The 266,827-nt window shown below is 31.9% G+C and overlaps 3 protein-coding genes and 1 long non-coding RNA gene across 6 annotated transcripts; 2 read left to right on the top strand and 2 right to left on the bottom strand.

Annotated features, from left to right (window-relative positions):
• Nucleotides 1-9,574: 9,574 nt before the first annotated feature.
• Nucleotides 9,575-21,932, top strand: LOC143044985 (uncharacterized). Its single transcript, XR_012968830.1, has 3 exons — nt 9,575-9,630; nt 15,810-15,981; nt 21,603-21,932. It is a non-coding gene; the product is annotated as an uncharacterized LOC143044985 (long non-coding RNA).
• A 12,707-nt stretch (nt 21,933-34,639) lies between these two features.
• Nucleotides 34,640-66,355, bottom strand: LOC143044981 (galactoside alpha-(1,2)-fucosyltransferase 1-like). Of its 3 annotated transcripts, none has more exons than XM_076217261.1 (3): nt 66,215-66,355; nt 44,158-44,241; nt 34,640-36,661 (listed from the first exon to the last, which is right to left on the bottom strand). In XM_076217261.1, exons 2-3 carry the CDS (start codon nt 44,171-44,173, stop codon nt 35,469-35,471), a joined length of 1,209 nt encoding a protein of 402 aa, XP_076073376.1. In that variant the 5' UTR covers nt 44,174-44,241; nt 66,215-66,355; the 3' UTR covers nt 34,640-35,468. The 3 variants fall into 3 exon arrangements, with proteins under 3 accessions (XP_076073376.1, XP_076073378.1, XP_076073377.1); XM_076217263.1 differs by lacking the exon at nt 66,215-66,355 and adding an exon at nt 60,178-60,230; XM_076217262.1 differs by lacking the exon at nt 66,215-66,355 and adding an exon at nt 48,917-49,074.
• A 38,650-nt stretch (nt 66,356-105,005) lies between these two features.
• LOC143044977 (uncharacterized) lies at nt 105,006-109,788 on the top strand. The gene is made up of 2 exons (XM_076217254.1): nt 105,006-106,645; nt 109,038-109,788. Exons 1-2 carry the CDS (start codon nt 105,029-105,031, stop codon nt 109,077-109,079), a joined length of 1,659 nt encoding a protein of 552 aa, XP_076073369.1. The 5' UTR covers nt 105,006-105,028; the 3' UTR covers nt 109,080-109,788.
• A 21,375-nt stretch (nt 109,789-131,163) lies between these two features.
• Nucleotides 131,164-257,751, bottom strand: LOC143046551 (uncharacterized). Its single transcript, XM_076219709.1, has 45 exons — nt 257,574-257,751; nt 256,325-256,394; nt 255,600-255,681; nt 248,318-248,409; nt 247,127-247,339; nt 245,687-245,782; nt 243,322-243,470; nt 241,346-241,550; nt 239,286-239,440; nt 238,108-238,309; nt 237,639-237,817; nt 236,536-236,701; nt 234,967-235,161; nt 234,416-234,589; nt 233,262-233,444; nt 232,399-232,581; nt 228,761-229,012; nt 226,721-226,915; nt 224,760-224,971; nt 220,102-220,363; nt 219,521-219,670; nt 218,396-218,554; nt 208,514-208,765; nt 206,855-207,049; nt 199,759-199,970; nt 195,672-195,927; nt 195,083-195,232; nt 191,245-191,403; nt 157,797-157,939; nt 156,990-157,186; nt 156,400-156,527; nt 153,913-154,056; nt 152,875-153,043; nt 150,151-150,395; nt 143,975-144,112; nt 142,666-142,761; nt 140,604-140,795; nt 138,965-139,211; nt 138,315-138,402; nt 135,814-135,907; nt 134,561-134,722; nt 134,099-134,113; nt 133,336-133,392; nt 132,520-132,595; nt 131,164-131,850 (listed from the first exon to the last, which is right to left on the bottom strand). Exons 1-45 carry the CDS (start codon nt 257,616-257,618, stop codon nt 131,580-131,582), a joined length of 7,305 nt encoding a protein of 2,434 aa, XP_076075824.1. The 5' UTR covers nt 257,619-257,751; the 3' UTR covers nt 131,164-131,579.
• Nucleotides 257,752-266,827: the final 9,076 nt, after the last annotated feature.

Below are 266,827 nucleotides of genomic sequence, written 5' to 3'. Positions count from 1 at the left end.
ATATTGGTTTCTAGAGACGTGACAATGTTCTTTGGTTTGGTTGGTAACAAAAATTGTAAATTGAATCAAAACAGTAGCAGAAATGTGTTAGTCTCATTAAAACATCTTTGACACACACAAAGCTGTTGGAGTATACATATTTGCAACAAAATCAGTGCTTGCATATAAAAAACTTTAAACATAATTAAAGTTACAGCGCGTTTATCGTTGTTAGTCAGCTCAAAGTCACAGTGAGACCTTCAACACGGAGTAAAACCTCTCACCTCGCTACAAATACAAGACGGCGATTAGCAATGGTTTGAGCGGAATATCTTGCAAACTAATCATCACGCTACAATTGTGAATTGAGGAACAAAAACATGGAGTAACATCAATAAAATAAAAAGAGTCGTGGTGTAGTGGTTAGCCAGGCGCGGATCCAGAGGGAAGGGGGGTCCGGGGGTTGGAACCCCCCCTTTTCTTTGGCCGATCAATGCATTTGAATGGGAGCATATAGCTGGAACCCCCCCCCTTTACTCTGGGTTGGGAACCCCCCCTTTTTAAAATGGCTGGATCCGCCCCTGGGTTAGCGCATCGGAGTACTAACACAAAGGTTCCTGGTTCAGTTCCGGGGCTCTCCCTTGACACCATTTGCGAGTATGGTTTTGAGAAACGATGATAGTCCGTCGGAAGGGTACGCTAAATGGCTGGCCCGTGTTAAGAGAGAGCCATACATGTAGCTCTTGCATGTAAAAGACATCCTTGTAGACTCGCACCTGTAAAGTGGAAAGGGATTAATATAAGTTGCAATAACTTGTTTACCAAATTGCAATCCACTATAAAATAAATATGTTTAAACTAATAAAATAAATCTGGAAAAGACATCCTACATTTATTGTCATAATGGCCTGTATTTATATAATTGGCATAGCGTATTTTGTTCACTCAACTCAATATACATCCAAAGTATAACATATAGTGTGCGATTTACATTTATATGGAAGTATTTGACTGTTCATACAACAAATTATCATACATGTATATAAGTACACCCACCCACCCTTTTGCCAAAAAAAAAAAATTGTGTTCTATGAGCCGGTCAACATATGCTACAAATGACTGACATCAACAAAATATTAATAATTGTAGTATTCTAGTTTCATCTGGGTTCTTAACCTTTTGGTGTTGCTTATATAAATGGGGAATATGAATTCAGTTCACTAGAGGATAATTTAATGACTGTTATAGTGTATATTAGTACTTTGAATAGCATATTGTAGTCTACGAGGAATAGCTTGGCAGAAGCAAATCAGTTTATACATCTATTCGGTGGATGCTAACATGGAAGTTGTCGAATAAAATGGTATCTCCATTTTACTGATTAATTTGATTCAAAATATAGAATGTATGCCATGAGAAGTACCGAAGCTAATCATTGGTTTTGTAAAGTACATACTTTTAAAGAATTAAACAATATGAACATGTTTTTTTTATTGACAATATAATGCTTCTGATGGCATGAAATTTCGTAAAAGAACAAATCTGCAATGTAAACATATTGTAATCTGTATTATTACCTGACCATTGGTGTCAGCCTGTAAACTTTTTCAACCAGTTTTACCTGTTTGTATTTTTATTTGCAACTTGTTTTTATGTGTACATCGATGCAAGTGGAGGAAATAAAAGAGACGTTGCACGGTTAACAAGTGGTTCAATAGTTTCACACCCTAAACAGTGTTTATCCTTTTGGTATCATATGTATGGGGATGATATTGGTAGATTAAAAGTATTCCAAATGAATAGTTTAAATGGGAATTAAAGCGCAACTTCCTTAAAAAGTCTAACCAAAGTGATGCATGGCTTCAAGCGACTACCGACTTAAAAAATTTGGGAATCTACCAAATCAGGTTTGAAGCTATCCATGGAAATGGTCCAAAAGGAGATATCGCTCTCGGTGATATCAGTATTGTGAATAAAAAATGTGCAGGTACTGGCCTAATAGATGTTTAACTAAAACACATAAACACGTGAATATATATCTTTTCAGGCAATAAGACAAGTATATAAAACGACAAGTTGTTTACACGCAAAATCACAATCTGTCAGATAGTTGAACATTGACAAATATACGATCTTGAAGCTTGATATTTAACATAAATAGTATCAATTTTAGAATAGAAAATAACATTAAAAAATAGTCTTCATGCATTTGAAAAAAAATATCAAAGATACATGCCTTACTGCAATTTGGAACACCAAACGTGAGTTTCGTCTACAAAAGATTCATTAGGGCCACTCAAACAGTTGGAGATTCAAATGAAATATGAAGTTGTTGAAATGTTTTGAAACGTTGTGCGAAAAGTAAAATATTATCTATATTAACTAAGGTTCTTCATAGATAATGATGACACAGTGCTGAAACTATATCTACCGCAAAAGTACCTGTAATGGAGAAGAAGCAGTCAACAGGAATTAATTTGAACTGTTTTATGCAGTTCATTCTTCAATGTTTGTCTTTTTGGACAATAAAGTGAAGTTACAAGCCACAACATACATTAAATGGGAAAGTACACATGCAGCAGCAGAGGAAGAAAGTATGTTTCAGAAAAGGAAACATATGCATTTGTCGTGTAGACTGCTGGTTCCAAGTCCAAATAAAGGTGGAGGGAAGTCATTTTTCTTCTAATTGGCGCAATCGTATGTTTTATCTTTAGCGCAAATGATACCATATAATTTTAAAACAGGTGGCGCAAACGTAGCATTGGAGAAAAAAATTAAAGTTGTGGCGCAAAAGGACGCAATTTAGGCGCAAACGGATCTCTTCCATTGAATTCATGTATACGTACCGATATTGGTAATTGACAACAGTAAATCGCGTTTGATGCATTGGCTCGTAAACATTTTCATGAAGATGTTACTACTATAAGTGTCTACTTACAGACAGAAGTGTGGTCCTTGGATGGTCCTGTAAATTTTGTCTTCGTTGATCCGCTTCCTTTCTTCCACGTGTATTTACCATTACTTTTTGAAGAAGGAATCCATCCACACAATGAATGTTCAAAGTTACAGTTATAGGCAATTTCTGACATGTAAATTCAAAAATATTTTATATACGAAACTACTGGTAAAAGGATAGGATGTATAACACTTCCAATAAACAGCTAAGACCAAAAGAAGATATTGATCAAAGCACAACTAATTGTTTTTTTTTTTTTAATTTTTGAATGAAGTTAAATCTTGACAAATCCATGCAATCATCAAACTACACAAAGGTAGAAGGCACCCATGGATTGCAAAATCCACTTAAAAGTGGGAAAAGTTAATGATTTGTATTTCATATAACTATGCCTTTAAAAAACAAAAAATGTCGTATGTCTATCTACTGATTTTACATACAGCAGCTGAAATTCATATATTTTTGTGTATCCAGATTTGTAAGGCATTCGTTTTATGCAGTTTAACCTGCTATACCTGTAAACATTAAATCAAATATGACTAGCGAATTAAAAATGTCAATAGATATTATATTCACTTGAATATCTATAAGACCTGGTTATTCAAACAGACAGAAAGTGTGTATCCTTCAAAACATAAATGTCGAAATATTCATTTTCAACAAAATATCCAATTAACGGTGTTAAAGATCGATGTTGGTTGTGAAATGTGGTGTTACACAATATAATGTCTTGTTTCTGAACAAATACATAAAATGATAACAAGCCTGAAGACTTCTCTACTTAAAAACAATAAAAATATATTTCTCTATTTCTCAATACTAAAAGTGGCACCAACTCTACTAACTGTTTGTTTTCTTTAAATGTATGTTAAACATGCTAATATCAAGAAAGTGGAAACATTCTTTAATAATTTCTTGAAATAAATTATATAACATGTATCATTCTAACTTTTCATTATACATGTTATAATCATTAAACAGCCCAAAACACATTTAGTATTAACCTAGACAAGAATATGACAAGCTGAAAAATCCAAGTTCCAGTAAACAGCTATTCGGCATGTATGAAGTAATATTGCAACTTCTTTGTCCATTACATTTGTGTTTTGGTCTAAAATGTTCTTGCTCTGAAAGTCTACATTTATCAGGTGCACATTTACTATTTGCCTCCACAGATATGTTCAATAGTTTGATTAACAGTATTGCCTGGACAAATGATAGAATCTGTTTTGTTGAAAGGAACTGTAATCAAATGCTTTTCTGAAAATTAAACAATTCAATTTATCCACGTGTATCAGTAAACATTTAAGGTTTTTTTTCAGATTTGCATATTTTAGTTTTCGATTCGCCTCCGATTCTAACTATAGTTTTTGCTTTGAAGACTTTTTGTAAACTTTAAAAAAAAAAATACGAAACACATTAAATATAAGTCATTGTAGTGATTGCAAGCATTTTGTTGATAGCACTGTCGACTGCTTCCTATTGTCTATCAAGGACTTAGTAATAAGTACTTGCATACTTTTCTTAAACCATTTAGTACTTTTGACAATTAAGTTCACATTATATATGTTTTTTTGTTTTTTCACAACTGGGTTTCAAACAAAAACTTTTTTATTTTTTCCGGTATATATTAGTTGAAACAAACAATGTTATAGTAATATAGGACTTCTCCCAAATGATCGAAACGAACGTAGGGTGATTAGGGCAGTACATTTATGATTTAAAAGCAGCAATGTTTGTATGTTTGATTATTTCTATTTTAACTTTGTTTAAGCTTTGATCCACACAAACAAAAAAATCACGCTACTTTAAGACTTTTGTCATAAACACTTTAACATGTTTAAATAATTTTATGTATTTTCTACTTTTTAAACTGAAGACTTTTAATGTGGGTTAGGAGATAAAACACAGAACCACATGTCTCCTGCTTACTATTTTTCCATTTATGTTGTCATCATAACCTTTTTATCTGGTCTATTTTTTTTTTATTTGAAGCAATGATTTTAACTATTAATTTAAATTTTCTTTAATTTTAAAATGTCGAAAAATAAAAGTATATTTTTAAATGATTCAAGACAAGAATGATAAAAAAAGGCTTTAAACAATAATTCATGAATACAGAAATATTTACGTTTAAAGTATAATATTGTGTTAACCACTCATAGAAAATAGCATACCTGTATATGCCAAGCTAATCCATAAACAAAAGAAAATCAAAACGTTCGTCTTTTTGTTATTCATTTTTTAAACGTTTCAGTATGAAGAGATTTTAATTAAAGGACCTCCTCGTAATCAGCCACACTGGTCAAACGCATATTACTACCATGAAAAGAAATCAGCTGATTTAGATGTGTTTACTCCCTACATTGAGAGCCAGCTACTAATTTGTTCGCCGATTCAGATATAAGCCAAAATGTAGATGTTCGTTGAAAATTTTATAAATCCATATACTAATTTAAAGTGTTGCTATTCAAAGGATTATCTCAATATAAATGTGTTCTAAAACTACCATGAACAGTGTAGAGATTTCAAGCAACCTCTTTCCTCAAAACAAAAACAAATACGAATTTATATTTATTTTAACTGTTCTGTTTCTCGTACTAAATGTTGCCCCATTGTCGACAAAGCTTTCTTATGCAAATATGTTTTAAAGGACACATTATGTAAACTAGTTATGAAAAAACTACTGTTGTTAAATAGGAGGGTAATATCTATATGAGATTAAGCGCCCTTTAATATATACGGTTCTATGGCTTTTATAGGCGAATTTTGTTTAGTCTTATGTCAGCTTCCTGGTCAAAATGTCTTGATTTGATGGTTAATTTTATCGTCGAAATGCTTTGTGTCACATGGTGTAGCAGGTTTCGCGATTCATGAAAAAGGAGGATAATGTTGCCTTCGATTCTGTCTTTATAAGTTAGAGTCATATATAGATTAGAAAACGATTTGAATAAATGCTAAGAAAAAGAAGACAATTACCATTTTCAAAAGAATTTTGATGCGACTGTCATACAAGTGAGAGGTTACGCTAGCTATAAAACAAGGTTTAATCTACCATTTTCTACATAAGAAAATGCCTGCACCATGTCAGAAATGATACACACCTTTCTATTGCATGATTCTTATCCTCTACCTATTCTCGATATCTAGAATAATTGTCTTATTACAAAGCTGATTACACTTGCTCCTCACCTGCGATCAGTAAATATAAGAGGATAGGGTATGAGTGCCAATGCAACTCTCCATTCAAGTCACAACCATTATAGGTTAAATTACAGTCTTCATCACGGAGCCTTGGCTCACACCGAACAGCAGGTTATAAAGGGCCCCAAAAATGACTAGTGTAAAACCACCCAAACGGGAAAACCAACGGTCAAATATATTTAAAAAACGAAAATCGAGAAACATTTATGAACCATATCAACAAACGACAACCACTGAATCTCGGGTTCCTAACTTATGACAGGTGCAAACAAAACAACGAGTTTAAACGTTTTAATAGGTACGAACCTTCACCCTTACCTGAAACAATAGAGTTACATCACAACATAGAAATACATACAATAAAATATCAATTGAAATGGCTTAACTCAATCAAAAGACATATTAACACAAACAAGTGAACATACACTGAATGAATAAATTTGATGTATGACAAAATGTAAATATAAAATAAAATAAGGGGTCAGATGTTGTGTGGATAATGTTTAAGTTTTTAATATTTATTAATTTTTCGTCTCCGGACTTTTATTTCTTATACAGTGTTATTATTTTTTTACTTTCAGGGATCACGAATTTTGTCCTCAAGTCAGAGGAACACGAAAACGCAAAATACAATTTGTAGAGATATTATATCATATGGCTCCAGCTCGAGAAGCCAGTAACATCACAAGGATCAATACAAAATTTTGCCAACATAAAGTTTTAACCGATATTATCTAATCTACGGTCAACTCAAAAATATAATAAATTAATAACAAAACACGTGAAGATATAAGACAACCACTGACAAGTCAGTTTCCTGACTAATAGCTAGCATTAACTGAAAGCCAGCTGCTCAAACACAGAATCTCTAAATATATTTCCAGGCCGTCTTATACTCTTATATATATGTAGCTCTACCTCAATGTGACATGCGATTTAATGTCATATCCAATTAAAATCATGAACGTATTCGCTGGACAGAAATCTGTACGGAATTTTCAATACAGAAAGACAAACGCGACGACTAAGGTTTATTTGAAATAATTGTTGTGATGATCATTAACTAGCTTGTTCATGGGACACGAATCAACGAATTATATATGATTATCATAAAACGATGGACGAGTTGAACTTTGATAACTAGGATATAAACACATGATGAATGTAAAGTGCACCACGGCACTTGTATTGGTTACTGTCCGTCAGTCGGTCTGTCGGTCGATCTGTTCGGCCGGCAAATCAGTTGTCCACACTTTTATTTATTCACGCTTAAAGATATTGATTTGATATTTGGTATATTATTTAATCATGACAAGTTACAGCTCAAGATTGAATTTTGTTCTGAGCTGATGATTTTGTGCAGAGTTGTGGTCCTTGGACTTAAACATTCACTCAAATGATCAGTTTTCGATACTTTTTTCGTCATGCTTAAAGATAGTGACTTGATAATTGATATATAATTTTGTCATGACAAGTTACAGACAACATTCAAATTTTATTACGGTCTGAATATTTTGTGCAGAGTTAAGCAGAGTTATGGTCCTTGGACTTCACCAAGTTATGGGTCAAGGTAGCATTTTTTTTTTCAGTACAAATGCCTCAGGTAGGAAATTTCATAAACAAAAGCTTGTCTCTATATCAAATTGTTTTTACTTCGAATGCCTTGTAAAAAGCAAGTTCTGTCCACCCTCTGACATAGACCACTTTTTGGGATCCATGTTTCTCATATAATTTTTGTTATCAATGTTATTTGTCTATACTGTTTGTTTTTTTTTTTTGTGTTTTATCTGTTCCAACTTTTGTCTTTTGTTTATTGATTGCCCTTCTTTATTTTTAAATAAAATTTCACATAGTTTGACATCAATCAGTCAAATTACTAGGAAAAAATTGATACATTGGTTATCATATGTATAACTTTCAATTCTGAAGCTAATTAACGCGAATACTTTATGAGTATTATTATATACAAATGTTGGGTAGATAAGAATAGAGTTTGTCCTTGAAAAAACTAGTCTACTATAACATTTCCAACTTACAAATTGGAGACATACAACAGTTTAGTTCCCCGTATATTTGCGAATATTTATTGCCAAAGAGAAAAGTGCACAACCACATCTCGTACGATTGACATTGTGTTCTTTTGTTGGAAATAATTATTCAATGGCATTGTTTAAAACAAAAAAGTAGGGAATAATATATTTCGTAGATAAGGTAAAATAAACTGTAACAGTTACTTAGAATTAAAAAAAAAAACGTTTTCTCAATGGTGGAACAAGTTACATTGAAAAAAAAGTATGTTCTTACTTTCGTCTATTTCTGCTTAATTTTACTGATTTCCGGAAATGAAATATTCTATAGGACATAACACATGTCTCAATACTACCAGAAGTAAATATTTCATTGCCTGTATTTTAATAAAGAGGAGTAACAGATATTATCTAATTATAGTATTCAGACTAGTTTGCACTTTTCGAAATTTTGCGGTCCTTAAAATAGCATGTTTAATGTATTATATTGAAAAAAATCCTTAATAATATCTTAATAATTTAATGAAAACATTATCAGTTACCTAATGATGGGAAGACCAATGGTTTGAAAGACATATTACCTCAATGTGTTTGATATATATGCATATTTTTCCACCTGTAGGATTTGCAAGTGCTTTACAGTGTTACTATAATTACTCCTTAAGTTATCATGGATCAAAGTATTGTTACCAAGGGTGCTGCAGTTCCTTCTCAAATGATCCATGTTGTCACTATTATATTTATTCTGATTTTACACTGTAAGTTACATTTAGAGAATTATAAGATGAGCCAATTTTAGGTAGCTTGCGTGTCTTCCTTCAGCTTTTTATTTTGAAATAGCAGATAACAATTTGTATAGATCTTTAATGAAATGTGTACATTTTTAGAGTAGTATGTAATTCATGTGTAACACTTCATGTTTTCTTAAAAAAAAAAAATGTTTGTTAGATTTATTTTTTTCAACTTTGCCACAGAAGGGGAGAAACTTCAGAGAGAAGGAAAGATAAAGTAATTGTTATAAAAGAAAGCGTTGTTTTTTTTTTTTTATTTACCTATTTTAATACATGTATGTAGCATGAAAACGTCAAGTCCGATGACCCCATTTTTTCTATTATCTTATTATCTTAAGAGCATGTTTTAAGAGCTATCTTCTCACATTTTATCTTAAAATTCTATGGATTAGTTTTGTTTTCATCACACACAATTGGATTATCCATGCATAATCTATACAAAATATGACAATTTTGCACAACGCTTTTTTGATAACACATATTTATTTATTGGTGGTTATCTACTTTGTCACACGTTTTATATACCTGGTTTTTATCTTCGATTTAATTTTAAGTTTATTACAGGTAAACAGATATTGATTTTTGCGTTTTTTTAATTTCTAATTCGAAAGGATATATCTACATATTATAATTACAATGATTGGATACGTCTTGATGTTCAATGTTCTTTTAGGTAATTATTACAATATTTAGTTCGGACGTAATTATCAGATACGAACTTTCAACTTTGTCTCTTAGTGTTTTAATTGTTTACGATGAAGTTTGATACCCAACAAAAACTTATTATCAAATATGAACTAATTGTTAAGACTAAAACTTATCTATCATATTCGGTATTTTTGTTATTTTACTTTTGTTATTTGTTTGGCTGTCCACAATATACGTATCCAACACTTCCGGGTGAATAATGAACAAGAAAAATCAATATCCATATTTCTTCCCTGTCTACGAAGTGAAATGGCTTTTCTACGTAATTGTGTGAAAGTGTAAACTAAAATTGAGAATGGAAATGGGGAATGTGTCAAAGAGACAACAATCCGACCATAGAACAGACAACAGCAGAAGGTCACCAACAGGTCTTCAATGCAGACCCGGAGGTGTCCTTCAGTTGGCCCCTAAACAAATATATACACTAGTTCAGTGATAATGAACGCCATACTAAACTTCAAATTGTACACAAGAAACTAAATTTAAAAATAATACAAGACTAAAAAAGGCTTGAGGCACCTGTCTTGGGACAGGCACACAAATGTGACGGGGTTAAAGGGAGAGATCCGTTTGTGCCAAAAATGCGTCCTTTTTGCCACAACTTTTTTTCTCAAATGCTACGTTTGCGCCACATGTTTTAAAATTAGATGGTTTCATTTGCGCCAAAAATAAAACATACGATTGCGCCAGTTAAAAGAAAATTACTTCCTTACTCCTTTATTCGGACTTGGATCCGGCGGTGTAACACGGCACATGTTTCCTTTTCTGAAACATATGTTTTTATTACTGCTGTTGCATGGGTACTTCCCAATTTAATGTATGTAGTAGCTTTTAACTTCTTTTTATTGTCCAAAAACACAAACATTGAAGGATGAAATCCATAAAATAGTTAATAATAGTTCATAATAATAATAAAGCCCATACGCGTGGTGGGAACAAAGCTCTGTGTCATCAACATTTGTGGCTAAAACATAAAGAGCAAAAACTTCTATTTTCTATATTGGCATATCTTTGTTAAGCAAAGCAATAAGTTTTATTCTCTTCTCTGTACATTGACTGTCTAATGCTGCTTAAGTCATTTCATTCTCTTCAGAAACTCGTCTTTATGGTGAAATATCTCCTAACATGTGATACCTTTTGGGGCAAAAATAAGAATACATATATAGTAATCATTAATATTTATGATAGATATATGTACAGGTAAATTGGCGCAAATGAGTTCCGAATATTGGCGCAATTGATACATTTTGAAAATAAAATTTGGCGCAAATGATACCCCTGAAAAACAGTAATTGACGCAAAAGGACTGCTGCCGGGTTAAACATGTTCATGTCTCAACCCTCCCCCTATACCTCTAGGCAATGTAGAAAAGTAAACGCATAATAATACGTGTGGTTTTTTTCAGTAATCTAATAAATACAATTCAACCTCTATTTCCGAGTGGTCATTTAAATTGTAACCCTTTTTATAGTTTGTTCTTATGTTGTACTAATACGATTCTAGGTGAAAGGTGGGTTTGACGCAAAAACACACTCATCTTTAACCCCATCACGTTATGTATGTGTCTGCCCCAAATCAGAAGTCTGTTTCAGTGGTTCTCAATTGTTGTTGCGTGTCATATTTGTTTTCCATATAATGTTGTGAATATGAATAAGACCCTTAGTATATTTGTCATTCGGCTTTTTAAACTTATCATACAGTAAATGTTTCGCCTATCATTCTTAAAAGCCGTACGGTGACCGATGATTTCCTTGATAAATGGTTGCTGCTCACACAGAAGCTAATGAACAAAGAGTTCCAAATTGGGAATTCAAAATCATCTCATCATGAATTTTACGGACGCCATCACGAGTTGTTTGACCGTTTTGATATATCCGTTTTACAGATGATAACGGCTGTGCTCCTCATGTCGTAACTACAACCCCCTTCCCTTTTCACGAACTGTACCTACCAAATAGGACTATTTAACGGGACTGTAAACCTGAACAAAACGACGGGTGCCACACGTGGATGAGGGTCTGCTTACCTCTCCGGAGTACCTGAGATTACCACCAGTTTTTAGTGTGGTTCGTATTGCTTTTTTCTGTGTTGTGTTTTGTGTAATATTGTCTGTCTGTTCGTCTTTTTCTTGGATGTCCCACTTTTATCATTCGCCCCTCTTTGTTTAACTCCCACGTCGTAGAGTATATTATGGGCAGTTGTCTGATTGACAAATCTTCGGATTTTTATCTGAACAATAATGTGTCACACTGGTACAATAAAAACGAAACGAAACGTCGCAGTAATTTAAGGCAAACATAACGAACGAATAAATGCTATATTTATTTTGAATGGACGTATAAATACCCTTGTTATTTAACAAATTCTCATCATTTCAGTTTATTCACTGTTCATTGATTAAGTTTTTCACCACCATATCACAATCAGTAGCGTGTGTGTCCGCCATTAGCGTTGAGTACGTGGACGGTCATTTGTACTCTTTGTTGCATTGTGGCGTTCACGTTAACGTTCGATGGTGCGTACATTGCAGTTAAATGCATTTTCAACGACCCGAGGTCGTTGTCCAGCATTCAAACAAGTCGTGACATCGGTACTGCATCAAACAGTTCATGATATATATGTTTAGACGAGTTGTATATACATTATGTACATAGCCATGTATCACCATCATTGCTGGTTATCCGATGGATCAATCTGTTGTAGAGTTGTCACTGACTCAGACGTACTTATAAATATAATTATTTTCTGTGACCCAACAATGTTAGATCTGTAAATTTGCTTTCGCAATTTTTTTGTTCTTCCCTCGCCGGGATTCGAACCCATGCTACTGAGATATCGTGACACCAAATCGCCTGCACTGTATCCGGTGCGCTAGACCACACGACCACCTGGGCTTCATAAAATGAAGCTGTCGGTGGCCCTATGTCACCTTTACTCGTCATTTTTAATGTAGCGTCGTAATACAGTACATGATATATAAGGCATGAAGATGTTATTGTTACAGATCAGCTAAGTTATCTATAGTAAAGGATCCTACAAATTAATGTAAGATACAGTCACAGAAATAATTATATTTATAAGTACGTCTGAACCGGTGACAACTCTACAACAGATATATATATATATATAGCTAGAAATCACTAAATTTTGCTTCAATCATGGTGTTACGCCATGATATTATCACACAAAAATGTATTTTATATGTAGACCAGTTTGACATTAATAGTGGTGTTTAAATGCAATATTCAATATAGAAACAAATCTATAATACTAAAATTACGAGGTCCAATTTGTCAGCCGTCATCACGTAAAAACGACGAATCAAAGAATTCAACTTTATATATAACTAACATAGTACAAAGGTGTAGATTAAAAATTACACCACTCCAGGCCCTTTTGTTTTCCACGTAATTAATATTGCCAATAATTAAAGCGTTCCGGGTCGAGTCCGATACCGATACCAATAGTATATTCACCTATTACCTATTACCTTATCTGTACGTTCCGCATCTGACAGGCGCACCAACAAACGCGGTGTATTCAGGATTAATATGCTATATACACGGGTCATAATCACAGGGTTGACACTACTAAATTGTCGAATTGTTACCTATTGTAGTATTTTAATCAGTAAGACTTTCTAAGATAACAATACGAATACTAAAAATCTGGACTAAAAATAAGGCGTACAGTTTTCAATTTGTTAGCGGGCATGACGTAAAACAGCGAATCAAAGAATTCAACTTTATTTATAACTAATATAGGACAATGCTGTTGATTAAAAAATACTCCATTCCAGGACCTTTTGTTTTCCAAATAATTAATATTACCAATAATTCATTTGATAAGTTCCAGTTCGACGGGTTCAAACAGAAAGATTTGAAAGCAGAGAGAACTGTGTATCTTATAATCGGCATGACTTTATCAGATGACAATACTAATACTAAAATAATGCTTGCGCATAGTTATATACTTTAATTCAGTCACGGACCCGCGATATCACGGGTGTGTTCTAGTATTACATAAGTTTAAACAAAAAACAATGTCATATACATTTTTTTATCATTTCAAGTCTCATCTAAAATAAAGATATTTAAAACAACCTTTGGAATAACTCAGGTAAATCATAATACCATGTTTCTATAGAATACTTAGTAGTCAATAAGTCGATAATACAACGAAGATTGAATCTTTAAGCCCATTTTTCCTTTATATGATATTATCAATATTTGACCATTTTTCTTTTATTCTTATTGCTTTATTGATCGAGAAGAAACTCATAGAGCCCATGTCAATCCTATAATTATGTCTAAGCCATTCAATTGCTTCAATAACAGACGAAATTTTAAATCATAACCTGACATACATGTATGTTAACATGTTTCTTAAATAGCAAAACACATTTGTTAATGATATCTATAAATACATGATTATTAACACCCTATATTTTACTTGATAACGTTGATTGAAAACTAAGTTTACATACACATGAACCTATTTAAAATTAAAAAAAGAAGTTTTGCCTGAACGTGCGAACAAATCTACATTGAAAAGGAGATGTATATAGGTTTCCTTTTTTCTGTACAAAAAGTGCACAATTCTGTTTCACTTTATTTATATTTCATAAGTAAAGTAGTTGTTTAAAACATTATGGAGTTATCTATAATGAAATATTCTAAATGTGGATTCTTCGTATATAAGTTAAAAAAAAACAAACTAAACGAAAAACCCTATACTTCAGCCACGATATCAATTCCCAGTTTAATTTTCGATTTCTCATCTATACGAGATAAGGTTTGCTTTATTTTGTCTAGAAAAAAAATTATAATAAAATTGATAATGGAAATGGGGAATGCGTCAAATAGTTATCAAATGTACATTTTGTACCAGGATTATAATTTATTACGTCAGACTCGCGTTTCGTCTTCATAAGACTCATCAGTGACGCTCAGATCTAAATAGTTATAAAGCAAAACAAGTACAAAGTTGAAGAGCATTTAGGACCCAAAATTTCAAAAAGTTGTGCCGAATACTCAAAAAGACAACAATCAACCCAACAAAGAGAATAAAACTACCCCAAGGCCTTCAATGTGTCTTCAACACACCGATAATATCCCGCCCATGGTATTAAAGCTGACCCATGCGGACAGTTTAGTTCAATATAGTTTTGTTTTTTTAAAATAATACGGGCGAGAATAGCATTCCTCACAATCTCTTCACGCATCGTTGACAATATATTTGGATTTGATGCGACTGTCATACAAGTGAGGGGTTTAGCTAGCTATAAAACAAGATTCAATCCGCCATTTTCTACATAAGAAAATGCCTGTACCAAGTCAGGATTATGACAGTTGCTATCCATTCGTTTGATGTGTTTGAACTTTTGATTTTGCCATTTGCAAATGATTTGATTGGAGACTTTCCTTTTTGAATTTTCCTCGGAGTTCAGTATTTTTGTGATTTTACTTTTTTCATGAATGCAAATTTTGAAATACATGTATACTCAACGAGACAGCATCTCAACAGTAAAAAAGGAGTAAAACAGACAATCTGCAGTTCACTTTTAAAGTGAAAACGTGAGCTATTTCCATATTTGTTGTCAGATGTCCGTTTGCTATTCACAAAAAACGGAACAATACATCATATGGAAGTGAAAATAAACACCAAAGCATCATAATGATTGGAAGATATTGGTCATTTGGTGTTGTAACTTTAAACGTCAGGAAATTAAAGTTGTCTCTCTTCCTACAGAAAATTGTATAACACAACCTGCATTGTCTTTTTTGTACATATGATGGTCATATCAACGTTTATATTATTATAAGTTGAATAATTTTACATCTGGCTGAGAGATTTAAACTCCCGTTCTTCCACTTAAAGATGATAATGTCCTCTACGACATAATAATGCTTACATGCATATCGTTTTTTATATAGACTAGACTTTTGGTTTTACCGATCGAATGGTTTTACACTAGTAATTTTGGGGCCCTTTATAGATTGTTGTTCGGTGTGAGCCAAGGCTCCGTGTTGAAGGCCGTACATTTACCTATAATGGTTTAATTTTATAAATTTTTATTTGGATAGAGTTGTCTCATTGGGACTCACACCACATCTGCCTATATCTATATATTTCTACCCATAGGAGTTGCAAGTGCCTCAAGCTGTTACTATACCATCTATCATACCTATTCATCCAATTATCATGGTAGTACATATTGTTACAATGGATGTTGCAATTCAAACACCTATAATCCATGCTGTAGTTACAGTTCCAGTGACAGTTACTACTCATCTATCTATTCTCATTTTTCACTGTGAGTAAACATCACGCTTTACGATTACTATTTGACAAGAGTATTTGTTATCTTTAATATTTTTATTTAAGGATGTACTTATGTGATCTAAGATAAAACTAAATAAATCAAGAATTCAAAATTGATACTTTAAGCTGGAAGAGTATTAGTTAAGGGTCAAAATAAGCTAAAAAATTGATAGGTCATGGAACTCCTTTTCGAGATATTTGATTTATAAAATATGGCGGGAAAAGGATGAATTGGACTTTTACCTTATATTTGCTTTGGTATTATTTGGTTCTCAAATCAAAAGATATAAAATCAAAAATCTGCTTAAGGTTTGTCATATGACCTTTTATGAACTCTTAAGTCTTATGTCAAATATGAATAGGTGTTATGGGGCAAAATATTTTACCTTGTATCGTATGGAAAAACACCAAGGAGTCTCACACTTATTCCAAAACCTCATCTAAGTACATCCATAAATATTGCAAATACAGTGTTTATCCATCTAACATCATATTTAAAGGGGCATTAGCTGTCAAATGCAAGTTCATCGATTTAACTCAAATATAAGGTTTAATCTTTAGAACGTATATAAAAACTACAAAATGTATAAAATAAGAATTGTAACTCGTCACCATTTCTTATGTGTTTTGTCTAGACGTCATCTAATCAACGAGATGCTCTTCGAAGACTCGATCCCGACAGTAATATAATCCGATATAAATATAAACATAAACTGATAGCGATCACGTGCAATTGATTGCATGTGTTCTATTTGTGTTTTCAAAATTGATTTAATATTGATACAGTAGGGTATAAATATGCTCATATATCTCGTAACTAATGTCCCTTTAATAAGAAATGATAAAAATAAAAGTTTATTCTAGAGGATTTTAAGATTTTTATTGAGTTTTTTCATCTTCGGAATAGGTAAAAGAAAATGTACCTCAAAACAAATGTGTTTGTCTTCAAAAATTGAAGATAGTCCAGGTACCTTCCGCCGTCTTGGATTGTAAAATAGCAGAACACAATCGTTATAGATATTAAATGGAATATTAAATGAAATATGCAACTTTTGTAAGAAAAAAAATGTAAATCATTTGTAAGACGTTTCATCTAAACGAAGAGTTTCATCTAAACGAAGAAGATTATGTCTTTTATCAAAAATTATTGCATTTACTGCTTCTAACAAATAAAGAACATTTTTTTATTACTATTTATTTATGTTTTTGCAGTTTTCCCATATAAGGGGACATAACTCAGACAATGTTACAGATAAATGTGTAAGAATTTTTTTATTGTCCTTTTCAGTAAGAAAACGATTTGCATGCCTTATTAGTACATTATATGTGATATCTTCTCATACTATATCTTAAGAGAGAGAGAGAGAGAGAGAGAGAGAGAGAGAGAGAGAGAGAGGTCATAAGTTTTTCAACCCCTGTCCAATAATTTAAGACTTTTAAAATACACTTATAATTTTAGAATGGCAATTTGGCTTCCAAAATTTGAATTTAGCTATGATAATGATACTGATATTCCGTCGTCAAAGTATGACGGGATCCACAAAACATTTAAAACTTTAACTTTACCTTTACTATTTATAAGCCTTAAATACTAGCAACAGAAGTTTATTTTATGAACAGCAACTTTTCATGAAAGAAATCCTAGATTATTAAATTACTTGAAATCGAAAGATATTGTATAGATTTTTATATTCAATTGCTTGTTGTATTAGTATAACCCCGAGACTCGAGGACTTTAGCTGAAGGGAACGTTATAATTACATGGGTCGATTTGGAAAATGCCATGTCATATTAACTATTATATAAGCTTTTTACAACATCTAGGTGATACGTTTGTCCGTAAGTTGTAGGTATTCCCATGGAAATGAATTGCACATCTTTATAGATGACTCCTGCACTATAAGTATTAGATACAATACAAAGGTAACAAAGAAACAGGCCGGTAACAACCGTTGCCGGATAGTTTTTTCTGCACGAGTAGTCAGGTCAATGTCCGAGGCGATAGCCGATGACCTTGACCTGACTATAAGTGCACAAAAACTATACGGCAGGTTGTTTCCGGCCTGTTGTTTTGTTACTTTTGTTTTGTATCTGACTTGTACGACGTTTCAAGGAAGAAGTAATTACATTTTGCAAGACTGAAAATTTGAGAAACTTAAATGGCCCCAAAGAAGTAGATGTAAGTTATAGTATAAAGTTAACACATTTTTTTTTTATTTCCCTTAACCGATTTTTTTTTCTAGAAAAAAAAAAACAGGAATCCATTAACTTGATAAAAAAAAGTAACCATTTCAAGTAAAAGATGAATGTTATCACCGTGACATTTGAGACTTTTAAATGCAACTTTTTTGTGTGATAAATAAGATATCGTTTGATTTTTATGGGTGAATCGGAAAGCGGGGAAAGGGGACTAAATTGATTTGAAATAAACAGGCTGTGATCTTTATTTTGATGAAAGAATGCAGGATGTGCCATTTCATCACACACACACACACACACACACCCCATTCCACCTTTAAAAAAATTGTAAAATTCGCACGTTTGCTGCAAATACATAAATTCAATATTCAGTGGTGGAGGGGGTTCCGGGGGTTAGAACCCCCTTTTTTTGGACGATCAATGTATGTTAATGGGGACATATAGTTGGACCCCCTTTTTTCCTGGTTTTGGAACCCCTTTATTAAAACCGCTGGATCCGCCACTGATAGGTTTGAAGGCAACTTAGATATAAATACAATAACAATATAAATGTATCAAAAGAATGAATTTTGTTACTATATGATAGGATCAATCGTGAATTGGTGTGTTGATAGGGATTTCATCTTTTGATGAGATTTGATTTTTATTTACATATTTCCTGTCTTTTTTAATTGAAATATAATCATGATAACTGTCGGTATCATCGTTTCTTTACTCTCAGCATTGTCCAAAATAATATACATGTCCATGTATTGAAGAAAATACGTTTATTGATCGATTATTTTGCTCCATAGAAGGGGGGCGGTATGTTCTTTTCTGAATATATTAACTATTTACCTTTACAACGCCATGATGAGGCATCACCCAATATATAGTGTGTTGTTTTTAAATAAGCAATGTTATATTTATACGGTATTCGAAAAATCACGAATCATGCATATGCAGATCAATAATTGTTATCTGCTTTACAATAGTATTTTTTTCTCATAAAATTTGGGATCATAATATGTTTTGTTATTAGGAAACAAACATACATGTTATTGAAATTAAATATCGGATCCCTTAGTGTTCTGATATGAATAGTATTTTACTGGAAATATTTAAAAAAAAAAAAAAAACAAAAAAAAAAAAATTATGCTAACGTAAATAATTTATTTAAAAAAAAGACAGGAAATATGTCGGTGAACCAAAAATTGAAAGTTAAAATGCCCATGAACTTACTGATCATGCACGAGTGATTCTATTCATAAAAAGGTGTCCGTGTAACAACTAAGAAGAGTCCGTGTACCGTGTATCGTCTAAAAAGAGTCCGTGTAACACCCGTTAATGTACTGTTTTTCTATAGCACTGCGGGGGGGGTTAGACATTAGATGTATGTTTCATTATTATACGTTATTATGATTGGCTAACAGAAATCTTGCGTCAATTTTCATTTCAAACGAATTGCATGAATTGAAACATACATGATGACACTTGTTTCCAAAATAAAGTGCACATATAAATAAAAGAAAAACTTGATAGTAATCGTGTTTTCATGATCATAGCGAAAACATGTAATTATAAGTATTGAATGCTTCTTCAGTAATTTCATAGGAATGTCACAAGTGGAAAAGCGTTGACCGTGCGTACATATTAGAATGAAGCGCTTCCGCGCTTCATAAAAAGTGTACTTTGGTCAACGCTTTTACACCCCAAGGAATTTACAAAAAGAAGCATTCAATTCTTAAATTAATCACAGTACATGTATGTTGCCAACTCACTTAAAGACCCCTCAACAATTCCATATCATTAAAATAATTGTATAACGCTCAAGTGAACTTAATATTTTGTTTAATTAATCAAGAATTCTCTAATCATACTTTAGATATATAACTTAGCAAATCTAATATACTGTACAAGGTTTTATTTTATTTTTGTTCATGTCGCTTTACCTTTAAAAATGTGATTTTCGCTCCCGATTGTTAATTAACATGTTTTGAACAGTGTTATTCCTTATATTCCTTCTTACAGTGTGTATTTTTCAAATCGTTTGCTTTCCTCGTGTCTGTTGTAAAGTTCTAGATTTCTTTTAATGTTATTTATGTATAATTGGTAAAATACTTAATTAAAAGGGGGAGAAAGATACCAGTGGGCGTTCAAAATCATTGATCGAAAATAAACTGAGAACGCCATGATTAAAAAATAAAAAGACAAACAGACAAATAATAGTACACAGGACACAGCATAGAAAACTAAAGACTAAGCAACACGAATTAACTAACGGGTTTCGTTACCAAAAATGATTAAAAATCACAAAATACATTTACCTAGTTCATTAATATATTCTACATCTTTGTTTGGACACAAATCTTAGAAAGTAATAGTTTACTGGTGTTCAAATCTGATAAATCTTACAAAAAGTTACGAATCAATGTATGTAAATTAAAAATCTGAATGAGGTGCAAGAACTCTAAAAGAAGAGAGACCGGGTGAATCGACAGTGTAAGCGTAACTTTCCTCCTATCATGCCTATGATACGTCACCCGCATACGATAACACACCAAGAATAGTGTCTTTATCTGGAATATTATAATTGGTAATTAAAATCAGATAACTATTTCGATATCCAAAAATTTAAAGAACGAGAACACATATCATTAGTTAATTGAGACATACATACATATTATATTCGTTAACCAAGTGAACCCGTTCGAGATGGTGAACGTTAAACTTATAGAATTTCAGTTTCAGTCTTTTTTTTATAACTCTGTTGGGGAACTTTTTATGTAATAAACCGAGGATGTGTTGCTGCAGAACAATCGGAAATTGACAGTTGGAAAATCGAAATCATCACGTTTGTCAAAGACTCTAGTTTAAAGTCTTCGTCAAAATCGATGAAAATGTTAAGATATTAAGCAAACCTTATGGTAAAGGTGGTACTTTTTATCTCAAGTTCACAGGGTTATATGAGATGCAAGCACTCACCGAAATGTAAGTTATTGTTACCAAGGTTGGTCAAATGTAATAAACGAGGGTACATGTAGTATTAACCGAGTAGTGATTTAGTACTGGCATGCTTAACAACATGTATTTTTATAAATTCTCCGTTGATAAATTAATAATAAATAATTTGAAAACAAAGGTTCTAACTCCCTTAAGTAAAAATTACAAGTAATTAATTTGAATATATTTTTTTTTTCTGTTTTTGACATTAACCACGGTAGCTTAACACTTTCATTGCTTTGACATACCTTGCCCACACCCTCAAAACGAAGAAGAAAAGAGAAATGGTCAGTGCCTTACATAGACGATATAATGTGCACATCACGCCCTTTGAGCATGGTTACATTGTTCTAATAGAAGCATATTTTTATCGTTCACAAACTCTTGAAAACGTTTTACATTTTTGTATAAACAGATTTGATATTATTTCAGGTATGCAAGGGTATAGTCAGCCGTATGGTGTCCATGACAACAGTGGGTTTGTCCAACCACCAGCATATAATCATACAGCCATGCCAGCCGGCCATCATCCTAGTTAAAGATTTAATTATATATCATATAAGCTGTATAGTATAATGACATTTTTACATTGCTTTGAGTATTTTGAAACTAATGCTAATCAAACCGATTTAGTTTTAAGTCAAAATCAAAAGAGACTATAATGACATTTTTTGCTGTATATCATATTTGTTTTTTCGTTTATTATTGTTTTTTTTCTTTCTTTTTCTTTACATAAATCAGTCCTAATCTTCCAAGACCTAAGACCGTTTTTTTGTTCACCTAAAAAACGTATTACCGAAGAAAGCTACAAGTCAAACTTATATAAGGATACTATACTACTAAATCTAATGACCGTTTTTTTGTTCACCTAATAAACATATTACCGGAGAAAGCTACAAGTCAAACTTATAAAAGGATATATACACTACAAACCATTAAAGTCTGAAATGGCCTATATGTGTACTCGACTGTACTGATTTTTACTCGACCAGTCTGAATTGGTCTGACTTTTACTTGACATTACTCGACCCCAGTATGAACCATACTTGACTGTACTGAATCGTACTTGACCCTTATCTTTGCCGTTGAAAATAGTTTGAACTATTACTCGACCAGTCTGGAACAGTCTTAACCCATTCTCGACATGTACTTGATCTATTTTCCAGTCTAAAGCATACCTAACCAAAGGTCTGAACAATACTCGACCAGTCTGAACCATACTAGACCAAAAAACCTCTACTTTTTTAACTGTTAAAATAAAGTTCTTTTTAACTGACATATATTACAGGTTTCATATTACAACAGCCAACACAATTTATAAAAAATGTAACCTTGTAAAATAAATATATCTCTGATTATATTTAGGATAAAAAAAAATATATTATATATAACTTATATCAAAAAGGAATAAAATTAAATAAATAAATAAAATTGTTTTTCTGATTAGTGGTGAAATATTTTTTTAGTATAACCTCTGCTTGGGGCAAACTCATAAATAAGATCACACCTGGTCAGAGGTATTAAATTGTAAATAACATTGATTCAAAATTGCAACATCCTGTTAAAATTAAATAACAAGGCCTTTCAAATATACATGTATGTACTAGATAAATAATACACGAATTTAAGAAAATAGGGCTTTCTTTTTACCTGTAAAACACACTTGTACTGAGGTAATTAGAACATATTAAAGTGCTTTATGTTTGCCATGTTAATTTGACAAAAAAATACTTAAATTAATTGAAAATGTTTTTTACTGTTACTTTGGAATACATTTCCTTTTTTAAAAAGGTTATCAAGGATTGCTATGGAAATTCTATTATCATGATTATATTAAATTCTTGGTTTAATAAACAAAATAATTAAGCTCTCATTTTTTTTAAATTTCATTAAGTTGTTTTATATACTATTTTATATATATCTTAATAAAAAAACATTCACTGCATTATTACCTGAACTCAATTAACACCATAAATCTATACTTGGCTTAAGTTAATGGTGAAAATAGTCCAGTTACAATAAAATACTTCCGAAATATTCATAAAATTTGAATAATTTTGAAAATATTAGTCACAATTCATTTTTTTAGATTATTTGATCAGCTTGTTTTATTTATATTTTAAAAGTTGATATATATTATTATGTAAGCATTGATTAATATTGAGTTGAAGTTATATTATGATTGATTATAATTGTGAAATTTTAATTTCAATACTGTATTGAATACATTTTTAATTTCAAGTTGTTCAAATTTCATTTTTATTAAAAAAAAATCCTAAATTGATCAAATTCAGTTGATAGATACAAAGAATATATCTAGGTTGGTTTAGACTTGGTCGAGTATGGTTCAGACTAGGTCGAGTATGGTTCAGACTAGGTCGAGTACGGTTCAGACTAGGTCGAGTACGGTTCAGACTAGGTCGAGTACGGTTCAGACTCGTATAAAATGGTTAAGTACTGGTCAAGTACACATTCGGACTGTTAAGTATGGTTCAGACTTCAGTCGAGTATTATCAAGTAAATCTCAGACGAATTCAGGCTGGTCGAGTAAAAATCAGTACAGTCGAGTACAGATATAGGCCATTTCAGACTTCTAATGGTTTGTAGTGATATACTTGATAGGGTATACTGAAAATTTTACCCTTTTACATCGATTGCTGTTTCAAAAAATAAGCAATTAGACAATTTATTAAGTTCCGGAACTATCCGATGCGATTCCCTTTTATTCATGTCATTATATGTCACATGTTACCTATTACCTTATCTGTACGTTCCACATCTTTCAGGCGCACCACCAAATGGTGTAATTAGGATTTGCTATATACACGGGTCATAATCACAGTGTTGACACAACTAAATTCAATTATTGTAACATTGTTTCGATTTTTTTGAAAGCAGAGAAAACTGTGCATCTTATAATCAGATGACAATACCATTCCAAAAATCTTATTTATAACTAATATAAGACAATGCTGTTAATTAAAAATTACTCAGTTCATCCCAGGCCCTTTCGTTTTCCAAATCATTAATATTACCAATAATTGATAAGTTCCAGGTCGACGGGTTCAAACAGAAAGATTTTAAAAGTAGAGAAAACTGTGTATCTTATAATCAGCATGTCTTTATCAGATGACAATACCAATACAAAAAATCCAGGCTTAAATAAGGCTTAAACATAATTAGATATTTTACTTCAGTCACGGCGGACCCGCGATATCACGGGTGTGTTCTAGTGGTGTATATAATTATGTTATAATTCAAATGAAGCAGACAAATTGCCTTACTAAAGTTGCATTACTTAATTGTTTCCCTAAAGACAAATACATGTATGCTCTGACATCCCCCTAACACAAACTCACACAAGATACACATACATGTATGCACAAACACAAAAACAGACGACCATAAACACGACTTTATCCAAGAATCTTCAAACTTATGCCTAAAATGAATGCTTAAATGAGAAATTATGATCGGAACCTACATACGGCATTAAATTTTGAACTTTTTTAAAAAAAGACTATATATGAAAACCGAGCTATATTATCTCATCATCATGATAAAATGGTGAGAGAATTAACCAGATTTATCTTACATTAAGAGCGGCTAGATTTTTTTTATTTGAGCTTGATTAAGGTGGTACCCAACACTTTCACCACAATTAATTTGGCTCGTTTAATTTTCATAAAATTTTTTTTAACCGTTTTGTCAGAAAAATTACACTGGTATATAGCAGTTTGACAAACACCAATTTTGATCATTGAGAAGCTTAATATTCCCTTTACAACACAATGTAATTAAAACGTTTAGCTGACTTTACAGAGTTATCTCCCTGTAGTGTTAGGTACCACCTTAAGTAAATGTTAAAACAATTTCCCACTAAAAATAAATGTTACTTTATTCAATTATAAGGACTTAGTTTGCCAAATCTACTTTTATTTGATATTATGAATTTTTATGACAACAGATAAAAATGCTAAGTAAATCATGCATAATACCTTAGATGTGCACTATTCAAATGATTTCACTGCAAGATCAAACGGACTTTGCCTATCTCATGTGTTAAAATAAATGACTTACAATATCGTAATCGTTCATTGTGTAAATTTGGAATGATAGCAATATAAAAATGACGTGAAGATCATAATGTTGCACATAACGTAATAGGTAATAATTGGCAAATTTAGTTTATTGCGTTCATTTCAGTTTATTTAAGTAAATATTGTAATATTGTTTTCTATGGAAAAATAACAACATCAAAAATAGGGTGCACACTGTATAACCGCGTAGTGGGCGCACCACATTTTTAAAGGTTATTTCGAATAGACAGAATAGATGTCACATTTTTCATTCCTTATAATTTAATTCTAACTAGAAGATTCCCGCGAAATCGCGGTACAATTGGGCAAGTGGACGCAAGGGGAGGATCACTCCGACACGTTCATCGGCCATTTTATTTTTGGACAGTTCTGCACCTGAGTAAAAAGGGTGGATGTCGTTTAATTCAGCAATTTGCCAAAATGATGAACTTACAATACAGGATCCTTGTAGGCATAACTGTCCTATATTCTATCCTTTCTTGAAGTTCTTACTTTCACTTGGATTTCGCGGGCAGTACGTCGACTGAGCAGGCGCGAAAGCATATTAGACACGGATCGATAACGGTCTCCGAATTTGGATATGTTCTCAAAAATTGGCGTTTTCTGTGGAAAAAAGATTTTTTCAAAGACAAATTTAGGAAGAACAAAACACTACATTTATACAGCCTATCACAAATTTTTACCGACTTTGTATGGTTTTAGAGGAGGTCCGACTCAATGAAATCGGTCTGCGACTCTTCCTTTAGTAGTATAGAATCCGTTTTTAACGAGTAAATCATGAAAAAACGTTAGCGACGTCACGGCCTAATGACAAAAGTATGTCTATGAGCTGATACACAAAATAATTCAGCCAATTAGAAGACGTGCTACATGTACATCAAAAATAAAATTATCAAAAACATATAGTTAATGATACGTAAAATAACCTACCTGACTTGACTGTTTAGTTTGTAGAAATATAACCTACCTGACTTGACTGTTTAGTTTGTAGAAACATAACCTACCTGACTTGACTGTTTAGTTGGTAGAAATATAACCTACCTGACTTGACTGTTTAGTTTGCAGAAACATGAATGACTTTAATTTTCCTAAGTTCAAACGAGGTTAACATTTATAAGATTCGTCATGCGTTTTATTTCGATTCGAATAAATTGACAGATGTTTAGATGTATATCTATAGACTGATTTTATTCAAAAATAATGTCAACCAAGAACAATATAATTTCTAGAAAACTATCCAAATGTTTCATCATTGTAGAAATGGTTTGTCATTCTTCAAATTAAGAGCCAGTCTGCCATAAAACCATGCAAAATCTCAAATTTCGTCCAAATTGCTAGTAATAACTTTGCAACATTATATATATTTCCAAAATCTTTGGGTATTTAGGAGTTTTTGGTTAATTCACACTATTTTTCCTTTTAACAGCCTTATTTGCATATTTGTGAATTATAAAAAAATAATGCAAAAAAATCACCAAAATTTAGGTACTTTTTAAAGGTCTGAATAATTGATATATCTCTTAAATATAGCAGTATCTTGTTATATTTTGCAAAGAACATTATAAAAAAAAAAGAAAAAATGCATTTTGACATACTTTTTACATTTTGGCAGGTTGCCAGAGAGATTCATGCAACAGATGTATTAGATAACTTGCAGGTAGTACATGTACTCAGTAGGTGTTTTCTCTCAAGATTATTTTTATTTTTTTTTACTTTTAGGATTTTTTTAAAGGTGCATATCAGTTCTAAGACAAGTAAAAAAATTTAGCCTGGCAAATAATTGGAAGTTAGTAAAAAAATGCCTCCAAATATCTATAAAATGCACTATTGTAATAGTTTTTTGCCCTTAACATTTTAACTAAAACTTATCAAAGTAGACTTATATTTCGGACAATAACTTTAGTTTAAGTGTATGGATCTTTATGATTTTTTTTCAGAAGGTTCAATACCACAAAAGGAAGCTTTGGAACAATTTTGGGGATGATGGTCCCTACCGTTTAGGAATTAAGGGCCCAAAAGGGGCCCAAAACAAGCATTTTATAGTTTAAGGAAAATAACTTGTGTATAAGTATTTCAATTGCTCTGATATTGTATCATAATGTTTAAAACCACAAGTAGAAGGTTTGGATACCTTTAAATGGGTCATGAAATCAAAGTTAGGAATAAAGGGCCAAAAAGGGGCCCAAAACAACCATTTTTCTTATTTCAAGACGATAACTTGTGTGTAATTGTATGGATCTCTTTCAAACTGTACCACAATACTCCATATAACAAAGGGGAGGCTGGGATTTAGTTTTGGATTAATTGCCCAAAATATGTAGGAATAAGGGGCCGAAAAGGGGCAGAAAAGAAGCACATTTCTAGTTTCCAAACAATAACTTGGGTTTAAGTACATGTATATGGATCTCTCTGTAATTGTACTTCAAGGTTCTATACTAAAAAGGAAAGGATGAGATTGTTTTTAAGGGTTATTGCTGAAAGGGGGGTTTCAATAAGTTTGGTGGGGGGGGGGGGCAATTTGTTAAAAAAAAATATAAGGGATTTCTTTTTTTTTTTTTAATTTTTCAAATTTCAAATTTTAAAAATTTTCAAGAAGAAATCTTCAATTGCACAGTATTGTGCAATAGATTTGTTGATCTTTGGCCACATTTATTTTGTAACAAAAACCTTTTTTTTTTGTCAAAAATTCAATCACAATCCAAATTCAGACAGCATCAAGCTTGAACATTGTGACCATATTTAATTTGCCCCAACTTTTCAGAGTCCAACCACTGCGGTTGTATAAAGCTGCGCCCTGCGGAGCACCTGGTTTTCACATACTTTCAATTGATGACAGTCTTTTAAAAAGCTTGTTATATGAAACAGAGTTGTGAACATACATTTTTCTACTTGTACTTCAAAAAATCTTCCTCTTTGAAACTTTTGATTGGAATGCAACCAATTATTATAGGGCCAATCACTCTTTGAGTGTCTTGATTAGAAAGTTGTGTCTATTAGAGCGTATGTAAAAAAAATGTGGCCATTTTTTTTTTTTATCTACGAAAAAAAAATATGTTTGCATATATAATGTGCCATATAAAAGTTTTTTTGATTTATATCTCAGATTAAATCAAGATAAAAGAAAGACATTTGAGGTAACCCTACTTCTTCAAAAATCGAAAGCTTTTCCAAAATTATCTTGAATGTTCCCTCTCCAAAGAGCATCTCTTTCGTGTTTGTTGATACTTTGAGATTTTAATTTTTAGTCCCCTAACGGCTAACGTCTAAATGGACTTAGGTTTGCACTGCGTGTCTGTCAGTCTGTCTATCTGTCAGTTCGGCAAATCAGACTTGTTTGTGCTTGTAAATTTTGATTTGATTTATCATGACAAGTTACAGGTCAAATTCATTATTCACGCTTTAAGCTTTTCTCTTTGTTCAGTTGAAGCCCTTTCTCTAGAATTAAATTTTTGATGAAATACTTATTCATTAGAAGACTTCTGTTCAAACGGAAATAACTCATTTTTTTTAAAGACAAAATGACATTTTGAATGTTTTTTCTTTTCTTTGGTATTTAGTGATTCAATTTTGTTCCAGTCTGATAACTGTGTGCAGAGTTGTTGTCTTTGGACATAGAAAATTCACTGAGATAGTCAGAATTCAACAAGTTTTTACGTTTTGCTGGAAGATTTTGTCTCGATATTTTTATGTAGTTTACATTATGACAAATTATAGATCAAATTTTTGTTCCATTACAATGAATTTGTAACGGGTTGGGGACTATGTATTGCCATGTATTACTCGCAGAATGTTTGTTTTTATCAAAAAATGTTCAACTCTGATGCTGCAAAATTGTTTAATATTTAGTTAAAATAGATATTGATGACTTTATTATGTGAAACTTTTTTTTTAGATCTATCATACTTTTACTCTTTTTTGCTAATACCTTCATCATGTTCATTCATGATTAAAAACTTGTATTTTTCTTTACGGTAGACCACAATAATATAACACGTTTATGAACAGTAAAATCTTACCATTTTAATGACAATATAAAAATGATGATTAGGTATGATTGCCAATGAGACAACTGTCTACAATTAAGAGACCAAACTGACACAGACATTAACAACTAAAGGTTACTGTACGACCTTCAACAATGAGGAAAGCCCATATCGCATAGTCAGCTATAAAAGGCCCCGATAAGACAATGTAAAACAATTCAAATGAGAAAACTAACGGCCTTAAGTATATAAAAAATGAACGAAAAACAAATATGTTACACATAAACAAACGACTTTCACTGAATTACAGGCTCCTGACTTGGGACAGGCACATACATAAATAATGTGGCGGGGTTAAACATGTAAGCGGGATCCAAACCCTCCCCTTAACCAGGGACAGTGGTATAACAGTAAATCATAAGAACGAACTATAAAAATCAGTTGAAAATGGCTTAACTCATCCGATGGACAAAAATACAAGTGGACGTGGTAGGGTAATTGTATGTTTGCTCAACAGTTTAACCATTTATCTGTGTATATTTTTTTTATACAACCGCAAAAATTGAAAAAATTTGGTCCTATATTGGTATGACGTTGTCGTTGTCATCGTCGTCGTCATCCAAAGACATTTGGTTTTCGCACTATAACTTTAGTATAAGTAAAAAGAAATCTAGGAAATTTAAATACAAGGTTTATGACCATAAAGGAAAGGTTGGGATTGATTTTGGGAGTTTTGGTCCCAACAGTTATGGAATTAGGGGCCAAAAAGAGTCCAAAATTAAACTGTTTGCTTTCATAAAAAAATAAATTATTGGGGTTCTTTGATATGCCAAATCTAACAGTGAATTTAGATTCTTAATTTTTGGTCCTGTTTTCAAATTGGTTTACATCAAGGTCCAAAGGGTCCAAAATTAAACTTAGTTTGATTTTAACAAAAATTTATTTCTTGGGGTTCTTTGATATGCTGAATCTAAAAATGTACTAAGATTTTTTATTATGGGCCCAGTTTTCAAGTTGGTCCAAATCTAACCAAAATTAAATTTTGTTTGATTTCAACAAAATTGAATATATGGGGTTCTTCAATATGCTGAATCTAATCATGCATTTAGTTTTTTAATATTTGGGACCGGTTATCAAATTGGTCCAAATTGAGGTCTTTAGGGTCTAAAATTGGAAATTATTTGATTTCGTCAAAAAATTGAATTCTTGGGATTCTATGATATGCTGAATATAACCATGCATTTAGATTTTGGATATTGGACCATAATAGGTAAATGTTAAATAAAATTTTTTAAAGTTTTTAAGTTTAAGTTCTTAGACCACACTCATTGTGTTGTGTCAACTATTTAATCCCAAACCAAATTCAGAGCTATATCAAGCTTAAATGTTCTGTCCATACTTGCCTCAAATGTTCAGGGTTCAATCTCTGCGGTCGTATAAAGCTGCGCCCTGCGGAGTATCTGGTTATTACATGTGGTTATGAAATAAATTTTATTGCAATTTGAAATATTTGTGTTTGTCTCAGCTGGTGTAATAGGCCAACTATATTTTACAGGTCTTATTCCCAAGCCTCAAATTGCCAGAGATTACATTCTAGGAGGAAACTTAACATTACTGTTATGTCCACTGTTCTCCCAAAATTGACATAGGGATAACTAACTGGTTCATGTCAGCGTCACAAAATTTCAGTTGCAGTTTTATCAGGAACTTCTAGGAGTAGTCTCTTTATATTTGGCATAAAGCTGTATCATAATATAGAAAATATAGCACTTTTCTAGGTAAGAGGCACAATTCTATGAAATTCACAAAACTATCAAATCTTCCTCTTTTCTGGAAATAAATTACATGAATATACAAGGCTTTCACATTTATGATTCATTATCAAATACGGTACAACATGTTTTAAGAATTTAAGACTGAACTCAATTGTGGCCACTTTGAATTAAGACAAAAAGCGTCTAAAAACTAGACTATTATGAAATGCTAAATTTGTGAAGAACTCATGGTGATATTACCTGACGAGTTTGCATAGTATTGTAAATAAAACAGCCCATTTTTAAGTTACTAAAGTTATTTTCTTTTGAATAGGTTAATATTTTAAACATATTGTAAAAATGCTCAGTTTAGGGGCAAAAAATGCAAAAAAGCGGTCTCCCCAGGTTTACTCCTTTAGTATATTTTCTAATTTAAACTTAGTTGAACTTGGTTTATTCAATTAATATAACCAGTTAACATTAGTTTAGTCATTATTTTTCTTATATTTTGACTATCACATACTTTTGAAAAGTTTCTATTGAAACAGATCAAAAAATCAAAAAATCAAAAAATCGCCATCACGCCTATCTTTAATTATTATTTTATCGTAATAAGGTATCATTTGCCGAGCACCATTTTCTAGCATTTTGTAGATGAATATATAAGCTTCATGAAATATTACATTTTATTGAAAATAAAACATGATCTTACAAGATTCAAGCCTTTAAAAATATACAAATTTTGCTGAATCGGCACTTTTTCAAACCATGCAATTTCAACCTGTCAGTAGGGGTATTGAGAAATCTCACAACTTTTTGAATTATCATAATTTCCTTTCATTTCAAGTTGTTTGTTAAGATATATGTTATCATTAAGCTAAATTTTTTCTATAAAACAAAAAAAAATCAGGTCAAAATACCCTAAAATAGGCTTAAAATGGCCATTTGTCAGTACAGAAATGGACAATTTTCGAATGTTCGGCATACACAAATAATGGCTGAATATTTTTTCAAAATATTTTGCACAAATAGTTATTACATATAAGGTATCTAAAATACAAAATATTAGCCTGATTGGAATATTTTGGATTTAGACCATTTTGCATGGTTTTTTCACAGACTGGCTCTTAAGAACATTTAATTCACCGACATCCATGTAATTTTCAGGACTCTAAATTGTTTAAATTATACCAACGACACAGGTCCTGTGCGTTACTACGAAATCTTATCTCTCCGGAGAGAGAGAGAGAGAGAGAGAGAGAGAGAGAGAGAGAGAGATGTTTCTGTCTTCTCGCTTGGTTTGAGATAATTGTTTCCCTTTTACTTCTTATTTTCATCACTTATCACTGAGCATTTCAGAATAAAATCAATCCGTCTGATACTATGGGCGCAGGACATTTTAGGGAAAATGCGACAGTAATAATATAAAATGTATACACATGTGCGATAACTTGTATCTCGCAGAATTAATATTCTTTAAGTCTCGTAAAATTTGTTCTCGAAATTGACTATTGAAAGCCCTTCTATTGGATATTTCTCCAATACAATCTTTTTTATTTTAAGTGAAGGGTATCCAAATTCAACGTAAAATAATGTGAGAGAAAGTATTACTGAGGTGTTTTTTTAACGTATATATATGTGGACATTCTTCATGAAATTCTCTTTCGATTGATGTTTTAATTTATATACGGATACTGTTTAGTCTCGTCAAAATATATGTCAAAATTGACAGTTCTCTCTGAAACTCTTTGTTTGATTTTTTTCAACGAGTTACATAGTAGATTACTAATATACTAATCCATCTGAAGACAATTTGTCGTCTGTAGTTACCTCCCCTAATCGATTGTTAAAGTTGGACAAACGGTTTCGATATAAATAATATTCATGCAGTTTCGATATTAGATGACTTTACAGTTTTGATATTAATATGACTTAGCAGTTTCAATATTCAGAGTGACTTAACACTTTTGATATTAAGATCACTTAGCAGTTCCGATATTAAAATGATATACCAGTTTTTATATAAGGTTGATTCAGCAGTTTCGGTAGTTTGATGACCTAGCAGTTTCGATATTAAGATGACTTAGCAGTTTTGATATTTAGATGACCTGGCAGTTCCAATATGTCAATAACAGAAGTTTCTACTTTCGATATTTAAATGACTTAAAAGTTTCGATATTAAGATGACGTAGCAGTTTCGATAATTGGATGACAAAGCAGGTTAAAAATTCAGATGAAGTTAAAGTTTGATATTTAAATGGCTAAGTAGTTTCGATAGTTAGATAACCTAGCAATTTTAATATTCTGATAACTTAGCAGTTGCGATATTCAGATGACTTAGCAGTTCCGATATTTGGATGACTGTTCAGTTTCAATATTTGGATGACCAAGCAGTTTCAATATTTGATGACATAGCAGTTTCGATATTTGAATGATCTTGCAGATTTGGATTACCTCGACGTTTCGATATTTAGATTTCTTTTTCGAGTTAAATTCATATTATTTATACCTAGCTAATTATGAACTATAATATATACATGATATATAGCTTTAACTTATAAGAAGTGTTTGAATTATTTCCAGTATACATATAATTTATTAGTACGTTATCGTAATTTTAGTAATTTTTACTATTTTGCTCATGATACAATTTCATATTATACAGAAAAGGTGACGAAGATTTTGGGTCTATACCAAGGCTACAACTCAACGTTACATATGACGCAGGTTTCTCCTTGCGATTTGTATTAATTAAAAGGGAGATTGCATTTCAAGAAATACATGTATATCGATTTTAAGACTGCCTTTTCTTTCCCTAATAAACACTAACAAAACTTTTCTTTTCGCTACAAAGGTAAAATTTGAGAAACGACATGGTGATATATACTATTTGTTTGTTTATTCCTAATAACATGCATGGTCCATTCAACCGAATAGTATGCAGAGATACTGTTTATTTGTTTTTTTAACATATAAAATGGCATCACAAATCATTCTTACTAATTAATCTGTCGAACATTTAATTATCAATATACATCTTACTGCCCATGATATTATCATTAACTGGCTAAACTATAACATTCTTTCCAATGATAGAACTAAACAACAGTGTTTGGTGCAATTGTTTTTCTTAACGTTGTTTTTCGTTTTTGTCATGGCGTTGCCTCGTATATATATCGAGTTTTAAATGTCCTCTTGGTATGGGGCCACCTCCTTTTTGCTGTTGTACGAAAACAAATCAACATGAAAGAAGGGTGTTTCAAAATCATTGTTCCATAAAATTGTAGAGAATTTGACCCTTTTGTTTCAGAGGAGAGCCTGGGATTTTTGTTATCTAATTAGAATCTTTACTTACATTCACTGATCGTGTAAATCCTCCAAATAGAATGAAACGAAGAGTTCTACATGTAACAGAATATAATAGACTCATTATACATACGATATGTCTATAAAAAGGAGGGCAGAGGAAACCAACACACAGATGTAAACTTCGCCAAATCATTCGTGTCGTTCTAGTGTTATCTTGACGACATAAACTTGGAACTATTATGTGTAAATAATGAATAGTGGAAATATTTTCGTGAAATGTAAAAACAGGTATGGTATGCTACGTTCTTGAATAAGGCAACGCGTTTTCTTTGGAATTATTTATTTTTAATAAAATAACAAATAACTTTAACAATCAAGTTTGCAAACTGTAAATGCTTGGTTATATAATGCAAAACGTTAAATGCATCTTGTATTATAATTAGAACACATACATAATATTTTAATGCAAGTGGCTGCTTCGATGAATAAATTATGCAAATTATGATATGCCTCTTTTTTTTATCAAAACAAACAACACATAAAAAGGCACATATTGACACAACTTGGAACAATGTTCTTGCTATTTTTAAATCATGCATGTAATCACCGCTTGTGTAATACTAAAAGACAGACAAGCATATCTATAATTGTCTGTATGTTACTGAATAATACATATAGAATTTTAAAGTTATGTGGACCTCTAGATATCTTTAATAAATTTTGTGTCGAATATGAGACAAGCCCTCCCCCTTTAAAAAACCTAAAGGGCAAAAACAAACCAAGATAACCCACAAACAACAAAAAACCATGGTAAGCAAAAACATTCAATAGGATAAAACCACATACCGTCCCCAAAAAACCCATAATTTCCCAAAATTCAAGTCAACTCTTCTAAGAGGAGAGGTTTGATAATCGTATCTGTATGTATGAATGCAATACTTTTGGTTGTAGAGATGGTGCATTGAGAGATAACGATACTTGAATCTAACGGTTCGAGTTTCTCATCTTAATTCAACAGTTACAATTAACCAAAATATAATCATGCGCCTTGAAGCGAAGCTACCTTCATATACTTTCTTGTCACCTAAAGTGTTTCGGAAAGTATGCTCATAATTCAAATATTTCCGAAAGATTATATCCAAAAGTTATCGTTTACATTCCAATCCACCCCGGGTAGTAAAAATCCGAAAAATCTTTGCTGTATTGTTTTCTTAACGCAGATCCTTCTTTTGCTGGCCATTTGAAATACGTTACTTCTCCTCCTGTAAGCCATCCTATCCACCAGCTGAATGAACCGACTGTTGTTATTGTATGGTTGCATAACGTTAAAGTAGCTACGATTATCTCCCTTTTAGGACTAGTTAAATATTCAACGTTAGTATTGTTTGGCATGTTAGCTTTAGTCCATGGAATATCTTGAGATGAAATAATAAATACTACATTCTTATATTTTGATTGAAAATATTGCACGGCCTTAGTTAAATATTCTGGTGTCGCTATATTATATCCAAATTTATGATTTACCATGTCTCCTCTGCGTACTCGAACACCAACTAGAGTGACGTCCCTTGTTGATCCTCTATTGAATCGTTTCACTGTTTGAACTATTTTACTTTTTGCTTCCTGAAGTAAATGGTCTCTAAATGTGAACTGTTTCTTAAGTTGACTTCTAAAATCATAAAAATATTTCCAAGACTGAAGATATTGTCCGAGTCTTATATTTTGAAAACTGCTAAATTTCAGCAGATTTTTATCATATGCGCAGTTCTGTCTTTCTCCTCGGGAAATAAATGTCTTGCAAATATCTGTATTATGCCTGATATCAATGTCTTCCAGTTTGAAAACACGATTCAACTCCGAGTTGTTCGCAACAATTACCCGCATACCTTTAGACATCGCAACACCAAAGTGTGCGGCCAATTGGAACATCGTGTTTCCAAAGCCACCCATGAAGACCGGACATACAAAATGTGTCTTATTGTTAGAATTGTTTCTCACTGCAATGATAGCAGAAGTCATAGTTGAAATTTTTATTCCTTTAGTGGTAAAAGTTTGTTTCAGGAATGATTGTGTTGTTGATTCATTTCTCCCTTTGGTAGTAAAGGTAAATTTGGTTTGTTTCAGTAATGTTTTTCTTGTTGATTCATTTCTCACTTTTTTTGATAAAGGTTTGATGTTTTTTCCTTTAAAAAGTACTGAATGGTTTTTCGTCCAGTTACGTTTTGTTATAATTCCATTTCTAATCTGATCGTTGAAGACTTCAAAAATTGGGAATTTGTTGACATTCGTCTGGAATACGAAAAATATCAACACAAAGGCACAGGTTAAACACGGGATTACTATACCTAAAACACAAAGAGAAAAATTCACATGAATATCACTATACATAATAAAATAAAAACTTCACCATTTCACAATAAAACATATGTGTATTTTACAATATTATTTAACTACAGAAAGGATCATAAAGGCATATTATTCTAGATAGTGAATACATTTGAAAATACCGCAGTACCTTAGCAATCCTAACGGCCGAATGAAACTGTACCTATATAAATCAGAATTTATAAACAAAATTGAAGAAAAAAAGGCAGACGGAAAACATAAAAATTCTTATATTCCCTCTAGTATATAAACTGGTATTCTTTTATTCTTTTATTCAGTATTCCCCTTCCCAGCGAAATCTTACATCTCATATATTTAAGTTAACTTTCAAATTGATAGTTCATGTCAGAGGCAAGCAGGTCAGCTTCATTAAAAAAAACTTTTTGTGAATAATTCATATCGTTCACTGACAACTGAATTGTATTAATTCAAGATAATCTAGAACTTGTTTTATCCATTTCTAACGCACTTGAAAATAAGCGAAAAATCCTTAATCCATCCCAGTTGGACCTTAAACTAGATGTCTTATGTCAATTTATAACATATATACTGTCGGTAATTTATTAAAAATATCTTGACAAAATTACATCAGTAAATTTTCTTTTCTACTTCTCATATATATTTTGTGCCCCTGTTATTGTTTCATTCATATGGGAATATATCGATGTCAATTATTTTACATATCATCTAAAATGTTGTTCAGCACTACACATTGCGCTGAAGTCAATTGAGACCTTTACTACTCCCTTTTCATCGATAGACAATGGCCATCTAAACTTTTAGCTTGCATTTAAAGGTTATACATGTCTTTACTCTTTATCAAATTTAAATTTTGTCGGGTCCTTTTTTTAAAGAAATTATATTATTTTCATCGTTGTACCTTGGTTTCAGGTGGATAGTGTTCTCATTGACATCCACATACTTATTTTGATGTGAACTGGTAATACCCGATCTGTTCACAATATAGCATATTGCTGGTAAAATCTCAGAGTTCCTACATATAAATTAAGAATACCTTAGAAATTAAAACTTAGAAAATCACCCTATTGTGACAGAACTTCAAGACAACTTGATTTTTTTTATGCATCTAATCTGAAAATGATTTATTGAAAACCCCTTACGCTTTTGTACTACAATAAAAACAATTGAAGGAACAAAATAATCCGCATCACATAGCAAGAAAATATTACCAACAGGATCGATGGTTGTGTGAAGATCAAACGTCAAGTTGCAAATAATTCATGCATATTATAGACGAGAACGAATTGAAGGCAATGATATACCCCAAAAAATAGTAAGCGGAATTATAAGGGGTCTTATTAGTCTAAGAAATAGATTTGTTTAAGACAATATTACTGTCTAAAATTGTACCGAAGAAGTAAACAGAAAAAAAATAAGTCATGATAGCACTATTAGATAACCCTCTTTATATTGGGGCATAATTGCTACCTTAAGATCCCTTAATTAATGTGTTCCCTGTTGTAGGTTAATCGTTCTACCGTCATGGTTCCAGTTCAAACGTTTGGAATTGTTTTATTCTGGCTATAACTGTTAATTATATGGTCAGTGTTTTATTGTTTAGATCATACTAGAATGACAATGTAATGTTCACAAATAATAAGTATATGCTTTTTCTACAACTAACACAATAACAAACATAAAAACAGTTAGTGATGTCAGACAGGCTAGCTTTTTGGGAAGTCCTAGCTTGTTGTAACTAGGACAAATCCTGACACTTATCTTAAGCTAAAAAATATGTTTAATGAATCCAATTACATTGTACATATGAGATTAAAGGATATCATAAGGCCGATTCATGATTCCAGTCAGCTGAACGTTTTAATCACAAGCTATTAGTCAAGAGAAATCATGCTTCTCAATGATCAAAATTAAAGTTAAATCCATATGAATGTTCTACTTCTTTATAATTTATTCCCTCAATGGCATTTATTTTACCAGTAAACGTGTGATGGATTAAAAAGCTAAGTATATTAATGTTATCCTTATCCAAATATATTAGTGATTATAATTTAATATGCTACTATAGAAAAACAATGTACAAAATCTTTATGATCGAACGGACTATGGAAAATCATCTATTATTTTTAAATGTAACACATTGTAAAAATTAATAAAATCATCTAGCAAAATGAGACTTAAAATGACTGTGGTCGTTTTGTTAATCGTAAATATAACATTGACGATACTTTTACCTCTGCATCAGATTCGCATTTCGACAATAAATGTCTCTTTATTGATGTTCGAGGCCAAAGCATGTTGCATTGGGTCATTTATTCAGTTGAACGTATGAAACATCATACATTTCTAGTCAATTTATTACCGTTATAAACACCGATATCCTCAAAATATGTATCTTTGTACTTAGTCTTTGCAATAGACCTATTAACCTTATCGTAATTACTTATTGTCTTTGGACAAGAATTGTTCTTTCTTACAAGTTATGACAAAAGTCAAAACATATCTTGAATTAAGGACAAAGCATGTGTCCTATGACAGACTCAGAGTTCTCGAAAAGCAGCTGTCCAAAGGTTTTGACCACCAAATTTTTACAAAGGAACAAGACAGTTTTTGGTATTTTGCAATAGAACAGCCAGGTTTTCTTCAAGGAAAACCAGGAAAAAAAGATTTTCGAGAACTCTGCAGACTTAATTTGCAATTTGTCGTAGGACACATGTGGCACCCGTCGTGTTGCTTATGTGATAACAAATCCGGTAAATAGTCTAATTCGGTAGGTCACATTCATGAAAGGGAAGAGGATTGTAGTTACGACGTAAGGAACATATCCGATATCATTTGTGAAACGGTTATTCCATAACGGTTAACCAACTCGTGATGCCGTCCGTAAAATTTACGAAGGGATGATTTCAACTTCACCATTTGGAACTCTTGGTTTAATAGCTTCCTTGTGAGCAGCAACCCTCTATCAAGAAAATCATGATAGGAAATGCAAGCACGGGAAAATCGTATCAATTGGGAGATATATACCCCGTATGCAGGTGCTGCTGGAATGTTGCTACTTAGAAATGGAATAATCACAATTGGAAAGCTGAAATCATCTCTTTTGTCGTAAAGTTTTGTTTTCAACCGACCCTCATTGTCATGCAATTTCTAGATGTAAGTCAAGATATGAGGCTGACTAAACTGTATCTGTAGTATCCTTTATCTCTAGTTCGATGGGATAGATGCGTTCCACATAGTCACCAAATTTAGAATTATTTAGTGAAAGAACATCATCAATATAGAGGAAAGTAGAGTTAAAGGATATTGCTAACTTCTTGTCTTTCTCCCTAAGAAGTTCCTGCATGAAGTCAGCCTCATAATAATAAAGAAACAAGTCGGCAAGTAGAGGGGCACAGTTTGCTCCCATTGGAACGCCAATATGTTGTCAATCAAGAAATCAAGCATCTTGATAATATCAGTTTCAGAGAATTTTTTGTTTGAATCAGAGTGATCCTTTACAAAGTAGGATTTATCCCTTCCCTAAGACAAGATACTTGTATCTACGTTGGCCATTCTTTTTTATGAAGCAAAGCAATACCAACTCTTTCAATTTGTCATTTAGTTTGAAATCTAGAATACTTGTGTAAAGAGTTTAAGTTGCAATTTGTCATGACACACATTGTAAAAACTAATAAATCTGCTAGCCACTTTGTCGTGGCACAGACTTTTGTTGCACGTTGTCGTGGTACAGACTTAAGTTGCACGTTCTCGTAGGACAGACTTAAGTCTCACGTTGTCGTCGTAGGACAGACTTAAGTGGCACGTTCTCGTAGAACAGACTTAAGTTGCACGTTCTCGTAGGACAGACTTTAGTTGTACGTTGTCGTTGGACAGACTTAAGTTGTACGTTCTAGTAGGACAGACTTAAGTTGCACGTTCTCGTAGGACAGACTTAAGTTGTACGTTGTCGTAGGACAGACTTAAGTTGCACTTTTTCGTAGGACGGACTTAAATTGCACTTTGTCGTGGCACACACTTTTGTTGCACGTTGTCGTGGCACAGACTTAATTTGCACTTTGTCATGACACAGACTTTAGTTGCTCTTTGTCGTGTCACAGACTTAAGTTGCACTTTGTCGTAGCACAGACTTAAGTTGCACGTCTTCGAAGTACCGAATTCATAGGTTGCACTTTGTCGTAGCACAGACTGTAGTTGCAATTTTTCGTGGTACAGACTTAATTTGAACGTTGTCGTGACACAGACTTAAGTTGCACTTTTTCGTGACACAGACGTAATTTGCACTTTGTCGTATCACAGACTTCAGAAGCATTTTGTGATAAGAAAGGCCCATTAACAATTTTCCTGGGACAGATACGTGAAACTAGCCCAAGATTAACTTATATTTTATAGCATAGTGACGTTTACCGAAGTTTTTTTTTTATTTCAAATAGGCATAAAAGTTTAAAAATTAACTCTCAATCTCTTTTGATTTCATTTTATTGTTTTGTTGTTGTTGCGTTAAAGTTTACTACATATCTCCCCCATCGGGATCGGGAGGTGTAACCTATGTAAGAGATTTCAAGTTCTTTAACGTCACCTACAAGAGGTCCTGAATTTGTACTTTGTAACATTATATGTAGAAATTGTCCAAAGCATACTATTATGGGAGCCTGTTTCAATCGGTGGTGTCTGAAGACGAGAATATTTTATAAGACTATCTTGAATATATCTTAGTCTCATATGTACAATGTAATAGGTTTCGTTAAACTATTTCAGCTTAGGATAAATATCCGAATTTGTTCTAGTTAGACAATTCAGAGTCCTTCATTCAAGAGAGTTATTACCGCGGCATCTTTAATGTACAAACTCTTTCTCTTGCTCATAGCATATGTACACATTTATTTGATATACAGTTATACAAATAAAGTTGAAGTATTCCGTATCCATATGAACTCCGTATCTATATAAAAGATACAGGAAATTCATTTTTGAAGTCTTCAGTTTGTGATAATCAGTCCATAAAGTCTTAAATAATATTGAAACAAATCTTGCGATGATTCACAAAAAAGCCGTAAGACTAATTATGAACAAATCTGTATGCTTGCAATCAACTTTAAATTACTTGTAAGATTTTTTGTGACATTTTCGAGTCTTGTGATTGTCCTTACGTTTTATTTTTCGTAAAACATATATATTAAAAAAGTGTGAATTTGTGGATTTTCCCCCGACTTCATCCAAGAGAGGTTGTACATCGGTATAAATTTGGATTCTCGCGCTCATATATTCACAAGATAATTAAACAATCATAAAACTATCATAAATAGTAGAAGTAATAAATAAATAAAAACTATTTACAATCAATGCGTTGTTAAAATGAAGCTTTTATGGTTGGATATTAGTAATTTGATATAATATCATATAATTCAATTTTGGCTGTAACGCGTCTTCTGATTGGCTGACGTCGTTTTGTTTATCATATCATAGACACAATTTTGTCATGTGACCGTGACGTCATCAATGTTTTTACATGGTTTTCTACGGTTTAAATTGGAATTTAAAATTAAATTATAAGAAATGACTGTAATATTTTTTCTGTCTATTCGAATTAACATAAAAAATGTGGTGCACACTGTTGAATAACCCGCTACGCGCGTTATTCAGTGTGCACCAAATTTTTTATGTTATTTCTTCATAGACAGACAAAAATATTACAGTCATTCCTTAAGTATTAAAAATATTTGAAGTCTTTTGTTGTAGTCTAATATGGACAGGAAAATCTATGTTTAAACAGATATTGAGGTTCACGTTGCATGTTTGCACGTTGTACACATGCACATAATGCATATATATGCAGCATAATCAATTCTGCAATATGCTTCCTTCGTGTTCAATACTAACAACTGTACTTAACATTAAATTTTATTGATCAGTTGAGTGCTGGTTGCTTAACGTCCAGTAGACACAGCCATATTGAAATACACGATAAAAGCATGAGGATGCATTTAGCGGACAAATATAAAAATAGCAAGATGTGGCATGACGTTAAAATGAGAAAACTCTCCACAAAAGACCAAATGACACAGAAATTAATAACAACAATAAGGTAACTTTCAGTAATGAGCAAAACCCATACCGCATAGTCAGATATAAGAGGTCCCGAAATGACAAATTTAAAACAATACAAACATGACAAATGAGAATACTAACGGCCTGGTTTATGTACAAAATAATGAACGAAAAACAAATATGATACACACCAACAAACGACAATCACTGAATTACAGGCTCCTGATTTGAGACAGGTACATACAGAATTTGGCGGGGTTAAACTAATTTTAAGGCGTGTCAACCCTCCCATAACCGGGGACAGTGGTGTAACAGTACAACAGAAGAACAACCTATAAGAATCTGTTGAAAAGGACTTAACTCATCAGATCGATACAAAAAAGAAATAGATCCATTTCATCAATTGCTGTTTACAGCAATGAAATTCTTATTTTCATCCAATGAAGAGTCAAACAATACCTTAAACGAAAAAAGGTCGATAGTAGCAAAATAAATGAGTTACATGTATCGATACAATTTTAAAGGAAAAATATTTCTGACGATCCTGAGACCCCATCTTAAGACATGAATTTTGATGTCTAAACTTTACGATTAATTTTAGGAATAATCTTAAGATACTTTCAAAAACTTCACTTAGGACTAAGATAGTTCCTAAGATAATCTTAGGTCATGTATGTCTTAGCCATACGATACTTTCGAAAACCAGTGCCCTGGTCCCGGAGTTCTCTCCACGTGATAAATCTGATAACATTACACTAATATAAAAAAGGAGATTAGGTATGATTTCCAATGAGACAACTGTCCACAAAAGACCAAAATGACACAGACATTAACAACTATTGGTCACCGTACGGTCTTCAACAATGAGCAAAGCCCATACCGCATAGTCAGCTATACAAGAACTCAATAAGACAATGTAAAACAATTCAAACGAGAAAACTAACGGCCTTATTTATATAAATAAATGAACGAAAAAAAAATATGTAACACATAAACAAACGACAACCACTAAATTACAGGCTCCTGACTGGGACAGGCACATACATATATAATATGTGGCGGGGTTAAACATGTTAGCGGGATCCCAACCCTCCCCCTAACCTGGGACAGTGGTATAACAGTACAACATAAGAACGAACTACAAAAATCAGTTGAAAAAGGCTTACCTCATCAGATGGACAAAAATACAAGTGGACGCGGCCGGGTACTTGTACATCCCGACAAAAAAAGACACTAGGAACAGATCTGAGAGTACTTGCAGTTATCTGACTGCTAGTTCAAGCCACTAACAACTAATAAAACAAATCATGCATCTAAGACTAAACTATAAATCCGTACACATCTAACAAACTAGCTTTCAAAGGTCTAAAAAGCAAAGAAAGAAGAAGAAATATATGAAGTGTAGCCCGATATGGGCGATATTACTTACGCTTTCTTCTCTCCATTATATTCCAACAATATAGCTTGATCCATTTTACGCCTGTTTCATCCTCATCATAAAACGTCAATTTACCTGAAAAATGTCAAAAATGTTTTATATTATTTTTTATTAAAAACATAATTTAGTATGATTGCCCTTACTAACAATGACTGCGTAAATGTTATGACATCCTATAATTTATGTGTATATGGTTCATTCCCTCTATTCCTACTTTTTAAAAATCTGGTAAGAAAAGGTAAAATTTCAAGTGGGAACACTTGTGCAAACAAAGGATTATACTGTACAAACATTTTTTAATCAACAGTTAATCGTCCAGTGTTTTTTTATTAGAACAGGTAATAAGTTATTTTTGCATCTGTATGAATTCTGTTTTTTAAACAAAATAAATATGAAAGAAATTAAAACAAATATAAGTAAGTTATTTTATTACTTTAACAACACAAATTCTACTGTAGATTCCAGCGAGCATAATATAACACAAATTATACAACAGCATTAAATCCAATCACACATTGTAGCACAAACATTAGACAATCACTGTTTACAAGTCTATCAAAGTTTATCAATCCATTCCACGTGAAGAATGTGGGAGGCTGTATTACCAAACTCTACTGTTGTGACTTCCTGGTTGCGATGTCTAATCTTAAGTTCGTCTAATCTGTTGTTGATTTCTACATGCTTCGTTTTGGGGGCCACTCTCTTCCCATCGGCTGCATACTGGATCAAGGTCAGGGTGTTGAAGGCTTCCTCATTTTTCAGAAGTTTAATTTGTTTGGATATGGATGTGTGAGCATGTTTCTTCAGCTTGCTGTGCCATCCCTCTAGACGATTTGTTGTCCTTGGTCCTTGTGTTACATGTAAGTAGTGGTTCCAAAGGTGACTGTTCTGTTCAATCCAGTATGTTGTTACATAGTCTGTAAAGGATGTGCTGTTGATGTTGGTATCAATCTGATATATGTCTGTGAGGGCATTAAACCACACATCTTCAACCTCAGCAAAGTGTATAAGTGGAAGTACAGCAGCACAGCGTACTAGTAGATGAATATTGTCGTCATCCTTATATGGAACCTGAAGACCTGTTTCTTGTGCTTTTCTCCAGATGCATTGCGTGTAGTGGAAGAAACAGCCTTTTTGTGATTTATTCTTGATATAAAGTCGTTTCTTAATTATATTTCTAATATTACATGTATAAATATACATTCATTTGACAGGATCTTCAAAAGTAAGTTTAATTAGTAATTTTAACAGTTAAAAAACAGAATTAACTCATATTTTTTTCATGTTTTTGTGGTATTACAAAATATTAAAAAGATTTAAAATTTAAAAAAAAAGAGATTGTATCCAATAAAAAAGGGGGCAATTCTATAGCATAATTATAATATGTATTTGAACATTTGTACACTTCACTAGTCGAGCTGGTTTGAACTGCTCAAAAGTAGACAAAATTAAGATATGATTTTTTGCTCACACCATTTTCCATTTTTTTTTTTATTGGATAAGTAAATTTTCTTTGTTATTAAACAGTTCCACAAGTTTCAAAGAGTTTAAATGTACAATTATAATATCAAAATTACTTAGTACCTTTAAATTTAGAAAAAAAAGTATTTTTTAATATTGAATCGTTTTTTTTAATTAAATTTGTTTGTTAAATTTGATACAATACATGTATTTAATTTTTGTCATTTGATATTTTTTTTACGCCAATATTCCGGACAGCGGTTAAAACATCCTAGCTAATATAATCCTCAAAGATAAAGCTCAGATAGCTTCGATGTGCATGCTGAGACATGTCGTAAGTCGGTCCTTACATTATCATAATTTCTGTCCTAAAAATGTAATCTTATAGGACCATTCTTTGAACAATTTCGATAAACCTAGTTCTCATAATGTTATTATTTAACAAAATATTTTTATTTAAATGAATGTCTTTTGTTTACTCGCATTTATATTTTAGGCATTAATCTTAATGCCTGCACACATTTTTCAGGATTTAAGTTTAAATCCTAGGATTTAAGACTAATGCCTAACATCATTTAGGCATTAGACATACTGCCTAGCTAGGCGTTAGGTTATTGCCTAGGATTTAAACTTAATGCCTAATTTCACTTATTGCCGCTAACATATATATACTAGTTCACTCTTGGCTGGAAGTAAACTGTGCACGAGTGGATACATTGCCCCGTCAACTATTGCGTGAAAATACAACAGTTGGAAGAATAGGATTGGACAGGTGTAAAATGTACCATCACCATATATGATATCTACAGCTGATAAGTGTGTTAGATTCTTTTGCGTACTGAAGATTAGCATACGCCCTACTGTGTTGTCGTTTGCTTGTGGATTATTGGTCCAAGTAATTATATTTTTAGAGTATACTGTTATTCCACATCTTAAGATTATACTTGGTTATAATATTATTTGTATCATGATTTGTTAGTACAGCAGACAATTTTTTAAGGTTACAAATTGATTTTTTTTAAATGATAAATCTAACTCAAGTCTATTCATCATGATGTTTCTTTATTTTTAAGTACAATTTCAAACAATTTTGAAATAAATCTAACTCCAATCTATTTATCATAATTTTTATTTATTTTTAAGTATTTCTTTGATGAAAAAAGAAACATTACAAATAAACAAGATATTATACATAAACAGTCACTGTGTACCAACTATTGTATATCAAAAATTGAGACTGAAAGGTATGAAAGTCTTTTAGTTGAAAATAGAATTTGTTATAACAGAATTTGTAATGAAAATCTTTTAATTGAAGATGAAAAACATGTATTAATGAATTGTCCTTTGTATGAAGATTTGCGTTGTTATTTGTTTTATCAAGCAACTCTATTTAATGTTAATTTAATGCAACGGTCTGATGACTATAAATTTATATTTTTATTCACAGATGAAAATATGTACTTTTATACTGCCAAAATCTGCAATGACATTTTATTTCTAAAGAAAATGTATTTTATATAGCTACTTTTAGTGTAAATAATGTAAATAAATTTTAGATAGTCTCTCATAACCCTTTTAGAGTGGCTCTTGTATGTTTTATGATGTTGTTTTACCAAAGGAGTAGGTTCAGTAAGACCCCTTTTTGGCCTCAAAATATAGCAGTTTTAGAAAATTGTGAAAATGTAATCGTTTAGATATTTATTGCAAAGTAAAATGCTTCTGCTACATAAAAATGGGCTGTTTTTGACAAAACAATGCACATATATCGGGTACTAGCATCATTAAGTCATGCTAAATTACTGAAATTTTCACAATTGTAGCATTTTAGTTAAATTTTAGACGGTTTCCGTCTGAAATGAAAGTGGCCGCATTCGTGTTCATTCATAATATTGAAATGTAAGTTGTATTTGATGATAATACATAATATATATAAAGGTTGAGGATGAACACGGATGCGGCCACTTTCATTTTTGACAAAAATCATCTGAAAAGTGACGATTTTTGGCATATTTGATAGATTTTTCCTATTTAAGCTTGAATCGGGGCGTTTTAAATGACTTATTAAGTTAATATCTTCCCCATTAACTAATTGAATCAATTGAAATAGACACTTAAGTGTTTAGAAAGTGTCTAAAATCTTACGTTAGATGAACTTGAAAATTGAGGCCGAAATCGGCCCTTACCGGACCTACTCCTTTTGTATGTTTTATATAATGAAGAGGTGGGACTTAAAAAAAATATTGTCTTGTCTTTTCTTGTCTATGTTATGCATTTAAAAAAAAAAATACAGGTAAATCTTAGATGAAATTCTAATCAACCTAAAAACCAATTATTTATCAAACATCTATTATTATATGCAAGTGGGAATAGAAGGAATAGTATTTTTAAAAAGTAGGAATAGGAGGAAGACACCGTGTATATACAGTGTAGTGTAGAGTTGATATAGGAGTGTAGTGTTACGTACTTTTAATTCAATCATCAACTATATTTGTGTACCTATTCACGAGGATATCTATTTCCTTTTCGATCACAGTTCAGGTTACGTAACTATATGTCAATCGAACTATAGGAAATAATATGAATAGTCAATATATTACTTCAATGATCAAAGCCACCACTGCAACGTATATGTACTTTTGAAATTTTATTTCTTTAAAGTTTGGATAAATTTTGAATATCTTAGTTTTTCCATAAGGGCTACGTGCAAAGTATTTATATATAATTCAAACAATTGTAATTTATTTACTTTATCTGTTTATCTTAAGAATTAAATTGTTATTGTTGGAAAGGAAAATTTGTTTTAAATATTTGAATAATGTTAAAGCTGTATTGCCATCCAAGTGACGAAAATGGCCAGATACGAGTCGTTGCACCCTTTTTAATATTCATTTAAAATATGAGTAAAAGAAGCAAGTTCTTTGAAAAGATCATGGATTCATTTATAATACCACGTATGTCTCATATTTATTTTTATATACAAAAGCAAAAGACACAAAATATCTCAAAATCATGTGAATATTTGGTATCTTAAATTTGGTTAGCTCTACCTTTTACATATAAAACAATTATACACAATGTAAAACACATTCATACTAGGCTTATAAGTTGTATTATGAAAGGTTGCGTACAGGAGCATGGGTGGAACCTTGCGAATCTTTCGCTTTCATCCAGTCTATGCTTAGACAGATCTTTTTTAACTTAAATTTCTGATTCCGTTTGAAACTTCCATATAACTCCTTGACACAAAGTATTACAGCTAAAGAGAAAGCGCGATATAATAAGAACTTACCTCATATTGTCACGTGTATTTTAAAACGAAGCTAGTTTAACACCGTCACGATTTATATATACGGGAAATTATATACACAATATTTCCTTCACATTGTTTTTAATTTCATTTTGTATCCCGTATATATAAATCATGACGGTGTAAAATTAGCTTCGTTTTACAATACACCCATAAGATTTTAACGGATACTAGACAGTACCTGTTTAAAATATTTCGATTTACACCTTTAAATGGACAACTCTATAATTGACTAATTTTTCACGATATAAATCATTTGTTTACAGGTTTTTTTATTCAATCATTTCTAGTTTTCAAGGTCACGCATCATGTATATTTAAATGCTAATTTGTTGTCATTTGTTCATCAGTTCAAAGCTAATTACGTTTTTTTTTGTACAGAACCTGTTTTGATTACATAAATATGACTTAACACAGTGGGTTAAAGTTAAATGTACTTTTGAGTCCTTTAAGTAATAATTATGGAAATAGTATTAAAAAGGAATAATTTAGAACACTATAAATTTAATTGTTCAAAACAACAATATGTATGCTCACAACTTCACTTATCTATATAGCTATAAAACTATATTTTATTGCATTTCGACTCGTTGAGTGAATTATATTTTTTCGCAACATAAATAATAAATAAAAGCAGCTAACTTTGATCCTTATTATTTGAAAAGAGAGTAATTTAGGTCGTAGAGGTTTAATTTGTAAATTCATATTTTATGCTGTGGAATAAAGAATTTACGTAGTTAATGGGAGGCTTAATTTCAGGCCCTTTAAAACATAGTATACTAGTTATATCATTATATATATACTGAAGAAAATACTCTGTCTGTCATCATGGAATTATTGTATTGTCAGTATAATACTTCCATGCTCTGATTAAAAAGAACTGTCCAATTCTTACTATTTGTTCGAAACAGAAACAGAATAGTACGGTGATTCGCACCGTAAAGTATTTAAATATCGAAATTTTTTCCGTATTCATGCAGTCTTAAGCAATATGCTAATGTTAAAAATTTACCTATACTTTTTTAAGAAAAAAAATCGCCTTAGAGGAACAGATAATATACAAACAAATCTACATTGTAAATATAAGAAAATTAATACGAACTTTAGACTGAGATCGTTGCCTGTGCATAGATGGCATTTTTCTGATTATACCTACACGAAGGATTAGATTTAACATCCCCATTCCGGCCGGGCATGTCTACATATGAATACACCCCGCTCTGCCAAACGGACGTCCCTAGAGAAGTTAAAGTGACTATTTTTTTATAACCCATACAATCCTTAGGGTTGATGTTATCTATTTTTGTTGTGTGTAAGCGATATCTAAATATAAATCAAAACATTCAGAAGTATACAATATTTTGATTACAGGTTTAAATATTTTGCATGAGACGTTGATTTTAAGAAAGACCAGTAAAAATAAAGAAAGGCAGGAATATAGAGGAGAGAGAGAGAGAGAGAGAGATGGCCAAAAATATAAATCAACAAGTTAAACCACTACGACCTAAATTTATCTCTTTTCAAAGAACAAGGATCAAAGTCAGCTATACTTTTATTTATTATTAATGTTGCGCAAAAAACGAATTAACTATAAAAGAGGAACGAAAGATACCAAAGGGACAGTCAATATACGCAATGAGTCGAAATGCAATAAAATATAGATTTTATATATATATATAGCTTTATAGATATAATGAAGTTGTATAAGCATAAACATTAAAGTATATCTATATTTTTTCAACACAAAATTGAAAACTAAATGACATAATAGAAAATATAAGAATATTAAGCTAAATTAATTCATCTCTTGGAATTCCTACTTTTTTTCAACAAAATATCACAAGTATGGGTTAAAAAAAGAATGGTCTTAATATAGAATTGAGAATTGAAACGGGGAATGTGTCAAAGAGATAGTAACCCGACCAAAGAATAGAAAACAACTCAGGGCCACCACTGGGTCTTCAACGCAGCACCCGGAGGCTCCCTTCAGCTGGCCTTAAACAATCATGTATACTATTTCAGCGTATATACCACACTAAACTCCGAAACATATCAATGAACCAATTGCACGTCTCTTGTGGAAGTGAGGGTAAAATATACACGTCGTTATATCTACGCAATATATCGTTTTCCTGATGCAATTAGGACATACTGACTGAACTATATATCATATAGACTTTCACATGTACATATTCCACAAACTTCCTAAATACGATTTTCCGAAGATAACAAATACAATTAAAGTATATTCACAAATCCTATGTATTAGTGGCTGATTATCTACAGTTTAGTAATTGTTAGGCTTTGAGAGGTTGGATGGCGTAGTATTTTGTGTTGTTCATGTTTCAGCCTTTTTCAGGGGAGGGGGGTATGTATATACATTTACAAAAAAGTAAATCAAATGGCCTAAAGTTTCCTTTCAACGATGGGTTTTATAAAATGAGTGATAGGTTCAGCGATCTTGAGAGAAAATGGGTGTTTACTTAGATAAGTTTTAAGGTTAAAAACTTTTTCAAAGCTCTTTTCTGGAAAAAAAAATTGTTTCCAGTAAATAGTTTATACAAAGTAAATAGTTTTTGAAACTACTGATCCGGTAATAGTATTTTTTAAAGACGGTTTTTTAAGATAATACAAACTGAAGTATGATAAATGAAATTACTTTGATGTTTGTATAAAAAGGAAGTCAGCATAAAATAACTATATCAAGACGAAAAATTCTGTGTTTTATTTTATTTGTATTTTATTTATTTTTACTTGTTTGCTGTGTGTTCTGACCTTAAGCCAATTCTGTGGATGTTCTGATCAATATCGAATGACACATATTAATCAGAATTCCTTTGATAAAACAAAATTGCTAGTTGTACCTACCTTTGCGAGTAAACGGACCAAAACATCTAATACATGTATGAAGTAATAATAAAAACATTTTTAAATCCCAAATATTTTAAGAAATGGAATTAAATTGTTCTTTCTTCAAATCCACTCGACATCAGTTTTATCATAATTTTACTTAAACTGATTCTGAATAATTATAAAATCATTGCTATAACTCTTTCAGATAAAGAAAAATATATTGTCTAAACATTAAATTTATTGTTCATATCAATCATTTTGAAAGCACGTTTACAGTGTTTCTTATGCATAAACGACATATGCTAACTACGATAACCAGACTCAAGCTAGCAAACAATAAGCCAGCGAACAATAAGATGCATTGATATCAAGATGTTATCGGGTTTTATATTTCTTTGATGGTCTTTATTTATTAGAATCAGAATGTGTAATTTATCTTTAAATCATAAAAATTAATGATAAATGATATCTTATTGTGTCTTTTTACAATCATATATAATATAATGAAAATATATTTGTGTGGTGTTGATATCACAATTCAATATTATAAGGGTGGTCTGAGTCTTTTGTAGACGAAACGCGCGTCTGGCGTATATACAAAATTTAGTCCTGGTATCTATGATGAGTTTATTCAGTAATTTATCACAAATATTGATATCGTCGTTTTCAGCATTGATCTCAAAATTGAAAATCAGTGATTGGATTACACGCGACTGCTGAAGATAATATTACACGCACTTCCGTACGCACATAAAATGACAAGCGCATTGCAATGGCCGGACAAATAGCCCTAGCACTATTCGTCCGGCTAGCCACTCCGTTTCTTTTAACACAAAATAGAACACTAATTGACAACATAGTAAATATAAGCATACTAAGCTATATAAATTCATCTCTTGGAAGTCACTACTGATTTTTTTAAACAAATTCTCGCAAATATGGGTTAAATAAAAGAATGATATAAATATACAGTGGAGTCCCCGGTGTCCGCGCGGCCGGTGATGTCGCGCATTACCTGATTTCGTCATATCAGCAATGTTACACAAATAGAAACGTTCTTTTGATTATTTTAGTATTCCGAAGGTACAGAAAAGATTAAAATTGATAAGTTCAAGAGTAAATTTAAAACTGCAATCCAATGATTAACTATATTTAGTAGTGTTGTCAAATGGTACAGTTTTGCCTAACCGGTTACTCGGATCATCGTTCGACCGATTAACCGGTTAACCGGTACTTTAAGTTGATGTGTGAAGACCTTATCTATAGTACCCTACACATGTACGTTTTTATAATACGATGAATTGAAGTTGCTCATTTTGCATTATAAGGCTTGTTTGTGAGGATTCCTGGCAAAGTTTGACTTTTTATAATCCAATACACCGTACCTACTATGGCGATTGTAATAACTTCAGATTGGAAAATAAAAAAAAACGTTCTTGATCTCGTCGAACTGAAAATGTCTGAAACCGATGATTCTTTCATTTTATCTTGATGTCTCAAACAATAATGTGGAGTGTTTCAATTTGAATAAATTAAGCCTGTTACCTGAATTGTACCATCAAGTATACGTATTTTACATTCAAGTTGATTTGCATTTCACAATTTTTGAGTTGGCATTTCGTTTAATTAAAAGTATGAAAAAGCCTTGCACGTTCAGAGGTAGGTCTATGCAATATTAGATCAAAAATAAAATAATGAAGTAAATCGTGAAATTTAATCGGATTACTCATTTAAAGTTACTGTTTTAAAACATGTATACTAATTATGGTTACTTAAGATCTTGCCCCGAGCTGATAGACATGTTGATTAAGTTCTAATTACTTTTATTTTTTGGTTTACCAATAGCAATCAATATACTGGACAATTGATCTGTCAAGTCAATCACCACGACGATAATTTTTAAATATTACATAATTATTTAATGATTTCAATACACATTTTTATCAAATCTATTGAAATTCTATAGAAGTCCGGTTAACCGGTTAGCGATTTTGGTATTCGATATTCGGTCCTTCCGACGGTTAACCGGTTAACCGGTTAACCGTTGACAACACTAATATTTAGCCAATTTCCATTAAATGAAAATACATCATCTAATAACATTTGTTTCATTGATATCAAATTTATCAGATTGAATTCTTTTTTTGATCTGCATCCTAGGCAGTCTATTTGGTTCAAATTCAACAATATTTTGTGGCATAAAATCTTTTCGTTATTCAAAATGGGCTATTATTTTTAGAAGGCATGCACGAAATCACCGGACATTGATAGAATTCTCAAAACAGGGGTTTCCCTAATTTTAAACACCAATTACACAAAACCTTAAGATTGAAACCATACATACAGAAGATTTTATGAAATAAAAGTATGTTATGAATTTGTTCACACAATCACTACAAAAGTCAAAAAGTCTGAAAAGACCAGTTTTTGTCTGAATTTGCATGAATTTTTACTCGACATTCTTGATTTGTCCAAATAATTTTAAAAAGATCTTGACACTGTATGAATTTGTCTCATAAGGTTCTTAATTTTTCTTGACAATTGTCTTGACAGTATGAACATTGTCTTAAAATTTCTCGACACTTCCTGTATCATCTGATAAGAGTCTGGATTAGTCTCTACCAATTCTTGACTGTCTTAAATTGTCTCGATCTGTCTTGACATATTCTTGACATTCTTAATAATGTCTCGATCTGTCTTGACACATTCTTGACATTCTTAATAATGTCTGAATATGTCTCGACACATTCTTGACAGTCTTAAATATGTCTTGACACTATCTCAACAATATAAATTTCGCCTAAAAATGTGAACAGACTTATTCTGCACTGTTTGTGACATTCTTTTGCTGTTATATACTTATTATGGCTAAACTAAACTTTGAAGAATCAAGGATTAATTTTGTGTAGTAAGATACCCTTTTGGTGCAACTTAGTTGGAATACCCTGAATAATTCCCCATGTAGTTTGATTTGATTAATTTTTATTAAACGTTTAATTAATTGTTTTCACTTGGAATATAAGTTGAAGTTGCTGACAAACAGTATTTAGATTTTTGCCATTCTCAAAACTGCCAGTCAAATTTGCTTTACTAAAATAGGTTTCTATCAGGCAGTTTTAAAATGTGACCATGCGTCTCTTTTGGACCCCAAAATTCATCTTTTGGGTTTGTGTGGCTGAAATAAGAGTGGATGGGCTTTCGTGAAGGTCGAAGAATTAGTTCCCATCTTGATTCAAAAACCTTGTTCATTTTTTAGGACAACTTAAAAAACATTTTTTATTCTAATTTGAGTGTTGAATTTTATAAATTTTTAACAAAAATAAATACTTTTTATAACTGACCTTCCGGAAAAGAAAAAAATGTTAAGATCTATATTATGCATGTCTGTTTGGGATCCATTTCATAAGGCCAATGATTTCTGTAGAAAATGCACCCATTATAAATACATTTTTTTTATCATTCCTGGGGTAGATAATACTTTTCTTTTAATCTTTGGGAAATATTCAATTTTCAATTCATTTTTTTCATCAAAATGATGATTTTCATTTTCATTAATTTTCGTCTATGAACAAACTTTTTAAATTGTAGTGGCATGGTCGGTCAATTGATAAGTTGTATGGCTTATTACAGGTAAAGCAGTAATTTCTATTTGACAGTTGCGTGTACTCTGGGGGTGTGGAATACCTTAATTTTATGTGGAACATCCTGTCCATGTGTAATACTTAATATATATTCCAACAGATGACATTACACAATTTTTCTTCTGTTAAATGAATGATTTGTATATCGTCATAATTTGCTATTAATATATAAACCACATTTTGGTACAATAATTTTTTACAATATAAACATTTAATATTATGAATGTAGAATAAAATATGTTTACAGTATGATTGGTTTTAATCATTTAATTTATACGATTTAGGAATCAAAATTTGTAATTATTTAAAAACTCAATTTTAAATGTTGTATATCAACACATCCAAATTTAAATTATATTAAACATTAGATTTAAACTCAGAGCTGTCAAGTAAATTTAAGACACAATTCAAAATGTTTAGAATATGTCAAGCCATACTGAGAAAAAATAAGAATGTCGAGAACATGTTGAGAAATTTCAAGACAGTATTTAAATGTCAAGAATTTGTCAAGAAATTTTAAGACCATATTCAGAATGTCAAGAATATGTCAAGTAATTTGCATACACATTTGATATAAATGAGAATTTGTCAAGAAAAATTAAGACACAAGTCATACTTTTGGAGAATGTCGAGTAAAAGTTAATGCAAATCAAGACAAAAACTGGTCTTTTCAGACTTTTAGACTTTTGTAGTGAATATTATCCGATTAATTTTTTTATGAGTTTAATAAAGTGAAGTCAAAACACTTAGGTGCGCGGATACACCGGACTGCACCGTAGAATTAAAAATTGTATCGGCGATTGTGTCAAAGACTCCGGAACCTGACCAAAAAGTAGAAAACAACCAAAGGCCACGGGGTCTTCAACGCAGCGAGAAAATTCCGCAGCCGGAGGCGAACTTCAGCTTGCCCGTAAACAATCATGTAAACTTGTTCGATCAGCGAAAAGGAAACCACACTAAACTAAGAAACATATCAATGAACCAATTGAACGTCTCTTGCATGTGGAAATTAGGGTGAAAGATACACGTCATTATATCTACGCAATATTTCGTTTTCCGTTTGCATGAGGACATACTGACTTTGAACTATAATTATCATATAGACTTTCAAATATTCCACAAAACTCCTGAATACGACCTTACGAAGATAAAACATACAATCAAATTAAATTGAACAATTTTTTGGTATTTGTGGCTGATTTCCTACAGTTTAGGAATTATAAAGGTATAATAGGTTGGGTGTCGTAGTGTTTGGTATTTTTCATGTTTCAGCTTTTTTTTTTTAGGAAAGGGGGGTATTTCTATATATTTACAAAAAAAAGTAAATCAAAAGTGCTAATGTTTCTTTCCAACGATTGCTTTTATTGTATTATTCGTTCAATCCCATAAAGTGAATGAAATACTTTCAGAGATCTAGAATATGATGCACTTTGTAAATACAGCTGTTTCACAAACAACGCCTCTTTTGTGGAGACATATAATATTCATAGATATTTTGTTTTGTTTACGTACTGGTTCCACGTTATGATAAGTGATTTTGAATAATTATAAAATAATTGATATAAGTCTTTTTGATGAACAAAAATATATTGTCTAAGCATGCAGATTATTGTTAATATAAATCAATTTGGAAGTGGAAGTACTTTTACAATATTTTTTATTCATAAACGACATATGTTAACTTTGATAACAAGATGTCATCGCGTTTTATATTTCTTTGATGGTCTTTATTAAATAAAATCATAATGTGTTATTTATCATTATTATGAAAAAGATGATAAACGATCTATTATTATGTCTTTTTATAATGAAAATATATTCATACCCATGTCATGTTGCTTTTCGAATACATAGGTGTGAATTTCAGATGTACTACTGATCAGGCATTTCGACTGCGATCACATTCTTATGTTGTCATAAGAATAATTCCTTGATTTCCTATTTAGTTGATGTTCTCGAAAGGGCAGCGAGATTCTGTTCTACTGGGGAGTCGTGAAATTCGTGGTGTGTTACTCATCTTTAATCCAATGATATATCATAATCTTCATACGATAATGGATTGGTCAATGTCTTCTCTCACTCTTAAACATGAATACATATGATTATGTTTCTCGTTTCTCATTTTTTATATATTTTCCTGTTTGAATGGTTTTACATAAGTAATTTTTGGGGCCCTTATATATAGCTTGCTGTTCGGTGTGAGCCAAGGCTCCGTGTTGAAGGCCGTACTTTGACCTATAGTAGTTTAGTTTTTTTTATAAATTTTGACTTGGTTGGAGAGTTGTCTCATTGGCACTTATACCACATCTTCTTATATCTATATAGAAAATTGGCTATACATGGCCATTTCCGTTTCCAACTACTGTCAAGATCAAATGTCAATTTTTAAAAGTGAACTCAAAGTTGGGGATTTTTTGGACAAAGATAGACAAGGTTAAAAGAAAATCGCAAACACAACACAAAGTATAAGTCAAATGCAAAATTAACACACTACAAAATAGGGGTGACTTCAGGTGTTTTGGATATGTAACACATTTTTGCTGTACTCGTGGCAACCGTCTTGTTGCTGACGACTAGAAAGTAAAATCTGAAGATAAGGTACAAAACAACAAACACGAAAATCATGCACATACGAAGAAAACGTCACGGGATTGTGGCTACAAAATTGGAGCGCATCCATAATTATACCTGCGACAAGTTATTTAGTAACGGTTGTAGTCCCACTTATATGGATCCAACGTCTTGCTAAATTTCAACCGAATGAGACTTGTCTACCTATTTGTACTTGCATGTAGATTAGAATCTGCTTACTTTTACGGAGCATCATAGATCAACCCCGGTTTTTGATAGGGTTCATCATGTTCATGTTGCTCATCGGTTTTTAGTTTTCTATATATAATAAAGGAGATGTGCCAATGATACATCTATCCTCTAAAGTTCAAATCAAGTGGATGTAAGCAATTATGGTTTTTTTTTTGTAGACTGTTCTTTGCTTACGTACTATTATCCATTTTTTTAATGACAATGTCGACTTGTCTTCGACATATGAGTCTGAATGTCCTTTATGTATCTCTTTTTATAGATACACACTTATTTGCTGGTTATTTATACAACAGCATGTTAATTGTCCCTCTCGACAGCAACTATTCCCCTTCGTTTCACGTCATAGCCAATAGATATATATTATAATTCTTTAATAGGAAATATAATACCGAACATCTTAACCAAAATGTCAAAGTTCTGGAAATTGTTCAACAGAGAAAGAAAAACATGGAAAAGTTGTTTGACTGCATACATTCACATGTTGATGAATTAAAGTTAAAATACTTTTTTTATTTTATTTTGAAGAATATTGTTGATTAGGAACGGTCATGGAAAAAGTCAGGACAGTCAAAATGTATTGCTTGTTAATTGTCAAATGTAAAGATTGTTTGTAACTTATCTAGAGCAGACCTATCATAAGGACTGGTCAACGTACACAGCATGTCTGGATTTCAGTAGACATATCAACAGGACTGATCAAGAAAAAAAGTGTATACGTAATGATGGTTTAATTGGCCTCTAATTAGGTTGTATCCTCGTGGAAGAACAGGTCACAAGCAGCTGTATCAACATAGCAACCTTTTGTCCGTGATGAAAGCTACATTTGAAATGGGTTTGCTCTAACTTTCGTGATCTCGAAACTTAAAAGTTATAATAAAATTAACGGTACCAATTTTCTTGCACCAGATGCGCATTTCGACAATACATGTCTCTTCAGTGATGCTCGTGGCCAAAATATTTGAAATCCAAAGCTTATATAAAAGATGAAGAGCTATAATCCAAAAGGTCCAAAAAGTGTAGCCAAATCCGTGAAAGGAATCAGAGCTTTGCATGAGGGAGATACATTCCTTAATTTATAATAATTTCTATCATTTTGTAACAGCAAATTTTAATAACACAAAAAATCTGTATTTTCATGCCAGTACCGAAGTACGCCATTCACGTACGTCCGTACAAAAACAGAACATTGTATAGCGTACAACAAAAATACGAGTAAATGCTAAACAGCACTTTACAATGAGTAGGTTTAAAATGGCACATTACATTCCAATCAAATGAATATAAGCCCATAAGAATCCTTTTTTTTTTAGAAAACCTTTCCTGTAATCGTTGTGATGTTGTCAGGACATTGTACAAAATGTAGCTTTTTTTCTTACCGTGAATAGCAAAATAAAAAGACGGCATGTTTATTTACCCTATAATTGATTTTTCAACTATGAAGAACTGACAGTAGGAACAGGATACCTAAATTATATTAAAAAAATTAAGCAAATGGTCAGCAAAAAGTTTAAATTTGCTAAAAAATATAGAGTAATGATTTTTACAACTGTATGACAGTTTTTATATCACTGAACTCAATTTTCGTTTTAGGTCTGATGTACGAACTTTCAACTTTTAAAGCTAAGATTTTTTCGTTATTTGTTTCTCTTTCTGTTGAATTTACTGAGATTTTGATGTAATTTCGGTAAACAGTATGTTAATACTTGAATTATAATTTTAAATATACTCAAGTCTTATGTCTCTACTCTTATCAATGAACTAATGAACTTAGTACTATAGTATGCAACTATTTGTAATTTACCCATTACCGTGTTTTACTCCTTAGCACTACTTGTATACCTCAATATGCGTAACTTACTATGCGGTTGAATGGAATTGATATAGAACGCAAAATAAAATTCAAAATGTACAGATAATACTATCTTACCTTAAGTTGTCATATTGATAAACTATATGTAACATGTAAAAATTAGAGGAAGTAATCGATATATCAAATCACATGTTATACAATGGAACATCGATAAAGGATCGTTGTAGATGTGTTAATTAAATCCATAAGTATTTATATTCTCGAGTGTTTTGCAAACTGTAAATTCAGTCAAATTATTCAGTGTTTTACTACATGTATATAGAAAAACTGTGATAAAGGTATAAAAATGTGTTAATTAAATCCATGAGTATTTTCGTGAGTGTCATTATGATATATTCTTTGTTTTACGTTAAAATTATAATGTTAAGGAGCCTGCATGTTACTTAAGCAAATGCAGTTTTAACTTAGGTCAATTATTATGTCTTTACGTTTGGACTTGGAAAATGTTACGTAAGCAAAACATTTTTCGCTTAGGTCAATTATTATACCTTTAAGTTTGCACTTAGAAAAAAATCTTCCGTTTATCAAAATGTCCTATTAATAATGATAAATTTATTTATCATTGAGGCCTTTCGACAAACATGGCATGTATATTCCGGGGAGTAGACTGGAGCAAATGGTAACCTTTCCGGAACACATGAGTTCAACCCCCGTTTTTAAGTTGTGTGTGCTGATTAATCTTTTTCAGTGTATGTTTTGCGGACTGTTTGTTTGGGGTTTTTTTTCTCTTTGTTTTGTTGTTGTTGAATTGTGTGCCTTTCTTTGACTGGGGAATTTAGATTTTCCACAAGGAATTCATTATCTTTTCTCATATCGAAATTTTGCAAAAATCTATTAAATATTAAGAAATGTATAACTTAGTATTATTGGTTGATTTTTTATTGACATTTTATACCTTATATGGTTTATTTCATTGATGAATGATATTGTCATTACCCTATATGTAGATTCTTCTTTGATAATTTATTAAATAGATTTACGAAGATAGCACATTTAGATTGACTGTTCTATTGATTGCTTATTGGCGTTTAAAGTAATTTCAGCACTAATGGTTATATCGTGGCGAAAAGATAACCACCGATCTCGTCAGGAAAACTATGACAACTCTAGTTAGTTAAGAATGTTCGCTTCTCTTGTTTTTAATTTTTGCCAGATAATCGGAATCCACTTGTTTTATCCATGTAGTGCCTTTAAAAAAAATTCCCACTAACCCCTACTTTTCTTTTCATAAAATTATTACATATAGTTTTAAAAGCCACATTTCAAAATCTTCATAGTTTTTGAAATAAAAATGTATGAAAAGTCTAGAGAGAATCATTTCCCGCCAAATTATCAATGACTCATATCTCCAAAGCAAGCACACGATGCACCTTAATTTTTATCTACTTTTTTAGTTTCTTTATGTATATGCTATCAATTTATTACGGTCTTTTGAAAAGCTTGTTATTCTGAAACAAAGTAGCGAACATTCTTAAGGTCGGAGTCAAAGGCACTAACCACGTGTGCACTCAAAACCTCAGTGTTGACAGGCTAGTGATACTGTAGATGAACTATTTAGACAACTGCTATGTGATAGCCTGTTATTTTATGTATTTTGTATATTTTTATATTCTTAGTAATTGATATTAGTACATATTTGAATAAAGTTATATCGTTAGCTTATTAATTTCATTCTGTAATTAAGGATTAGTATTATGTGTTATTCTATTTTAACTTATTGACATGGACTATTGACGGACGAATTCTATTCTTATGCTTTGGTAAGTCTGATTTCACTGTAGTTATTACTTTATTTTCACGGTTGATTTGAGCGCTTTCGGACATTTCTTCTATTGGTCAGTACTTTTGGCGGTTTAATTCTTTTGTTCTATATCTTATGGGAAGACATCCTGTGGTCAACACATATTTTACCTGTCTGCAAATAACAATCTTTACAATAACAATTATGTGATTTGGAGTTTCATAAATAAGGTCAGTCCTATATCTTTCTTTATTAATTATGCAATAACTGTCTAATAGTTCATATTTTACACGTATGCATATTGAGATTGAATGTCGAGAACGAGATGTAAATTTCATAACAAAACATATCGTAAATGTATATTAAAACATAAGAAGAGTCGAATTTTACGATCATATAAATTAATGCTTCAATAATCTATTAAATCTGGTATAATGATTTGAAGATAAAGTTTACATATAAATTGAATGATTGCGAGTGTCGAGTGGACCGAAAGAATGTTGTAATGATTAAAGGTAAATCGAATTAAAGTAAATCGATATAAGAACTAAAAATAGATATCTAGGTTGATATTGATTTTTACTATAAACAATAAACATTGCTTAACAAAGATTTATAATAAAATATTTTTGTTATACAGGTATATTTAAACCTTACTGTATTAAAGATGTAGTGTGTAATATGGTTTATATGGAAATGTGCCACTTGCACGATATGTGAGGTAAGCTAAGTGTATTTGTATTCTTGTTTCGCTTAGCTTTAGTTTTTAATATTTGCTTTGCTTTTATTGTTACTTTTTGTGATTAGTTGCTTTTTGATTTAACAAGCATGCAGCTTACGTTTTTTTGTCGTTTATATTATCAACACAAGTATTGCTCAATAGACTTTGGTATGAGACAGCATATTATGAGAACATGTACTATAATAATTTAAAGTCGAATTAGTATAACTGTAATTGAGACAAGTAATTGCTATGGTATCCACATTATATATTTTTGTGATCAGATACATGTGTATGCAGCTAAATAAGTTTGTATGATAATGAATTACGAACATTAGTTTTAATTATTATTACTTAATAAACAGATTTATCTATCTGTATCTTATAAGTACATTTATATTTTACAGGGCTTTATTTACATTGCCATATAGTATTGAACTTCGTTAGTCTGAAATAAAAGTTACAAAACCGTATTCAGAAGTTTAGTTATTATTTACTAAAAGCTACACCGAGGCCCCACGTGTTTTATTTAAAAGTAGTAACATAATTCTCGTTCACGACTGTTTATTGTCATACAAGGTCTTTTATAGTAGCTTAACTCAAATGCTTAATGTCCTCTTATATGCTTTCAAAAAAATACTTTTAATAGTGCACATATATTCAGTATCTTATTTTTGATTCCTTATATTGTACGTTATATCAGTATTTAAACACATTTTACACAACAATATACAATATTTGTAGCGGAAGTATTACTTTCGCAGAATCAACTATGGTTACGACTATCACATCTTCAAGGATGACGTAAATCTTAGGTCTGTATACTTTTAAACTTGATTGCAATTGAAACAAATAGAAACAGATACGAAAAAAATAAAATAAACATTTGAAACAATTTATAATAACAGTCATATGGAAGCCGAATGCAGCCAATTTTGCGTTTTTCGTGTTTTCGATTTCACGTGTTTTGCCTTTGGGCTTCCGTTTGTGATCGGACCATTAATTAGGGAGCTACCATTTGATTTTTATGGGGGGGAAGCCAAAAAAAAAAGGCAGGATGACAATTTATGTAAAAGTCAGGATTAACTGATAAAAAAGGCAGGACCGAATAGAGTGAAAAATAAAAAGGCAGGATAGAGATTATAACTAAAAACATGCAAGACAACTTTATTCATCCTAGCCCCCCCCCCCCCCTAAAAATCAAATGGTATCTCCCTTAGGCCTTTGGTAACACCACATATTTATACGTTTTATGGTAATTCCCATAATCTTTAGAAAAAGGAGGGGCATGACAGGTTTAATAGAAATGTTTTACCAACTTCCAAAGCAAGGTCTTCTGCTCTCTTAACTATCCCAAAGTCCTGATTGCCGAGTTTATGAGCTTCGATCCTTGCTTGGAAGTTGATATTGTACATTCAGAGGTGATTCTAATTTATCCATATTCTTATATTTCGTCATTTTATGTATAAGTAAATGAGGATCAAGAACTAAATAATCGTAATACCAGCATTAGAATTTAAACAATTATTGTTCATATTTCTATAACTGTCATTTGATTAACTATTTCACTCCTTTAAATCGAAATGCTAAAATTTGAATTTCTCGAATTCCGATTTTACGACGTTTTGTCTCTTAAGTGTTTATCCGAACCTTTGTAAATTAGATTTCCAAAAAAATAAATAAATGTAGACAATGTATAGAATAAGGATCATATATAAATAAAAATGAAAACACAGTTTAATGTATGAATTATTACTTTCATTGATCTTGTTTTTAATCTCAAATATAAATACTTTGTAAAATATAAAACAAATAATGTACTTTTTGTGTTATTAAATTTGTACACATTTAATTTACGAACACATGTTCATTTATTTTTCAAACATATTTACAATATTGTGATGTGTAATCACTCGACCACATCTTGTTTATGTTTAACTTTACCCAGAGGCTGTACACGATCTAAATAAGAAATTGATAATCCAGATCATGATTACAAATGTACCCCAGAAATATTGGTTAAATATGCAATTTACTGAGACTTTTACTTTGTAATCTACAGTAAAGCCCTGCTCTGAAGATCCTGGTCAGGTGCGGATTTTTGAAAGGAGAGAGTTATTCACGAGAACTGAATATATAGAGCTGAGAAGAGCTAGGCAAAACATTTTTAGAAGAATCTATGACAAAAAAATCATATAAATTCTTAGGAACATGCTTTTTTATATTAAAAGGGGACTCGCCATCTCCCCCAATGCTGATTACAGTTAAACGCTGGGTGAAAAAAGATTAATGAAAATTTTCAAATTGCATGAAGAATATCTTTTCCAATGGAAGATATAATACTGTATGATAAAAATTTGTTTCTGACAGAATAAAAGGTATGACATATTTGTTCCAACAGTAACATAGATAATAGTATTGTTTATAACAAAGTTTTCCAGGAAACTTCTGTGAGGACAAAGAAATATACATTGACACAGTTGAAATACGTGCAGGTAAACATTTAATAACCGGTTTATTTCATGTACATACAGTTTGACAATCACTTTTACAAGTTATGTGCAAAATATTTGTTTAAAGACATTTTACCTTGTAGAAGCGCCGTAGTCTTTGAGATTATAGCTCATCAAACGAAATTGTACCCTTTTATTGTCGAACTACTTCAATTTTCAAGTTATTGGAGTTATCCGATGCAGTTTGAAGTTTACAACCTACACTAGGTAAGAAACACATAATGTGATGATCTATTTAATATATATATAAGAGGGGGACAGAACGACCCGTTTCTGGTCGTCGGGACTAGGGATTTATATTTGTTTATGATTTGACTTTTTTTTCGCGGGAATTTGGGATTTACCCTTATCGGGCGACTCGGAAATTTATGATTGATTTTTTGGGATTTGTATTGTGTTCACCCCCTCCTACCGCCCCTCATATAAAGATGTGATTAATAAATTCAAATCTTTACTGCCATAACATTACAATAAATGAATTTATTTATCACTTATTTGAACCATATGTTATAATTTTTTAGCAGTTAGTAACTTTTTGTTTACAGATACATATTTATAGTAATTTGCAAATTGGTTTATGGTCGATTACAGTATAAGATGTCTTTACATTGAAAACAGAGGCGGATTTGATCGAGGTACGGAGACATCTTGAAAGGAACAACCTATAATTGTTGTCTGGAAATATTCCAAAGAGAGGCAGGTATTGGAAGTCCCCTTTCTGGTCTTAGTTGTGTATGTATTGATTGTCACTTGATTTAAGGCGAACAATTTGAAAAGAGTAAAATATTGATAAGGTCTATCCAGAACTGATTGGTAATATCTGGTGTCTATCTTCCCTATCCTCTTTTAAAAAATTTACCTACCACTGAAAAGTTTCAAAAACAGGTACATTTGAATAGTTATACATCATGGTGTAAAGCCTTTATCTTTCAAACAAAATTCAGGACCTTAATTCCTTCGCATATATCATTTTTGTATTAGACGTATATTATTGTCCATTTATTTACACATGGTGTCTCAACATTTTAAAGATAGTTTTGTCATTCTTTAATATCCAAAATTCTACCAGTTATGTATGTAATATCTTTGATTTATAAAAGTTGTACGTAAATGACTTACCTTTTACAGCCAATGTTTATTATTTATTAATAGAGCAATATGCTATTCCTATGAGAAAAATTACCATAATTGGAAATGATTGCAAATCAATATCAACAAGTTTCAAATTTCATCTGTTATCATAACGAGATATATATTTTAAACTGTATCACTTACCATGTGGTCACGACATCAGGATACAAGTTTTTTTTATACGTTTTAAAAATTGACGATGATCTACATTATGCCCTTTAACAGACGGAAACAGCTATCATACAATATATTGGGTAGATTTTATACAATAAATTATAAATGATTCTATTCGATTAGTTGAATTGTCTGCCGAGAATTGATTTTTGATTTATATTTCAAATTGATGGAGCAAATGTTTCCTGTGCAATAGAAATAACAAAAAAATAAATATCAAAAACATAAAATAAAATAAAAACATACTGTTTTAAACCAATAATATTGATGAATGTTCAACGTTATTATCAAGATTTGTAATTGTTTTAATTCATATTTCCTTTTTTTAATCATTGGTAATTTTAGTTATTCTGACAGGGAACGTAGTGTTGAAAAGAATCGATGTTTGCCTTGCTACAGGTCAAAATGTATATGCAATCCACCACAAAGGACATAGGGGGTGTTTGGTATTTTTCAAAAAATTGTTCATTATCATTTCTCCCTTTTTTTTTATTGGAATCGGAGGAACATTTACCCGTTTCTATCTTCGACATCTCTTTCAATTACAACTTCTCTGTTCATAAAAATGAACTTGCTGACTATACGATATTGGCTTTGCTCATTGTTGAGGGCCGTACGATGATCTATTATTGTTAATTTCTGTGTCATTTTGGTCTCTTGTGGAGAGTTGTCTCATTGGCAATCATACCACATCTTCTTTTTTATGTTCCAAGTATTTCATATAATTATTTCATTTAATTATGATACAAAAAAAGTCGCCACGAAAATTAAACGTATCGATGTTTATCAACAAATAAAATATTACAAACTTATTGACTTTTGTGTATCATTATGAAAAAAATTATGACACGTCAATTTGTACACATATATAGTTTACATACTTGTTTGCACATCGTGTTGGACACTCGAGTGCTATACATAATATATAAAATCTATGGTATTGTTGAGATTCAAATAATCGATTAATAGAGAACAATAAAACAAAGTGCTCCATCTGGATAATGAGGACTCAGTACGTTCATTGCGCTTGCATTAAGTTACATGTGAGAAAAGTCCGTTAATCTAGTAGGTACACAGGTAACCTGTCCGTTGGTATCAAGTTGTACATAAAATGTTCGATCGATTTTTTACGAAACAGGCTCCATACAATTTTGCCTAACAAAAACAGATGTGATAAGTAGTATCCTCTAACTACACATTCAGCTTTGTAACGGAAGTCCTTTCACTGACAAAGTATAAGTGTGATTTTTTTTTGTATTTTAATCTAGCTGAATAAAATTATATTACGAAATAATATCGATGGTTTCCCTATAGAAATCTTCAATGTTAGGATGTTTGGTTTAATATTTTCATAGTAAATTAAATTTCAAAATAGGGGCAAAAGATACCAGAGGGACATTTAAACCCATAGATCGATAATAAACTGACAACGCCATAGCTATAAAAGAAAAAGACAAACTGAAAAATAGTAGTACACAAGACACAGCATAGAAAAAATAAAGACTAAGCAATACGAACCCAACCAAAAACTGGGGTGAACTCAGGTGCTCCGTAGCAACATTCCAGAAGCAAATCCACATATACATATTGCACTGTCTATACCATAATTCCTATAACAATTGTGTTTCTAACTGAGTTTCCATAAAAGATTTGAAGATGCTGTTTATAGTCCAGCAGGTCGGCAAAATATGTGGCTTAGATGAAAAGCCAAACATAAAACCATTTGTGAGTAAAGAAACGAAATCGTAACTACATTTCTTGCAGAACAGAACAGAAGTTTGACAAAGAGTGCTCACGTATAGACACTGGCGTTATTCCTAACTGGAATGTATACTTCTCGAGTCGAACAGTTTTCTCTGTTAACAACTGGTAGAGGACATCTTAATTAGTTTAATTAATTAATTGATTAACGACAATACTTGACTATGTTGAAAACGCTGCACATGCAGGTAGTTCAGAAAGACAAAACATTAGTTGATAAACGTTTGGCCAAATATGCAGATGCAGTGGATACAGTACTTGCAACCTTAGGCGTTACTATTTCAGCGATCAGTCAGCGGTCATCGATCAGTCACCGATCAGTCAAGTTCGCGTCAAACTCACGTCAGCAATCCGTCAGACTTATAGTAAAAGTAATTGACTGATCGGACTGATCGGACGGATAGTACCGATCGACCTTGATGACGGATTGAACTTTAATACGTCACATGATAAACTAATACAAATTACGGAATCTTAGTTTCGTTTAATCTAATTAAAATGGCGACTCTTGAATATCGAACGTTCAATTATACATTTTGTTTATTAATTATTTAGCAAAGTTTTATGAATTGAAATGAAAAGAAATGTACAGATAAAACCTAAATTAAAATATCATCATTAAAGAATGGTCTTTTTCGTTTTATTTAGGTTATATATTTTCAAAACCGGCGAGTTCTAAAACGGTGTCTACATCGCGGTATTTATTTTATTATTTTCCAAACATTCTCGCGAAAATCAAAATGAAAAAATCAGTTATTGAAAAATGCAGTCTATTTTTTTTCAATATTTTAAATTTTTGTATCCTTATCATCATAAAATTCTTTAAAAAAACTTATCATGATCACGGACTTTCTACTTTCTAGTCATACTATGAATGACTAAACTATTTTATTCAATAAGACTACTTTTTCTGTTTAGTCTGTTTTTTATGATATACATTTGACGTGAAACTGTACTTATATGTATCCCGTCATACTTTGAACCACACCATTATTTTATTTATTATTATTACTTTTACTGTTAAATCTGGTTTTTGTTATATCTACTTTACGTGAGTCTGCATTTATGTATTCCGTCATACGACAAAATTATTTTTATGTCTACCTGTGCGAATATCAAACGCACAATTTTACACCAGTAATGAAAACCGTCTATCATTTATGGGTAGACTTTACATAGATAAATTCAGCCGTATTTGACGTGAAACTGTACTTATGTGTCCCGTCTTACTTTGAACCACACCATTATTTTATTTATAATTTTTACTGTAAGTCTGTTTTTTGTTATATCTACTTTACGTGAGTCTGCATTTATGTATGCCGTCATACGACAAAATTATTTTTATGTCTACCTGTGCGAATTTCAAACGCGCAATTTTACAAACCTTCTTTCATTTATGGGTAGACTTTACATAGATAAATTCAGCCGTATAAGAAAAGCAAAATGAGAATGTTAAATTTGATGTATGCCTTTTTGTGCTACTTTGTTACATTTGTTGTTTATGTAGTGATATTAAGATGATAACATAATATTGACTGTTGTACCCCTATTTTTGACATTTTTACTCTTTGAGTATATTTGTTTTGTTCATGCATCGTTGACAATGTAATGGAATTTGATGCGACTGTCATACAAGTGAGAGGTTTAGCTAGCTATAAAACCAGGTTCAATCCACCATTTTCTACATTAGAAAATGCCTGTACCAAGTCAGGAATATGACAGTTTTTTTGACAGACTTTTGATTTTGCCTTTTGATTTTTGATTTTCCTTTTTGAATTTTCCTCGGAGTTCAGTATTTTTGTGTTTTTACTTTTTTCTTTTTTCTATATTCTCGTCACAATCGAAGCATTTAAAAAAACAAATTACAAAAATTACTGCTGTATTTTTTAACAAGAAATAGAAATAATTTTAAACAATGCAAACAACATTACATTATATTTTACTGATAGTCTTTTTTTAATAAAAAAGATAACTACTCCTAAACAATAAAAAGTACATCATTACATCTCAATTCTAATTAGCAGACTTGTCTCAAGATGGTAAAATAACTGATTTCAAATAAAATAGTATCATCTTTAATAAAAAGAAGAATAATTTTGGTTATTCTAAACAATGCGAACAAAATTTTAGTATGATTTCTCTGACATTCTTTTAATTTTATGAACAAAAAAACTATTTCAAACTATAAAAATTACCAAATCCAATGGCGGTCAATAATTTTCAGTAAAATGAAGAAATATTTGCATTTTAGGCAACGCGTACAAAAATTTAATATCTTTTTCCTTAAAGTAAGCATGTTTTATGAGGAACAGCCAATCCTGATGTACAAAAAGTACTGAAATCATATGACGGTTAATAATTTGTATCAAAATAAATCAATAACTGCATTCTTATTCCACAAAAATAAAAGTGTAAGTATTGCAATTCTCATTATATCTGAATTCTGATTAGAAGACTTGTCTCAAGTTGGTAAAAATAACTGATTTCAAATAAAATAGTATCATTTTTGATAAAAAGAAGAATAATTTTGATTATTTTAAACAATGCGAACAAAATTTAAGTAGGATTTTTCTGATATTATTTCAATTTTATGAAAAAAAAACTATTCTAAGCTATAAAAAGTACAAAATTCCAATGGCGGTCAATAATTTTCAGTAAACTGAAAAAAATATTTGCATTTTAGGCAACGCGTACAAAAATGTAATATCTTTTTCCTTAAAGTAAGCATATTTTATGAAGAACAGCCAATCATGATGTACAAAAAGAACTGAAATCATGTGACGGTTATTATTTGTATCAAAATAAATCAATAACTACATTCTTATTCCACAAACATAAAAGTGTAAGTATTTCAATTCTCATTATATCTGAATTCTGATTAGAAGACTTGTCTCAAGTTGGTAAAAAAACTGATTTCAAATAAAATAGTATCATTTTTGATAAAAAGAAGAATAATTTTGATTATTTTAAACAATGCGAACAAAAATTTAGTATGATTTTTCTGATATTCTTTTAATTTATGAAAAAAAACTATTCTTAAATATAAAAAGTACAAAAATCCAATGGCGGTCAATAATTTTCAGTAAAATGAAGAAATATTTGTATTTTAGGCAACGTGTACAAAAATTTTATATCTTTTTCCTGAAAGTTAGATTATTCTATGAAGAACAGCCAATCATGATGTACAAAAAGTACTGAAATCATATGACGGTTAATAATATGCATCAAAATAAATCAATAACTGCATTCTTATTCCACAAAAATAAAAGTTTAAGTATTTTAATTCTCACTATATCTCAATTCTGATTAAAAGACTTGTCTCTAGATGGTAAAAATAACTGATTTCAAATGAAATAGTATCATTTTTGATAAAAAGAAGAATAATTTTGGTTATTTTTAACAATGCGAATAAAATTTTAGTATGATTTCTCTGCCATTCTTTTAATTTTATGAAAAAAAAACTATTCTAAACTATAAAAAGTACAAAAATCCAATGGCGGTCAATAATTTTCAGTAAAATGAAGAAATATTTGCATTTTAGGCAACGCGTACAAAAATTTAATATCTTTTTCCTGAAGTTAAATTATTTTATGAAGAACATCCAATCATTATGTACAAAAAGTACTGAAATCATATGACAGTTAATAATTTGCATCAAAATAAATCAATAACTTCATTCTTATTCCACAAAAAATAAAAATTTAAGTATTTTAATTCTCATTATATCTGAATTCTGATTAGAAGACTTGTCTCAAGATGGTAAAAATAATTGATTTCAAATAAAATAGTATCATTTTTGATAAAAAGAAGAAGAATTTTGGTTATTTTTAACAATGCGAACAAAATTTTAGTATGATTTTTCTGATATTCATTTAATTTATGAGAAAAAAACTATTCTTAAATATAAAAAGTACAAAAATCCAATGGCGGTCAATAATTTTCAGTAAAATGAAGAAATATTTGTATTTTAGGCAACGTGTACAAAAATTTTATATCTTTTTCCTGAAAGTTAGATTATTCTATGAAGAACAGCCAATCATGATGTACAAAAAGTACTGAAATCATATGACGGTTAATAATATGCATCAAAATAAATCAATAACTGCATTCTTATTCCACAAAAATAAAAGTTTAAGTATTTTAATTCTCACTATATCTCAATTCTGATTAAAAGACTTGTCTCTAGATGGTAAAAATAACTGATTTCAAATGAAATAGTATCATTTTTGATAAAAAGAAGAATAATTTTGGTTATTTTTAACAATGCGAATAAAATTTTAGTATGATTTCTCTGCCATTCTTTTAATTTTATGAAAAAAAAACTATTCTAAACTATAAAAAGTACAAAAATCCAATGGCGGTCAATAATTTTCAGTAAAATGAAGAAATATTTGCATTTTAGGCAACGCGTACAAAAATTTAATATCTTTTTCCTGAAGTTAAATTATTTTATGAAGAACATCCAATCATTATGTACAAAAAGTACTGAAATCATATGACAGTTAATAATTTGCATCAAAATAAATCAATAACTTCATTCTTATTCCACAAAAAATAAAAATTTAAGTATTTTAATTCTCATTATATCTGAATTCTGATTAGAAGACTTGTCTCAAGATGGTAAAAATAATTGATTTCAAATAAAATAGTATCATTTTTGATAAAAAGAAGAAGAATTTTGGTTATTTTTAACAATGCGAACAAAATTTTAGTATGATTTTTCTGATATTCATTTAATTTATGAGAAAAAAACTATTCTTAAATATAAAAAGTACAAAAATCCAATGGCGGTCAATAATTTTCAGTAAAATGAAGAAATATTTGTATTTTAGGCAACGTGTACAAAAATTTTATATCTTTTTCCTGAAAGTTAGATTATTCTATGAAGAACAGCCAATCATGATGTACAAAAAGTACTGAAATCATATGACGGTTAATAATATGCATCAAAATAAATCAATAACTGCATTCTTATTCCACAAAAATAAAAGTTTAAGTATTTTAATTCTCACTATATCTCAATTCTGATTAAAAGACTTGTCTCTAGATGGTAAAAATAACTGATTTCAAATGAAATAGTATCATTTTTGATAAAAAGAAGAATAATTTTGGTTATTTTTAACAATGCGAATAAAATTTTAGTATGATTTCTCTACCATTCTTTTAATTTTATGAAAAAAAACTATTCTAAACTATAAAAAGTACAAAAATCCAATGGCGGTCAATAATTTTCAGTAAAATGAACAAATATTTGCATTTTAGGCAACGCGTACAAAAATTTAATATCTTTTTCCTGAAGTAAAATTATTTTATGAAGAACATCCAATCATTATGTACAAAAAGTACTGAAATCATATGACAGTTAATAATTTGCATCAAAATAAATCAATAACTGCATTCTTATTCCACAAAAATAAAAATTTAAGTATTTTAATTCTCATTATATCTGAATTCTGATTAGAAGACTTGTCTCAAGATGGTAAAAATAATTGATTTCAAATAAAATAGTATCATTTTTGATAAAAAGAAGAATAATTTTGATTATTTTTAACAATCCGAACAAAATTTTAGTATGATTTTTCTGATATTCTTTTAATTTATGAGAAAAAACTATTCTTAAATATAAAAAGTACAAAAATCCAATGGTGGTCAATAATTTTCAGTAAAATGAAGAAATATTTGCATTTTAGGAAACGCGTACAAAAATTTAATATCTTTTTCCTGAAGTAAAATTATTTTATGAAGAACATCCAATCATTATTTACAAAACGTACTGAAATCATATGACAGTTAATAATATGTATCAAAATAAACCAATAACTACATTCTTATTCCACAAACATAAAAGTTTAAGTATTTTAATTCTCATTATATCTGAATTCTGATTAGAAGACTTGTCTCAAGATGGTAAAAATAACTGATTTCAAATAAAATAGTATCATTTTTGATAAAAAGAAGAATAATTTTGATTATTTTAAACAATGCGAACAAAATTTTAGTATGATTTTTCTGATATTCTTTTAATTTATGAAAAAAAACTATTCTTAAATATAAAAAGTACACAAATCCAATGGCGGTCAATAATTTTCAGTAAAATGAAGAAATATTTGCATTTTAGGCAACACGTACAACAATTTAATATCTTTTTCCTGAAAGTTGGATTATTCTATGAAGAACAGCCAATCATGATGTACAAAAAGTACTGAAATCATATGACGGTTAATAATATGCATCAAAATAAATCAATAACTGCATTCTTATTCCACAAAAATAAAAGTTTAAGTATTTTAATTCTCACTATATCTCAATTCTGATTAAAAGACTTGTCTCTAGATGGTAAAAATAACTGATTTCAAATGAAATAGTATCATTTTTAATAAAAAGAAGAATAATTTTGGTTATTTTTAACAATGCGAATAAAATTTCAGTATGATTTCTCTGCCATTCTTTTAATTTTATGAAAAAAAAACTATTCTAAACTATAAAAAGTACAAAAATCCAATGGCGGTCAATAATTTTCAGTAAAATGAAGAAATATTTGCATTTTAGGCAACGCGTACGAAAATTTAATATCTTTTTCCTTAAAGTAAGATTATTTTATGAAGAACAGCCAATCATTATGTACAAAAAGTACTGAAATCATATGACAGTTAATAATATGCATCAAAATAAATCAATAACTGCATTCTTATTCCACAAAAATAAAAGTTTAAGTATTTTAATTCTCATTATATCTGAATTCTGATTAGAAGACTTGTCTCAAGATGGTAAAAATAACTGATTTCAAATAAAATAGTACAATATTTGATAAAAAGAAGATTAATTTTGGTAATTCTAAACATTGGGAACAAACTTTTAATATCATTTCTTTGACATTCTTTTTATTTCATGAAAAAACAACCTATTCGAAACTATTAAAAGTTCAAAAATCCAATGGCGGTCAACAATAACCATTTTCGTAGTAATAAGTTCATGTTAACTGAGTCATATAATACAATTATGTATTATATGTCTCTGATGTTTATAATATTAAATACGAAAATATTAATCAACACAAACAATTTAACGCTCTAATCATCTTATTCTGTTAAACTATTTTTACTTTTTTATTGCAACTAATTTTATTACAAATTATAACGTGTAAATTAAGGTGTCTTCGTAGAGGTCCGCGTTCATCGATTGTAAACACTGTGGAGTTCGGTTTACATAAGAATTTTAAATATATACGTATCCGTCCGATCCGTGCATAAATTTAAGGCACTGGTTCGGTTACATGGAAATGTAACAATTATAAAAATAGTATTGTTACATTGGAGACTAATTGCCGGAATGCAAAGTTGGGTAAGGAACCGATTAATTACGAATGTAACAATAATTATTGAGGCTACGGTTACATTGTGTTATTGTTACATGAAAAACAGCAATGTATGCATGCTAGATTTATTAAATTTAAATCTTCTATAGTTGTGTTGCTTAATTCTTTCACATGTACTATATAGTACTTGTAATAATGATAAATAATACATATCATCATTTAACAAATGGTATTTAAATAGTTTAACTGCACACCTACTCTTATTACTGTCATCATGGTTAGGGTTAGGGTTACTTTGAACAATGGATGAAGAGATTCCTATTACCAATTTTGTTTTGGATGAAAAAATTAAAGTTGGGATGCGTTTGAAACGAAACTGAAACAATATCAAGACACAAATTGCATACAGCTATAGGTACGAACGCAGCTCTAAAAAAATTTGATACATCCAAAGCAAATTACAGTTTACTAACTGCTAAGTTGGATACTTAAAGTAAGGTAAACCTAAAATCCGTAATGGACAGCAATGCGATCATATTGAAAGACGACATTAAACTACATCACATGCTTCCAACCAAAATATTGGATAAGAATATCAACATTGCTAGAGTAAAAAAGTATTTCTCACCAGAACCATGGCAAACATTAAATGTTGCCTTATCTTCTAAAAGGAATATCGCAGAATGGAATTATACTACGTTCACAAAGCGACACCACTGGTGTGTGATCATGGTGATGGCTGCTTGGAGTGGTTTCGTCAAAAATGTGTCGGACTTAAATTTCACTTACGGGATATGTAGAAACTGTCATTGTAAATTAAAAAAGATAAAGAAATTGTATGTAATAATTGTATGTATTGTAAATATAAAATAAATGTCTTCAACTTTTATTATTTAGTACCTATTACAAGTCTCATCGTAGTGACATTGCTGTTTTTCATGTAACAATAACGCTATGTAACCGTAGCCTCAATAGTTATTGTTACATTCGTAATTAGTCAGGTCCTTACCCAACCATGCATTCCGGCATTTAGTCTCCAATGTAACAATAATATTTTTATTATTGTTACATTTCCATGTAACCGTAGCCAGTGCCTAAATTTAATTTACTGATCGATCGGTGACAGTTGTCAGGGTAACTCTCACATAGGTTATTTGACTTATCTGACGGATCCTATGGGTCACCGATCACCGATCACTCATCGATCAGTCAAACATCCATCACCGATCATTCACCGATCAGTCAAGTTCACGTCAAACAGTAACGCCTAAGGTTGCAAGTACTGTATATTCCATTGGGACAAATTTTACATTTTCAATTTTAAAGTTAATTCTATTTAATTTCTACATAATTCTTTAACATAACATTAAACTGAATTACTTCTATCTCATTACCTAAATAGGTCTTCTTCTGGATGCTAGGACCAGGAAAGGAGGAGATACTAAATGATAAATTTACAGTTAACGTTTGTCGTTTATGAATGATCCAATTGTCCATCTATCTACAGTACCAAAACATTCGATTATGAAAACATGAAAAACGTGGTTCGTCCCGCGAAACCTGGTGGTTTGACAACATCGGCCGTGGACAATATTGACAACTACAAGAGTTTAACTATGGCTAACGAATCGTTTCTAATACGACAATTTCAATATTTCAGCATATTCTTAGTCTTGACAAATTCGTCCTAAACTTTTGCTTTGATGTATATGCATGCGTTTTATACTAACATGTTCTTCTAATAATAGCCGTTTTATGGTCATGCACTCTGTCAATTGTCTTACATGTACCAGAAATACATGTATGACAACATGGTATAATTACACAATATTGCAACACTATCCTTGCATGGTATAAATAAATTAACACAATGATATAGAAATGACTTGAAACAGACAATAATGAAATCATGAAATATGTCTGGACAGCATTCAAAGCATGTAGAGCCAGACAAAAAGTAAAATCACCAAAAAAAAATGAACTCCTAGAAAAATTCAAAACTAAAATTCCTTAATCAAATGACAAAATCAAATTAAAGACAAAACACATCAAATGATTGGACAACAACTGTCATATTCCTTGACATTTTTTTTTTACGTCGATAATATATTTTATTGCACTCTTTTAACAATTTACTTAGTGTACAGCGTTGCACTAAGTATCCCTGATATATTAGGTATTAGGTATCCAGGGAGAATATCTAATAAAAGTAAATTGATGTTACATTACAATATTACAATATTTTAAATGATTTCATGTTTACCGGAGAATTTCACTTCCGTCCGATAGTGGTTTTTAATATTAGATAAATGTGCATTTATTTGCCATCATCATCTTTGTGATTTGGATAAATTTAATTCATAATACTTAGACAATTTGTCTTATTTAAAAGGTAAGTTGACCATAATTTTCGTGATGTTTTGAATCATAATCGAAGTTTCAACTTATTTGAAAACTATGGTATTTTAGACTAACATCATATATCTAAACTACCCAGGTAAACATGATTATACACAACATTAGAGTGTACAACACAAAGTTGTCAAAATCAAAATAAGATAAATAGTAAATGAAGAGGACAAAAAAAAAGTGTGTATTAAACAATATTGAATAATTTATGTATTTTCATTTTTTTTAACATGTGTTAGATGTTAAAGTACATTATTGTCACCTGACATGCTCAAGTCATGTGACTTAATAATTTGGTTATGTGACCTCAGGGATATTTATTATTATTTATGATCATTTATGTAGTTTAGGGTTTTTATGATCAATTTGCTGTTTTTTCTTTTAATTACATTATTGACTTCAACTATATATTTTATTTCTGCCTTGAATATTTTAAAGATATCTATTTTTGTTCTCTTTGAGTCAGAGATGTAATATGATTTGTAGATAGAAAAAAATATTACAGTCCAAAGGAAGTTAATTTCATAGTAAGCTTCATCATTTATTTTATATCCTACTATAAGATTTTCCATATTAAAAATGCTTTCATTGAAACCTATAAATTTAAGAAGGTTCAATATTTTTGATATAAAATCACTGTTGTAACTGCAAGAAAAATAAAAATGTTCATAATCTTCTTTTATACTGCAATGATTACATTTATTATCTGTGAGTTTTTTCCATTTTACTAATAAGTCATTGCATGGAAGTATATAGTGAATTAATTTCCATCTAAACATTTTCAGTTTATTGTCATTTAAGTAGTTAAAAATGAAGTTGAAACAATTTTCTAGTTTCAAGTAAAGGTTTTTGGCAAACAATTTTTCCCACATTATAACTCCTATAGGTTTGTACGGTTTGTTTCCATTTATAATAATGTTATAAATTTGTTTTGTGCTCATTTTAGAATTAATTTCTTTATTAAGCATGATTTTTAGGCTATTTATAGTTTTATGAATATTAACTTTAGTTTTAGTTGAATTATCTTGATTTATTATGGTTAGCCATTGATTTGGTATTGCTTTTTTAATGCAGGATATCTGCCTGATCCAATCTTGTTTATTTTTTAGTTTAGAAAGTATACATGTTTCTGAAATTTGACCTCTATCATCTATGATATCATTTATGAAAAACAAATTGTTTTTTACCCACTCTTCAAAAAATAAACATTTTCCATTTAGTCTGATAAAATTATTTCCCCATATAAATTGTTTTCTTATTTGTAGAAAGTCATGTGGGTATGATGACCCACCTCCTTTAACACTAAGTTTTAATTAATTCTTGGTAAAATTCTGGAACCCTTTTGAAAATTGTTTTATCTAGATCATTTATATTTTTTAGATTCATTAGAAATATGATCAAATTATTACCAAATTTATTTAAATAAAATCTTGGTATAACTGTCCAATTGTCCATTTCGGTATTAAATAATTTTGTTATCCAGCCTATGTGTATGGATTTTATAAAAATGTCAATGTCTATCATTTTAAGTCCCCCTTTTTTGTACTCTGCTGTAAGATTTGATCTTTTAATTTTATCTCTTTTACCATTCCATATAAAATTATATATGAGGGTTTTAAATTTTTGTAGCAAATCTTTTGGTATTACAGTATTTAATGCTATGTATGTTAGGTTTGGTAGAATTAAAGATTTAGTTACTACTATTCTCCCTAGTATACTTAGTTTTCTTTTCTTCCAATTTGCTATTATTTTTTCACATTTCAATATTTGTTTTTCAATATTAAGATTTTGACATTCTGATTTATTGTGTCCAAAATAAATTCCCAAACTTTTGATAGGTTTATTACTCCAATTGATATCTTCATATTTTTCTTTGCAGTGCTTTAATTTGCCAAGCCATATTCCTTCAGTTTTAGTTCTATTAAGTTTAAGGCCAGAGAAGTCACCAAATGTTTCAATTAAATTTAATGCAGCTGTAATGTCCTGTTTAGAATGTAGGAACAGAGTAGTATCGTCTGCTAGTTGACATATTTTTAGGGTATTAGTGCTGCTTTCTAGCTTAATTTCTAATCCTTTAATATTTTTATTTTCTCTAATTTTTATAGCCATTATTTCTACAGCAAGAACAAAAAGTAACGAAGACAACGGACAGCCTTGTTTAATACCACGGAATACTTTAAAGCGACTTGAAACCCAGCCATTATTAGTTATACATCCCTTAATATCTGAATACATTAGTTGAATCCATTTTAAAAAACTTTCTTTAAAACCAAATTTTTTGAGTGTTTCATACATAAAGATCCACTCTAGAGAGTCAAAAGCTTTGCTAAAATCTAAAAATAAGACAGCTCCATCTATTTTGAGATTTTCTGAATAGTCAATAGCATCTTGTATCTGTCTAATGTTGAAACCAATGTACCTATTTTTTATGTATCCTTTTTGATCTGAATGTACCAGTTTATGAAGTAGTGGTTTAAGTCTTTGCGCTAAGGCATATGCCAGAAGTTAAACATCATAATTTAAAAGTGTTATAGGTCGATAATTATCAAGGGACAATGGGTCGTTTTTTTTTTTTTGTAAATGAGTGATATAACGCCTATTTTTTGTGTGTTGGACAATTGTTCTTTAGTATAGCAATAGTTAAATGTTGATACAATTAAAGTTTTTAATTCTACCCAAAACTTTCTGTAAAATTCAACATTTAGTCCATCTAATCCTAGGGCACGGTTTAGTTTCATTTTAAATATAGCTTCTGTGCATTCTTCTTCAGTTCTTTCTCCTTCGCAAGCATCACTTTCACTTTCACTTAATTTTTTATGTTTTTTAATATCTTTTAAATAATTTTGTGTTTCTTGTAAGTTTGGATTTGTTGACGTGTATATAATATTTTACATCAAGGTTTAATATTTTTTCATGATCCCTAGTTATCTCCCCTTTTTCATCATATAGTTGTGTTATTGTTTTTTTTTGCTTTGTCTAGATTTCTCAAGACCTAAAAAATAAGCTGAATTTTTTTCACCCTCTTCCACCCATTTTGCTCTAGCTCTAATTTGATTACCCTTTATTTTTTCATAGTAAAGCTTTCCTAATTTTTCTTCTGTATATTATATTGTTTGCAATAAACTTGTTTTAGTTCTATTATTGTTTTCTGTATCAGCCAGGATATTAAGTCTTTGTAAGTCTTTTTCTAAAATGTTTATATTATCTCTTTTTTCCTTAGCTTTAGATTTGCAATAATTTATTGAAATATCTCTTACCTCAGTTTTAAAGTTATCCCATAGTAGGTCGAGATCAGGATAATTTATACTTTTAGTTTTATAAATAGTTATCAAATGAGAAATTGTTTTCACATAGTTCTCATTATCTAATATACTGCTATTCAATTTCCAGTATCCCCTGCCTTTAGGACCTCTATTTATATCTATTTTTAATGAAACACAATTATGATCAGTATGTTGCAGAACTATAGGTCTTATGTCGCATGAAGTGGAGTTTTTGTAAACTTCAGGTCCTATTAAAAAATAGTCAATTCTTGTTGCTTCAGATCTATCTTTTCTGCACCAAGTGAACTGCGTTTTATGTTTGTTTTTCTCTCTCCAAACATCTATAACTTTTAATGATTTGATTAATTTGTTGAGGTTACAGACTGGTTTTTTTTATTTTTTTCCTTGACATTTTCTTATATACAAATGTTCATCGGAATTTCTATATCAGTCTGCATTGACTAATGTTACAAAAAAAGATTAAAAACTGTCACAACGATTCGAGTTTCCATTAACATAGTCCAGCAATGAGTATTTTTTCTAAGACATGTATCAACTATTGTCTGCATCAATTGTTTTTTTTTTTTTTTTATTTTTGCTTCTGTAAAATCTACGAAAGCCGATAAGGGCCATTAAAAAAAAAATTATGTCGTAATTACGACATAGCATGTCGTAATTTCGACATAACAACATCGCTATGTTGTAATTTCAAATACATGTCGTTAAAACGACATCGCTATGTCGTAATAACGACATCGCTATATATAAAAGAATATATATTATGATTGCAAAGAGACTAAATGACATAGAAATTAACAACTATAGGTCATCACAATGCCCCCAATAATTAGAAAAGCCCCCGCATAGTCAGCATAAAAGAGGAAGGAAAGATACCAGAGGGAGGGTCCCCAAAATACTGTGTAACAGACAGTGTTATTAATTAATCATTAATTCCCTTGGTAAAACTCCAAATTTCATATTTAATGTATTTAATTGTTAAATAATTTACATGAAGCTTAATAAGTATATATTTGTTAATTGTATAGCTTTTGCTATTTGAATTCATTGGTTAAACATATTTATTTATATTGTAAAGTTTAATATTTGCATCGTCGCAAAATCTTTGGTTACCTTCTTTGGATACCTTCAGTGAGAAAGTTATATATTTTATAGATCCAATTAAAGTTTGAGGACGAGCATTTAAAAGTTTATCATCTCATAATAAATAAGCGCCTACTACATGGCTACTTGTAATAATGAAATAAGGGTGAATTGAAATTGATTATGACGATTGCTTGATTGCTATTTTTCTACTTTCAAACGATGGGCACCATGTGCCTACAACCCCTAGGATATAAAACAGAATATTTGAAATTTCATCCGCAAAACAAAATAAAAATGTTAAATAAACACAAACCAATAATAATACAAATTCAATATATATTTTAAATTATGTTTTTACAGCTCTTGATCATTTACTAAGTAATATCTAGTATATTTGAGAATTAAAATAAAAAAGCTATGTAAAAAAAACGGATGTGCAACGTTACATTTATGAAAAACTATTTTAACTCTTATGTATAGTGATCATATTTCTTATTCTCTGATCTTCTTGATTCTTAGCAGGAACAACGACATGTGTCGGTTCTTTGTGGCGTTAAAGCCGTTATTTTGCCAAATTTCATTTGACTCGGTTGCTGCATATTAAGCTGGAATAAGAAAATGTCCAACGACGTTTTTCGTTAACTCAACGACTGAAAGTGAATTTTATAAGTAGATATAGCAGAAAATGAATAAAAAGAGTAAGACAATAATAATATCTAACAAAAGTACAAATATTTGCCTCATGTGAGTTCAAATATTGCTGATCCAATAAAATCGTCTCTACACAGTCGTTTTTCAAACGGTAGCCATTTTGTCCAAGTTGATATTCCTTTTTTCAAAGCAGTTAACGCGTATTTTTTATAATTGATCAAAACAAAAGTTAGATACACGAAGGGTAAAAAATGCCAAGATTCTTTTCTTATTAACTACATATTTGGGTCTTAAAGGAATAAAATGCTTCCACACATTACAAAACGGTAGCCAATTTGTCCAAACGTCGGAAAACGTCTAAAATCCTAAAGACGCTAATTTCCGACGTTACATGTGCTAAAGTTTCAATTAAATGATCATGATAATTAAAACAAATCGTGTTATGAAATTTGGAAAAAGAGGTTGATGATTGCTGCCGAAAAAAAAGAATAGTGCATGTTGCTATAGACTCCGCCCGGCAACATAGGTTCGACACAGGTTAAATTTTGCAATTTTTATTAATCGTTTATAGCTTTTAACGATTTATTTAAAAGAATTGGGAAACGGGGAAAAATACCATTACATGAACTTCGTCCAACTTTTGCAAAGACAAATTGGAGACACCAAGACAGTCCTTTAAATGTAAAATGCGAATTGAGATTTATGTTACGGAAGTACTCCGAAATATATCATTTAAAGTCGTAACTTCAGTAAGATGCAATCACCAATATTAAAAGTCTTAATACTAGTTCACGGAATGTTTTACTTCGCGATTTGTCCTGCTATTCATGTTATAACTGTCGTGATGAAAGTAATTTCTGTACTAGCGAAGCCGGAACTTTTCGTCAATATAAACTTGTGCATGAAATGGAGGTAATTGAAAGACGAATCCTAAACAGCGACGAAACCCGTTTCATCGAATTAATAAAAACTCGGGATTATATTTGCCGTTTTCGCGGACGATCCAGAAGTACTATATTTTAAAATGTATATCAGAAGTTAAACACTATAGATGACTTGGGAAATAATTCTCAGGCCACGGTCCAAGTTATTGAAGGAGTGTATTTCGACAACTTATGTGCAAGGGAACATTTAATTCTTTTCAAAAACCAAGAGTAAAATTGTTCGATTGACTTGCAGAGTGTCAGATATATTTGTATTGGGGTTGAATTAAGATATAGAAGTTTTACAATGACAGATGGTATGCAGAAGGCGGATCCAGGATTTTGCAAAGGAGGGGGGGGCGAAGTTTTTAAAATTCGGCGAGAGGAGCGAGGCAAAAAAAAATTGGGCACCTTTTTTTGGCTAAAAAACATAAAATAAGTGTAAAATGCACTTTTAAACGGTTCGTGACGTGGGCATGTATATTTTATAGTTGCTGTTAAGTGTAAGGGTTGGACATTTTTGATGTTGTATTCTCCCCATAAATTGTCTATCATAAAATGATAGTATGGGTCAAAAGCTATAAACTGATATATTTGATGTGGGTCAGTAAAAAATAAACATGGAAAATTCTCGATTGTTGTTAAGTTAGCATATTAAACTCACAGATTTCTTGTTGTAAACAAGATACACTCCGTGCTATTCGATGAATTTTACTATACGAGCGACACGAGTTCAAAAAGACAAACCAGCAATTTTGATTGATATGTTTTACCCAACAACATTGAAAATTAACCAAAGGCTACGAATGAGTCTGATATGACAACGAATTTATGAATGACGGTCGACAAATGGAGACATAAAGGCCACACCCAGCAGGCAGGTTGCAGTCTGATCTTGATAAAAGTATTCAATATATCAGTTCATGCAAACCCCCGTCCCCAAAAAATACGCCCGTTTTTTATTCATTATGTTCATTTAATGCTATATTATGCTGTAGAAAATTTTCGTTTCTATTAGCCAAAAAGTGGACAAGATAATTGTTTTCAATCCAAATACGGACAGAATTTTTGTTTAAGGCAAAAAGTAGAGTAAGATTTGTTCTCTCAAATATCTCAGACTGCCTCCTCAAACAACTGGTTCGTACCTTGCACTTTAAATCTTTCCAGAGCTTATACTGACTGGGGATAATTATTCAGCTATGTTATTTTAAGATAGGCGCGGGCGTTTGGGATTAAACATAATTTCGTAGGTAAATAATATTAATGTGGAACTTTCTTTCGTGAGAGTATAATAGAGTACAACTTTCTGTTTGGTTAAATTGTGAAAGAGAAGTCAATACGTTCTTGCTCACTCCTTTGTTGCTTTGAAGGTGTCATGATTTTTCATGCTCAGAAATGCCTATAATTTCAATTTCAAAATGACTGAGTGACGTTTTTTCAACGAACTGGTCAACTTAACCATACCGAATCACTCTACTGTGATGCGACTGTCATATAAGTGAGAGGTTTAGCGCTATAAAACCAGGTTCAATCCATCATTTTCTACATTTGAAAATGCCTGTATCAAGTCAGGAATATGACAGTTGTTTTCCATTCTTTTGATGTGTTTTATCATTTGAATTTGCCATTTGATTAGGGACTTTCCGTTTTGAATTTTCCTCGGAGTTTAGTATTTTGTAATTTTACTTTTGACATATTCTGTAAATACTGGCGAAAAAAAATCTTTATATGTAAAGAATTGTCTCATAGAAATTAAATACACGGGAAATGGCAAAGTTCACAAAGTCTAGTCTTATTAATCTTTTTACAAAAGAAAAAAAGTCCAAGCAAAAGGGGGGCGTACGCCCTCTACGCCCCCCTCTGGATCCGCCACTGCACGCAGTTACTGACAGCTTGTTCAAAGCCAATAACAACTAGTAAAAAAATCTTACCAAGATTTCTGTACATCAGGGTTGATTGAGACCCACTGGAAAGAAATGCACCACTATTATTCTGTGTAACAGATTGTCATTGTTGCGTCAACCAGATTGATTTCTTGTTTTACTTCATTTGAATTTTAAAAGTGTAAGAAAAATTGATTTCTTGTCAAAAAATACCGTGTGTTGCACTTATAAACATTTTTTCCTGTTTTTAAAACATGCTAAATGTTTATAATTACATGATTGTGTAAATATGCATTCACACATTAGATGAATTGCATTTATTTCTAACGTGCCAGAAAAAATGCACATATTCGAATAAGCTGACAATAATTTAAGTGAACCATGAATGGGGATATACAAAGTACTGTAAAAGAAAAGTTAGAGTATCTATACTAATAAACGAGAAGACCTCATTTTGTGTGTCGCTTGTCTTCCTTCTACAATAAATTAATCATCATGCCTCTGTGTTCTATATAGGTATAGTCGCATTTGTCATCTTTTCTTATGATTATTCAGTTAGGGTTATTTTGGGAGGAAAACGAAAATAAAGGTGTCAGACCACCAATTTAAAATCCCTATCTGTTCAACCAAATCTTGCAATTTTCACAGCTATCTAAATATTTTACCTTAAGTTTAACTTTAAGGAAACGAGGTATATCCAAATTGACAACTGGACATTGACCTGGGACCTTGACATCATTTCTTAGTTAGGACCTACATGTAGGGGCCTCACATAATAACATTCCAGTGTAATATGGTTAAAGGTTAATGAATTAAAAAAACATACCACCAAATATATTTGGTAAAGGTAGATAACTCCTATAAATTTCATTTTACCGCTTTGATCCAAATTAGGCAAAACTTTCCTGAGAAAGTTGTCTATACATTTTTTTTGTTCTAAAGAAGATATACACACACATTATAAACTGAGATAACTCTTACAAAGAAAATTGTTTGGATGAGAATGAAAAAGGCATAAACTATACGTTCATGACGTTACAACATATAAAATATCTTAGCAACATATTGCGTAACAAAAACTTGTCACAATAACAAACTTTTGCACAAAAATAAAAAAACAATAATAATAACTAAAAACCAATTGTTCAGAGAACAATTGAAGGCCTTTCCACCAAAAATAATGTATTTTAATATAAAAGTTGTAAAATTAAGTTTAAAATGTCATTTCAATCTTCAAATGATAGCTTATTGTACGCTGATTCCAAATATATATGGTTTCTATACAATATTTTTTAAATAAGGGAGATAATTGTTACTTCCGGTTTGAAAAATATTACTTCCGATAATATTTGTATATTTACTTGACACTGATTCCAAAAATATCTGGTTCTATATACTTTTATATTAATAAAGTATAAAAAATAGCTACTTCCGGTTTACACAAGGTCACTTCCTGTTGTTTTTTCAAGGTTAAATGGTTTGATACCTTTTGCGAAAAGTCTCACGGCTTGATCATGTATACATATTAGGTAAAAGCAAAGGTCAAAATATAGAACATCAAATTAAGCTATGACCTTGAGATTAATTTCAAGGTCATAAACCAAGGACCTCAAATAAAAGACTATAGGTCTTAATTATATTTGGTTAATGAGTTATATCACCATACGCATATTTTTAAATACAAGAGGGGAGAAAACTCCCTTTTACTTTCAACGTACCCTTGCAATCAAAATTTACGTGTTACGACATGTCGCAACTAACAATTTAGTAAAAATAATTTGTTGATATCTTATACGGTTTTTGGGAATAAGTGAAAATAAGCCAAATTCAATAATTAGAATATGACCTTGACCTTTGACCTTGACCTATTTTTTTATTTTTTTGGACCAAGGACCTCAAATCAAAAGATCCTAGGTCTGTTTGACTTATGGTTAACAAGATAGAAATGCATATCACTTATATCAAATGCATAAGGGGAAATAACTCTCATATGGAGCGTTCATATTGCTTCAGTCAAAAAAGAACAAATCATGCGAAGTAGATAACGAGCAATTTTATAAAATAAATTTGTCGTAATCTTTTAAGGTTGCGAAGGAGTGGTGGACACAAGATAAACAGTGTTTGGGGAGATGACTCCTACAAAGAAAAGTATTTGGTTATGCAGGGTAAATTTCAAAAGCGCATAAACTGTTCGATATCATATACCAAATATCTAAGGGACATATTGCGAAACAAATATTTATCGCAAGAACTAAATTAGGCGGAAGAAAAAAAAGAAAAAATAATCAGAAGAAAAACAATAGGTCTTTCCACAGAAAAGTGGAAAGACCTAATTAAAAACCAATTGTTCAGGGAGCAATTGAAGGTCTTTCAACTCATAAAGATCTCTTTGGTATAATACTATTAAAATATGACGTCCATTGTCAAATGATAGCTAATTGTACGCTTATTCCAAAAATATATGGTTTCTATTAGTTTTCTTCTAAAGAATTATTTGTTACTTCCGGTTTAAAAAAATGTCACTTCCTGTATTATTTGAGAGTTGCTTGACACTGAATTCAAAATAATATGGTTCAGTATACTTTTACATTAAATAAGTACAAACAATATCTACTTCAGGTTTACACAATGTCACTTCCGGTTGGCTTTTTCTTTGTCAAGTTGCTTGCAACCTAATGCAAAAATTCCCATGGCGTTATTATTTATAAATATGAGTTTTTAATTCTAGAACGTTAAATTTACGTATGATCTTAACCTTAATTTCAAGGTTACAAACCAAGGACCTCAAATCAAAAGACTTAAGGGTTTTATTATATATGTTTAATTAATTATAATCATCAAACGCGAGAGGAGACATGGTAAATCTAATATTTGGATATAACATAGCGACACCAGAATATTTGACTAAGGCCGAGCAATACTATAAATCAAAATATAAGAATATAATATTTATTATCTCATCTCAAGACACTCCATGGACTAAAGCTAACATGCCAAACAACACAAACGTTGGATATTAAATTAAAAGGAAAAGGGAGATACTCGTAGCTACTTTATCGTTATGTAACCATACAATAACAACAGTCGGTTCATTCGGCTGGTGGATAGGATGGTTCTCGGGAGGAGAAGTTACGTATTTTTCAAATAGTCAGCAAAAGAAGGATCAATGAAAGAAAGACAGAATTCCACAATTGAGAACGATCTGTACCAACCATACAAATGGTACTTTTTGATTGGACCCATATCTTCAGTCTTGGAAATGACTTTAGAAGCGAATTAACGAAGCCATTAACATTTAAATACCATATACCTCACGATAAAGTATAGCATTGTTGTGCTAATGCGACGTAAAGCAACCGACAATTAACCTTATGATAAAGAAAAAGCTAAATAAGAAAACAAAACAATTCAAATATGGATTCACAAGGAACAGCAAGTCTAGTTAGTGCATGTTCATGTACGCAGAGGAGATATGATAAATCATCAATTTGGATATAATATAGCGACAATTGAATATAAATATAAGGCCGTGTATATTCTAGAGCAAAGAATCATAACTAAGTTCATCAGCTCAAGATATTGCATGCACTAAAAGCTAAATTGTGGCTAAAAAAAGAAAACTTTGACATATATAAAGTCAGAAAAAGGGAGATAATCGTATGTCTCTATGATTATGTCATCATGCAACTGTTGGTTCACCAAACTGGGAAAAGGATGGATCACTGGAGTTGAAGTCAAGAAATTCACAAGACCCGCATAAAAGGGTCTTGTCCAAAACGACAAAACCGACAAGATATTTAACCGGGAAGGGTTGGAATGTAGACGATCAATTAAGGGTTTTATGTGTCAAACACATATTAATATATATTTCCGATAAGTAAAAACAAAAATACTTAAAGGGAAATCATATAAATAAGATTTCAAAACAGTGGGTTAAGCTGAAACTTGACATTTTCCCCATATTAGAAGCTGAAAGTATATATCAGAGAATGAATCACTGCATTGAGTTTGATTCAGTAGTTTGCTTCTATAAAAAGTAAAATTTTCATGCATTTTAAAAACGATTTTGGATATAAAAGAGTCTTTTCGTCATGCGTGTATGAAGGGGAAAGAGAGTGACTTTCGATTGTATTTATGATAACATTTAAATTTTCTATTTAAGTAAGCCTGGCAATTTTTGTTTACATATTGACGAACAATGTAGCAAAGCAGAGAAAAACTAAGTGTGAAGGCATTATTAAATTGTGATTTAAAATTATCCTGTTTAATTGATGAGGCAGTGTGCGAAATTTGAACTTTAATCAGTGGCGGATCCAGAAATTTTCATAAGTGGGGGCCCACTGACTGACCTAAGAGGGGGCCCGCTCCAGTCACGCTTCAGTGATTCCCTATATAAGCAACCAAATTTTATCCCAAAAAGGGGGGGCGGGCCCCCTGCCCCCCCCCCCCTAATTCCGCCTCTGTTAATTCGTGGGTTTTTTTCATGCAAAAACAAAAACATATATATAAAATAATATTGAATATACTTTTGTCATAAAAAGAGATTACAGTGCATTTAAGTTTTAAAGCAGAAACATGTGGACTCTTCCGGAGTGCAAATGATTTGTCTTTCCATATATTTTGATTAAAAGTGTAATGTTAGCAAATCCTTAAGGCCAAAATCGAAGTATTTATTGTTTCTGTGGGCCAATAATAATAAATTTAATTAAAACTTAGTTTAACCCTTACCGGAAAATTAATCAATGTACATTTTTCATCACTTATATTTAATTTTAGAAGTAAATGCTTACACATGTATTTATGGCATAAAAATTGCTTCCTCTTTGCAAGAACGTTCAATAAAATATTTAATAAGTGACGGATCGGCTTATGATGACCAAAAGGATTAAACTAAACTCTAATATTTTGAATACCTCCACATGATCGTTTTGTATTCTGAGGTTAAATGATTATAGAATGCAAAATACATTCCGTATGGGTATATATCAACATAATATATAAAACTTATTTGTTAATTGTTTAAAAATAGAAAACTAAGGTAAACGTGATTTGTTCTTCAAATATGTAACATGTTAACCTCACACACACATTGAATGAAGATTATTTCCCTTCTTTTCATATGATAATGTTTGTGTTTACAAAAAAAATATGAAAATAGTGGAACAATTTTGGAAAAAATAGATTCTCCCCATATAATTATATATAGTGGCCTTGTTATTTGATTATCTATATGATGAACGGAATTGTATTAACCAAAACATCATATAAATTGTTCTAATCCATTGTTTTGTAGGGATATTGTTGTGTAGGATATACATTAGTAAACCATAAAAAGTTACATCTAAATTAACGGACCAAATTGAATTGAACTTGAAATGTATAATACGTACAAGTTCTCTGAACAGTGTCTCATTTAGTTTCGTGAAGAGCAAGCATTAATCAGCAGAGAAATCGAAACATATTAAATTGTCGCAATAGAAAACACAAATTATTCACTGATGCCTACTTTTTTTTTATTAAGAACCTTGTATTGTAAGCGAGGGACAAGTCCATTTTTGGGGAAGGGAACATTCAGGATTGAACTGTTAACTTTGCGGAAACATTAAGGAACAGTGAGTTGTTTCTTCTGGAATTAGTAATTGACCTATATCATGATGCGGAACAGACACATTGCTTAAGCTTGTGACGAGTAAAAATCGGTATTTGATTTATTCAATCTCATCGAAATTTAAAGCCTTATATATATATATATACAGTCGAAATGTTGCATACAAAAATCAGTTGGAATAGATATGTGTATGAGCGCTGCAACTCCACTAACTAAGGACAGTTATGTAAAGGTAAATAAAAACAAAACGATAAAAAAACAATTAAAAGTCTTTACTCATCTGATGACACGAATCAAATAAAAAAAAAGATTGAGCCTAGTCTTAACCATGTGACAGATTTTAATTCATATCCTCATCATTTCACCTAGAATCTATAATTTATTTTTCGAAATAATACATTTCTAGGTGCTATTTCTGGTCCTTATTGAAAATTAATCAGAAAATGATTTTTGTTTTGCTTTTTTATAATTAATTAGATATCAATTCACTTGATACACACATCCAATTGAATACTTTTAAATAGAAGATTCAATTTTAAACGTTGCAAACATGTCATTTCATAGATATGCATTTATACAAAATTAATGCATGCTATTATTAAAAATGAGATGCTTTATTAAACTCATCATGTGCATATATAGATTTGTCATACCGATGATGTTATTCCCAATTTTTTTTTTCATTAGTAATAACATTTCTAAATGTGTATTGCATCTTTTGGTTAATATTATAAAAATAAGAAATATAATTTTAGAAAGTGTATTCACATTATGATCAGATTTTTTTATATCTTTGTTGGCAATGACTGATCTGAATGCAACACAATGAAATACTGTTATTTAAAAGTTTGAATCAAGTTATCTGTCTTGTGGTTTCTTAATCATAATATAGACGAAAAAAGATTTTTATGTTTTTATTTAGCTACTGAGGATAGAAATTTTATTAATTGAAATTGCATCAAGAATTCGTCACAAGCATATTTATTGATGATCAAACCAGAATAAAATTGATCTCAAAATACAAAACATACAATATCCCTCTCAAAAAAGGAGCATATACCAACGAAGTAAACAAGTTTGTTCAAAAAGTATTTAGATACTATTTTTATTATTGTTACATTTCCATGTAACCGAACCAGTGCCTTAAATTTATGCACGGATCGGACGGATACGTATATATTTAAAATTCTTATGTAAACCGAACTCCACAGTGTTTACAATCGATGAACGCGGACCTCTACGAAGACACCTTAATTTACACGTTATAATTTGTAATAAAATTAGTTGCAATAAAAAAGTAAAAATAGTTTAACAGAATAAGATGATTAGAGCGTTAAATTGTTTGTGTTGATTAATATTTTCGTATTTAATATTATAAACATCAGAGACATATAATACATAATTGTATTATATGACTCAGTTAACATGAACTTATTACTACGAAAATGGTTATTGATGACCGCCATTGGATTTCAACAACAGGAGGAGACTTTATAACATCTTAAAACCAGAAAATGAAGATCCTCCTGCTAAATGCACAAGCGATTAGCACAGCCTATCAACAACTTGTAAATATTGTAAATAATTATGATGTAGATATTGTTTGTTTAAATGAAACACACCAGAGTGAGAATACAAAATTAAAATGTTTAGACTGGCAGGTGCATGATGTACCTAGAGTAGGGAGAAAAGGAGGAGGAGTAGCCATATGTATAAACACGCACAAAAGTAATTTCATAGCTACCAGTACCCCAGTTTTGGATGACAAAGACTACGAAAGTGTTGGAATCAACATACAAACTGACAGCAATCATAATTTCAACATAGTCACACCATATATCCCACCTGAGGAAATTGAACAAATGGAAAAACTGAGTAAGAACATAGAAAATTATACCTCAGCAAGAAAACCAAATTTAGTTGTAATGGGAGACTTAAATGCCAAAAGCCTAGAATGGAACAACGATAAATCCAACAAAGCAGGAGAGATTATTGAAAACTGCATGACAAAAACTGGTATGTTATGTAGAAATGATGGACAACCAACAAGACGAAATACAAAAAGCGTTATAGATTTGGTATTGATAACTCCTGGTATAAACAACAAAGTAAAGGAATGTACAACACTAGCACATGAAGATGTCAGATCAGACCATATCTGTGTCGTCCTAGAAGTAGATGTCTGTAAAACACAAACAACAACAAAGGAAAAAAAGCAAGTATGGCAGTTGAACAAGGTTGATTGGAACAACTGGAAAGAGCAATCCGAAAAAAACATGTCTGAATGGCTTACCAACAGTTCATCCAGCAATGACGTAGATGAAGTTTATCAATCCCTTAAAGAAACAATCGACAGAACAATGACAGAGGTTATTAAAAAGAGGGAGGTTAAGAAAAAAACAAATACAAAGCCTCCATGGTGGAACATAGAAGTCAGTCAGGCAAAAAAGGATCTAAACTATAAACAAAAGCAGTACAAAAAAAGAAACATCACTCAACATAAGATAGCTCTTGAAAATGCAGAAGATAGATTCGAGCTCCAGAAAGAAAAGGCAATGGAGGAGTGGAACTCTAAGCTCATTGAAAGATTCAACTCTTCAAGAAATTCAAGAGAAATATGGACAACTTATAAAAAGATGACCAAAAAGAAGGACTGCAACACAATACTCCCACTGATTGCTGAAGGTAACGCACCAGCCTTTTCTGAGGAGGAAAAATGTACTATTTTACAAGACACTTTCTTTAAAGGCGGACACCTGAGGACAGATGAATATGACGATACATTCTATAAAGAAACAATGGAAGAGTATGAAAACATATGCAATATGGAAGATAAAATACAAACAACAAAACACAAGTTGGACTATGAAATTACATCTGATGAAGTAGAAGATGCCATCTTTGCACTTGAAATAGGCAAATCACCTGGAGCAGACGACCACTTCCCAGAATTATTTGAATTTGCTGGACCAAATTTCATAGAAGCAATGAGAGTTATGATCAACCTGTCATGGAACAATGGGAAACTCCCTACAGAATGGAAAACTGCCAATGTCAAATTCCTTCGCAAACAAGGAAAGACCAACTACTATTCCCCGTCATTTTATAGACCAATCAGCCTCACTAGTGTCATGTGTAAAATAACAGAGAGGATAATCCTAAACCGACTTGCAGCTTTTATAGAGGGAATGCAAACTTACCAAGAACTACCACTTCAATGACAAGGAAAATGTCATTGCAATTATGCCAGAGTAACCTGATAGTCCGTCTTGTCAAGTGGTAGCTTTTCAAAAATGTATTTCAAAATTGCATCCTAAATGCAACAGGTTATGTCAAAGACCACTGGGATCCTTTTATGAAGATTCTGCTTCTTACTACTGTAATTCTCCTGTTGGTCGTGACACTTTGGCGCAATTTATAAATAAGTTAAGTAAACTTTGTTCATTATCACAAGTTTACACAACTCATTCAATCCGAGCGACCGGTGTAACTATTCTAACAGAAAACAGGTACTTTGCTGATGCTCAAATCATGTCTTCACTTGACACAAAAGTGTGTTGAGTTTTGCATTATTCCAAAGAACTTCCGACAAGGCAAAATTTTAAATGGGACAAAGGATTGATGCTTTAATGAATGGAAGATGCCTTACCTGCCCCAAATTAATAATTAACATTACCTTCGCCTGTTCAACCGTTAGCACTACCCACTCCGGCTAGATTCTCAACAATGGAGTCCACTTCACAAGTAACGCAAATGACAGAGTTTAGAAATCAACTCTATGGTGTAAACGTGTAAAATGTATGTTATGTATTTTTTCTAAGGATGAAAGCGAATTCAAATTTATGGAGTCTACACACGGGTTGTATCATACATGTATTATAATAAATGATATACAAGTGTGTAGCAGTATATCTCTATTTATAGGGTAGGGGCATTTCGGTTAAAAGCTCAGTAGAGCATATGTTTGTTTGTACTATCTACTGATTCTAAATAATGAATATTTGTTTATTTATTGTCCTCATATGAAACTAGTGGTTGGTGAAAATAATGATTATCCAATTCTTGAACCAATGCATGTATATATCATAAACTTAGTCCTCTGTGGACGATTTTACCATTTTTTACGCAAATGTATCGTATAATCGTCAATTTTTTTTTCTCTCTGTCTGTTATGATTTGACAAATATGGCTGCTCATTAAATGTCGTGTTTAGAAGCCGAAGTTTACCGATTGTCACCTTATAGTAAACAAATAACAAAAAGCATGGGTATTGAGCACGTGTTTAACATGTATAATCAGATAATTGTTTATTTTAATGACAGATCCATGCGTATTGCGATCATCGGATTTTTACGAGGAGGTTCACGCTCAGGTCACTATGCATACGGAAAATATGTTGGCGAATTGCTTCCTGGAAGCAAGCAATTAAAAATAAGTAAACTTCTTTTAAATGTGGACAAATTAAAGAATTTTCCTCTGAAAAAAGTATATGTACAGAAGTTGTATAATGAAAACTATTCATTTAGTTATAAAAAAACATATGCATATTTTTTTTTAATTTGAGGTTTCTTATGACTTCAACATTGAGTTAAAAGATGTACTTATTTATACATATAGTTAATCGATCGAAGACAAGATAAATATTAACGGTTAATATATTATTATCTAGATATCAATAATAATGTTTTATTGAGTCGGGAATACATTGTGTTATGTTTAAATGTCGCTATTGTAAACGGACAGAAAGTCATAAATTGGATAGGACAAAAAGTCACACATAATTTTATTAGAATTTTAAATACATAAGAAAGATTTCTTGAAAACGTTTTGTTTAATTGCATACACATGTATTAATTTCATAGTTTCTGCTAAAATTCATAACCCTTGAGTAATGAAAGTTCGTCAAATTTGATGCTCGCAAAGTTATGCATGTGGTAAAGGCTTTGTTAATTGGAGAAGGCTGTACGCTGATCTATAGTTGTTAATTCGTGTGTCATTTTGGTCTTTTGTGGAGATTTGTGTATGTGGAATCACACCACATCTATATAAAGCATAGATTTAGTTAGACAAATTATTATCTTAACAATTATATTTTTCATCTTTATTTTTTAAGAATAAATTTTGTTTATAAAATTGTCTTTTTTGAAACATTTCTAGAAAAAACTTTAATATTTTGAAAATAAGTATTTCTTATTGTAAAACAAACAAAGATTACTCTCAAAACTGAATTTGAATATTTGTTTGTGACATTCGTCACTTTGAAGGCCTGTGTTTGGACCTGAAATAACACAAGTATTATATTATTACATTAAGTCCAAGAACTATGGGATAATCATACATACTAATATTGATTATCAATTTAATTTACTGATCGATCGGTGACAGTTGTCAGGGTAACTCTCACATAGGTTATTTGACTTATCTGACGGATCCTATGGGTCACCGATCACTCATCGATCAGTCAAACATCCGTCACCGATCATTCACCGATCAGTCAAGTTCACGTCAAACAGTAACGCCTAAGGGTGCAAGTACTGTATATTCCATTGGGACAAATTTTACATTTTCCATTTTAAAGTTAATTCTATTTAATTTCTACATAATTCTTTAACATAAAATTAAACTGAATTACTTCTATCTCATTACCTAAATAGGTCTTTTTCTGGATGCTAGGACCAGGAAAGGAGGAGATACTAAATGATAAATTTACATTTAACGTTTGTCGTTTATGAATGATCCAATTGTCCATCTATCTACAGTACCAAAACATTCGATTATGAAAACATGAAAAACGTGGTTCGTCCCGCGAAACATGGTGGTTTGACAACATCGGCCGTGGACAATATTGACAACTACAAGAGTTTAACTATGGCTAACGAATCGTTTCTAATACGACAATTTCAATATTTCAGCATATTCTTAGTCTTGACAAATTCGTCATAAACTTTTGCTTTGATGTATATGCATGCGTTTTATACTAACATGTACTTCTAATAATAGCCGTTTAATGGTCATGCACTCTGTCAATTGTCTTACATGTACCAGAAATACATTTATGACAACATGGTATAATTACACAATATTGCAACATTATCCTTGCATGGTATAAATAAATTAACACAATGATATAGAAATGACTTGAAACAGACAATAATGAAATCATGAAATATGTCTGGACAGCATTCAAAGCATGTAGAGCCAGACAAAAAGTAAAATCACAAAAAAAAATGAACTCCTAGAAAAATTCAAAACTAAAATTCCTTAATCAAATGGCAAAATCAAATTAAAGACAAAACACATCAAATGATTGGACAACAACTGTCATATTCCTTGACATTTTTTTTTTACGTCGATAATATATTTTATTGCACTCTTTTAGCAATTTACTTAGTGTACAGCATTGCACTAAGTATCCCTGATACATTAGGTATTAGGTATCCAGGGAGAATATCTAATAAAAGTAAATTGATGTTACATTACAATATTACAATATTTTAAATGATTTCATGTTTACCGGAGAATTTCACTTCCGTCCGATAGTGGTTTTTAATATTAGATAAATGTGCATTTATTTGCCATCATCATCTTTGTGATTTGGATAAATTTAATTCATAATACTTAGACAATTTGTCTAATTTAAAAGGTAAGTTGACCATAATTTTCGTGATGTTTTGAATCATAATCAAAGTTTTAACTTATTTGAAAACTATGGTATTTTAGACTAACATCATATATCTAAACTACCCAGGTAAACATGATTATACACAACATTAGAGTGTACAACACAAAGTTGTCAAAATCAAAATAAAATAAATAGTAAATGAAGAAGACAAAAAAAAAGTGTGTATTAAACAATATTGAATAATATATTTATGTATTTTCATTTTTTTTAACATGTGTTAGATGTTAAAGTACATTATTGTCACCTGACATGCTCAAGTCATGTGAATTAATAATTTGGTTATGTGACCTCAGGGATATTTATTATTATTTATGATCATTTATGTAGTTTAGGGTTTTTATGATCAATTTGCTGTTTTTTCTTTTAATTACATTATTGACTTCAACTATATATTTTATTTCTGCCTTGAATATTTTAAAGATATCTATTTTTGTTCTCTTTGAGTCAGAGATGTAATATGATTTGTAGATAGAAAAAAATATTACAGTCCAAAGGAAGTTAATTTCATAGTAAGCTTCATCATTTATTTTATATCCTACTATAAGATTTTCCATATTAAAAATGCTTTCATTGAAACCTATAAATTTAAGAAGGTTCAATATTTTTGATATAAAATCACTGTTGTAACTGCAAGAAAAATAAAAATGTTCATAATCTTCTTTTATACTGCAATGATTACATTTATTATCTGTGAGTTTTTTCCATTTTACTAATAAGTCATTGCATGGAAGTATATAGTGAATTAATTTCCATCTAAACATTTTCAGTTTATTGTCATTTAAGTAGTTGAAAATGAAGTTGAAACAATTTTCTAGTTTGAAGTAAAGGTTTTTGGCAAACAATTTTCCCCACATTATAACTCCTATAGGTTTGTCTGGTTTGTTTCCATTTATAATAATGTTATAAATTTGTTTTGTGCTCATTTTAGAATTAATTTCTTTATTAAGCATGATTTTTAGGCTATTTATAGTTTTATGAATATTAACTTTAGTTTTAGTTGAATTATCTTGATTTATTATGGTAAGCCATTGATTTGGTATTGCTTTTTTAATGCAGGATATCTGCCTGATCCAATCTTGTTTATTTTTTAGTTTAGAAAGTATATATGTTTCTGAAATTTGACCTCTATCATCTATGATATCATTTATGAAAAACAAATTGCTTTTTACCCACTCTTCAAAAAATAAACATTTTCCATTTAGTCTGATAAAATTATTTCCCCATATAAATTGTTTTCTTATTTGTAGAAAGTCATGTGGGTATGATGACCCACCTCCTTTAACACTAATCCAAGTTTTAATTAATTCTTGGTAAAATTCTGGAACACTGTTGAAAATTGTTTTATCTAGATCATTTATATTTTTTAGATTCATTAGAAATATGATCAAATTATTACCAAATTTATTTAAATAAAATCTTGGTATAACTGTCCAATTGTCCATTTCGGTATTAAATAATTTTGTTATCCAGCCTATGTGTATGGATTTTATAAAAATGTCAATGTCTATCATTTTAAGTCCTCCTTTTTTGTACTCTGCTGTAAGATTTGATCTTTTAATTTTATCTCTTTTACCATTCCATATAAAATTATATATGAGGGTTTTAAATTTTTGTAGCAAATCTTTTGGTATTACAGTATTTGATGCTATATATGTTAGGTTTGGTAGAATTAAAGATTTAGTTACTACTATTCTCCCTAGTATACTTAGTTTTCTTTTCTTCCAATTTGCTATTATTTTTTCACATTTCAATATTTGTTTTTCAATATTAAGATTTTGACATTCTGATTTATTGTGTCCAAAATAAATTCCCAAACTTTTGATAGGTTTATTACTCCAATTGATATCTTCATATTTTTCTTTGCAGTGCTTTAATTTGCCAAGCCATATTCCTTCAGTTTTAGTTCTATTAAGTTTAAGGCCAGAGAAGTCACCAAATGTTTTAATTAAATTTAATGCAGCTGTAATGTCCTGTTTAGAATGTAGGAACAGAGTAGTATCGTCTGCTAGTTGACATATTTTTAGGGTATTAGTGCTGCTTTCTAGCTTAATTTCTAATCCTTTAATATTTTTATTTTCTCTAATTTTTATAGCCATTATTTCTACAGCAAGAACAAAAAGTAACGAAGACAACGGACAGCCTTGTTTAATACCACGGAATGCTTTAAAGCGACTTGAAACCCAGCCATTATTAGTTATACATCCCTTAATATCTGAATACATTAGTTGAATCCATTTTAAAAAACTTTCTGTAAAACCAAATTTTTTGAGTGTTTCATACATAAAGATCCACTCTAGAGAGTCAAAAGCTTTGCTAAAATCTAAAAATAAGACAGCTCCATCTGTTTTGAGATTTTCTGAATAGTCAATAGCATCTTGTATCTGTCTAATGTTGAAACCAATGTACCTATTTTTAATGTATCCTTTTTGATCTGAATGTACCAGTTTATGAAGTAGTGGTTTAAGTCTTTGCGCTAAGGCATATGCCAGAAGTTTAACATCATAATTTAAAAGTGTTATAGGTCGATAATTATCAAGGGACAATGGGTCGGGTTTTTTTTGTAAATGAGTGATATAACGCCTATTTTTTGTGTGTTGGACAATTGTCCTTTAGTATAGCAATAGTTAAATGTTGATACAATTAAAGTTTTCAATTCTACCCAAAACTTTCTGTAAAATTCAACATTTAGTCCATCCAATCCTTGGGCACGGTTTAGTTTCATTTTAAATATAGCTTCTGTGCATTCTTCTTCAGTTATTTCTCCTTCGCAAGCATCACTTTCACTTTCACTTAATTTTTTATGTTTTTTAATATCTTTTAAATAATTGTGTGTTTCTTGTAAGTTTGGATTTGTTGACGTGTATAAATCTTTATAATATTTTACTTCAAGGTTTAATATTTTTTCATGATCCCTAGTTATCTCCCCTTTTTCATCATATAGTTGTGTTATTGTTTTTCTGCTTTGTCTAGATTTCTCAAGACCTAAAAAATAAGCTGAATTTTTTTCACCCTCTTCCACCCATTTTGCTCTAGCTCTAATTTGATTACCCTTTATTTTTTCATAGTAAAGCTTTCCTAATTTTTCTTCTGTATATTCTATTGTTTGCAATAAACTTGTTTTAGTTCTATTATTGTTTTCTGTATCAGCCAGGATATTAAGTATTTGTAAGTCTTTTTCTATTTTATATTATCTCTTTTTTCCTTAGCTTTAGATTTGCAATAATTAATTGAAATATCTCTTACCTCAGTTTTAAAGTTATCCCATAGTAGGTCGAGATCAGGATAATTTATACTTTTAGTTTTATAAATAGTTATCAAATTAGAAATTGTTTTCACATAGTCCTCATTATCTAATATACTGCTATTCAATTTCCAGTATCCCCTGCCTTTAGGACCTCTATTTATATCTATTTTTAATGAAACACAATTATGATCAGTATGTTGCAGAACTATAGGTCTTATGTCGCATGAAGTGGAGTTTTTGTAAACTTCAGGTCCTATTAAAAAATAGTCAATTCTTGTTGCTTCAGATCTATCTTTTCTGCACCAAGTGAACTGCGTTTTATGTTTGTTTTTCTCTCTCCAAACATCTATAACTTTTAATGATTTGATTAATTTGTTGAGGTTACAGACTGTTTTTTTTATTTTTTTCCTTGACATTTTCTTATATACAAATGTTCATCGGAATTTCTATATCAGTCTGCATTGACTAATGTTACAAAAAAAGATTAAAAACTGTCACAACGATTCGAGTTTCCATTAACATAGTCCAGCAATGAGTATTTTTTCTAAGACATGTATCAACTATTGTCTGCATCAATTGTTTTTTTTTTATTTTTGCTTCTGTAAAATCTACGAAAGCCGATAAGGGCCATTAAAAAAAAAATTATGTCGTAATTACGACATAGCATGTCGTTATTTCGACATAACAACATCGCTATGTTGTAATTTCAAATACATGTCGTTAAAACGACATCGCTATGTCGTAATAACGACATCGCTATATATAAAAGAATATATATTATGATTGCAAAGAGACTAAATGACATAGAAATTAACAACTATAGGTCATCACAATGCCCCCAATAATTAGAAAAGCCCCCGTATAGTCAGCATAAAAGAGGAAGGAAAGATACCAGAGGGAGGGTCCCCAGAATACTGTGTAACAGACAGTGTTATTAATTAATTATTAATTCCCTTGGTAAAACTCCAAATTTCATATTTAATGTATTTAATTGTTAAATAATTTACATGAAGCTTAATAAGTATATATTTGTTAATTGTATAGCTTTTGCTATTTGAATTCATTGGTTAAACATATTTATTTATATTGTAAAGTTTAATATTTGCATCGTCGCAAAATCTTTGGTTACCTTCTTTGGATACCTTCAGTGAGAAAGTTATATATTTTATAGATCCAATTAAAGTTTGAGGACGAGCATTTAAAAGTTTATCATCTCATAATAAATAAGCGCCTACTACATGGCTACTTGTAATAATGAAATAAGGGTGAATTGAAATTGATTATGACGATTGCTTGATTGCTATTTTTCTACTTTCAAACGATGGGCACCATGTGCCTACAACCCCTAGGATATAAAACAGAATATTTGAAATTTCATCCGCAAAACAAAATAAAAATGTTAAAAAAACACAAACCAATATTAATACAAATTCAATATATATTTTAAATTATGTTTTTACAGCTCTTGATCATTTACTAAGTAATATCTAGTATATTTGAGAATTAAAATAAAAAAGCTATGTAAAAAAAACGGATGTGCAACGTTACATTTATGAAAAACTATTTTAACTCTTATGTATAGTGATCATATTTCTTATTCTCTGATCTTCTTGATTCTTAGCAGGAACAACGACATGTGTCGGTTCTTTGTGGCGTTAAAGCCATTATTTTGCCAAATTTCATTTGACTCGGTTGCTGCATATTAAGCTGGAATAAGAAAATGTCCAACGACGTTTTTCGTTAACTCAACGACTGAAAGTGAATTTTATAAGTAGATATAGCAGAAAATGAATAAAAAGAGTAAGACAATAATAATATCTAACAAAAGTACAAATATTTGCCTCATGTGAGTTCAAATATTGCTGATCCAATAAAATCGTCTCTACACAGTCGTTTTTCAAACGGTAGCCATTTTTTCCAAGTTGATATTCCTTTTTTCAAAGCAGTTAACGCGTATTTTTTATAATTGATCAAAACAAAAGTTAGATACACGAAGGGTAAAAAATGCCAAGATTCTTTTCTTATTAACTACATATTTGGGTCTTAAAGGAATAAAATGCTTCCACACATTAGAAAACGGTAGCCAATTTGTCCAAACGTCGGAAAACGTCTAAAATCCTAAAGACGCTAATTTCCGACGTTACATGTGCTAAAGTTTCAATTAAATGATCATGATAATTAAAACAAATCGTGTTATGAAATTTGGAAAAAGAGGTTGATGATTGCTGCCGAAAAAAAAGAATAGTGCATGTTGCTATAGACTCCGCCCGGCAACATAGGTTCGACACAGGTTAAATTTTGCAATTTTTATTAATCGTTTATAGCTTTTAACGATTTATTTAAAAGAATTGGGAAACGGGGAAAAATACCATTACATGAACTTCGTCCAACTTTTGCAAAGACAAATTGGAGACATCAAGACAGTCCTGTAAATGTAAAATGCGAATTGAGATTTATGTTACGGAAGTACTCCGAAATATATCATTTAAAGTCGTAACTTCAGTAAGATGCAATCACAAATATTAAAAGTCTTAATACTAGTTCACGGAATGTTTTACTTCGCGATTTGTCCTGCTATTCATGTTATAACTGTCGTGATGAAAGTAATTTCTGTACTAGCGAAGCCGGAACTTTTCGTCAATATAAACTTGTGCATGAAATGGAGGTAATTGAAAGACGAATCCTAAACAGCGACGAAACCCGTTTCATCGAATTAATAAAAACTCGGGATTATATTTGCCGTTTTCGCGGACGATCCAGAAGTAGATAACTATATTTTAAAATGTATATCAGAAGTTAAACACTATAGATGACTTGGGAAATAATTCTCAGGCCACGGTCCAAGTTATTGAAGGAGTGTATTTCGACAACTTATGTGCAAGGGAACATTTAATTCTTTTCAAAAACCAAGAGTAAAATTGGTCGATTGACTTGCAGAGTGTCAGATATATTTGTATTGGGGTTGAATTAAGATATAGAAGTTTTACAATGACAGATGGTATGCAGAAGGCGGATCCAGGATTTTGCAAAGGAGGGGGGGGGGGCGAAGTTTTTAAAATTCGGCGAGAGGAGCGAGGCAAAAAAATTTGGGCACCTTTTTTTGGCTAAAAAACATAAAATAAGTGTAAAATGCACTTTTTAAACGGTTCGTGACGTGGGCATGTATATTTTATAGTTGCTGTTAAGTGTAAGGGTTGGACATTTTTGATGTTGTATTCTCCCCATAAATTGTCTATCATAAAATGATAGTATGGGTCAAAAGCTATAAACTGATATATTTGATGCGGGTCAGTAAAAAATAAACATGGAAAATTCTCGATTGTTGTTAAGTTAGCATATTAAACTCACAGATTTCTTGTTGTAAACAAGATACACTCCGTGCTATTCGATGAATTTTACAATACGAACGACACGAGTTCAAAAAGACAAACAAGCAATTTTGATTGATATGTTTTACCCAACAACATTGAAAATTAACCAAAGGCTACGAATGAGTCTGATATGACAACGAATTTATGAATGACGGTCGACAAATGGAGACATAAAGGCCACACCCAGCAGGCAGGTTGCAGTCTGATCTTGATAAAAGTATTCAATATATCAGTTCATGCAAACCCCCGTCCCCAAAAAATACGCCCGTTTTTTATTCATTATGTTCATTTAATGCTATATTATGCTGTAGAAAATTTCATTTCATTCATTTTCTACTTACCACCTGAGAAATATACATATGGATATTACTTTCCTTACCAGTCCAGACTTCGCAATTAAAATAAAACATCTAGATGACGGAGATACTTCCAACCGGAACTACGTCACCTACATGCTTTACTCTACCTGTACCCCAGTTTTATTTTTTGCGCCGAAGAGTTCAGACGTTAAAAAATATTTTCAAAGTTATTTTATTATATAAGTTTAAGATAATGAGAAGTGAAGGCTCGGATGCCTATGTTGAGGAAGACACTTCTTCTGTGTTAGAGGATAATTCAATGGCCTCCGACAAAGTCACTTCCGCTCCCGGGAAGAAAGGTAAGAAACGTACTTCTTCTCGTAGCAAGAAAGACAATTTATCAGACTTAGAAAGTCGTATGATAGCAAGAATTGAACAACAGGACAAGCAAGTCAATTCTATGAATGATAAAATGGGTAAATTATTAGATTTACTTCAAGACAAGCGTACTGACACCGGAAATGAAGTTCCAAGGTCAGAACATGAGTATCAAAATACGGTCACAGTCGAGGCATTTAGTGCTGCTCGCAGACCTCTTATCCCGTTGAATAGTGCTATTAATGAGCACCAAAATAGCGGTGATGATATTGATACACTATCTGTTCGAATTTCGGATTCGGAACGTCAAAATAGTGGCTTTTTATTCAGTGCAGAGGGCTCTGAGAATTCTAGAAATTCTGATCATGAAGATGTCAATACTTGTGACAGTAGATCAGTGTTAGTTAAATCTGGTGAACATGACAGGTTCCAGAAATATTTTGGTAACAGAAATGAGAAATCTTGTGAAACAGAGAAGCAAGATAATTCTGTGAGTCATACACTAGGTGACAAGTTTGGTCTAGATGCTTATACTTCGTTAAAGACTGAGAAAACAGGTTTAGTGTTAGAACAAAACCAAATTGATGTTTTACGTGGTTCTTGGAGATCAGAGACTCCTCACAAAATCACTAGTTATAAGGAAAATTATAGACTAAGTTTCCCAATAGATACAAGTTGTCAAGAATACTTTAATGTACCGACAATGGACAATACAGTAGAAAGTTTACTGATGAAAAGATATGGGCCAAAGGCTGCTTTTGGCAGAGTCCCAAGTTTATTTACTAAGAACTTAAAGTCACTTGAAAGGTTAGCTTATCAGGGTCAAGTTGCGGCCCGCATGGGATTGATCACGACTTGTTATTTGCAACAAGCAAGTGGAAATTTATTGGATAATTTAACATCTGATTCGCCAAATTTAGATAGTGCAATTCAGAATGTAAGAGACATTTTTGCTTTGTCAACCAAAAGTTTAGATCAGACGGCGAGAACTGGAGCTTTTCACCACATGATACGTCGTCGTGCTACCATGTATGATACAGGTCTAAATGAACTTAGAGACTATGCTAATACAATTGTGACTTTACCATTAACAGCAGATGGTATATTTGGTTCACAGTTTGATACCAAGATGAAAGAGAAAACTGACAGAAATAAACAATTAGCTGAAGTTTTACCTGATAATAGAAGAGTTACACTTGGTTCACAGTTGGGTAAAAGAAAACCAACGGCTACAGTTACTTCAGAGTCAACATTTGTAAAAAAGCCTAAATTTGACAGTAACTTTAAGATACCAAAGAAGAACTTTGGGGAGTTCAAGTCATCTGGTAAACAGACACAAGCTACCAAACCATGGGTAAGTTCTTTCTCTAATGTGAAGAAAAAGTATAGTTCCTGACGCCAAAAATCTAATGTTGTTGCCTCAGATACCAGTGGGAGGGAGGTTAAAACATTTTATTCAGGAATGGGAATCAATAACAGACGATCAATGGGTACTGAAAACTTTACAAGAGGGTTTGAAATTAGAATTTCAAGAAACTCCTCACCTGACAGGTATAAAACACACTTCTGTCAATGCGAGGAATCTACCTATTATTTTAGCAGAGGTAGAAGATTTAATAGAAAAAAATGCAATAGAGATTGTACCTCAAGCAGAGATACATCAAGGTTTTTACAGTACACTTTTTCTGGTTCCCAAGAAAACAGGCGATTTAAGACCTGTGATAAACTTGAAACCTCTCAACCAGTATCTGAGGAAGCAACATTTCAAAATGGACACTTTAACAAAAGTCTTGAATCTAGTAAAGCCCCAAGACTGGGCGTTGTCTCTCGATCTGAAAGATGCATATCTCCATATTCCAGTTCACAAAACACACAGAAAATTTCTACGTTTTTGCATACAAGGCAAATGTTACCAATTTGTAGCTCTGTGTTTCGGTCCTTCTCAAGCACCTCGAGTGTTCACAAAAATAGTTACTGTAGTAGCAGCTCATCTGAGAATCCAAAACATACGCCTAGCAACTTATTTGGACGATTGGTTGCTAGTGAATGCTCAAGAGAAAATGCTAATTTCAGACAGAGAGAAAACACTCAATCTTCTGATAAATTTGGGATTTATAGTAAACCTTCAAAAATCTTCTCTTATCCCATCACAAGAGATCACTTACATAGGGGCATTATTCAATTTCAAGAAGGAGATAGTTTCTCCAACTATGGAAAGAATTTTAAAGTTAGAAATGTTAGTGATAAGCATAATGAAGGGACACAATACAGCAAGAGATTATCTAATGTTGTTGGGTTTGATAGCGTCTTGCATAGAATTGATCCCCAATGCACGCCTTTATATGAGGCCTATCCAATTACATCTACTTCATTTCTGGAAACCATCCACCAGAGATCTTACTTATCAAATTCCATTTACTCAACACCTAAAAGATCATTTGAATTGGTGGTTGGACAGAGCAAACACTACCAAGGGCAAATCATTACACCAGTGGTCGGCAACCCTCACAATAACAACAGATGCTTCAAAGACAGGGTTTGGGGGTCACATGAACAATCAGATTTTTCAAGGTTTTTGGTCGGTTCAAGAACAGAAACAACACATAAATCTCTTGGAATTGGAAGCTGTAATTCGAACAGTACAACATTTCCTACCACAATTACAAAATCAAAATGTGCTACTCAAATGCGACAACACAACAGTCGTTCAATATGTAAACAAACAGGGGGGCACCAAGTCCATACACCTTTGTTACAAGACATGGTGTCTAATGAGAATGGCTATTCAGAACAATCTGACATTCAGAGCAGCTCACATAGCGGGGAAATTAAACGTTCTTGCAGATCATCTGTCTCGAAACAAAATACAACCCACAGAGTGGACACTGAACAATCAGATAGTTCAATCAGTGTTTGCAATGTGGGGAGAACCAACAATAGATTTGTTTGCCTCAGTACACAATCACAAGAGACCAGTGTTTTGTGCTTGGATACCTCATCCCAGTGCTCTAGCAGTAGACGCTCTGTCGATATCATGGGAAAAAATGTGGGCATATGCATTTCCACCAATATGTCTAATTCCAAAAGTACTAAAACACATGAGTCAATTCAATTGTCGACTAATTCTGATAGCTCCAATGTGGCCAAGAAGACATTGGTACACAGAGCTTCTTCAAAAATCAGTAGCAAGTCCAATAAAACTACCAATAAGGCAAAATCTTCTTTATCAACCAAAAACAAACATTTACCATCCAAATCCCGAAGTGTTCACGCTAACAGCCTGGCTGCTCTCCACAAAAATTTCAGAAATAAGGGATTTTCAAGAGAAACTAGAAAGCTTCTCAGAGCATCATGGAGATCTGGCACACAGCAAGACTATGCTTGTAAATTCAAAAGATTTCATAGTTGGTGTAGTGAACGGGAAAAAGATCCCTATGCAGCTACTTTAGCAGAATGTGCAGATTTTTTATCTCATTTGTACACTTCAGGTTTACAATACCGTACTATAGCAGGTTATAGGTCAATGTTATCGTCATTGCTATCTCCAATAGATAATGTTCCAATTGGGCAACATCCCTATATTATTAGACTACTTAGAGGGGTTTTCAATTCTAGACCGCCTAAAGTAAATTTAGTCCCAGAATGGGATTTACAAAAAGTGTTGGACATGTTGCAAAAGTCTCCTTTTGAACCTTTATTGAAAGCTGATATTAAATGCTTAACTTATAAAGTGGTTTTTCTTACAGCAATCACAACGTACAGGAGGTGCTCAGACTTACAAGCATTGAGGATAGGAGAGGGGTTTGTGAATGTTCAGAAGAAAGGACTTGTTTTCTTGAGACCAGGTTTATCAAAACAAGATAGACCAAATCATTATGGAACTAAAATTTTTGTGCCTTACTTTGAACACAATAAAAAATTGGATCCTAAAAGAGCCATTGCGATTTATTTGAAACGTACAGAAGAAACAAGGAAAGATGAAGGAAAACTTTTCTTGTCAACGGTTAAACCATTCAAACCGGTTACATCACAAACAATTTCTAGATGGTTAGTGAATACCATAAAAATGGCATATGAAAATACAGATTTTAAAGTTAAAGCTCACAGTACGAGAGCAATTGGACCTTCATGGGCCTTATTTAATGGGGCTAGTATGAAGAGTATTTTAGAGTCCGCTGACTGGTCTACTGATACAACTTTCATCAAGTTTTATTTGAGAAATGTAGATGTTAAGGTTTTATCCTGATGTGTATATAACAGATTGTTTTTAAAATCATCAAAAAGACTGATATATTTTTAACTGTAATGTGCAGTTCGAAAAAAAAAAAAAAAAAAAAGATAAAAAGACTAAAGAAAAGAAGAAAAAAATAAAGACATTGTAAATATTGTATAGTGTACAGAAGAATGTTTTTAAAAATGAACAAGTGGTATAAAGTAAAGATTATGCCCAGGATGAAGAGACGCAGAGCCATAGAAAATTACCCTACCACCAGAGAGGTAAGGCTTTGTAATCTATCCGTATGTATATTTCTCAGGTGGTAAGTAGAAAATGAATGAAATGAAATTCTAAATTTGTTTTCAAATTCAGATTTTATGAATGAAGTTTTCTACTTACCACCTGATAATTACCCACCCAACCTCCCCACATAATTTTCTATAGTAGTAATAAGGTTACTGAAAAAATAGAAAAAAACAAAACTGGGGTACAGGTAGAGTAAAGCATGTAGGTGACGTAGTTCCGGTTGGAAGTATCTCCGTCATCTAGATGTTTTATTTTAATTGCGAAGTCTGGACTGGTAAGGAAAGTAATATCCATATGTATATTTCTCAGGTGGTAAGTAGAAAACTTCATTCATAAAATCTGAATTTGAAAACAAATTTAGAATTTTCGTTTCTATTAGCCAAACAGTGGACAAGATAATTGTTTTCAATCCAAATACGGCCAGAATTTTTGTTTAAGGCAAAAAGTAGAGTAAGATTTGTTCTCTCAAATATCTCAGACTGCCTCCTCAAACAACTGGTTCGTACCTTGCACTTTAAATCTTTCCAGAGCTTATACTGACTGGGGATAATTATTCAGCTATGTTATTTTAAGATAGGCGCGGGCGTTTGGGATTAAACATAATTTCGTAGGTAAATAATATTAATGTGGAACTTTCTTTCGTGAGAGTATAATAGAGTACAACTTTCTGTTTGGTTAAATTGTGAAAGAGAAGTCAATACGTTCTTGCTCACTCCTTTGTTGCTTTGAAGGTGTCATGATTTTTCATGCTCAGAATTGCAAATGTGTTCCTATAATTTGAATTTCAAAATGACTGAGTGACGTTTTTTCAACGAACTGGTCAACTTAACCATACCGAATCACTCTACTGTGATGCGACTGTCATATAAGTGAGAGGTTTAGCGCTATAAAACCAAGTTCAATCCATCATTTTCTACATTTGAAAATGTCTGTATCAAGTCAGGAATATGACAGTTGTTTTCCATTCTTTTGATGTGTTTTATCATTTGAATTTGCCATTTGATTAGGGACTTTCCGTTTTGAATTTTCCTCGAAGTATTTTGTAATTTTACTTTTGACATATTCTGTAAATACTGGCGAAAAAAAATCTTTATATGTAAAGAATTGTCTCATAGAAATTAAATACACGGGAAATGGCAAAGTTCACAAAGTCTAGTCTTATTAATCTTTTTACAAAAGAAAAAAAGTCCAAGCAAAAGGGGGGCGTACGCCCTCTACGCCCCCCTCTGGATCCGCCACTGCACGCAGTTACTGACAGCTTGTTCAAAGCCAATAACAACTAGTAAAAAAATCTTACCAAGATTTCTGTACATCAGTGTTGATTGAGACCCACTGGAAAGAAATGCACCACTATTATTCTGTGTAACAGATTGTCTTTGTTGCGTCAACCAGATTGATTTCTTGTTTTACTTCATTTGAATTTTAAAAGTGTAAGAAAAATTGATTTCTTGTCAAAAAATACCGCGTGTTGCACTTATAAACATTTTTTCCTGTTTTTTAAACATGCTAAATGTTTATAATTACATGATTGTGTAAATATGCATTCACACATTAGATGAATTGCATTTATTTCTAACGTGCCAGAAAAAATGCACATATTCGAATAAGCTGACAATAATTTAAGTGAAACATGAATGGGGATATACAAAGTACTGTAAAAGAAAAGTTAGAGTATCTATACTAATAAACGAGAAGACCTCATTTTGTGTGTCGCTTCTCTTCCTTCTACATAAATTATTCATCATGCCTCTGTGTTCTATATAGGTATAGTCGCATTTGTCATCTTTTCTTATGATTATTCAGATAGGGTTATTTTGGGAGGAAAACGAAAATAAAGGTGTAAGACCACCAATTTAAAATCCCCATCTGTTCAACCAAATCTTGCAATTTTCACAGCTATCTAAATATTTTACCTTAAGTTTAACTTTAAGGAAACGAGGTATATCCAAATTGACAACTGGACATTGACCTTGGACCTTGACATCATTTCTTAGTTAGGACCTACATGTAGGGCCTCACATAATAACATTCCAGTGTTATATGGTTAAAGGTTAATGAATTAAAAAAACATACCACCAAATATATTTGGTAAAGGTAGATAACTCCTATAAAATTTCATTTTACCGCTTTGATCCAAATTAGGCAAAAATTTCCTGAGAAAGTTGTCTATACATTTTTTTTGTTCTAAAGAAGATATACACACACATTATAAACTGAGATAACTCGTACAAAGAAAATTGTTTGGATTAGAATGATGAAATTTAAAAAAGGCTTAAACTATACGTTACAACATATAAAATATCTTAGCAACATATTGCGTAACAAAAACTTGTCGCAAGAACAAACTTTTGCACAAAAATAAAAAAATAATAATAAAAACTAAAAACCAATTGTTCAGAGAACAATTGAAGGCCTTTCCACCAAAAACAATGTTTTTTAATATAAAAGTTGTAAAATTAAGTTTAAAATGTCATTTCAATCGTCAAATGATAGCTTATTGTACGCTGATTCCAAATATATATGGTTTCTATACAATATTTTTTAAATAAGGGAGATAACTGTTACTTCCGGTTTGAAAAATATTACTTCCGATAATATTTGTATTTTTACTTGACACTGATTCCAAAAATATCTGGTTCTATATACTTTTATATTAATAAAGTACAAAAAATAGCTACTTCCGGTTTACACAAGGTCACTTCCTGTTGTTTTTTCAAGGTTAAATGGTTTGATACCTTTTGCGAAAAGTCTCACGGCTTTATCATGTATATATATGACGTAAAAGCAAAGGTCAAAATCTAGAACGTCAAATTAAGCTATGACCTTGAGATTAATTTCAAGGTCATAAACCAAGGACCTCAAATAAAAGACTATACGTCTTAATATTTGGTTAATGAGTTATATCACCATACGCATATTTTTAAATACAAGAGGGGAGAAAACTCCCTTTCACTTTCAATGTACCCTTGCAATCAAAATTTACGTGTTACGACATGTCGCAACGAACAATTTAGTAAAAATAATTTGTTGATATCTTATACGGTTTTTGGGAATAAGTGAAAATAAGCCAAATTCAATAATTAGAATATGACCTTGACCTTTGACCTTGACCTATTTATTTTATTTTTTTTGGACCAAGGACCTCAAATTAAAAGATCCTAGTTCTGTTTGACTTATGGTTAACAAGATAGAAATGCATATCACTTATATCAAATGCATAAGGGGAAATAACTCTCATATGGAGCGTTCAAAGACTCCTACAAAGAAAAGTATTTGGTTATGCAGGGTAAATTTCAAAAGCGCATAAACTGTTCGATATCATATACAAAATATCTAAGGGACATATTGCGAAACAAATATTTATCGCAAGAACAAAATTAGGCGGAAGAAAAAAAAAGAAAAAATAATCAGAAGAAAAACAATAGGTCTTTCCACAGAAAAGTGGAAAGACCTAATTAAAAACCAATTGTTCAGGGAGCAATTGAAGGTCTTTCAACTCATAAAGATCTCTTTGGTATAATACTATTAAAATGTGATGTCCATTGTCAAATGATAGCTAATTGTACGCTTATTCCAAAAATATATGGTTTCTATTAGTTTTCTTCTAAAGAATTATTTGTTACTTCCGGTTTAAAAAAAGGTCACTTCCTGTATTATTTGAGAGTTGCTTGACACTGAATTCAAAATAATATGGTTCAGTATACTTTTACATTAAATAAGTACAAAAAATATCTACTTCAAGTTTACACAATGTCACTTCCGGTTGGCTTTTTCTTTGTCAAGTTGCTTGCAACCTAATGCAAAAATTCCCATGGCGTTATTATTTATAAATATGAGTTTTTAATTTTAGAACGTTAAATATACCTATGATCTTAACCTTAATTTCAAGGTTACAAACCAAGGACCTCAAATCAAAAGACCTAAGGGTTTTATTATATATGTTTAATGAATTATAATCATCAAACGCGAGAGGAGACATGGTAAATCTAACATTTGGATATAACATAGCGACACCAGAATATTTGACTAAGGACGAGCAATACTATAAATCATAATATAAGAATATAATATTTATTATCTCATCTCAAGACACTCCATGGACTAAAGCTAACATGCAAAACAACACAAACGTTGGATATTAAATTAGAAGGAAAAGGGAGATAATCGTAGCTACTTTATCGTTATGTAACCATACAATAACAACAGTCGGTTCATTCGGCTGGTGGATAGGATGGTTCTCGGGAGGAGAAGTTACGTATTTTTCTAATAGTCAGCAAAAGAAGGATCAATGAAAGAAAGACAGAATTCCAAAATTGAGAACGATCTGTACCAACCATACAAATGATACTTTTTGATTGGACCCATATCTTCAGTCTTGGAAATGACTTTAGAAGCGAATCAACGAAGCCATTAACATTTAAATACCATATACCTCACGATAAAGTCGCCGCGATATAGCCTTATTGTGCTAATGCGACGTAAAGCAACCGACAATCAACCTTATGATAAAGAAAAAGCTAAATAAGAAAACAAAACAATTCAAATAAGGACCCACAAGGAACGCCAGTCTAGTTAGTGCATGTTCATGTACGCAGAGGAGATATGATAAATCATCAATTTGGATATAATATAGTGACAATTGAATATAAATATAAGGCCGTGTATATTCTAGAGCAAAGAATCATAACTAATTTCATCACCTCAAGATATTGGATGCACTAAAAGGTAAATTGTGTCTAAAAAAAGAAAACTTTGACATATAAAGTCAGAAAAAGGGAGATAATCGTATGTCTCTATGATTATGTCATCATGCAACTGTTGGTTCACCAAGCTGGGAAAAGGATGAATCACTGGAGTTGAAGTCAAGAAATTCACAAGACCCGCATAAAAGGGTATTGTCCAAAACGACAAAACCGACAAGATATTTAACCGGGAAGGGTTGGAATGTAGACAATCTCTTAAGGGTTTTTTGTGTCAAACACATATATATTTCCGATATGTAAAACAAAAATACTTAAAGGGAAATCATATAAATATGATTTCAAAACAGTGGGTTAAGCTGAAACTTGACATTTTCCCCATATTAGAAGCTGAAAGTATATATCAGAGAATGAATCACTGCATTTAGTTTGATTCAATAGTTTGCTTCTATCAAACAAAAGTAAAATTTTCATGCATTTTAAACACGATTTTGGATATAAAAGAGTCTTTTCGTCATGCGTGTATGAAGGGGAAAGAGAGTGACTTTCGATTGTATTTATGATAACATTTACATATTCTATCTAAGTAAGCCTGGCAATTTTTGTTTACATATTGACGAACAATGTAGCAAAGCAGAGAAAAACTAAGTGTGAAGGCATTATTAAATTGTGATTTTAAATTATCCTGTTTAATTGATGAGGCAGTGTGTGAAATTTGAACTTTAGTTCGTGGGTTTTTTTTTTCATGCAAAAACAAAAACATATATATTAAATATTATAATTGAATATACTTTTGTCATAAAAAGAGATTATAGTGCATTAAAGTATAAAGCAGAAATGAAACTTGTCGACTCTTCCGGAGTGCAAATGATTTGTCTTTCCAAATATTTTGATTAAAAGTGTAATGTAAGCAAATCCTTAAGGCCAATATCGAAGTATTTATTGTTTCTGTGTGCCAATAATAATAACTTTAACTAAAACTTAGTTTAACCCGACCGGAACATTAACATGATTAATCAATGTACATTTTTTCATCACTTATACAGAATTTTGGAAGTAAATGCGTATTTTGGCAAAGAATATTGCTTTCTCTTTGCAAGAACATTAAATAACATATTTGATTAGTGATGTTTCGGCTTATGATGACCGAAAGGATTAAACCAAACAATTATTTTTTGAATACCTCCAGATGATTTCTTTGTATCCTGAGGTTAATTGATTATAGAATGCAAAATACATTCCGTATGGGTATATATGTAAACATATTACAACATAATATATAAAACTTATTTGATAATTGTTTAAAAATAGAAAAACTAAGGTAAACGCAATTTGTTCTTCAAATCTGTAACATGTTAACCTTTGACACCCATTGAATGAATACTATTTCCTTTCTTTTCATATGATATTGTTTGTGTTTACAAAAAAATATGAAAATAGTGGAACAATTTTGGAAAAAAAAGATTCTCCCCATATAATTATATATAGTGGCCTTGTTATTTGATTATCTATATGATGAACGGAATTGTATTAACCAAAAAATCATATAAATTGTTCTAATCCATTGTTTTGTAGGGATATTGTTGTGTAGGATATACATTAGTAAACCATAAAAAGTTACATCTAAGTTAACGGACCAAATTGAATTGAACTTGAAATACGTACAAGTTCTCTGAACAGTGTCTCATTTAGTTTCGTGAAGAGCAAGCATTAATCAGCAGAGAAATCGAAACATATTAAATTGTCGCAATAGAAAACACAAATTATTCACTGATGCCTACTTTTTTTTTATTAAGAACCTTGTATTGTAAGCGAGGGACAAGTCCATTTTTGGGGAAGGGAACATTCAGGATTGAACTGTTAACTTTGCGGAAACATTAAGGAACAGTGAGTTGTTTCTTCTGGAATTAGTAATTGACCTATATCATGATGCGGAACAGACACATTGCTTAAGCTTGTGACGAGTAAAAATCGGTATTTGATTTATTCAATCTCATCGAAATTTAAAGCCTTATATATATATACAGTCGAAATGTTGCATACAAAATTCAGTTGGAATAGATAAGTGTATGAGCGCTGCAACTCCACTAACTAAGGACAGTTATGTAAAGGTAAATAAAAACAAAACGAAAAAAACAATTAAAAGTCTTTACTCATCTGATGACACGAATCAAATAAAAAAAAAGATTGAGCCTAGTCTTAACCATGTGACAGATTTTAATTCATATCCTCATCATTTCACCTGGAATCTATAATTTATTTTTCGAAATAATACATTTCTAGGTGGTATTTCTGGTCCTTATTGAAAATTAATCAAAAATGATTTTTGTTTTGCTTTTTTATAATTAATTAGATATCAATTCACTTGATACACACATCCAATTGAATACTTTTAAATAGAAGATTCAATTTAAACGTTGCAAACATGTCATTTCATAGATATGCATTTATACAAAATTAATGCATGCTATTATTAAAAATGAGATGATTTATTAAACTCATCATGTGCATATATAAATTTGTCATACCGATGATGTTATTCCCAATTTTTTTTTCATTAGTAATAACATTTCTAAATGTGTATTGCATCTTTTGGTTAATATTATAAAAATAAGAAATATAATTTTAGAAAGTGTATTCACATTATGATCAGATTTTTTTATATCTTTGTTGGCAATGACTGATCTGAATGCAACACAATGAAATACTGTTATTTAAAAGTTTGAATCAAGTTATCTGTCTTGTGGTTTCTTAATCATAATATAGACAAAAAAAGATTTTTATGTTTTTATTTAGCTACTGAGGATATAAATTTTATTAATTAAATTGCATCAAGAATTCGTCACAAGCATATTGATGATCAAACCAGAATAAAATTGATCTCAAAATACAAAACATACAATATCCCTCTCAAAAAAGGAGCATATACCAACGAAGTAAACAAGTTTGTTCATAAAGTATTTAGATTGTTACAGTGTTTCAATACACAAAAACAATGATATCAAAATTGGGAGAATGTTCTTCATTCAATGTGTGTCATTTTGGACAAGTCAACACCTTAACTCTGTACCTGTTAATTTTTTTTTATAAAAATATGAAAAACAAATCAACAATGAAGACATCGGAAGTGTTATAAGAATTTTATCAATCATAGATACAAAGCCATTGGATTCTAAATCAATCAATTTGTTTGTTTCAAATAGAAAGTAAAATGCATTGTTTTCAGTGAAGAGCTAATCCTTCTTTATGTTTCTTTATTGTATTGTGATTCAGTGAAGGGCTAGTCCTTCTTAATGTTTCTTTATTGTATTGTGATTCCCGTTTAAGTTTTTGTTATTTATTAGTTTATCCTATGGCATTGTCAGTTTGAATATCTCTTCTGGTATCTGGTATTCTGGTATTCATTGAATAAAACAAAATATTCAGTGCTGAGTTACAAAAACGTCGTTTAACTGTCTGCTACAAAAAAAGTAGTTGGCTTTTAACTAAGTTCAGCATGTTCAGTATTTACAATATTAATCATTTTTTATCAAAATTTTAGTATCATTCCTAGATGACTGATGCCGAACACAGTAAAGCAAATATAATTAATTAAATAGTTAAAGATAAATTTAGAGAAAAACTGAATGTAAAAAATATGTTCAAATTTTGACTTTAAGAATTTGCTACGAAAAATTCAGATTGATACTATGATTTGGAACTTTAAATGTTTTAAAGTTCAACAAAATATTCGTTGAAAAACGTAAAACCAACGATAAATTTTTATCTTGTAATGATCGAGATATTTTCGAAATACTGCCTGTTCGTCATTTGCACCCTTGAACTATTTAGTAAAACACGTCTCTAACGCCGTCTACACAACAGACCTGACGTATACTGGGCCACACTGTTTAAATACGTGTATATAAATAGGTCAGCTCGCAATTTAGAAAACAGTTTTAACCAATGTAATTATCAACCTATTTTTTTCTTAAAAATATTTACATGTGCATTCAACAGTGGTGAACAAATCAGTGCATTGTTGATGGCTGCGTAATGGTAATAGTAGAAGTAGAAACGTGCATGTGAAGGTTACCGATAGAGAAATCTGTTTTAAGAAGGGAAACTCCGAACACGAGCTTCCAAAAGACAACAGAGGACGTAACATTTGAATGTGTTGTGTACATATCTACTTTCTTCAAATGTTCTTACCTACTTACCGACGGACTTATAATAACAGCAGCTTATCAAAATTTTAAGTTCATTCTTTCAGATAATGTGACGAATTGCGTATCACATAAATCTGCTTTACTGTTTTGTTAATTTTAAGGTGTACCAAGCTATAACTGGAATCTGGATAGATCTGTAGTTTATCTATACTTAAGTGTATAAATCAAATAAAAGTTAACATTGATAATCAATATTAGTATGTATGATTATCCCATAGTTCTTGGACTTAATGTAATAATATAATACTTGTGTTATTTCAGGTCCAAACACAGGCCTTCAAAGTGACGAATGTCACAAACAAATATTCAAATTCAGTTTTGAGAGTAATCTTTGTTTGTTTTTCAATAAGAAATACTTATTTTCAAAATATTAAAGTTTTTTCTAGAAATGTTTCAAATAAGACAATTTTATAAACAAAATTTATTCTTAAAAAATAAAGATGAAAAATATAATTGTTAAGATGATAATTTGTCTAACTAAATCTATGCTTTATATAGATGTGGTGTGATTGCCACATACACAAATCTCCACAAAAGACCAAAATGACACACGAATTAACAACTATAGATCAGCGTACAGCCTTCTCCAATTAACAAAGCCTTTACCACATGCATAACTTTGCGAGCATCAAATTTGACGAACTTTCATTACTCAAGGGTTATGAATTTTAGCAGAAACTATGAAATTAATACATGTGTATGCAATTAAACAAAACGTTTTCAAGAAATCTTTCTTATGTATTTAAAAATTCTAATAAAATTATGTGTGACTTTTTGTCCTATCCAATTTATGACTTTCTGTCCGTTTACAATAGCGACATTTAAACATAACACAATGTATTATGTAATATCTAGATAATAATATATTAACCGTTAATATTTATCTTGTCTTCGATCGATTAACTATATGTATAAATAAGTACATCTTTTAACTCAATGTTGAAGTCATAAGAAACCTCAACTTAAAAAAAAATATACATATGTTTTTTTATAACTAAATGAATAGTTTTCATTATACAACTTCTGTACATATACTTTTTTCAGAGGAAAATTCTTTAATTTGTCCACATTTAGAAGAAGTTTACTTATTTTTAATTGCTTGCTTCCAGGAAGCAATTCGCCAACATATTTTCCGTATGCATAGTGACCTGAGCGTGAACCTCCTCGTAAAAATCCGATGATCGCAATACGCATGGATCTGTCATTAAAATAAACAATTATCTGATTGTACATGTTAAACACGTGCTCAATACCCATGCTTTTTGTTATTTGTTTACTATAAGGTGACAATCGGTAAACTTCGGCTTCTAAACACGACATTTAATGAGCAGCCATATTTGTCAAATCATAACAGACAGAGAGAAAAAAAAATTGACGATTATACGATACATTTGCGTATAAAATGGTAAAATCGTCCACAGAGGACTAAGTTTATGATATATACATGCATTGGTTCAAGAATTGGATAATCATTATTTTCACCAACCACTAGTTTCATATGAGGACAATAAATAAACAAATATTCATTATTTAGAATCAGTAGATAGTACAAACAAACATATGCTCTACTGAGCTTTTAACCGAAATGCCCCTACCCTATAAATAGAGATATACTGCTACACACTTGTATATCATTTATTATAATACATGTATGATACAACCCGTGTGTAGACTCCATAAATTTGAATTCGCTTTCATCCTTAGAAAAAATACATAACATACATTTTCCACGTTTATACCATAGAGTTGATTTCTAAACTCTGTCATTTGCGTTACTTGTGAAGTGGACTCCATTGTTGAGAATCTAGCCGGAGTGGGTAGCGCTAACGGTTGAACAGGCGAAGGCAATGTTAATTATTGATTTGGGGCAGGTAAGGCATCTTCCATTCATTGAAGCATCAATCATTTGTCCCATTTAAAATTTTGCCTTGTCGGAAGTTCTTTGGAATAATGCCAAACTCGACACACTTTTGTGTCAAGTGAAGACATGATTTGAGCATCAGCAAAGTACCTGTTTTCTGTTAGAATAGTTACACCGGTCGCTCGGATTGAATGAGTTGTGTAAACTTGTGATAATGAACAAAGTTTACTTAACTTATTCATAAATTGCGCCAAAGTGTCACGACCAACAGGAGAATTACAGTAGTAAGAAGCAGAATCTTCATAAAAGGATCCCAGTGGTCTTTGAAATAACCTGTTGCATTTAGGATGCAATTTTGAAATACATTTTTGAAAAGCTACCACTTGACAAGACGGACTATCAGGTTACTCTGGCATAACTGCAATGACATTTTCCTTGTCATTGAAGTGGTAGTTCTTGGTAAGTTCGTCCATTTCTTTTGTCACGTACTTTGTTTTTGTTTTTAGATCTGTTTTAACTATAAAAGTGTCTTTTGTCATCTTATCCATATTTCAGCCCCTCGTCTAAAGAAGTACATTCGAATGTCAAATTGTACCTTATTTAATAAACCAGTAGGGGGAGCTTGGTTGCATAAAAGTTGAAGAGTACAATTTTGTCCTGTCAATTTCTGATATTATTGGAAAGTGCTGTGTGGCTCCTTTTCCATTGGCTATTAATTCTGTAAGGGCGGTTTTAAATATTTGATTTGATTCATTAAATGCGTCATGTTTCATAATGTCAAATTCCTTTGAAAAAGGGGGAGCCTTAAGATATCTATTCAGAGAGTACCGGCATGAGTCAAGGGAATTGATTTTATACATTTCTCCATTAGGTTTACGAGCGTCAAGATAAAAATGTTTCAGAACATCATTTAGCCGACCAGGATTGAGTGTGTGTCTTCATTTTTCTCAGAGAGATATTCTCGTAGTAAATTACCAGTCCTTTTGTTTGCTTTTTCTGTTGATGACACATTGATTTTAGATCTTTTGTCCAGAATTTCTTTCTCTGTGTAAGAAGCAAAACGCTTTGCCATTTTCCATATGGACGCTGTCAGCGTATAAAAGCGCGTGCAATCCCCCGGGTAAATGGAAAGCGACGTCCGGTGATATAAGCTAGCAACATCGAAGGGCTATGGGTTTTATAACGACGTGCGTTAACCAATCGAAATCCTAGAAATATACTAAGCCGGGGATAATAATTTGTGTCTCTTGAAATCAACAAGTAACAAATGTTCAGTATTTGTCAACGACTATGTTTCTCAGGAAAGAAGGGAAGAGCAACTTTTACATAAACTGAAGTGGTTGAATTGGTGGTCTGACATCTAAACGCCTCAAATCGCTGAAACATTTTGTAAAAGTTGAAACATTGATTCATTTCTTTTCCATCAAAAAATACCTGATACCTTCAGAGAATCATTGCTAAGTATGCGGGAGAAAAATTTCCTTAATTTAAACGATTTGTCAAAAAAAAAAAAACTAAAATTTCAATACAGTATTTACTTTGTTTGTTACAGCATCGGGACCCCACAGTAAACCTTTTTTTACCTAAGTGGTAACATGTAGCATGGTACTAATTTTCGTGAACTAAGTGCGCCTGTCGACAACTCATATACTTTCAGTGATGTTGAGGGTAAAACTAATACATATTATTTAAATAACATTCTACAACCTATATTAAACATTTTCAATAAATGAATCACATCTAGTTTGGAATCTTTTAAACGTCTGAAAATAACATGTGCATTAATATCTCCATGTCATATAGGTAATGTGAACATCACCATATACACGATCGAACCAAGATAAAAATTATAAAAAAATAGCATAGAAATGTTATTAAAAAATGAAAAATTTGTTTACATGTACTAATAATACACTATACAGCCTATAGCCAAACAAGTTGCGACTTTTCTGTAGGTATTAGAAGGAACGATAAATATTACATTTTATTAGATGGTGTATGGGTAGAGTGTCATGGCATTGACGAATTGTCGTGAAGGACGAATATATATACTAGTAATAGAACACATAAATCATTTGCGGATCTAGCCCTTTAATCAGAGGTTGATTAACCACCATAGTGCTTTTGATGCCGGCCGATGAAGAATTTTTAATCGGGAATATATATTTGCGTATTAACCTGTTGATATTGGGATACAGGTATTTAGTCGAATCTTTACAGGAAGTTGTGATAATATGAAGAAAAAAAAGATACGGATAAAATAAATAAAAGATGACAAAATGTTCTGGCTTTAATCAAAACTGTATTTTGGAAATACGATGCAAGCATACGATCTGTATTCTGTGTGAACCTTTAACAGGCATAATATCTTTAACGACAATAATGTATTAATGTGTAAACACGTTAATCACGAGCCATGAACTTCATGTTATTCGTGCCTTTTTCTGAGTAATTTTTTAAAAATAATTCAAACAATTTAACTTCACTGTTGACACTTCTGTCACCGTCTAATAGTTGGTTATATTGATAATTTCGAATCGTCATTGAAGTAGGAGCTATTTTAATGAAAAAAGTCTATTGATTAAATGCGTGTATTGATTTCATTCACAGGAACAGGTTTATACTTTAATATTTACGTATACATTGTATAGTTATTTGATTTCATTTTAGATAATTACGACAATTCTAAATTCAACAAATTTTAGTTTTTTTAGTGGTTTATAAAAGACATATTCATAATATTTTTTATTTGATTTGAATGGGTCACAATTATAATAAACCAATATAAAGAGCATTTCGTGATTTTTTTATAAATTATTTTGTTAAATTCATGGAGCATGATGACCTACTTTACCAGCCCCTTCCGGACAGTTCAAGTCGTTTAACCCTCATGTTAACCAACCCCACACCCACTTACCCGCACCAACAGGACAAATATTGTTTGTCGTGGATGATGCTGTTCAAAATCTAACATCTTCTGAGAAGTGTTTTGTGGAGGTCATTTATTGTATGCTCGCTGGAGTTTTTAGTTTTTCTTCTACTTTTATTGCATTTATAGTATATTCTGTCTGTTTTATTGTATACATACTAAGAAAGTGGTATGTCTAAACAGTGATTTCTGTTGTTTAAAAGTTTGAAATTCTTGCACATTACTTCGACAAAAAATGGTAACTTCATTTAAATTGTCTTCCTTGTATTTGATTTCGATAAATTATACATCATTTAATAACATATGCGTTTACAACCTGGTGCTTGCTTTCATTATGATATTTGAAAATGTAGTATGCAGTATTGAAAAAAACCTGTACTAAATCGACTGCACCTACACTCTTACAAATTTGATAACTTGTTTAAGTTGCTAATTGTAAAATATATTTGGAAAATTTCCTCTTGGTGTTTATCGTACAAACAAAACAATATTGCTTGCCTTTGTGGTTAATTGTTTTCTCATATTTGTTTAATGAATCTAGTGTTTTATGTCAGGTGTTTCACCGGCTGGTGAACTTTACTGTTTGCAGTTACTAAAAGGTCTTATTTGTCACAAAGACCAAATATGGTAAAGTCCTAAATAGAGTAATATGTATATGATACAAAACATTTACGATATCAATATAAGTTGTTAAGAATTGACAATGTAGGGGCTGGTTAATATATGGGTTCGTGGTCTAACGGTTAAAACCGATGGCTACAGTGGTGAAGGTCCCGAGTTCGATTCTGACTCGGAGCGCTAAAAAATTTCAGTGCATCAGAAGGGTAATTTTCACTATCCCACACAAATCTCTGGTACCCAGACCGGAGTTTTAACTAGATTGGGTACTATTGGGGCCTTGATTGGTTGACCCCGACTGTCCCCTGGAGATCAATATGATTATATCTCTTTGGTTTGTCTATTCCAGCCGAGCAGCCCGGTAGTTCTCAACGAGTACTTTGGAATCCTCTACTATAATAACAGATTTTTGTGAATATTGATGCAATTACGTAAATTTACTGATTTATGTTCACTTATAGAATTTATTTTAAAACTTACCTTAATTTGTGTACTTTTTAATATGACTCCACTTGAAATCGAATCCCTCTTTAAAAGCTTGTGTCACAGTGACTGTCATCAACATATCGTAGATACCTCTCGGCTACCAACGGTTTGTAATTGAAATGTTTTTTGATATATAGATCACCCAGGGCTTGTACCTTCATATATATGTTACAGTAACTAGGTGAAATTTTAGGAATTACATGTTCGTTTTGCACTTAGTTAATGTTAACTATTTTACCTAAGTGGAAACCTTAAGCATGGTTCTCATTTTCGTGAACTAAGTGCACCTGTCGACAACTCATATACTTTCAGTGATGTTTGAGGTAAAACTAATACAAAATCCACAGCCATTTAAGGAACGATGAAGAGCTGAAAACTTTTCAATATTACTTATATAACATACGTAACTCTATTTTATACATTTACAATGATATACATCTAGACTGGAATTTTGTTAACGTCTGACATTAACACGTGCCCTATTTTCACTATGTAATACAGATAATGTGAACACCATGGAATACATTGTCGACTCACGACGAAAATAACAAACAATATGCAAAGCGCTGTCATTAAAAAGTGTAAAATTGATTAAGGATGTTCGCTTGTCATGTTTTTATTTTTTGTCAGATTTTCGGAATCTTCTGATTTTTTTCCATTTGCATGCCTTTAAAACAATTGCCCATTGACCCCCATTTTTCTTTTTATAAATCTTTCACATGTATAATTATAAACCATCTGTAAAATTCTTATAAAATCCTTGTTCACTTTTAATAGTATTTGAGCACTTAAACTTATCAATGATGAAGCTATGAAAAAACAAGAAAGAGCATTTTCCCGCCAAAATGTCAATGGCTGATATCTCGAAAACAAGCATATTGACCTAGTATTTAATTTTTTTTTTTGCTCGTTTGATTCCTTAAATAATCCTCTACCAATATATACTACTGTTATAAAAAGCTTGTTATTTTAAAACTGATTCGCGAACCGCCTTAATATGAAGTTATCTATCACCATATCAGCGAAACAACTTTCGTATTATCTGTAGATATAAGAAGAAACACGAGATATATAATATTTAATTAGATTGTGAATGGGTCGAGTTACATGGCATTGACGAACTGTCGTGTAGGACGGATACCTTTCCCAGAACATATAAATAACTTGCGGATCCGGCGCTTAAATTAGGAGGTTGGGTACTGCCAAAGTATTTTTATTCAGATGTAGATTATTTAATCAGGAATATATATAAGCGTATTTACTTGAAGATATCGGGGTATAGTTGTGATTAAATAAATAAAACAAAGACAAAATGTTCAGACAATAATTTAAATTTTATTTGGGAAAATTAATGCAAGTATACGATCTGCATTATGTCTTATACTTTCAGAAGCAAATAGTCTTTGCCGAGGATAATATATTAATATATAAACACGTTAATCACGAGATATGAAAGTCAAGAAATTCGTGCTTTTTTCTGAGTAAGTTTTAAAAATGATTTAAACAAATAAACTTCAATGTGGGCATTCGTTAGCTGTACCCATCCAACAGTTTGTTATATTGATAATTTGGAATTTTCATTGAAGTAGGAGCATGAATGATGTATTAATTGATTCTGTTAATGTATTTTGTATTCAGGAATGACATCCCTTTGTGCTATAAAAAATAAAATTTAAAAAAAATGAACTCCGGGGAAAATTCAAAAAAGGAAAGTTCCTAATCAAATGGCGAAGTCAAAAGCTGAAACACATTTAACGAATGGATAACAACTATCATATTAAAAATAGAAAAAAAGTCTATTGTATCTATTTGTGTATGCACTCCATTGACAGGAACAGGTTCATAATTTTGATATTAACGTAAAGTTATTTGATTTCATTTTATATCATTACATTTCTAAATTCAATAATTTTTAGTTTTCGTTATTGGTTTATTGAAATTAAAGACATTTCTGGATATTCATAATTTTATCTATTTGTTTTTGAATATCTTGAATCATTATAAACCAATATAAAGAACATTTCATTCTGTTTTTAAATATCATTCAGTTACATTCATGAAGCATGGTCACCAACCGTTCCAGACCCTTACGGGCAGAAAAAGTCGTTTACCAACCCCATTTTCCCCTACCCACCGCCAACCGCGGTAGATTTAATAGACCATCAACAGAATAACCTTGGTTCATGTTGAACCTTACTCTGAAAGTACAGGTATTACAATTTCCCCAAACGTTGAAAGCTGCATTATGGTAATATATCATATATAGAGTAATCTGTTCAAGGTAGATCATCGTTATACATTTCCTCAGGTAGAAATTTCTTATACCTTGTCAAAATGAAGATTTTACTTCGCTTTTTGTTTTTAAAATATAATAAAAGAGGGACGAAAGATAACAGAGGGATAGTCAAACTCATAAATCGAAAATAAACTAACAACGCCATGGCTAAAAATGAAAAAGACAAACAGACAAACAATTGTACACATGACACATTATAGAAAACTAAAGAATAAACAACACAAACCACACCAAAAACTAGGGGTGATGTAAAAAATTATGGGTCACCGTTCTTTTTTTTAAAGCTGCTAGTCGTGCAAAATTGTTCAATTGTTCAATAAAAACACAAATTTGTGAATATAAAAAATATATGAGACAGAATTTTGAAATGATATTTGAGAAGATATGCTTTATAATATTCTTTAAGAAAATAAAAAGAAAAGATAGTGTCACCGAACTAAAAACTTATAACTTTCACTATTATTCCAGTATAAAAATGTCACTTTGAGAGTTATTTCCCCTAAAATGGATAAGTTGAAAAAAATGATTCCACAAAACACAAATTTTTATCTCATTTATTCAAACATTTAAATTAATGCAATAGATCATTTGTTTCCTTTGCACGAACATTGCAAATATGTCTAAAAATTTGCAAATTAAGGCAAATAATTAGATAGTGTCCTGTTATAGTACACTCTAACCTTAATTATATAGTGGCGGATTTACCATTACCACTCACACTCTAAATAAATATTTAATTTTGGTTTATTGTTCCCTCTCCCTAGACATCAAGGTTATCGATCCGTCTCTATTATAAGTTGAGGTAACTATTCAGGCGAATAAGACATAATATACTCTTACTACATAGGATAAGGCTGAGTATGGCGTATATTTAGTTCATGATTCAGATGGAAGTTTTAAATGATCAAAAATAGAAAATAGTTAAAAGTTAAGTTATTTGAGTATATTTAAGCGGCAATATTTATAACGCTATGTCGTTGCTCATTGCCGTATTCGTACATGCGGCAGACCGGTTAACTGTTGACCCAAACAAGGCTTTTGTATAAACGGATACATATAATATATATATTGATTTACTAGATATTGGCATAATCATCGATTGAGAGAAAGTGTATATGGTACTTAAAGGTGATGATTTGGTGTATCAAACATTGAAATAGACCGTTACCATTACTTGATTCATTGGATTTTTGGTGTATTTAAAACAAGATGATAATAAACGACACAATAGCAAATATTGTCCATTTTCAACCAAAATCGATTCTTAGACACCAAACGAGCTTTCATTACGAAAATCTGATTTTACAGACAATATAATGCTACACATATTTATGTTAAGTTTTTACTGAATACCTGGACTTTAGCGTCATTGCAACATATATTGAAAATCGAAGCAGCAGCTAGTCGAACACTTGGTCTTGTAATTTCAATATAAAAAAGACTGGAAGATTTACCTTTTGGAACTTTTGCAGTACCATTACTCGTAATGCGGTAGTATGGGGAGGTAAGTCATTCTTGATCGTGTATATATGCAGTCAGATGTTTTCCTTATGCGTTGGTCTTAATAAGCCGAATGTTGCAGTACATGGAGATTCAGGAAGGCACCACCGGTTATTAACATTACGGGTTATCATTAACTACTAACGAGACGAGGGTTAAAACAGAAAATCAACAATTGAGTAGAGCAAAATTTAAGACTTTGTGTCTGATTTAAAACAGAAATGGACAGAAGAAATTCATAGTGACATTGCCAGACCAAATTCACCATGGGTTACAAACTACTTACACATAAAACATTCAAGCAGGATGTTTATACAGTACTCTACATACATACTTTTTATACATCACACCGATCAGCTTTTTCTGACTTTCGTTGCTGTGTTCCTCGATACAAGTGGAGGAGGACGCTACGAAATTCTCCCAAAAGATCAAAGAATGTGTTTTGTTTGTGAATATGAAATTGAAACGCAGGCGCATGAATGTCTGCTGTACAGTGATCTTAGAGACGAATAGTTATATATCTTAAATTCGAAAATGAATATTCCAGTCTTTTGCTGAATTATGTGAAATTTTGTTTCTAACTTAGCCATTGACAATATTAATGTGTAACTAAATTATGCCAAAACTGACACACTTATTTTAGAATTCAGAAAACGTTTTTAATCCGATAATAGAAGCAAATATGTTTAATGATTTATTTTTTGTTTTTTAGCTTTCGGCATGTGTTAACATAATAATTCTTTTTTAATCCATCTCTCATATTTCTTTTCGAAATGACATTTAATTTAATATTTTTAAAAAGTTTACTTTTACATTGAGAAATGTGTATACTATATCAATGACAGTGAGACAATAAAAAAAAAATTTGTAGTTTCATTTTGTATTGTATTGTATTAAAATCTTTGGATCTAAACAATATTTTTTGGCAATCCTTAATTTCTTTCTTGTAAATTGAGAGGAACACATATGGTACTCGTGCAATACCTTTATTAGAGAACAACGCTATTTGAATATAAAAATGGGGTGATATACCTTTCATGCAATTTCTCTGTACACATAAAAGTGTGTACTATGAAACCTAGTGAAAAGTGACTAGTATTTTGTTTCAAACTTTCTAAGGAGATTGATCTATTTCGTAATGCTGTTATTGATTGGTGGTTGATTAACGGCCAGTGTCAAATATTTCATATATAAAAATAAAAGTGTGGTATGATTGCCAATGATACAACTCGCCACAAGAGACAAAAATGACACAGAAAGTTACAACTATAGGTCACCGTACGACCTTCAACAATGAGCAGAGCCCATACCGCATAGTCAGCTATGAAAGGCCCCGACATGTATATTCAGAACAATGTAATGAATTGAAAGACCGTGATAAGTCTGAAAACCTACTGGTAGGCCATTTGAAAGCCTATTCGCTAGACTATCTATCGGGACATAATATCTTCATGTTATAACTTAATATTTTAGCTCAAGTTCAATTGTAAAAAGAAAAAAAAAGGTTTCAAAACATGAAAAGTTTCGACTGCAGTTGTTGCTTGCGGTTGGTCAAGTTATATAACAGGCGCGGATCCAGAGGGGGGGTTCCGGGGGTTGGAACCCCCCTTTTTTTGGCCGATCAATGCATTTGAATGGGAGCATATAGCTGGAACCCCCCTTTACTCTGGGTTGGGAACCCCCCCTTTTTAAAATGGCTGGATCCGCCCCTGTATATCATGGTTGGACATAATTAAATTGACATCAAGCATACGATCTAAAGTGAATACCGACAAAGCAGACCAATGTCAGTTAACTCATGAATCCTTTAAAGACTAATTAATAAAAGAATTACCGGCGTGAACAAGGATTAAAGTTATGCAAAGAAGATATAAATGCACCATGACCGCAGATAATTGATAGCTATTGATAACCTATCAGACGGAAGGTCTGCTATAATGCTGTTCATGATATCCTAATGCCATGAGTATTGTTTTAAGCTTGCTCATAAAACAATTCCAAGAAAGTGGTTTCCCGGTTTCTTAACGAAAAACAAATCATTGTGTTTTGCGTTCATGTTTCGTCTCACACTCAGCAGCTGGAATAGCATTTTATTCGGACAAGTGACGCAATCAATCTTGAACAATGCAATTATAATACCTGGGCAGTATATATCTGTCTTTCTAGCTTTTCAATTTACAGTTACTACGCATTCCGAAACGCAGTTTATGTCAGAAAAGCATATATTTGAATCTGGATAAAAAAAAATTCTACAAGTTAACTCTGTGCATCTCACAAAACCAAAAACAAGCTACGCTGTTTGAAATGTTAAATCAATATAACATGCATATGTACAATAATGATTCAAAAATACTTATTTCAAACATGTAACTATTTGTCTGTAAAACATTTAACGTTGTTGGTAACTTTTGTCGTAATGGCTACTCTCATATCTTTTAACTCAATTTGTGAATGTCGATATGCGCATCTGTTGCAGAACAATTGTTACCTTTGATGATATTTCTTTCAGTAGCCAGTACTTCGGTATTTAGATGTTCTGTACAGTTTTTTTATAATCCACATAGCCAGTGATATAGTGAACACCAGGTTAATCTACTATTTTCTTCTGAAATGCCCGTACAAAGTCAGATATATGACAGGTTGTTCCATATAGCTTAGTTTAACGATAAGTTATATCGGTTTTATAGAGTTCACCAATTTTGAAATTACCCTGAGGATATTTATTTTTGCAAATAATTTTCTTCAAGAAAAGAAAACACGAACTTGAGTAAGTATTCAGTTAAAAGGCTGATTTAATTTGATTTAACTGACAAGTGTTACACAACATTAGAATTATTCAAGGTAAACAGTTTTGTTAATTACACATCATTATATCAAATTTGATTTGAGGTATATAAAAAAAGGCTTTACAATTGATATAGATTTGATAATTCCGATATTCCTTTTCTTTAATTTTTTTAAACGCTTTTTTTGAACATTACTTACAGGTAGTTTCTAGAATGCATGACAGCGTTAGTTTAATCATTTTCCTTATACATATGTTTATTAAATATTATACATTTGCTGTTTAAACAATTGGCAAACTAATTTTGTCCATTGGCCGTGCTACAATATGCAAATATTTGGATACACAACAAGATAAACATATTAAGGATTATTTGGTTTAGTCTATATGTTTTCTGTCTCCGTTGGTTTTTCATACAATTCAAAATACTCATTATTCGAACTTGAATTCCCAGAGGGTATTTCAGTAATTGTAGCATAGTTATCATCAGCGTTCTCGTATCCATTGTTTGATAGACCATGACTGTGCGGAATACTTCCAACATTCAGGTACTGTTGACTTTTGTTGGTCATTTCATCGTAATGGTGCTCGTGTGATTGGACTTGGTATTGGTTGTTATCTATTGGCACGGAATAGTCACTATCCGATGTCAATCTAAAGCATTAACAAATATTATTTAAAATTTTTTTCATTAAATGTGATCGAAGCCGAACGTCTATTTGAATAGTTTCGTGTATTCTTCATTAATAAACACAAGATTATTGCAAATATAAATTATTGTAAACGTTTAGGCAAAAAGATAATATGTTTCCATTATCCTTTTCCAAAATGTATATGAATTATAACCACGTTTACCTTTTCTGCAAACACTCTACTTTATGTACTTTTAATAAAAAAAGATTACCCTTTTGAGTGTTTCAATGATTTAAATTAAACGGAATTAGAATATTTTATCATCCTAGAAATGCAGTTTACTTTCATGTGTCAATCTTTTAGATATTGACAGAAGTTTTAAAGCTGTTCAACGTTTCGCTAAATTTACTGAAAGGAAAATATCAGCATTCCTTTCGCGATCCACAAGTATCATTAACTAGTGATTCCGTCACATATACTACCAAAAAGTATTATCACGTACTAACAAACGAGAAGTAAGTACCCTTTCATTCCTGAAGAATTCAGAGGGTATAATTATGAATGTGCATATTATCGTGTTGGAGTTCCCGTCAATATAATACTGCCATGATAAACTTATTTGAATCTAATGTAGTATTTACACAAGCTGCATATATCAAAAGGAATGCACCAGAAGAAGCTAATAGTTACCTTTTATATGCAATGACGACTGATACTACAATACACAATAACAGTACCAATCCAATAGACAGTCCGATCATTATTCCTGAATATTAAATATAAATTAACATGTTATTATTTTTTTTGGCGATTGGAAACCTTTATACCTAGAAAAAAACACATTATGTACATTCTTGGTAACACATATAAAATTAAAGACAAAAGGTGTCAGCCAAGGCATAAGAAAACAATCACCTTGCAGTTCTGTGGCTAACATGTATCACAATGTCCTGCCATCTAGTACCTTTTAAACTAGAGCGGTAAAAATTCCACCCAGCGTGTCGATCTTGTAAAAAGGTACGGTTAATATGCATGTCACATAAGCACGTTCTCTTCCGGAATATATATTTAGTTTGACGCTTGACTTTAAAAAACCGCCAGTAACTATCATCATCATGCTGCTTGTAATATTGAACATAAACTATATTTTACATTATCTATTACGTATGCTGTGCTGTTGTTGTACGAGGAGAGTGGTATGAACAATTATATCTGCTTTACTTCTTTTCGTATCATTTGTTCTTCATTTGACAATTTATTTTCGATTAATGAGTGAGGTTCTCTCGCACCTGTATGAAAGGTAACAAAACAATCATTTATTTGTTCAATTCGAGTCCAATCTTGCTGTATCTATGATTTTTTAATACCACCATTTGTTAGTTCCTTTTCAGTGTTTCTACGCAACAATAAGATTTCATTTACTGTTGTATCATTTATAAATGAGGCTAAAAATAGTCTTCCATTAACTTTATTATTTAATCAATACTAAAATTTAATAAGTATTACCTGTATTTGCCATGTCTGCGGATATCTTCCCAGAATCTGAGCTATTTGGTACAGACCCTGTAACCAATATTCTGTTATTAACATTTTTATATTTGAACAAGACAAAAGAAATGTAGAAATGGAAAGTCAGGAGCCTCTAGACTTTGTTAATTTTGTATTATCTATAATTTTAGTTTCCTATGTATATTTGGGTTAAGTATGACGTCCATTGTCACTGAACCAGTGAACATTTTTGTTTAAGGGCCAACTGAAGCACGCCTCCAGGTGTGGGAGTTTCTCGCTGCGTTGAAGACCTGTTGAAAGTCAGTCTTTAGCTGTTGGCTGCTCGTTGGTCGGGTTGTTGTCTCTTTGACACACTTCCCTTTTTCATTCTCAATTATATTAAAGACTCATCCCAAACCTTTACTTCTGAATTTTGAGTAAGTCGCATATACATAACACAATTGTATAATTGTTAAATGATTATATTTCCATTTTCTTCTGGTAAACAGAAGATAATTCAATTTGAACCACGTATAATTACCACTTGACAAATGGTGTATACGTCAGGTTAATACTTAGGATGACAAATGAAAAAGATATAAATATTATATCTTGCCTTCTTCAGCATTTTTACGATAACAGCTATCTGAGGAGTTTGATCCCTTTTCACTAGTTATCGTTCCATGTGGGCATGGGTAACAAAAGTCCTGTCCGCTCATGTATTGATAGTAATGTCTTTCACAAGGGACACAACCAGAAGTACTTGGAACATAATACTGACCTGGCGGACAATTATCTAGAGAAAAAAAAACACAAATTAAAACACTTTATACTTTTCCTGTAATTCTCATGCATGTTGAGCAGAGCAATGATCAGTTATTTGTTTTTATAAAGTTGAATTGTCTGAAAAACATAACATATCAAAGAATCTTTCTGAGCACGCTCGCAAACCTAGGCCGACCCTCCCCCCTTATAACCGTTTATATAACGACGGAAAATATTAAATACGCAAACTATAGTTTGTACGACAAAAGTTCATATGCATCTCACTTTAAAATGAAAGGTGTAAACATAAACTTTCCCGTTTTCCTCCATCAATAATAAATACGTTCAAACAAGGTGTTTATCATCGTTTGGTTCTATGTATTGCTTTTGGAATTATATATCTAAGCAATTCTGCCTGTTTAAAAACATGACACGGTTTTTAAAGTAAATATCATATTTTATAATTTACAAAACTAACCTATACAATCAGTAGATGAATCCGAACCAAAGTTAAGTGTTGTTTTGGATGATTCACATGGTTCACACACTGTTCGTCCTACATTTGTTTGGTATGATCCAACGGCACAAAACGCACAAGTCATTGTTGTGTCATTTCTATATGTCCCTTTTCCACACTCAACTACAAAATGATTATCATAAATACTGGAATACAACAGTATTGTAATACAAAAGACTGGTTTTCTCGTTTTAAAATCCCCGTTAGTTCATGAAATCAACAAGTAACATCTTTATGTATTTTAATTCCTTGGTTGCCTTCGGCTGTTTTCTGTTTACCGGGTTGTTATCTTTTTTTATTTTTTTGTCTTTTTGAAATTTCCAGTTTCTATTCTAATTTTTAAATTTATTATACTCATTAGCGCCAATATGGCTTTTTTTCACATAACCAGAAGTATCTTCATCGAGTATGAAAAGTGTAATTTTCGGGATGCGAGTAGCTGTATTCTGTTATCACTGCATGCAGTTTACATGCTTAACTATTTCGATTTGATAAATTCTATAACCCACTGGTAACGATGTAAGAATATATTTAAGCATGCATACTGATGAAGGATATTTGTTATCCAAAAGGTTTTATTGTGTAATCCCTCTATTGATATTGGTGTTGTTCTGTACACTTTGAATGTGTTTTTATAAAAAAAAAAATATTGTGTCCAGGTATCTCTACTAGTTGAGGAAACGTTGAGTTGACACACATCTGTAGATTCGAAGTACGTGACAAAGTAACACTTCGAATATCGAGACATATTTTTATATAGCGGATGTGGTCGAAAGGTCCAGTGTTCATAAGCGCTGACATGAGGAGAAGCGATTGATGCTGTAGTGTATCAAATGTGTGAGTTCGAATCTCGTATAGCTAAAATAAATGTCAGCATGGCAATCCAACTCTAACCTTGTTGGCATATTTTTTTCAGACTTATATACATACTCATAATATATATACATGTTGAAACTGAACCAACATGTTCAACATTATAAATGACCAGTTACAAAACAATTTGTGATCACCTTTTCAAACTTACTTGTAATTTGCAGATGTGAAAAGAACTTAAGCTAGTATCTTGTAACTTTGTTTTGTGAAGCATATATTGGATATTGATATTTAAGAAAATGGCTAATGTTTTTTTTATGATTTTTATGAAAGAGCCTCTTTTTTTTATTAAACATGATCTATAAGGGGTTTACAAACGTTTGCAGCTTTTTAAAACTTACCACATTGTTTCCTAACAACCATGTAGCCATCAGGACAGGATGAACTTTCATCTATGTTAACTGAATCTCTTTCAAGCTGTGCACCTGCGACATTCTGAAAAAGCATTGTTACGGTAATCATAAAATATTGTCTTTATCGGTACTTAAATTGATTATCTTTTTAATTACTTAATATATAGTTAATATGCTTTTCTATTCGTGAAAACGTACAATATGGTCCTACATCCTATATTTTCCCATGTCATTATATCGTGCCTTTCTCAGACTTTTAATATCGTATTAACATCATTTACTAGTTTATATGTAGTTTGATGTGGATGTTTTTGGAATAGCTGCCAGTAAACAGCATTAATTCGTGTCCTTTATCTCTTTGATTCACTAATTAGCTCCTTGTTCGAATGACTCATCATGCAATTAACAATCAAACGAAGAGCTAGATACCAAAGTGAGAATCAAAATTTTACTAGTCGAAAGAAACAGACCAAAGCATAGAAACTATATCAATGTTACATGTGTTACAACATAAACGGTATCATTTTTCTGTACGGGAAACGAAATATATTTATTAAAGTTATGTACACCGGTATGTAAACATTACCTGGTGTATTTGTGTATAACTATACACGTGTTGAAAGTTTATTATAGGTTAAATGATTATCCATTGGTCGAGTTAGAACTAACAATAATATTTCAATAAGGTCAATTCAAATATGTCGTGTTATATTTTTGGCGGTTATGAGAATTTAAGATATTGCATTAGACGTTTGCTTTTGGTGCAGTAGAGTTTCCCACCCTCCCACCCGACTTAATGTAGTTTTTTCTTGTTGTTATTTTTTTGTGAATAATAATGTGTGTAAGACAGAATCTTTAATTTGATTCATAATATGTATTCGAATACATAATGAAAATTGTTTTTATTTTTGTAGATTTTTTTTGTGTTCTTTACCTGCAGCGGCCTAGGCTGACAGTAACAGATGAACATTTCGTATTTTGCATTTGTCTTTAATAAAATGAAAGCTTTGCTGCACAATGTCAGGCGAACTGTTCAAGTTATTTGTGTAAATAATTTATGTTCGCTTGAAGTTATGAATTGGAACTTAATTTATATAGTTATGACAACTAAATTCATCGCCATGTAAATTCTGCAGAACAATAAATCGATCAGACCTTTTCACCGACTATACATGAAATAAATCGAATTCACATTCCAACACCTGAAAATTATAAAAAAATATTGAGGTTCACTAGTTAAATGAATCCAGTTCTGGATTTACACTTTCTACACAGGGTGAGGATTAGTTTGTTAGTCCTTTTTTGTTAGCTAATATGTCGTAAGAACAACATGTGGCTTGCACGTCATGCTAATCAACTACTTTTACTTCAGATGAACGATTACACTTGATTATGATAATACAATTATTAGCTATGTTGCAGATAATGAATCAAGCGTTAAAAGAAGTTTAAAAAAATTACATTTTAATTGCAGATAAAATGATATTACCAAGAATTAGAGCAACATTCTTTGTAATATCATTCTATCTACATCGATTTTTTATATTAAAAAAACTGACGTGAATAAATATTTTGCAAAAACAAATACCTAAAAGCAAAATAAATCAAACTTACAACGAGCTTTTCAATCAAACTTATGCTTTTAAGGAGACAACCCAACACATGGGAACATTGTGAAATAAGCATTGGCAGTGATAAATTCAATTGTCTTCCTTATTTCTCATGAAAACCTCTTGATGAGTGACAAAACATTATTACATTTGAAGTTGACTTTAATCAAATGTTTTTATGTAATTGTCATTTGTTTTTTTGTTGTATTTTTTCACATAAAGAAAGTGACTGTGGTAATTGCTTGATTTTTTCAATTGAACTATTATTTACTTGTAATAATCAATTATGATAGTTTCAACTGTCAAATATGCTTAAAAAAAAGGAAGGTAATTCTTTAAAATTTGGACAATCAAAGGAACCATATATAAATGGTTTATCAAAGGCAAATGATACATTTGTAGTCCAATCTTTAGAATAAAGAACCGGTACAACAATAGAATGAGTCCACAACAATGTTTTGTATACAGATTAGGGGTATTCCCAAGATAATTCCGTTAATGGCATAGTGTGAATTGTAAAAGAATCAAATAAAAGTCATAAGAAATGGATATTACAATCTTTAATCAGCATTTCCGCAAATCGCATTGTAACTTTCAGAAAAGGAAAATGGAAATGGTTTAACATAGAATAACTGTATTTCATCCCTATAGTTGAATAGGGGTAAATCAATCATTTAATCTTAAGTTTTAAAACAAGTTATCATGTGTTTATGCAAATTTGTAATCATATGAAATGATTATCTTTGGTTGCAATGTTTTATTCTTAAAGAAATCAAATGCAGTCCGTTAGAAAAGGAATGTGCACGTGATATGTCTGCAAGTTCAACATCAACATTTCATTTTTTTGTCATTTAATAGATATAAATATATTTCACTCACGTTAAAATTTAGACCATTTTCCTGTAGTATGAAAATAAATAGAGCTTCTCTTATTTTGTATGTTTTTCCATTTCTCTCTATGCTTGCTCTGCAAATAAACAAATTAGGAAAGTTTTCATATCTTTATCATATTTCAAATGTTATGTTTCAGTTAAACATTATCTGTTCGGAATAACTTTTGTTTATGTAAAACTAAGATATGTCCTTATCATCAAAGAAAAAGGATAACAGGGATTACAAATATTGGGATCACAATAAATACCACACGAACCAAAACACGATACAAACATTATCAGGTTTCGTAAAAAAAACATATGATTAGTTGAAAAATGGAGACAGAAGTTAGAGTGTTCGTCCTTTTAAAAAAAAAGCACAAATACATTTAATATTTTCCGAATAGGTACATACATGTATTTTTTAAATAACACACTGGTCCTCATCTAATACAGTTAAGTAGATCCAAGTAGATTATCATGTACAATTAAGAATCGTTTAAACGTGTGATGTCTAAAAGAGACAACAACCCGACAAAAGAGCATTTGAAAATGATAGTAGATTATAGATGGGGATTAAACAGAAAGTTTATAATAGATAGTTGTAAGTTTTTATATGACAATAATACATGTTAAGCCCGAAAAAGTTTTACTTACGATAGTTGAGGTACATGTAATGTAAAAGTAACGTCAATATATGTAGAAGTTCCCCGACAAACGGCATCCCATATACACTGACTACCACACCAAGTCATTCCTGCCCCCATTGGCCATAGATTGGGAAGATCTGTTCTAAGTTTCACCTCAAAACCGGTCTTGATATTTGATGGAAATGTTGGAACACAATTTGTCACAGTTTTGTAAGTGAGGCTTACTGATAATGCTATGGTCTGATTCTGTTTACCTAAAGGAAATAGATTACATGCAGGAATAACTGTTTTTATTTCTAAAAATTTCTAAATAAAAACATAATTGGAGAATATAAAATAAGACCATTGTATAGTGAAGCCCTTCGAACGATCAAACAATATCGCCATGATGAATCAGACTTAAATTAAAAACGTGTAGTTGGACTGCTTTTTGCCCAGGAATAAAAATGATGGACCATTAATTTAATTTACAAAGAAAGAGAAAAAAAAAGATTTACTATCTGATGACGTCACAATTACGTCATAACATGCAACTTTTAATGGAAGTTATAAAAATAACAAAACTTATACAGTTTTCTATCGTCATTTCTATTATGGAAACGTTGTGCGCAGCCAAGAAACCTAAGACATAATTGAACTTTTATTATAATTATTGACAATATATCACTAAATATAAAGTTGTTTCTTGGGGGCGCACATCATGCACATCTCTGCCAATCTAAAACATACTTAAACTTTGATGTAAAACAAGGAAAATCAAGTTATTTAACAAAATGAACCAAAATAGTCATTTTTGTCGAAATGGTAACACGTTGGTGTACCTTAGTCTGGTTTATATATATTTGAAGTAACTATTGGGTTAAATAAGGGCCTTTTTGTCCCTAGTCCTGTAGTTTTAAATCTCTACATTCCCAAGGAATTGACACTACGGCAATTTACATCAACCATAAACAACTAATTTGCACACGACAAATCAACTCTGTACACAGAGATATATCTCCGCAGTATGATGTAATAACAAACCGTCGTAAAAACAAAACAAAAGCCGAAACAGATCGTGCAAGTCTAGTCTAAAATACCAGAACTCGCGAACAACCAGGAACATTCAAAACGAAAAGTCCAATATCATTATATTAAATGGAAAAATCAAACATAGCTTATACATATCAAACGAATAGAAAACAACAGCAATATTCCTGCATTAGTACAGGCTTTTTCTTATACAGGAAATTGTGGTTTAAACTTGGTTTTATATATAGCTAGCTAAACCTTTTACTGGTAACTATGACAGTCGCATAACATTTCGTTATATTCACAACAATTAGAATAAAACAAACAGACAAACTAGGTAACGATGTCAAAAATGACTGTACCGCAGTCATCAATGTGTTATAATCTTAATCACTACAACATAAAACAAATAAGTCAACAAAGAAAAACAAAATGGCATAAAGACAAAGCATATAAACAAAAATAAAAGACAATAGTACACAAAATGACCACAGCACAACCACACATTGGTTGGATACATCCGTACCACATAACCACATAGTGTTTAAAACATGTAGAAAATGATGTAAGCACACATTTAAGTTTTGCTTTGCGAAACAAAAAATTGAATTATACTTGTTATCAACCGTACAAACCTCCACACGTAGGTAAAATTAATTTATTTCTTGGATGTTCAAAATTGTAGACACCCAACGCTCCACATCTGTATTTTTGCTTGTGTTTTATACATAACGCTTCTCCAGTTGGACAATTTAATTCACAAATATGTTTGCTGTTAGGACAATAACTAATATCTGCATTAGTTTCAGGTCTAGGACAATCTGCATCTGTAAAAATAAATAAAAATTTACAAATCAATCATAATTTGTATTCATAACAATCCTATATTTTTTTACAACAGTTTTAGAACTAGAATTAATTTGTTTGTTTAACATTTGCCTGATGAAAAACTTTATGATTTTGTGGATGGGACAAATAAACATGTAATACAGAATAAATGAGCACGTGAAGAATAAATGGCATTTTTTATATTGGTAATACGTTTCAAATACTAGCAGCTAGCTAACTTTGTCATCGCAGTTGTTAAATGGTTTGATGTATAAAACATTTCTCTCAGAAACGAGTAAAACATCTTCTTTCCAAAATTGTTTTTATAATAATTATTTTAGTTTTTTTTTTTTAGCTAAAGCTGAGTGATTGCCGAACATCTGACCTAAGATATCTAGGTTAGAACACTGCATAATGGAAGCTGTTAGCGAATTGATGTACGTTAAGACAACAGTTCAATAGCGTTAAATTTTGAACGTTTTGATAAAATGAATGACTTTTTAGAGAAAGCTTATGTTCAATTGTTTCACAAGAAAACGTAGCCGTGAAAGTATATCGAAAACATTCAAATATTGTCATAAATTTGAAATATTAAAAATATTTTGACAAATAATCCTAAAAGTATCTGTAACTGCTGATTGAAGCAAAAGAAAAAAGAACATCTTCACGTTTTTATTTCTCCTATGACAAGTAATGAATGACACGTTTGTAAGTGGGTTTGTACAATAACATATTTTGTTTAATCGAATAGACAAACAATGGGTATGGGGTATCATCCATGACACAAGTTTATCCTTTGTTACTACTGATGTATGATATAAAATAAAATACAATTAATGAAGACCATATTGGTTAGTGGGTTGAGACAAACATATCCTTTGTTCCAGTTAATTCCTATATGATGCAAAGAAATTTTTATTACTCAGTTACTATTTTTTGAGTGTAAATTCACATGGCAATAAGACGTGTCACGGTACTTGTCTATCCCAAATTCATGTATTTGGTTTTGATGTTATATTTGTTATTTTCGTGGGATTTTGTCTAATGCTTGGTCCGTTTCTGTGTGTGTTACATTGTAGTGTTGTGTCGTTGTTCTCCTCTTATATTTAATGCGTTTCCCTCAGTTTTAGTTTGTTACCCCGATTTTGTTTTTTGTCCATGGATTTATGAGTTTGAACAGCGGTATACTATTGTTGCCTTTATTAAAATGTTTTGTAATGTTCCACAAACGGGTGGCTGAGCACATCACTAGTTAACGAATATAAGTCTGTTTTGATTTAAACATCACATGAGAATCTGGAGCATGGAATTATACGGTCATTTGAACTTTTCAACTTATCCAATGCGGTAGACTTAGTAATGCCCACACATTCCGCTTGCAGTCAATTCAGTACTGTGCAGTTGTATTAATTTCGGACAATTCAGTATGATGTTGATGTCTACAGATGAATATCAGATACTATGAAATCTGATCATAGACTCAAACGATATTCATTGATTGCAGCAAGACACTGGTTTCAAAGTACTGAATTAACTGCAGTAGTCAAGCCTGAAAAATTATTGAAAAACTTAAAATGGAAGTAATTATTTATTATTCTAAGAGTTGATCAAGTCAAATGAATGTTTCAGGTCAAAATTGAAATTGAGAATGGAAATGGGGAATGTGTCAAAGAGACAACAACCCGACCATAGAAAAAACAACATCGGAAGGTCACTAACAGGTCTTCAATGTAGCGAGACATTCCCGTTGGTTTACTTGTGCAAGTGATATAAACAGCCATAAGGTTGTATAAATCTACGCTGAAGCTAAAAAAAATGAATTTAATACTACCTGTACAAAAAGAAGTATGATTATCATTGTTTACTCACATTTAACATAAACTTTAAATCTACATATACCATAATTCAGAGCTTCATCATAAGCAATGAATACTTCATTGCTGCTACCATATGTATACAGTTCATCTAAAAAACAATACAATTACAAAAGAAGACAGCACAATTAGTTCAGGTATACTTATATATGTCATTTTGTAAACAGCCAAAGGATATAACTTCTGAAAGTCAGTAGTGAGTAGTGAAAATCGTTAAACCAATCCTTATCTCAATTTTGTCACAGTATATTATGATTTCAAGTATTGCATTCAACAAATATTCAAAATCGTCAATATCCAACGCGATCTGCGCCCATTTAAATCGGTAAAACATTATCATGTTAGAAATGCATTGGTCGACTCTTCAGTTATTTCATGGAAAAGACATTATAATAAAATGTTGGTACCTATTTCATTCCTCAAGATACGTTCGTCAAGATACGCATTGCGACAATTTCTTATATTTGCCATGATGATTGAGGCTAACACATTCAAAAATTGAAAACCTAGTACAATAAAGTAATGAATTCAAAAAGGACCATAAGTTAATCAAAATATGGACAATGACGCAGATATATATTAGTAGCTATAAACCTTAATTGAAATTATTTTTAAAGTTTGTAAAAGCAAATTTCTATCAAGAAATTAATTTGTTACTGTGCAAGTAAATTATAACTGCCTACTGGTAAATGTTTTTAACTAGGGGACTTGCAGTTAAACAGCAGACCATCGACCCCTGTAGAAATATCATAAACGGTAATAATTTTACTATACCAGATGCAAACTGCGACAAATAATGTTTCGTTTTTAACTGATGTTCCAAGCCGAAAATATTTGAAAATCCAAAACTTATTTTAAACTTTGAAGAGTGGATACATCATTTTACCTTGTATCCTATCACTAACAGAGATCATTTTCTTCATCAGAAGATGTTTTACTTGGCATAGTACAATGTATCTAAGACAGTTACAACTTCATATTGACAAAAATATTGAAATAGCTTATAATTATTCTTGATGTATATTGTTTTCATTTTTTGAAACAAAAGTTCTGGTCTCATTTCATCAAATATTATCAACTTCATTTAAGACATGCGTGAATATTGCAGACATTTTCAAAACAGAATACAAATATTTTATTTTCTTGAATTAGAACAGAAAACCAGCACCCCGCGAAGGTCAATTACTGACTGGCAATGCATTTCATTTGCCTTCTTATATTCATAATAAAAGCATCAACAATACAGCTACATATTGATTATTTCATTGGCGATCACCAGTATGAGTTTTTGAAGATAAACTTACCATAATGAACTGATGTATTCACATATTGTACATCTTCATTCTTATTGTAACTATTTTTCAGGCCTGTAAATGCTGTTAGACGTTCAGTACCAATCTTTACTTGATCGTCAGGACAGCTAATACTTGGCTTTGTTCTATCTGTAAATCATTTAAAGTTCTATTATCAATTTAGAACTACATGTATTATAATTGTGTTAACGTTAGATTTTTCAAATATATATATATATATGGATTTATGTTATGAATTCTGTAAAGGGATTGTGTATTATTAGAAGAAACAATTGTATGAACTCATCAAGTATGCAAAACTTAAAATTTGGCACACCAGAGGAACGGTTCGTGTACATTAGAACCATCAGTTGTGCTCTGATTTAAATACTGAACGGCCAAAACAAAGAGATAAATCTTTGAAAACCTACAATTCAGAAAAGCAATGCCGAATGTGGATCTATATTTGGGGTTAGGTAGATAAACCTTAGTGTTTTGAATAATTTAACACTTTATTTATTCACTGCATTAAGCATGTTAAGATAAAGTGTGCTTTAAAAGGTGAGAGGTACGTAAATGAACGCCTCTAGCGAAAAACGGGAAAATATGCGTTTGTTGCTATGGGAGTTATCTCCCGTACACCATAAAAAATATTTTCAAAATGTCGGAATAATGGTCAATTTGGTGGAAGAGTATTGAATGCATCTCATCAAAAATATAGCTAACATTGAAGAATGTAAAATGAAATATCTTGTAACAGTTAAACCGTGCTTTCCTCCCATGAAAATGAAAGAAATTTGGCATGTCGTGATGGCCGAAGAGCGACTGAGTTGGGTTTACTAATACTAGCTGACCAACTAAAAGCTTGCATATAAATTATGTTTCTACAAAACTGTTTAAAGTACAAAGAATGGGTCTCGGAAATATTTGGTTTATACCATGGGGTAACTGTCCATACATGAACTTACAATACGCCGGTAATCGGCAAAGATCAGAGACTTAAAAAATCGGGAATGTTCATATGTGACGTAAAAATGAAATGTAGTATATTGATAACAATATCATAAACACGTACATGCAGTACACACGTAAACTCCCACAATAACAAATTAAAGCTTACACTATATATTGTCGTTTTATTTATTGAAATTCCAAAGTAAACTTTGTCACAGACTCATATTCAGTCATTTGCATTCAAAGAAATAATTTTTCCCAAAACAACTGTCAACGAGAGTGAAAACGGCTAGGACGTATTCAATCCTCGACACAAAAATTAAAAGAGGTTAATACTAATATTTTTTAATTTGATATTCCTGTTATAACTGTTATGTAACCATTTTCTCATATAAATATAAACATAAATCTTTCTTTACAGGGCTTTCTTTCACGTCCGCGATATGGTCTATAAATAGAATTTGAAAATGAAAGTACTGGTGCTATTAAAAACAAATAATTTATATTTAGTAAAAATAAATATTGAAAAGCAAAAGAGTTTAATTGCTTTCTGTGTGACATGAAATTTGTAAAAGATAATGTCGGAAATTACTTCAGATGGGTAAGCAAGAGAAAGTGACAATAAACTTGAACGAGAATCGTATTGACTAATGGTGATGGGACCTTCCGCATGAACAAACGTGAACTCCGAAGTAAAACTGTCTTTCAAAATGAACGAAAATTTAAAAGAAATGAATACACGTTTCTTTTCAGTCAATTTGAATTGAATGGAACATTGTGAATTACAAGCTTCCAGCATGAAAAAGCGGCAAGGGAAAAATATAGATCCGCTGATTGAAAATTACGGCTTTACCGCAACTTCAAAAATAAAATAATTAGCAAAGTATATATATTATACTGAAGATATAGAAATTTCTGCTGGCATCAATCAATTCATTTTGAATTGCGCAAAATATCGGAATTACATGTAGTTATTTCGACCAGTTGATACTGTTTATATACATGTGCAAATGCTGCTATAATTTAGAATTAGAGTTTTTTTTATTTTTGCTGTACGTATTTCTTCTCAATTTTCGCAAAACTTTCAAAAAATTCTAAAGTACGAACATGAATATTCTTTTGTGGATAGTTGTCTCATTGGCAATCATACCACATCTTCTTTTTTATATATGAATATTGTTGGCATAAATTACGAGGTCCATAATGCTGTTGGTGATTTCCAATCTCTGCAACATCTAATGCATACGTTAAAATCCTTCGAAGACGGTTCTTCAAAATCACACGCAGCTTTTCTATTCAGTATATTGTTAGCTTGATCATTACAGCTCTCAAAATCTAGACTGGATACATTTATCTGAACATCATATAAAGTGTGTTCAAAGTCTATGTTGAACAATTTATAACAACACATAGCTGAGTGGGTAATAGAGCAGATTGGTATCCCGAGAAAACATTGGCAACCGCGGCGAAGCCGAAAAACAAAAAAAAACAATTTGAATTTTTATACATTTTTTTTTAGATATTCACATCTATGCACTGTTCGCACTATAATAACGGAACAAAACCAACGATGGAGAAAAAAGTAGGGATACTATGCAACAAACTTTGAAATATTCTTTTTGTTGGTCTTTTGCCTATAATCTACATTTATCCCACATCTCCTTTCGTGTCATATATTAAACACACTACTTAACTTTGCAAATGACAGTACTATTTGGATCGAAGTATGTGTTCATGTTTATGATATTTTCTCGTGTCATTGAACCATAATTTTATATATTTTATATGCATCACCTCCTGCAACTATCGGAGATTAAAAGTTAAATGTTGTGATTTTTTTTTATGCACACGCCGTAGAGGAGGGGGCATTGCTTCACTTGTCCGTCTGTCCATCGTACCGTCCAAAATTGGTTTCCGTTCTCTAACTTTAGTTTGTCTCGAACAAATGTTAGAAGACTTATACACAATGCTGATTACCAAAACAAATCACAGATCTAGTTTACATTTTGGTTGCGTCACTTTTAAAGTTTTTTAGTAATATCACTTTATAAAATCATATGCAAGCGGGCGCATCATCTGTGTCCCATGGACACATTTCCCCATTTATTTACCATTGTTTTGGCCGTTTTTCGTTTTTTCACATGACATTGTCAGTATGGTTTTTGCTTATAAGTTTCAATTTCCCGTTGCGCGTTATATTTCGCCTCCAATATTGTGAAGTAGCAAAATTGTGGTCGAATAATTTATGTGAACATTGAATGTATCTCGTCATTCGGAGAATCTATTCTAATGATAGATCTTTTATCGTTTCTGTTCAATAAGTTTATAAACATATGTCCTTAAACATTGTGTTTTTAATCATTCCAGAAATACGTTATAAATACTTAAGACCTCGTATAATCACAGAAAAAACAATAATAGGTAATCAATCCTTTTTCCAGACAGGATAATATGCTCTATAGCGCATTTGAATAAGCAAACAAAAAAGACCCCGTTCACACTAGGACATTTTTATCGATTTAAACTAGACCGTTTCACTTTAGATCGGTTTAAGGGCTAATGTGAACGCATTGAACGATCTTCAATCGGTCTAAACCAAAACACCAAAAGAGGTAGTTTAGTTTGAATCGATCTAAAGTAAACCGATCTTACTTTAGATGTGAACGCAGAGATCGGTTTAAACTAGTACGATTGAATCGAAAATAACGTATGCGCATGTATAGCGGCAAAACTATCTCAGAGGTTCGTTGTTTAATCCATATTTCTCTGTTAAAAGACACCAGTATCAAAATTTTAAATTGTGATTCAAGAGAAACCAGTACTTTATTCAATTTGTTTTCCAAGTGTGTGTATCAGTGTATCAGCACATGAATTTGATAAATCAGTTCTATTTATACACAGTGTTTACAGTTTTACGGGCAAAAAGGTTAGATCGATTGCGTTTTTAACTGTAGTGTGAACGCAGTGGTTCAGATTAGACCGATAGAGATCGATATGATTAAAGATAATGTGAACGCTAACTGGTTTTATTTAGATCGATTCAAATTAGATCGATAAAAAAAATGCTAGTGTGAACAGGGTCAAATAATAATGAGGCAGTCGTTGTCTTTACAATTCTGCTGAAATAGCCTTGACGTTGCGTAATCCTTTCGGCGACGTCATAATTTTCTTTCTCTTTTCCCGTCAACAACACCCTTTCAACGGCTGATATATGAAAGAGGAGTTCGGTAACCCCATGAAAATTATATATCAAAAGAAAGGAAAATAATACCTTAAAAACATTTGATTTTTATAGAAAAATCGTAGGATTGGTTTAAACTGCAGAATAAATAAAGCTTGAAATGTCTTATTTTTGGTTCAAATTTGACGTTATGTCTTTGCACTTTATGTTGTTTCATTACCATTTTCAAATGCCTGGAACTCGGAAATTAGATCGGTGACCAACTTAAATTTTTCGATTTTTCATTATCTTTTAATAAGTTCTACGTGCATACAATTTCTTTTAAAAATCGCAGGACAAGCCATTTACGTACCTGTTACCTTAATGACACATGTTCTGACAAAATTTAGACAGATCAATATTGAAAAGTCCAAATATATTTAGTCTATTCAATCATCAGACAAACTTTGCCGATTTAACCGTTATCAAATGCTTTAAAAATTTTAATTTTTTATTTTCTTATTTAAAAACAAAACCTCAAGACAACTTTGACGGGTGTTAATATGTCTTTTGATTGAGTAAATTCATTTCAATTGATATTTTACAGTAGGTCTTTTTATGTGGTGATGTTACACTAATATTTCAGGTAAAGGTGAAGGTTGGAACATATTTAAACTTTTAAACCCGCTACGTTTGTTTGCACCTGTCCCAAGTCAAGATGTTCACTGGTTGTCGTTTGTTGATGTGTGCATAAGTGTTTCTCGTTTCTCTTTTTTAAATAGATTAGACCGTTGTTTTTCCCGTTTGAATGATTTAACACTAGTCATTTGTGGAGCCCTTAATAGTTTGTTGTTCGATGTGAGCCTAGGCATCGTGTTGTAGACCGTACTTTAACCTATAATGGTTATTTTTTACGAATTGTGACTTGGATGTTGAGTTCTCTCATTGGCACTCATAATACATCTTCTAATATATATAGATAATTCAGAGATTTTTAAATTAAAGATTTGACATTCTGTGACATTTCGTGAAAAGTCATTTAAACATAGTTTCTACAACTGCAACCCGAGACAACTTAATTTTATATCTAAATAGCAAAGTTTTGTCGATCTTTTTCGATAATAAGAATAAAACTATTGAGAGTGGAAAAATATTGTAATACACGAGTTATAGTTGTGGAATCTGTGTCTCTAATGATTGTATCCTTCCTTTTCAAATATAGGCAGAAAATTGAATAATTTATATGTGAGGTTATCTGACATGGTCGCCATTATTCCAGATTACACAATAGGAACATTTAGAAGAAACCATGACAAATTGACGTCGTAAATATATTTTTCTCACACCAATCAAGAAATGTAAAAATAGGACAAAAACTAGTGAAATGTGTTTTTTTTAATTAGTTGACTTCTAACTGTATCTATACCAATCAGAACAGATTTCGTGTCTTTTTTCTATATTGATGAGTTCTGAAAAATTAGGGTCATTGCAAGTGTCTCGTGTTTAAAACAGAGAGTAGTTGCCATGTAATATACATATTGAGTGATGGCTGGTGGGTTTTTATTCCCCCGATGGTTTCTCCAGCCCAGTATTAAGCACTTCTGTGTTTACATGAATTATCATTGATATGGTCATGATTATAAATTAGCTGTTGACAAAACTTTACATATTTGAAATTCTAAGGCTTTTCTCCGTCAGGAATAGTTTACCTTGGCTGTCTTTGGCATAACTTTTAGTGACGTTTTGGTGCACAATGCTGTTCAACTTCGTACTTGATTTGTCTCTTTGAACTTCTTTGGATTCGAGCGTCACTGATAAGTTTTTTGTTGACGAAACGCGCGTCTGGTGCATATGAAAAATTGCAATCCTGGTATCTATAACGAGTTTATGTACATGATATTAGAAATTCAAGTGCTAAATATTATTTGGTAAGAAAAAAAGCTTGATTTTAATAAACTACAAAATTAGTAAATATCCACTAAAAGGCTTTACGCATTAGTCTTAAATAAAATCACTGACGTATATGCAAACTTAACATGATATGATTATTCCCATAAATAATGTTAGTGCATACCTTCATCAAGACAATTAGGGAAATTGATATCACACACATTGTCATTTCCTGCCCCACTAGGAACTTTTTTCAATGTGGACCAGGTCAGTTTTATGTTCGTCCATCCTTGTATAAGTTGGTCTGATGGCAAAGGACTAGTGTTGTCTTTAGCCTTGTATATGTCTATATCATGGAAAACCGTCTTGTAAATCCTTAGTTTTGATATTCTACCAAGAGTATCTGTTGATCCAAAAATTACTTGCCAACTGAAAATGAAATCATTAGTGATAACATTAAAGCTATTACAACGCCTTAATATGTTATGCAAGGCACATAAACATCGAATTACTATAACAATATTAAAAACAACATATCCCTTGAAACAAAGTCCAAAACATGTTTATTTGGTTTTCATTGTTGTACACTGTAACAGTTTACCATATGAAACATTTCTGATATGTTTAATGTACATTTGAAGATTTGTTGATAGCACTGCATTAAAATATGTAATGCTCTTTTGTGAATTTTTTTAAAATGGCGATTGGCGGTTGATTAGCGTGCTAAATTTACATTTTGTATTTATCGTTGCAATTGTAGCAAAAATAACTCTTGCAATGTCTATTACCTCAATTCAATAGGATTTCACAGCGCATTGCATCCTGCATGTGAACTGTATTATCAATGAAGTGAAGGTGAAATTATATTGTTGACTGATAAATAGATAAAAAGATTTATACTCCTTCATTCGCGAGATGACCGAATGATCACAGTAGTAGAACTATTGCATGACTAGCCTATCAACTCTGCAATTGATTTTTCGAATTCTAAACCCACAAGTGTCAGGTTCGTTCAACTGAAATCTTAAATGACTCAAATCTTAGCTGAATATGGACTTTTTTCATTGTTGTATACCGTGCAGTGACCTATGGATGATATTTTCTGGGTCATTTGGTTTCTTGTTGAAAATTGTCTCTTTGGAAATCATACCAAATCTTCTGTTTTATATGAAAGTTATTTTTCCAATCGAAGGTCGTTGGTTTTCAGCGGGTACGGTCGTTACGTGTACCGTTGTAAACTTACCGAAATTAAACTGTGACAAGTATCACTTTTTTGCTGACCAAGCCTTTATATTGTGTAAACTTCCAAAATTTAACTGTGATTAGTATCATTTTCTCATTTTTCATCAGTACGCTCCTTCTCAAATGACTTATCATATCTATTCTTGACTTACCTCTCATATTCATGAAAAGTTAAAGTTACTGACATCCGATCATATTCTGTCTTCTTAATTGAGTCTATGAATATTTTAACCTTTCCTGAAGGTTCCCAGGAGAATACCATAAAATGCCATTTTCCATCTGCAACATCTGTTCTATATTGAATATCGTTTATGTCTGTAGAGTTACGAAGAAGGACACTCTGACCTCTGGCTATAAATTGCTGTTTACTTGTATTGAAGGTGGGAATTAGAGTTCCAATGGGTCTATATTAAAATTGAAAAAAATTAAAATTTTAAGGCTCTTTTTATGTTTTAATTCTGCAGTCTATATTCTGGAATCTTTATCTTGTATATCTCAGCCAAACAACACATTCTGTTCTTGTACTCGTGATTTCCTAAAAAATAGTCTACTACTCACAACTTTAAAACTCTTTTAAAGCTATAGAAAAATATTTCGTAGTGTTAAAGTTAAAGTCAACCTGCCTATAAAAACACATTCTGTAATTCGTAAATATAACTCAACATGCAGACATTTTACAGGTTTAGGTATTTCACTTTCAATAGTTTATGGTAATATTTTTAACAAAGCAAAACAAATGTCAAAATTCACCTCAAAAGCTAACAAAACCTTTAAACCGACTTATAAAGAAGGAATATAGTTACGTTACTGTCGTCAGGTCATTCGATATTGCATATTTTGGCTTTAATATTGATTCACTTCACTTGTATGGTGTTTGCATCGGAATTACTTTTATTCTAAAACCAGGTGTTGGCATGACACGGGTTGTATTCTTCTCATATATTGTATGATGGTATAATACTAAACCCCTAACGGGAGAAATTATGCTATGCATATGATGAAGACAAAATCTTTCAATCAGTTTAATTGAGGTCTGGAGCTTACATGTCAGTAACTGTTAGTAATAAGTCCTTTGTTAATTTATGTAGTATTGTCATTTTGTTTAGTTTATATATTTTGTTACCTACATGTATTCTAAGATCGGATTCGGACTTCTCTTAAACTGAGTTTTACTGTGCGTATTGTTGTTGGTTTGTTTTTCTCTACTTGGCTAGAGGTAAGGATAATGGTTTAGATCTCAAAAACATGTTTAACCCCCCCCGCATTTTTTGTCCTAAGTCAGGATCCTCTAGCCTTTGTTAGTCTAGTATGATTTTTAATTTTACTTTCTTGTGTATAATTTGGAGTTTAGTTGATGTCCATAATCACTGAACTAGTAAACATATTTGTTTAGGGGCCAGCTGAAGGACTCAGGTGCAGGAATTTCTCACTGCATTGAAGACCCCTTTTTTTGGCATTTGGCTGTTGTCTGCTAAATGGTCGGGTTGTTGTCTTTTTCACACATTCCCCATTTCCATTTTCAATTTTACATTCGCCCAATTAGACGTTTAATGTAGTATGGTCAACTATACATCAACCTAATCTGGTTCTTAAGTTCTAACATATATCTGTTTGCCAGGACATACAATCAATTAAAACTTTGGAATAACAAAATGTGTACACTTACATTTTCTCTAATGATACCAATACAGGATTTTCTCCAGGTCTTGCTAGAACTCTTATCCAGAACATAATTGTCATACTATTATTTGTATGAGACACAAAAGGATTTCTCATATAGGCTGGCATCCCATCAATATATCTGTTCATGAAGATGTCAAAATTCTCATCAATATCTTTAAAAAAATTAACAACAAAATAATCTTTGATTAGAACAGTGATACTGCAGTCAATGAAATGTCTATACTTGAAGAAGACAGTTTCACACCTTTTCCAAAACGAAAGGATTTATAAGATATTTATAGTTTTAAAGTGTAGCTTATTCAATATTTTCAATATGTTGAAACTTCAATTTAGAAAAAAACCGTTAACTTATGAAATCTGTAATTATATTCATTAACTGTTCAGAGTGGAGAAATATTGTGATACACGATTTATAATGGTAGAATCTGTTTCGCTTATAACTCTTATAATTCCTTTTAAAAAATTGGCAAAAAGTTGTGTTATTTGTATATGAAGTCATCATGTTTGGTCGTCTTTTTCATGACGTCACAATAGGAAGTTCAGAAGAAATCAATAATATATGACGTCATAATTAAATGTAAACCAATCATTTGATGACAACAGGTATATCATTATTGAGGAGAAATATTTGTCTAGCACCGATAAGGAAATGTGAACATAAAAACAAAGATAGAGAATAAGCTGTAAAACACACATGATATTTCATGGGGTTAGCAGTGTGATTATCGAATGGATCTATAAAATAAAATGTAAGCCAATCCAAGTCATAAGGGTATTATATTGATTCATTAGCTCATATCCTTTATGACATCATTATTTTCGCGTTAGAGTAAAATAAAGCATATAAAACATCCAAAGCAAAAACATTAATTCTTGATCATGATAATGAAATTTAGAAACTGTCATCCACGCTCTATGCTTATTCCAGCATAAGTCTAAAAATGAACATTTTTCTTTAAAGATATAAAAGACAATTTAACCCGAAACAATGATTTACATCGTCCTGTATTAGAATATGTACCTTTGCATCCATTATCTGTAAGTACGTTTCCGAGTTCACAATAACACATATACTTGTCTTTATTAGATACACATTTAGCTGCAGGGTGACAAGGGTTACTGGAACATGGATCAGTATACATAGAACAAGTACTACCAGAATAACCTACAAATACAAAACAAACAAACTGTTATTCGGTTCAAAAACAGTAGTTCATAGTATTTGGTTTTATAATTAGAATATAACATGAGGGTACCCAAATTGCACCTATTTGGACAGATTTTAACCTACGTTTTTTTATGCTCCAGACAAAAGTTTCCATTATGTGCTTATTTTGTAGATCATTATTCACTATATAGTTCCACCAATTTAATTTTTAATCATTGAAAAATTGGTCTGAAGTCTGAGGAGTAGCCAAATTGCATCCATGCTTAGATTCGCATCGTCAAAAGTCGAATTACAGATCTTTTGTTTAATTTCCTCAAATATTTTGAACAATTGGATATTAGTCCATGCTTAATTTCATTTTTTAAGAAGTGAAGGTGGATGATTGTAACATTTTTTAAAGAGATGACGTTTTGATGACATCACATGGCGACGTTTCGGTACATTTTCCATCTTCAGTAGTCACTTCATCTGTAGATAGATACTGTGAACGTTTTGTGCATATCTAAATATACTTACCTATGTTCAAAGACGTGCATAGTATCAATTCGTTAAAATACAAATTGTTTTGTCTGTAGGAAAACTTGTGAGATTTCCACTGCTTTGTTTGCTAAATAGGTGCAATTTTGGTACTCGGTTCAATTTGGGTACCGTGACGTTAAAGATCTGATTAAATTACCATTGATGATTGTATTCACCAGCAATTTATTACTGAAAAGCACCAAACAAAACCCCAGCGTTTTTTCCGAATCTTCAAGGGACAGTGATGAAACAGTTAGATTTTTCTTTTTTTTTATTACACTTATTGATTTCTTAATGTATAAGTCATCAAATTGAGAATGGAAATGGGGAATGTGTGAAAGAAGCAACAACCCGACCAAAGAACGGAAAACAGCCGAAGGCAAACAATGGGTCGTCAATACAGCGAGAAAATACCGTACCCAGAAGTGTGATTCAGCTGGCCCCTAAACAACAATGTGGAATAGTTCAGTGATAATGGAAGTTATACTTAACTCGAACATTTATAAAAGAAACTGAAATTAAAAATTATACAAGACTAACAAAGGCAAGAGGCTTCTGACTTGGGACAGGCGCAAAATTGTTTGGTATTTGATATTGACCATATATCTTTAAATGTCTCTGCTAGACTTTACTAGACGTGTTAAACTTGAACCTTGTACTGGAACTTGTCTGTTTTTGAAGAAATAAAGGAATCTTTTCATCATTCGCTTGCTTCTTTTGTCACCATTACCCTTATGCTTTCAGAGTGACTTCAAAAGGTTGGCCAGAAGGGTCAAAGTCATAGCACTTGCACAACTCAAATAGATTTTTAAAATGATACTTCTTTTGTTAAATATGTCAAAGTAAATAAAACTTAGTTAATGAATATCAACAATGAAATGATTTCGTGTTAAGCATGTTTAGTACATGCACTCAAACGTAGTAAATTGAATTTCAAAGGTTACCTTTGCTAATGGATGATAATTGTATGTATTTGGCTGCATAATAAAATACTTACTGTTACCACATTCACATTCAAATCCGATAGGTTTTGTGACACATTTGCCTTCATGTTTACACGTGTTTGAATCAGCACAGTGATCCTTGATTAACTGACAGCTTGTTCCAGCATATCCTATAACACACAAAATAACGAGTTGTTGACAAATCAAATCTGATCACTAAGCAGAAAATTGTATGAAATCCGTCAAAATATATATTAAAAAAGCAGTAAAATTCAAAATAAAGTTGGATTTTCAGTGAAAACAAGTTTATCCGATGACTTAATAAAGCCGAGTGGATGCCATCTTAGAAGTTCCTTCCACATCCGGACATGTCCCCTTCATTGTAAACTACTCAACACTTACCATCACTATAGTTACACTGAGCAGTTCCTTCCACATCCTGACATGTTCCCTCACTTGTATACTACTTAACACTCACCGTCATTACAGTTACACTGAGAAGTTCCTTCCACATCCTGACATGTTCAAGTTGATCATGTTCCCTCAATTGTAAACTATACAACACTTACCGTCATAACAGTTACACTGAGTAGTTCCTTCCACATTGTGACACGTTCTCCCACTTGTATACTACCCAACACTTACTTAACGTTATGACAATTAAACTGAACTGTTCCTGCCACATCCTGACATGTTCCCTCACTTTTACACGACACAACACTTACCGTCATGACAATTACACTGAACTGTTCCTGCCACATCCTGACATGTTCCCTCACTTGTACAATACATACCACTTACCGTCATTACAGTCACACTGAGCAGTTCCTCCCTTGTCCTGGCAAATTTCCCCTCTTGTAAACAACATGACACTCACCGTCATTACAGTTACACTGAGCAGTTCCATCCTTATCCTGACAGGTCCCCTTCATTGTACATGGATCAATAATACTACAGACACCTAGGGAAGGCCCACATGTTACTCCTGTTGTACCACCTGGACATCTGTAATAAATCATTTTTATAAAAAAAAATATAGTAAATTAGATGAAGTTTGAAAATGAACTGGTTAGATGGTGACACGAATTGTATAGTTCATATATAGTTTTCACATTGATTAAAATACATGAGTTGTTGATATCCATTTCAATAAAATTACTACACTGTATCAACCTATTTCATTATTGATAACTAAGTAAATTATTCCCGAACAATATCGTCAATGACCCATTACTACACCGATTATTGAATTATTTAGAATTCATAGATTAACGTTATAAAAGTGAATATTTTTATCGCATTCAACATATTTTCTAACACATGTTCATCGGTCACAAGACCTTATGAAAAACATATCACATGTACAATGTAGTATATAGTATATTTAATTTAGGACAAAGTTTTAAATACACGCACACACTGGAATTGGCTCAACTTAGATTTAAACAGACTTAGAAGAAAACAAACCTGCAAAAATATCCATCAGTAAGATTATTACAAACTCCTTCATTGTTACATGGTAATGGGTCACAGTACTCCATAGGAGTTTCACATCTCTGTCCAGTCCATCCCTCTCTACAACTACACTCAAAGTCAGCTACCTTATCTGTACATGTACCTCCATGTTTACAAGGGTATTGCTGTAGACACTCATCTATTTCTTCCTTTATTGATATGAATTTGGAATAAAAACTTATCTTATAGAATTGTTATGTGGTATGAGTGCCAATGAGACAAATCTATACATGAACTATATTCTAGTAGGACTTTTGTCTTTCAGTTTTTGTAAAATTTAAGGCTAAACTTTGAGTCTAGTAAGTATTTTATCATATAATAACATGTGCCAGCCTCCTGTTGCAAAGCAAAATTGGCAAATTATCTACTTAATTACTTCTTAGTACAAATATATGTTGTATTATAATGTATATGTTTTTTTATATAAAAAAGGCATTCAATTAAAGTACTTTTTTCTTTTATATATTTTCTTTAACAAACTTTTCTATGGTAATACAATTACTAATCTGTATGCCGATCTCAGTCAGTCAAATATGCATTTTTTTTTATCACAAAATGCAATAAAGAGTCTTTATTATATGTTACAATACTTTTTTACTATTTTTTTTTTTTTTTTTTTTATCAAAAAGTAACTTGTGTGCTACATTAAGTGTGCAGCAAATATATTGTTGTATAGTTGTATCGTTCGCAATTGTACCACATATTTTTTTCATGTTGAAATAAAAAGAAGTAAATATATGCTACTTCATAAAAACTTACGTTGCAGGTTTTACCAGTGTAACCTGCTTTACATATACATTGATAATCATTCAACATATCTTTGCAACGTTTCGTATTAGGATCTACATTAGAACCTGTACACATTCCAATACAGTTATCTACATTGGTCAAACAATTACTCCCTGCAAAATACATGTAGGTAATCATAGAAAGGAAAAAAAATGCTCTCATACAGTTTTTACTTTTTCATATATTATATCAATGTACTACTCACATTCTAGTGAAATAAACATCACACAAAGAAAAGTCAATGCTCATTTTATGAGTACAGTGCATTTTCCATATCTATAAGCTGTTTTTGTTGATAAATTTGACAAAATGTATGTTCACGAAGGTGTGACAGTTTTTTGGAAACATAAAAAGACCAAACCATTAAAACTAAAGATCCTTTTCAACTGCAATAAACGTAGTCTTTTCTGTAAAGAAGAAGACTGCCACAAAATCAGTGAAACCAAATCGATATATATATACTAAATAGTCATATCTTTATATTATAAGTCATAAACGTTTGGTGAATTTGATTCATGGATATTTCACCAAAAAGAATACCATAAGACCGTCGTATTCCCTTCTTCTTCAAATCAATGAAAACAGTCAACCGGACAGCATATCCCAGAATTGTCCTTCAAAAGTTTTGATATGTTAAAAAGCAGTTTATAATGAATTTTATGCCGAGAAAGCTTTCAACAGATTGTGTCACTGGAAAAAAGATCACGAAAACGGATACTTTAAAACTGTATATTTCTGTTGAAGATAAACGGAATAATAGTCATGTCATAGTATTTCACTTCGATATTAAAGAAACTAAATGATAAAGATATTTAGGTTACATAAGCCACATTATTTAATAAGAGCGATGAACTTTCATTTTTTAGAAAAAGTCATGTCTTGCTTCAGTTGTTTTTTGACAAATATTCTGCTCTGAACGAATTTACACAGGTAAAGCAGGTAAAATATGTTTTGGGTACAATTATTCACAGAGAATAGCTCCTGCATTATCACATGATGTTATCAGGTGATGTAAATACATCAGCGGCTTTTCAACCTATATTCATAAGGCTGTAATGTCAAACACATAAAACTCCTCATTAGTTTAACAATACGTAACAAAAAGTAAAATCACAAAAATACTGAACACCGACAAAAATTCAAAATGGAAGGTCCCAAATCAAATTGCAAAATCAAAAGCTCAAACACAACAAACAAATGGATAACAACTGTCATAATTCTGACTTATTACAGGCATATTTTTATGTAGAAAATGGTGGATTTAACCTGATTTTATAGCTAGGTAAACACTTAGCTTGTATGACAGTCGCATTAAATTCCATTATATTGACAACGATGCATGAACAAAACAAACAGAGATTATAGGTAAAAATGGTCAAAATATACAGCAGTCAACATTGTGTTTTAATCTTAACTTAAAAAACTAGAGGCTCTAAAGAGCCTGTATCGCTCACCTTGGTATATGTGAATATTAAACAAAAGAAACAGATGGATTCATGACAAAAATTGTGTTTTGGTGATGGTGATGTGTTTGTTCATCTTACTTTACTGAACATTCTTGCTGCTTACAATTATCTATTAACTATCTATAATGAACTTGGCCCAATGAAAATTGTTAAAAATTGACTATAAAGGACATTAACTCCTTAGGGGGTCAATTGACCATTTCAGTCATGTTGACTTATTTGTAAATCTTACTTTGCTGAACATTATTGCTTTTTACAGGTTATCTCTATCTATAATAGTATTCAAGATAATAACCAAAAACAGCAAAATTTCTTTAAAATTACAAATTTAGGGGCATCAACCCAACAACGGGTTGTCCGATTCATCTGAAAATTTAAGGTCAGATAGATCTTGACCTAATAAACAATTTTACCCTCGTTAGGTTTGCTCTAAATGCTTTGGTTTTTGAGTTATAAGCCAAAAACTGCATTTTACCCCTATGGTCTATTTTTAGCTGTGGCGGCCATCTTGGTTAAATGGCCGGATCATCGGACACATTTTTCAAACTAGATATCCTAATGATGATTGTGGACAAGTTTGGATTAATTTGGCCCAGTAGTTTCAGAGGAGAAGATTTTTGTAAAAGATTACTAAGATTTAAGAAAAATGGTTAAAATTGACTATAAGGGTAATAACTCCTAAAGGGGTCAACTGACCATTTCCGTCATGTTGACTTATTTGTAAATCTTAATTTGCTGAACATTATTTCTGTTACAGTTTATCTCTATCTATAATAATATTCAAGATAATAACCAAAAACAGTAAAATTTCCATAAAATTACCAATTCAGGGGCAGCAACCCAACAACGGGTTGTCCGATTCATCTGAAAATTTCAGGGCAGATAGATCTTGACCTGATAAACGAATTAACCCCGTTAGATTTTCTCTAAATGCTTTGGTTTTTGAATTATAAGCCAAAAACTGCATTTTACCCCTATGGTCTATTTTTAGCCATGGCGGCCATCTTGGTTGGTTGGCCGGGTCACCGGACACATTTTTTAAACTAGATACCCCAATGATGAGTGTGGCCAAGTTTGGTAAAATTTGGCCCAGTAGTTTCAGAGGAGAAGATTTTTGTAAAAGCTTACGACGGACGACGACGACGACGACGACGACGACAACGGACGACGAACGACGGACGCCAAGTGATCAGAAAAGGGCCAGGTGAGCTAAAAATATGTTACAAAGAAGTACAAAATGGCATATGGACTTAGCATATTAGCAAAAATTAAGGAAAAGTATAAATTTACCATAGTACAATAACAAAATATGTATGACGTGGCTCTTTTTCAGAAGGAATACACAATAAGCATAAAAACAGGCGACAATAAGGTGAGGTATGCCTAAGAACTATAGACTATATTATTTTCATGCTTCCGGTAAACTAATTCTACTGACATTTCAAGTCAGTAATGAATCATTTTTTCATCATAGAAAACATTTGTAGTGCTGTACAATGTGTTGAAAAAGCAGTGGCAACAAAAGAATAATACGATTGCAAGTAAGTTTAAATGAAAACATGGAGAATGGTATGCTTTCTAATTAAATCCATTTCACTGTCTGTTAAACAACTGCATAAAAGATAAAGGATGAATTTAAAAACTTTTGCTTCAAATAAAATAGGAATGCATAAACAGAAGAAGAAAATCAAAGACAAACAAAACTGCTCACTCTAAAAACACAAAACGTAAAAATTAAAAACAAAAATTACATATGGTGTAGCATTCTACGGTTTTCATTGGATATGCCGATCACGTGTTTCAAATGTTATTTTACGTATCGGACGCCTTGTTTATATTTTTACGTATATTGACGCCATGTTACTATTTATATGTATATTGATGGTCAATAAAATAAATCTGGCTACATTTAGATTTATGAAGTCATGACGTCACACATAACAACCGCGGAGGAAGCGCCGCATCAAAAATGAAATTTTGCAAGTTTATTAGAAGATTTCATGAATTTCATTTTTATGTGCAGATAAGTATACAATAATGCTAACAAACAACAATCACCGATCAGGTACTAGTATATAAAACGTATTTGCCATTGACCAAGCCTATCCTTAAATGAAACAGTGGTGTAACAGCACACCATTGGTATACTACAATTATCCACTAAAGAGGGCTTCAATTAAGACAACAAATCCCTTTCTAAGAGTACTCGCAGGTACTGAAAGCTAATATAAAGCCAGTAATAACTAGCATGTATCCTTAACAATATGAAACAGTTTGAAAGATCAATGAAAATAGAGTCAAATATAAAATGAAATTGAAAACTATTACACTGTTTTGGTTAAAATCTGAATTTAAAGGTAATTTCATATAGATTCCCTCAGTGCAACAAGTGTAGTACAATATTTATCATCTCCAGACAGTTAAATTTTAACATTTGAAACGTGAGTCTTGCCGAGCCTTTTAAAAAAATAAAATCTAGCTGTTGAGAATAGAGAAATATCGTAAGACACGAATTGTAATGGAAGAGTCTGCATCTTTAATGATTTTTATCTTTCCTTTTCAGCGATTTTTAGAAAGTTGTATTCTTTGTACGTGACGTCATAAGGTATGTCGCCTTTTATCATGACGTCTTAATAGGAAATTCAAAAGATAAAAAAATTACGTCATAATTGAATTTCGACCAATCATTAGTGATTAAAAATATTTTCTAACACCGCTCAAGAAAGTACCACAAAAATAAGAGAAAACAACGTTCAGTCGTGCTTATATTTTTATTATAATTTACGACGATTCTAATCATTGATATTGCAATATTTGTCAAAGATTCTATAATAGAATATGGTTTCTAAGATACTTAACTACTACTAGCATTCTTTCTATTTCAAGCTTTGTTGTGCATGACAGTTGAAAATATAATTATGCAGATATGCATACATATATTTCAAAGATGGTTCAGACCATTTCTAATTGAAATTAGTCCGTTGATTATTAAAAAAAAATGTCTATGTTATTGTTGAGGAACAGGTGGTAGCATATATAAAAAAAAAAGCAAAAGCAACTACAGTGTCATTCAAACTTAACCAAAAAACACCACGACTTAGAAACACGATCCACAATAATTTCATGGGTCTCAGGAGATTCTAAAAGTTAAAGAGATATGGTACCTGTTTGGCAATATCTTTCATATTTATCATATATAATTTTAGTCAAAAATTCCTCCTTATTTTAACTATCAGTCGGTAACTATAGTTACTTATACCTAAACTGAACTGATTTCAACTGTTTTTAATAACAAACAAGTCTTTCAGGATCTAAATATTGACGACTTCAAGTCTAAACCTACTGACTTCACCAGTGCTATTTGCCATGTCAAATATAATCCGGCTTGTCATGTGATTACCGTTCAACTAAAAATTGTCTATAACACTTATCTCCGAAACGTGTTATTCAAATACCCGACATATTTGGATCCTAAATCCTAAATCCATCAATTGGAAACACAATTTCAAAGTACTGATTGATCCAGTCAAGGATTATGCAAGGAAATTGAAAAAACGCAGAAAAGTAGAGGTAGATATTATTTCCGAATGGATAAGGACTGTGAGATTATCAGTTCCCGCAGATACGGCCACACACAACATCGTTTTTGTTTGTTAATCAATTATCGTTTTTGTTTGTTAATCAATTTACATAAACTGCTTGATAAAGGATTTAGGTACCAACATTTCACTTGGAAACTCAACATATACCCCACGACAATTCCCAAAGAGAAAATCCTGGATAATCATAGGTCTGTTCTATGTTCATTTGGAATTTTGAATAAGGAACTGGAATTTTCATCACTGTATTGGATATCTAAACTACTTAGGTATCCTGATATTGCTGGTTCTTCAAAGTGCAACACGAAACCTCTTTCTTAATTATTAACATCCATTTTATCAACAATCAAAGCCAGGCTTCAAATTTTAAGTTATTGTGAAACTACCTATTCTAAGGGCAACGTGAATCAGATGTGGATACTAAAAATTCAAAAGATCTTCGAGAGTAGATACATTCTAAATCTCTTTCATCTTGCAATAGTATAACAACATCGGACTTTTCTACACTTTACACACTATTACCGATTCCTAACTAAAATAAATTGTAAGAATTGGTCCTGCTTTGTTTCATAAAACAGAATGGTGGACATATGTACAAGTATCTTGTCTTAAGGAGGGGACAATCCTACTTTGTAAAAACTAGAGGCTCTCAAGAGCCTGTGTCGATCACCTTGGTCTATGTGCATATTAAACAATGGACACAGATAAATTCATGACATAATTGTGTTTTGGTGATGGTGATGTGTTTGTAGATCTTACTTTACTGAACATTCTTGTTGCTACAATTATCTCTATCTATAATGAACTTGGCCCAGTAATTACAGTGGAAAATATTTTCTAAAAATATTTAAAAATTTATGAAAAATGCTAAAAATTAACTATAAAGGGCAATAACTCCTTAAGGGGTCAATTGACTATTTTGGTCATGTTGACTTATTTGTAAATCTAACTTTGCTGAACATTATTACTGTTTACAGTTTATCTATATCTATAATAATATTAAAGATAATGACCAAAAACAGCAAAAATTCCCTAAAATTACCAATTCAGGGGCAGCAACCCAACAACGGTTGTCGGATTCATCTGAAAATTTGAGGGCAGAAAGATCTTGACCTGATAAACAATTTTACCCCTGTCAGATTTGCTCTAAATGCTTTGGTTTTTGAGTTATAAGCCAAAAACTGCATTTTACCCCTATGTTCTATTTTTAGCCATGGCGGCCATCTTGGTTGGTTGGCCGGGTCACGCCACAAATTTTTTAAACTAAATACCCCAATGATGATTGTGGCCAAGTTTGGTTTAATTTGGCCCAGTAGTTTCAGAGAAGAAGATTTTTGTAAAAGTTAACGACGACGGACGACGGACGACGGACGCCAAGTAATGGGAAAAGCTCACTTAATTGGCCCTTCGGGCCAGGTGAGCTAAAAAACCACTCTGATTCTTACAAATTTTCCGAAACTGACATTATCAAGATGGTAAAATTCTTGATTGACAGCATATGTGTTACGTTTTGATGACGTGTTTGTTAAAAAACTATCGTTTTTTTCATGGATAAAACGGTGTCCCTGTTCTAGCCGACATGTTGCCATGTTCATATAAGCTGACGTCATACAGGAACCTCTTAGGAAGAAAGAAAAAAAGTTAGCAGTATCCCTTAACTTTACTTTTCGCTTTATGAATGATTTTCTCTCACTAAATATTTTAAAATTAGGTGACAATAAAAAAACTAGGTCAGTTGAAAACAAAACGTAATGACAAAAAAGATAATTTCAGCTTTCCAATTGTGAATTATCCATTTCTATGTAGCAATATTTTAGCAGCGCCTGCATACAGAAATATCTTCCAATATACACATTATTCCATGGTTAGTATTTTCTTATATGATTTCCCTGATAAGGAAGACATTAAACCAAGAGTTCTTAGTGGTGAAGTTGAGGTCGATACTTCATAATTTTTAAGGACATCATCACCAGTTGGTTAATCGTTATCAAATATTCGATTAACGGATGATAACGGATGTACCTTATGTCGTAACAAGTAACCCGTACCCTTTCATGAATGTGACCTACCGAATTATTACCGGGTGTGGAATAGCATGAACAACACAACGTGTGCCATATAGTGACAATGGCCTGCTTACCCTTCCAGTGCAAGTGAGATCTCCCTTAGTTTGTCGTGTTTATCAGTCTTTAGTTTTCCTTGTTGTGTTATGTAAAATTGAGAATGGAAATGGGGAATGTGCCAAAGAGACAACAACCCGACCATAGAAAAAAACAACAGCAGAAGGTCACCAACAGGTCTTCAATGTAGCGAGAAATTCCCGCACCCGGAGGCGTCCTTCAGCTGGCCCCTAAACAAATATATACTAGTTCAGTGATAATGAACGCCATACTAATTTCCAAATTGTACACAAGAAACTAAAATTAAAATAATACAAGACTAACAAAGGCCAGAGTCTCCTGACTTGGGATAGGCGCAAAAATGCGGCGGGGTTAAACATGTTTGTGAGATCTCAACCCTCCCCTATACCTCTGGCCAATGTAGAAAAGTAAACGCATAACAATACGCACATTAAAATTCAGTTCAAGAGAAGTCCGAGTCTGATCTCAGAAGATGTAACCAAAGAAAATAAACAAAATGACAATAATACATAAATAACAACAGACTACTAGCAGTTAACTGACATGCCAGCTCCAGACTTCAATTAAACTGACTGAAAGATTATGATTTCATCATATGAGCATCAGGCACAATCCTTCCCGTTAGGGGTTTAGTATCATACCATCATAACATATAGGAGAAGAACATAACCCGTATCATGCTAACAACTGGTTTTTGAATAAATGTGTTTAGTTGTACTGTTGTTTGTTGATAAAATTTGTTCTTTTTTAGCTATGCCTTTGTACGTTTATTTTCAACATACGAGTTTGAATCTTCCTCTGGTATCTTAAAGTTTCGTCCCACTTATTCGTCTATTTCAATATTTTTATATTAAATAGGAAATCATAGACTTCACATGTCTAAATCCCAATGGCGGACGATGAAAATAAAGCATGAAATAATTACTTTTTGTGATACAAACGCACCCTTTGTTTCTCCTTAAGATATTTATGCATTTTTTTCTAGGTAAACAAGTATTGTTTAGAATATCTGAGAAAAATTATTAACCACAAAACAATAACATTGGCCAATGAACCATAAAAATGAAATCAAGGTCAGTTAAAACCTACTATTCGGACATAAACATATTTCCAGAATTTATCAAACATAGATGACCTAATGCTTATACTTTCTCAGATACGGACTTCACCTCGTACATTTAGTCATGCTCATTGGTCCATAGAATGAGGTCGAGATCAGATGAACTCGACTCGACATATACAAAGGCATTACGAAAAACCTATTTACCAAATAAAGTTGTCCTCATAATAAGAGATTATTTCATTTGACCTCTCAGCAATCTCTGAATCATGAAAAATAAGGCCACGAACAATGAGAGACAAACACTTCGTAATATTAGTCATCTGTAATCAAAGTACGAATCACCCAGGTAACTCTCCGAAATACAAATAGTTTATCCAGTCGACTGCTTGTGATATCTGTGTTTCGCATTCATCAATTTTCGTTTGCAGTGTAGACAACAAATCATAATCTGCATACTAAACATCCTAATATTCATTTAAAACAAGTTTGGTTTGAATTTGATTACGTAGTTTCAGGAGGAGATCTTTAAAAATGATGATGATTGAAGACAATGCACGTGTGAAATATATTTGTTCAAAACATTTAACTTGTATGTTATCCGTCAAACTTATTGAAGCTTGAAATGCAACAACACTGGAGTGGAACCAGACACATTTGATAGGGTCACCTAGGATTCAGAAGAGCAGTATAAATACATCCTATTATACTGACAGGTGTCATCAAAGGTTCATCATGAGAGGTCCTCACGAAAGGTTTTGATGAGCGGTTATCCTATTTAACTTTGAGGGTGTCCTCAAATATTCTTAAAAGCAGTACAAGTACATCTTTTTATACTAAAAGGGTGTCTTCATAGGTGTTGATGAGTAGTATAAATATATTCTTAAGTATCCTATCATAATGAGAGTCTCTCGTCAAATGTTATGAAGAGTAATATAAAAGCATTCGATTTTACTTGGAGTATGTCATCACAGATTCTGAAGAGCAGTATACATATATATTCTTTTATACTGAGAGGCTTTCGCCAAATGTTTTGAAGCGCAGTTTAAATGTATTCTATTATACAGAGAGGGTGTCATCCAATATTCTGAAGAGTAGAATAGATGTATTCTACTTTACTTAGAGCTTGTCACCAAATGTCAGAAGTCCTGTATAAATGTATTCTATTATACTGAAAACCCAGCACTAAAAGTAAATATTATAAATCTTGGAATTTTTCACCAAATATTCTGAAGAGCAGTATAAATGCATCTGAGACAGTCTCACCATGGTTCTGTAGAGCAGTATAGATGTACTCTATTAAAATGACAGGTGTCATCAAATGTTCTGAAGAGTAGAATAAATACATCCTATTCCACTGAAATGGTTACACCAAAAGTTCTGAATAGCTGTACAAATACATCCTATTAAACTAAGAGGATTTCACCGAAAGTTCTGGAGAGCAGTATAACATGTATAAATGCATTCTACTGTACTTAGAACCTTGCACTTAAGGTTAGCATGGTTAATATTATGAATCTTACAGGGTTTCACCAAATGTTTTAAAAAGCAGGGAATATGTTTCTATTAAACTGAGATATTATAACCAAAGGTTTTCAGGAGCAGTAATATAAATATGTTCTCTTATACTGAGAGTGTGTCACCAAAAGTTCCGAAGAGCAGCATAAACGTATTCTATGATACTAAGAGGGTGTCATCAAATGTAATGAAGATCAGAATTAATACTTTCTAATACACTGATAGGGTGTCACCAAAGGTTCTGAAGAGAAGTATAAATATAACCTATTTTTCTGAGAGGTATCACTATAGGTTCTGAAAAGCAGTATACATGTATCCCATAATACTGAGAGGGATTCATCAAAGGTTCTAAAAAGACGTATACACACATCCTATTATTCTAGAGGTTGTCGCCAAATGTTCAGACTTGCAGTATAAATGTATCCTATTATACTAAGATGGTGTCACCAAAGGTTCTGAAGATCAGAATAAATGCATCCTATTATACTGAGTAGGTTACATCAAACATGTCAAAGGTTATGAATAGCTGTACGCAAACATACTGAAAAGATGTCAAGAAATGTTCTGAAGAGCAGTATCAATACATCCTATTATACTGAGAGAGAGACACCAAAGATTCTGAAGAGCAGTATAAATATATCTTTTTATACTGAGAGGGAATTACCATAGGTTCTGGTGAACAGTATAAATACATCTTACTACACTGAGAGCATTTCATCAAATGTTCAGGAGAGCGGTGTATAAATCATTATATTGTACTGAGAAAAAAAGTACTTAACGTTTATATAGTATTAATCTTAGAGGATTTCATCAAATCTTTTGAAAAGCAGTTTAAATGTATCTAATCCTACCTTCTATATATTTCTAGGAACATGACTGGTTAAAAGCAACCAAGTGGAGACCGTATATATTACATATGAGGTTAGTAGGTGAAGCTTATTTCAATACACAAAATGTAGTGGTGTTATGTCCCTTTATTAATACAGTACGGCGTTGAGAAAAATTCTTAAGATTTCAACCGACTAAAATTGATGATGAACGATGGAAATAAATTCTTTAAAACACATTCATAGCTAGAAAGTTGTTATTGCTGTCTTTTGTTTTTGTGTAGATCAATGGAAGTACATGTATGTTATCAATAAAGGCAACAGCAGCATACTGCTGTTCAAAATTCATAAATCAATTTCGAAAAAACAAATACGGGTTACAAACCAAAACTGAGGGATACACATCAAATATAAGAGGAGAACAACGACATAACAGACACACTAAAATGCAACACACACAGAATCGAACTAAAAGATAATAACTGCCATTTTCCTGACTTGGTACAGGACATTTTTTAAGAAAAATGGTTGGTTGAACCTGGTTTTGCGGTTAGCCAAAGCTCGCGCTTTAACGGCAATGTTAAATATAACACTACAATAACAGCATTACAAGACAGGACTACAGTACAAATAAATGCACGAACTTTCAGGACAGAGAAATACCCAAATAAACATTACAATAAGACATTTCGACATGCTAAAAGTTATCAAAGGTAACATGCTTATAATCTAATACACCATACGGGTGTTTAATCTACATAAGACTCACCAGTGACGCTCAGATCAAAAGAGTAAAGAAAGCGAAACAAGTATAAAATTGAAGAGCATTGATGACCAAAAAATCAAAAAGGTTGTGTCAAATACGGTTAATATATCTATGTCTGGGATCAGAAAATCCTTAGTATCATAGAATACTTGATCACTCAGATAGGCCACAAGTTTAAATACCGCATGTTAAGATGGGTGGTAAGATAAATTCATTACATAGTGTGCTAGTGACCTAATACCATATACATGGGGTCAGTAAATTCCATACGGGTATTCGTTTGCTCTGAATTTACTGACACATATATATCGTATTAGATCACTAGCACACTAGACATCTATAAATATCACACTGAGACATATCACTGTTACAGTTTAGATTTTGATAAATCCTAGACTTAATTGCATACAAGGTATAAAACAGAATACTAAAGATTCAAGACATACAATGAGTAAAAGAGAATATGATCATGACGAGATATGTACAATAAATACAGCATATCTTCAAACTATATTACATTTACTAGTATACAATTTAAAAAAAAAGGTATACTTTTCATCCGTGTCCAAACTTTCTAATGAAATTTCAATACATGATAGTCTGTGATTTTAGCCTTTTGTTTATTAACAATATTGTTTCTCATTTGAATTGTTTCCCATTTTGTTATATTAGAGCATTTTCAAGCTTAATACAGTATGACCAATTAGGTTGCTCTCATTGTCAAATATTGTACGATAACCTTCAGTTACTTGCATGTACATCATTAGAACAGTTGTCTCAAGCAACATTTCCATATTTATTTATTATTACATTTTTCAATCATTATGTCTAATCATTTGGACCTGAATTTCGACCTTGCCGGACAATTTCAACACCTACTTTAGTTGATAAGGATCCTTTCCACATTCTTTTTTGCGATGTGACCTTCTTGAATTTCATGACACAAATACATATAAATTTATATAAATAACTCGATTGAATTTATGTTATTTATTTCTTCTCTGAAACTAGAAATATATGAAGGCAATATTAGTATACCGCTGTCCAAATTTTATATATCATTTGGAGCAATTTGAGCAATTGTTTCTCCGTAGTAGGCGGTAATGGTAACGTTTTCTTCTGGAGCTCAGCCCATTTTGTAAACTTGTATATGTATGATGGCTTGTTTCGAAGCTGAGAAATTTTCACATATGTGGTTAAATTTTTGGGGTACGAAGTGGGATTCATTTTCCCGTAAATTAGTATACCCCGAAAATCATTTCGTGATGCGGCTCTACTTGGTAAAAAGTCCCTTTTTTCACACAATAATTTCTTTGAAAATTTAATACTTTGAATACATATAATAACTCCATAGTTTTTACACATTTATTCTAAGGTCCTATATTGTCCAGCTCAACACAAATGATTAAGCTCAGTCACTTGTTAAAACATGTCCAATATCAATACACAGAGATTTTTTGTTTACACACAACTTTTGTGTTCCTCAATTGGAGGCGCATTAGGGATATTGTCCCATATTGAAATCCATAGTTCTGAGTTTTCCAAATATTCTTGTGTAATCTTTATCGGTATGACTTTCCGAATAAGTCTGTGTATCTATGTCCATTTCTGAAAAAAAAATAAAGTTGTTTCAGCACTATAAGAAAATGACACTTTTATCGCTATATTTATTAATTCTGAATACAATGTGTAAAATTGAGAATGTAAATGGGGAATGTGTCAAAGAGACAACAACCCGACCATAGAAAAGACAACAGCAGAAGGTCATCAACAAGTCTTCAATGCAGCGAGAAATTCCTGTACCAGGAGGCGTCCTTCAGCTGGCCCCTAAACAAATATATATATACGTTCAGTGATAATGAACGCCATACTAAACTCCAAATTGTACACAAGAAACTAAAATTAAAAATTATACAAGACTACAAGACTAACAAAGGCCAGAGGCTCCTGTCTTGGCTCAAGCGTAAACATACGGCGGGGTTAAACATGTTTATGAGATCTCAACCCTCTCCCTATACCTCTAGCCAATGTAGAAAAGTAAACGCAAAACAATACGCACATTAAAATTCAGTTCAAGAGAAGTCCGAGTCTGATGTCAGAAGATGAAACCAAAGAAAATAAACAAAATAACAATAATACATAAATAAAAACAGACTACTAGCAGTTAACTGGCATGCCAGCTTCAGACTTCAATTAATCTGATTGAAAGATTATGTCTTCATCATATGAATATCAGGCACAATCCTTCCCGTTAGGGGTTTAGTATCATACCATCATAACATATATGAGAACATAACCCGTATCATGCCAACAACTGGTTTTTAAATAAATGTGTTTAGTTCCGATGCAAATACCTTATAAGTGAATCAATATTAACGTCAAAATATGCATTCTTTAATGACCTGACAACAGTATCGTAACTATATCCCTTCTTAATAAGTCTATTTAAAGGTTTTGTTAGCTTCTGAGGTGAATACTGACATTTTTGTGCTTTATAAAGAATATTTATGTAAGTTTATATGATTTCTTCTAGAATACTTTCACAGGTCACACTATGGATAAAATATATGATTTACATATGATTTTAACCTTCAATTACAATATACAACCCAGTTTAAGCATTTTATAAAATTTTCATGTGTCTAAAAGTGCAATTTGACTGAAAAATTATTCCAAAATATAGATTTCCTATAAAAAAAAACAACACTAAATTACTTTTTTTTACCAGCAGAAATCAGGTATTTTCAACTATAGAAACCACTTAAACTGCTGTGAAAGTGCAATTTTTCAAAACTTGTCCTTGTACATAATTCTATTAAGAAAAAAGTTTTTCTAAATGCTTTACAGTGACAACCTTTTTTTTTCAGTAGGAAATGCACATGAGTTTATTATGTGACATTGAATAACGATCGATTAAGATAATATTACATTTGTAAGTACAGATCAGTTGAACGGCAAACGATTTAATGGCTTCTAAGTTCAAGACATTGGTCACGTGATAAAAGGTCAGAGTTTACGATTTTTTGGTAAACGTGCATGCCTCGTGGTTTTTGGACTCGTATTGTCTTATTTGTACTCGTACATTAATAAAAACCAAAGTGTTCAATTCGAGATTGAATAAGCTTCCTTATTTTATATAATTACCATTAAAAAGTGTTGTTAAACTGTTATAAATTCACGAGTGAAGTGAAACTTTTTTTCTGAAAATTTGTGTAGGTCCACGGAAAATCCTTAATAATTCCTTAAATAGGTTTGGTAACGTGTTGAGGGGTATAAAATATGAAGTAAAATCATTTTTTGCTTCTTATTTTACTATATCAGATCACAAAAACCCCGTATACGCAATTGTGTCAGCTTATTCGCTGCGAAGCGGAGATCAAAGGGAGATAACTCGGTACGCGCATCGTAGGATATTGCAAGTTCACAACAGTAAATTTGAGTAAAATTAATGATTGCAGATCTATTTCGACGATTTCTTGAATAACTTTTCAATATTCCATGTTCCTCTACTGTTGTAACATTAAAATAGTCATGGAAAGGTTGAATATGACATTTTTTTCAAGTTCTTACAGGTTTTTGAACACTTCCAAAGAAGACAATTACCTACATTTAACAGACTGACTTTTTCTCTGAAACTTGGACTTATTGTATATTCTAAAACACCCTTTTGGTAGATAGAATGATACAAGAGGGGTTTATCAGTCATTTGTCAGAAGAACCTGTGTTACAATAAAATTGAACTGTTCATTACATTCAAACAAAAATATGGAAAAAAAGAAATATAGTCTTCAAAATTGTGACCATTACCATTGAATGAAAATAAAATCAATCTGCAGTGGACAGAAGTACATGTACAATTTTTGTTTTATTATAGCTGCTTTAAGATACAGTGGTGGATCCCAGGGGCTCTGGTGATTGAAACCTCCTCTTTTTATGGAAGATTTATGCATTTGAATGGGATCATATAGTTGGAACCCTCCTTTTTATCCTTGGTTGAGAGTACCACCACTTATGTTTAAAATTGTCTGGATTCACCCTGAGATAAGAAACTATATAAGTTATACAAGTTCTGTTGCTTGCCTTAATCAAGAGAAAAAAATCTGAACATCCAAAGAACCAGAAAGGGATTTAAAACATAATAATCAACACAAAGATAACTGAACAAAAGCTGTATTGCAATAACTGAACAAAAGCTGTATTGCAATCTGATATCCTGCAGTTATCATAACATGCATAAATCCTATTATATGTAATATTTCAAGTTTTGCTTTATATTGTTTTTCTTTCTTATATTTGAATTCAAAAGTCCTGCAACCAACTGTTAAGTCCTTTCAATTAAATTATTGATTGGATAAAAACCTAAGCTGACCAGTAAATAAAATTTGAAAATGCTTTGTTGAAATAAAATAGTGGTATTATGTCATCAAAATATACTGAATCAACTTCAAATTTAATCCAAATTCACATTTACCTGCTCTAAAATGCATAGTCAATTGGACTACAAAAACAAAAACCTGAGACTACTTAAATGTATAACATAGAGATTGGTCACCTCCCATGTTATAGTAGTCTCAGACAAAAACAAAACTGACTTAAATACAGTATATTCACAATTTTTTGGAAAAAGGACAACAATAAGAAATTTATTATTCTGATATCAGAAATAATCTCATAGTATCAAAGCAGAATGTCACTTCTTTAAATTGAGATAACCAGTTTAATCACATTATTTACTTTTATAAAAAAACTCATGATATTATCTGGATTTACAATCATTGACTAAGCTTGTCAACAACTCACTTACTTTAAATGCTTTTAAAAGTTAACCTGTCAGTACTAAAATAAAGAAATGTGGTATAAGACAAGATATTTTATTCCAATTAAAGGGCACATGAAGAGCAAAGTAATGTATTACAATGATTTTTATAATTGAACAATGATGTTGATATAAATCAGATAAATATTGAGATAACCAACTCCATTCTTAGATTTTAAACCGCAGCCAGATCAGAGCCACACATATGTTAGAAAACTAGAGGGTCCAAGGACCCTGTGTCGCTCACCTGATATTTTTATTTACAATTGTTGCATGATAAATGCAACTGTTGTACTGTCGTTTAGTTTCAGAGATATAATACTAAAAAGTGCATTTGAAACCTATGTTTTATTTCAGCCATGTGGGCAGGCAGGGTCATCATACACAGTGGTCCCTGGATATCCTAGTGGTGATTTAAACCAAGTTTGATTAAATTTGACAGTTGTTTCAGGGGAGAATTTTTGTAAAATTTATCTAACGAGAAATGCAAAGTAATGAGAAAGTTGTGAAGTTGTTTTGTTGTTGCGCAACCCCCCCCCCCCCCCCTCCACTTTTTTGACAAAAAAAACAAAAAGGTAATAAAAAATTTTCATATAAGGGCAATCTATCCTATTAATGATTTCTGCAAAATTCAGTTGATTGTGCAAGGGTTGTATAGCCAGCTGAGGTCGTTAAAAACTTTCTTTTGTTGTTGCAGATAGATCTTGACCTGATAAACAATTTTACCACACGTCAGATTTGCTCTAAATGCTTTGGTTTTTGAGTGATAAGCCAAAAACGGCATTTTAACCCTATGTTCTATTTTTTGCCATGGCGGACATCTTGGTTGGTTGGGCGGGTCACCGGACACAATTTTTAAACTAGATACCCGAATGATGATTGTGGCCAAGTTTGGTTTAATTCGGTCCAGTAGTTTCAGAGGAGAAGATTTTTGTAAAAGATAATTAAGATTTACGAAAAATGGTTAAAATTGATTATAAAGGGCAATTACTCCTAAAAGGGTCAACAGACCATTTTGGTCATGTTGACTTATTTGTAGATCTTACTTTGCTGAACATTTTTGCTGTTTACAGTTTATCTCTATCTATAATAATATCCAAGATAATAACCAAAAACAGCAAAATTTCCTCAAATTACCAATTCAGGGGCAGCAACCTATCAACGGGTGGTCCGATTCATCTCAAAATTTCAGGGCAGATAGATCTTGACCTGATAAACAATTTTACCACACGTCAGATTTGCTCTAAATGCTTTGGTTTTTGAGTGATAAGCCAAAAACGGCATTTTAACCCTATGTTCTATTTTTTGCCATGGCGGACATCTTGGTTGGTTGGGCGGGTCACCGGACACAATTTTTAAACTAGATACCCGAATGATGATTGTGGCCAAGTTTGGTTTAATTCGGTCCAGTAGTTTCAGAGGAGAAGATTTTTGTAAAAGATAATTAAGATTTACGAAAAATGGTTAAAATTGATTATAAAGGGCAATTACTCCTAAAAGGGTCAACAGACCATTTTGGTCATGTTGACTTATTTGTAGATCTTACTTTGCTGAACATTTTTGCTGTTTACAGTTTATCTCTATCTATAATAATATCCAAGATAATAACCAAAAACAGCAAAATTTCCTCAAATTACCAATTCAGGGGCAGCAACCTATCAACGGGTGGTCCGATTCATCTCAAAATTTCAGGGCAGATAGATGTTGACCTGATGGAAAATTTTACTCATGTCAGATTTGCTCTAAATGCTTTGGTTTTTGAGTTATAAGCCAAAAACTGCATTTTACCCCTATGTTCTATTTTTAGCCATGACGGCCATCTTGGTTGGTTGGGCGGTTCACCGGACACAATTTTTAAAGTAGATACCCTAATAATGATTTTGGCCATGTTTGGTTAAATTTGGCTCAGCAGTTTCACAGGAGAAGATTTTTGTAAAAGTTAACGACGCCGGACGACGGACGACGACGGACGCCGCCGGACGCCGGACGCCAAGTGATGAGAAAAGCTCGGGCCAGGTGAGCTAAAAAGGGCATATAACAATTATATCTTCTATTAACAGGCAAATATTCTCAAAGTCTTAATTAAAACAATATCTGTATTCTATTTATTGATAGTTTTCTGAGTTCAAAACATTTATTTTAAATTGCAACACTTTTCAATACCTCTAGGTTTTCTTGAATGAAAAGCCAATTAAATTTGGCACTTGTGCTTAACTTTTCAAATTTTTTACAACTTATTATTATATTATCATTAAATTCTTTTCTTAAAAACTTATAAAGGGGAAACTGACATTTATGGTATAGTTGCCAATGAGATAACAGTCTAGAAACTTATCACCAGAGTCCAAGTCTCTGTTAGCAGTGACAGTTAAATTACAAGTCACTTTACATACATCAACAATCAATACATTCCATTGTTTTCAGGCAAATGAGGAAAATAAGAGTAACAATAGCTTTTGCCTTACTACATGCACAAGAGAATATTAGAAATTATAATATAAATAAGTAAATATCAGAGGCAAAAAAGACAGGACTTACCCACTGGACTTTATGTAAAGTATGCCCTTACTAATCCTTAGAGGAGCTACTGTATATTAGAAAAAATGATGTTGATGATTTGACCCCATCAATCACCATTTTAGCATTACATTATTGTCAATTGCTATCTGCTCTATTTGTTCCAACCTGTTATGAGAGTCAAAATGTATACCTAGGGTGGGAATTAAACCCATGTACTTTATTGTTCTTTGTGTACATAAAATGTACATGTACTTTATTGTTCTTTGTGTACATAAAATGTACATGTATATGAAATATATCAAATGCAAAAAAATGCTGTAATGTATCATTACACCCTCATTAGTTAAGGACCAAGTAAAGGAAGTCCCTGCACCTACCTAGACGTATTTCTTGGGTAAGATGTATTATATAACTCTTGAAAGTATAACACAATAAAGGTTATTGGTAAGTATATAGTAACATCAACGTGCAATTCAGGTAAACAAACTGTCAAACATAAACAATCTACCACGTGTTTGTCTGCTGTGCTTGAATTCAAAACGACCCGTCAGGCTTATTTACACGAATTTTTGCTCAAGCAGACAGTTAAATATGTCCGTTTACCTTCTGGGGTCTGTTAAGAATGGATTTGCTGTTATGAATTGTGTATACATGGAAATATAATGAAGATAACATTGATTTTTACCGTAACTTTTGAATACACAACATTCCCAAGGTATCCCCACAAAACACATGGCTACTTTGTAACGATGGCATGTAACGTGTAGCCACTTTCTAACGGTAAATGTAATTGGATGATCTTCAAGGATCAATAATAAAATTGCTAATAAATGATTGGATCCGAAATTGTGTCAGATTATAAATAGATGAAAAAATGTAAACATTGAAATTCGTCATTTTGACGTAGGAAACAAACTAATTTTCAATCTTGGATTAAAGGACATTGCGCACATTGCCAGTGTATCATGCATAACCAGTCATCTTCAAATATATCTTTCAGTTCGTTTTTTACACTTACTTTTCTATGTTTTAGTTAATTTAATGTTTTAATTTTCTACAGAAAGGGACATCGTTCTCAAAAATGCCGTAGAAAAAATTATAGGTGGCGCTGTTTGTGGGCGTAACAATTTTACATACGGGTCCTTTTTGTGTCGACAAATTGACCTTTATCTGTCAGATTCAGGCGTTTGCCGTCCAACTGAGATTGCAGAATTAGATAACGAACAGTTGCCTCATGGTTTCACTTGAAATGTCGAATAGAAAAGATCAGTAACTAAGCATTTTTATATATAGTACGGCGGCTTTGTGAAAAATTGTGCACATCCTGCTACAAGCATGAAATTTAGCATAGACCTTCCTCAACTATTTCTCTTTCATTTCAGATAGGGAGGCATTTGAAAAAAATGCCTCACTTCCGGTAAAATCCAAAATGGCGGACATCATACTAAAATTAGCCCAATATCGAAGGCTAGTATGTGAAAAGGTGTTATTAACATGCTACTATCATAATATTTGGTACAAACCTGTGTTTTGTGCTACTTTTGGATATATGATATAGATAAGATGTCTTCAAAAACCCTACTTCCGGTAAAATCAAACATGGCGGATATAGTACTACAATAAGCTTATTTTTAGGGAGGATAATTGAAATGTGTTTTAAAGTATTGCTACTATCATTATATTGTGCAGGAACCTTTCTTTGGTGCTTCTCATGGATACAATGTATAAGACATATGTCTTTAAAACCCTTACTTCCGGTAATATCCAATATGGCGGACATAGAAATATTGATAATTTTTCATTTTTATATTCGACTTTTTTCAAACTGTAAATAAAAAATTACAAAGATGATTCCTCAATCTTTATATTCAATGTAGAGTTCTGGATAGATTGATTAAAACAAAATAAAATCACTAAAGTTGTTAAGCATCTTAAGAATGACTTATATATGGCCGCATATACATGTTTACTCACAATTGGAGAGCTTATTTTCCAAATTTACAAAGATGGTGGTATTGTTTCCTACATCTATAATGTACAAGCTCCTGATAAGATTAAGAGGCCTCACAAAAGAGTTGTTGAAAAGGGTGCCATGGATAATATTTTCCCCTTCGCCATTCATAAGGGATGGACTAGTTAGAAAAGGAACCAATATCAAGCTTGTTACTCATTCACATCCGCCATGGTATATTGAACGTTTTACTTGCTGAAAAAGACTAGACCGAGTCGTGGGAATAACCTCAATAAGTATTTCCTCTTCCAAAAACACATTTTTCTTGCTTCGTTAACCCCATCTGATAAGTTTGTTCGATCGTACAACAAAACCACGTATCGTTCTATCAATGACATTGTCAAATCCATATCTGGTGATGTTGGCTGATCAATCATCATTCTAAATGATAGAGTCACATCTTTAAACACCATCCATGTCACCAACGCAGTTCCTTTTCCAGCAAACGTGTAATATCTCAATGTCTAGTGTATTTGAAAGGTCATGGATAGATATATATCCGAAGCTTTTCCCACTTCCAAATGCAAGCCAAAGTTTGTCTGCCCCTAGGTCACTGAAAAGCGAAACCGCAATGACAGCAACATTAGTATCGAATGTTCGAGTCATGACTCAGTTAAGTCTGTGTCTCACTGCATCAGACACATGCATCTTGATTCAAGTGTCAGCCTCTTTAAGCGAACACGATGCTAAGCTTGAAACATCACCATGTGATGGATAGCACAGAACATCCTGAGTAATTGTTGCTACAACTACCTTTCCCTCAAAATCTATTGAGCAAGCTGTTGCGAATGAAAACTTAAAAGTTCTTTCTTATTGTCGTAATCTTGTTCTGACTCTTGATTCGTCAGTGTATTCCCTTTCCCCTAAATGTAGCTCTTGCTTCTTATAACAAATGCTCAGGATATTCTATCTTATCTACCTCGAGATGTATTTCAAGTTTATTACCATGTTCACATTAAGAGGCTGACAATATAATCATGGTGCATGTGTTTGATGCAATTAACCACGAACTTGCAGGAGTTATGATTCGATTAGTCGTTATTGTTTCGCTATTCCGTGACAGGGATAGACGAACTATGGATTGCGTTTGGGAGGGCAAAAAGCTTTGGATAAATATATTTACAAATGCACCTGGCAATGAGTGATTACACACACTTATTGTGCTCCATGTCTTTACCAGTTGTGATATGGTTCTCTGATTGCTTGAAAAGGAAAATAAGACTGCGTGAGAGACATTGATGGCATTTGAAGATGTGACTTTGACATAAAGAATGATGATTGATCAGCCGAGGCTTAACTGTAAGATCACACAAACTTATCAGATGGGGTTAACATGGTTAACGAATCAAGAAAATAACTATTTGCGCAAAACGGACTAATTGAGGGTAAAACGTGCAATATACTAAAGCAGGTGTTTAGGGGGACGAGCTTGGAATTGACTCTTATGATACCCAGTTCAAGCGCTTATGAATGGCGAAGGGACAGAGAGGATAACTGTTAAATAACTCTTTCTAAGGCCTCGTCATTTTGTCAGAAGCTTGTACATTGTGGATGTACTTGGGAATGCCGTTCATCAGAAACAAAAGCCATAAAATCTACGGTTTAAATGGACACATACTACAACAAGTCAAGCATAACCCGTACCTATGCCTACAAATTTCGGAAGACCTCAAATGGACCACCCACATATTAAACGTGGCAAAGAAAGTAAATTCAACACTAGGCTTTCAAAGAAGAAACTTGAAATACTGCCCACAAGATTGCAAAAAACAGCTTACATCTCGCTCGTTGATCAACGATGGAATGTGGAGCCATAGTATAGGACCCCAACATGGTAACAAACATAAATAAGCTAGAAAGGATACAACGTCAAGCAGCAAGATTTATCACCATAGGTTACAAGTCAAGAGAGGACGGGTGTGTCTCCAATACAATATTTTTGCAAAACTGGAACTACAAGACCTCCAGACAATTGCAAGACGAACAAGCTAGAAGTTGATATTTATGTACAAAGTGGTTTAAGGGCTGATTCCCGCTATTGAACCAGACGAACTTCTCCAAAAAGCACGTCCTAAGAAAAACATAACTGCAAAGAAGTTCGAAGAGTACCACGCAACAAATATTGTGGAAAAGCAAGTAAAGAATCACTCTAAGTGTTTTGACATTCCACTAGGCAAAACACCACAATACTCAAACTCATTCTTTGTAAAGACAGTGATCGCGTCGAATCAGCAAGACGACACTGTAGTGCGCACATCAAGCGTATAGAGCGTCAAATCTGCTCTTACTCCTCGTCAATAAATTGGCGGCGCTCTCTCAAACCGTTATATTAAAGCCGGAATTGGTATTGACAACGCATTCATACAGATACAGATACAGAGGATGTCGCGGTCGTTGTTAATGTGGAAAAAATCGGGTCTCCCGTGCACCGTTTTGTTTACATGTGGTGGTGACTGTGAATAAACATGTATTTTTAGCCAAAGTAATAATTTGAAAAATGTTTTAGTACTTCAGTAATTTTATTTTGTTTTAACCAATCTATCTAAAACTCTAAATCAAAGATATGTATTGAGGACTCATTTTTTAAATTTCCACCATATTGGTTTTTTTTAATACCGGAAGTGTGATTTAAAAATTTACATTACAAAAAATTTAGTAGTTTTGAGGATAACTAGAAGCCAATAGTTTAATGACAAGCAAAAAAAAAACCAACAAAAAACATTTTCTTTACATTTTGAAAAAAGTTGAATATTAAAATAAAAAAATAGATATTTCTATGTCCGCCATTCTAAATTTTACCGGAAGTAAGGTTTTTAAAGAGATATGTCTTGTATTCATGAGAGGCACAAAAGAAAGGTTCCTGCCCAGTGTAATGATAGTAGCAATACATTAAAACACATTTCAATTACCCTCCCTAAAAAAAGCTTATTCTAGTACTATATCCGCCATGTTGGATTTTACCGGAAGTAGGGTTTTTGAAGACATCTTATCTATATCATATATCAAAAAGTAGTACAAAACAAAGGTTGATACCAAATATTATGTTAGTAGCATGATAATAACACCTTTTCACTTAATAGCCTTCGATATAGGGCTAATTTAAGTATGATGTCCGCCATTGTGGATTTTACCGGAAGTGAGACATTTTTTTCAAATGCCTCCCTATCTGAAATGAAAGAGAAATAGTTGAGGGAGATCTATGCCAAATTTCATGCTTGTAACAGGATGTACACAAGTCGTCTGAAATATGCTTGTAGCCGCCGGACTAATAATATCAACACCAAAGCAACAGTTTATATATCAGCATATTTTTCAAACTTTGACTGTTATTTCAATTGCATAAATTCAAAAAAATAAACAATTAAGAACTTGCCTAATAAAACCAAATGCTTACCGGTAATTCAGAACTTTTTTAAAACCTCTAATTTGCCGTCTCAGACGTTACTGGAACGATACGTCTCAAACTGAAATAAGACAAAACGTTGTCTCAGGTTGTGTTATTATTTCATTTAATACAAACTGTATTATTTATAGAGAAAAAAACACACTCTTGAAAGTTTTTTCACTAAAAAGGAAATTACTTCTCCCTTGTGGTTTCACAATCTTAATTTTAACCTTTTTAATGAGGATCAATCAATAGTAGCTTTATAGTTAACAGGTGAAAAGGTTTGACCCTCCCCCTTTTTCTCGTAGAAAAGAAACTATCTTGTGATTTGTTACTGTGCATTAAAATGTAAAACAAGAATGTGTCCAAAGTACACGGATGCCCCACTTGCACTATCATTTTCCATGTTCAATGGACCGTGAAATCGGGTAAAATCTAATTTGGCATTAAAATTAGAAGGATTATACTATATGAAACATGTGTACTAAGTTTCAAGTTGATTGGACTTCAGCTTCATCAAAAACTACCTTGACCAAAAACTTTAACCTGAAACTCCCACTTTCATTTTCTATGTTCAGTGGACTGTGAAATTGGGTCTAATTTGGCTGAAAAATCAGAAAGATCATATCATAAGCAACAAGTGTACTAAGTTTCAAGTTGATTAGACTTCAGCTTCATCAAAAACTACCTTGACCAAAAACTTTAACCTGGAGCAGGACGAACGGACGGACGAACGAACGGACGGACGAACGAACGGAGCCACAGACCAGAAAACATAATGCCCCTCTACTATCGTAGGTGGGGCATAAAACATGTTTTTCTTTAAAATATTTGTCTGTTTATTTGCATACTTTAGTGATCAGCTGCTAATTTATGGTCATATAATGGTTTAAAACACATGTGTCAAATTATACTCATACAAAGTGTTATTTCCCTTGATTATCAGCTATTCCTGAACACGTGGGTAATGACTGGAACGATAATGACACAAAAATGTCTTTCGTGTGTTCTATTCTCTTACAATTTGACAATATTAAATGTTTCCATAATAAGATCATTGAAGTTAGTGCCTTTTTCAAGTCACTTTCGGAATCTCTCGGGGTAAACATATTTTTCATAGTGCCTAAAAAATGAACCAGCCCCGTGCTAGTAATACATTTCAAAAGCGAAAATCAATGCTGATCTTTATAAATAATCTTAATCTAGAACCAGCAGTGCTAACTTGGTGTTAATAAAAGACAACTTACCGTAATTTTCACAATTTTCTCTGGTGTACAAGATGCAATCATGGATAAATCAGTCTGACAACTTCTCAGATCAATCTCTCAAATATGCGCAATTGTTTCTCCATAGGCGGTAATAGTAAAGTTTTTTTCTGTAGCTCAACCCATATCATAAACTTGTATATGTATGATGGCTTGCTTTGAAGCTGAGACATTTTCACAAATTTTCGAGGTACGAATAGTGATTAATTTTTCCGTAAATTAGCATACCCCGAAAATCCTTTCGTGATGCGGCTCTTCATGGTAAAAGTTCCCCTTTTTCACACAATATTTTCCTATGAAAATTAATACTTTGAATACACATATTAACTCTATATTTTTTTACACATTTATTCTAAGGTCCTGAACTTGCCAGATCAACACAAATGGGTAAGCTCAGTCACTTGTTAAAAATTGAAACATGTCAAATTTCACCTCACAGAGATTTTTTGTTTATACACAACTTTTGTTTTCCTCAATTGGAGGCGCATTAGGGATATTGTCCCATTTACATTATATTGTAAAACTATCTATTTGGTATATAAAAACTATAAAAAAAATTGTTGTTAAAAGTAAGACCAATAAAACTTACATGGAGTATTAGAACATAGTTTCTTTGAATAAACTGCTCCATCTTTTTCGCGTAGCAGTGTTGTCTGATAATATATAAAACAAACATCACTTTCAAAATGAATACTTTTACAGTTCTGATTGCCTAGACAATACTGCTCACAAGCTTCAATGGATATGTGCCTTGGGTCTTCACCCCAATAAGCATCCATACCAGCTTTGCTTTGTTGACGAATCATTTCACAAGAAATATCTAGAAAATTTTTTTTAAAAATACAGACTTTCATAACAAATTTGCTTTTTGACACAGCAGTACAAGTATTACTTGTTTCTTTATGCCTAGTTTACAAAGGAAAACAGCTATAACATATAAATTACACATAGCTTAGATGGTGATAAAGCAGATTGTCATCCAAATTAAACATTCTCAACGGAGGGGGAATCGAAGGATGACAATGTATCAGAGGGTAAGCATTTGGCTATATCACCAATTTATCTTTGTGTTATTTTATCTATTTTACCGAAATTTAAATCAGTATTGCCTTTTGAATTATCGATTGACAGTAATTAACTTTGACCAGCTGGTGACGTCTTTTACATCACAACTTTTCCGTTACGGTTATAAAAAAAAACCAATGCTGCCAGATGTGTATTTTTTTATGTAAACAGTCTGTGAAAACGTTTTTGGACTGAAACGTAAAATTTTAGCATCGTCTTTAACATTATTGATGCAAATTCAATTAATTGTTCTTAAAATGGTCGACTTTTACTTTGATTAGTTTGTACCAGAAGATGACTATTTTAAATATTGTGCTGAGCCTTTATGAAGGATATTTCTCTGCCGTCCATAATCCAATCAAAATCTTGCGTTTTAATGTGAAATACAATTAATAAAAATAGCTACCATGGTTCAGAATCAAATACCTTGCAACTAGTATGTGTACTATTAATATATAAAACAACAGAGTTGTATTGTCCCCAGTGTTGCACAGGTATTTTATCTTTCGTAGGGATATTACCATATCTGTCAATTTAGTCCAATGATTAGGAAATTTTTGGTCATTTGGTTGATTTATATTATTCAGTTGTTAAACAAAAGCGATTTATCAGCCTTTAGATGTCTTGGAACTTGTCTGAGGTATTGCTGATAAAAACCGTTAATATAAATTTGATGATAATCCGTCCAGATTTTTACACTACGTACGAGTGCTAACAATACAATTTCCTATATTATCAATATTCCCAAGGTGCAAGATTCAAACCTATCTTGTTCTGAAAAATGTGGTAATGTTTTTTTTTTTACCCTTTTGAGCGCAACGTATAAGACTGAGAAATAGTATTTCTCTGTTCAGTCTAACGTGCTTTGTGAAGAGGTTATAAAACAAGCTATAGCTGCCATATCACACACACTTAGACAGATTGTATCAGGTTTTATCCAGATCCACTGGGGAAATTTTCTTTAAAAATATAAAACCATTTAACTAAAAAAAGGTAACCTCAATAAAAGGAGTTAATGATTTCTTTACATTTTATAGATTATGAGATAATTGCAATCAAAGAGATAGGTCACTCCGATGGATAAGAAAGCCATTATTTTAATTAGTCGTATAGCATGTGTATACTGAGTGCTATTTGTACATACCACTCACCCTTACTATGTCCAACACTATTCTTATGTTTTTGGATATTTATACAAACATTTTGAAATTCTGATACTTCCAGAATCTTGTGTAAGTTTTACTTAATATAGACCTTGTTTATCTCTCTTCTGAGGAAGTACAGGATATTTATTTTATCGTACTTATATCATAACCATTCTCGTTACTGATTGTAAATCATATGTGTTCTTGAGGGACCAATATCTATTGGAACTCCTTCTAAGGTAGTCTTATTTTTTCATTTTATAAGCACGTAAAGCTCGTCATGCTGATCATTGCAATATTTTCATCATTACTCAACACGAGTTTATCTTCACAATATGTAATGAAATTTTAACATCATATGCTGAAATATCCACATCACGTGTGACGTTATATAGGAACAACTTCACGTAGCAAAATGGACTTATATATTTGATTACTTACATTATCTGTTATAATGCCGGGAATTTTATTAGTGAAACATGTATTTCTGCTTCAAAAAAATCAAAGCACGAATGAGTTTTAAAGGCGGTTACCAAAAGTTTGCGATTATGTAGTTCAGACTAATTATCTTACTTTACAATTAAAGCTAATAACATCAGATATTTATTTTGGAATGAAATTGCTTCACCATATAATTGCAAGTCAGTATATTAAAACATAGATATATTTTAAAACTAAAATTTTATCGGCTATCCTAGGATTGAATTTTCCAAGAAAACATTGATTATGATTTTTATTATCCGATTGCAATTGAAGATTTACGGTCAGTTTTGATCTACACTATTTGTGCAAGTCATTTCATGAGTCTATAAAACAAGCTAATCAGGTTAAACATGATTGCTTCGTGTGAATTTATCTAAACACATTGAGTTATCTGATAAATCTAAAACAGTAGGGTGCCCAGTCAACAAATTTTAACAATTTGGGTTAACAGAATAACACACGGCTGTATTTGATATTATTGGAAGTAAATGAACATGCCTTATCGAAATAATGATGTCATCGTTGTCTATAGTATCACGATTTTCTTAAATTTGGATCAAAGATCAGAGCTTAAATTTAAGGGAAAACGCAGTCATGTTTAGACAGCTGGCCGCTCTTACATTTATGCGTTTTTATCAAAATAAGTTCGAATAGTTCAAAGGATTTCAACTAAAATTTCTGTATTTAGGACTATTTTGATTTCTATGTTGTCAAATATGGTTTGAAATTGATATTTGTACTTATAGGGTGCACATTTTAATTTTCATTCAGCTGTTAAACGACAGTGACCTTCACATATTCAAATTTCCAAATTATATTTTTTTTTCATAAGATTCAATGCAGCAATTTCGCGGGAAAAAAGACATCGTAGCAACAGCGATAGAAAAAAATTATAGACTGCTGCTAAATTGACAGCTTGTCACGTATCGGTCATTGGTTTCTATGGTTCCCTCGTACTCACCATTTGCCAATTCAGCTTGTTTCTGCTAGTGTATATACTTCGTAGCAGGAACGGTGATACATTTTTGTTGTTTGTCACACATAGGGGGATTTAGGTCGAATACATAACAAAACCATAACATTGTTGTGTCAAATTCCAGATGCGAAACGCAACCTACTGATTTGATTCTTATGATACAATTATAATTAAAATATCTCTTCAATAAAAAGTTGAAAGTATTGAAAAACAGACAATTAATATATTTCTTCGAAGAAAATAATTATTTACAAAGTAAGCCGGCAATTCAAAACAAACAAATCAACCACACTGCAAGCAAAACTTAGAAATGTAACGAGAGACTAGTGTCCTTGTTAAGGGAAAACGGTACGATTTATTCTGCCATAGGCGACAATATTAACATTTTCTAAATTTACCTCTTTTTATAATAAAAACCTGGATAAAACAGTTATGTATGGTGTTGGTACTTTATAATTTTGATTTAATAATTCTCTGGAAAATATTTCAATAGGTTTCAAAATTTATATTGTAAATATACACACTGCAGTTAGAGTGTACCCTTACATCCAATCACAGCGCTCGTAATTGGACTTCTTTCACCTGCCTTGTGTACACAAAAGGCCAACCTTATGCTGGGAAAATGTCATAGTACCTTTTTTCCTTAATGATCTCAAAGTGTTAGCATCAAAATGATTATGTCACGGGATAATTCGTGTTTAATCAATGCCAAAATGTCGACTAAATTTGTGTTTTTAAATGCTAATGTCCTCAAAACGACTTTTTGAAACATGAAATTAAGCACACACATGGACCTATAGCTCTAATCAGAGTTAAATTTTAGTGAAAGTGCACGTAATAATTTTGCTTTCGATGAAAATGTGGTGAATTTAGGGTACAACTTACTAAAATGCTATAATAAGTATTTCAAAATCACATTAAAACTACCCGCTTTTTTCTTATGATATATTAAATGTATTAACTATATTAAAAAGTATAATTTTATCCACCAACAAAGAGTGTTATAATTTTATTTTTAATGTTAAAGATTTACCGTTTAATATGGTTTCTGCGGGTACCTTGTAAAAACACGAAATTCCGAAAATCGTGACCATTGGAAATTACGACGACAATCATGATTGTAAAATTTTCTACAAAATTTGATGTGTGTTAGCCGTTAATTTAAACTCGTTAACTAGAGCACATTTTGGACATTGGGCAGCTTACTATAAATGTCCAGTCTTTCCAAGAAAATCGTGATTCTTAAAACTTAAAACTCAGAGGAATAAAAGTTTATTATTATGATTTCGTTTTTGCATTGTTGATTTCTGACTGCTCGTGAATAAAGTACTATGATTTAACCTTTTCATTGAGTACGAAGGTAAAATCAAGGCAGCATATTTGTTCATGCCTCCATCGTGTTTTATTTTTATTAAATATCATTGGTGTTTACATAAAAAAAAAATATATGCCATACATGATAAATAGATGAAAAATTAATAAACAATAACACTAGCTATGACAATGTTCAAATTTGCTACAACATTTGCCAGTGTTATCAGCTGAAGCACTGTCTATTACATGTATAAATATTATATTTACAAAATTAATGTTTTGAATAACTAAAGCAATGTTCTAGGAATGAATGGTTAGAGGTTGTCTTTGCATTCTTTTAGACACTATACTCTGAAGTTGTTAATTTCAAAACTGAAGAGACTTTGAATTGTAGTTCAGTCAATGGAACCCTTATATTTCCTTCTACATGTTTAAATAATGTTCATTATGTTCATCATTACAAATTATAGTACATAAATTAGTTTGAATATATATGACCATGTAAAAGTCTGAAGACTATAGATGGGTTAATCTTATCATGTTAGGGGGTTAAATTTTCCATGGCTGAGTCAAAATGTTATAATATATTTTCTCACCTGCTTTTATTCCTACCAAGTACATATAAATTAATGTGTTATTTCTTTATAACATGGCTGGTATAGGTTTGACAATTTTATATCTGAGGTCTTCAGAAGAGTGAAATTGTCCATGGCTGAGTAAAAAACTTTTAAATATTTTTTAACGATTTTTACCATTTAAAATAGCTAAATTATCTATGACAATTCGAAAATATAAGGTCTATAAGAGAAAGGTGTTTTTTTTTCGATGTAAGGAGATTAAATTTACCAAAGCTACGTACATGTAGTAATGTTTTAAGAGTTTTTCATACACGTTGTAGTCGTAGCAAATTCTCAACAATTCATTACAATTGTATAACGTACCTAAAATTAGCTATTGAAAATGTGAAGTTTTGAGGGGAAGTTGATAAAAATTACAAAAATCAAAAACAAGACTGATACAAGCAACGCAACAAACGTCAAACCCCTGGCTTGGGACAGTGATTTTCCACTGCTCAAACCTGATTTTACAGCTAGCTAAACTACGAAAAGGCTATGTTGCAATGGATGTGCTTGGTTAATGAACTGCAGCAAATCTGTTACAAGTAATCATGAGCTTGTCTTACATCTGATTTCGTAAAGAGCAAGCACAACTTGAACAAACACTTTTGCCAACTAACGAGTGAGCGATGGTTTCATTTCTTCTTAAAAACAAATACGGATGCATTGTTCAAGTTGTTATGTGCATAAGGTTTTTTTTTTTTTTTTTTTTTTTTTTTTTATTTTAGGTTCGCAACAATGCATCTTAAATTAATGTATATTATGCATAGAACTAGAATATACAAAAAACATACTTCCTTCGATTAAAATATTTTGGATGCTAGGTAAATGTCCCATTGCTATGTTGTTGTTTACAGAAGGATTTGAAACCGAACTATCACTGTATTTATATGTGTGTATCAAAAAATTAATGTGGACAACAAAGTTGAATAGAAACAAAATGAAATCATAAATGAAAAAATAGTTAACCTAAAATAATATACATTCTTTTTATTTTATATATCCTTCATAATTCATGAGAGCTAAATCATATAATATCTAATGAATCATAATATGTTTGGAATTCCTTTTAAGATACCGACATTTACAGAAAAGGCAAATTTTGATATAAATAGTTGTTGAAGTTAAAACACATCACGAAAAATTATGACAACATTTCTAGAAATTGACAATGAGAACCGGTAGAAAACAAAACTTTATATTATAAAGATATTATCTCAGCTTTCCAATTGTGAACTTTCCATTTCTAAGTAGCAACATTCCAGCAGTACCTGCGTACGGGGTATATATCTTCCAATTGAAACGATATTCCCGTGCTTGTATTTCCTATCATGATTTTCTTGATAGAGGGTTGCTGCTCACAAGAAAGCTATTAAACCAAGAGTCCCAAATGGTTAAGTTAAAATCATCCCATCATAAATTTTACGGACGTCATCACAAGTTGGTTGACCGTTAAGGAATAACCGTTCACAGATGATATTGGATATGTTCCTCACGTCGTAACTGCAATCCCCTTCCCTTTCATGAATGTGACCTACCGAATTTGACTATTTACCAGATTTGTTATAACGACGGGTGCAACATGTGTAGCAGGATCTGCCGAACCTTCCTGATATCACCCCCTGTTTTTGGTGGGGTTCGTGTTGCTTATTCTTTAGTTGTCTATGTTGTGTCATGTGTACTATTGTCTGTCTGTTTGTTTACTTCATTTTTAGCCAGGGCGTTTTCAGTTTATTTTCTATTTATAGGTTTGACTGTCCCTCTTGTATCTTTCGCTCCTCTTTCATGAATACCCTTGAATATCATAAATCCCAATGTTATCTAATCATGGATAGATGATTTAGCCTTGTGAATCGAATCAGTGGCACATATACAATATATTTCAGTCACCTTGTCCGTTCATTTATCCAACAAATATGTCCGTCGCAGTATTTTTCTATAATTTTACAAGAATATGACAGTTGCAATCCTTTCTTTTGCTGTGTTTTGAGCTTTTGATTTTGCTATTTGATTATGTATTTTCCGTTTTGAATTTCCCTCGGAGTTCGGTATATTTTATGTTTTTGTTATTTTACATTTTTTCATCTTTAGAACACAGACTTATGTTTGCAAATTCTTTACATTGTTCATTATGTTGAATGAACTTAATCATCCTATAACACATAGCGCAAGTTCTACATAACAGCAACTTAAAGTTGTGAGCGCTTATCACATTGGCACCTATAGTTACATGTACATGTTCTGTCTATTTGTTGTACTTTGAACTACGTGAAAAGTATCCTGAGCTCGCCATATTATGTTTTTTAAAACGTTGCCCTTAGACAGATAGTATTTTTGCATCGAACGGGGTAATAGGTTATGTTTGTTTATCTAAGTAAATTTAAAGGTTCTAGACATCGACAAACAATATTTGTTTAATTACTTCGTTTTAAAAAAAGACATACCTTTACAACCATTGAGGTCTGTTATAGCATTTTCCCATGTGGTATTGGCATTGTTCGGACACGGTTCACAGTAAGTTTTGTTTACCCAGTAATGCTTTTCTGGACATGGAGTACAGGTTGGCAAACCATCAACAGATATAAATCCAGCTGGACATACAGCTGAAAATAAAAAGAACTATATTTCAAACTGTAAAGGGTGAAGTATACCAGTGGGACACATGGGGCATTGAAACTCATTTTACAGTTTTGTTTTCAATGTATCAATCCTGTAGATAATTCATTAGAAATTAAATCAGACATTTTATTCAATCAAAGCTTTATTATTTTACCTTAATATGCAGTTATTAGTTTTCCAATCTTTATACTACACTTTCACACAATCTAATTATATACAAGTATTCCTATTCAAATTTGAATAGTCGTTTGTTTAATCTTTTTGCAATCGTATTTGCTTCAAATTTGATAGACTTTTTCCTGTATTGAGGAGAGTTTAATATCCTAGATACACGTATTGAAGGTGTGATGAAATAATGATGTATATTTTCCAATTGACAACATTTATGAACGTGTCGCCAATAAATTTATCTATATTTGGCTAGGGTTTCTAGGGAACCAATTGTGCCCCTTTAATATGAGACTTATTCCTATACTCATATGACTCACAGATCATTGCGAAACTCAATCAATACCAGTTTGAATTGCAATTTATTGATAAACTCGAATACACTCATAGTTCTCTTCGTTATATAGCCACGATATAATATAATTTTCAAATTTAATCGATGGAACTTAAATTAAAAACATCAAATATTAACAGCAATAACTGACCTTTCCTAGAATAGACATTTCAGTTTTACACTAGTAAATCTGTAAAAAAATTAACGACGAAAGTGACATTTTTCCTTCGTAATTGGTGATAAAACATCTTCCACTCTTTAACAGTAATGTTCGTTTGAACTGTCTTACGGTGTTTAGATGAGTCAAGATGCGTATTAGTTTCTCCATAGGCGGTAATGGTAACGTTTTCTTCTGTTGCTCAGTCCATATCGTTAACTTGGATATGTGTGATGGCTCGTTTCGAAGCTTAGACATTTTCACATATGTGGTTACATTTTCGGGGTACGAAGTGAGATTACTTGTTCCGTAAATTAGCAAACCCCGAGTATCCTTTTGTGATGCGGCACCTCATGGTAAAAAAAAACATTTTTAACACAATAAGTTCTTTGAAAATTTAATACTTTGAACACATTTAATAGCTCCATAGATTTTACACATTTATTCTGTGTTCCCCTACTTTCTAAATTAACACAAATGGTTAAGCTTCAGTTACTTGTTTACAAGTAAGCAGCACCTGCATACGGGGTATATATCTCCCAATTGATACGATATTCCCGTGCTTGCATTTCCTATCATGATTTTCTTGATAGAGGGTTACTGCTCACAAGGAAGCTATTAAACCAAGAGTTCCAAATGGTGAAGTTGAAATCATCCCTTCGTAAATTTTACGGACACCATCACGAGTTGGTTGACCGTTATGGAATAACCGTTTCACAAATGATATCGGATATGTTCCTAACGTCGTAACTACAATCCCCTTCCCTTTCATGAATGTGACCTACCGAATTAGACTATTTACCGGATTTGTAATCACATAAGCAACACGACGGGTGCCACATGTGGAGCAGGATCTGCTTACCCTTCCGGAGCACCTGAGATCACCCCTAGTTTTTGGTGGGGTTCGTGTTGTTTATTCTTTAGTTTTCTATGATGTGTCATGTGTACTATTGTTTTTCTGTTTGTCTTTTTCATTTTTAGCCATGGCGTTGTCAGTTTGTTTTAGATTTATGAGTTTGACTGTCCCTTTGGTATCTTTCGTCCCTCTTTTATCATAAAAAAGTGTCAAATATCACTACACAGAGATTTTTTGTTAACACGTGACGTTTGAGTTCCTCATTTAAAGGCGCATTAGGGATATTGTCCCAGATATTACAAAACCGTTCTATATGCTCGTGTCTTTAGTGAAGTTTTGGATCTCACTGAGCGTTTTTACTGGTACATCATTAAATCGGCGATTTCGTTACCCGAAAATCCTTAAAACGTTATCATATATATTTTCTACAGATACAAATATCTGATTTAGATGTTTGTCTGTACCTGTTCACATATTACTTCAAACGAAATAGTACATCCTGATTTTTACGGTTATACCGATTCGCGAAATTTAGATATGATCATAGAAACCTTGTTCTGCAACTACATCTTTTAATTTATATTTTAGCATGAACACTGATTTTATTATCATTAAATTTAAACTATACTAAATATCATTATTATACACATATACATGTTTACGGCACTACAATTTGTCGTCATTATTGCTTGGTTTTGCACAATTAACATTTTCTTCTCTGACTGTTCATGACGTATTTGCAGTAAACTAATTGTAATTTGGATGTGCAATGATGTAAATGCTAGTCTTAGATACAAGAGTTATTTAATATAACATGTATAAGTCAGCTTTGAACTATCTTTCAACACTTTTGCGAGTACTCTTAAATCTCGACTTGGTGTCTTATTTGTTGTTGTTAATGTATAAATATCGTCCGGAGCGATTTTTGTATCGATATGGTGAGGTGAGCCTTTTTCGACTTATCTTTATTGTTTGTTTTGTGTTGTGTTATTACACCACTTTACTCGGTAAAGTGGAGATTTTAGCGCTTATAGACATGTTTAACCTACCACATTTTTTGTATTTATTTCCCAATTAAGGAGCCTGTTTTTAAATGGTTGTCGCTGATTCATGTCTGTCATAATTGTTATTCGTAATGTGAGACTTTATGGTACGGGTATTTTTCTCATTGTTGAATCCTGTACGATTTCCTATTATTGCTTACATCTACTTCATTTGAACTTTGGTGGAAGGTTGTCTCATTTATGTCATTAGCAACCATACCACATCTCTTCTTATTTTTATATAAAATAGTGTATACTTATTGACTGGGTGTGAGTGAAATATTGCGTTTATTATCCCCACGGTGCAACTATTGTCCTGAGGCGTAGCCGAGGACAATAGTTGTATCCGAGGGGACAATAAAGTTACTAATCTACGAATATCCAGTCAGGAAGTGTTTTATTTTATAGAAAATGCCAACAGACAATAAATGGCGGTGGTAAATAACTATCGTAACATAAAAAACAGAAACCCAACCGTAACGTTTACTTCATAGATATTCTGAAATGTTAAGGCTACGTCTTGCACTGACACCAACCTTAGAAACAATAGGTAAAATGCGACGTCGTTACTCCTGTTGGATTTTTTAAATCCTCCAATCCCGTAGCTGCATTGGAAATTCCGCGAGTTATAATAGTGATGCTTACGGTCAAATAGTTTCATCGAGGTCTAATAGTATAAAACTATTGACCGGTCCAATACTTCTAAATAAAACCATGTCAAGTGTTAAAATTTACCTGTCAGCGACTTTTATCACATTACATATAACAAGAAAAATACTTGCAAGAATTAAGATGAGAACTTCCATAAACTCACTGAATTTTTTTGCCTACTTTACCTATGATGTTTGAATTTGCTCTGTTAAAAATCAATAATCTGAAGATTTAGCACAGACTTAACATTATCAATGATTCAGGTTGATGAGGTCAAGGTAGGAAGAATCCTACCAGACAACATGTACACCATGCAACCATTCCATACGTTGAATATATTGATTTCTTTCTTATAATTTCTTAGATACAGATAAAACCATGACAATCAGGTCTCCACTTTGTGTAAAGTAATTAAAATAAGCAGCTAGTGTGGTTGTATATGACAATTACCCACCTAAACATGTAGTTTTGTTCTCCGATGGAACAAGATTGTCTGAAGGGCAGTTCAAACATTCATCCTGACCAATATTACTCTGGAACATTCCATCTGGACATACATTACATTCATCACCACTTCTAGAATATGTTCCTGGGGGACATGGAACTGCAAAATATACCAAATACAATTGAAACAAATATCCATTTTTTTTTACAATATTTGAATTTGATGATAGACAGACCTAGGTTTCCACAAAAAAAAGATGTATTGAAACTATTATAAACAATTATAAATTGCTTACATTTTGTAAAAGAATTCCAAGCTACCTGAAATACTTATTTTTGTAGATATGAATTAATGGATTCAATTGAAGATACTTCATTTAAAAATATGACTATTCTCTATTATGATAATCAAATTGATGAGATGGTATCAGCAATAAATATTTGTATTAGAAATGTACACATTTCTTGGACAGTTGTACAATCCGTTTCATATCAAGATCTGAAATACTTATTTCAAATATTACTGAAGCTCTTAAAAGGACAGAAAAATATTTAAGAAAGGTATATTACCGCCCAATCAAATAATCAGAAATTCTTACTGCATTTTAAACTACTGTCAATTGTTGTCATTCTCTTGATGCTATTTTCACATTGATTACTACTTATCAGTTTATTGGAAGACTCTTGTGTATATCTGACCACATTGGTTGTGCCACTGTTACACTGTACAATGCCAGTATAATCTAAAAACTCATCTCTGTCTAATTGTAGTGTTAGTAGAGTTTCACATGTTGGTTTTTGTCTAATTTGGTCTGAATCATTAGAAGGCAGTTGAATAACAAAACTTGTTCTAAACTGCAAAATAATTTAAAAAAAAAACAATTATAAACCAAATAAGTACAAGACCAGTAATTGGTTCCATTGTGCAGTGCTGTGAGTGTTGTAAAAATTTACAAACCTTCGGCAAACAGAAAGAAGATGCATGGCAAATTAAAAACAAATCTTTCATTCTTCAATTCATCATTAACAAGCTGCAACCCAAATATAAAAATCAGTCCCCGGCTACGTCTCGTTTCAGGGCTGCCGCGCCCACAACATTACAAATCAATCTAAGAATACACTGCTTTGTAAATACTGTTAATTTAAATTATATCTACTACAATTTTGCCTAGAAGTTGCATTCAAATTAACAGCTTCATATGGAATTGTGTATTATAGTTCTCTTCCATGAGGTTCTTTCAACATTAAATTAAATTATATTGATCGATAAACATGATGAACGGAAGGAAAGCAAGAATGGTCACCTTTGCAACATATATTCATATCTGATATAAAAATGTTTCACCTTTCTTACTTAATGTATTTTGATAGATACTCATCAAAGTAGATGATAGTATTTACATACAAGAGGAAAAAAACTATATTGATCCCAAGTATTTGAATCAAGCCGAGCTGTCTTATATCCTTTGAGTGATATCAACGCATGCCGTTTACCAAATTAATTTTCACAAAACGGTAGTAACACAAAAAATGAGAATATTGTTTCTTAAATGAAGTATGAATATTTATTACAAATAAAAGGAAAATTTTGAACATACTCCTTTGCTGTTGAAGGTTAAATTGTTTTCTTTCTGTTTCCTATTAATGATGCAGACTCTATTTAATAAATTTGCAAACAGACCTATCGTATACAATCAACAGAAGTATTTCCATAATCAGCACCGTCATATATTGTTTATAATCTGCTATGTTAATACTGGTATTTGTAAGTAAATCTACTTAAGAACTTCACTTATTTAAAATAATTTCAAATTACAATGATTTTATATAATGACGAACCATAGTTATCGATGATCTTATAAATGCTATAAACAAATCTTAAGGGCATATCCAATAGTTTCAGGGGAGGTTATAACACACGTAAACGTCGTCTATTGTTTCCCGTAATTTGACGTTGTTTCAACCACGTCATAACGGAATCACCATTGGAATTGCTATGGCCGTCTGGAAAGGGCAGATTCTTTCCAGGAAAGAGCACGGCGGGAATCGGCAAAAAACTCATACAACATATAATACAGAATATTAACAGAAATAGAACTCAAATCTTTAAAGATATATTTGTCCTCTTGGTCTATTATAAAAGATCTGCAATTATCTTGATCATTATAGACCAAACTCACTTAAGTTCCGTTTTATTGAAATTATCTTCAATTCAGTAGAGAACAACGAGAACAAATGCGTAATGATTTATTACTGCATTAGAATGCAAATTGTAATTAATTCTTTACCAAACTTTTCCGAGATTTTGTCATTTAGGATAAAAAAAAACTCAAAGTTTTGTTTTCACTTGAGAAAGATGAAAAAAATTGGTTTCTTGAGAAAAATAAAATACGGTGTAAACTAACATTTATCATGCATCTAGCTTTGCGTTGAAGTGCTTATATACAGTAGCTCTTTAAATGACTACGACCTTTAACTGGTAAACAATGTAAAACAAATAATAAAAATTATTGAAATTGGAAAACATTGTAATATATACACTGACATACAAGTAGAAAATATCTGACGATTCTTGTGTTTACTTATGTATGAGGAAACAAATATAATTTAACAACAAAAAAACGGTGATTGTTTTTTAACGTATGTTTTTTTAACGTAACTAGCGCAAAACTCTCACTGCACTATGCATCGGTAACACGACATTTTTATTTCGACTAAACGAGGCTGCAAATTTACACATCCGAGTAGCTAAACGGCCGCACCCAATTTTAGCAAAGATATACTGTCGGACGGAAGAAGTCCAGAGATGTGAATATTTCTATACCCAATCAATCCTTTTGTTTTGAAAAAAGATTTCATAGGTATACATTAATACGACAGCAACTCAACGACACATATAATTCAAAACAATAAGAGTCAACATACAGATTTTTGTTATAGCTAGAAGCCTATAAAGAAAAGTCAGTGAGTTTTTAGACAAGTATTTGGTTGCAAAATCTCACGTGCTCTTTATTAATTTCGATAAGTGAAATTATAGACGGTGTAATATAAATCAGTATAAGCAAAACGCTTCATTGTAAAGTAACGGTAAAATAAATATTGATTTTGGATGACGGACGTCAAGTGGCATATTGAATGAATTTTCAGAACAAAAACATCAAATGGAAATATAATATGAAAATTAACCGCTGCTTTGTACTAAAGACCGACACACAGAAACGGATTTCTAACGTGTAATAATTCTTTAAAAAGAGGGATGAAAGATACCAGACGGACTATTTTTATAGTTTGTAATTCCACGGTTTGTATGTTCAACCGGGTTTCACAATTTTGACGAACGCAATAGTAAAACTAACTGAATTGTTTTCTCGTCCAGATACTGATTCAATATAAATAAGAAAATGCGATATGAGTGCTATGATATCGAGACAACTTCCCAACAAAGTCACAGTGTATAAATACATTTGTCTACCACACCGTAGCACTGCCTTTGAAAAATTAGCGAGGAAAAATAACGTTATATTCCGAAACGTCTTAATTTTTGGCGCAACTTGTGAGGCTTATGGGAGGGATTGAGTAAACAATATTATATTACTCAATTTTTCTCAAAAACGAGTACGGTGACAAATATTTTTCAAAACGTTATGACGTTCCATTTTTTTCAAAGAATAACATATCTTACTTTGGCCAAATCGACACCGTTAGAAATATTTTAAAAAGTCAAAAATGTGCTATTCAAATGTTCAATTCTTGCCGTTGTTTGGGTCCAGCATAACGTTTTTGGCTTTATTTGAGTAAGAATTAATGCTTTAAATGGTAAAGTTAGATTTTTCTCACCATCTTGAATTATTTTGCTTAAATTTGAGTCCAATTATATAAGTATATATTAAAAAAAAAAATCATATTTATTATTTTTTTTGATAAAAAAACGTTTTTTACTCCAAAATTGCAAAAATGTTAAATTTTCAGCAGTAATTTTGCAAAAACGAAATCGACGCCAAATATTTCTTTTTTGGCAAAATTTGATTCTCTGTCAATTAAAGAATGAAATATCTTCAAGGGAAAAAAATCTCACCGCCAAAAATTAACTGTTGGATATGCCCTTAAAAAACATGGATAAAAAAATATGAAAAAAAAAATTCTCTTTAAAGTAAAAAAAAACCATATAAGAATAAGTGCTTACAATTTTTCTTATGTACTCTTGTTTTTCATTTAGCCGGGCTCCATTCAATCATCATGTAGGACAACTGATTTACCTGTAACCTGTCACAGTATTTGTTTTGTTAAAATTTGATTAATTAAGGGATGACTGTAATATTTTTTCTGACTATGAAGAAATAACATAAAAAATGTGGTGCACACTGAATAACCAGCGTAGCCGGTTGTTTTAAAGTGTGCACCACATTTTATGTTATTTCGAATAGACATAACAAAAATATTACAGTCAATGCTTATAATTTATTTCTAAATTCCGTTTTAAACCGGAGGAAATCATGGAAAAACGTTGATGACGTGACGGTCACATAACTAAATTATGTCTATGAGCTGACAAACATAACGACATCAGCCAATCAGAAGACGCGTTACATCCAACATTAAACTATTCTAGAATGCAGTTAAAGAGTTCTTCATTTAAGAGACAATGTATCATATTATTAACTATAAGTGTTCACAACTATATCTTACTTCAAATCCTGTAGTAGTGGTCTCAGTATTTGTAATTACAACTGGACCAGCAGATACCAATAGATTATTACATAGGTTGTAAATCTCATTTGTAAAGGATGCATTGTTTGTCTTGATTTTTTCATCATGATCTGATTTACAGTCTTTAGAAAACTGTGGATCAGATTTATAAACCACTTGTAGTACTATGATGTAGGATGGATCAACATACTCTGAAAAAAGACATGCATTCCTGTTCTATTTAAAAAAAAATTTAAATATTTTCACTACTTTGCAATTCGTGTTAAGATTTCATTCATTTTACAATTTCTTGTTACTCATATTCCGATCAAATCAATCAAAAATTAAGATACCAACAACCCTGTTTTCAAGTTTGTAAATTAATACTTACACGTGGAAGTCATATTATTTATATTGTATATAAAGGCAGCATTAGTATACCGTTATTCAAAAGTCTTAAATCAATTGACAGATACAAATCCGATTTGCAACTTTAACCGATGGAAGCACATAAACTAAAAGAGGAAAACAACGGAAAAACAGAAACACTGAAGATAAATGACAACAAACGCCAAACTACATAGAGATGGACTGTAAGATAACAACTGCCATATTCATGATATTCCTGACTTGGTACAAGACAATTTAAGAGAAAATGGTGGATACAACCTGGCGTAAAAGCTATCCAAACTTCGCCCTTATATGGTTATGCTAAAACATATCGCTAAAGTGAAAATACTATGTGATAGAAATACAGTACAAAGAAAACTAATCATACATAGTTGAAAGTGGTATGATAAAAAGAACAAGAAACTGTTATGTCAGCACATGTTCTGTATTACAATTTTGTTAAAGGCTCAGACACAACTAGTCTTAACTGATGAAAGCATGTTTGCTGTTATGCAAAAAAAAAATTAAAAACTTTTTGCACATAACGAATCAGAATTTGAACTTTGGAACATTTTCCATAATACATGAAAGACACTATGACATGCATCCAATATCACATTTCCATGTTCAAACAACAGTTAATTTACACCCAAACCGTGAACCAGGACTTTTAACTTATCATATTTCAAAACCAAAATTCGCATATCTGTTAAAAGATTAGCCTCATATTGAAGATGTGAAATATGTTTCAGGTTCATGAAAACAGAAACTACACCAAACTTAAACGTTTACCTTATGTGTCTAAGTTGCAGGTAAGACAGAAAAAAAAATCTAAAAAAAAGGTATTGAAAAGTTCGTCGTCAATCGTCGTCTGTTAACTTTTACAAAATTCTTCTCCTCTGAAACTACTGACCAAACTTGGCAACAATCATCATTAGGGTTTTTAGTATTAAAAATGTGTTCATTGATCCGTCCCATTAACCAAGATGGCCACCATGACTAAAAAAACAAGGGTACAGATTTTGGTTTATATTTCTGAAACCAAAACATTTATAGCAAATCTGACAAAGGGTTAAATTGTTCATCTGGCCAAGATCTATCTGCCCTTAAATAAGTCTGACATATCAGGTTGTTGCCTCTGAATTGGTAATTTTATGGAAGTTTGCAATTTTTGGGTTAATATTTTGAATATTTTTATAGATCGAGAAAAACTGTAAACAGCAATGATCAGCAATAATGTACAGCAAAGCAGTATCTTAAAATAAGTCAACATGACCAAAATGGTAAATTTATCCCTTTAGGAGTAATTTATTTTTAATTAATCAAAGTTTTATTGCACTTTTGCTGTTAACAATTTACTCAATCTACAGCTTCAATTAAGTATCCCTTAAATTAGTCATTGAATATTTAGGGAAAAAATTATTCAATAAGTATATCTATAAAGTTAGTTGTATTTATTACATACATAATATCAGTTCTACAGAGTACAATTTCATACCGGAATACGGTACGATTCCTAACCTAATCTGTATTTGATTTATTTATTGAAGCTTCACTGACGCGTGAAATTTATGATGATCTTTGATACTGACAGCATGACTTTTCAGCCGACAGTAGAATTTCGAAATTTTTTGTTAGTTTACTTCGTGTAATTGTGAAAAGGAGTCTGAAATGATTAGGTAAGACAGTTGTTTTTCGCACGTTATATAAACAACATAAATGTTTTTTCAGTAAATGGTATTTTTTTGCGATCAAACCAAAGATCAAAAAAAGATCGAAAATACACGTGGTATAATTAACGATACATGAATGCAGTATCCAAGCATTGTGTTGTGTAAACTAATAACAATACTAATTCAGTGTAGCTATAATAGATATGATAAATTATATAAACATGACAAAAGAGTAGAATAGCGAATTTCATTTGATACATATCACCTGACCGGACACATGTCATGTGCAGTCATGAACTAACTAGGTCACAGCTTGAATTTGCTTCGCGATTAAAGAAATTCGAAATATTCCAAAGTTTTAAGTATGATTCTCTTATTTTCTTTTTCTCTAATTTTATTTATGTTAATAATGTCCCTGATTTCATTTTGGAATATTTTAAAAATATCAATGACCTTGTCTTTCTTGTCAGACATGTAATATGCTTTATAAATTGAAAAGTAAATTATAGTTAATAAATAGTTCATATCAAAATAATCTTCATCTTCAATTTTATAGCCAGTTACTAAACTTTCAAGACTGAATATATGCTTATCAACTTTTAATAATGCTAATAGCTGGTCAACTTTGTGCCAATACTGAACATTATATGAACAGGAAGAAAAGAAGTGTTTATAATCATCATGTTGTTTACAATGGAAGCACAAACTACTTGGTACTATTTTCCAGTTATAAAGTAATGCATTACAGGCTAATATATAATGTATTATTTTCAATTTAAACATTTTAAATTTGTTGTTTTCAAGGTAGTTAAAAATAAAGTTGAATGTGGATTTAAATTTTGTAGAAATTTTTTTATGCAGAATTCTTTCCCATATTAAAATTCCTGTTGGTTTATCATTTGTAAATTGACTTTGTAAGGACGTGTATATTTCTTTGTTGCTCGTGTCTGGTGAACTTTCATGTTTTAGTAGGCTATTTAAGTTCACTGATTTCTTTATAATGACAACAGTTTTATAAGAGCTTTCTTGTTTTAAAATATTTTGCCAGTGCTTTGGTATAGCATTTTTAACTAAAGAAAATTCTCTAATCCAATCTTCTTTGTTCTTTAAATTTTTTAGTACAGTTTTTGATGAGATGTGTCCGTTTTCGTCTATTATATTATTGATGTACAAAATATTACTGCTAATCCAATTTTGAAAAAACAGACATTTCCCATTTTCTTTGATAAGATTATTTCCCCATATAAGTTGTTTTCTAACTTCAAGAAATTTTTTTGTCGTGATAGTTTGACCTCCTTTTACTTCTATCCAAGTTTTAATTAATTGTTTATAGAATTCAGGCAAGGATTTATAATCTATTTTATTAAGCAAATTTACATTTGTTAAATTCATTCTGAATAAAAGAAAATCTTATTAAGATAAAATCTTGGAATAATTTTCCAGTTATCGTTTTCGTTTTTTTATTAGTTTTGAAACCCATCTGATTTGCAAGGATTTTATATAGGAATCTAAATCAATCATTTTTAATCCTCCATCAAGATATGGTTTACATAATATAGAGCGTTTAATTATATCTTTTTTTTCGCTTCATATAAAATTATATATTAGATTTTTGAACTTTTGTTTTATTTCATGTGTTATTATCATACATGATGCTGTGTATGTTAGGTTTGGTAAAATTAGGGACTTTACTACAGTAATGTTTCCTATTAATGTTAAGTTTAGTTTGTTCCATCCTTGAATCAATTTTTCACATTTATCTATTTGTTTCTCTGTTTAATTTTTGACATTCTTGATAATTGTATCCAAAATATATTCCTAGACTTTTAATGTGGTCTTGTTTCCAGTTTATATTTTCAAATTTATCTTTTGAATTTTTAAATTTGCCAAGCCATAAGCCTTCTGTTTTGTTTCTATTCAGTTTGAGCCCAAAAAGGCTACCAAAAGTTTCAATGATATTAAGGGCAATACTTATATCTTGGTGTGTTTTTAAAAACAATTGAGTATCATCTGCCAGTTGAAATATTTTCAGTGAGCAAGATTTTCCATCTAATTTGATTTCAAATCCTTTTAATTCCTTATTTTCTCTTAATTTAATTGCCATTATTTCAACACACAAGACAAAAATTAACGAAGATAACGTACATCCTTGTCTAATCCCACGAAATGTATTGAAGGGGCAGACACCCATTCATTATTTAAAATACATCCTTTTATGTCTTTATACATAGTTTCAACCCATTTTATGAATTCTTTTTTAAAACCAATTTTTTTTTTAGATTCAAACATAAAGCACCCCTCAAGTGAGTCGAAAGTTTTAGTAAAGTCTAAAAATAAAATTGCACCATCTACATTAAATTTTTCAGAATAATCAATAATGTCTTGGATTTGTCTTATGTTAAAACCTATGTATCTGTTTTTTATGTAACCTTTTTGATCAGAGTGAACGATTTTTGGTAGTACTGATTTTAGTCGTTGCGCTAAGGCATAAGCTAGTAATTTAACATCATAGTTTAATAATGAAATAGGTCTATAGTTATCAAGGGAGAGGGGATCATTTTTTTAAACAAAAGAGATATGGCTCCAATTTTTTGGGAGTTTGTTAATTCTCTTTTTTTATAGCAATAGTTGAAAACTGGTACTATGAAATCTTCAATCTGTTCCCAAAATTTTCTATAAAACTCAACGTTTAGTCCGTCCAGCCCTGGGGCCTTGTTTAATTTCATCTTAAATATAGCCTCTGTGCATTCACTTATAGTAATTTTTCCCTCGCATGTATTACTTTCAGATTCATTTATTATTTTACTTTCTTTGATAGTTTCGAAGTATTGTTTTACCTTTTCTGTATTGGGTTTTGTTGAAGTATATAATTTAGTATAATAATTGACTTCCAAATTTAGTATTTTATTTTGGTCATATGTTACTTGATTATTTTCATCATACAGTTGAGTTATAGTTTTTTTTACTTTGCCGTGTTTTTTCTAGAACAAGAAAAAAAGATGTGTTTTTCTCCCCTTCTTCTAGCCATTTTACGCGTGATCTAATTTGATTTCATTTAATTTTTTCTTTATATAAACTTGCTAATTGTTTTTCAATGTTTTCTTTTAGGTTGACTTTCTTCTCATTTATATAATTATCACAATCAATTTCTTCAGATAGGGTTTTTAATGTATTTTCTAAGGTTTCAATAGTATCTTTTTTATATTCGCCTTTAATTTACAGTATTAATGGTATAATCCCTTACCTCAACTTTAAAGTCATCCCATAAAATATCAAGGTTAAGAGATGTTTCTGATTTTGTTTTATATTTATCAATCAATTTTGAAATAATTGTTTGATACTGTTCATCATCCAGGATGCTGCTATTTAATTTCCAGTAACCCCGCCCTTTTGAGTTTCTATTTATGTTGATTTTTAATGAAACAGAGTAATGATCAGTGTGTTGTAGAACTATTGGTCTTATGTCGCATGTAATGCAATTTTTATTAACTTCATCACTTACTAAAAAGTAATCAATTCTTGTAGATTCTGATAAGTTTTTCCTTCTCCAGGTAAATTGGGTTTTATTTATGTTTTTGCTTCTCCAGACATCAGTTAGTTTAAGATTCTTGATTAACATTTTAAGGTTATGAATTGGTTTATCAAATTTTTTATTTCCTTCTTTTTTCTTTGTGTCTCTTATAGATAATATGTCGTTGAAGTCACCCCCAATTATTAACTGGCCAATACTGTGATTTTAAATTAATTGTTTTACTGATTTAAAAAAGGTGTTTCTTATTTTACAATTATTAGGTGCATATAGGTTCACTAATGTATATATATTGTCATCTATTTCTATATTAACTAATATGAATCTACCTTCTGAATCCTTATATTGGTCAATAATCTTAAAGTTTAATCTGCTTTTTATCCATATGGCAACCCCTCTTGTATTACTTAACCCGTTACTAAAGATTACTTCACCTTTGAATTCTTGTTTTAGCTTTGGTTCTAAGTTTTGAGTGAAATGCGTTTCTTGTAGGAATACTATATCACATTTTTGTTGATTAGCCCATTCAATAATTCTATTGGGTTTTTTTCAGATTTTTGTAACCCGTTGGTATTTACAGTGCAAACATGGATACAGTTTTTGTTTGTCATCTTGTATTAATATTAGGAAGGTAAGTTAGATAATTACAGAGTTCTCTTGTGTTTCAAAGTATATTTAATTTGTAAATCAGGAAGAATTTGTATTTTCAGCTTTTATCTATATCCTTGCTTTGTGGATTTTTCTTTTGATATGATATCTTTATCAATATTAAATTCGTTCTATATTTACATCTATGTACAATTACATGTACATGTATAATAATCATGATTATAAATGTGTAAACATAACACAACGTTTCAATTATTGACCTCAATATATAGGTCATGATTTGGGTCAACAATGTGACTTCAGATATAGACTCCTCCTTTAGGAGTTATTGCCCTTTATAGTCAATTTAAAAGATTGTTTTGTATTTCTTTTTTGGTCATCTTTTACATAAACCTTCTCCTCTGAAACTATATATATAGCTACTGACACAAACCACATTTAACCAAACTTGGCCACAATCATCAATGTGTCAGATAACCCCGTCCGAAATAAAACATGGCCGACATGGCTAAAAAAAGAACATAGGGTTGAAAATGCATTTTAAACTATCACTTTTTGTAACGATATTATTAATAGAGAAAAATCTGAAAGGTGGGAAAATGTTCAGAAATAATTGTTGTCCTTAAATGAAAATGTCGTTACAATTTTTTGTGTTTTGAGCAATATCTAAGAAGACAGAGAGATACTAAACAGTCCACAAGATCAGTAATACAAGATGAACAATAAGATTTTTCCCATGAAGTCAATTCTCGTCTATAATTTTGTAGAGTGTTTGATATGAACAAAGATCAAGGTGAGCAAGACATGCTCTTTAGAACCTCTAGTCTTAAGTAATAAAAAGACAATTTGTTTTCAGATGAAGTATATTCGAGGTAACATAATAATATTAACATACTTATGCATGTATCTGGCGGTAAAGCCGGCAGCCACATGTTTTGTCCAGTACAGTCATATATCTTTGTTTGGTTGCCATCGAAAAACACAAATCCACTGTTACATGTAACTGTGCAGCTGATGTTACTAGAAGTACAGGTCACAGGTGCAGCATTTGACACACTAACTGGGAAAGACTCTCTAAAACATGCGACAGCTAAGGAAAAATAAAATGTGAACAATGTGTTGCTAGCTAAATTTTAGATTGTTTTAATGAGTTCCACAGTATTTTTGGCGAACAAAATGAAACTATTACACACAATCATCCTTTATTGGTCAATCCATTCAAACTATTTTTAGTCCTGTTGTCCAATTGACTAAATACAAAAGATAATGTTCTATCAGGGGTTATTTACTGGAACGTTCAACATCTTCTGAGAGAAATCCATCCCTCGTAAATTAATTCAAATAAGTAAAAATGTAACTTATTAAAGATGACAAAACATGTTTTAACCAACATAACTGCACTTGATGTTATATAAATTCAATATCAATATATCAATTTTATCAACGTGACACAAGTATCAGTTCTTATCGGTTATCAACGATATATTATTGGATTTTTTTCAGTAAAAGAGGACGTGTATATAATCAAATTGTAAGAATTAGATTTGTCTTGTTCCATAAAACATCTCCTATATCAAATTTGAACCATGTAAATTGCTTCTTTTTCTTTAACAATGAAATATTGTCAAATTAAAATAAAGCAAATCCCAACGTCCACGGCTTTCCTCTTCATTTTCACACAATTACTATCATTGTTTTCATAGAACATTGCAAGGTTCATGTTCGGAACCATATTGAAATATATAGGTTTAGCTAATGTCCTGCAATTAATTTATCACATAATCTATAATTATGTATTCCTTCTGATAAGAGATCATCAAGTTTGAATGATATATGCTTTTATAAATTATATATGATTGCATCAATCCTACACTAATCTAGTATTTTTGCGGTATTTTTTATACGATGAATAAAATATTCCTATAAACCGTTCTTGCCCATAAAATCAATTTAGGTACATTTGAAAACATAAAAATGTTATTGCATTCCATTTAGTCGTTTTGAAGAAAACATGGTGGTCATTGTATAAAACCTTGTGACAATGATGAATTAAATCAGTAATCGTATCAAGATATTTATCATAAGTTTTTCGAGTTAACATGGGAGAACACTATGACTTGCAGAAAAAATAAGAGAGCGTGCATCAGTGCTGATAGTTTTCTCAAAGACGGTGTTTTGTCTAGCAAACATTAAACATTTTGAAAACGGGTTTGATTGTACCATATAAGCTTTTCAGTAATATGACTTTTGTGTATGTCTTTTTAGAAACTTTAAGTGCGTGGGTTACAAAGGAACACATCCGTTTTGAAAAGTAAAAAATACCTCTTTCTTCTGTCATGAGGTTCGAAGATAAAATCTAATGATTCTTTTCAAACATCTATCCCAAAGTTACATATAAATCACTTTATTGGTCACCGTTGCCTATCCAGAATGCAAGAACATGCATAAACAACCCTATATGCAAGGGGAGTGTGATTATCTTTAAGTCCTATAACATCATTAAAAAACAATTCTTTTCTTTTCTGTTGTCGCTACAGGGTGTCCTTAAACATACCTTTAGTTTCTACAAAAAATGAACACTGGTCCTCGGCTCCCCACGTACCAGTTGCAGTGACAACTACTTTCTTCTGCTCTATCATTGCTGTATGATCCAAGGTAATTGATTCTGCAGGACTAAAGTTTAATTTCAACTTTGAATCTGAAGGTGTTACTGACACAACATCACTAACATTGAAGACTTTTCCAGCTGCTGTGTGTATGTTTATTGTTTTGTTAAGTGGACATGTCAACTGATGTACTGTGGTATCTGAAATAACATGAATTGTCATTCTAATACCTTTCTATGATCGGATAACACTTTTGGTTAAAATTGAAGTTTTGTTAATCATATATACAACTGTGACCATTTGTTACTTCACAATACCATAACGGTCACCACAACTGATGTTGGCGTCAATAAATTTTTCGGAATGTTTTAACTTGATCATTAGATTCAAAAGTAAGCATCAAATTTGAACAGTTAGTACAAAGTAAAATCACAAAAATACTGAACTCAGAGGAAAATCAAATCGGATAGTAACTAATCATGGCAAAATCAAATGACAAAAGTTATCAAAGGTACCAGGATTATAATTCAATACATCAGACGAGCGTTTCGTATATACAAGACTCATCAGTGACGGTCAGGTCTAAATAGTTATAAAGCCAAACAAGTACAAAGTTGAAGAGCAGTGATGACCCAAAATTCCAAAAAGTTGTTCCAAATACGGCTATGATAATCTATTCCTGAGATAAGAAAACCCTTAGTTTTTCGAAAAATTCAAAGCTTTGTAACAGGAAATTTATGAAAATTACCATGTAGTTGATATTCATGTCAACACCGAATTGCTGACTACTGGGTTGGTGATACCCTCGGTGACGAAACGTCCACCAGCAGTGGCATCGACCCAGTGGTGTAAAACACATCAAAAACGAATGAACAACAATTGTCACATTCCTAACTTGGGACAGGCATTTTCAAATATAGAAAATGGTGGATTAAACCTGGTTTTATAGCCCTTTACCTCTCACTTTGTACGACAGTGTCATCAAATTCCGTTATATTTACAATGATGCATTAACTAAACAGACATAATAAATAAAATAGTCAAAATACTGGTACAGCAGTCATCATCGTGTTACAATTTTAAAAGAAACAATTTAACAGAACACAAAAACATCTATCAAATTAAAAACATATTCATTGCTGTATCTGACATATGGGTACAGCAGTCAACATTGTGTTACAATTTCAAAAGGAATAATTTAAAAGAATACGAAAGCATCTATCAAATTAAAAACACATTCATTGCTGTGTCTGACGTCAGAAAATGTATGCGTCACATATTTTTGTCGTTCAATGTTTATACAAACAATTTAAAATTTTCAATAGTATGTAAGAATAACTTAAGAAATAGTCCGATATTTATAATAGTCCAAAAGTTCAACAAATGGTTCATTCTACTGCGTGATTGAAAAATTTTGACGTTTGTTGTTCAACGTTTTTTTCTATTTTATAATAGAAATATAACATAATGACATTTTATAGAGCAATAACATACTTACAGGATCTTTTAAAGTACAGAGTCACGTTATAAGAACCAAAGAAACACAAAAAGTCGCATTTACAAAACACACCAGCAAAAATGAAAGATAATACAAACACATTGACGGGATGTATAAGTATCGAGCCACGTTAAATGTATATCACAGAAAACAATCCAACTGTAAAAGTAATATTAGTAATAGAACAAAGACAAATGAAAGAACAATAAAACACGTTGTTAAGATGATAAACAACATCAGTACGCAGAATCTATACATCAAGACCATCATGTATGATTTGTGACGTTGATACGCAATATTTATCATACATGATACGTATGTGTTTATATAAGATTGATCATGTTCATTATTGGAACTTATATCCAACACAGATGGTCTACATGTTCATCTGGTTTAAATTTATAATTCAAGAACTCAGCTATGAGTAAGTAAGTTAATTACAACATAGGACTTCCTGATTTTCTTAAATGTTAAACATAAAAGGTAGGTTTTACACAAATGCGCCACAACGATGTGCCGAATTTTCTGATGAAGTGGTTCTGATTATATTTTACGAGAAACGTCCTTTCGTTGACACTTTTTATGAACAAACTTATTTGTACTATTATATATATATATATATATATATATATATATATATATATATATATATATATATATATATATATATATATATATATATATATACAACTCGTCTAAACATCAACCCAACAATGTTAGATCTGTAAATTTGCTTTCGCAAATTTTTGGTTCTTCCCTCGCTGGGATTCGAACCCATGCTACTGTGATATCGTGACACCAAATCGCCTGCACTGCAGCCGTCCCGCTAGACCACACGACCACCTGGGCTCTTAAAAAAAGAGCTTTCGCTGGCCGTGTGTTACCTTTCCACATCAGTTTTAATCTAGCGGCGTACTGCAGTACATGATATATAAGGCATGAAGATGTTATTGTTACAGATCAGCTAAATTTTCTATAGTAAAGGATCCTACAAATTAATGTAAGATACAGTAACAGAAAATAATTATATTCATAAGTACGTCTGAGTCAGTGACAACCCTACAACAGATGCATCCATCGGATCCCCATCAATGATGGTGATACATGGCTGTGTACATAATGTATATACAACTCGTCTAAACATCAACCCAACAATGTTAGATCTGTAAATTTGCTTTCGCAAATTTTTGGTTCTTCCCTCGCCGGGATTCGAACCCATGCTACTGTGATATCGTGACACCAAATCGCCTGCACTGCAGCCGTCCCGCTAGACTACACGACCACCTAGGCTCTTAAAAAAAGAGCTTTCGCTGGCCGTGTGTTACCTTTCCACGTCAGTTTTAATCTAGCGGCGTACTGCAGTACATGATATATGAGGCATGAAGATGTTATTGTTACAGATCAGCTAAATTATCTATATATATAAAGCATCATACGTTTTTATTTACTGTGAAAATAATTAAAAAATAAGTTATCTTACGCTCAGGCAAACTATATTATTCCACAAGTAACTTTGATATTTTGGTATAAATTTTTGCTGCAGTAAAAGATAATACCAACACAGAAATACATTTATACTTCATAAAGTCCAGGGCTAATCCAATTATGCTTAGATGATGAATTTAGACAGGATAATGGCAAATTCCCTTTCAAAACTGATACCGTTCTCATATATATTCTACAAGAAATGATAATCAAAGTATTCTCAATGTACATTCTTCCTAATTTGATATAATAGGAACTTGTTTTGTAAACTGCGGATGTTTAATAATGAATGTTTGTCTCATTTCGTACATCAGACATGTCTTACGGATGAATGGACCCAAATTATAAAATAAAGCCTAAATGAATGATACTAGTAACAGTTAATCATGAACTTGTGAATATATATGATAACGTAAAAGATTCGATTTCGTATTTCTTTCTTCTGTTTTAGAAAAAAATAATTAATCATATCTAGTGCTTCAATGCAGTTACATGTATTGACTGCTAGACTAAGTCAATAATGATTTCTAAGAACAAAATAAGTCACACTCCATGTAATATGAAAATGCTTTGTATAAGTGAAATTAATCATATCAAATTTAATCAAGTAAGAGATTGCGATAAGATTTTGGGACATTCCAGACTTTACGTTTCCATTGTCCATGTAATATTTACATTTACTTTTGCAGATGTCCCTCATGACACATTTTTTTTTTTTTTTTTTTTGAAATTATGAATGAGTTTAGAATCATCTTAATTCAAGGTTTTGCACAGAAAGTATGGAGTTTAAAATGGAATAATCAATCCAGTCAAATTCACAGCTCAATCGCTTTTGCTTTTTCACACAAACACACTACATATGCTTAATTTGTGTACATTCTGTTACGATAGATATAAGAAGTTGTGGTACAAATGTATGATACAACTCTTCATCCAAGTCATGTTGACGTTGGACATCGATGAGTTATGCCAATTTGAGTATACTGTCTTTAATAATATAAAGACAAATGCTTAAACGATGGTGAGACACAAATTTTTGATTTCAATAGCAAGTAGGAAACAGAAACAGAAAAAAATTATAAAAATGCTCCCACTTTCATTTTTCCGAGAAATAAACTCAATTTTAGACCGGCAGGCTTTAATATCAGTTCTATTGTTTTCTTCAGAAAGTAGAAATAACGGTCGTATTTAAGGACTGGCTTTCCGACCCGGTTCCTGTTATATAAACGTTTCTCATGTCGGTAGTAGTTCAATATGCATAGAAATACTAATTATGTGATAGAATATTTTTAAATGAATATGTTATGTTTGTATCTGTAAATTAGGTAAACGACCTTAACAGTCTCACGTCGATCTGATTGTAGTAAAAGCATGAAATTTAAAGTAGTAGTAGTATATCTCATGGAAAACATTTTCAGATATGGACCCAGTATAAAAGTCGAAATTGGCGGGAGAGGCAGCCATTTTTAAAATGGCGGACGTTTAATTTCAAAAAATTCCAAAAATATTTCATGAATATTTTATCAGGAAAGACATTGACATGGAACCTGATAAAAACAGTGAAAGAGCTAATACCAATCGTATTGTCGAACAAAATTTATGAAAATGTTACCCATATGGAATGGCGGTCATTTTGAAAAATCCTGAAATTTTATAGATAAATAGGTATAGCTCCAAAGTCATATTTCGATGGGAATAAATATACAATGTATGTACATTGTTGGAAAATATTTGTATGAGCTTCAAAACAGGACGACACAGGAGGCCCGTGGAGTGTTTATCCTGTTTTGTAGCGAGTACAAATGAATTTTATATTGTATGCCAATGTACATGTATTGTTTTTATCCTGAAATTTACATCCAACACTTGAAACTTAAGTTGTTTAAATCTAAATAATTGTCGCAAAAGGCAATATCAATATTACCGTTTACTCAACCTGGAAGTGGGATAACAGGGGACTTTTTTTTACAAGCACGATAAAGCAAACATTTATTAGTGTACCTGTTATTTGTAAAATAGTTGGCCGATTGGAGGTTAAATCATTTTGTTAATATTGTTTATCTGAAACATCGTTAAAAACACCTTGATCGCAGACATAATTCGCATCATATAATACAAGTCATGTCATAAGAAAATCACCTTCCTAAATGTTATCAATTGCTGTTAAAAATATCACACAATAAATGAGTTCTACATGTTTTGTCAAACCACACAATAGCTGTCTCTGTCTATCATATTCTAACACAGTGTCCCCCACATCTACAACTAAATACTGCCTTTACACATTTGCCTCAGTAATTGTTGCAGAAAGGTTCCCATATAATCCAGTTGTTTACCAACACATGGTATATTAATCACACATGACAAGGACTATCATCTGAGGACTTCAGATATTGATATTTTTGGGGTCATATTGAATGATGGCCCTTTTGAAAACATGAATTTCCAATATATCATTATTCACTATTTTCATAATTCCCTGTATGCATTATATGTATTCTTTGCTTATTTATATTGGATGTTCACCAAGTGGTCAGATGAGGCATGTTCATGTTTACTTATACCTAAATATGTTTTACAACAGAAATTACGTGTAAATGATAAAATTTATGACTAAACTTTGTCAAAAAGGATCAAAATTATAGATTTCGAAAACAACAGAGCTAGATATTGAAACCTTTATCAAATAAGAGCTAAATAACTTTTAGCTTATGGACAAATAAAATGAATAGAACGTGTGAAACGGCAAGAGAGGACATGAGAGGATTTGCAAAGCCAAGCAGATACAAAACAAAATGACTTAGACATTTGAGCTGGTAATCACTGATTATCAGTCCTTGTTTTGATACAAGCATACAAATGTGTGACGCATTGAATTGGGTTGAAACAGTTGAGGGTATGGAACTGTAGAAACAATCCACAATCACAAGGCAAAATGGCACAAATCCTGTCGAAAAAAAAGTTCAAATCTCAAAATATTTCATTAGTAAAAGCGAAAACATTCTTCTGAAGTTGAAGATAAGTTGTCGATTGAAAGAAAAAAGTAAACAACCAGTCACACATTCCCCATTTCCATTCTCAATTTTACAGTAAAGTGGTACTGGATCAACAAGAACAATGACTGCAGTGTCTTCTTTCTTAGATCAGGTATCTGAAGATCTCCAGGATGCATCGTCCTTTATAATCGACAGAAATAGTGCATGACTGTGCACTTGAACTCTTAGTCAAACTAAGTGCTGGAGATGTAACATTACAGGAGCCCAAGTCTGCTGTCTAAAAATGTTTGATAAAACTTGACAACATGTCAAATAGGTAGACTAAAAGACACAGTAAGAAAGCCAGGAGTTCTTTCCCATGGAATTGTACTTTCCGATATAGTAGAATACATCAATGACACACGGTCTGGGCTTGTCGATCACTCTTAATTTTACAGTGCACGTCTTGAACTTCTTTGAGTTGTCATGGTAAGAAGAACTGTACAACGTATCTAAATAATTGGAATGTAGCTGCCATAGAAGATCTGCAAGCTTACAAACGAGATAGATAAGTTCTCTTGATTTTCAACGAAGGTGTTTGTGAAGCTCTGAAACAGGTCACATCTTTAAAGCGAGAACATGAAGGCATCATCATAGCCAAAGCAAGCAACAAAGTTTGAAGAGATATGCTTGATACTAAAAATAGCTGTTCATGGACATTCAATAACAGCTGTCAACAGGAATCAGTTCATCTTAAATTTAAGTTGCTTAGTATGAATGATACTAGGATGGCCAAACATAGAGACACAGTGCAGTAATATCGTTGAAGCGCAGCACTTACATTTCTCAGCTATAATAGTTCAGTTTATTTTCGATTTATGAGTTTGACTGTCCCTCTAGTATCTTTCGTCCCTCTTTTTCAATTGTGCAACTCGTCGTCGAAAAGATACAACTGTAACTTATCACTCCTCTATTAGAGAGACATGTGTCTCTGTGTTTGTGGAAATGATTCATCTTGAAAGTCTTCTTTAAGTTCCCCTGTAAAGCTTTTTATAGTAGCAAGCTAATCTCTCCAAACTATTATATTTATTTTGGCTAAGATAAGGCCTTCATCGTCACAACTAGGAGACATAGCCTGTATCTTACTTGTATGCTTGCAGTTAGTATCAAAGCGTTGTATTAAGCATTGTACAATTTATCGATATCAGCAAGCTCAAAGATGGGAACAGTATATGTGAGCTGTCAATATATTTTATCAATTTGGCCCCATTCCATGGATAGCAGATTCCTGACTTTCTTTCTGAGCCTTTGAATTCTGTTTTATTGCCTTGTTGTGCAATATTAGCAAATATTTAGCATGACATCTGTTCCTGTGATATTAAATCTCCTGCACAGAGTCTAGCTAAGAGAACAATGGGTTGTTGTTCAAGTGGAAAGTCACATACTGTCTTTTTTGACAGGATTATTACCTTTTGCTTTGTGATTCTGGAGTGTTTTTGGCCCTCGTTCAACTGTTCCAAGTTAAATGATGAGAGGAACTAATAATTCAATATGCAGCATCTTTGTATGCTTACAACAAAGAACTGATTACCAGGTCAAATGTCTATGTCTGTTCTGTTTGTATCTGCTTGGCATTGTAAATCCTCACGTGTCCTCGCTTGACGTCTCGCAATTCTTTCCGGGCCATTTATTCATTGGGGTTTTCAGCTCCAGAGATTTCAATACCAACATTGTTTTCCTTTTCGACATAGAGTGGTCACAAATTATAGTGTTTATACTTTTTTTTCGAAAAAAGCTTCTTAGGGAAATCTGTGAGTAAAAGGAATTATTTATCCTGTCAACATATACATGTCTTATTTTACCACTTGATGAATATCCTATATAATTGGCAGTAGTCATGTAACAATTATGTGCATAAAACATGAGTTTAAATGCAAATAGCAAACTAATAAGAATAGCAAATAATATTGAAAATTCATGTTTTCAAAATGGTCACCATTCAAGATGGACACCATCAGACGATTTTCTTTGTCATTAGTGATGAATATATCAAAGGTTATCAAAATTAGTAACGTCATTTATTTTTCATGTTTTTTTTCCAAAGCGGCCATTTTGTTTTTCTGAATTGGGTCTATAGCTTTAAATGTTTGTTATGACCTCAACTAAAACCCTGCATAGTTTGATGCTTTTACCACAATCTGAACAATTGTTTCACAAATCGACTGGACTAGTTATTCATAAAGTCACTTTGCTACACAATTTAAGACTGTCATTGTAAAACACTGTAAACTTTCTATCACATGTCTATATATAGGTATACCAAATCATGGTATGGATCTTATTATGTTATATGTCAAATTTTGATAAGAAGATTACACACACTGAATTAAACAAATGAGGTCAAGGTCATGTGAACGTTATAGTAAAGACAAGCACATGTCCAAACAATACAATACATAATTTAGTTACCCTATTGCTTAAAGTTTCTGATAATTGGAACTTATCAGTGACCATTGAATTATAAACATGTGGTCATGATCCTGTCAATCATGTCAATACATATAAGGAGATGTATTACGAGTGACAATGAGACAACTCTCTATCCAATTCAAAAATTTCAGAGGTAAAATGTAAGTGAACTAACATTTGATTTTTATTTCTGGAAAAAAAAGAAAAGTGCGGGTAAAATAAATTCAAAATAAACAGGCTTGATCCTTTTTATTTGTTTCAAAATTGCAGAATGTGCCATTTCACTATGCTGCATTAAAACATTAATAAGGATCGTGCGTTTGCTCAAAATATATGAATTCAATGTCTATACAGAATGAATTTCCTGTTTCATTAGTGTATGAAATGTAATAAAAAAGGAAAAGGCATTTTTATTTTGAATTTTCTTGCTTTTAGGTGTTTATTTGTCTCTAAAAGTATTTATCAGGAATAAACACATCGTGCTACTATATGATCCCATTGCAGCCTACCGTCCAAAACTGGTGACATAAGTTGATATTTTTCAAGATTTGCTGCTTATTTGAACATGTATTACACGAACACGTTTTTATTTATTGGATCAATCGTACATTGGTGAGTTTTTTATCTTGTGATTAGATTTTATTTTTTTTCTGTCTTTTTTATTAAAATATAAACATCGGTACCAAAATTTTTTTTTACCTTCAGCCTAGTCCAGAATACTATTCATGTCATGTATTGAAAACATACATTTACGAACAGACCATTTAGCTTCAAATGGGGTTTTTTTTAGTAAGGAAATTATTAAGTGTTTCAACGCGTTAACACATTTTATTTTCGAATTTAGCACTTTTATATACGGTATTTTGAAAATCACGGATGGAAACAGTATTTTATCATTTCTGTAAGTTAACACACAAACATTATTTCAGTCTCTTATGACAGGATGATTGGTACAATTCAGAACATCAAATGACGCAAAGAAACAGAATTTAGAAAGTATGTATTTCAAAACCAAAATAAATACAAACTCATTTTGATATTTCAGCAATGCCAAGCTATAGTTATCGACAAAAAACTGTCAGACTGAGTGTAACTGTGTATAACAGTAATAGTCTGCCAGTTCTACAAAAGATCTATTTAGGGGTGATGATTTCTTGGGAGCACTTTTTTATATTTGCCAGACATCAACATGTACTTCCTATGAATCTTTACTGTGAACTCTGAATGAGCTATGCTGTGCGTCCCATATATAGCGTGTTGTTGTGTTGCAATTGTTGCCCTTGGACAGATTAATGTTTGAATCGACTGGAGGCATTGGTACTGTTCGTTTATCTAAGTGAATGGAATAAATTATGAAATCGGACATTTACATTTTATTTAACTCCTTTTCGAATAAAATATACCTTTACAACCATTGATGTCTGAAATAGCATTTTTCCCTGCTGTACTGCCACAACCCGGACAAGGCTGACAGTAAGTTTTGTTTACCCAGAAACGATCTTCTGGACATGGCATGCAGGTAGGTAAACCATCAACAGAAATAAATCCGGCTGGACACACAGCTGAAGAAAAATGAACTCTATTATCACCTATCAAAATTGTAGAGCTTGGTTTTTATGATATCAAACTTTTAGATATCAAAGCAAAATCAAAGTTTAAATTTTAAAAATTTTCTCATAACAATCTTTTAAATTATTACGTGATACTTTGATAATTAACTGGAAGTAGCTTTAAACTTGTCACAAGTTAAGTAAACTAGCATTGCATATTTAGCAGTGGGTAATATCAGCCCCTGAAGCTTGTGTTAAATTCTTAGGCAATAACAATTAATAATTTAGTTGACATTTGTTTGAAAACTAACAACATTACTTATACTTAAGCTGACTTTACAGTGAAAAGAGTCAATATATACGAGATCCTCTCACTTTGTTGCATGTCCTATGGTCACGCAGATTATTCTAATCTATTTTTCTTGCTGAGAATACTGGAGATAAACATAGTACATACTATAAGTTCTTCTTTAAAAAAATGTTTTTATTTTGAAAGTTTTCAGACTGATACACAGATTTGAAACTTTGAACACATGCTCATTTTGGCAGTTGAAAACAAAACAAAATGTTCATTATAAGTTGAAAGCAGTACCGATATTTTCACGTTACTTCCAAACATTGATCATAATATGTAAACATGTTGTTTTGCCATTGCCTCTAGTACGTGCTCTATCACTAATCGTTTAGCGCTTTTAACAATTTCCATAACTAGTTTCAAAGAAGTTAACGTTGTCATTAACATTTGTAATAAAGCATACAAAAATAATGAAATAAACTATTTTTGGGATGTCGAACATCACTGAAGAGACGTCGATTGTTGCAATGCAATAATTCAATACACCAAATATATTGACCTCTTTCTCATATTTTCTCATAAACAGTCATAACAATGAAACTTGATATTGACCAATGAATCATAAAAATGAGTTCCCTTTTCTAATTAATGGTTGTAAACTAGTTTAGGTAAATCTTTCCCACCTAAACATGTAGTTTTGTCCTCCGATGGAACAGAATTGTCTGAAGGGCACTCCAAACATTCATCTTGACCAAAGTTATTCTGGAACTTTCCATCTGGACATACATTACATTCATCATCATTTCCGGAATATGTTCCCGGAGGACATGGAACTGCAAAATAAACCGAAAACCAATAAGAACAATTATCTATTTTTATATAACAATGTATAATATTTAAATTTTATAACAGACATGGTTATGACAGAAGATTAGACTTCAAAATAATAACATAATTTCTAAATTTCTATCACTGTAAGATTCAATTTCCAAGCTGCCTGAAATGTAATTTTAGTCAATATAAATGATTGCAATTATTTAAATATAATATGTAAGAAGATAGAAATATTACTATTTTTTATCATAAAAACCAAATTGAATTAAGGTTTACAGCAAGGAACACATGTCTTGGATAGTTGTTTAGTATCAATACTTTAATATTAATTTCAAATATTACTGAACTTTTAAGCTTTCAAATGGATAGACAATTCAGAAAGGTGTTTAATCCTTGGCGCATAAACCAAATAATGATCAGAAATTCTTACTGCATTTTTGACTACTGTCAATTGTTGTCATTTTCTTGATTCCATTATCACATTGATTTCCACTGGTTATCATCTTATTTGAATAATCTGACGTTAGTCTGACAATAGTTGCTGTGCTGCCATAGTTACACTGTACAATGCCAGTATAATCCAAGAAATCATCCTTGTCAAGCGAGTTCTCTAGTAGAAGTGTACAAGTGTATTTGTCTGAAATTTTGCTTAAACCAGTTGAAAGCAGTTTAATTGTAAAACTTGTTCTATACTGCAAAACAATAAAAATAATAATAACACCCATAAATAAGGTTTGTATAAATACAAAGCGCTACATGTAACTTAAAATGATATTCCTCATCACTAGTGAAATATCTGTTCTCAGCAAATGATTGGTTAAAATTAATTTGGATAATTAATTTTCTTCTGAATTTTATATTTGAATTACCATGTCTGATGACGTCACATATATAGAACAAAACTTTCTGCAAATCGGTCGATAAATATTATAAGAGATGCCACCCCTATAACTCGTATGATATGATACTTCTTCACTCTCGACAGTTTACTTTTGATTATTTAAAACGATCGACAAGTCTCGCGCTTTAGATATCAACACTTAAAAGTCTTAAGTGGAGAAATATCATAACACACTCGTTCCAGTGATGAAATCTATATGTAAAAACAACAAATGGAAGTTTTAGACGAAACGCGCGTCTGGCGTACTAAATTATAATCCTGGTACCTTTGATAACTATTTACACCACTGGGTCGATGCCACTGCTGGTGGACGTTTCGACCCCGAGGGTATCACCAGCCCAGTGGTGTTGACATGAATATCAATAATGTGGTCATTTTTTTTTTAAATTTCCTGTTAACAAAAGTTTAAATTTTTCGAAAAACTAAAAGTTTAAATTTTTCGAAAAACTAAGGATTTTCTTATTCCAGGCATAGATTTCCTTAGCCGTATTTGGCACAGCTTTTGGGAATTTTGGATCCTCAATGCTCTTCAACTTTGTAATTGTTTGGCTTTATAAATATTTTGATATGAGCGTCACTGATGAGTCTTATGTAGATGAAACGCGCGTCTGGCGTACTAAATTATAATCCTGGTACCTTTGATAACTATTTAACGACCTAGACTGGCTGTACAGCCCTTGCACGGTCGGTGCTATAAAGGGTTGATAAATCAAAGGTTCTGTTAGAACCAATTTCAAAAAAAGACCACCATCAAACATTTACAAACATCGTAGAAGGAGTGAAGTAATTTATCAAACTATGTGACCCACGGCGTGAATGCACGGTGGATGTGAAAATTGCTTACTAGCTTCAGACCAATGTTCCGCATTCAATTTCATAGAAGCAAAGAAAACTTTGACTAAAGATTTCTATCTAAGGTATTTCGGTCGAACAGCCGGACTTGATATTGTTATTTAAAAAAAAAGATTTTAAAGTGTTCTCTGTTTTATATATACATGTATCTGCTTTAATTATTTTTGTAAAATTATTTCATATCATTCTATGCTACCCTATTGTTATTGGATTCCCTCAGTCGAACTTTAAGACGAAGTATTACGTTATGAGCCTATGTCATTGATGTTTTAAGGAAAACAGTGAAAACACAGATTATCAATGGTCTTAAAACTGTAGCATGTTTTCTGGCGACATCTTAACACCATTACAGATCAATCTAAGAAAATGTGTTTGTAAACACTAATACTAATCCTTAAATTGATTAAAAGAGCCCGCTGATTTTTTATGAAATCAAATCACGCAGTTTTTGTCGATGAACGAAAAGAAAAGAAAAGCAATACAGTCAGATCTGTTGTACAGATGTACATTTCGTACTTCTACAGTGCTTTGAAAGATGTCATGAAAAGTAAGATAATAATATTCAGGTGTGATAGAAAGACATCTAAATTGGTCCAAGTATTTGAATCAAAAAGAACTGTCTCATATTCTTTTGAGTGTGAACAATGCATGCCTTCTACCAAATTAAATTCGAAAGGGCCTCCTTTGCTCAACTAGGACTGTATCTTCATAAATGGTACATTTTCAGTAAAAGTATTCATTGAATTATAAATAACTCTATACAGAGGTGACTTTCATAGCATGTTAACATATTTGTGATCTTATCCTGCAAATAATTAACTCTAAACTGTTATAGTGTTCAAGATAAAAGACACAAAATGCAGAAAAATATAAACAAGTGAAACTGTGAGCTACTGCTCACTGATGATACCCCCGCCGCAAGTGGATAATATTAATAGTGTAAAAATATGCAAGTGTTCGGTAAACAGGAAGTTGTCGAGTGATGAATCTGAAAACGCATCACACGGTATAGCTGACTTATATAAATCCTGAAACCAAATTTCAGAAATCCTTGTATTGTAGTTCCTGAGAAAAATGTGACGAAAATTTTCAACTTGGCTATCATGTGTAAAATCATACAAGTGTTCGGTAAACAGGAAGTTGTCAAGTGATCAATCTGAAAACGCATCACACGGTATAGCTGACTTAGATAAACCCTGAAACCAAATTTCAGAAATCCTTGTATTGTAGTTCCTGAGAAAAATGCGACGAAAAATATTCATGGGACGGACGGACTGATTGACGGACTGACGGACTGACGGACTGACAGAAGGACAGACAGAGGTAAAACAGTATACCCCCCTTTTTTAAAGCGGGGGTATAAAAATGCTCATTTAAATATAAAAAAGAAGATGTGATATGATTTCCAATGAGACAATTGTCCACAAGAGACCAAAATGACACAGACACTAACAACTATAGGTCACCATACGCCCTTCCACAATGAGTAATGCCCATACCGCATAGTCAGCTATAAAAGGCCCAGAAATGACAATGTAAAACAAACAAAAAAAAAGTCATCAACTCGAGTAACGATATTAAGGAAGATTTCGGACATTATGGCTTGATAGAAGATATTGTCTTGCTGATCATTTGTGTTATTCAAAGTTTTAATTTGTTGCAGGTTGTAAAAAAAATTGATATTGAAGGGTTAGATCACAAAAAGGAGTTTCGGTTACATTGATTTGTATATACATTTTGTTTGGCTTATCATGTTGCTTTAAAAAGTCTCAATCCATAATATATGATTTTTAAGATATAATGCAAAAACAGAAAGAAATGGATAAAACCGTCATTAAAAGACAATAACTCTAATTAGGAGTTGTCTGACGATTCTTGTCATGTTTATATATATGTAGAAGTCGTTTCATAATTTTGACATCAATGACAATAGCTAATAATTAGGAACATTGTTTACCCTATTCTATTCATACCGTTCTATTTTTAACCATTTCAGTCATCTCGATTGATAACTGGGGTCATCGTACACATTTTACCCAAAAACGATTTTGGCAAGGTCATGATTTGGTTAAATATGGCCCAATTGTTTTAAAGGAGAAGATTTCTGTAAATGCTAACGGACGAAGACGACATAAGACAGACGGTGGATGACGAACGCCACATGTTGAGAGACGACGGACACCATTTGGGAAAAAAAACTCACTTGGTATGTTGGCCAAATGAGTATACTTTAGGCTTTAAAGAGCCTGTGTCGACACATACAACTGTTTTGTTAAAATCATTAACAAGTCAGACATCATTTTTGAGAGTTAACTGACAATTACAGTTTATTATAGTTTAAAGACAATAGGCAAACAGAATTATTATAATTATCTTTAAAAGGGAAATAACCCTAATTAGGAGTCAACTGAAGATTTCGAACATGATGGCTTATTTTTAGATCTTACATTGCTGATGAATTATTGCTTTTTTGGTTTCCATGTAGCTATTATTACAGTTATTTTAGTTTTCTACATAAAAGGAAAAAATAAAAATTTGGAAAAAAATCTCACTTAAGGTGGTACCAAACACCTTGATTAAAATTAATGTGCCTCGTTTGATTTAAATAAAATTTTGACAAAATATTTACTTTGACCCTTTGAAAAACAAAGTTGGATATATAGCAGTTTGACATATACTAATTTTGTTTTAATATCGAAATATGATTTGGAACAATTTTATAATTATTTGCATTGAAAGGTTAATGTGTTCTCATGCACACACTATTTGAACAAATTGAAAACAGACCAATCGAATACAATCTACAAAAAAATGGTCAGTACCTTTATGTGTTATCTATAATCTGCTATATATATATATATATATATGCACTAGTATTTGCAAACATTCCTTTTTATAAAATACTTTTTTCAATTACACAGATTTTATATAAAGATGAACCTTAGTATTTAACGTTTTTGCGATCAACGAATTGATCATCTAGAATAATTCTTGAGAGAACCCTATTTCTTTTAAACGGAAAAATAACAAACTGGCTATAGGTGTATTTTAATTGCAGCTTTGTGAAAGACCTCTTTTTAGTGAAAATAAGTCTTCAATTTAAACAACAACTTATCTTAATAAATGTTTACTTTTCTCACTTATTCAGGTTCAAATCAATGATCTTGTAATACAACTGTCTGTGACTTGTCATCATGGTCATAGTATTTGTTTTGATAGATTTTATTTATCAATAATATACATGATATAGAAAAAGAGTTTGTTAAACTATGTTCATAATTTAAGAGGCAATGATATATTATATTACGAACGTTACATGTAATTAAAAATCTTACATCAAATCCTGTAGTAGTAGTCTGAGTTTTTGTAATTACTACTGGACCAGCAGATACAAACGCATTATTACATGTGTTGAAAATCTCATTCATTAAAGATGCATTGTTTGTTCGGATTTTATCCTCATGACCTGCTTTACAGTCTTTAGCAAAATGTCCATAAGAATTATAGACCACTTGTAGCTCTATGATGTAGGATGGTTCATCATACTCTGAAATAAATATGTTATGTCAAATACTGGTATAATTCATACAAACGATATATTCACTTCTTTTCTATTCAAGTTTATATCAATTTCATCTTATAATTTCTAGTGACTCATATCCTGATCATAACCGTCATAAACGTATATACCAATAGCTTGTATTTTACTAAATGAAGTTAAGGCAGAACATAGATAGACTATTATATATATTGAATACAGAAAGTGGTTAAATAGGAGGAACTACAAAACTGTCGTGTCAGCCAGAGCTTTGGCACCAGGAATTAATTCAGGACATGTTTTCTATAAATAAATGTTTGTTAAAATCAAAACACTATATATTTTATTATCTCTCATACAGATGTATCAAAGGATGTGAATTCTTTACCACAAAATAAGTCTTAACCACAAATTTGAAAAGAGAAAAGTGAATTAATATTATAACTATTGGTCCTATTTCTGTGAAATTCGAAAACAAAAAGATGCTTCTCAAAATTAGTGATTTTTAACAAAAATACGATATTACCAAACAAAACTTTACATGTTATAGAAATATTAAGAATCAATTCTCCTACCAAGTCAGGAATATGGCAGTGGTTATCCATTGGTTTGATAAGTTTGAGCCTTTGATTTTGCCATTTGATAAGGGACTTTCCATTTTCAATTTCCAAGGTATTTTTGTTATATTACTCTTTCCCACTTGAATAGTTATCAATTGTTTCTGAAAATCTAGTACAAAACATGTTCTAAAATTACCGGTTATTTCATATTAATTTCCAAATTGTAATTTAAGGGGTCTATACAAAAGTTAACATTTGTTCAAAATGCACTTAAATGATTTATCATCAATATCTTAAAGAGGAAACTATGCACTTTTATGCTATCTTTACATCTTTTCGTCATTAATAAAAGACTATATCTCTATTTTTTTAGCCATTTTCACATTTCTTGAGCAGTGTGAGAAAATATTATTCCTCACTAGTGAAATATCTGTGCTTGGCAAATGATAAGTCGGAATTTGATTATGACGTAGAAATTTTTTGCTTTTCTCGAAGTTTCCTATTGTGACGTCATGAAAAACTTGCATAAAAACAATTTTCATTACAAATACAAAGTAAGGTTATTCATTTCAAAATCATAAAGAAAGATATTCTATTTGTGTTGATGTTTTCATAACATATTGTTATGGTAACTCAAATAAGAAAAGGACATATTTACAAGATTTCTAAATATTGTATTTAGATAAATGTTTGCAGTTTTTCATTCAACATTGTTAAAGGTAAGCAACATAAATATAACTGAACATGTAACGCATCTAGATCAAGATTTGAATTCGAAACTGAAGTAAACAATGTGTCTTAACAGATGAAGTAACATAAACTTACAAATATTTCCGGGTATGACACTATTTCATACTCACAGTTTTACCTTTCCAGTTCAGTGAACCGTGACATTTCACTCAAACCTTAAACCACAGGTTTAACCTACCAGACTTCCATATTCTGTGAGCTTTCAAATAAGGTTCCTACACTATTTTTGCATACATATTAAAATAGTTGACTTAATGTTGAAATTGTGTACTAAGTTTTACGTTTAATGTGATCAGACAATTTACCGAACACTAAAACTTTAATCCAATGTATTTGTGATGCAAAAGAGACAAAACCTGTGTAATTCTAAAAACATAAGTGACATTTCAGTTTTTTCAATGATTTCTACATGAACTATATTTGAGGTAATTATCTTCTATTGTTATACTTATGCATGTATCCGGAGGTAAAGCTGGCATCCACATGTTTTGTCCTGTGCAGTCATATGTCTTTGTTGTGTTACCATCAAAGAACACGTATCCACTGTTACATGAAACTGTACAGCTGATGTTGCCCGAAGTACAGGTCACAGGTGCAGCATTTGGTACACTTACTGGGAAAGACTCTTTAAAACATGCATCGGCTGGGGAAAAAGATGCAAGATTCATATTATCGGTTTAAAGCTTTATTATACTTTTTGAATGATTTACATCATCTTCCAAGCTTGTACATGAGTCATATGTGAAAAAGTTACTCTCTTGTAAATTGATACCATGGCTTTGAAAAACAATTTTCAACTGTTATTCCATTTTACGACACATGGGATCACCACCTGACATTTTTTAAATTTAGTAAAAATGTCTTCTGTAGGTCCCAAGACTGATTTCATAAAACAGCTCTGAACTATGTGCATCTTGTGGTACAATAATATCTCAGCATTTATTGAATAATTATACATTTTATTTTAAGGATATGAAGTTATTCTCTGAATTCAACTATTTTGAACTCATAAAGGTTTTCGATATCACAAACTAGTCAAAACATTTACTAAATTTTATCATCGGTATAAAGACATCATTCGTAAATATAGCTCAACATGCAGACTTCTAATACGTTCAGGTATTTCACATCCAATTTTTTATGGTAATATTCTTTATAAAGCACAAAGGTGTCAGTATTCACCTCAGAAACTTACAAAACCTTTGAATAGACTTATTAAGAAGGGATATAATTACGATACTGTTGTCAAGTCATTAAAGATTGCATATTTCGGCGTTAATATTGAGTCACTGATAAGGTCTTTGCATCGGAACTAAACACATTTATTCTAAAAACAGTTGTTGGCATGACACGGGTTATGTTCTTCTCATATATGTTATGATGGTATGATACTAAACCCCTAACGGGAAGGATTGTGCCTGATGTTCATATGATGAAATCATAATCTTTCAGTCAGTTTAATTGAAGTCTGGAGCTGGCATGTCAGTTAACTGCTAGTAGTCTGTTGTTATTTATGTATTATTGTCATTTTGTTTATTTTCTTTGGTTACATCTTCTGACATCAGACTCGGATTTCTCTTGAACTGAATTTTAATGTGCGTATTGATATGCGTTTACTTTACTACATTGGTTAGAGGTATAGGGGGAGGGTTGAGATCTGACAAACATGTTTAACCCCGCCGCATTTTTGCGCCTGTCCCAAGTCAGGAGCCTCTGGCCTTTGTTAGTCTTGTATTATTTTAATTTTAGTTTCTTGTGTACAATTCGGAAATTAGTATGGCGTTCATTATCACTGGACTAGTAAATATTTGTTTAGGGGCCAGCTGAAGGACGCCTCCGGGTGCGGGAATTTCTCGCTACATTGAAGACCTGTTGGTGACCTTCTGCTGTTGTTTTTTATTTGGTCGGGTTGTTGTCTCTTTGACACATTCCCCATTTCCATTCTCAATTTTATTTTCGCTACTAACAACAAGTGTGTTCTTTTTGAAACAGTCACTGAACCTTGAAAACAAGGTCAAGGACAGTGAACATACTACAGACGGACACTTCGTATCGTAACATAAGGTATCTGCATACAAGGTATGAAGCATCAAGATCTTTTTATGCTTGTAAATAGTCAACGGCGTCTCCATCACCGCCAAATCTTTTCATATAGTAGTTTAAGCGAGGGTTTCAAAATACAAAATATTGGTTATCTTGGTGAGGTTCTGAAAGAAAATCAAGGAACTATCTCTGACACTAGAATAATAATTAATATGAATATTTAAACACTCTCTCCAAATGAAAAAAAAATCATATTCTAGATTATAAATTATTGAACTTGTCCAATGTATCTTCATACATATTTTAAGCGGATATGAGGTGAAATGAAGAACTTTTCTTTGTGACAAATTAATAAGAAAATTTTTGAAACTTTGTTGTATGAGGCACAACAACTATAAAGAATTTCCTTTTATTGGTGGTGAGAGTATCTTAAACTATGTTTTACCTTTAGTTTCTACAAAGAATGAACATTGATACTCAGTTTCCGACTTATAAGTTGCAGTGACAACTACTTTCTTCTGTTCTACCATTGATGTATAATCAAAGGTCAATAATTCTTCATGACTATATGTGAAGGTTAAATCAGAATCTGAAGGTGTAACAGACACAACATCACTAACATTGAAGATTTCTCCAGCTGCTGAGTGTATGTAAATTGTTTTATTAAGTGGGCATGTCAAATGATATCCCGTGTTACCTAAAATAACAAGAATATTCTTTATAAGTTCTTATTATGATTGGACTACTAAAAATTGTGCATCATATTTAAATTTCTTTGTCCTTTATAAATTTAAACTGACATATATGTAAAAATTCGTATGAAGATCATTATTTACCAATCATATCCAACCTTACAAAAATGGTATCATTATGTTTCTGGCATAATTGTCTAAAAGAGAAATGTACATCTTATTCATTAACTTAGTGTTAATTAGTTTATTCAAGTCAAAAGTTTTACCATCTTACTTCACAACAAAACAATAATGTATCTCAAAAAGCACAAATTAAGAAACGGAATACTTTACAAGCAAAAATCAAAGCTGCTAGCGCACTTTAGGCTTTTTCAACAGTTATCTCCTAAAATTACTGGAAATGTACATATAATAAAGTGCATAGATACAACTCCTCCAGACTTCTTTCTATCATATAAATTATAGTTACGTTAGGTATAAAATGAACTTTTTGCAAGTCAATGACAGATTTATTATCGAAAGGTTACTTTTAAGCCATTATCTTTGTCTAACGTCCTTTACTTTCTTTTCTGTTATTTAACAGGAACAAAATTCAAACTTAATTTGCAACGTCTTGTTATACATATTTATATACAAAATACCATCTGTACCCTAAAAATAAACATTAATTTCTGTTTACAAAGGCAACTTTTCTACATAAATTCCTCAACTTTAACAAAACCTAGAACAATAGCTTCAACTTATAATGATAAGAAAACTAAATGAATGATGAAATGAGCACTAATATGGATGAATCATGTACTATACTGATGGGTTCACCCAAATGATATAATACAGAATTGTAGCACATGATCACTTAAGAAAAAAACGTATTGGTCCATAAGTTTACACGGGCAATTAACTTCTGAATGAGATAGTCATTTTAACAAGTTTTGACCATAATGAGAAGCATAACATTCATGTTAATCTATTTTGTTACCTGATATGCAAACTAAACCGTGTTTGGTAATGACTTTTAACAACAATATTCAAAAGTCTGCCCTAGTACATTTTCACATTGACGATCACTGTTCCATTAACCTCGATTGAAACTTAAGTACATAAACGTTAAGGATAAATACGGTTAAATATGTGATCAGTTCTTCTTGTGTACTTTTTTGCTAGGTAAAATAGGTTTTAATTGGATTTGTAGGTATTCATGATTTAAATAGTAAAATTGAAATCCATACTTATATCAATTTTGTTAAAAATATTAACTTAAAAACTGAAAAATTCCTCAAAGTTGTCATGCTACTAAGCAACTATGATTAGGACGTTTATAAGTTTATTAACAAATAAAATAGTTTACATCTGAAAACGAAAAAATAAGTCTTATTACTTATCATTCGAGTTGTCTCTGAAAACTTTCCCTGTTGTATCAAATCTAATGTTTTATATGAATTCGAGTTCCGATGTTCCTTTTGTGTTAATTAATGAAATAAACCACAGAAACAAAAGAAATGATAGGTCAAAACTTAGGACAACGCAATTCAAAAAACTGCTGAAAGCATTTTTGAGTTATTGTCCGATAATCGTAACAACCCCCTTAAAGAATCAAACCCCATAACTCGGAAACGTAAAGTCTAAAACTTATCAAAATCGAAAAGGAGATCATGGCAATATATATAATCAATTCAAAAAAGTTTCTTGCAATTTAGTGGAAATGTTTTTGAGTAATTGTGCGAAACTAAAAAAAAAAAGTTTTTGTTATACATGTAAAACCCCCCAGACTTGAAAAAGGAATATCTAAAATTTATAAAAAAATGAATACCATGGAATACGAAAACTATCAATACATGTTCTTTGTCATATATGCCAGGGTTTCATCAATCGACACATACATTGTATCATGGTGATATTCGGGTCGATATGGTAACAACTATAATAATCCTCAAATCTATAATACATAATATTATAATCGTATCGAGCTTTGAGACTTTGTCCCCACAAATTTGAGCAAGATAAACACATTTTAATATCCTTTTGATTTTTTCTACGTTTGTATTTTAACATGTTGAGGGCATGTAAACAATCAAGGTTATCATCCTTTTATCAAAAGAGAGATATTTCATCTTATAGGTTCTGTTGACTTATGTCCCACTTAGGATGAAGAGGATATATAAGCAGCTTACTTTGTACTGTTGACTGACAGAAGCTTAAATTCAGATAAGTGCTATACTTCTTTCGAAGTGAGTAATGTGAGGAAAATTAAAATACTTTTTATAGATATATTACAACCATACTTCAATAACCAAGTTGAAATTTTTTTTAACATGAACATTTAATTTATACCACGGAGAAAGTTAAGAATTTCTTTTTAATAAAATATATTTTTATACAAAATGAAAGCACAGCTGATCTTTGGACGACAAAAATTAATCTGATGTTTTACTGTTCTGCTGTTAGTCAAGTATTCTAATGCCATTATTTTGTAACAATTGTTCTGATTGGATGACAGCAAGCGTAAAATTCTCTATCTCCTTGTCTGTAACTAAGGAAGCCGACATTTTGAATTTCGGAATGTATGGACATGTTATTTCTACAATAATAAACAAAAAACTCACTTGATGCGCCTAAAAATCTTCTCTTATATAAAATTTTATTACATTCTGAAGCGGCACAAAAGCCAGAAAACGCCCAATGTTTATGTTTGACGCCGGAAACATACCTATGACGTCACCTAGTGTAGGGACCAAAGAAGATAACATCTTTTAGCGGAATTTTCTTTAATGAAGATTTTACACTGAAATAATGATTGAAATTTAATTTTGAACTTGTTTTGCATTAGAATAGAGATAACTGTATTGTATTTGAAGCTTTGCGGACGTCCATCGGTAGTTTTACTGTCGCAAATACCCGTTTACCTGTCTCCGCTCCGCGTCGCCAGGTAAATTAAATTTGCGACAGTAAAACTACCGATGGACGTCCTTAAAGCTTCAAATACAATACAGTTATCTCTTAAATCTTTGTGAAAATTAATTTTGTGGAACTTATTGGCAAGATGCACATGTTAATAAACCTTGTAAATTAACACAAACATGTATTCAAAAGATAGCGGAAGAGATCGAGAATGACGAAATATGTATTTTAACAAATCGGTAAATTATAACTTGAATGTTCTTACCTAAAATTTGAGATGGTCAAAATGTGTCATATTATATTTAGCGTATCGGAGAAAATCCTAAATTTTTTCATTGTCTGTCATTTCTCGTTACATTCAAATGGACCTTTTAAAGTAAATTCTAAACAAAGTAGAACTGCATATTTGCCTTATTACAAAAAAGATGGCGGAACAACAGGTTAGATCAAGTTTCATCCTGAGAACATATCATAAAACGGGTCTATAACTTACTAAAACAAGTTACATCTGGTAAAAAGTGTCCACCACTCTCGCACTTCAAAACCATCACTCGCGTGTTGGTCCCATTAATGTGAAATCCTCTGTCACAAGTTAAAGTTATTGTCCCCTCAAATTTCTGTGCATTTCGAGGGTACCAATTTCCGTTTGGTGTTCTAGGTATTGGACACCATATCCCTGAAAACATAAGATAAATATTAAAACTTAATATGTTGAAAAAAATTATGTTTAAAGATACCAAGTGGACCAGAAACATGAGTAATACTCAAAAGCAGGCTAAACAGACAACCTAGTTAAGAAGATAAGGGAAAGCATTTAAATAACAAACAAGAGTTTACAAAACATTGCACAGTAAAAAAAATGTAGACATAATAAGCTCCATGACTGCGACCGTGATATAAGCTATAATTAACATTTTCTTTTAAAGTGTCACCGGTTTTAGCTATATTTTAGTCGCAGTAATAGAAACCAACAGCTGCTGTTAATTAACAAATTGTGTCGTTGAAACAAAAAACCATTATGTTTTAAAAAATACTGATACATGAGAAAATATCAATTTGACCAATATTGCTGCATTTATTTCTTCGAGAGATATTCTTCAGAATGATGTGTGTTAATTACGTACAGATCATTTCACTCAGACTAGTTTATGGGGCTTTAAAACTTTTTCCTCATTTCCCTATATTATATGTACAATGTATGCGTGGAATTCTATATTCATACGTAACACAGTTAACCTGTGAGATGTGCTTGATGCAATAAGAATCGACTAAAAATTTTAAGATGAAGAAAGGCATTTTATACACAATAATTTTTAATTAGATTTTTGTCCATAGACATAATAGAAGAGAACTTACTTTCACAAGAAGGAGGAACATGAGACCACTTTCCACCAGTCTGACAATATGTAGTTACATGTCCATACGTTTCATAGCCAGGATCACAAACGTACTGGACAACAGAAGCAAAATCTCTCCCATCTCCAGTCAGTATTTTTATTGTGCCATGTATAGGTTTTGAAAGAGAAACACACCTAGAAGCTTATAAAATAAATAAATATATCATTGTTTCAAAACATATTAACAAATTAAATGCAGTGAACTTCAATTAGACTGCAACTTCATGGAAATAGAAATCATCATCAAGGGGTTTTTTTATAATCAGAGGAAAGAGGAGAGCAGCCAGATATGTCACTAATAGATATCATAACACATCATCTGTTAGTGACATACTTAACCAGCTAGAATGGAAACCCCTCGAAGACCGAAGGAGGACATGTCGGCTTACAATGATGTATAAACTTGCCAACGGGATGGTGAAAGTTGACAACACTTATACTCTCATTCCACCAGATAGACTATCCAGAAACATCAACACTAATGGATGCCAAGTACCATCTTGCAGGACCGAAGTGCGGAAGGAATCTTTTTACCCAAGGACGATACGAGACTAGAATGCCCTACCATTTACTGCCATCAATGCAGGTAGACTTGAATGCTTCAAGGCTTACCTTCTTGAGATGAACTAGATCAACTCCAAGATGTTTTTAAATTCACTGTATATATGATGTATAGCACAATTTCAAATCAATTAAATACTTATTTCTTGTCTAAATTTTAAATGCGCATCCAAAAATGGCAAAATAATCATCTTATTAATGGTGGCCGCGTATTGGTAGAAGGTCAGATCCAAATTTAGATGCGTGTTTCTCTTGAAAATACCAGGCCCCTTCTCATATTTTGTTTTAGGAAAGTGATTTTCTTATTCAAAGGATGGAGCAAAGAATTTGGTGGAAAGGTAAAAAATCTAAACTTTGCAAAATTGCCTCAACATTATATTGCTGAATCCCTAAATTATATATCCCAATACACTTGACATATTGAAAAAATGTACCATAATCTCTTGTGATAGGAATGTCTTGGATATGAACTTTAATTACATGGCAATAAGTACCAAACATATTTAACCGAGTTAAAAAAAAAACACAAACGAGTTATTGATGAAATTTTACCTGTACATTTTGGTTCGTCTTCCCAGTTTCCGTCCTGCAGACATTTAATGACTGGTTCCCCGTTCATAGTAAAGCCATCATTACATTTGTATGTAACATTATTGCCAACCTTGACACCAGATGACTCAACAATGTATCCGTTATCTACTGCTGGGGGGATTGGACAATATGTAACTACAATATATTGATTTATGCTACAATCAATGATAACAGATTTGTTGTCAATGTTCTATCCTTGATTCAAAACCTACAGGAAAACTGTATAAAAGTGTAGTGTATAAATTCCTGTAAATCATTTTAAATTTGATAAGAAACTAGAGTTCTAACCTTATCAGGCAAGACTGCTTTAGAAGTTTTATTAAACTACAAGTATTCATACCTTTTTTGTCATATAATCAGGTTTCTATATGTCTTTGGTTTTTAAATGTTTTGATCTTGGGGTACCGGATATATGTAATACATGTAAAGAGCTTCGGATCGAAAAATTTATTTTGAAAAATCATTGATAACTATCAGTTAATAAATCTTATTTCTTTTTATTAATTTCTTACCAATGCAGTTAGGTATCCTTGGTTTATTCCATTCTCCTCCCTTCTGACATCTGATAGAAATGTTGTTAGAATGACCTTCATTCACAAACGAGTAACCTTCATCACAACTAAAATCGACAATATTCCCAAAAGTTGTTTTATACTTTGATTTTGATATAAAATGAGTTTCTGGTGATACAGCGAACTTCTGGCAGTCTAAAAAGCAAAATAAGCTAAAAGATTACAATCACACGAAAAAATACATAAGTTACCTGTGCCCTGTCTATGTAGACAGTAAAGCGAATGTAAATTACACGACGGATGCCACATGTGGAGCAGGATCTGGTTATCCTTCCGGAGTACCTAAGATCACCCCCAGATTTTGGTGGGGTTTGTGGTGCTTAGTCTTAAGTTGTCTATGTTGTGTGCTGTATACTTTCATTTCTGTCTTTCAGTCTTTTTTTGTTTTAAGCCATAGCGTTGTCAGTTGGTTTTTAATCTATGAGTTTGAATTTCCCTTTTGTATTTTTCGCCTCTCTTAAACATGTACAAAACCTGCACAAAACAGGAAAATCTTCTCTAAAAAGAATGATTGATATTTGTACGCTTTTTAAACTTGATCATGTTGATGAAATTGAGCCGATGAAAAAGAAAAATGTATGATCAACTATTTTGATTTGATTTTGACTAGATGTTAAAACTGATAATTCAAAAATTGGGTAACGACACTGTGTTATTCGAATTTACTTTTCTGTTCCAAAATCGTCCGATCAATTTTTATTTTGGGGGGGAGGCTGTACATGTTTGACGATTAAAATTATGAAGGGTCGATTTCGGTGGTTTCCTCTTTTAGCTGTAGTAAATATGCATGCAAGGAGAACGACGACTCTGTCAACTAAGTCAATAGGTAGAAGGTTAAAAATGCACGATATTGTGGTATCAACTGATGTATTCTCACGTCATACGTTTGTGAAGGTGTGAAGGGGGTATGATTCTCCAATAATATTGGGGGTTGGCGAGTGTTAAAGTTGTAATCATCACGTTTTCGCCTTTGAGAAGGTTGTTTATCAGTTCTTTAAATTCTGCCAGTAGGGGTGCATATTATTACCTAATTGAATACCGACTGTGTATTATCAAAAAGTTCAGAATCGTTAGCGTATTGTTTTTTTCAAAAGATTAAGAAAGAAAAGGAAACAAATATCACACTATGACTGCGAATCTGAGCAGTGTGTTAACGGGGAAAAGAGTAGCTCGTCGTATAACAAAGGTTATAGTGTCAGTAGTTTGCTTAGATTGGTAATCACAGTAGTTAGAATTATTTTAAAATCACATTCTCACATTTGGTTATTTATCTATGTTAATTTATAAAAATAAATGCAAATATATGAGGTTTGTATAAATGTTTATCCTTCCAACATTTCGATATATCTTCTTCAAATAAGTATCTGAGAAAGCAGTCAGCTTTAAGTGTATTTGTAATATAAAAGCAGAGTGCATGCATTTGTGCTGATATATCGTTTCAAATGTTATGTTTGTCAAGGTCAAAAAATTAAAGAAACACTTTAAAACATTTATACTATGTCAAAGTACCTAAAGAAAATTCAGCTTCAAATCCTTTATCTGTCAGAACATAGTTTGTAGTAAATACCAGTTTGATATATCCATTAGTTGATCTAACTTCAAAATTATTTGTCAGATCAGTAGTCCCTGTGAATCCGTCACCGGTATGCAATGCTTCACTTGTGTCATTGTATACCTGGAATAAAATACATAATAATTAGGCTGTTGATGACTTGTTTCCTAGAAGTCAAATAGTTGTCCTTGAATTCACTCATCTGACTGAACGTCAAAATACATTTTCCGTTTTAATTTCATTCTTACAAACCCAGACGCCGCTATAAATTAATTTCAAGATAGAGCTATAAATATTTTTTTCGCTGCTGTCGATTTTTAACTATATTAAAACGGATCTATATAATATGATGTGATCACATAATGGTACAAAACTTAACTGATGTATCTTCATTACATGTGACTTCGCTTCATTATCTTTATTTTATACTAGAAATTAATCTTTTTATGAGATTTTAATAGTTGAAACTTCTTTTAATACCTATAATTTCTAAAATAAATTTTTAAAAAAAGGTCACAAAGAATTCTAAGTGATTTTAAAATGTTAAAATCTGCGTTTACACAAATAAAAATTATCAAAAAAAGGTATCATTAAATCAGTACTTAACCCTCTGGTGCTGATATACAATCTCATTAATCTGAAATCTTTCAGATTTGTATTCCAAAATCAAGTTTGTCTACAGCAAAATTTTGCACAATTTAGGTTTCTCTTTAGTGACCCTCAACAGCGTTATTGATTTGGCTTACGATATGTTTTCGATTACACTGCTACGGGATTACGTGTACAGACAAATTAAACGTTTTTACGAATTTTCAATCAATGAAAATGTTTGAGCTGCAATAACGCTGTAAGACATTTAGGATTTAAACACATGTGATGAGTTGTTTTTGCTTCTGATTAATCAACTCATCATCACTTATTGTCTTATTGCAGTCAAGACTTGAGGCCAAATCCCGTTAACATTTTATGGGAAATTGTGTTGATGTCTCATTAACAATACTCAACATTTTCATTTATTAGAATTCCAAGATTAAATGCTTTCAAAAACATAAATCTTGACCTTTAGGTAATCTCCTTGTGACTGGATATCAAACTTATTAAATCTGAGAGCCATTGTCCTTGTTTCTGATGTTGGTCGTTGTATAGTCCATGTGCACTCAATATTTTCTGGGTAACCTCCTACAATATAGCCTGGAGACTGGATGGTTCCCTCTGTTGCCATTTCATGTATACTGCAACCTAAAATATCCAAGAGTACTAGCTGTTATATAAAACTTATATAATATCATCCTCATGGTGATACCTTAAATTATGAATAACATTGATTTGGTGGTTTTTTTTAATTTCATAACATTTTATCAATTTTTAAACTATTAACTGAAGATAACCGTTCAATAGCAGTAAATATACTTTAGATTTTGAAAATATTTTGGATTTTCACTTTATACATGTGTATTTTAAATACAAAAGAACCATTAAGGATAGATCACAAGGTTTTTTTAATGTGAAATACAATTTATCTTGCAAACCTTCCCAGTATTTGATGTATACTCCTTTGGGAAATTGGGCCTCTCCTATTCCAGAAATCAACATCAATCTTATGGACTTGGATTTAGAAATGTAATATTTTGATGTGAAAGCACTGACACCATCTAAGGTTGGGGTTAATGAGATTTCATCCTGATCCCACAAGTACAACTTCGCATCTGTTCCTATGTCCAGATTTTCAAACTGTAAAAAACAACATTCTGCTTTTAAAGCAAGAATGAGTTTACAGTAAACTAATATAAATTTTTGTTAGGAAAGTAAAACGGAAAACATTAATTATGACAGAAGGTAATATATAAAAAGATACGTTTACCACTTACACGTTTAAACTGCATATTGCCAATGTTGCTACATGTATCTTTTGCCGACTATTTTTTGCTGGGCTCTTTTTTAGAGAGAATTGTTAGATATTTTGTTTTATTTGTTTTGTTTTGTTTTGTTTTGAGGAATAAATTATCTTATTTTGGCAATGTTTTGCATTAATACCATTACTTATTCATGATTGAATGTGAATACATGTTATACTTTAGGTTGGTGAAACTGGTAATTTTTCTTACAGAAAATTCTAGTCACTCCAACCACGTCAAAAGGTGGATGGGCCGTCAACCCGTAACCTTAGATAGGATCATATTAACAATTGCCGTGACGTCTATTATTCATTTACCAAATATCGTTTCCCTTTCTATAATCAACGTTTCCTAAATAATTATGTACAATAAACGCACTATGAAAAGACAAATCAGTGCCGCTCAAACAAAATGTAAAAAGTCAAATACTAATAACAAATATTTTTTTCTTGATTTCAACGCACATCTCATTTAATTCCGTATGTTGTCCCATTATAGATAACATTTGTTTAAATATTATAGTTTATAATGTGTTCAAGGTTGTACTTTGTAGATACAGCTGTTTCAAAAACCACGTCTCTTTTGGGGATATATATGATATTAATAGCAATTTTGTTTTGTGTATGTATTAGTTATCTTTATGATCAAGTGATGCAGGTTTATCGTCCTAGTTGAGTCAAAGGTCCAATGAATATGCATATCTCAATGATGGAATGAGTGTTTCCGTCATAAAATTGCATTTCAAGAAAGAAAATATATTTCTTCATTAAATTTCATATCCCTGTAACATGAACCATCAATACACATTTTACCTCTAACATAATGATATTTTTCGTACTGGCAGTAATTTTCCATTCAAACACTTTCTCTTTCAGAAGGTATCCAGTATCATAAAGCGGAGATTTTAAATGGTGGACAGAACTTGTTGCTGTCAACATTTGAACATCATTAAATACTTCAGCAACATCTGAAAATATTGATTCATTGTAAAAGAGGGACGAAAGATACCAAAGGGACAGTCAAACTCATAAATCTAAAACAAACTGACAACGCCATGGCTAAAAATGAAAAATACAAAACGAAAAACAATAGAACACATGACACAACATAGAAAACTAAAGAATAAACAACACGAACCCCACCAAAAACTAGGGGTGATCTCAGGTGCTCCGGAAGGGTAAGCAGATCCTGCTCCACATGTGGCACCCGTCGTGTTGCTTATGTGATTACAAATCCGGTAAATAGTCTAATTCGGTAGGTCACATTCATGAAAGGGAAGGGGATTGTAGTTACGACGTAAGGAACATATCCGATATCATTTGTGAAACGGTTATTCCATAACGGTCAACCAACTCGTGATGGCGTCCGTAAAATTTACGAAGGGATGATTTCAACTTCACCATTTGGAACTCTTGGTTTTAATAGCTTCCTTGTGAGCAGTAACCCTCTATCGAGAAAATCATGTTAGGAAATGCAAGCACGGGAATATCGTATCAATTGGGAGATATATACTCCGTATGCAGGTGCTGCTGAAATGTTGCTACTTAGAAATGGAAAGTTCACAATTGGAAAGCTGAAATCATCTCTTTTGTCGTAAAGTTTTGTTTTCAACCGACCCTCATTGTCAATTTCTAGATGTAAGTCAAGATACGAAGCCGACTTAACTGTATCTGTAGTATCCTTTATCTCCAATTCGATGGGATAGATGCGTTCCACATAGTCACCAAATTTTGAATTGTTTAGTGAAAAAACGTCATCTATATAGCGGAAAGTAGAGTTAAAGGATATTGCTAACTTCTTATTTTTCTTCCTAAGAAGTTCCTGCATGAAGTCAGACTCATAATAATAAAGAAACAAGTCGGCAAGTAGAGGGGCACAGTTTGTTCCCATTGGGATGCCGACAGTCTGTTGAAAAACACGTCCTCCGAACGTTACAAATATGTTGTCAATCAAGAAATCAAGCATCTTGATAATATCGGTTTCAGATAATTTTTTGTTTGAATCAGAGTGATTCTTTACAAAGTATGATTTATCCCTCCCTAAGACAAGATACTTGTATCCATTCTTTTTTATGAAGCAAAGTCATACCAACTCTTTCAATTTGTTTTTTTAGTTTGGAATGTGGAATACTTGTGTAAAGAGTAGAAAAGTCAAGTAGAAAGTGTTTTGAAATTTAAAAATTATATTTTTATTTATTGTGTCGTCTTTTTTCTTTGGAAGTTGTATATTTAGAGATATAAGATGATTACAAGATTGCAGATATGCCAAATGTTATATTTAAGTTGACACTCAAATGGATTCATTCAAATGTTGGTCAGAGGGGGTTGAATATCACGGATGTATGAACGAACGATTCACAAATACCATGATATAAGTAAGCTGACGAATTAGAGTGTCTGAAAGAAATCTTGAGAGAACTACATTTAGAGGTTTCCATTTTTGTTAATAAGTTGGTTTGTTTTCCTCAGAACTTTTAGATTTGTTTTCCCCATAAACAATTATTTTATTACATACAAACTCATTAATGATAGAAAACTCAATTACACTTTTTAAAATTTCTTCAAATTGCGGCTGTGCTTGGTCGAGGATGCCTTGCAAGTTTTTTCGTCTCATCTTCTTTTAAAACCTCTTTTTAATCTTTGATTTTTATAATGGAATAGGCTATGACTTTATTGTGCATGGCTTCCTGACTGTAGTGGTATGATACAGTAATGCGTATATTGCATTATTCTCACTATGCTGAAGACCCATTGGTGGAATCTTTTCTGCTGTTTGGTAGGATTGTTGTCTCTTTGACACATTCCTATTTCAATACTAAATTTTGTTATAATAAGAGATTTTAACAGATATTACTTATGTCTTACTCACAAACCTGTTGTCCAGAGAATTCTGAACCCTCCAGAGTGTATTACTGTGCTATCTGTCACCAGTCTAATATTTAACACATTGTCTGAGGAATAATAAACTGGCTGAGTATCAACTGTGCCTGTCAACTCGGCCAAGAAAATCTCTCCTTCTATTCCACCAGTCCTTAATTCCATAACATCAGCATTTTTCTCAATGTTAAACGATTTTATCTGCGAAAGGTTTGATATTCATAGATTATCGATATTGATTTTCCGTTTGAATCGGTACGGCGAAAGTGAGAAAAGCAATCGAGTTGAGATGACCAATGTTAATATATTTATCGCTAGTTTAATTTCATTGACAGCGCACCAGCTCCTTTAGTTTTTAGTGATATTTTTTCATATCACTCGATTCCGCTGAGAAAGGAAATTATCATTCAGTAAGATTTCCTAAGAGCGATGATACATAATATCACTAGTAAGTCATCCTCTTAACAAGAGCATAAATTTGTTGTAAACAAGACATTGCTGTCTTCATATGAAATGGGGTGTTTTTCTGCGATGTAAAGATCAACTTTAAAAAGTCGGTTTTTGAAAGCTTTTTAGACATAACATAAAAAATAGAAATATCATTTACTTACATGACTTAACTCAAGCAAGTTAACAAAATTGTAACTATTATCACAAAAAAATGTTTAAATCAAAATAAAGGCAATGTATTTGTGTGACCAAATTACATGTTCCCATCGAATAATGTATCTCAAATTCGGAAAATTCAGGTTTATCTTTCATTTGCAAACTTTGAACTGTATTTTACTACCCAGTTTGCTGCTCCTTAAAGGGGAGTTTCTAAAAAAAAAAAGCTTTCTCTCTATCAAGATAATGTGTATGTGGTTAGTTGGAGATTTAAACTAGATGTGTCAAAGCGACACGAATGGCCCCGACTCAAAAAGTTGAAAAATCTGCAATTTCAATAACACATGTGGACACAAACATCATGGTAGTCTCACATATCAAAAATCAGCTCAAGATCTGGAGGCGTATAGAAAAAAAATCTGTATAACTGATTTTCAACAATTTTCAAAGTTGTAAACCCTGACGTTTGGCAAAAATTAGCGGAGCGAAACAAAACGTACACTTGATATGTAACTCATCATGAGTAACTCACATACCAAAAATCAGCCCTATATCTGAAAGCGTTTAGAAAAAAGTCAGTATAACTGTGATTTTCAACAATTTATCAAAGTCCATAGCCCGTAATTTCGGCAAAAATTAGCGGAGCGGAACGAAACTGAAACTTGATCTGTAACTCATCATGGTTAACTCACATACCTAAAATCAGCCTAATATCCGAAGGCGTTTAGAAAAAAAAGTCCGTATAACTGTGATGATCAGCAATTTATCAAAGTCCAAAGTCCGTAATTTCGGCAAAAATTAGCGGAGCGGAACGAAACTTAAACTTAATCTATAACTCAACATGGTTAACTCAAATACCAAAAATCAGCCCAATATCTGAAGGCGTTTAAAAAAAAACTCCGTATAATGATTTTTTGCGGAATGACGGAATGACCGGATTTCGGAATTACGGAATTTCGGAATTTCGGAATTACGGAATTACGGACAAGGATAAAACTATATGGAGCCGACAACTTTGTTGCGGGGCCATAAAAAAATTAATCCATAACTAGGTTCATATTTCAAAACAAGAATGTGTCCCATCCGCACTATTGTTTGTATGTTCAGTGGATCGTAAAAATGGGAGAAAATCTATAATTTTGCATTAAAATTAGAAAGATCATAATTATCATAGGGAAATTGTTTGCTATGTTTCGAGTTGATTGGACTTCAACTTCATCAAAAACTACCTCGACCAAAAACTTTAACCTGAAACGGGACGGACAGACTGACGAACAGACGGACGCACAGACTAGACAACATAATGCCCATAAATAGGGCATAAAAATATAAGGAATCTGAAATAAATATCAATTCACTCTCTTACCTGGACTTTTATTATTGATCCAATATTTGTTACAATAGACCAACCACAGGATTTAGAATTCTGGTAGTTGCCAGTGCTGACAATTACACCTGAAGGCTTTGCATCTTCTGGTCCATATTCTGCATTAATCACATGATGACATCTACTGGCTGTAAATCCAAAGAACACATAGTGATATCCTGATTATGTAAACTAACGAAATTTGCAGTTTTGCTTTCATTTGAATTTGAGAAAATACCAAAAGAACATTTGGCAACATGAGTATATTACTTTCTCTAACAAAAATGAAAATATGTTCTTATTATCGAAGAACAATAACTTCGATTTAGCTAATCGCTAAATAACACCTCGTATCATGTATCAGTGACCAAGGTGAAGCTTTCGTTGTCAAGTCCGTATCGCAATTACTGTAAAAGAGGGACGAAAGATACCAGAGGGACAGTCAAACTCATCAATCGACAATTAACTGACAACGTCATGGCTAAAAATGGAAAATGGAATTGAAGTCTTTTTCAAGGTCATGTTGAGTTTATGTTGAGTTTATGTGCTGTGGTGTCTTTCTCAGATACTAGCTATGATAAGCTGTATTGGTAAATTTCATAATTGTAAGGTGTACATGTCTGACTAGTAATTTTTTGTTGACCGTGACGTCATTTTCAAGATCATTTGAGCATAAAATTATTAATGGTAATGGGGAAAGTCTGTCTGGCAGGTTTCATATGATCTTGAACTTTTATAATGATACATCGGACAGTGTTAAAAAAATGTATTCTTTTATTTCTCATTTACTGTTAAGCTCTGACGGTTTCGTCAATTTATCAGCTATTGTAATCGATACGTAAACTAGATTTGGTGTATAGAATTATTGCAATTTGAACATGTCAGGCTGGCAAGTTTACTTGACCATGACCTCATTTTCATGGTTCCTTGGAAAATGTTAAGTCTTCTGTAGTTTGGTCTATTTCTCAAACACTTTAAGCAAAAGTAAAACAATAGTTGGTGTATGAAATGATTGAAATGAGTACATGTATATCTAAAACGTTTCATATGATCTTGACTTCGTTTTTCTTGATACATCAGATAATGCATGTTAAGATTTTTATGGTTTTGTCAGTTAATCAGATACTATAAGCGATAGGTTAACAGTATTCGGAGTATAGAATGACTGTTATATGTATTTGTCTATCTGGTAGTCTTATTTGGTTTTGACCTTATTGTCAGGGCTCATTGGTTATTGTTTAGTTATTGATAGAATTTATGCGACTGTCATAAAATTGAGCGGTTTGACTAGCTATAAAACCAAGTTTAGTCCACGATTCTCTACAAAAGGAAATGACTTAACAAAAGTCAGGTATATGACAGTTGATTCCCATTCATTAGATATGTTTGAACTTTTTATTTTGCCATTTTGGAAAACTTTTTTGAAGTTCGGCATTTTTGTTATTTCATTTTTTGTTTGTGATGTGATCTAATTCTCAAATACTTTATATAATAAGGCCACAATAGTTGGTGTATGTGATGATTCGACAATGCATGTCTGCAATGAAGGTTTCATATGACCTTGATACGTGCGTTCATGTGTTCATGGTTTAGTCCGTTTACTAGTATCTGATACTACATGTATAACCAATAGATAAACTATATCTGGTGTATAGAATGATTTCAGGGTCAGTACCTTTGAAAGGATTCCACATTTTTGTCACTTTATTTATAAACGAAGTCCAGAAAATCTTACGAATTCAAAGTCTTCAATTTCACCTGGCGACAAGTTTACAAGATCAAGCTAATCAAAGGTCACAACAGATATCATAATTAGATGTAGTGTTACTTTTAATTTAAATTTTCGATGGTTCATGATTATTTTGGTATGTACAGATATCATTTAATACATAAACAGAACTATTTTCTTTTACTAGTTCTTGGACTGGAGGTGGATTGAGCATGTCCTACGGAAAGACAAGGAGGACACCACATGTCAGCACTCCACTGGACCCCATGTGGTAAAAGAAAAAGAGGAAGACCCATAATGACATCGTGTAGAACTGTGGAGGCAGAGGCTTGAAAATATCAACAGACATGGGGCATACTACAGACAACTACCAACGATTGACAAAAGTTGCAAAATCTTCGTTACGACCCTACACGCCAATGGCGTACGAGGGCAGTAAGTAAGTAAGTAAGTTCTTGGACACAGATATAGATTCAAGTACATACGGAATCATGTTGTCATCTAATTTATAAATATGTACATTAAGCATCATTGATATTTTTTTAACATTGATACCGCGACAAAAACTATACCGATCAGAGAAATTTGAATACACACAGGTTATTACAATCTGTGAAAGAAACAATAAATACAAACCACAATTAGCTTCATCTGACATATCCTGGCAGTCATTGTGGCCATCACAGACAAATTTAGACTGGATTCCTTCTCCACCTTTGCAGCGAAAATACCCTAAAAATTGAAATAATGTCAGTGTAGAAAATAAATGACTCCAAGAATTATTGAACAGTGACTCGCATGTAAAAGTCTTTTGAAAATGAAATTTTAAATAAACATATTTGAAGCTGAAGGACGCTTCCGGGTGTGGTAATTTCTCGCTGCATTGAAGACCTGTTGGTGACCTTCTGTTGTTGTCTGTTCTATGGTCGGTTTGTTGTCTCTTTGACACATTCCCCATTTTCATTCTCAATTTTATATAGATGCATAATGCCATGCCATCATAGTTAATTACAATATAGAAGAAAACAAAGTGTATGGGGTATCTATCCATGACACGAAATAAGTACATGCACTGCAAAACAAAACAAGCTTGTTTCACATAGAAATCTTAAGAATATCAATCTTTGCTGCATATCGTGAACAAATAAAAGCTCTTCCGAGTCACCATTGTGGTATGTGTTAACATTGTTCTTAGGGTTTGTTCTGAACGACCAACACGACAGTAACCACATGAGGAGCAGGATCTGCTTACCCTTTACGAGCACCTGCGATTACCCCCGGGTTTGTTAGAGTTTGTGTTGCTAAATCTTAAGTCTAGATGCTGTGTTGTGTTAACTGTTGTTTGTTTTCTCGTTGTTGTTTTTTTTTTTCATAATATTTTCAGGTTGTGTTTTTAGTAGTTTTTATGGGGGTGCAAATTGCTATTTTGTAAATAACTATATATTCCACAACTAGTTTGTCGAACAAATCGATCTAGATCTGCTCCATATCAAGATAAAAATATTTACTGCTCGAATATAACTGATGTGTCTATTTATGTTAACAGTTATGAAAAAAATTAACATAGCAGATTGTCCTGTTTAAATTATTATATCCATAGTTCATAGTGTATATACTAAAGACAGACACATCATGATTCGTTAAAAAAATCAAAACAAGTAAGAATGAATAAACTCATCATAGATCCCAGAATTGACATTTTATATTTGTGCCTGACGCGTGTTTCGTCTACAAACATCAGCGCTTGAATCAAAAAATGGTGAAGGCCAAATAAAGTACAAAGTTTAAGAGCATTAAGGTCCAAAAATTCATAAACGTTTTGTCAAATACAGCTTAATTTATTCCTGATCTATAGCAAAGCCTTAGTATTTCAAATATTCAAAGTTTTGTAAACAGTATATTTATAATTATGACCATATAAATGATCATTCATAGTGCTGACTACTGGGCTGTTGATACCCTTGGGGAATAAATACTCGCTTAGCAATGGCATCGACCTAGTGGTTGTAAATAAACTCATCATAGATACCAGGATTGAAATTTCATATTTGCGTCAAATTATAGAAAAGTACAAACCTTTCAAAACTGCTTCAGCTTTGCAAACAAATGGTAATCTTCTTAAACAGTTATCAAATGTTCCATATCCATCTTTTTTAATGTGAACACAATCTCCGTACCCTGTGTCCGGCTGGTCATCTTCCCATACAAATTCCTCTACAGATAAAGTTTTATTTACGTTACTCCATAATGCCTCATTAGCCGTCAACCAGCTTTCCCTCCGACTCAACCCTACACGAAGATAGTTTTTTACATTATGCACACAAATAGACAGTTCACAGTACATCAATACACAAATTGAGAAAGTACACTTTCTAATTGTTTTCTAGATTCATTTTATCATACAATTTGGGCTGTACCTATTGGTGAATTTCTCCAAATTCAGATAATCATATACTTTTCATAGAGGTTTGAAAAATGAGCCAGCCCGAATTTTGTATCCCGTTTTATAAACCATTTTATCGATAGGTACAAAAATGTATTCAGGACAACCATCATCATATCTAGAGCAAGGGTGCTGTCCCAAAATGATCACCAATCATACGTTTAATATGTTTATTGTTAACTGAATGCGCATTATTTTAAAAATGTGACAGCGCATATAATGTCAATTCAAACTTTCAACCTCTTTTAACTGTTAACTTGAATCCGCTTGTATTATGCTTCACTCAAACTATGAGGTGTAATAGTCAGCCTATAACCAGCTTATAGTAACTACTAGTATTCATTATCTTCTTTTATTATTCCTTCAAAAAAGGATCCGCGAAAATACCAGACGCGCGTCGGGTTTACAAACAGCTCATTAGTGACGGTCGAATAAGAAAAATAAAGAACAATGTTGATGAGTATTGGGTACCTCAAACTACGAACGATTACACCAAATACAGCTATGATAATATTTATGTGTGCCTGTAGTAGAAAATCGTAAGCATTTCGAACAATTCAGATAATTTATAAGTATGATGATATCAATGCTATTCTTTATTAATTGATCATTGTAATTTTGTGTAATGATAATTGATAAAACCGTAAAAATTGTGATATTATATTTTGGAAAGTCAAGTTATTTGTCTTAAGTTTGCGTCTGAAGTCAACAATTTTGTTGTCGTCGATTTTTGTATTGAAACAAAGGGTGTCGAACAGTAACAAAAAGAACAAAATGCTATCACATCAATAAGACTCCATTTTTTACTTCCATAACTGACTTACCTGACCAATAATATTCCCACGTTGATTTTGCTAAATGATCAACTGCTTTTAATTCATCCACATCTAGCACCCAAAACAAATACTGGCCTTGTCTGTAAAGACAGCAATGAATATAGCGTACCATGGTATTCATTGTGTTACTTTAATAGTATTATTTTATGAAAATACTTTAGGCAATAGGGGCACAATATGCTGGTTTTTGAATATATAAAATTATCATCGTAAGTAATAAAAGTGTTTTTGTGAATGATTGGAAACATTTTTGTTTCAATGTGAGCATTTTTGCGAGAACTTGCGATTATTGCTATTGTTTCTATTCGTACGTTGTGGTGATTTTTGTTATGATGGTATTATGTTCTATGCATCGGCGTTTATGTGAATACAAAAATGATGAGTTTGGTTTAAATCAAATTAATATGTAATATTGATAGTGGTCATTGTGTGTGTATATTTTGCTTGATTTTTTTTTTTTTTTTTTTTTTAGGGGGGGGTATGAATTATATTGGTTTTTTTTTCTATTTTTACTTATACTTTATGAGCATATAAACATGTTACGCTTATCTAATTTCTATTTATATGATTATTAGGTACAGTAAAAGCATTAAAAGTAGTATCCAAATTTTAAATAATTGTAATTTCAAAATTAAGTTGTTAGAGTTAGTTTGTCTGACTCAATTTTGATTTTTCGCTAGATATAAAAAAAAAAAAAAAAAAAGGATGTGGTATGATTGCCAATGAGACAACAATCCACAAAAGACCAAAATGACACAGACATTAACAACTATAGGTCACCGTACGGCCTTCAACAATGAGCAAAGACCATACCAAATAATGAACGAAAAACAAATATGTAACACATAAACAAACGACACCCACTGAATTGCAGGCTCCTGACTTGGGATAGGCACATACTTAAATAATGTGGCGGGGTTAAACATGTTATCGGGATCCCAACCCTCCTCCTAACCTGGGACAGTGGTATAAGAGTACAACATAAGAACGAACTATAAAAATCAGTTGAAAAAGGCTTAACTCATCAGATGAACAAAAATAAAAGTGGACGTGGCCCGGTATTTATACATCCCGACACAAAAAGACACGATGAACAGATCTGAGAGTACTCGCAGTTATCTGACAGCTAGTTCAAAGCCACTAACAACTAATAAAAAAAAATCATGCATCTAGGACTAAACTATCAATCCGTACACATCCAACATCCAATGGATTTAGTGTAAAGACGTCATAAACAGCCAGAAACAAACATGACCTTGTACAATGCCAAGTTACAGGTATCGACAGATTGTAGATCCATGAATATGTATATGCATATAACATACTAGTAATATTTTGTTAGCTTTTAATTTACTGATAACAAAATCAATATTTATACCAATAAAAACAATATTCAATGATCTTATTACACAGTGTTGAATAGGTAACCTTTTAGAATAAGTTTTATTTAATGGAGCGACAAGTTTACATGGATCATTTCTAAATTTCCGGGCACGGTTAACAACATTTCCGTAAAAATGAGGATGTGCTATCCCGTTTGAAATAAGTTTTCTACAGGTACAACCAAACTTCAAAACCAAATCTTTATATCTATGGAAAATTTAGTAAAGGTTTTAAGTAATTTATGGTAACGATATCCCTGGTTTAATAATTTACCAGTAATACATAGGTTGCATTCGTTAAAATCAAAAACGTCACAACAGACACGGGCATAGCGAACAAGTTGTGAAATATAAACACCGTAAGGTGGTGCCAAAGGAACATCACCATCTAAAAATGGAAAATTAACAACAGGGAACGAAAAATCGTCTCTTTTGTCGTAAATTTTAGTGTGGAGTTTCCCGTTTAAAACCGAAATATCTAAATCCATGAAAAGACAGTTATTACCGAATAAATTTGATTTATTTAAAGTAAATTCCTTGGGGTTAATTTCAGCAGTATATTAAGAAACTTCTTGATTATCTAACGAAAATGTATCATCAAGATAACGGTTAGTGTTGTTAAATTTATCAATTAAATGCAATTTCGACGGGTCTTTATTGAGTTTAGTCATAAACTGTGATTCGTAACAGTACAAAAACAAGTCTGCTATTAAAGGGGCACAATTAGTGCCCATGGGGATACCTACAACCTGTCGATAAACTTTGTTGCCGAAACGTACATAAATATTATCAAGGAGAAAATTAACAGCTTCGATTATCTCATCACACCTCCAGTAAGTAAATCTAGCATATTTACCTTTCTCATTAGAGAAGAAGGCTTTAAATGAGTTGCAGCAAATATATCTACATTCAGCTTTACCAAACGACCATTTAATTAAATAGGAAAACTTTTGTTTAATAAGATAGTGTGGAAGTGTAGTGTAAAGAGTAGAAAAATCAAAACTATTAACAGAATCAAAAAGACCATCAAAAGCACGTAATTTATCTAAAACATCCAAAGATTTTTTTACACTCCAAAAATGGTTTATACCACTATGTTCATATATTTTATTACAATAGTTTATGATAAGCTCTTTAGTAGTAGTTAATGAACTAGTTAAGAGCACTGAAAGATTAGTTGTAGAACACTTACTAGAGGCCGAGATAAACGATATTTAAATGGTTTTTAGTGTAGTTTAGGTAGCCAATACATAGTAGGGACCTTCAAATGTTCAGAAGGAGCCTTAAGCTTTGATGTGGTTGTGATATGCTTGTTTACTATATGACTCTCTGTGGAGCGGATGAACTTGAATGTAGATGAATTTAAAATGTAATTCTTAAGAACGTCCGTGTAGTATTTACATTGTTGGCTGCTTTGTCGGCCGGTACAAACACAAACCGCTTTGAAAGTATTTGAAGTTTATTTCTTATTCTGAAAATAGGTGTAATATGTACGCTATTATTTACTTCTAAATTATTTTCAAAATGTGATATTCTCTTATCTACCACATTCATACATTTATTTAAATAAGAATCAAGAGATTTTTTATCAGATTTTTCCCGTTTACACCATTTTTTACAAAACGAGGGAAGAGCATCTTTGGAGACTTGACGACACTCTTTCCAATCTATTTTAAATGGAGGACGATACTTTGTCCTTTTTTCAAAAAGTTTTTAACCTCTCTGTCCTGGACGATATTGAGGTCCCCTGTAATAACATGGCCATAGGGAACATATCTAAACTTCGACGATTCACAGTTTCAATTGCAAGTTAAGGGAGTATTACTATCTATATTCACGTCTGATGTAGCCGAAAAATTAAACTTCAGCTGGGTTTTTTGTATGTGTATGAAATTATGGGTGGTTCTATATTATTAAAATAGGGAGGTATAAGTTTTGAACGGTAGAGTCATTAAATATACTAGATAAGTTGATAATCAATACCTCTGCTAATATATTTAATTTTCAAAAAATGACGTTTATGATCTTCAGGTTTGTCGATACGCGGGAACAGCCTATGGTGGCAAAAAGCTGTAATTACACGAGAATATTCACACAGTGGGCTGAAGAATGAGATGGTGTCACACTCTTTGAAAATATCGTGTAATTTACTAATGGGTATTTGACCCAGTTTACATAATAATTGATTACTTATTTTTAAATATAGATAGATTATCAAGTGTATAATTTATACGATGTTTAACTCGTTGATTTCGATTGATACGTTTCCCATGAGACCTATTATTTCGTTGTTTTTTTTAAATTTATCAATAATATGCATGATATCAATAGAGGAAGTACAAGATATGTTCCCTTGTCCAAGTATATTGTCATTTAGACCCAGGGGATAAGCTGTTTGAAGTCGTTTAATCCAAGAAAGTTCGATAATTTTACGGGAATCTTCAAATTGTTTATGCGACTGCCCTTGTTGTTTCTGTTTTGTTGTATTTAAATTCAAAACATTTCAGGGCCGTAACTACATTGAGGCAAATGAGGCAAATGCCTTATGCTGGAAATTTCAAAAAAAAAAAAAAAAAAAAAAAAAAAAAGATTGTCTTTATATCAAATTATTTTCACGGAAAGTGTCTTGCAAGATGCAAGTTCTCTTCACACCCTGATGTCGCCCCTGCATATTTTTGTGATCTATGTTTCTATTTTAGTTTTGGTTTTCGGAGTTGATGGTCTATTTTTTGTATTTCTGTGTCTCGGGTTTGTCTTTTGTTCTTTTATTGTCCTACTTTATGACTATAGTCTGATTGTTGTTTTTTCATTTGTAAACGTGTGCAATGTTGCATATCCACCGATGTCCAGATATTTGCGGGAAAATATTTTAAGAATATGCTCTCGTTTTTTTTTTTATACATTAGACCGTTGGTTTTCCCGTTTGAATGGTTTTACACTGGTAATTTTGGGGCCCTTTATAGCTTTTTGTTCGGTGTGAGCCAAGGCTCCGTGTTGAAGGCTGTACATTGACTTATAATGGTTTATTTTTATAAATTGTTATAACTCAAATTGTTATTTGGATGGAGAGTTGTCTCATTGGCACTCACACCACATCTTCCTATATCTATCTACGATGCTATACTGGACACAGAAAAAATGTCGTTTCTGCATGGATAATTGAACTTGATATCAAAGAATACAAATATTTTTTTTTGTCTTTTTTTTCCGTTGATTAAGATATTCAATTTTCTATATTATTAATACATAGGATATATCTCACTTTTGTGCATGTCTCACCTAGTTTCGAGTGATTTAAACGACTCAGAGAAAATACCGGCAATTTTTCTTAGTATGGATTGTAAAATTGGGTATTTTCTCCGAGTCGTTTAAATCATTCGAAACTAGGTACATTGTATATATAGGTGAGACATGCACAGAAGTGATAGATATGTATTATAAATAAAGAAAGAAAATTTACTATTTTAATCAACAACAAAAAAATTATAAAAAAATATCTGTATCAGCTCCTGTGGATAAAACTATACATAGCTGACATCAGTAACATGGTTTAAATTAAAGAAAGACCACCAATTTCATGGTATCAAATCATTTGAAAAAACAATGTACTGCCATATGACCTTTTACATTGAAGGGTTAAACTTGCATTAAGTCGTGTTTAGACAGAAAATAAAGGAATATGGAGTAAACGTGCACGGGACCTAATCGCACACAAAGTCAATGCATAGAAAAAATACAAATGATCAATTAAAGTTTTTATTCCTGTTCTTCATCTTGATAGTTGCTGGAGGGTCTTGGACTTCAAAAATTATAAATCCCGTAAAAGAAGGTCAAGATGGTCCCTAGTGTCGACTTAAACAGTACTAGTACTTAAAGTATAATACTGCACTGTCACTATATTTAAATCTAGTCATTAAAAAATCACCAAAGTCAGCACAAGACAAGAGCAGACAGACAGACCCGGTATTAATGATTATGAGAAATAAGATTTTTACTTTATCCTACATATCGGTGTTGCCCCATAAACCTAAAAGTCTTAAATTACAATAAATCTATGTTTTTGGTTTGAGACCAGAATATTGTCGAAAAAATAGCTAAAGATTATTTGCGTTTCAATGTAAGAAAGAGTCCGTCGAACGCTCAGAATGCATGATTTTGCGTTATTTTTCTCAGAGCTTCTGGAGGCCTTGAGCGGCCCCCAAACCCCTCGCCAAATTTTGTTCGCCTCGCTACGCTCCGCGAATATGTTTTGCCTCACTATCAATAGAGGCTAGTTACGGCCCTGGAAAAAATACAAATGATCAATGGTTAAAGTTTTTATTCCTGTTCTTCATCTTGATAGTTGCTGGAGGGTCTTGGACTTCAAAAATTATAAATACCGTAAAAGAAGGTCAAGATGGTCCCTAGTGTCGATTAAACAGTATTAGTACTTAAAGTATAATACTGCACTGTCACTATATTTAAATCTAGTCATAAAAAAATCACCAAAGTCAGCACAAGACAAGAGCAGACAGACAGACCCGGTATTAATGATTATGAGAAATAAGATTTTTACTTTATCCTACATATCGGTGTTGCCCCATAAACCTAAAAGTCTTAAATTACAATAAATCTATGTTTTTGCTTTGAGACCAGAATATTGTCGAAAAAATAGCTAAAGATTATTTGCGTTTCAATGTAAGAAAGAGTCCGTCGAACGCTCAGAATGCATGATTTTGCGTTATTTTTCTCAGAGCTTCTGGAGGCCTTGAGCGGCCCCCAGACCCCTCGCCAAATTTTGTTCGCCTCGCTACGCTCCGCGAATATGTTTTGCCTCACTATTAATAGAGGCTAGTTACGGCCCTGGAAAAAATACAAATGATCAATGTTTAAAGTTTTTATTCCGGTTCTTCATCTTGATAGTTGCTGGAGGGTCTTGGACTTCAAAAATTTTAAATACCGTAAAAGAAGGCCAAGATGGTCCCTAGTGTCGACTTAAACAGTACTAGTACTGAAAGTATAATACTGCACTGTCACTATATTTAAATCTAGTCATAAAAAAATCACCAAAGTCAGCACAAGACAAGAGCAGACAGACAGACCCGGTATTAATGATTATGAGAAATAAGATTTTTACTTTATCCTACATATCGGTGTTGCCCCATAAACCTAAAAGTCTTAAATTACAATAAATCTATGTTTTTGGTTTGAGACCAGAATATTGTCGAAAAAATAGCTAAAGATTATTTGCGTTTCAATGTAAGAAAGAGTCCGTCGAACGCTCAGAGACTAAGCAGACACGTGGCGTTGCTAACGAAATTGACATGAAATTGACAACGTCGTCATAGGTAAAATAGCGATAAACAGATTATCATTGGTCATCTCAACTCGATTGCCTTTCTCTTTTTCGCCGTCCCGGCTCAAGCGAGAAAATCAATCTCGTTGAGATGATCAACGATAATCTATAAGTATAGCATCATATAAAACGAGAGCCATAATTACTGCAAAATGACACAGGAGACTAAATAATATTTTAAGGGAAAAGACACCAGGAGACTAGATATATATATATTTAAGGAATGACTGTAATTTTTTTCTGTCTATGAAGAAATAACATCAAAAAGGTGGTGCACACTGAACAACTCGCGTAGCAGGTTATTTTAAACTGTGCACCACATTTTTTATGTTATTTTGAATAGACAGAAAAAATATTACAGTCATTCCTTGTAATTTAATTTTAAGCCGCGGTAAATCATGAAAAACGTTTTTGATCGATGTCGCTTGATAGAAATATGTTTATGAGCTGATGGACAAAACACTGTCAGCCAATCAGAAAGCGCGTTACATCAAAATTTAAATTATTCAAGAATATTCAAGAAATACGGTTGCTGTTTTGGATATCAACTTACCGTTTGCACGTTCTATCGGCATCTCTCCAGATCATTGGTACGTCCACAATAGAGAAGCAATATCCTCCGTTAAAATATTGACCTAGATAATAGATAGACGGAGAACAGAGGTTTCAGACTAGTAAATTAATACCCGTTCTTGTGGTGTATGCCTTTATATTTTTCAATTATGGGTTGTTTGCCTTTGAGAGAGCTTTCGCATGTTTATTACTTGAATGGATAGTTGTCTTATTGGCACTCATACGCCTTTGAGAGAGCTTTCGCATGTTTATTACTTGGATGGATAGTTGTCTCATTGGCACTCATACCACATCTTCTTATATCTAATTAATAAGAAATTGGGCAACCGATTAGGGAGTATTAAATCTTGAAAAGTACAGTTTATGATGAATGATGAACATATTCTTTTGCTAAAACGAGCAAAATTTGAACTTGATAACAATAAAGAGTAAAATAACAAAAATACATAACTCCGAGGAAAATTCAAAACGGAAAATGACCTAATCAAATTGCAAAATCAAAATAACAATAAATCAAAAGAAATGGATAACAAAAAATTCAGTATATGAAAAAATCGTTCTTGGCCGCGGTCTGATCTGATCTGTCATGATAATCTAATTTCTAGTTATGAAATATGAAAATATAATGTCAATGCAGTTTATGTTGATGTGACCTAGTAATTGTATATCCGTCTAATTATTGTAATCGTTCAAGTATGGTTGTACCTGCGGGGCAGCTGAATTCTATGTTTCCAAGACTCCCTTCGTTCTCTCTGGAGCTAACCTGCAGGGAAATCTTGAAAAAAAATAGATATATAAAAATAAGTATGTGTGGCATGAATGTCAATCAGACAACCAACTATCTACCAATGTTCATATTAAGCGGATGTAATCAAATATAGGCCGCCATACGACCTTCGGTCGTCTATGAGAAAACCCCCATACCAAATAGTAAGCCAGGTCCCGACATGAAAAATGTGAAATGTTTCAATCGTGACAACTAACGCCGCATATTTTTTAGTAGATTAACTACATTTGGTGTTTTGAACGATTGTTAGGTATGTCTGGCATATGTTGTCTCACCTTGACCTCAATTATCATGGTCAATGTTAAGCTTTCCGTGTTACAAAATGTAAGCCTGTTTCTTAGCAATACATTTGCTATATTTCCGGTTGATTTTGACGAAATTTCGGATTTTTACCCTTGAAGTACTTGGGCCACGGAAATCGATATCGTAAAATACATCGTATATTATTATTGTTAAAAAAAAATTAACACAGTGTAAAAGAATAAAACATTTTGCAAATTGAATGTAGATGACTGTGTTGTACTGCTCAATTAAGTTTACAACCGAATATAAATAATAAAATTATATAAATAAATATATACCAATGATCAAGTTTAGAAATTTTATCTGAAATGAGCTTTGAAATGAGAAGCTCATTTTTTGGTAATAGGAGACCATAAGCAAATACTTATTGTTATTCCTAAATAACATCCTCATTTGTATCAAACAAGGAAGAACGTTTGCACTTAAATCAAATGTCGAACCCGATATCAGCTTGAATTGCGTCGTTGATAATTATCAATTCACTTATTGTTCTTTTTTTAAATCAGTTCCTACATATAGCATATTACAGGGGAGCGATTTAAATCTAAAATTAGCTTTAAAAATCATTTTAAAATGTAGGTCTTGAGCAGAGTTGCAGTCCCTTGTCTCTTTAGTCAGATAACGTGATAAGAATAAATTAAAAAAAATGAATTTCGTTTGCTTGCTATCAAAAAGTACCGGTATGTAGAATTAGAATCCATAGTGTTGCCCAATTTCTGCTTTAACAGCCACTTCTCGTGTGCATCTCTGTAAATCTTAGTAGTTTCAAGGTTCTAGCAAGAATGGTGCATGTTCGCGTATTTAACGTAAGCTTGTGGTCAACAGAAAACGGATGTACACTCAAAGAAAATATACAAATCTTACCTGAAGACTAAGAAATCCAAAAAATAATGAAATATTTAATTTCATTTCTGCATATTAAGATAATTCGTGCATTAAGATTTAAAATTCCGTAATTATCACATTTGATGAATGTGAAACTCACTGTTATTTAAATGAGTCAAAAACTTGTACGACCTGGAAAGAGAATGTCGTTTTCTGAAATCAGATATGGGGTTCGTTGTGGTCTGATACTTCAGTGCATTTATAAATAGGAAAGTCTCCGCTAGAGGATCACTGATACAATTTAAATTTAGATATTGCATAATAAAATAAGTTACATTGTTCCTAATACATGTAAATGATTTTCAAATATGTATAGGTTACACAAATAAGTGTAACGGGCAATTACATCAGGCGACGATGTTTCCAAAATATTGCGGTACAGGGAAAGCGTTGGCTTGTTTTATCAAATTAAATTTTCATTGTTTCTTCATTATTTGATTCTGTGTTATTTTTTAAGGTAAACTCGAATTGTACTCAGTATTCTGGAAAAACAGTAGACCATATAAAAAAAAGAAGATGCGGTATGATTGCCAATGAGACAACTCTCCACAAGAGACCAAAATGACACAGAAATTAACAACTATAGGTCACCGTACGACCAGTCACCTTAAACAATGAGCAAATCCCATACCGCCTAGTCAGCTATAAAAGGCCCCGAATTGACAATGTAAAACAATTCAAACAAGAAAACTAACGGCCCTATCTATATAAAAAAAAATGAACGAAAAACAAATATGTAACACAGCAACTAACGACAACCACTGAATTAAAGGCACATACATAACAGTTGGTTTTACTGTTTGGATTGTTTTACATGCTAGTCATTTCGGTGTTCTTAGTAGCTTGGGGTTCTGTGTGAGCCAATGCTCCGTGTTGAAGGCTGTACTTCAACTTATAATTATTTACTTTCTAAAACATTGTGACTAGGATGGAGAGTTTTCTCATTGGCACTCATACCACACCTTCTTATTTCTATGTACGATTAACGCTATAAAAGAGTTTTTCTGTAACATGGATTAGAACTGGTTGGGTTTCGTAAGAACAGAGGGACTAAGATAGAAGGAAAGCATATTAATTTCATAATCAAAAATAGAATTAAGTTAAATGAATAGAATACTACACTCCAATAACCTTCAGGGGGCCTTGATGCCCAAATGGTCGAAGTAGTTCTACTTCTGTATTTACTGATATAACCAGTCAACACTGAGGTTGTGAGTTCGAACCCCGCTCGTGCAGGTGCACTCGACTCAAATCTGAATTGACTAGGAATGACAGTCTTCCTATCGAAGTAGTCTTCTGCGGGCACTCAGGCTTCCTCCGCCCATAAAAACTAATTGCCACGAAATAGCTCAAAAGTGGCGTTAAAAGTAGCAATAAAACACCAACAATAAATCAATCTAGTTACCTCACAATTTTAACTCAGAAACAAAACTTACTTCACAAATAATAAAATTTTCGATAAATCTGAGAGAAACTGAAGTAAGGTATTGTAATAGACTTTACATTTCTCTTTTGATACATAAAACTTATGCATACCTTTATTAACTTGAAAGGGGAAAAAATGGGCAATTAATTTTGATTTGCTACATAATAAACATGTTTGTTTTTGAGAAAAAGTACTAACATTGTAGTACACCAAATTTGAGGTGTTCTGACAGAGAAAGGCTGTCAATTTATCGCTGATTTTATTTTTCTTTTACCACCATATCTTTGTGAACGTTGTTGCTAGTTCTATCTAAAACTATTAGTTGGACTGTGGTTTCTATTTCCCTGCATAAATCTGTTTCGCTGATTTTGGAAATTGTTACGTTGCGGTTTTTTTCTGAACGCCTTATTAAAGGAAATGTAAAGAAAATTAAATTAAAACTGTTATGCAGGAAGTGAATGCAAAACTAAAAAAACTAACACATTAATGGTTAAACCTAAATATATAATACAAACGCCTCACTTAGTTTTCTCCATAGTCTTTTGAAGACAGAGGACACATTTAAAGAACAATATGTTAAACACTGGGATTAATTTAAAGATGAAGAAGAGGCAAACAAAATATTTGATAGAATACCTCTTTTCGCTTTCCGTAGGCATACAAACTTTAAAGACACAGTAACATCTGTAACTCTTGCATGGTATCAAATTAACATGTTGCAAATTATAAACTTTATATACTTTTTTCCTAAATTTTTAAAAATCGACAAAAAGGAAGAATGTAGAAAATTTTAGTCTAACAGATCACGAGATGTTGAGCGCTTTATAGAAATACAATATTTTAAGAAGAATATGTGCCATCGTGCAATGGCTTGGGCTCCTGACTATGGACATGGTCATGGTCAAATTGTTTATTACGATTGCTCTAAATATGTGTTAGAAACACCTTCAAGTTGCATTGTCATCTATGGATTTGAGGTGGTTGGATAGGATTTGAAAACGATTTACTGAAATAATAAAGCATAATTTAATCTTATCAAATAATTCCATTTGAAACTATTGTAGTATACATGTAAGTAATAATCATGATAATTCAATCAAGAAAACACAAAAGACACACTATATTCTTTGGATTCTTTCAGTTAAACTGACAATCCATTTATAACAGCCGAACGGCAGGAATATGTTCAGAAATACATATTCATGTCATTGACTCTAAATATGGCTACAGTCAAAATATTGTTTCAAAACAAGCAATTTTAATTTGAAGTAATTTTTAGGCTTGTCTGATTTCAAAATGAGTAACCACAGGGGCAGAACCAGCCATTTTCAAAGGGGGTTCCTGACCCAGGATAAAAGGAGGTCCACCTATATGTCCTTGATTGTCCAAAAAAGGGTGTTTCAACCCCCGTATCCCCTAGTGGATCCGCCACCTACCCCACTGAACCAGATAATCAGGGCAAAGACCTACTGAGAATCTTAAGCGGCCCACAGACCTCTTACCAAAATGATTTTGCCTGCTTATCTAAAACGTTTTCTCCATATATTAAAAACTTAATGAAACACACTGAGGCGTTTGGAAAGGATGAGCATTTCCTGCTTTTTGCAAGACGCCCGCTGCTTAAAAAAATCCTCAAATTAGGATAGAGTAATCAAATATGTTAATATTGTTTAATCTTTCAATTATATGGTTTTTAAGTGTCATTGAAGTTTCTACATCACACAAACACCTTATTGACCCCCCCTTTTTTCCTCCATTTATAATTGGCACTGGCTACGGTTACATGGAAATGTAACAATAATAAAATAATTATTGTTACATTGGAGACTAATTGCCGGAATGCAGGGCAGGGTAAGGAACCGATTAATTACGAATGTAACAATAGTAATTGAGTCTACGGTTCATTGCATTATTTTTACATAAATGCACTTCAATGTACGCTGGGACTAGTGATATGTATCAAAATAAAACCTGAACAATTTTATTTGGATTTTACAACAATGCATACAATGCGTTTTAATTTTATTTACAATGACAGTTTTTTTGGGGAATGTTTTAGTCCGATGCATTTTGGTGAAACCACTCTAAGCAGCCTTTACAAACGAGTGATGCAGCAATGTGCATGTCAGTATTGCATACATCATTATTGATTTACAATTCCATTCTGCACTATCGAATGACTATTGCGGGTTATTATATGATTTTATATTCACCTCGCTCCGATTTCAATATCCAAATTAGCATAGCTGAAAAACCTAATAAATCTTAAAAACTTAAAAGTCAATTTGAATGCAGTTAATGTTAAAACAGTTGCCAACACCCCACCCTGTATTCCGGCAATTAGTCTCCAATGTAACAATAATTATTTTATTATTGTTACATTTCCATGTAACCGTAGCCAGGGCCTTTATAATTTCGGAAAGAACTTAAAGAAAAATTACTCTGATTAAGTAAATAGTTGAAATAATCTTATATTTTTTATCTGAATATATTCTTTGAAAAAAATATATACCGGAACTGGGAAGACGTGTTACATTTTGATAAAAAAAAAAACCTCTCAGGGCTTAGCAATATATTTACCAAAATAAGTTATATAATTATGTATGTTTGAAAATAATTGAGAGAGAAATATTCATGATATTGTGAATCTTCCCAAAACCAAGACAAACAAACTTAGATGTTGATGACAGTTTGGGTACGTACTGAAACCCGGACCGGACCGGACTCCGGACCCGGACTTTGGTATGAATCCCGGACCCGGACCGGACGCCGGACCCGGACTAAATGCCGGACCCGGACTGGGTAAAAATTATGAATTTTCTTAGAATCACCTTTTCTTTTTTTTTCAGGAGAAGGAAGATACTTTTTTGAGAACTGTAACACAGTACATTATAATAATGATAAGATAATCAAATGTTGCTCTTAATGTTGTATTGTTTAGAAGAGAAGACAAGCATGCAACGGTTAGCCTTGCAATGATTCTGTATCTTCAATTTACAGTTGTGCAATTACTTTAAAAAAAAAATCAAACATGCAGTATGAATGTATGACTTTAAAAAACATGGAAATACTTTTTTATAAATTATAGGGAGAAAGTGGATTTTCTTCGAAATATTTTTTCCTTTTTTTATTAAAACTATTCAGAGGAAGTTAACTTTGGCAGAAATAAACAAGATGCATTACATGTATAATAATTATGAAAATGAATCAGATCTGTATAACCGGCCCCATATACTGATATATACCGTGACAGTAATTTATATGGGCAGCAGTGACGCGATGCATGAACACGCATTACGTAATTGTGTACTATATGTGTTTTAAAGTCCAACAGGAAATCGCTCAATAACTCTGGCAATAATTCCGTTAGTCATACTGGTAATCAAATTAGGGAAGGACCGAATCATAAACAAATGTATTACATAAAAGTGTTATGAACAAAATGATATTTTGAAAACTGTTGAACTATGAAATGATTTAAAAAAATAATCTTATTTATAATCCCATACATGTATTTTAATCATAAACTTAGAAGAAGAAAAAAACAGTTTAAAAACGACTGACTATAGTTGGCAGTAGTCCTTTTGTGACAGTTAATGTTTTTCAAGGGTATCATTTGCGCCATTTTTTCTTTCAAATATATCAATTGCGCCAATATTCGGAAATTATTTGCACCAGTTTACTTGTGACATATTTGTATCATACATAATAACGATAAACAAATATTTGATGATAGTGCGTTAGTTTCACCATCTGTAAGTGATAAAATCCCATCTACCGAATGACGTACAACTAATGGAGTAGAGGCATTCTACAATAATTACAATGAACTGTTTATGGATCCCATCCGTCAATATTTGTGTTTTTTGACAAAATAGGCAAGCGACAAGCTACTACATATATTAAATTGTGAATTACTAATGTAGCAGCAGTAAGAAGTAAACATGTTTCAGAGTAAATGGGGAATGTGTCCATTGGACACAGACGATGCACCCGCTTGCATATCATATATCATTTTCATTATTCATTTGGAATTACGGAGTATAACAACTCCGGGATCCAGAACGGTTTCAGTGACACTACCAAAATTCGAACTTATCTCTGTGTTGTGGTACTAAGCATTGTGTATAAATTTCCTAACATTTGGTAAAGTCAAACCTTCATGTACGTAAGAGAACGGAAACGAAAATTTCAGCATTTTTTCCATTTGTAAAGGAACATAACTCTAGAATGGTTTAAATGACACCTACAAAATTTAAACTTGATCTGTGTTTTGTGGTCACAAGCATTGTGTATACACAGTGTGGGAACGAAACTGTACGGTTTTCTCATTAGTTTAAACATGTTTTATTGTCTAGATATACAATAAAACTGAGAATGGAAATGGGGAATGTGCCAAAGATACAACAACCCGACCATAGAAAAAAACAACAGCAGAAGGTCACCAACAGGTCTTCAATGTAGCGAGAAATTCCCGCACCCGGAGGCGTCCTTCAGCTGGCCCCTAAACAAATATATACTAGTTCAGTGATAATGATAGTATTGGATTCCAGTTATAACAACTTAAGATAATCCTCTCCAAATAAGTACAATCTACAAAGTTTCAAGATGACAGCAATTATATATTTCAGTATAGTTTGAAAAATATATGCAATAAATATATTATGTTTAAACAATAACAGCTGGATACGAGTACACTTTAAAATACAGTAATATTAAGCAAGGAATCTTTTTGTATGGCGAATATAACTATGTACTATGTACGAATTCAAAATATATTCCTTTTCTCTATGTCAGATATTTTTATTGACTGTACAATCGCTTGCAAATCTACTGTACAATCACTTGGAGCTTTCATACACAATCGACTGACCAAAGTTTTATTAAAAACATAGCATATGCATTTCATTGGTTGTTCCTTGTCTGTCCTGTAATATTCATCTATGGTGTTTGAAATGAAAATAAATTTATTACACACAGGTATAGAAAACCTCAACGCTAGTGCGGGGTCATGTCAGGTCACAGGCCGGACTCACCTGTTCAAGATTGTGTATTGCATGGCTGATTGCTGTTTTAGTGTCTTTTATTAATCATCCCGATCATAATCAAGTAATTACAGAAATAGACAAATAAATGAAGAAAAAAGAAAAAGGAAAAATGGAAATGCAATCTTTCAATTAAACACTTAATTCAGTATATGTATATATAACTCGTATACTCCCAGTCCGGGGTTATTTCAGGTCACGGTCCGGACTCGACTAGTATTATTTCGTTGATTCTCGGATAAAAGTCTTTTGTTAATTTTTCCGATGACTATTTGATAAACAAAAAGTTAAATGAATAAAAATAAAAACATATTTCAATCAAATAATGTGTGAAGTTTAATATCTCTATCGATGTCTACTAATATATATTAGAAAACACCGAGTCCGGGGTTACTTCAGGTCACCATCCGGACTTGACTACTACGACCAACATTTGATTATTTCGTTAAATCTCGGATAAATGTCTTTTACATTTCCTATGTATTACAGGTTTAATCAAATGTTCCGTCAACATACTTTACGACAATAAACAGTTTACATACAGTTAGTTATCATAGTGCAATACACGCAGGTATAGTAAACTTCAAGCTAGTCCGGGGTCATATCAGGTCACAGGCCGGACTCACCTGTTCAAGATTGTGTATTGCATTGTTGAACGCCGCTTAAGTGTCGTTTATTGATTTTTCCGACGACGAAGTATAACTAAAGAAATAGAGAAATGAATAAAGGAAAAGTAAAAAGCAAAAAGGGGGAAAAAATCTTTCAATTAAACAAATAATTTAGTATATTTATATACAATCCGTATACTCCTGGTCCGGGGTTATATCAGGTCACAGTCCGGACTCGCCTAATATCAATTTGTTGATTCTTGGGTAAACGTCTTTTATTAATGTTTCCGACGACAATCCAATAAGGAAAAAGTTGAATGAATAAAAATGAATAAGTTCGTCTCATCAAATAATTTGTGAAGTTTTATATCTCTATCGATGTCTATAGTTTGCGAATACACCTAGTCCGGGGTGACTTCAGGTCACCATCCGGACTCGCCTATTACATTTAATTTTTTCGTTAAATGTCGGATAAATATCTTATAACTTTCTTATGTATTACATGCTTGATCAAATGTCCCGTCAATATACTTTACGACAATAAACAGTTTACATACAGTTAGTCGTCGTAATGCAATACACGCAGGTATACATGTAGTAAACTTCAAGCTAGTCCGGGGTCATGTCAGGTCACAGTCCGGACTCACCTGTTCAAGATTGTGTATTGCATTGTTGAACGCCGCTTAAGTGTCGTTTATTGATTTTTCCGACGACGAAGTATAACTAAAGAAATAAAGAAATGAATAAAGGAAAAGTAAAAAGCAAAAAGGGGGAAAAAATCTTTCAATTAAACAAATAATTTAGTATATTTATATACAATCCGTATACTCCTGGTCCGGGGTTATATCAGGTCACAGTCCGGACTCGCCTAATTTCAATTTGTTGATTCTCGGGTAAACGTCTTTTATTAATGTTTCCGACGACAATCCAATAAGGAAAAAGTTGAATGAATAAAAATGAATAAGTTCGTCTCATCAAATAATTTGTAAAGTTTTATATCTCTATCGATGTCTATAGTTTGCGAATACACCTAGTCCGGGGTGACTTCAGGTCACCATCCGGACTCGCCTATTACATTTAATTTTTTCGTTAAATGTCGGATAAATATCTTATAACTTTCTTATGTATTACATGCTTGATCAAATGTCCCGTCAATATACTTTACGACAATAAACAGTTTACATACAGTTAGTCGTTGTAATGCAATACACGCAGGTATAGTAAACTTCAAGCTAGTCCGGGGTCATGTCAGGTCACAGTCCGCAGTGGCGGATGCAGGAATTTTCGAAAGGGGGGGGGGTGCTAGCCCAGGGCAAAGGGGGGTGCAAAACATATGTCCCGATTGTCCCGATTCAAATGCATTGATCGGCCAAAATAAAGGGGGGGTGCGCACCCCCGGAACCCCCCCTCTGGATCCGCCACTGGTCCGGACTCACCTGTTCAAGATTGTGTATTGCATTGTTGAACGCCGCTTAAGTGTCGTTTATTGATTTTTCCGACGACGAAGTATAACTAAAGAAATAGAGAAATGAATAAAGGAAAAGTAAAAAGCAAAAAGGGGGAAAAAATCTTTCAATTAAACAAATAATTTAGTATATTTATATACAATCCGTATACTCCTGGTCCGGGGTTATATCAGGTCACAGTCCGGACTCGCCTAATTTCAATTTGTTGATTCTCGGGTAAACGTCTTTTATTAATGTTTCCGACGACAATCCAATAAGGAAAAAGTTGAATGAATAAAAATGAATAAGTTCGTCTCATCAAATAATTTGTGAAGTTTTATATCTCTATCGATGTCTATAGTTTGCGAATACACCTAGTCCGGGGTGACTTCAGGTCACCATCCGGACTCGCCTATTACATTTAATTTTTTCGTTAAATGTCGGATAAATATCTTATAACTTTCTTATGTATTACATGCTTGATCAAATGTCCCGTCAATATACTTTACGACAATAAACAGTTTACATACAGTTAGTCGTCGTAATGCAATACACGCAGGTATAGTAAACTTCAAGCTAGTCCGGGGTCATGTCAGGTCACAGTCCGGACTCACCTGTTCAAGATTGTGTATTACATGGTTGATCGATCGCTGCTTAAATTTTATTGGAGCAATTCCAACTTTGTATGATCATCCAATCAGGAGCCGCA

The sequence above is a fragment of the Mytilus galloprovincialis genome, chromosome 9 (assembly GCF_965363235.1).
Source record: "Mytilus galloprovincialis chromosome 9, xbMytGall1.hap1.1, whole genome shotgun sequence".
Lineage (NCBI taxonomy): Eukaryota > Metazoa > Mollusca > Bivalvia > Mytilida > Mytilidae > Mytilus > Mytilus galloprovincialis.
The sequence above is the reverse complement of the archived record's forward strand: the minus strand, read 5'-3'. Positions and strand labels throughout refer to the sequence as shown.

Excerpts from the sequence above, each read along its gene's own strand:
- LOC143044977 (XM_076217254.1), top strand. The coding sequence starts at position 105,029 with ATGACGGAGATACTTCCAACCGGAACTACGTCACCTACATGCTTTACT. Across the intron at positions 106,646-109,037 it reads CACAAGCTACCAAACCATGG|CAATCACAACGTACAGGAGG; the intron begins GTAAGTTCTTTC and ends TTTTTCTTACAG.
- LOC143046551 (XM_076219709.1), bottom strand. The coding sequence starts at position 257,618 with ATGAAATTAAATATTTCATTATTTTTTGGATTTCTTAGTCTTCAG. Across the intron at positions 199,971-206,854 it reads ACCGCCAGATACATGCATAA|AGTATGTTGATCCATCCTAC; the intron begins GTATGTTAATAT and ends GTCTTTTTTCAG. Across the intron at positions 156,528-156,989 it reads ACTGATGGATATTTTTGCAG|ATGTCCAGGTGGTACAACAG; the intron begins GTTTGTTTTCTT and ends GATTTATTACAG.